The sequence below is a fragment of the Triturus cristatus genome, chromosome 6 (assembly GCF_964204655.1).
Source record: "Triturus cristatus chromosome 6, aTriCri1.1, whole genome shotgun sequence".
Taxonomy (NCBI): domain Eukaryota; kingdom Metazoa; phylum Chordata; class Amphibia; order Caudata; family Salamandridae; genus Triturus; species Triturus cristatus.
Window position 1 is genome coordinate 1,890,673,004 of NC_140589.1, and position 288,358 is coordinate 1,890,961,361.

Here is a 288,358-nt window from a genome sequence, read left to right on the forward strand (position 1 = left end):
GTGTAGTGGGCAAAAGAACGATGGATTTAACCCAGATCTCTTGACTGGGGGAGAATGTCTGCATTGTCAGCATTCCGTCCATCATTTGTTTGTTGTAACGCTTTTCGCCCTAAGTGGGATGGGTATTCCCAGACGTGGGACCCGTGCTCACTACGCCACTGGAGTCAAGCTATCCTGGCTGATGACGGCTGATAGCCAGAAACTGGTCCTAGGATGCTTGATTCCGGTCCAGGGAAGACATGGCTTGGCAGTTCGGGCTGGACTGTTCCCATGAGGCACAGGGTCAAGACTGATTTGCATATGGCCATGTCTAAACTGGGGTGGTGTAGTGGGCAAAAGAACGATGGATTTAACCCAGATCTCTTGACTGGGGGAGAATGTCTGCATTGTCAGCATTCCGTCCATCATTTGTTTGTTGTAACGCTTTTCGCCCTAAGTGGGATGGGTATTCCCAGACGTGGGACCCGTGCTCACTACGCCACTGGAGTCAAGCTATCCTGGCTGATGACGGCTGATAGCCAGAAACCGGTCCTAGGATGCTTGATTCCGGTCCAGGGAAGACATGGCTTGGCAGTTCGGGCTGGACTGTTCCCATGAGGCACAGGGTCAAGACTGATTTGCATATGGCCATGTCTAAACTGGGGTGGTGTAGTGGGCAAAAGAACGATGGATTTAACCCAGATCTCTTGACTGGGGGAGAATGTCTGCATTGTCAGCATTCCGTCCATCATTTGTTTGTTGTAACGCTTTTCGCCCTAAGTGGGATGGGTATTCCCAGACGAGGGACCCGTGCTCACTACGCCACTGGAGTCAAGCTATCCTGGCTGATGACGGCTGATAGCCAGAAACCGGTCCTAGGATGCTTGATTCCGGTCCAGGGAAGACATGGCTTGTCAGTTCGGGCTGGACTGTTCCCATGAGGCACAGGGTCAAGACTGATTTGCATATGGCCATGTCTAAACTGGGGTGGTGTAGTGGGCAAAAGAACGATGGATTTAACCCAGATCTCTTGACTGGGGGAGAATGTCTGCATTGTCAGCATTCCGTCCATCATTTGTTTGTTGTAACGCTTTTCGCCCTAAGTGGGATGGGTATTCCCAGACGTGAGACCCGTGCTCACTACGCCACTGGAGTCAAGCTATCCTGGCTGATGACGGCTGATAGCCAGAAACCGGTCCTAGGATGCTTGATTCCGGTCCAGGGAAGACATGGCTTGGCTGTTCGGGCTGGACTGTTCCCATGAGGCAAAGGGTCAAGACTGATTTGCATATGGCCATGTCTAAACTGGGGTGGTGTAGTGGGCAAAAGAACGATGGATTTAACCCAGATCTCTTGACTGGGGGAGAATGTCTGCATTGTCAGCATTCCGTCCATAATTTGTTTGTTGTAACGCTTTTCGCCCAAAGGGGGATGGGTATTCCCAGACGTGGGACCCGTGCTCACTACGCCACTGGAGTCAAGCTATCCTGGCTGATGACGGCTGATAGCCAGAAACCGGTCCTAGGATGCTTGATTCCGGTCCAGGGAAGACATGGCTTGGCAGTTCGGGCTGGACTGTTCCCATGAGGCACAGGGTCAAGACTGATTTGCATATGGCCATGTCTAAACTGGGGTGGTGTAGTGGGCAAAAGAACGATGGATTTAACCCAGATCTCTTGACTGGGGGAGAATGTCTGCATTGTCAGCATTCCGTCCATCATTTGTTTGTTGTAACGCTTTTCGCCCTAAGTGGGATGGGTATTCCCAGACGTGGGACCCGTGCTCACTACGCCACTGGAGTCAAGCTATCCTGGCTGATGACGGCTGATAGCCAGAAACCGGTCCTAGGATGCTTGATTCCGGTCCAGGGAAGACATGGCTTGGCAGTTCGGGCTGGACTGTTCCCATGAGGCACAGGGTCAAGACTGATTTGCGATCCTGCACGAGATCCTTAGCCTGCGCTATCTACCCGTGTTGGTGAACGCGAGCGGCAACCGGCCGTGTGACCCCGAAGTTTCTGGCAGCGGTACCGCCGGAGAAATGCCCGTCTGAAGTTTGCGGCCTGTGCAGCCCCGGAGCCAGGATCTCGAGTGAACGCCGTGGCCGGGCGGCAGTGCAACAACAACGGCCTTTGGTGACTGGGTGGGGTCGGACTGCCGGAGTGGTGCGAATGTCGGACTGCGCTTCGCCGTGGTCGCTCCTACCACTAAGCGTAGCTGAACGAGTGCGTGCCTGAGGTGGCAACTACAGGACTCTCCGGTGATTGCTTCAGCCTTCGCCGGTGAGCTGCCCGGCCGCCGCCCGTAACTTGTCCCGATTCTTGCGGGCTGCTCCCGGATTTTCGCGGGCGCTGGTCCGTGGTGGGGACGACTGTGGCCCGTGACCACACACCGGACACATTGCTTGCCTGCCCTCGGAACCCAGTTACCAGTGCCATGGAACCCGAGGCGCTTGTGTCTGAGCCCCGGTCCCGATCTGGGATGGACCTACCCAGCGGCCATTTTGGTATGCCAGAGTCCACCATCCTGTACACTGGGTTGCAGCAGGATTGGGAGGGTGTGACTCTGAGGAGCGTAGCGGAGCGAGCGCCGGGAGCTGTACTGGGGTACGGTGACCTTCTCGAGGCTCTCGGTGCCCTTCACACCACCCTGATTCACGGAGCCTGGGTGTTGGGGAGCAAGCTCGATGGAGTGACATCAGCGTCGGAACAGTTGCCGCCTGCCTATCCCCAGGTACACTGGGACTTCTCACGCCGCGCACGGGGGGGACAGTGTCGTGGCCGCCCCTGTGAATAGTGCACACCTGGACTCTCCGGACAGTATATTAACGTGCGATCAGCTGGCTGTGGATTTGGTCTGTTCCGGAGGTTTCGGATCTGAGCGGGGGGTGGTGGCCTTGTCCCGTGCGCGGTCTCCGACGACCCAGGCAACGTCCAAGCAACGGTCGCCCGCCCTGGCTGATTCCGCCTTCCTGGGCCTGGTGTGCAGTGTAAATCCTGGCTCGGCATCGGGAAAGACGATCCTCCCTAGAGCTGACTGTGTCGATCTTCAGAGCCCTCTACCCTACCTGTGTGTGTCGCTTCCTGAGTTTTATTGGACACTTCTCTTCCTGGTAACATTGGACATGGCACTGGGACGAGGGGTATGCATGGGTGGGTTTGCAAAGAGTGGCCAAGGATGATGCTGACCCTTCCGAGGTGGTCACCTACTAGGCGGGCGGGCTCGGGAGTTGTGTGCTCTCATGGCATAATTGTTAGTGTACCAAGTGCGTAATCCTCCTTACTCCTCTTTGACAGGGTCGATTTTGTGTTCTTTATTGTATGCTTTATGGGAAACCGTGTGGTGCGGGAGGGAGAAACCGGGGGCGTGTTTTGCAGGCCCTCCTCCAGTTTATTAATACTCTCTCTACCCCCCCGTCTGGTGGGGGCTCCTTTCCCACTTCTTTTCTCTGTTCTTCTATATTTCGGGTCTGGTTCTGGGGCGACAGGCACACTGCTGGGGGGGGGGGGGGCCGTACTCATTTGCAGAGGTGCAGGGTGGGGGGTTGGGGGGGGGGGGATCCTTTAGTCTTTCACCTCCTTTTTCTATGGCCTCCTTTTCTTCTCTTATTCTTCTTTGTCTTTTTCTGGGATCATCATGGTAGTACTCCTTTGTTGTTAATCACTGCTGTTTCCGGAGTGCCATAATTTCCGTGGAGTTTCCTGGGTCTTGGGGCAGGGGGTTGCAGGCGCAAATGGCCGTGTCATTCCTCCACATCCTGAACTTACTGTTTCAGCGCCATTGCTTAGATAGACTGCTGTGTATTGTTTACGTTCATCGTTCTGCCTGCCATTTTTCGCTGCTGGGAAACTGTTTGGCACCTGATCCTTCCATCCTTTTCTATTATAAAATGTAAACCTTTATTATCCTGGTCTCCTACCTGGGCTGTTCAGAGACTGGGAGTATGCTAGTGTCGAGATTTTGCTCCCCGAGGTACTGATTGTGATAGACCTGCTTTCTGTCATTCTGATTGTTTAGCGGCCGGCCCCGGGGGTTGTAGGCCCATATGTGTAATTGCTTGAAATGTCAATAAAGGTTTTCAAAAAAAAAAAAAAAAAAAAAAAAAAAAAAAAGACTGATTTGCATATGGCCATGTCTAAACTGGGGTGGTGTAGTGGGCAAAAGAACGATGGATTTAACCCAGATCTCTTGACTGGGGGAGAATGTCTGCATTGTCAGCATTCCGTCCATCATTTGTTAGTTGTAACGCTTTTCGCCCTAAGTGGGATGGGTATTCCCAGACGTGGGACCCGTGCTCACTATGCCACTGGAGTCAAGCTATCCTGGCTGATGACGGCTGATAGCCAGAAACCGGTCCTAGGATGCTTGATTCCGGTCCAGGGAAGACATGGCTTGGCAGTTCGGGCTGGACTGTTCCCATGAGGCACAGGGTCAAGACTGATTTGCATATGGCCATGTCTAAACTGGGGTGGTGTAGTGGGCAAAAGAACGATGGATTTAACCCAGATCTCTTGACTGGGGGAGAATGTCTGCATTGTCAGCATTCCGTCCATCATTTGTTTGTTGTAACGCTTTTCGCCCTAAGTGGGATGGGTATTCCCAGACGTGGGACCCGTGCTCACTACGCCACTGGAGTCAAGCTATCCTGGCTGATGACGGCTGATAGCCAGAAACCGGTCCTAGGATGCTTGATTCCGGTCCAGGGAAGACATGGCTTGGCAGTTCGGGCTGGACTGTTCCCATGAGGCACAGGGTCAAGACTGATTTGCATATGGCCATGTCTAAACTGGGGTGGTGTAGTGGGCAAAAGAACGATGGATTTAACCCAGATCTCTTGACTGGGGGAGAATGTCTGCATTGTCAGCATTCCGTCCATCATTTGTTTGTTGTAACGCTTTTCGCCCTAAGTGGGATGGGTATTCCCAGACGTGGGACCCGTGCTCACTACGCCACTGGAGTCAAGCTATCCTGGCTGATGACGGCTGATAGCCAGAAACCGGTCCTAGAATGCTTGATTCCGGTCCAGGGAAGACATGGCTTGGCAGTTCGGGCTGGACTGTTCCCATGAGGCACAGGGTCAAGACTGATTTGCATATGGCCATGTCTAAACTGGGGTGGTGTAGTGGGCAAAAGAACGATGGATTTAACCCAGATCTCTTGACTGGGGGAGAATGTCTGCATTGTCAGCATTCCGTCCATCATTTGTTTGTTGTAACGCTTTTCACCCTAAGTGGGATGGGTATTCCCAGACGTGGGACCCGTGCTCACTACGCCACTGGAGTCAAGCTATCCTGGCTGATGACGGCTGATAGCCAGAAACCGGTCCTAGGATGCTTGATTCCGGTCCAGGGAAGACATGGCTTGGCAGTTCGGGCTGGACTGTTCCCATGAGGCACAGGGTCAAGACTGATTTGCATATGGCCATGTCTAAACTGGGGTGGTGTAGTGGGCAAAAGAACGATGGATTTAACCCAGATCTCTTGACTGGGGGAGAATGTCTGCATTGTCAGCATTCCGCCCATCATTTGTTTGTTGTAACGCTTTTCGCCCTAAGTGGGATGGGTATTCCCAGACGTGGGACCCGTGCTCACTACGCCACTGGAGTCAAGCTATCCTGGCTGATGACGGCTGATAGCCAGAAACCGGTCCTAGGATGCTTGATTCCGGTCCAGGGAAGACATGGCTTGGCAGTTCGGGCTGGACGGTTCCCATGAGGCACAGGGTCAAGACTGATTTGCATATGGCCATGTCTAAACTGGGGTGGTGTAGTGGGCAAAAGAACGATGGATTTAACCCAGATCTCTTGACTGGGGGAGAATGTCTGCATTGTCAGCATTCCGTCCATCATTTGTTTGTTGTAACGCTTTTCGCCCTAAGTGGGATGGGTATTCCCAGACGTGGGACCCGTGCTCACTACGCCACTGGAGTCAAGCTATCCTGGCTGATGACGGCTGATAGCCAGAAACCGGTCCTAGGATGCTTGATTCCGGTCCAGGGAAGACATGGCTTGGCAGTTCGGGCTGGACTGTTCCCATGAGGCACAGGGTCAAGACTGATTTGCATATGGCCATGTCTAAACTGGGGTGGTGTAGTGGGCAAAAGAACGATGGATTTAACCCAGATCTCTTGACTGGGGGAGAATGTCTGCATTGTCAGCATTCCGTCCATCATTTGTTTGTTGTAACGCTTTTCGCCCTAAGTGGGATGGGTATTCCCAGACGTGGGACCCGTGCTCACTACGCCACTGGAGTCAAGCTATCCGGGCTGATGACGGCTGATAGCCAGAAACCGGTCCTAGGATGCTTGATTCCGGTCCAGGGAAGACATGGCTTGGCAGTTCGGGCTGGACTGTTCCCATGAGGCACAGGGTCAAGACTGATTTGCATATGGCCATGTCTAAACTGGGGTGGTGTAGTGGGCAAAAGAACGATGGATTTAACCCAGATCTCTTGACTGGGGGAGAATGTCTGCATTGTCAGCATTCCGTCCATCATTTGTTTGTTGTAACGCTTTTCACCCTAAGTGGGATGGGTATTCCCAGACGTGGGACCCGTGCTCACTACGCCACTGGAGTCAAGCTATCCTGGCTGATGACGGCTGATAGCCAGAAACCGGTCCTAGGATGCTTGATTCCGGTCCAGGGAAGACATGGCTTGGCAGTTCGGGCTGGACTGTTCCCATGAGGCACAGGGTCAAGACTGATTTGCATATGGCCATGTCTAAACTGGGGTGGTGTAGTGGGCAAAAGAACGATGGATTTAACCCAGATCTCTTGACTGGGGGAGAATGTCTGCATTGTCAGCATTCCGCCCATCATTTGTTTGTTGTAACGCTTTTCGCCCTAAGTGGGATGGGTATTCCCAGACGTGGGACCCGTGCTCACTACGCCACTGGAGTCAAGCTATCCTGGCTGATGACGGCTGATAGCCAGAAACCGGTCCTAGGATGCTTGATTCCGGTCCAGGGAAGACATGGCTTGGCAGTTCGGGCTGGACTGTTCCCATGAGGCACAGGGTCAAGACTGATTTGCATATGGCCATGTCTAAACTGGGGTGGTGTAGTGGGCAAAAGAACGATGGATTTAACCCAGATCTCTTGACTGGGGGAGAATGTCTGCATTGTCAGCATTCCGTCCATCATTTGTTTGTTGTAACGCTTTTCGCCCTAAGTGGGATGGGTATTCCCAGACGTGGGACCCGTGCTCACTACGCCACTGGAGTCAAGCTATCCTGGCTGATGACGGCTGATAGCCAGAAACCGGTCCTAGGATGCTTGATTCCGGTCCAGGGAAGACATGGCTTGGCAGTTCGGGCTGGACTGTTCCCATGAGGCACAGGGTCAAGACTGATTTGCATATGGCCATGTCTAAACTGGGGTGGTGTAGTGGGCAAAAGAACGATGGATTTAACCCAGATCTCTTGACTGGGGGAGAATGTCTGCATTGTCAGCATTCCGTCTATCATTTGTTTGTTGTAACGCTTTTCGCCCTAAGTGGGATGGGTATTCCCAGACGTGGGACCCGTGCTCACTACGCCACTGGAGTCAAGCTATCCTGGCTGATGACGGCTGATAGCCAGAAACCGGTCCTAGGATGCTTGATTCCGGTCCAGGGAAGACATGGCTTGGCAGTTCGGGCTGGACTGTTCCCATGAGGCACAGGGTCAAGACTGATTTGCATATGGCCATGTCTAAACTGGGGTGGTGTAGTGGGCAAAAGAACGATGGATTTAACCCAGATCTCTTGACTGGGGGAGAATGTCTGCATTGTCAGCATTCCGTCCATCATTTGTTTGTTGTAACGCTTTTCGCCCTAAGTGGGATGGGTATTCCCAGACGAGGGACCCGTGCTCACTACGCCACTGGAGTCAAGCTATCCTGGCTGATGACGGCTGATAGCCAGAAACCGGTCCTAGGATGCTTGATTCCGGTCCAGGGAAGACATGGCTTGGCAGTTCGGGCTGGACTGTTCCCATGAGGCACAGGGTCAAGACTGATTTGCATATGGCCATGTCTAAACTGGGGTGGTGTAGTGGGCAAAAGAACGATGGATTTAACCCAGATCTCTTGACTGGGGGAGAATGTCTGCATTGTCAGCATTCCGTCCATCATTTGTTTGTTGTAACGCTTTTCGCCCTAAGTGGGATGGGTATTCCCAGACGTGGGACCCGTGCTCACTACGCCACTGGAGTCAAGCTATCCTGGCTGATGACGGCTGATAGCCAGAAACCGGTCCTAGGATGCTTGATTCCGGTCCAGGGAAGACATGGCTTGGCAGTTCGGGCTGGACTGTTCCCATGAGGCACAGGGTCAAGACTGATTTGCATATGGCCATGTCTAAACTGGGGTGGTGTAGTGGGCAAAAGAACGATGGATTTAACCCAGATCTCTTGACTGGGGGAGAATGTCTGCATTGTCAGCATTCCGTCCATAATTTGTTTGTTGTAACGCTTTTCGCCCAAAGGGGGATGGGTATTCCCAGACGTGGGACCCGTGCTCACTACGCCACTGGAGTCAAGCTATCCTGGCTGATGACGGCTGATAGCCAGAAACCGGTCCTAGGATGCTTGATTCCGGTCCAGGGAAGACATGGCTTGGCAGTTCGGGCTGGACTGTTCCCATGAGGCACAGGGTCAAGACTGATTTGCATATGGCCATGTCTAAACTGGGGTGGTGTAGTGGGCAAAAGAACGATGGATTTAACCCAGATCTCTTGACTGGGGGAGAATGTCTGCATTGTCAGCATTCCGTCCATCATTTGTTTGTTGTAACGCTTTTCGCCCTAAGTGGGATGGGTATTCCCAGACGTAGGACCCGTGCTCACTACGCCACTGGAGTCAAGCTATCCTGGCTGATGACGGCTGATAGCCAGAAACCGGTCCTAGGATGCTTGATTCCGGTCCAGGGAAGACATGGCTTGGCAGTTCGGGCTGGACTGTTCCCATGAGGCACAGGGTCAAGACTGATTTGCATATGGCCATGTCTAAACTGGGGTGGTGTAGTGGGCAAAAGAACGATGGATTTAACCCAGATCTCTTGACTGGGGGAGAATGTCTGCATTGTCAGCATTCCGTCCATCATTTGTTTGTTGTAACGCTTTTCGCCCTAAGTGGGATGGGTATTCCCAGACGTGGGACCCGTGCTCACTACGCCACTGGAGTCAAGCTATCCTGGCTGATGACGGCTGATAGCCAGAAACCGGTCCTAGAATGCTTGATTCCGGTCCAGGGAAGACATGGCTTGGCAGTTCGGGCTGGACTGTTCCCATGAGGCACAGGGTCAAGACTGATTTGCATATGGCCATGTCTAAACTGGGGTGGTGTAGTGGGCAAAAGAACGATGGATTTAACCCAGATCTCTTGACTGGGGGAGAATGTCTGCATTGTCAGCATTCCGTCCATCATTTGTTTGTTGTAACGCTTTTCGCCCTAAGTGGGATGGGTATTCCCAGACGTGGGACCCGTGCTCACTACTCCACTGGAGTCAAGCTATCCTGGCTGATGACGGCTGATAGCCAGAAACCGGTCCTAGGATGCTTGATTCCGGTCCAGGGAAGACATGGCTTGGCAGTTCGGGCTGGACTGTTCCCATGAGGCACAGGGTCAAGACTGATTTGCATATGGCCATGTCTAAACTGGGGTGGTGTAGTGGGCAAAAGAACGATGGATTTAACCCAGATCTCTTGACTGGGGGAGAATGTCTGCATTGTCTGCATTCCGTCCATCATTTGTTTGTTGTAGCGGAGGTATTGGTGGCATGGCAGTTGAAGAAATGGGAGTAAGTGAGGGATGTGACTGGTGCGAAAATATTTAATAGTGGTATTAAAATGATGACCATCCATAAGTTGAATAATAAATAGATGAATCCTTTATTGGCAGCACATTCAATATGCATCCAAACGCTCCAGTAACCAGCTTCTTTTACCCTCTCAACTGTTATCTTCTAATGAAGCTCTACCACCTAGAATGTAGAACCCCGGTGAAAACATAATATGTCGCATGCAGTGGCATGCGACCCAGAACATAACTTAAAGGTACATACACTATAACATTTAATGCATGTAACATATCTCCCTTATTTAACAATAGAAACACAAAAGGAATACAGAAAAACATAAATGCAAAACATAATAACAATTACATGAAATTTGCATATCTTTTAGGAACCTTAATTTCTCGTTTACATTCTTTAACTCTGTGAGCAACAGAATCACTCTTATTGTGATTGTCATACTTGTTAAGTGAAATATCTTTTGTGGCATCAAGTTTAATACACTTTGCCAATTTTCCCACATTCCAAATTCTGCCATCTTGTGTCATAACACTATTCTCAAAAACCCTTTTTACGTGAACAGGATCACTAAACTTATTATCACCTTTACAAATTAACCCATGCTTTAGTATTCTTACCCAATCTCCTTCTTGAAACTCATGAGGCCTTGCCTTCCATTTATCATCATACCACCTTTTAGTTTTCAACTGTTTCGCTTCCACATGTTTAGCAACTTCTTCCAAATTCTCTCTTCCCGAATCAAAATAAGGAGACTTTTCCCTTAACCACCAAGGTAATACCTGTGAGGCCGGATCCCTTCCTTTAAAGAGTTTAAAAGGACTAACCTCGGTTGTGGTATGTGGTGTGATTCTATAAGTCCATAATCGTTCTCTTAAGGCACCTACCCAGTTTGCTCCAAACTTTACCGCTTCAGTGACAAACCCTTTCAAAACTCGATTAAATCGTTCTACCTGTCCATTCTCATGTGGTTCAGATAAAGAAATAAATCTGTGAGTAATACTGCATTTTTTTAAGAACTCACACATTTCTTCCGAGGTTAACTGAACTCCATTATCAGTGACCAAGCATGAAGGACAACCTTCTCTGGCAAAGATGTCTTTGAAAAACCCAATGACAGCACTAGTGGTAGCTTTCTGGACAAATTTCACTTCAGGCCACTTAGAATGATAATCGACTATCACTAAAGCATAACGTGAAGATTCTGGAAGCATGTGGAAAGGACCCGAAATATCGAATGCTATTTTTTCCCAAGGTTCAGACGGCCATTTAACCATTTTAAGGGGAGGAGTATGAACCTTAAGCATTCTTTCACTAGATACACACTCAGGACATTCCCTGACTATTCTATCGATAAATTTATCAATGCCTGGCCACCAGAAATACAATCTAATTAAGCGCTTCATTGATGATATGCCAGGATGAGTCTTGTGGGCAATTCCAAGTATCACCTCATACATCCCTTCTGGGGGAATACACTTCCCTGACTTAAAGATAAAATCACCATCTAGCTCTAATTCCTCTAGTACCCTAAAAAAAGGTAAAAGTTCTGGACTTATTCTATCCTTTCTAGGCCAGCCATGTTTGATGTAGTCTTTTAACATCAACCACTTAGCATCCTTCTGTTCACAATCATTCCAATGAACTTCAGATATGTCCTGAAATTTTCCTTGAAGTACATCTTCAATGGTCATTACAACATCAACCACAGAGTTTATCATACTTTGTTTGCACGGTAGGCGTGACAAGCAGTCTGCAGTGACATTCTTCTTACCAGGGACATATACTGTCATAAAGTTATATTCCTGCAATTTTGACATTAACCTGGCAATTCTGGCCGTGGAATTCCAACCTCCACCAACCGATAAAATGTTTACCAAAGGTTTGTGATCTGTTCTTAAAATGAATTTAGAGCCCCACACATATAACCTGAAATGCTCAATCACCCACACACAAGCTAGCAACTCCCTCTCAATGACGGAATATTTGCGTTCACATTCATTGAGAGTCCTTGAGGCAAAAGCTACATTCCATTCCTCATTCTTCTCCTTTTGCGACAACACCGCACCCAAACCATATAAGCTTGCATCAACAGTGATGGCACATTCTCTGTTAATGCGAAATAATTTGAGTGTGGGTGCATTAATAATGTCATGTTTGATCTCTTCAAAAGATCGTTGTTCTGACTCACCCCAAGCATACTTAACTCCCTACCTAAGCAGTTTCCTCAAGGGCTCCATCTTAGTGGCAACATTTACTACAAATTTACTGTAATACTCACACATTCCAGCAAATGAAAGTAATTGATCCTTATTCTCTGGGGACGGGGCTTTGGAAATAGCTTCAACATTAGGGGGCAGATTTATGAGCCCCTTGCGCCACTTTTGCTTCACTTTTCCCATGTTAAAAGTGACGCAAAAGTGGCGCAAGGGGCTCATAAATCTGCCCCTAGATTTTTTGGGAACAACACCCTCACCTGAAAGTGTATGCCCTAAATATTCAACAGAATCTCTGAATAACTTGCATTTGTGTGCTTTAAGAGTCAAACCATTGTGTTCCAGCCTTCTACACACTTAATGTAAATGTATTTGATGCTCATGTGTATCTTTTGAGAAGACCAAAATATCATCTTGGAAACATTTAACGTAGGAATCAATATCCTTAAAAATATGAAACATAATCCTTTGGAATACGGAAGCTGCGGATGCCAAACCAAAAGGCATGCGGGTGTATTGAAACAAACCTTGTGGAGTGATGAACGCTGTGTATTTCCTAGAATCTTTAGTTAGTTCTATCTGATGGTATGCCGATCTGAGATCAAGGGTAGAAAATATTTTTGCACCATGCAAAAATGATACAAGTTCATTTATGTTTGGCAAAGGGTGGCAATCAATGATAATATTAGAATTTAACGCTCTTAAATCCACACACACCCTCAACTTTTTGTCAGGTTTTCGTACCAAAACTATGGGAGAAACCCATTCCGATGACTCTATGGGTTCAATGATACCCTCCTTAAGCAATTCATCCAACATTTCCTTGAGTTCGTCCCTGATGTTAATGGGAACATTTCTAAGTTTCTGAACAACAGGAATGTGACTACTCTTAAGTACAATTCTATGTGAAAAATCTTTGAGCTTACCCAATTTGTCAATAAAAACCTTTCCAAAACTTCTAATGAGTTTTTCTGAATAGTCCTTATCTATTGTATTTGTTTCATCAACATGCAAATTCTTTACTGCTGATACTGTGTTCATGAGATAATCATCACATAATGACACTGGTTCAATGGATCTAGGGTTTAGTATGATACCTAATTTCCATTGATCCAACCATGCCAACACATTCACACCTTTTTGGGAAATATACAACTTGACACTAGCCAGTCTGTGTTTAAAATGTAAACAAACTGAAAAAAAAACCAATCATGTCAATCCTCGTCCCACAAAAACTCTCAGCAACTATGTCAGGTTCTTCCAATTTGTCTAAAGGAATGGAGTCTGCCAAAACTGAAATATAATATTCATGAGATATAATAGTCCAAGGGGAACCTGAATCCACCATAAGGAATAGATCAACTCCACAGACTTGGAAAACACATTTAGGAGAACTGATATGTTTTTGAATGTGATCGCCCACTACAGAAACAACAAAACCATGCTCTTTGTCTGTATTGATAATGGTATTGTCTTCCTCCGAAACCGATGATATAGATCCCTGCTTGTGGAATTGTGCACGTCTGTCTCTACACATATTACTGAAATGTCCAATCCTATTGCAGATTTTACATTCTCTCTTCACGGCTGGACATCCTGGAAATGAGGTATAGTGATTTTTGTTACCATACCTAAAACACATTCCTTGGTTGTTAGTTCCTTCAAAATGTTTTTGATAGTGTTGCTTTGGTCGATTAAAATTTTGCTTACCAAAGTTTTGTGTTACGTTTTGCTTTGTTGTAAATTTATGACCAACCGCACATATTTCCTCATCTGTTATTTTTTTTTCAGTATTCTTTTTTATAGTGTCCATCCATAGATCAGATTGTTCTTGCGCCTTAGCCTTGGCAATAGTGTCATTTAAATTTGGGTCACCCATTACCCATAACTTATCCTGAATTTTTTTACATTTAACATGAACTATAATCTGATCACATATCATTTCGTCAGACATGTTTCCGAAATTGCAGTGCATGCTCAATGACCTTAAAGATGTCAAGAAATCGTCAAATGATTCCTCCTCTTTTTGTTTCCTGGTGTAAAATTTGAAACGATTTAGAGCTATGCTAACGTTTGGTTGGAATCTTTTTTCTAATCTTGCCAAGGCTTCTGTATAAACGTTCATTGAATCACCACTTGCATTTTGCATAATAATTTGAGGAAGTGACCTGAAAATAACTTGACCTTCTGAGCCTAAGCAATGTAGTAATATACTTTTTTTCTTTCTGAACCCATCCTTTCGCCATCAATCGCCTTCATGTAATTTAAAAATTTCTCTTTCCATCTCGGCCATGGCATGGGTGGATCTCCTTTAACTTGTAAGAATTTGGCAGGTGGATTAAATTGCATTTTTTCCCAAACTGTTGCCAGTATATACTTTTTAAAAAAAAATGGTATCGTTGTTTTATTTGAGACTGTTTAATTACAGCATAAATGAATAAATAAGATTTTGACCAACTTTGTATTATATATATAAGTGCATATTTTACGTTTGCCTTCTAATTGTATGTCCTTACAAAGTTGTTTTCCAATTATATATATATTATTGATCACAAAATAACAATCACCGTTTTGTACCCTAAACGTTTTGTGAATCTGTCTTTTGCTCTTTTCCCCTTTAAAATAGCAAAGTACTTACTTCACATGCTTTAAACACGTTGAACACGTTGCACTAGCGCTGGAAAATTGTTGTAGCTGTTACCTTGGAAACTTAAAAAAAATGACTTCCGTGCGTGTGATCTCATGCGCACGTAAGCGTCACTTGTTGTAGCTGTTACCCTGGAAACCAAACAATTAATTCCGTGCGTGTGAACTCATGCGCACGTACTCGTCAACTCCTTGCGTGACGAAAAGGCAAAAGAAGATGGAAGGTTGAGGGAACCGTTGTTTGCTACGTAAGTTTAAACATTGCACAAGTTGTTGGCTTTATTCAAGCATCAGGTCTATCCTAACCAGAGATCGCTATCTTTGGTGGAACGAACATTAAAATACTCAAAGTACTAGTATACGGTGAAATTAGCGCTGTGGTTCCGCAAACTTTACCTCCTTCTTCCCAATTACGGACACAAAGATCATTCAAAAACAATAAAAAAAAATATCTTGTGCTCCGCTGTACGATTCAAATATTATCCACAAGTTCAATTGTAGAGCTCACCAACATCGGGGAATCTTGTGCGTTATCTCGGTTTCCGTTTTTTCTTTCCGAAACCAAAACGTACAAAGCTCAAACTAATTAATGCTGATCAGCCGCAGGTGCCATCATGTCACAAACTCATTTTCAGCCGCAGGTACTGTCAACGTACATAAAATGACAATGTTCCTCCCCAATGAATTGAGTTCGCCGAGTAAAACAAATTTGAAGAAAAAGGTTCTACCACTGAATTACTTTGTGCTGCCCAGTGGTTTCCCGTCGTCGCCAATATTAAAATGATGACCATCCATAAGTTGAATAATAAATAGATGAATCCTTTATTGGCAGCACATTCAATATGCATCCAAACGCTCCAGTAACCAGCTTCTTTTACCCTCTCAACTGTTATCTTCTAATGAAGCTCTACTACCTAGAATGCAGAACCCCGGTGAAAACATAATATGTCGCATGCAGTGGCATGCGACCCAGAACATAACTTAAAGGTACATACACTATAACATTTAATGCATGTAACAAGTGGGTATTGTGATGCTGTAAATATTGGTCTGTATCCACCTGAAATAAATTTGGTGATTTTGATGGTTTTGCAACTCTTTTCTCAAAAAATCTTCGGAGCTCCTCCATTGTTCTTCCAGATCCAATGGCTGAAAATAGAATCTGAAGATGGCGACCACACTGAGGAACTTACGGGGCACCATCTGGCGTCACACAAGGAATGACTTACCACCAAATAGTGGTTACCAATGTCCACAAAAATATACTAAAGTGTATGGACCCAGCCACTACATGACAGAATAACGCACAGCATCTAAATCCAAAAATGTATTCATGCTGCAAAACTGTTGAGCAGATATCACACCATAGAATCCAAAGTGCTACAACAGAAGTCTTGATTTGACAAATCTTGCATGGCACAAAATGTTAAATGATTGGCTTTTTCAATGATGCACGTTTGTGTATATTTTTGCCTACAGAGATTGAGTCACCATGAAAAAAACCATCTTGCACAATAGGAAGTGGGATAGCCAGGTATGCTGTTATTTCAGCCACATCATTAAATGGATTCTGTCACTCCCCAAAACAACTGGATGCTGTTGTACTTCATCGATGATGGGTCGAGCACTTCGCCATCTAAGAGCAAAGGCCATTCGAATTATCAACATAGGAGGCTCACATTAGGCGGCAGAGTTCACCAAAATATGCAGCAAAGATAGGAAAACAAAATTAATTATTTTTATGTTTTTAACAAATACAGTATCTGATAAAGCAAGCATTTGCCAAGTCAACAGACCTCTGCTTTGGGACCTACTGGCTTTGCCAATGCTCTTTATTCTTGCTATACAGCATTCCTCATGCTATGTAGCATGGCAAAAAAAACAATAAAACCTAACAAATAATTTGTATTGGTAACTTTTTCTAAAAAACAAAAGTACTACAAAGGTGTTTTTTTTAAGGTAGTGGCTGGAGGGCCAGGGTAGGGGAAAGCAACACTGAGGGCAGGGAAAGTGACAGAGATAATGTGGGTGGGGGAGTGAGTGGGGCAGAAGCAACATGGAGCACAGGGAGGAGGAGTAGAAGCAACAGGTGAAAGAGAAGGAGGGCCTAGGTGGGGGGAAGCAACACAATAACAGGTGTGGGGAGGATAGGAAACTCAAGAGATAGAGCAACAAGGAGTGGACAGGAAGAAGCACATGGACAAGAAAGCAAACGGGGAGGTACGTCAGGGTAGAAGCACCATGTAGAAGGGCGGGGAGAAGCACACAGGCAATAGACAGCAACACAGAGTGCAGTGGGAGAGAAGTACACATGGGAGACAGACAAAAACCACATGCACTGCCATTGTGTGCTTCACCCAGAAGAAAAAAGGATTGCTTTAAAAGCAGGCATTGGAAGCACAGAAGCGAGCCAAACAGTAGAGATGGGAAAGAGGGACAAACACAAGATTAAGAAGCTGGGGCGTCAGTAAGAAGCAGACAAAAGAGTGTAACGGAAAAGCCATCCAATGTTAAGCAGTGGGCAGGCTCCAAGTCTCTCTATGTTCTTGTAAGCGCAAATATGTCTTGCAACAGAGCGCATACACGCTGTCTAGTAGGCTGGACCAAAAAAGACACCAACACTATAGAAGATAAATTAGTTTCTTGAACGAAATTGCTAAAGGGTTGTAATGCAAACAATTTCAACCTAATTGTGTTTTTAAAAAAAAAGAAACGGTCTCTGTTTGTGTTTGCTTTTGTTTCAATGTTTTCTTGAAAAGACAGTCTGGCTCTCAACACCTTTTATCACAAAAAGCTGGTGCGTGCCTCCAGTGAAAGTCAGGAAGCATTTTAAAGTAAAACAAATCAAATCTTTCCTTCTGCAGTGCATAGTTCCTGTTCACCCTGTTACACACGATCAATGAGGCAGGCCTCCTGAGAGTGGAATCTGAGGATGGTCTCAGAGTAATCAGCAAAGGCGTTACTTCTACCCTGTTGCACCATGCGATCGCTGACAACTGTTTTTGAAAAAGGCAGACATCAAGCATGATAGCCATGTCCTTTTTTCCCTTTATCTGTGCAGTGGTCAAAGTGCACCAAAAAGTATGGGACCTGTGAGTTCAATGGCGGTGGAGTCAATGACTGTGGGGTAAGTTATGCAAATAAAAAGAACTAAAGTTTCTGTAAATATTTTGTTGGCCGTTCACCAACAGGTAACAACATATAGAATGTTCAGAAGTCTACCCCGAGCACACTAAACATATAACCAATGATAAGTGTTGTATAAACAGTTCTTGAATAAGTGTAAGAGTCCAATTCGTTCAAATTACACTGTCCATGAATTTATTGACTTTTCTTCTCATCAAATATTCTTTTCTTGGCACACTTATCATTGGTTATATGTTTAGTGTGCTCGGGGTAGACTTCTGAATTTCTTATTATTCTCTAGAAGTGGGTAAAGATAAGATTGTATAGGTAACCAATCTTTCTTCCCCTATGAGCACCAATGAAAATTTGGATAATTGAGTTACGTAAACCCTAAATAGAGTTGAGCGCCCCACAATATACCTGGTTACCTAGAGTTTGATTTTGAACATATGGAATGTAATGCACACGCATTAATGAAAAATGAATGCAAGTTGAACTATCTGTCAAAATGTATTGTTCGGACAGTAAAGCTCAGTTGGTTTATGCAAGCACTCCAGCTGGCTGTATGTGCAACCAATTATGAATGCTGGTTTTGTATCTGGAACTAGTGAGTTGTGTACCTATAGTCCTATAAGATCCCAACCTGTAACAGAAAGCACTATGAATATGTAAGGCATTAGATAAGAATGTATTGCATAAAGTATAAGATAATCTGCAAAAATGTAAACAAGCATCTGCAAAGCCAATAGATCTGGTGTTGGTTGCCAGCCTTTTGGCTTTCTCAACTCTGGTTTCATTTTTGCCCATGGTTTGTGTTTTATAGTTAGGGGAGCCTCTGGACCATTATCCAAAAAAACATTGGCTAAAAGCAAATATTGTTTTGCTCTTTTGCTCTCTAGGTAGTCACTGGCACTGAAAGGTAATTACTTTGTGTGCAGATGTACTCCTATGAAAGAACAGAATGCTGTCAATCAAAGTTAAATTAACCAATGGCAGAAGTGGGCTCTCCCACTGCCCAGTGATGCAGGCTGTAGTGGGTGGAAGAAAAATGTGAATGACACAACAACATATCTATGGATTAGGAAGCATGGTTGAAGGTCCTCTTGAGTAAGTATTGATAGTTTTAGTAAAATCTGAAGGTCTTGGCTAACGCCACACCTAAAAATGTAATACATAAGAGTGTAAGACCGGCTGCATACATTATATGGCAGGCTGTTGCAAAAAGATTATTTGCTTCAGTGGCTTAAGAGTTATATATTTAGTAATGTGCAATCAGGCTTTACCTAGTAAAAGATTTGGGGTTGAAAGGACAGATTCCACAACTCATAACAGCCTTATGGTACCTCTCAACAGGAATAACTCTGACACCATGAATCTTCAAATCTGTTGCAAGAAATGGATGCATGTTCCTCAGCTGCAAAATTAAGACTCTGGATTATTAACTACTTTGACAGTCAATAAAATGACATGCAACAAAAATTATCACACACTTCTATTTGATATCACTAGCACAGAAAAAATGATCCGGGTACTGTTCTGAATAACCGCATCACTTATTCAACGTTACATGGGTCCTTCCATGTGATTGACTAAGCTTCTCTATGGAGGTTTACAGTCTCTCAAAGTCCACAGGTGACATTTCTAATCGAACAGCCATAATATCAAGTGATAAGTCTTGTAAGGGTGCTTGTGAAACCTGAAGACTATTGCACGTTCCATAACTTTGGCCTTGTTTCTCAACTTTTCGCGTCTCTCCAGAGTGTGTTTTAATGTGCTGGATGAGATGTGAGTTCCTTCTGAAGCACTTCCCACACACACTGCATTTATAAGGCCTCTCTCCAGTGTGTGTTCTCTGGTGGAGGTTGCGGGACACTTTGTGGCTGAAGCATTTTTCACAGAAGGAGCACTGGAATGGCCGCTCGCCGGTGTGCGTTGTCTGGTGCTGGTTTAAGTTTGATTTGTGGCTGAAGCCCTTATCACACTGGGCGCACTTATAAGGCTTCTCTCCTGTGTGCGTCCTTTGGTGGATTATAAGGTTGGACTTCTTGCCAAAGCTTTTCTCACAGTCTTTGCATTTGTATGGCTTCTCCTGGTGTACAACAGGTGTAGCAAACACATCAAAGCCTGTCCCACATTCTGAGAAGGCACTCGGTCTGGCAGCACAAAGGGCGGCTTGTGTCCTTCTCAACTGATTGGGCTTATGCGAGAAAGCGACATTGCTGAAGAGCTGAACATTTTCCCGAGTCGTTTTCAACAAAGACTCTAACTCTTTTAACTGCTCGGCAGACCTTTTGGCATACTGGTCTTCAAACTTTGTGGTTAAGGACCCATCATCTGTAGAGTGAAAATGAGAGTGATTAGGGAAACCACCATGAGTTATTAATAAAGACATTTTAAAGTAAATGAGGTCACAGTATTGATTCTATTACCCGTCTTAAAAGTAGCAGTTTTAGTGCAAATAAAATATGTCGCATTCCATAATACTGGTGCACTTGCACAGCAACATCAGAGCAAGGAAGAGTAGAAGCAGCTTATGAGCGTAAATTATGTACACTATTCTCCTAACACGGTGCTCCCTATGCATCCAAAGATGTACTGATTTTTAAAGATTCACTAACTGCTCAAGAAAATGCAGATAGCCTCCCCCCACTCTTGTTTCCTCTTTTCTACCTCTGTTCCCCATCCCTTCTACCACTCGCTCCTCCTTCACTCCTTTCTTCTTTCTTCCCATGCCTCTCCCATCCTCTTCCTTCCCCTCCACCTCTCTCCCTCCCTGATCCAGCTGTAACCCAATGGTTTCTGTTTCACAACAGACCTTATGTGCCAAGGGGAGAACAGGATAAGAGTTGTGTCCTTATTCCTCTATCCCCCAGAATACTAGATGCATCCCCACCCTTTTGTGCAAAATCCAAAAGAGGAGCGGTTGAAGGTAAAAGAAGGCCTGGTTCCATTTCTTTAATGGGAAACATTTAGCATAATTATTTTCGGATTAGCCTCTGTTACTCAAGCTTGAGATCCCCCTGCAATACTTTAAAAAAATACTGGTCCATTCACCAGCCTGCCCCACTGGTACGAGCATCCAAGCATGAACGCTGCGCTGTGTGGTAAGATGCTTGTTTTAAAAAGGTGAAAGTGGACACAATTACAGAGCTGTAGTAGAGAGCTGGATGGTATAATGGCGTAAAGGTGAAGGTTAACACAGCCGTTTCCAAGACGCAGGAGACCTTCACCAGTTACAATGAAGGTCCTTGCCATACTACTGCATTGTAATAACATTTATAAAGCACTTACTGCCCATGGTGAGTTATTTAAGGGCTTTATGGAGAATAGCATGCTATTCTGGAACCTAAGGTCAGTGGTGAATCCAGTGGTTATTAGTATTAATCTTGTGATCCATGTGTTTATTTCACCTTTTTCTGGAAAGCTAAATGAACAGGTGTTAAGTGTGATCATTAGCAGAGGCTGGAGTGTGAGTATGTGATTTCTTGAAGAAGAATGATGGGTGAATAGACAGATTGGAGTCCTAAGTTGGCAGGGTATGCCCAGACGTGGGTACCTTGCTCACTTTGTCACTGGATTCGAGCTAGCCTGGCTGATGAGGGGTGTTACCCAGAAACCGGTCCCAGGTTGCATGTTTCTGGTCCAGGGAAGACGTGGCTTGGCATTTCGGGCCAAATTGTTCCCATGAGGAACAGGGTCAAAACTGATTTGCATATGGCTAGGTCTGAACTGAGGTCGCAAAGTGAGCTAAATAACGATGATGGATTCAACCCAGATCTGTGACTGGAGGTGAGTGTCTGAAAAGTTCAGCGCTCCGTCCATCATTACCTTGTGTTAGCTAAACCACAATGTAACCAGTCACTGTGCAATGGTATCAACTGTGTAGTCCAGGCCTGATTTAAGAGATAATGTCTCACGAGAGACTCTTGAGCCCAATCTAAAAAGAGCCCTAAAAAGAAATCATCCATCTTGTCTTCAGATACCAATAGGATTAATATACCCCAACCACTCCACCCTATGAATGAAGCTGCAACTACCTTCGCTCTATTGACCTGAGGTATTGAACTTGGGGATTTGCAACTGAGTGCATGCTTGCATATTAAGGGGTTTAATCAAAGATTGGGGAACAGAAGAGGTCCTATTCCTGTGCTCCTTCGTGTACACATTTAAATCAAAGAAAGGAGTTAGTTCCTCTATTTAGTTCCTCTATAAGGCAGATGTACTGTGATTCACTAACTGCCTACTATTTGAGTCGCTGGGAGATCTCTGTTTCAGATCGTAATGCCCTCACACACCTGTTAGGGTGTCATGCTTCATCATAGGGCGCTCCTCGTCAGACCGGCGCTGCAATGTCTGACGGGCCTGGTCGCATCTTTGGCGGAGTTCTTTTGATCTGAGAACGCCGTATGTGAATGGTGAGTGTGTGGGCTCAAAGAAAGTCAGTAGTGGTGTGTTTAAAGTGACATAGTGATTTAAAATAGGCACCAGACCTATGAACGTTTTAATTGACAAATAGGACCGGGACTAAGTAAAAGCTGTGGGGCTACCAGAAGGTCTTAAGCTACCAGGGTAGCTCTTATGTGTATGCAGTCGACATGTTTCGTGCCATCGGGGCTCCAAAGTCGAGCGGCACTTCTTCAGGACCAAAGATCTCTAAGAGTGGTCCCCAAGAAGAGGACCTAAAGATGACCCCCCTATATGTGGGGGAGTTCAATATATAAATGCCTGGTTCCAAATTCAGGAACCCGCAGTGTCTCTCCACCTAGGGAAAGGGGGACAAGATGAGGAAAGAAAAAGTGACATCAAAATGTACCATCAAGAGAATAGTTCGACATACAAATGGCAACCTCATGCCCAAAGTAGTGGGAGAGGTACAGAACTCAGGTGAGGTAAATACTCCTTAACCTAGGTACATATCTCAAGTATATGGAAACAAATGTACATTTTTTTAAAATTACTTAAAAAGCAAGTATAGAAAAGCGCAAGAGGTGTTGGTATTGCCTACATAGACCACAAAAACTGACCGTGCCCTGACCGCCCGGCGACTATGGAGTTTCGACTACGATCGTATACCCAGCATGAACCCCTTACAGTCCGCATTTACACACAAGCGGAACTATTCTGCACCCACTCCCCTGAGGGACACTACAACTTAGACCACGTCGTCTTTGTGACACCTCACACCCGTGGAGTAGACAAAGGATCCCGATCCTCGGGCTTAATTTCATTCACATGCGGCATTTTGCCTTCGCCGAGCACCTTCCTCCTTTTTCCCCCCTTTAGTTACCAGGTATATGTTGACATAGGCATCTCCCGCCATCATCAACAGAGGCGTTCACTACCACTAGACGCCCATTGTCAGTCATTTTGGTCATAAAGCGGGAGCATGCCTTTAGCAGCACCAACCCAAGCACCTCCTGGTTCCCAATGAGTTTCTTCCTATAGAGACACTACACTTGTGTAGACTCTTCCATCTGGTCCCACCGTTTGTTCACTGTTGAACTACTTTTTGTTCTTATCTTCCATATGTCACATTACAGTTGGCCCCTTTGAGTGGTCGGGCTCCTCCCCTTCATCTATGAAGTAATACTACCCACCGAGTGAGGTATGCTTTACAATATGGTCTCCTTACCCTTCTCCCCCGCCGGGAGGTCGGGGCACGGTCAGATTCTTTGGTCTATGTAGGCAATACCAACACCTCTTGCGCTTTTCTATACTTGCTTTTTAAATAATTTTAATTTTTTTACATGTTTTCTTCCATATACTTGAGATATGTACCTAGGTTAAGGAGTATTTACCTCACCTGAGTTCTGTACCTCTCCCACTACTCTGGGCATGAGGTTGCCATTTGTCTGTCAAACTATTCTCTTGATGGTACATTTTGATGTTGCTTTTTCTTTAGTCATCTTGTCCCCCTTTCACTAGGTGGAGAGACACTGCGGGTTCCTGAATATTGAACTCCCCAACATATAGCGGGGCCAATTCTAGGTCCTCTTCTTGGGGACCACTCTTAGAGATCTTTGGTCCTGAAGAAGTGCCGCTCGACTTTGGAGCCCCGATGGCACGAAACATGTCGACCAAATACACATAAGAGCTACCCTGGTACCTTAAGACCTTCTGGTAGCCCCACTGCTTTTACTTAGTCCCGGTCCTATTTGTGAATTAAAATGTTCATAGGTCTGGTGCCTATTTTAAATCACTGTCTCACTTTAAACACACCACTACTCACTTTCTTTGAGCCCCCACACACACCATTCACATACGGCGTTCTCAGATCAAAAGAACTCCGCCAAAGATGCCACCAGGCCCGTCAGACATTGCAGCGCCGGTCTGACGAGAAGCGCCCTATGATGAAGCATGACACCCTAACAGGTGTGTGAGGGCATTACGATCTGAAATAGAGATCTCCCAGCGACTTAAATAGTAGGCAGTTAGTGACTCACAGTACATCTGCCGTTTAGAGGAACTAACCCCTTTCTGTGATTTAAATGGTTGCATATTAAAACACCGCCAACATTCTTGCTATGCTCTATCCCAATACCCAAAACAAATCCATGTATCATGTACTTTAGGGCATGGACATTCACTGTATGGGATTCTTACCAATCCTGGTGCTTGGAATTTTCTGCCTCTCAGGCTCGTGCCCGTCATTACCACATGGATCTTCCATCTCTTTTATCCAAAGAGAGAGGCTGGGATGGAAAACTGGGTAACCTAATGTATGAAAAGAAGCCATGTTACCACCATCACTTCTCTGACTAGGTCTGCAAAACCTGCTGTTAATGCACTTGCTGAGGTGCTGCCAATCCCTACACCCCCAATAAGTTAAAGGGAGAACAATCATAGTTAAGGAACTGCACACAAAAACCAACAAAAAAAACACAGATCCACAGCATAATTTCAAAATACAAGAAAACCTTGATGCAGAAACAGGCTCGTCCTATGAAAATAGAGGTCTTTATCTTGCAACCTCACTATACTGAGTAACAAGCTACCAAGAGAACACGGCCTGTCCTCTCCCAACAGGTCATGCAATGTTCGATCAGAATGAAAACCTACACTGAGACGCGACATTCCAACGAATGACCAACGGGACAGTGAAGGGCTTTTAACTTTTAGGAAGGCCTCATGTTAAACCTATTAAGCAAGAAGCCCTGGGAAGAGGAATATGCAAGGGAAGACCTGCATTAGTAATGATTCTGTTACATTCAGTCTTTGCGCTCTGTCCTTCACTCGCTGAGACTTGCCTGCAACACAGGTAGGTCTGGAATAATTGTAAACATTTCTGTAAGTTTAAATGTTTGCGAGAAACTCCAGGAAGAGAGTCCCTTCCTTGCACGTGAGCAGATGCCTGTGTGCCGCCAATCATCCCAACATGTGTGTTCTGCCATCTCTGGTGGATTACATAATAAAGGGGGTTGGATGAGGGAAGCAAGGGTTTAGAAGACGATCAGTCAGCCTCAGGGTTGTTCTTTCTTACTCATTTATACTGCTCTTGTATTTTGGTTTGGGAGCTTAATCAACGAGTCCAAACCTGTTTGAAGGGAGACAACGCAGGCAAGACAAGAATTTAATCAAACATGTTTTAGCAGAAAATCTTGGACAAAAGCTGCACCTTTGCAAGAAGGTGCATCCAGAGCATAGTGCTGGTAAATGGTATGTTAGGTAAGGGACGTGGCTGCCTTATAAATCTCTGCAACGTGTACCTGTGTTTGCAATGCCAATAATTATACTTTAGCTCAGGTGGATGAAAATCGGATCTAGATGAACCTCTCTCATATAGGCATCCTCCAAGGATAACAGGGCATGTGGAAATGAAAGCAGTGATAAAATGTGGGATGTGCCATGAAGCGCAGGCTCGCTGCTTCTATCGGACACCCGCAGAAGCAGACTTTCAGAAAATGGCAGCGCTTCCAATGCTTCAGGCGGCTGGTGCCAGGCTCCAATCCAGGATATGCCAACCGGTGTACTGCAGAGCTGCTCTCTCCCTCGCCCACCAGCATGGAAACCTGCTGCATGCATGTCTGTGGCTGGCATTGTGACCCAGATTGTAAGGGGCAGTCTAGGTTGTACAAAGCTCAACTTTTAAGATTTTACACTTTGCCTTGCGCCATCATACCGAACACTCGCAGCGCTTCCTAGAACTGCACTGCCTGCTACTCCCATGGCTAGTGTGGGTCACATCAGCCAACTCTCATAACAGGGGGACAGCCAGTGCTTAATCAGTAAAAAAATAAGTGCCAGGGCCCTTTCCAGGAGGTCACTGCAGCTTGCACCACACATTGCCCCTGCCAGCGCTGCCAATGGAAGCATCAATACAATTACTGATCATCACACTCTTACACGTGTGACAACTCAGCCTCCTCTAGGCCCCTAAAGCTATAAGAATGCCTTGGGAAGCAATTAATTGTCATTTTCACCAGTGCCACCGTTTGGCAGAATGGTACAAGCCTCGGTGTTGACAATTAAGTGCTGGTGCTGAACACTGGAAACCACCGGCTCAAATTAAGCACTGGGGACAGCTCACTTCATCTCCCGATGCTTACAAAATGGACTTGTGCTTGTATAATGTAACTGGTACTCACGTAAAGCAATACCTTTTGGTCAAGATTGCGCCAACTGCCAAAGAAACAAAGCAACACAAGCGAGGCACAGGGGAGGAGGGTGGGAGCAGCAACAACGGGATGGGGGAAGCAACACCACAAGGGAGGAGGGAGGGTGGCGCAGCACAAGGGACAATAAAAGGAGAGCAGGTGGGGACAAGCAACATGAGAGCGGGGCGGGAGACGGACTGCAAACATGAACTCCGAGAATGCATGTCCAAAACTAAAAAATAACAAGCATTTACAATGCAATAGGTCTCGCATTTGTTGGAGTTGGAGCTATTGGCATTGTGAATGGCAATGTTATTTATTTGTTTTTTGGTTTGCAGTGAAGTGAATATTTAAAGAAATAAGTGCACACTATACCATATTATAAACTTTTATAGGAACTGTACCGTAAAGCTATGGCTATGTTAACGTAAAGGGGTGTGAATGGATGAATAAAAATACAAACAAGCATGGAAGTAATTATCCCACAAATGACCATATACCAGAGACATTTAAGTACCGGCCTATATGACTGGTCCATACTGAGCTCCTGTCAGCAATCCTGGGCAGGACTACACGCTGTCACAAATAATTGCACCCAGCAAGAAATCCTAACAGGACATTTTGTGCACCGAAAGGATGTCTGAAGTTGATATGTTAAATTATTTTAATGTTGCAAAAAACAGTCGCGGTTCGGTATGCAAATCGTAATTTTCATGCTGGAGGGAAACTATTTTTATAGATTTTCTCCAGTGTCACAGTTTTAAATCTTTTGGGAATGTAAAATCGAAAGCCTTGTAGTTCATAGCTATGGGTTTTTGTATATTGAGGAATACAATGACATGCATGCCAAGGTGAACTGAACTGTTTATGTATTTCACATCAAAACTGTTGGGCTTCAGCCTGCCACAGCAACGTTAAAAACACCTTTGGTGCACAAAACACGCCAGCGCTTCTTAACTATTGTTTACACTTGTAACGTGGGAAGGGGTCGGTCAACCAATTCTGAACAAACATCTATTTTATTTATTGCTTTGCAGTTTTATGTAGCGCTTTATTTATTGCTTTACACTTTTATGTAGCACTTTGAAATCTGCACGGTATACAGTGCTTTACAGAGGTCGGTTTATATCTACATGCAGGAAGTTTACACATGGATACGGACTTTTGGCAGCAGCTGCTGCTGCTATCCTGTACAAAGTCTTATATTGTAAAGGGGCCTTTCCAGGCGTCGGCCGCACGATCACCAGACCCACCCTCCGATCCTGGCGAGAGTATACCTCAATGCTGTTCCACCAAAGCGCACTACTACCAACACACCTTACAGTGGGCTGGAACCTACAGATTGTTATTGAGTGCCAAATTTAATAGTTGTCACTCAAACGACACTCTCTTTCTAATAGGTTGTGCAAAATTTAAAAAACTTTAATAAAAAGAGAAGACTTTAAATAAATAAAAAAAAGAACGAACACCACCACACCACCAGGCTCCAGTATCCAAAAAGTGCACAATCTCCAAACAACGTGTGGCTGAAAAGATAAGGTTGAAACAGAGGCAGAGAGAAGTGAGGTGGGAAGAGATACAAACAGAGAGGTGGGCCAAAGAGAGATGAGTTTGAGAGTGAAGTGAGGTGAGGTGAGGCAGATGGGGAGAGATATGGCGAGCTGTAATGGAAACTGCAGAGGTTGAATTACAGAAAACTGTTAAAGGGGTAGAGAGAAGCCTAGAAAGTGGTAAAGAGGCAGGCGGAAGACTGATAAAGATGCAAAAGACAAGTAGACAGAGGTGGTTCTGATAAGTGTATTGTGAGCGGTGAGGTAGACAGAGGTGAGCTAAGCAGGGCTGATTTTGTAGGTGAGGTGCATAGAGATGTAGAGAGAGGATAAACGAGAGGTAAAGAAGAGAGGTAGAAGAGATGAGGTGAAATAAGGAGAAATGGGATAGAAAGATATGTAAGTGAGACCGAGAGAGACAGGCAGGAGGTAGTAGAGAGGTGAGACAGAGATAGAGAGAAAGGGAAAGGGAGAAGCGAGGTAAAAAGATGAGCATGAAATTTGTTATTGGTGCGGTAGAGAGAAAAGATACATGAAGACAGATTGGTATGAACGGGCGTGAATAAAGATTGTGGGAATGACTGTAGGGGGTGCACTAATGGGGCTTTAGGGATGGGAGAGGAAAATCCTAGGAACAGAGGAGTTAGTGAGAGAGGGAAGGCATGACAGATTAGGAATTGTGAAAGAAGAAGAGAAGGGAACAGAACATGGATAAAATGATGGACAGACTTGAATCTGAGCGACGTCATGGTGTTGGAGAAAGCTAAAGAAGTGAGGGATGGTAAACATAAGGAGAGGGAAGGAGCGAGGATCTGGGAAAAGAGAATCCATTTTATTAAGAATAAATAATTCAGTAAAAAAGCTGACCTGTATTTGATGATTTATCTGCTGCTGTGCTTCAGTTCACAAGCGGCCCATGCAGCCGGTGTCTGTCCACGGGGGCCCCTTACAGGCAGGAGCTCTTGGTGCACAAGCAGCCATCACAGTAGTGTATTGTGAACACAACGCTTTCTATGCAGTCCGATGTTGATTTTGAAATAGCCCTCGCAGATTGTGCGTTTCTGGGAGGCCTCGGAGCCAGTGACAGTGCACGCGAGGCCTCGCGCCTGTGTCTGCTCACAGAACATCCTCTCATAGTCCCACATGTTCAATGAAGTATGTGCAATTAATTTTATTAAACCACGGACGCATGCGAAAACAAATATAATTAAATAAATATAGGACAGGAGCACTGTCTGAACGGAGGAGAGGAAGCACCGTGTGTGTGCTGTGGAGTGCGAGGGCTGCCGCAAATAACAAGCCGGAAGTCAGGCGCCCTTGCCCGGGACGTGGGCGGGGCCTGCTCCGGCAGGAAGAGAAACGGCGCGCCATGCTAACGCGGGGCTCCCATGCTGAAGGGAGTGCCCCGCGGTGGCGACCGGAGTGGAGCGAAGCCCCGGGTCTCAGGAGGGGGCCCGGGTGAAGACTGCGGCGGCCGAGGCTGCCCACGGCAGCGCGGGGCTCCCGGGAGTGCAGGGAAGCCCCGCAAGAGAAGTGCTGCAGCCGCAAGGAGGAGCCCCCCCCAGAAGAGCAGCCCGGTGAGTGAAGAAGGGCTGGGGGGCTCCGTGTGGGCTATTGTTGGTGCCTGTCCTTTTGGCATTCTGAGCGGCCCCGTCTTGCAGCGGGCCGCTCCAACAGGGCTGACGTGGTCGGAAGGGGGACAGGAGATGTGCACGCCGCTTGGCTGTAAGCGCGTACACCAATTCAAATCCGCCAAGAGCCTGCGCGTGCACATCTCCTGTCTCCCTTCCGAGGCAAGTCAGCAACAATAGATCTCGCTGGCGACAGCAGCGCTTCGCGCTGCGTTCGCCAGGCGAGACCTAAAAAGAACCGGGGGCGTGGCTTAGCGTGCGACCAAGATGACCGCAATCTTCTAAGCTCCGTTGATTCTCCGGTGTGAACGCTCGCTCCAACATGCTGTTCGGGTGATTGGTGTTCACGTAACGGCAAAAGGCGGCGGAACAACGCGGGAGTCTGAGGGACGATTTTCAAGTTTCTCAGTCCGCTCCTTCGAGGGAATTTCCTCAGGTCATCTCTCTCCTCACTCCGGTAAGGAAATGGCGGCTGACATGGAGATTATGCCGATTCACGGACTGAACTCAGGCATCCATGGGGTCTAATTCTTTGGTTTTTGTGCACATTCCCCTGCTTCAATGAGGTATTGTGAGGCTGAATTTGTATACCTCTCTATATGTACAATTATTGAGGAGTCATTAATGCGAGTGTCGTGATAAAAAATGGCGGCCGCTGACTGACTGATTTGATGCTATTGTGTCTAATTACGGTTTGGATATGCATAGCTGGCAGTGAAGTGCCTCATTTCCAGCTTCAACAGTGGGAGATTATTTTCATTAATGCTGGGTGTGCAGAATCTACCATATGTCATACCATACATCATACATATATAATTGTCTGTTTGTCGGTGGGAGTGCATTCTCTCATCTGTTGTTCCATTTGTGAGTGATTATATTGTTTATTGCCAATTGTGCGGATTCTATTCATCTTCCTGAGTCCGAGAAGTCCCCGTTCTTTCTCAGTGTACCACTGGTCTGCTCACATATTTTAACAGAACTTGGTTTCTTGCAATATTTTCCTTTGAGGGGGGCCTAAATAATACACATGATATCTGTGTTCTTACGTCATTCTGCTGGGCGCAACACGTACGTTTTTCCTGCAGTCACTTTGTGTGCCTTTTGTGTTTCATTCCGATGGCAGAGGGCATGGGTGTCACTTCAAAAGACAGAGACTCTAAGGGGAATTTGAAGAGGTCTAAACAAAATTCTCCCACCCCAGATATTCCAGCGAAGGTCAATATGGACTCTGCTTCGACCTTGGAGTCTATTCTATCTAAACTTAATGCGGTCCATGACATAGCACAGAGCACTAAAACGAACACTGACTTGCTTCAAGTTGAGGTGGCGGCAATTCGAAACAATCTCAAAAACCTCTCACTACGCGTTTCCGATGCAGAAGCGCGAATAAGCACGGTTGAAGACTTCACGAATAAACAAGCTAAATATGTTCAAGGTATGGAACGATCATTGGCTTCTTTGAGGAGAGACTTGACTGAGCAAGAGGACAGAAATCGTAAAAGTAACCTTCGAATTTTTGGTTTACCAGAGGACTGCGAGAAATCTGCTCCTTCAGCATTAGATTTTTTGCTTACCTGGATCCCTTCTGTATTGATCATTTCATTTAAAAAAGACTTTGAAATAGAACGTGCTCATAGAGTGCCCACCTTCAAACCTAAAACGCTTTCTTATCCAAGACTGCTGATCTTTAAGCCTCTACGTCATCAACACACTGAACAAATCCTGGCCCAAATGAGGAAGATTAAAACGCTACAATGGGAAGGTCACAGAATATCAATCTCACAGGACTTTGCAAGAGACACAGTCATTCATCGTAAAGGGTTCTTAAATCTGCGTAAAAGGCTCATAGATATGCATTTTCCATTTTCCTTTGCAGGTCCTTCACGATTTAGAATAACTTTCAAAGGACGTTCACAGATTTTTTATGACCCCTCGGAACTCTCAACCTTTTTGGATAATCATTCGGAATCATTGATGAATGCTGAGTCTCTCCCTGGTACCTCTCATCCATAGGAATGATTGATGAACTCTCCAGAGTCTCTTCCTGGTATCTCTCATTCGTAACATCTTTCAGTGCCTGACAAGTTGGCTTCATGTTCTCTGTGCTTTACCACTAGTATGTGGTTAATATTGCTCCTCTGGTTTCTTGGTACATGATAACTATGCAATGTCAAGGTTATTAGTTTTATGGTGAATATTCTTTTTTCACTAACTACTTCCTTTACAGGTAGGTTTTACGGTCTATCACATTCTTATGCTGGACCCTTGAGATTTTCCACTCAATATGTTGATTCTATCTTAGTGCTATCCTGTTATTTATCAGCTGTACATCTGTCTCTCTTTTCCTACTTTTCTTTTTCTTTCTTTTATTCCCTTATGTTGTCTGACTTTTTCCATCCTTGATCCTGGCCTCTCTTTTCCTATTTTCCATACTCCTTTTCTTTCTTTGCTTGATTTTTCTATTCATGCCATTTCTTCGCATATCTTATTTTTGCTTACTATTTATTATTTCACTCTGGTTTTTCTCATATATATAATTCGGTCTCAATTGTTCTCCTTTTATTATGTCTTCAAGTTATATATTACATTCTATAATTTTGGCTATATACTCTAGTACTGAGTTTTTTAATATCATCCATTCTGGTATGTTTACCTCGCTCTTGATTTCAGTTTTTATAAGGTTCCTTACTGATATTTATGTTACCTCGGTTTGCCACTTCCTGCATTACTTATTAGTATTTAATATGCCTTAGGCTTTACTTACAATACCTAATAGAACCACTTATCATTTTCTATTTGTACGTCTTTCTATCTTGGATATGGTAATTTGTTGGATGCTCATCAATATGTTACATTTTTTGCCTTTGGTATTCTTTACTATTCTTAGGTCTCAGTAAATCTATTTTCCATTCTCTATTTTTTCCTTGCTCGCTTTTCTTTTCTATATATCCTTGTTCTGACTCTTTCTTCTTTCTCCATGTACTCTATTTGTACTTATTCCATGAATTGCTTCTTATGTAGCACTTTTTATATTTTATTCTCTATATCATATAGTATTTATTCTTGTTGCTATCAAATTCGTAATGTTTTGCTTGTTACAATATACAATTAATGCTGTTATACATTGTTATTTAAATTCTTATTTAGTATATTATATATTTATTCTATCTTAGCTTGTTATTAATTTCCCTCAGGATAATATGTATTAGGTACTCTTTTAATATTTATCTGATATTTATTGTCTCACTTTACCTTTAGCATAGATGTTATGTTGCTCATTGATTAACTAGGTTCTACTTTTTAGAGCTTATATTAATTATTCTTATTGATACTAATTACAAATTGATTTGTAACAACTATCTTTTTATATTTGTTTCGTCGCTTAATGAATTTTTTATTGATCAGCGTTCTGCATTGTGCTTGTTGACCTCTGTGGTTGCTCCTCCACGTTATTTCCCCCATGCAAACTGTCTCTTACAGCCATCCCCTGGTGGGGTTTTTCCTTTTTTATGCTCTTTTTTGCTTTGGAGTACTTTTGGTCTTTCTTTCCCTTTTTCTAGCTTTCTCTCTTCCTCCATTTGCTACGATATATTTTTTCAGATTTTTTTCTTGTTTTCTTTCTGCTCCTATCCCTGAGTTTATTGTGTCTACCCCTTCTTTTATTCTAACTGCTTCCATTTGTATTGTTTTATGATTTCCAATGGCATGTCTAAATATTACTGTAAACGTTTGTCTAGTGATGTTGTTTTACTGCAGGAGACTAAGATAGCTTTTAAAGAAGCTATACTTTTACGGAAGGATTGGGTGCTTGATGTTCAGATTATTTATATGTCATGAATTTATATGCCCCCAATATCGATGACCCTCTTTTTTGGCGTTCTATCGATAAAAAACTTTCTGATATCCCACAGGATGTTAGAATAATTGTGGGTGGTGATTTTAATCTGCCCTTAGATCCTATTTTAGATAGACATTCGGCTGTTCAGTTTCGTCCCCCTAGGGCGCATAAGCAAACTGCTCAACAGGTGTTCTTCTCATCATCTGATTGATGCATGGAGATTCCATAATCCTATGGGAAGCGATTTTACCTTTTTCTCATCTCCATATTCTAGCTTTTCCCGTATTGATTATCTTTTAGTTGATACAGCTCTTTTCAAACATACCATAAATGTTATGATCCATCCAATAGTCGTCTCTCACCACGCTGAGGTTTCTTTGACTATCCTTAATCTAACGGATACGCGAGGCCCTCACACTTGGCGCCTGAATACGGAAATTTTGGATGACAAAGATGAAGTCAAGGAGCTTAACGAAGAAATACACAATTTCTTCCAAGAAAATTAACTTTCGGTTAATTCCCCAACAGTTCTGTGGGATACATTTAAATGCACCATTCGGGGTCATATTATCAAACACATGTCTAAACGGAATAGAGATATTAGGAAATCGTTGCAATCTATGGGAGATGAGATCAAAAGTAAAGAGATATTATACAGACGCTCTAATGATAAGTCTCTTTTACAGGATATCAAGAACATCAAGTATTCTTTCAATTCTATAGTTACTAAACAAGCTTATCTTAGTGTGCACGCTCAAAAATCTCGCCGTTTGTTATTACAAAATAGAGCTGGTAAATTGCTAGCTGCTACCTTAAAATTTCAGAATAATAATATTAAAACCACTCAGATGTCTTCTATTACTGATAAAAATGATTTAAAAAAATGTCATACTCATGACATTCATGAAGTCTTCTGTGACTTTTATGAAAAATTATATACTCCTAAGGATCCATGTAATATCTCCGCATGTCAACAATTACTGAAGCCGATTCCGACAAATACTGTCTCTCATTCTGATAGGCTTGATTTGGGAAAACCGATTGAGACTGATGAAATAATTCAGGCTATTAAGGCTAGTCGGTCAGGGAAGGCTCCAGGGCCTGATGGATTCCCTATAGCCATTTATAAAATGAATATGCTACTTACCAGTATGCATCTGTTCTTGGCATGTAGGGCTGCTGACATTCATATCTGTGCATAGATCGCCGCCTAGTGTTGGGTCCGGATGTTTGCACGTTGTTGTCCTGGAAGAGTCTTCGAAGTATCCTGAGATAGGTGACTCCTCCCCTGGACCACAGTGCACATGGGCATCCTCTCCATCCTCAGATTGTTTTTCGCCATTGTGGCAGTGATGGAGTAGATATAGAAAGTGATGACCATGCTATGCAGTAATTCTGAGAGCTGCAGCTGCTACAGGCGCCGGGGAGGAGGGCGGGCGATATGAATGTCAGCAGCCCTACATGCCAAGAACAGATGCATACTGGTAAGTAGCATATTCAGTTCGAGGCATGTGGGCTGCTGAATTCATATCTGTGCATAGAATATATAGCAGTACCTCCCATTAGCGGCGGCCACCAGTGCCAGCTGCAGCGGTCTGAAAAAGAGTTTTGAGAACAGCCTGTCCTACAGCTGCCTGCTATTTTGAGTGTACATCTACACAATAGTGTTTGGTAAATGTATGTATAGTGGACCATGTGGCTGCTCTACATATATCATGTAAAGGAATGTTTCCCAGGAAAGCCATGGAGGCCCCTAACTTACGTGTTGAGTGGGCCCGTGGGGGAATCGTTAATGTGCGTTTAGCCTTTTGATAGCAAATTTGAATACATTTAACGATCCATCTGGCTATACCTGCCTTGGAGATTGTGTTGCCTTTGTGTTGTGGGGAAAAGGCGACGAAAAGTTGTTTCGTTTTCCTAAAGTTTTTAGTTCTGTCTATGTAGTACATGAGGGCTCTTTTGACGTCTAGTGTATGGAGCATTCTTTCAGCGACATTTTGTGGATTCTGAAAGAAAACAGGCAGTTCAATGGTTTGATTCATGTGGAACTGCGATATTACTTTAGGCATGAATTTGGGGTTGGTACGTAGTACGACCCTGTTTGCGTGAACCTGTATGAATGGCTCTTGAATGGTTAGTGCCTGGAGTTCACTAACTCTTCTCAGCAAAGTGATTGCTACTAGGAAAGCCACCTTCCAGGTGAGGAATTGAATCTCACATGAGTGGAGTGGTTCGAAGGGTGGACCCATCAGTCGGGTGAGGACCAAGTTGAGGTTCCACACTGGTGCTGGTGGGTGTCTTAGGGGAATCACTCGTTTAAGTCCCTCCAAGAAGGCTTTGATGGCAGGCACTCTGAATAAAGAGAGGTGCTGCCTGTTTTGGAGATAGGCTGCTATTGCGGTTAAATGGATACGTATTGAGGTGTATGCCAGATTGCATCGGTATAGGTGTAAGAGGTAACAGATTATGTTTTGAGTGGATGCGTCTAGCGGGTTAATGTCATTGTTATTACAATAAATGACAAACCTCTTCCATTTGGCTGCATAGCAAGCTCTGGTAGTGGGTCTCCTAGCTTCCTTAATGATGTCCATACAGTCAGGTGGCAGGCTTAGGTAGCCAAACTCTAGGATTTCAGGAGCCAGATTGCCAGGTTCAGCTGTTGCGGATCTGGGTGCTGAATTTCTCCATGGTTCTGCGTTAAAAGCGCGGGTTTGATCCGCAGCCTTTGATGCGGCACCACGGAAAGTTCCAGAAAGGTGGTGTACCATGGCTGGCGTGCCCATGTTGGAGCAACCAGGATGAGTGTCAGTGAGTGCTGTCGCAGTTTGCGTGCCACTAGCGGTATCAACGGCGCTGGGGGAAAAGCGTACGCAAATCTGCCGGACCAGTTCATCCATATCGCATTGCCCTGCGACTGTGGATGTGGGAACCTGGCGGCAAAGCTTTGGCATTTTGCGTTTTCCCTTGTGGCGAATAGGTCTATCTCTGGATGACCCCACTGCTGGAAGTACGGTTGGAGTACTGATGGGTGTAACTCCCACTCGTGCATTTGGTGGCTGTGTCTGCTGAGCAGATCCGCCATCTGGTTGTCCTTGCCGGGGAGGTGTTCCGCCATGAGGAATATGTTCCTCTGAATGGCCCACTTCCACATGCTCTGAGCCAGGTGAGACAACTGTGGAGAGTGTGTTCCTCCCTGCTTCTGTATGTAGTACATGGCAGTCATGTTGTCCGTCCGGATCAACACGACCTTGTTGCACAGGTGTACTTTGAATGCTTTCATAGCCAGGAAGATTGCCATCAGTTCCAGAAGGTTGATGTGCATCTTCTTTTGTTGTGGAGTCCATAGTCCCTGCACTGTGTAATTGAGTACATGGGCTCCCCATCCCTGGAGAGACGCGTCCGCTGTCAGTATTATTTGTGGAACAGGCTCTTGGAACGGTCGGCCCTTGCAAAGGTTTTGTGGATTCCACCAATGCAGAGAGTTGTATGCCCGACCGCTCACCAACACTAGGTCTTTTAATTGCCCGTGAGCCTGATTCCATTGACGTGCTAAGCACTCCTGAAGCGGGCGCATATGTAGTCTCGCGTGTGGGACTATGAAAATGCAGGAGGCCATTATGCCTATCAACTGCATGAACACTCACGCAGGAAGGGAGTGTTGGGGTTTGAACTTGGAAATCAGCATTTGCATGCTGTTGATCCTCACTAAATTTGGCTGAGCTGTGGCTGCCAGAGTGTCTATGGTCGCACCTAGGTACTGTTGTACGTGTGCGGGTTGGAGATGTGATTTCGGGTAATTTAGTGAGAATCCCAGACTGTGAAGAAGGTGAATGGTGCGGGACATGTGGCTGGCACATTGCTGGGCTGACTTTGCCTGAACAAGCCAGTCGTCCAGGTAAGGGTAGACGTGAATGTGTTGCCTTCGTAGATGTGCAGCCACGGTAGCTAGGCACTTTGTGAAAACTGTGGGTGCTGTTGTCACTCCGAAGGGGAGGACTTTGAATTGATAGTGCTGCCCCTGAATGGTGAACCGGAGATATTTTCTGTGTGACGGGTGTATGGGTATGTGGAAATACGCATCTTTGAGGTCTAGCGTGGCTAGGAAGTCTCCCTGTTTGAGCAGCGGGAGGACTTGTTGTAGGGTGAGCATGTGGAAATGCTCTGAGAGAATGTAGCGGTTGAGGGGTGTCAGGTCTAGTATAGGTCTGAGTGACCCGTCCTTTTTTGGTATTAAGAAGTACAGGGAGTACACCCCCGTACCTTGCTCGTGGACGGGTACGACCTCTATTGCGCCTTTTTTCAGCATACTTAGCACTTCCTGCTGTAATAGCGCTAAGTGCTCTGAGGACATAGGACGGTGTTTTGGCGGTATTGTGGGTGGAGTGGAGGTTAATTCTAGGCAGTAACCGTGTTTGATAATATCTTTGACCCACCTGTCCGTGGTGATGGAGTTCCACGTGGACAGGAACCTTTGTAGCCTCCCCCCGACAGGTGTTATGTGGTCGGGAGGAAGGGAGAGGGCGTCACTGTTTGTTCTTGGGGGAGGACCTGGTATTGCCGTATCCGCGTCCTCTGCCCTTTGTGCTGGAGCCACGATATCCACCCCTGGTGTTTTTATCGTAGGTACTTTGTGTGTTGCCCTTGTTGTAGGTTTGCTGTGACCCCTGTCCTCTACCTGCTCCTCTATTTCCGGGGCGACGAAAGGAGCCACTCCGAAAGGTCTGCGTTTGGAGAGCCCCCATGGACTTTGCAGTGTCCGTGTCCTTTTTTATTTTTTCTAGGGTGGTGTCAACCTCTGGTCCGAATAAGTAGTTGGGGTTGACCGGTTGATTGAGAATGTTATTTTGAAACTCAGGTTTGAATCCGGAGATTCGTATCCAGGCGTGTCGTCGTAACAGGACGCTGGTGTTTATTGCTCTGGTAGCTGTATCTGCGGCATCCAGTGCACACTTAATGGATGCGTTTGTGAGGAGTTGTCCCTCCCTGATGAGGATCTCTGCTCCCTCTTTGTATTGGTCAGGGAGATGTTGGAGTAGGGTTTCTAATGTGTCATAGTGTGCGCGATCGTAGCGAGCTAGGAGCGCCTGGGTATTGGCAATACGCCATATGTTAGCTGCCTGGGCTGCAACCCGTTTGCCGGAGGTCTCTAGCACCTTGGACTCTTTGTCCGGGGGAGGAGCATCCCCAGTTGTCTGCGAGTGCGCCCGTTTGCGAGCATTAGCGACTACGATGGAGTTCAGAGGCAACTGGCCTCTAATGTACGTAGGGTCCCCAGGCGCCGATGTATATTTTTTGTCGATCCTGGGGTTTATTACTCTTGCCCTGGTGGGTTCTTTGAAAATGTCCTTTGCTGGTTTGAGGACACCTTTCAACATGGGTAGAGTTTTGATATTCCTTTCTGAGGATGCGAAAGTATCCATTAGAAAATCGTCCTCGATTGTGTCAGAGTGGAGTTGCACACCATGATTGGCCGCAGCACGTTCAATTAGGGCGTTGAATGCGGCAGTGTCCTCTGTGGGAGACGTTTTTGCGCCATATAGCTGCGTGTCCTGTGTATCCATAGGTGCACCCGTGTCCACAGGGTCATCCCAAGCCTGGTCAGGGTCCTGTTGGCCTTCAGGGTCCATCTCTCTGGGGTAGGGGACGTCGTCACCCATATAGTCCTCCAAAACGTCGGTTTCGGAGTGTGTCGGAGAGAAGGACTGTGGATCTGGGTAAGAGGTATGGAGACGTTCGTAAAGAACTGGTTCCGAATCCGCTGGCAGCTTTTTCTTTAGCGGGATCCGGTAGGAGTCCAAAGTGTGTTCGGAAGATATTCTCCGCTTGTGGAGCATAATTCTGCCGGTGTCGGCATCGATGATGTGGGACGGTGACGTCTCCTTAGGAGAGCGTTCGGCAGGTGTGATCCTAGTTTGGGTGACACGTGTTCTTATTTCAAACATTTTGGGCGCCGTGGATGGCGGCAGGCCAAAAGTGATATGGGGTGGTGCTGGAGAAGCTTTCTGAGCTTTTTTCGGCTCGGAGCCTAACGTGTCCTGGAGGGCAGCCTTTTCTTTGATGCGTTGCAAGGACGCTGCAACTTGTCGCACCTGGAACGCCGACGGTTCTTTGGCGCCGAGCGGTTCTGTAGAGGCAGGCGTGGACTTCTTCGGGGCCACGGGGTCATCGAGTCGAGGAGAGGTAGTAGCCGTCGACGGCGTAGATGATTGGGCCTTAGGTGCTGCTTTCGAAGCGGTGTGCGACGCAGCGGCCATTTTGACCTTCGTGGCTGGAGCCGATGGATTCGGTGCCGGGTGCCGAGGCGGTTTGGCGGTACCGATGGCCTTTTTCCGTGTGTCGGCGCCGACGTCGGCTGCTGCGAGTTCGGCGCCGAAGTCCCGTTTGGTGCGGTCGGTGCCGACGGGTTTGGCTGGCGTCGAAGGTGTAGTGGGCTTCGATCCGACCAGTGTCACTTTTAGTTTCGGTTTCTGTGGAACCGACATGACTTTTGGTTTCGGTTTTGAGGAAGGGAAACCAGTCGTTTTGGGTACTAATGGCTGTCGCTGAATGTCCGAGGCCGGGCCCGAGGGCGGGGCCGAAGAACTGCGGGATAGGTCTTGGGTAAGGCCCGAAGGCGATCCCTCGACCGGAGCCATAGACTGACGCACTGGGATATCCTCCGTCTGTACGGGTAGGCCTTGCTCGTCACCGGAGCTACTTTCTTCGGCCCCTAAGGCCTCATCGTAGTCTCCTACCTCGGTGTCGGCTTCATCTCTGTGAAAGAGTTGTTCTTCGATGTCTTCCGATCCGGAATCGTGTTCGGAAGCGGGGCTGGAGGGTAGGTTCTCCACGCCTTCCACATCTTCGTCCTCGGCGCTGAAGATGTTGGTTGGGGCCGGTGCCGCTTGCTGCGCTTCAAGTCTCGCTGCTCGTCGATTCCGGAGAGTCTTTTTGGATCGGAATCGGGCACAGGCCATACATGTGGATTCGTCGTGATCCGGTGAAAGGCATTTGTTGCACACCGGGTGGACGTCGACATGGGGATATTTCGCATTGCAAACAGGACACCGCTTGAATGGTGTCCTCGATTCCATCGTCGATGTGGGGTCGATGGTCAGATAAGATGCGAAAAAGTTGGTTTTGTTAAGTCAGTAAACTAACAAGTAACTGTCGATACCGATCGGGAACAGTACCGACGCGAACTAAAGGCCTTTTGGCCTGAAAAAAAGTTTTCCTTAACTTGAGTCAAGATAAGCACATCCGAACCCAATGGCGGAAAAAAACAATCTGAGGATGGAGAGGATGCCCATGCGCACTGTGGTCCAGGGGAGGAGTCACCTATCTCAGGATACTTCGAAGACTCTTCCAGGACAACAACGTGCAAACATTCGGACCCAACACTAGGCGGCGATCAATGCACAGATATGAATTCAGCAGCCCACATGCCTCGAACCATTTTCTTCCACTTTCATTGAATATCTCAAGACTGTTTTTGATAACTTTTGTTCTTTCAGGAAAAGTTTCTTGCTCCGCGGCTAATGCTACTATTGTTGTAATCCCGAAAGAGGGCAAGGATCATTCTGATCCTAAAAATTATCGTCCAATTTCTTTATTGAAGATAGAAGCTACGATTTTTGCCAAAATTCTGGCCAAACGTTTAGAAGGTCATATCCCTGGTCTTATCCATGCTTCTCAAACTGGTTTTGGTAAAGGGAGATTGGCAAGAGATAATATTCCAACTTTTTGTCATATTTTAGAGAAAGCCAAATTTCCATCATTGCCTTCGGCGGCGATCGCGCTGACGCCGAGAAGGCTTTTGACAAAGTCTCTTGGCCTTTTTTACAAGCAGTCTTACAATCCCATAATCTTGGGGACTCTTTTATTATTAATATGGTAATGTTTCTTTATGCACAGCCAAAAGACAATATTCGTGCTAATGGGGCTACATCCTCCTTTTTTAATCTTCATCAGGGCACTAGGCAACGGTGCCCTTTATCACCTCTTCTTTTTTTACTATCCATTGACCCACTTCTTTGTTTACTTAACCTGCACCAAGGTATCAAAGGATTTCAATTTGGTTCATGTACACTTAAAACGTACGCTTATGCGTATGAGGTCCTTATCTTTTCAGAAGATATTGCTACAGTGATTCCTGTTATTTCTAATACCATGAATGAATTTTAGCTTGTTTCTGGTTATTCTCTGAACAAAGAGAAAACGGAAATGTTTCCCCTTAATTCATTCTGTTTTCCCTCCCATATGGGTGACGCAGGATTTAAATGGCAATCGACTTGTATCAAATATTTAGGAATTTGGTTTTGTAAAGACATTTCAGATACTCTTTCTTACAATGAATCTCATATTGTAACTAAGATTAAAGATCTTTTGTCCTCATTTCCCCTAAATTCATCTCCTGGTGGGGAAGAATTCAAACTCTTAAAATGATGATAACACCAAATATACATTTCTTATCTTCTATGTTACCTGTGATGGTGTCTTCTTCCTTCTTTTATGAGATTGATTTAATTACATCCAAATTTCTGTAGAGTGGTAAGCGTGCTAGAATCGCTTATAACTACCTTAGGAAGTCCTCTGTTTTGGGTGGCTGTAATTTGCCGGATTGGAAGTTATATCAAACTGCATTCTTTGCCTCGCAGGGTATTCTTTGGTTACTGCCAGACTCTCAACATAGACCCCCGTGGATGTATATTGAGGGAGACTTGATAGGTGATCCAGATTGCGGCCGCCAGGCTGCTTCTGGGAATCGCTAGGAGGAGCAGTGTGCTTGTTCATCTCCGCGCCCTGCACTGGTTGCCCGTGACGGAGAGGATCAAATTTAAATCATTGGTAATTGCTCACCGGGCACTTTATGATCATGGACCCATCTACAGAAACGGTTCTCCTTTTATGTCCCGCCTAGACTATTGCGTTCTTCGGCCCTTTTGCTGGCGACAGTGCCTCGCTTCTCCCGCTCCAGATTGGGTGGTTGCTCTCTTGCTGTTAGAGCCTCTCAGGTTTGGAATGCTCTTCCATTTTTCTTGCGTAACACTCAAGACCCGCTCCAATTTAAGAAACTATTAAAAACTCACCTGTTTTCGTAGTGGTTGGCCCTATGTTGAATTTCCTCTCGGCTCCGAGCTGGGACACTCTTTGGAGTAGCTTATGCGCGTTATAAAAGGATTTAACATAACATAACTTGTGTTCACCTCTTTCTACCTCTTCTTTAATTACTGCTTCTAAATTCGTTCTTGGTCATTCCCAGCGCATTATTTTTGACACAATTAATGCATTAAAATATATAGACAAAAAGATAGCTACACCTATCCATAAATCACGATGGTCTTCTTTATGGTTCAATCCTAAAATTCCCATCGAGATTGATCCTACTACAGTTTCCTCTTGGGCTGCCCGTGGTATTAGTTTGGTCAAGGACCTTTATGACTCCAATAATGACCCGCTCCCTTTCTCTTTTCTGGCCACGAAATTTAATCTCTCTAATATGGATTTTTATCCATTCCTGAAGTTGAAGGTTGCTTTGTTTAAAGTATCCTTTCCCACTGATTCAACTACAATCTCATTTCTTTCTATGTGGTATCGTTCAGGCCATATTGCTTCGCGAATATATACATTTCTTTCTGCTCCACTTCCTTCACAGTCCACAATTACCTATGATAAATGGTCTCATCATTTTGAACCTGACGTTGTTAAACATATCTCGCAAGAGACCTGGCAAATCATTGGGAAATTATCCCTACATAATAAAATTGCCCCTTCTCTTATTCAATCTAAATTCTTTACTTTAAATCTCCTTCATTGGACCCCTGTTCTTCTACATAGATTGAAATTAAGGGATAGTGATCTTTGTTGGAATTGTAATTTGCAACCAGGTACTTATCAACATATGTTTTTTGAATGCAGTTTATTACAATCTTATTGGGATTTATTGCTGAAACATTTATAACTCATCTTTAATATATTGTTGGCGCTTTCTTTGCCTTCGATATTATTGGGCCCTTGGGCTTCAACTTCTCCTTTACCCCTTGACCAGACGGATATGCAGTTACTGGATTTACTTATTTCCATTGCTGTTAAAGTTATCTTAACAGAATGGAAATCTTTTCATCTCCTATCTTATCATTCTTGGTGGGCATGGGTATCTTATCTTCGTAGTGCTCATACTTTTGTTGAAGAGAAACATCATTTCCCTGCTATTTCTAGTAATGTATGGCATTCACTGGATACGTATATAAATTTGGCCTCTCTGGGATTAATAGCTCAATAAATTCTACTCCTTAAGTTGTTTTTACAATCGAAGCTGATGTTCCCACCTCTCTCTTTCTTCTCCTTTCTTCTTTCTCTTCTCTCCTTTACTTTTTCTGTCTTTTCTTTTTCTTTCTGTTTTTCTCTTTCATTCGCTGCTCTTTTTTTTTTATCAGCAATTCGACTGGTGTATAAATTCCACATGTTTTTATGATGGTATTTTTATTTATCCTGTATCCCTGGGTTTTATAATACTATCTGTTCAATATTATAACATATCACATTTGTCATCTCTATTTATATCGTGGATTTCCCTCGTTTTAATGGGATATGTTAATGCTTTTTCTCCCCCAGCTCATTAATTGCTGCGATGAAATCTGTTTTTGATCTTTGCTCCCTTGTATTAATTTATCAATGTGTTATCTCTTTTAAATAACGATAAAAATATTTGAACAAAAATAAAATAAAAAAAAAGAAACTGCAGGAGCACAAGGCCAGTGGAAGGACACGGGCTGCAGGGAGGAAGCTGTACTATGTCCATGCTCCATGGCAGGGACCGACACCAGAAGCTCCTGGAGGAAGCGATGAAACAAGAGTGATGTGGAAGCCAACCGATGGTAAGAAATGGGGTGGGGGGTCTCAAAGCCCGTTTTAAAGTTTTTTTTAGTTGATGTTAAATTTTGCTGACAGCACTGCCTATAAAATTAAAGAAATTCAACAGGTCCACGGTAAACCAGCATCCGATAAACATACTCACTCAGGGAGATGTTATTAGTGCCCTGGATTCCTTCTTCCTCTGGCTGCTCCCGATCCTGGCTGAGAGGGTCACACACATTCCGAGCTCTTACAGAGATGCTTGGTTTAAGAGCAGTGCCTGTCGTTGCAAAAGAAAAAAACAACAATGAACCTTTCAGGAGACACATCTGAAGTGGCCAGGTAACTTAATTGGAATGTGGGTCATTTTAACTGGAATGCTGGAGTGGACTACTCACTTATACCTAATCTGGTTATAGTCAGGGTGTTGCTAGTGAGAACCACTTGAAAGGCAGACAGTTTCATATGAATTTCTAACATGTCTGAGGCACGGCATGAGCATACATATAGAAGTCATGCATTACTTCTAACCAAAAACCACTTCAACTGAACTCCCAAGCACTCCCCCCATGCAATTCAGCTAAATCTTCCTATCTGCATGAGTCTGTACTCTCTTCCAGGTATGCCAGAAGAGACACCCAAACGTCCCATGAACTAGACTGCTGTAGAGTAGTCACACTGTATGCTACCTCCACATCACTGTACCTTACCAAGTCATGCAGCTATATTTTCACTACTGGTATATAGTTATTAAAACAAGTGAATGCAATCTGCTGTTAAGAGTGCAGCAAGGTGGCCCCAGGAATCGTTTAAGGATGCACCAGTTAATGCTGTAAGTCCTGCAACCAGTACTAGTGGATCCCTCGGCACTTTGACCCGGACATTCACGTCAGCTGCTAACAAACATCCCGCCAAACCCGGATTATCAGTGGGCACTCCCACCCCAAAGGCCTGACGGCGACCGAGTGCATCCACTGCAGCATCTGTACACACCAGATAGACTGTTTTATAGTTTCTTGGATTAGTGTAGTATACTTTGTGTTCAAGCACTTTCTGACTATGGGGGATCTGTTTCGTCTAACAACATATATATTTCCAGTCTACATCCAGTATTGCATCCCTCAGTTGTAGCTGCCACTTAGCTTTGTTAGTCACTTTAGTTCCTCCTCTAGCATTTAAAGAGCGTAGAGATCCACCTTGTTCCACCCAACACACGCATAGCTGATTCTACCATGTTGACTAGAGAAGCCTTCAAACAGGCTGCCCATTGCATGTCTAATTCCGTAGTAAGTAATTAACTCAAGGCCATTTCATTCTTCCATTTCCCTACCAGTTCAAGGCTTGTGTGGGAATTCCCGACTTATAAAGTAATCACTTACAAGGGAGGGAGCCTAGAGGGCTTGATATGAATTCTGAAAGCTTCCAGAGTGGCAACAGAAATAAGATGACAGGCGGAAAGCTTCCCTGGCACCAGCTGTGAGTGAGCTATACACCACCTGTGGAAATCATGTGAAAGCCCACTGAAGATTCAGAGATATCGGCTTAACCAGGGTCAGTGGGATTGATGAAACTCTGACCCACTCAGCTGACGAAGCACAGTAGGAGAAAGGACCTGAGGGAGTCGGCTGTTGGGACTGGAGGACGTGCAAATGGACAACTCTGGCATGGTGAGGAAGAAGAGATCCAAACAGGATTTCTTTGGCCCATGGTTCAAAAGTCAGGTGGTGGCGGAAACAAATGAAACCTTCACAATGTCAGGCCTAGCCAAAGGACAAAGAGATGATGTAGGCCCTGGAAACCAGTCAGTCCCAATTTCTTATTATTGGTGTAAAGAGCTCTATTATAGTCACCTTTCCCCATTAACCAATGGTCTGTGCGGAAGCTCGGATCATCATGCCTCTCGAACACCCAGCTGTTAATGGCCGTCAGTTGCGTGGCCTGGTAATAAAGATGCAGGTCCGGCAATCCATTGCCCCCATCATACCATCCCATTGTTAACTTTGTCATAGGTATGCGGGGCGGTTTATTGTCCCACAGTAAATCTCTCAATACCGTCTCAATCTGTGAAAAATAGGAGTTTGGGATTGGATTGGGTGTATTTTGTAACGCATAGAGGAAGCACGGCAGGGCCAGCATCTTGTATAAGGACGCCCGGCCCAGCAATGTTAGTGGAAGAGATTTCCAATATACTACATCCGTTCGAAACCGCCGTAACGCCCCCTGGAGATTCTTCTCGAAAAACAACGTGGTATTGGTGGTGATAAATATCCCCAAGTAAAGAAAACCCTGGCCAGCCACCGGAATGTCGTATCCTCGGGGGCTTTGAGGAGGGTCTCCCCATGGGGAATACATCTGGGATTTAGTCCAGTTGATTTGATACCCAGAGTGTGCCCCAAAAATATCAAATATATGGAGTACCCGTCGCAATGAACGAGCTGGAGAGGCAAGATATAGTAAAATATCATCAGCATATAACGATATTCGGTCCTCGTGGTCTTCCATCCATCTCATGCCTCTAATCCCTGGGTCCCCCCTTATCCACACCGCCAATGGCTTGAGAACTAGAGCGAACAGCAGAGGCGACAGTGGGCAGCCCTGTCTTGTGCCTCGGCTGAGGGGGCAGGAGGTCGAGCGATAGTTATTTACCACGACATGGGCCCTGGGTTGTGAATATAGCAACCGGACCCATCCCTTGAATTTAGGGCTGAAGCCCATTCGGTCTAGGACTGCAAACAGGTACTCCCATGCCACGGTGTCAAACGCCATTTGTGCGTCGAGTGCCAGTAGCACCGCCTCCTCCTCCAAGGTCTGCGCTCGTCCTATGACCCCGTTAACCCTGCGCAAGTTACGCGCTGTATTACGTCCCGGCATGAATCCAGATTGGTCCGGGTGGATCAAATCTGGTAGGTAGGGGAGCAGTCGATTCGCCAGTAACTTGGCCAATATCTTTGCCTCGATTGCGATCAGAGAGATAGGTCTATACGACTGACACTCGTCCGCTGGCTTGCCGGGCTTATGGATTACCACTATCGCCGCCTCTCGTATGTTGTCCGGCAGAAGGGCGCGCTCGCAGCTTTCGTTGTACAGGTTGAGAAGGTGAGGTGCTAGCATGGAGGCCATAGGCTTAATTAACTCAATCGGGAAGACCATTGGGGCCCGCCGCTTTTCCAGATCGAACATCTTGTATGGCCTTATGTACTTCCTCAGCGGTCAGCTCCACCTCCAGTGGCAAGCCGTCCTGCTCAGATAACCCCTTCACCTCAATAGTTGCTAGAAGGTCTGCCGCCCACGCCGCCTGGGAGGCGTCTGGGGCCTCGTATATTGTTTTATAGTGCCGAGCGAACGTTTCAGCGATCACCCGCGGGTCAGTAATCTGGGTATCATCCGCCCCCTTGAGTGCGCGTACCCATCGTGCCGCCTGCTCTCTCCGTTCTAACCATTCTAATAACTTTCCTGTACGTTCCCCCTGTTCATAAATGCGATGTCGGCTGGCCAACAGTCTCCCACCTGCGTCCTCCAGCAGTAGCTGTTTATAATCTTGCCGTTTTATATTTAGTGAGTGTTGAGTATCCGCCTTCGGATCTCGGGAGTTCACCCCTTCAAGTTGAAGAATGTCTGTTTCCAACTCCAGTACTCTTCTGCGGCGTTCGGCCCTATAGCCAGCAATCACTGACAATGCCCTGCCCTTAATGACCGCACCATATGCCCCCCAAAGTGTTATCGCTGATGTGACCGAGTCAGTGTTTTCTGCAAAATAGTGTTTCGTATCCGTCCTCAACGTGTCTTTAATGTGAGGGACCTTTAGTGCCCAGGGTGGAATCCTTATTGGGCCTGGCTGCTGTGGGTGTCGCATACCCAGGGTTGTAAACACAGGGGAATGGTCTGAGATCCCCCGTGACAGACATCGGGAGTCCGAAAACTCGTGGATATGCTGTGCATGTGTAAACATTGACTACCGTGGACCCCCGACTGAAATGTGAAATGTGTGTCCCTGATATGCGCCCAACGCCAGACATCCACCAATCCCAGGGCTTCCACGAAGTCACGCAGAGGGGAACTACGTGCTGAATCCGGTCTAGGGGGGATCTATCCGCTAGTCCGTCTATCGTCCAATTGTGACTTTCTGTTTTTAATGGTATGTTGGACTTCTTTTTGCTGGTTTAGTGCCTCTGCGCATTTTCGCACTGCTGTCCAGTGTTAAAGTGCAAGTCCTCCTCTGTAAATTGTGTTTATGGATTTTCGTTTCCATGTTTGGCTCGTTTGATTGACTACTAAAGCCCTAGTACAGTGCACAGTGTGTGCCCAGGGCCTGTAAATCAATGTAAATCAAATGCTGTTAGAGGGCCTGCAGCACTGAATGTGCCACTCACACAGGCAGCCTTTCAAAGGTGTCTCAGACCTGCCACCGCAGTCTGTACACCTACTTGCCAGGCCCTAACCTTCCCTTTTCTTACATGTAAGGCACCGCTCAGGTAGGTCCAAGGTATCCCTATGGGCAGGGTGCAGTGTATGTGAAAGGTAAGACATGTCCTGGTGTGTGTGACATGTACTGATGGTGAAATAATGCCAATTTCATTTTTCACAATTGAAAGGCTATCTGTCCCATAAGCTAACATGGGAGTTCCTTTGTAACATCTTACAAGTACAACTTTCCATTGGGACAAGATAGAGAAATGGAGTTTAGGCATCTGAACCCAGAATTTAATAACACATCTTTTTAGATAGATAGTTTTTAAATTGTGTGTTTGAAAATGTCACTTTTAGAAAGTACTCACAAGAGTGTAAGCCAGGTACAATCAAAAGTGATCAATTCAATATACAAAATAAAGCGTAGTAACAAAATTCCATTGCACAGAAGTCCATCATGAAATGGTAGACTGGAGATAAGGATAGCCAACCCTTCCAAATCTAGATATTCTCAATTATTGCATGTGAATAGCGTTGTGTCCCTTTTGAATTCCTGGTCAGATAATTAAGATTTGACCATAAAACTAATTTCATCATAACTGACCATGCTTCTCAGTTTGGTTTCTTGTCAAAGTGTGTCTGGTGTCATAGCTCTCGATTTAGCAGGTAGGTTGTTTTCACCTGATGGTGTATTTAAAAAATAAAAAGAACAAAGACTATGTCCCAAGCTATTGATTACCCTACCTTTCCTCATAATGCCAAGTTGTGTGCTATTAAATGTTTGAAGGTATACGAGGAACACACTTTGGCTTGTAGGACTGCTTCGCTTGGCCCTCTGTTGTTGGCACTTCAGAAACCTTTTAAACTGGTATCATCCACAATGTTGGCACGTTGGGTCTGTCTGATCATGGCACAGGCCGGCATTGATGTGTCTGTTTATGGGGCTCATTCCGCTCAAGGGGCTACGGCCTCCAAAGCGTTTGTGCTGGGTTCCAGATTGGCAGATATTTTCTGTGCAGCTGACTGCTCATCTGAATCTGTGTTTAAGACTTTTTATTATAAGCCTTTTGTGCATTCTTCGTCTGTTGTTGTATGTCAGCTTTGAACCAGTATGCATAATCATAGAACATTTTGTAGCATATGCAACTAGAATTTTAGATTATTTTAAGGACACAGAGGTGAGGATAATTCCACCCTTTGGGACAGCTAAGCTGGTGTGACAATGATTTTGCTACTGTCCACATTATGTATCTTGTATGTATATATACTGCTCTACCTGCCCTCATTATAGGTTGAGGGTTATGGCCATGGGTTCATATCTCCTTTTTGCTCTAAGACTAGATCCCAAACAAGGTTGAGGTGTTTTGGAACTCCACTTCTATTTCTGTGTCCATTGGCTTCTGATGTTACTATTGGTAACTGTCTGTCTCTCGCTCTCTCTCTCTCTCTCTCCCCATACTTCCCCAGAAACACCCAATGATAGTTGTTTCAAATATATTTTTCATTTACATGCTTTACATTATTTATACATTTTTTAAACATCTTTTAATCATCTTTTAAGTTATACATTGAATTGCCTTTGTTTTCAATTGGGAGATAATCTTTTTTCTAAATTTGATTTAGCAGCCATTGTTTTTATTGTTTACATTTTGTAGTCAATTTGGCTCATTTTGAGTCTATTGTCCTGGGAGTAAGTCGAGGGAAGGTGCTGCTGTTCGTCAGAACAGGTAAGACATTTTTAAGGGTTTTGAGGGTAGGAGGGTATCTAAGGAGAACTGCACATTGTAGTCCTAGTGTTATTTTGGTAGATATAGTCGTACGTTTTGTAGTTTTGTTCGCTAATGTTTTGGGCTAGGTTTAGGTAGAGTTTGTTAGTAATGTATCATAACATCATCTTATGTTAGCTATGTGCGTTGTGTTGATTAAGTGTGATATATATATAAGCTTGAGGTTACTGATTTTGTGCGTGTGTGTGTGTGGGGGGGAGGGGGGGGGTTTACAGTCTTCTACTTTACAGGTTTTCAATTACCAAGATGTCCTATGGCTGTTTGGATATTGCGTTTTTAAAAGCAGTTTTTTTTTTAAGGAATCAGTTTTGGTTTCCAGTAAACCAATATTGTTTACTTTGATTTTCTTTCTCTTTTCAGGTTTCCAGGAGCATTTATTTTTTTACAACACATTTTCATGATTCCTGAAGACTTTGGACTGCTTCTTGGACTAGTTTCATTTTTGCCTTTTATTTTGTCGTTTTGAAATGTATTCTTGCATTTTTGGTGGGTTGCACATTTTAAGTTCATTGATACAGAGGAGGAGCTACAGAACAGTAAGTTATATTTAAGTTCCTGGTTCTGGGGGGGATATATTTTATGAATGATGTAAATTTTATGTGTTTTAATTAATTTCTAAAATTTATTTTTGTGATTTGAGGTTTGTGGCAGGTGAGGTTAACATTTTTAATATAATTAATATGCATAATATTTTTATTAAGTCTTATTTGAAATGTAGGCTTTGGCAGATGGAAAAAATATGTACATTATTTATCAATTTCTTTTTTTGTTATGCTACTTTGGATTATGCTTTTGATTTACTGGCTCTTCTGTAGGTTATTATTTATTCTATAATATGGTTTAGCCCATTGATTCTAAATAGTGTACTCCTGTGTTAATAAAATGTTACTCTACATTGCAGCATATCGTACATTTTATTGGTTGGTTTGCTAACTTTAAGTTTAATTTGGGTTACTGATTGTTTCATCCAAAGTTGCTGGTAGCTCTGCTCGTTTTGTAATGCTTCTATCTATTTAAAGAGTGTAGGTTGGGTTCTGCCTCGTGTGGATCGGAATGCTTTCTGCCATCCTTCTACTGCGTTGTTAGTTTTGACTTTGTGAGCCATGATGCGGTCAGACATTCCACTGTTGTATTTGGAATTTGGGTTGGTACCTGCATCCAGAGAGGTGCAGTCTGCCACCCCAAGTGTCTTTAAAATAATCCAGTGGGGGTTTAGGCTCTGGTTTAGATCTAGGCGGGACTGGCCCAGCCTTCACTTTTTTGGCGGTCTTCCTCCCTGCCACCATGGTGGTCAGCCTGCCCGACTTAGATATTGGCTGGGCATTGGAAGAAAGGCCGCTGCTGTCCTGCCAAATCCGCCAAGAACTCTCTCCCGCATCAATCGCATCAGAGGCTAAAGCGCCTATTGGAGGGAGTCCCACTGCGATTCCCACTGTTCAGATTACAAAGTGCCTTTCCGTCGAGGCAACTGTGGCATGAAAACCTCCTAGCTCAGGTTGGTGGAATGGAAAAAAATGAGGTGAAAGCTCACCTTTTTTCAGGGTAACACCACCGATTCTGTCTTCATCGCCATTGTCCAGGTCCTCGCTGTGCTGCTGCTACTTAACCACGACTCTCAGCCACCCCGCTGTTGCTGGATTCTAAAGTAGGTTTTCGGGGTGAGGGTGCATGTAAGTCAATGGTGTGTATACGTTATTGGTGTGCAATGCTAAATGTATATACAATGGCCAGTTCACATTTCCTCCATGTACATATTGACATATACACAACATATATGTGTATTGAGATGTACATATGTAGTATTTACCTGTCTCCACGCCACCACTGTACTACCATGTCAGGGTCCCGCCGCCAGGACACCGCCTGTACAATGGAAACATCTAAATTAGCATGGCACAATCCAGCCGGCCTTATGGCGACGGAGTACTGCTAGCCAGCAGAGAAGACCGCAGATGCAGCGGTTTCCTGTCTATTGTCACAACATCTAAATACTGTGGGGGAACAGTCATGGGCTTGATGGAGTACTTAGGATTGTTGTGGCGAGACGGCGCTAAGACTGCCGAGATCTAAATCAGAACCTAAGTATGTGTTTGTTGTTAGAAAGGAGTTGCTATGAGCAAGTTGTAATGGTCTGTTATCTCTGTGACAGGAGCATAGACAATAATTTTTTGTTTCAAAGGCAATTTGCCTGTTCGTTGCCTATTCTACACTGAGTGCAGATTATTGGAGGTGTCTCCATATGCTTTGATTAAAATGTGGTAACAGCCTTGTATGGTTGTGTGTGGGTAAAGGTTTAAAATGATTCAGGTGAATCATCTACCCATACCGAGACCACAAATCCCATCATCCCTGATTGCCGCGAGGACGCCGCGAACGTCATCTGCCAGCGCCAGGAGGCGCATAAAGGTCTGCTTGGGGCTGAGTCCCCTGTGAATCATCTACCTTGCTGGGGCGGAACTGCTGGCCGGGCTCTGCTCCGCCATTCTGCTTGGCCGGGACTCTCTCCGCCAAGCCTCCCTGGTGTATCTGCAGCTGCTTCCTGCTTTCAGCCTTCAGCAGAATTCCGGGCCGGGCTTTGCTCTGCCGTTTCTATTGGCCGAGCTTGGCTCCGCCATACCGGGACCACAAATCCCATCATCCCTGATTGCCGCGAGGACGCCGCGAACGTCATCTGCCAGCGCCAGGAGGCGCATAAAGGTCTGCTTGGGGCTGAGTCCCCTGTGAATCATCTACCTTGCTGGGGCGGAACTGCTGGCCGGGCTCTGCTCCGCCATTCTGCTTGGCCGGGACTCTCTCCGCCAAGCCTCCCTGGTGTATCTGCAGCTGCTTCCTGCTTTCAGCCTTCAGCAGAATTCCGGGCCGGGCTTTGCTCTGACGTTTCTATTGGCCAAGCTTGGCTCCGCCATACCGGGACCACAAATCCCATCATCCCTGATTGCTGCAAGGACGCCACGAACGTCATCTGCCAGCGCCAGGAGGCGCATAAAGGTCTGCTTGGATCCTCGTCCCGCGGGACGCGCGCGGGACACGCCTGGAGGAGCCCGGGACAAGGGCGGGACCGTCTTAGGCCGTCAAAGGCCAGAAAAGGCTGGGCTGGGCCACCCCTCTGATGCCTGCATGAAATTGGTCATGCCATCGTAACACTGCCAAAAGGTACTGACTTGGTTAAATTGCCTAAAGTGTATAAACTCTGTTATTGACATTTTTCTTGAACTCAGAGTGAAGGACAGAGTATTGGCTTCGCTGTAAAATGGCAAGAAGACGGGCGAATAAACCCCTGATGGACAAAACATGTAATACCATAGATACATATTTAGTTAAACCTGTCAGTGCTTTATCAGAAGAGATCAATCGCACGGAGAGACGTCTGTCCACAGGGTTTAGTACAATTCTCGGTGATATGTCTAGCGACGAATTAATTTTGGCTAATGTAGAAAGATTAACTACCTCTGAATTTCCCCCAATCATAAGAGATGGGTCTGTTGATGCTGAGGACGTGAATGATACTGTAGACGAGCACTCTCGTATTTCTTATATTTCTAACACACCCATTGTATTGATTGCCTCCCCTAATGTCCCCTCACCCTCTCTGCCAAAAACGACTGCACAGAAAAAGAAAATAAATGGCCAAGGGAACTCTAAGGTAAAGAAAGATAAGAGATACCCTACACGGGGGGCGCCAGCTAACACAATTAAAGATTTAGCCCCTAAAAATGCGTCACATGTAATATCTGCAGAAGTTATTTATGATAAACTAATTGAACTACTTAGGCCACTTCATGATAGTGTGGAAATATGGATTTTTCTGGTCAGTTATGTCCCCTATCTTGGACCCCAACGGTTCTATGTGCATGTTACAAGTACATGTATGTTCCCTCCAGTTCCAGTTATGAAGACGCAAATACATGTGCGTCCACCGTTAACATGTCCTCTGTTGATCCGCCATGAATGGGCCGGATATTCCATTCCTAAGTATGAAAGGCCACCGCCTTTATATGGTTCACTTATGCCATTTTACAGTCCAGGCAAGTAGGCCCTGATTCTGTCATCAAGCTTTTCTTGCTTTCTGTCTCTGAAGCTCCAGTCCGAGCCTGCATCTGTGACCATGAACTTTGTCTCATCCTCTGCGCGGCTCACGATGCCTGACATCAGTTTGCTGCCTGCCAAGAACTGTATTTCACCTTCGGAAATTATCTGTTCCGCTCCCTGCCCAATGCATTCCTGTCTAGTAGCTTAAGTAAACATTCTGCCGGCTATTGAGCAAAGGCCCGGCTTCCCTGTCTTTATACAAGTAATTCATAGTCCTGTTACTATGGAAGATTCCTGCCCTCGCATCTAGTGTAGACACTTAGACGCTTGTACACGCACTAACAGTCAGTATAGTCAGTATAGAATAAGATTCTACTCCAAGAAGGCCTCTCTTTTGGATAACATAGTTCTTTAAACATAGGATGTTAGATATGATTTGGGATTAGGTTGACTTGACCCCCCAGACATCTGTCGCCACATGTAGAGCTAAATGTCAAGTCCCCTTCACCCCCTAGCTGCACGTCAATCACACGTCATGCTGCTGCGCGCGCATCTCTGCCAAGTATTTCTGCTGACATTACGAAATTCTTTCATGGAACCACCCCATTATGACATCATGCCTGATGACGTTCCTTTGTTACGCCCAATCACGCCCATTTTCATTACGCATGAATAATGTTATCTTCCTTATCAATTGTTACGCCTCTCGCATTTGCTCCACTGTAATGCCTATTGTATAAAAATGATTAATTATCAATAATGTATGTACTTCACTTCCTGAACCTCCGTGGTGATGGAACCTGGAGACCACGATTCCGAATCGTCCATTGGAATAAAGCCCATTCCGAACCTCTAATACCACGGATTCTGCCTCTTATTTATTGAGCTATTTTTATTATGTTCTGTATCAAATTAAGTCCCGGTAATTAAATTATTTACCACATAAATGGCGCCCGAACAGGGACACTTTCTCATCTCACGCGCCGGCGGTGCATTGCAGGCCCGGTCTCCTGCCACAGCTGGACGGACAACAACGCGTACCAGCAGGATTTCCTGTATCTCCCTCCGGTCAAGCGGGGGCGACTGAGGCTGCGATCAACACCCAGACGAGGCGGTGAGAAGTGCGAAGTATCCCGACCAGAGCCTAGCTGAGAGAGCAAGATCCGAGGTATACAGAGGCCCACCAGGTTTCCGATGTCCTGAAGTGTCCGAAGTTGTCGAGTCAAGTCTTGTCGAGTCCAGTCCGCTCCAGTTCAGTTCAGTTCCGTTCCGAGGCCTTCCGTTCCGAGCTACCCGGTGAGTACCATTACTGGGGAGGCGTTCTGGCGTGCACATAAGTTGTGCCGGTCCAGACGGGTTTGGGTACACAAATCCGGTCTGCACTGTTCCAGCAGTGTATCTGTACTGTTTAGCAGTATATCTAGTATATCAAGTATATAAATTCAGAATAATTCAGTTAAATGCCGAGTAATTATGTTTAGTGATTAAGTTTTCTTAGATCATCGTCATCATCATCGTTGCTCATTTAAATGTTAAATGTTAAATGTATTGATATGTCCTGCATATTGTGGTATGAATGATTGTTCATTATTGTGTTTTATTGTATTAAGTTTGTTCAAGATCAAGTATCAGACCAGTTCTCAATATGCCGCTCTTTTCGAAACTAAGACAGATCACAACTAGAAAAGGGGTACTCGAAGAAGCTGTTCCTATTCCTCCTAGGGACACTCCAGGGTACTTCATGTATCATAAACACGGCCTAGACGCTATATTATTTCTTGATCTATGGGTAGACTACACTAAGGAATTACAAGAAAGCCAGAGGTGGCCCGCAGCTGGGACCTGGGATGCAGAGTTCATCGTGAAAGTAGAGGAAGAATTATGGAAAAAGAAAGCTAGACAATCACAGAAAGACGCCATTGAATTATGGCGTAAAGAATTGTATAGACGTACAGAAAAAGCACGTAGACAGGAAGAGAAGAGTAAAGAGAATTCAAATGAAGTTCGAGAAAATCTATTAATTGAAGAAGGTACACGAGTAAAATCAGAACAAGTAGACAGACAAAGACATGCCCTTATGAAGGGTATGTATCCCCTTCTGGCCGAAGGATTACCTAAGGCTACTACGGGGATACCAAAGGACTTGCCACCCCCATTATTTCCAATAGAAGTACATCCTAAGGGGCATCCTAGAACCGCAGAAGATGTTTTTCTTTCCTCATATTTAGATGACGCAGCTCCCGAGTATGCTAACCCCGCCCCACACAGACCGTCGGCCGGGGAGGTTCAACGCCAAGATCCTGTATCTATATCCTTACAGCATCAAATCCTGACACAAGTTCCGGCAAGCACGTCCGTTTCCACATCTGCTCCTACAGCTACTTCTATAGCTGTGTCCACACCTATAGTTGCTGTATCGCGTTCTACGAATCCTTTCACGCCCGATACTCCAGACGGGGCTACTGGGGGTGCTACCAATATTTTTTCTACGCCACCCAGAATAAATAAACTTACCTTTCAAGAGTCAGCACATCCACGTACCCCCAAACTCATAAATTCGCGCACGCTTAAGGAACTTTTTATAGATTGTAGATATGACCCTGTGCCCGGCAAAGAGGACGAAATGATCCTGGCATCATTACGTATCAGACGAGCCGCGGTGTATTTAGGGAAGTTACCAGGAATGACTATGCATCTAGATAATATATATCATTTTGTCCAAACAGGGCGAGATTCTGAAAGTATTAACAGAGCTATGGAATACCAGAAAGTGGAGATACAGGGGGAACTGTTACGTTTCCTCATAAATTGTGTGATCAGAAATGAAGACCGACCGGGGGTAGACCTGGAAACAATGGAAACTCTTAATAGATGGAGCCAGAATATATCAGAAGGGAGACATGACAGGCAAAAATGTATAATAGCCATGTGCAGAAAGATCCGTAAAGAAATAGAACGCCTACACGAAGAGAGATTAGCGGTAGACCAGTTTGAACAAAATGAGGAGGAGGAAGGATCAGGACTGTCCACAGGACAGTCCGAAACCATAGCCTATGTAGGTAGAGGAAGATCTTGTAATAATACTAGATACTTTACTGACCCAATACGTCCGATATGTCCAGATAATAACAGGGATTTCCAAGCACCTATAATAAATATGAGGTCCCCCGAGCATTCGTTCCAAGCCGCTGACAAATTACTGCGAGAACGAAGGGGTTATCATTTTCTTGATTCTATGGATGAACAAGAATTAGCCAGGTCAGCCGTTCATTGGATTGACAGTCCCGGAAAGTATGATGATAATACAGTAGCACACACATTTTTGAACCTCACCCCAGATGAACAGCGTTTAGCTGGAATTTATATGATTCAACAACTCCTTATACTATATAAAGGCCAACATTCAGATCCTGGTCCCTTACCTGATATATTGACTGAATTACTCACGAATAGATGGAAAGGTTCAGGTACTAAGTTAATTAAGGAAATACTAGAATCTAGAAAACAGTACATTCTTTTTGTAACTCCAGAACATGTTTCATTGCCCATCAAGGAAAGACCGATGTATTACATGGACAGACAGAATCCCTTACGAGAAGTACACCCAATAAAGGGCGAGGACAATCAGTTTAAACGTGTATATGTATATACGCCCATATCTAAAATAGAATTGTTAGAAATGAAGAAAGTGGTACCCAGTCATGACAAAGACCCAGCGGGTTTCCACCGAGAAATTAAAGATATGTTACTCATGGGAGAGTATACCTATCCCGACATTATGACAATATTAAAGGTATTAATGCCTGCTGGCATTTATGAAAAACTCAAGGAAAAAGAGTGGGAGGTAGGAGACCAAAAGATAGATTGGACAGCATTAGAAAATGAAGAAAAGGCCCGAGGTCCAGGTTCGGGGCTTGGGGACAAAACTAAAGCACTGCCAGGTTTACTAGTACAGGTACTGCCACGTTTATTAACCACGAAAAAGGAAGACTGGGGTGCAATCTCAGCCTGTAAACAAAAGCAAGATGAAGACACTAGTGATTTCTATGCCCGATTCGAAAAATGTTTTGGTATAAATAGTGGTATAAAAGCAAGTAGCGAGTCATACCCACATCTGTTTGTGACAAAATTAGTTGAAAATTCCTTGCCCCAAGTGAAGAATAGAGTATTAAAATTCGAGAGTACCTGGCAAGGTAATACCCCATCACAAATGTTACAAATGTTACAGTACCATTACAATAGAATTAGAGAGGAACAAGAACATGAACAAAGACGCATGAAAGACACGAAAATGAAAATGCTAGTCTCCCAGACAGTTCCAGCTGAAGGTCATAAAAAGGGTACGACACATTCCGGTGATTCAGCAGGACCTATAAAAGGGACATGCAACTATTGTAAACAGCCAGGACATTACATACACGATTGCCCAGTCCTGAAGCGTAATATCGCCACAGGTATTACAAAAGAAAGACCACGGCCACCTAGACAGGATCAGAATGAACAAGGAGCACCGCAGCATGCACAGGCCATGCCAGCTCCACAACAGTCTATACAGTTTGTGCCAGCCGCACCAGCGTTGCCTGCTGCTGCCACACAAACCACGACACGACAGCTGTACCAGACCGCACAGTATGACTATCCTGATTATCAACGATATGCATGAACCAGCCTAGAGAGGGAAGTTGATTTACCCCTTATCGAGGTCCCTGTAGACCAAGAAGGACCTTATGTACATAGTGAATTATTAGGCCAAGATAGAAAATTTTTACTAGATACAGGGGCAAGTCGAACAACTATAAAACGTAGTGAAGTTCCAGGGGCACCCCTCTCAGGCTCACAAAATATTTCCCTTGGTTTTTCAGGAAAACCTATTGTTAATGAAGTATCACAGCCTCTTCCACTTACGATAGGACCCTTGACCAGAACTACAGATGTATTACTTACTAAATCATGTCCAGAAAACTTGTTAGGTATAAAAACACTGAAAGCTCTAGGAGCTATAATATGTTGTTCTCCGGAAGGAGTAAGATTGTTTTTACGTGATTTCAAAGGTCACTATGTGTCTCGAGACATGGATTCCCGACTGCAGACTTTACCCACACATTTATGGGCACAAGGCCCTACAGATGTTGGTTGCATGAACATTACACCATATCGAGTCACACTAAAGGCAGGAGTGGTACTACCACGAATGCGACAATACAAGTTACCCCCAGATGCTGTAATGGCTTTACTGCAAATCATTGACGAGCTTATTGGCCAAGGAGTGGTTGTGGAGACCGACTCCAATGTATGTAATTCACCGATAATTCCGATTCTTAAACGAACTGATCCAAAGGCTCCCCCAGTATATCGATTGGTTATTGATCTGCGCGAATTAAATAAATGTATTGTACCACAATACCCCGTAGTTCCAGACATCTCTTCATTACTGACAGCTATTGATTCCGAAGCAACATTTTTTACTGTAATTGATCTCAAGAACGCCTTTTTCAGCGTCCCAATAGATCCGGAAAGCCAATACTTGTTCGGATTTAGTTTAAATAGACGTAGCTTTAAATTCACACGCGCACCTCAAGGATTTACAGAAAGCCCCAGCATCTATAGCCAAGCACTGAAACGAGAACTTGACAGTATACACATGCCAGTCAACACTGCTCTGCTTCAATATGTCGATGATCTGCTGATCACCGCCCGAAGCGAACCTGAATGTGAAAAAGCATCACTGACGGTTTTACAATTTCTAGCCGAAAAGGGGCACAAGGTGTCCCCTTCTAAGCTGCAATTCTGTGTCCAGCGAGTTATTTACCTTGGTCACTCGCTGTCCAAGGAGGGAAGGCAGCTTACACCAGATCGTATCCAGCTAATTGCAAATATGCCAACACCCAAGACACAAAAGGAGGTGCGGGCTTTCATAGGCCTCACTTCATATTGTAGGCAGTGGATCCCTCAGTATGCATTTCTAGCAAAACCACTCATTCAATTAACAACACAGGAGGCAGCCACATCGACTGTCCTCCCTTGGACTCAGGAACACACACTAGCTTTTGAAAGCTTAAAGAAAGCTCTATGCCAAGCACCTGTTTTAGCAACACCATGTTACAGGAAACATTTTACACTCTTTGTTACAGAACGAGAAGGTACTGCCTTGTCAGTACTCACACAGGAACAAGCAGGATCACACAAACCGTGTGCTTATTTTTCTAGTACATTAGATCCCGTAGCTCAGGCTCTGCCTGCGTGCCTGAAATCAGTGGCAGCGACAGCTTTAGCAATCAGACAAAGCGATGCCATAGTGTTAGGACATCCATTGACAGTACAAGTACCACACGCAGTAGAGGTTCTTGTGAATCGAACGCAAACACAACACTTGACTATAGCGCGACTTACAGGTTACGAATTAACATTGTTTCAGCCACATATAGAAATCAGACGTTGTAACACATTGAATCCTGCCACACTTTTACCTGTAAATGGAACAGACCCACTAGCTCATGATTGTATTGATGTTATTACAATAACGACGAAACCCAGACAAGACTTGACAGATGTCCCATTGTCAGATCCAGACTTGACGTTGTATGTAGATGGTTCATGTATGAGAACAGGTACAGGAGAATTAGTGGCCGCTTATGCAGTCACAACAGACACTGAAATTATTGAAACCAAGTGTATAAATACCTTGTCCGCTCAAGCAGCAGAGCTCGTCGCTCTGACACAAGCCTGTATTCAAGCCACAAATAAAAGAGTCAACATATACACTGATTCCCGTTATGCATTCGGAGTTGTACATGACTTCGGCGTGTTGTGGCGAGAGAGAGGTTATTTAACTTCTCATGGTGCCCACATTCAGCACGGACCCCTCATTCATGCCTTATTAGATACAATACATTTACCCAGTGCAATATCGATTATGAAATGCAAAGCTCATATGAAAATCACTGATATCATTTCTCAAGGCAATGATCTAGCTGACAGAACAGCTAAACAGACTGCTCAAACTCAAACATCCGATATGATAAAGATAATAGTCCAGACACCAACACATTGCATGATGGTTAAGGATCCCGCTCTTGATGTAATTGACATACAGACACATGCTACTCCAGACGAAATAGGGAAATGGACTGAATTAGGAGGGATCCAAACGGATCAAGGATGGATGACGAAGGAAAAATCTGTATGGTTCCTTCCTGATTCAATGGTCCAAGTCATTATTAACACTGTCCATAGTCCAGCGCATCTAGGAGAGAAAGCTATGCTAGACAGCATTCAACATATTTGGTTCAACAAACATTTACGAGCAGCAGCGAAACAAAAAGTTCGTACCTGTATGATCTGTTGTCAGTTCAACCCAGGAAAAAGCATCCCCGTAGACCAGGGTGGATTTCAGCCTCCTGATCACCCTTTTGAAATCCTCCAGATGGATTACATCCAGATGGAACGATGTCGAGGATTCAAATATGTTCTCGTAGTTGTTTGTGCTCTTTCCCGTTGGACCGAAGCGTACCCGGTTTCAGATTACACTGCCCCGACTACTGCCAAACAGTTAGTTCGAGAATTCTTCCCACGGTACGGTTTACCACGTGCTGTCTACTCAGATAACGGCCAGCCGTTCTCATCCGAACTAATGAAACACGTTTCACTTTTGTTAGGATATCAGTGGAAGTTTCATTGTGTCCGACACCCCGAGGCAGCAGGTCTCGTGGAACGACATAATCAAACTTTGAAAATCAGATTGTCCAAAATATGCAGGGAGAAAGGTGTCGACTGGGTAGTAGCATTACCAGTTGCACTCTTTTACATGAGAATGGTAACACACTCTCGAACAGGGCTATCCCCGTATGAGGTGATCTTTGGCAGACCACCAAATATGTGGGGGACGCCTATACCACGTAAAATAACTGATATCGACTGTAATATGCTGACAGATTATTTGGCTTCCTTGATGTCTGCACTACAATCTTGTCGTTCACAGGTAGCTGCAGCTTTTCCTGACAACACTGAGGTGAAACCCCATGACGTAATTCCAGGGGATCTCGTTTTAGTGAGGAACTTTGATCGAAAGACTCAGCTGGATCCTAGGTGGAGGTCGCCTCAATTGGTCTTGCTCACCACAAGGACAGCCGTGAAGATCGAAGGCAGAAAAGGCTGGGTACATTCAAGTCATATCAAGAAATTTTATGGACTACCATCGGATATAAAAACTACACCTCGTGTGTCCTCACCCATTGACTCAAAACTTCCTTTGGTTGACTCAAGTAGTCACGAACATTATAAACTAAAACTCAGATCTAATCAGTCGGGAAATTTGATTGTTTAAGTCCTCTCCAAGGTGAAGCGGTTGAATTTGTCTCCGACATGTATCCCTTAGATCAGAATAGAGAAATAACCCGAAAAATGTTGAAACGACATGCATACTGTAAATCACTGCGTAGTCATTGCACAGTGACGTTATCAATTTTGTTTTTCTTAAGTCTTTTAATAATTATTGCAAGTATATTTTTGCACATATATTATCCTATTTCTAGACATGTTTATAATGTTACTGCTGAACATTCTTTTAGTGAATTACCTCCGCATGAATTGTCATACAGATTTGCGCTGCGCAATAACACTTTTATTAGTATGTTACATCATTCCCATCAGGTTAGCAATGCTACAAATTGTTGGATATGTGGCCGACTCCCTCCCTATCAGAACTATAAAGGAATTCTACCCCTTTTTCCATACCCGTTCACACACAACGGCTCCTGTGGAGCATGGTTTAGTTTAATTAATTCCTTAGATTCAAATTCTGCAGTTTATCAAGACAACTGGGTATGGGGAAATCTGAACTTAGTTTTACTTAAGGTCTGCCACCCCAACAAGGAGGGACTTCCCAAAAGAACAGGAACTGATCTAGAAAATGAAGTATATGGATTAGGTAACTTTACGCTTAATCTTATGATCCTAAATATCGAATCCGAAGCTACTCCAACTTTGCCCGCCATGTCAGTATTTCCAGTAAAAGGTGAATTATGTGTAAGAAAGAATGGTTCCATACATATGGGCCATAGTAGATGCACCACTGTAATAGAATTTAGTGATCAAGGCAAGTCGACATTTAGAGCTTCCCGCCATTCCTATTTTATATGTGGTCAGACGGCATATGTACGTTTGCCTCTAGATTGGGATGGTACCTGCTACATTGGATTCCTTTTGCCACCTGTTTTTCTAGCTCCTCCTGATTATCACAGAAATACTCATTTAGTACACAATAGAGAAAGGAGAGATCTCCCAATAGTCGACTACACTGAAACAACATGGGAAAAATACACAGATTTCAATAAAGGTCTCTTTCCCTATATCGGTACCGTTACTAATAGTAAGCTGATACGTAGATTGACTAGAACCCTTGAAGCAGTAGTGAACGAAACTATTTCCGCCTTAGGCAATTTAACAGAAGAGCAGTCTGCTATGCGGATTGTTGTGCTTCAAAATCGTCTTGTCCTTGACGTCATCCTGGCCGATAGGGGCGGAGCTTGTAGGGTCATCGGATCAAGCTGCTGCGTATTCATACCAGAAAATTCGCCATCTGTATATAAAGCCATAACCCGCCTTCATAAGATTGTAAGCCAGATACACCAGAATCCAGGCACCTGGACTTGGTCCGGTTGGTTTTGGAGCGTGTTATCAGCCTGGGGATGGAGAGTTCTATCCTTCCTAGGTATTGGCCTTCTCATACTATTCAGTTGCTGCTTATGCCTGCAATGTGGACCAGCGATTTGTGGTCTGTGTGCCACATCGTGCATTCCACATCAAGATTTTCATTCAAGATCCCGGAAGAAGAAAGAAGAACAAATGATGTTATATGAACAGATCAATGGATTAATGAAGATTGATATCTCTTGACGGGCAAGTAGGGGACAAGGAGGGAATGTGGAAATATGGATTTTTCTGGTCAGTTATGTCCCCTATCTTGGACCCCAACGGTTCTATGTGCATGTTACAAGTACATGTATGTTCCCTCCAGTTCCAGTTATGAAGACGCAAATACATGTGCGTCCACCGTTAACATGTCCTCTGTTGATCCGCCATGAATGGGCCGGATATTCCATTCCTAAGTACGAAAGGCCACCGCCTTTATATGGTTCACTTATGCCATTTTACAGTCCAGGCAAGTAGGCCCTGATTCTGTCATCAAGCTTTTCTTGCTTTCTGTCTCTGAAGCTCCAGTCCGAGCCTGCATCTGTGACCATGAACTTTGTCTCATCCTCTGCGCGGCTCACGATGCCTGACATCAGTTTGCTGCCTGCCAAGAACTGTATTTCACCTTCGGAAATTATCTGTTCCGCTCCCTGCCCAATGCATTCCTGTCTAGTAGCTTAAGTAAACATTCTGCCGGCTATTGAGCAAAGGCCCGGCTTCCCTGTCTTTATACAAGTAATTCATAGTCCTGTTACTATGGAAGATTCCTGCCCTCGCATCTAGTGTAGACACTTAGACGCTTGTACACGCACTAACAGTCAGTATAGTCAGTATAGAATAAGATTCTACTCCAAGAAGGCCTCTCTTTTGGATAACATAGTTCTTTAAACATAGGATGTTAGATATGATTTGGGATTAGGTTGACTTGACCCCCCAGACATCTGTCGCCACATGTAGAGCTAAATGTCAAGTCCCCTTCACCCCCTAGCTGCACGTCAATCACACGTCATGCTGCTGCGCGCGCATCTCTGCCAAGTATTTCTGCTGACATTACGAAATTCTTTCATGGAACCACCCCATTATGACATCATGCCTGATGACGTTCCTTTGTTACGCCCAATCACGCCCATTTTCATTACGCATGAATAATGTTATCTTCCTTATCAATTGTTACGCCTCTCGCATTTGCTCCACTGTAATGCCTATTGTATAAAAATGATTAATTATCAATAATGTATGTACTTCACTTCCTGAACCTCCGTGGTGATGGAACCTGGAGACCACGATTCCGAATCGTCCATTGGAATAAAGCCCATTCCGAACCTCTAATACCACGGATTCTGCCTCTTATTTATTGAGCTATTTTTATTATGTTCTGTATCAAATTAAGTCCCGGTAATTAAATTATTTACCACAATAGAATAGATAATATAGCTAAGGAAGTACATAAATTACATGGTAGTTTTGAGAAAATATATGCAGGAATGGAGAAGGGCAGTCTGAGGACAGCTATTTGCAGGGAGGACCACATTTTGGTCACCGATAACAGTAGCAATCCCCCAACAGTTAATGCAACTAATCAGACAGAGAGCCTCTCTCTAGGGAATCAAACTTATAGCCAAGTGTTGAAGGAAAATTTTATGCAAAGCAAAACAAAACATGCTACTTTTTTAAATTGTGGCAAAAATCTAAGGGAGAAATTACCTGTAGGGGTTAGCAACCCCCCGGCAATAGATACCAATAGAACAGACAACGATTTGTTACTTTCTGAAACAAATAAAATACCTTCATCTATTGATTTACCCCCTGAATGTGGGGCATATGTGGCAGTCTTAGTGAATGTACCTAAGTTAAGGAAGGACCAGCGGGAAAATCATGACACACTTAAAAATAAAACCTTGCATTGGTTGTCTAACAACTGCGATTTCCCGTTGTCAGGGGCTAACCAGATATTGTTAACGCAACGGGTAGGATGGATAGGCCCTCTGAATAAAAAATTTGAAGGAGATTGTATCATTATTAATTCTAAGTCCTCTGTTTGGGCGAAGAACACCTTAGAAAATGCTCCACCACCGTCCCCTCGAGAGTACAATACGACTCTCTTGCCATTGGGTTATTTTTATAGGCATCTAATGCTGAGTAGGAATCAGGGTAATTTAATTCACAACCTCCCTTTCCCTAACCAAGCATTATCATTAGTGCAATCATCATCCTGTATAAATGTTCCTTTATATAACAGATATCAGGCACTAAATTCTTTGGAAGATAACGACTGACTTGTGTTAGTTGATGAAATAGGGCAGGTATCTAATTTAATAGGGGCCGACGATGCCATAGCACAAGGAGCAGCATTAGAGGCGGGGCGGTCATTCTCTCTGCCCATAGTACAAGAAGTTTATAATAAGTCCTATCGTAATATGGTTGTAAATATTGGCAGTGAACTGCAAGAAATAACTTGGGAGGGGCAGTCTGAAATTGAGATGACAGCAAGTGCTGCAATATTAGAGCCTTTACTTGAGGACAGCTCAAATAATTTACACTTGAGGAGTAAGCCAGCTACGGCAGGCGTAAATGAAGGATATACAATAGTGAAATGGAACGTAGCAGGTCTTAAAAGGAAATTAGATACGCCGTTTTGGAAAGATTTTATTACTTCTAATTATGATATAATCTGTTTACAAGAGACCTGGCATAGAGATCCAAGTTTTGTAGAGGGATATACCTCAAATTGGATTAATGCTATTGATTCCAGGTCAGGAAGGGCGAAGCGTGGCCTATTGATTCTCGTTTCCAATAAACTTGTGGAATGCAAAATTAAAAGCTGTATATCATTGCCAGCTTATGAGGCTTCAATTCCATAAGGGCAAAGACTTGCTCCTAGTTAACTACTATGATAACATTTTTAATGGCGATAGGGGGAGTGCAATTTACAAACTGGAAATAGAAATTGAGAGGGCGCAATGTCTGAACCAAATACACAAGCTATTATCCTTTGGGTCGGTGATTTTAATACCCAAGTGTGTCTGCTGGCCCAAACAAAAATTTGTGGATTCTTGAAAGGTCATAACGTGGAGGATGTTGCTGACCATGTGCATTTCCCACACGGTGAATATGGTACAGCACTAAATTCTTTAATAGCTAAGTTCGACCTCGAACTTCTGAGTTGCACCGTGAACAGGGATAACATTAAATGCCCAACATTTACAGGCAGGAATGCCGCTACTAGCATTGACCATGTTTTGATTTCGTGTAATACTGATTATGCCAACTTATGGATTACAGAACAGGCTGTCAGCGACCACAACAGCATTTCGTTAACATTATTATGTTGGGGGAAAAGACAACTAAATAACACTAAGAGTATTACTAATATTACCCCCACAAGAGCAAATGGCACGAGGATCAAATGGTCAGGCGTTGACCCCAAGAAAATACAAAAGGAAGTGATTGCTAAATGTAGACAGGAAATAGATCACTGTCTTAGTGAAGAATTAAATCCAACACTTCTGATTCCTAGTTTCCTTAAAATAACCAAGATTATAGAGGACCTCTTTACCAAGAATCATAATGCAACAAAAAAATAATAATTACACGTAGGATGGTTCAATATGAATTGTACCCAGGCCTTACATAGCCTGAAGTTAGCACTAGGAATTAAGCCTCGTAATAAAATAAATATACAAGAATTACGTTCTAAATATAAACGGACTATTGATGCCCGTAAAAAAGAATTGCAAGGTGAAGCATGGGATAAACTTAGTTTAGCTGCAGCAACTAATAATAGCAAACTATTCTGGGAGACAGTAAATAGCCCTTTTTTAAAAGATGATTGCCAACCAGAATTAACCTCGTATGTAAACTGTAATGCCTGGATTGAACATTTTACTAACATTTTTAACCCAGATAGGACTGATAATAGCCTTTCCATTGATTCTATCTGGCCTGTTTTACCACTATTGATAAATATTGATGAAATATACGAAGGACTAGTGGTTAGTAAAGGAGGCAAAGCCCCAGGTCCGGATGGGGTTCCTATTGATTTATATAAGAATGAAATTAACCTATGGGCCCCAATTTTAACTAGGATTTTTAATGCCGCAGTAGAAGATCATTTCCCGCTGTCATGGGGACATTCATTAATTATCCCCCTTTTCAAAAAAGGTTCTAAATCAGAAGCCTGAAATTACCGGCCAATATCGCTACTAGATTCATCTATTAAGGTAATGAGTAGGATTCTGTTGAAAAGGCTCGAATCCTGGGCCTTAGACAACAAAATCCTTTCACAAGCCCAATATGGGTTTAGGAAGGGCCTAGGTACACTGGAACAGTGTGTCAACCTTGACTTGCTTAGTAAATACACTTTAGTGAAAGGCGGTAATTTGTTCTTATGTTTTGCCGATTTAAGTAGCGAGTTTGATCTTGTGGATCATTCTATACTGTGGCGCATACTACTGGATACTGGCGCCCCTAAAGAAATTGTTTATTTCTTGGCAAGACTTTATGAACGTCTATCCAGTAGAGTGCGCTACGGCACCGCAGGTGAATGTACCCCGTTTTTTAACATTAAAAGGGGCATCCGTCAGGGATGCGTTCTGGCCCCACTTCTGTTTTCATTGTTTACTAACCAAGTGGATGCAACCTTAAAAGAATTACCCGCAGATGCCCCCGTGATAGAAGGCCAGGCTGTCCCAATTTTATTATATGCAGATGATGCGGTTTTATAGTCACGTACCCCAATAGGCCTCCAGTGCCTTATTAATAATTTTATATTGTTTATTAAGGACAGAAAACTTTTAATCAACAAATCTAAGGCAGTTGTAATGACATGTGGGAAAAAAACATCTAAGTCAAGTAAGGCTTTTTTTCTGGAGGGCACTAAAATGTATTTGGTTAGATCTTTCTGTTACCTCGGCGTAACCTTTACAGGAGATGGGAAATGGCTACGCGAATATGATAACATACGACTCAAAATGAGTAAAAATACCAATAGTATTTTCAGATTTTCAACCAAAGTGGGAGCAAGAAGAATTAAAGATATGGTTGCTATTTATAATGCCAGGTGTGTAACTTCTGCCCTTTATGGAGCTGGCATCTGGGGGCACCACTTTGAGAAGTCATTACAGCAAGACGAAAACACCTTTCTCAAACGCTTGCTGAGCGTTCCCCCTTCAGCCTCTATAGATTTGATACATCAGGAAGTGGGACTAAATTATATCTCAGATTTAGCCGCATTACGTCCCCTTCTATTATGGCGTTCTATATGGTCGAAAGAGGAAACGCTATTTACACAACGTATTATTACAGATTGTCTGAAGTTGGACCAGTGTTCCCGTATCCCCTGGTTGAGCTTCATTAATTACTGGTATAGACTTTTGTTTAATTACAATATCTACTCAGAACTAGAGAATGTGACTTTAATTGCAAAAAGGGAGATCAAAGAAACCTTCCTAGATTACAAAAAGGTGGACCGAGAGAGTCTATTTGGGAAACAACCCACTTTGATATACTACCAACAACTAAATCTTAAAGCTGGTTGCCAGGCATATTTGACTGATGTAACGAAATCCACCCATCGCTTTGTTCTGACACGATTAAGGTTAGGGATCGTCCACCATCTTGTGGCTTTCCCGATTATAAAAAAAAGCACTGGCTCTGTGTGTCCTTGTGATAACATGTCTAAGCAAAGTTGTTGCCATTTTTTAATGTTTTGTAAATGTTATCTCTCACTAAGGAAATTTTATCTAAAACCCCTGTTTTTAAAATATAATGCCCGGACCACTAAAAATGCTATGAGGTTAGTTTCTTCCCTGGAAAGCCCGGATGTTTGTTTTCACGTAGCGCTGTACATCTTAAAAAGTATTGCTGCTAGGAAATCCATCATTTTTTAAAGTTTGTTTTTAAAATGATTTGGTACTTGGCATATAGCGGTTAAGTAATTTGCACAGAACTGAATACAGTTGATAAGCGCCATTTTACAGTAACCTAATTAGGAATACAGTTGGCAAATAATACTTTATAGCGTAATTTGCACATAATGTTCATTGTTAGCACACGTCACTTTCTGTAAAATCTGCAGATATTTTACTATGTATTTTGCTTTGTGAATGTTGCTATAATGTATAATGTGTTTCTTCTTTGTCGCTTTTATGGTTGTTATTACAAACCGAATAAAACTTTGAACTTGATTCAAATCCCAGCTTGTTCAATATCTATTATTATTTTATGAGGGCAGTAGGTGTTTGTTTTTATTTTAATGCAATTTAGTATTTCATAGTAATGGCTACTTTGTTCATTAGCACTTAGGACATATATCAAAGGTATATGTGTGTTTTGATATTCACCATCTATGGTGTATATCTGAATGAATAATTTTAATGCTGTTCAAATATTTATATATGTTTTTTAATGTTTGTTTTTATATTTTGTTTAACATACAATGTTATTTTTATGTTTTGAAATTTATTTTGTTGATATTAATGTAGTGGATATAGTGTTAGGCAATATGTTTTACTATAAATATGTTTATTTAAAGGATACAATATTTTTATTTCCAATATTTTAGTTGTCACCGTTAGTGAACAATATTTTGGTTCTCAATATTTGTATTTTTATTAGTTAAGTAGGGGAAGGCATTATTATGGTGAACTATATTTATTTACCCCTATTTTTGTAAATCAGTATTGTGTCCATTGATGTTAGGTCATTGATCCACATTTGGCTGCACTTTTAATGTGCTGCCACAACAGCTAGTCATTTAGTAAATACTCTTAGGGTTTATCATCCCAAATAGTCGAACTCTGAATGGTAATGTGTACCACAAATCTCAGATACAAACGATGAGCCTAGTGGAGGGGGAATCTGGAAGTGTGCATAGCTGAGATAGAGAGCCATCATGTAGTCCCCTGCTTGTATACGCAAAATGATGTTCTGCAAATCCGTCATCTTGGAGTAGTGGGAAATAATTTAACAACTGAGCACTCTGAGACACAAGACTGGTCACATGGTTTTGAGGATGAAAAAGTACAGCGAGTACACTCCCTTTTGGCTAGCTGATACAAATGTTACTGTGCTTTTTAGGTCTTGCCTGACCCAGCGCATGCGCTGGTCTGGCAAGACTTTTAGTAAGGGCTTAAAAAAATTCTACCATGGCCAGCCTAGAGAGTGAGTGCATGTGTGCGGGCGCGCGCTTATGAGCAGAGGCGCCATATGGCTTTCCTCGTCATGCTCATTAAGCGCAGCGCTGGCCGCGCTTGCGATCACTTTTGCGGCCGCTTTGATGTTCTTAGTGAGCCGCGTTACTTTGCTTGGCTTTGAAATTGCTTTCACTTTTGTGCTTGTTAAGAAAAAACGATTGTGCTGTTATTTATTCCTCTACAGCAGTCAAAATGTAATCCACAAGCTTCATTTTCTTTTGGATTGCTCATAAAATCAATTTATATACCTGATAAGGAACCCCATATGCTAGCCGGAAGGTGCACATATGGACCCCCTTTGTGCAGGCCAGCCAATCCAAACAATATTGTGTGGTCTCAGCAGAAGCAGACAACATCGGATGTATTTTGAACATAACCATAACTATATATCTTTCTTCTTTTGTGAACCCGGAGGGAGCCCCGATCTTACCAAGGTTATTATGCAGGGCTCGAACAAAGGAGGGAGACTGGAGGGGACGCTTTTGATTGAAAAAATACCACTGGCTGCGCGTTAATCACACGCAGATGCCAAAGCACTCTGGTGCCCTCCGAGATCTGGCACGGATAAGCTACCCATATCCCGTCTCCCTTTCCGTGCCAAGGGGCAACCAGGTCGCTCGTCTGGACACCGTGGGCTCTTTTTGCAATGCATTCTGCACGACATACCCCTTAGCCAGGGCATATCTCGGTTTCCAAGCCCACCTGATCCAGCAGCAAATTCTGCTAGAGTGACTATTTTCTCTGATTTTGAAAGAAAAAAAAATCTTAATTTAGGGGAATCAGTAGTACTTAAAAGGTCTACCCCTGCAAGTCTCCTGAATTATTCTTAATTTTTTTCCTCCAGAACGCTTAAAGGACACGGAATTCTTGTCATTTGGGGCTAGGGTTAAACAACGCACGAAGAACCGCTTGACGGTTGCTGCTAGTAACCCACTGGCGCAGAGGGCAGCCTGAAATGCTACTTCAAATGACCCCCTTCTGCCACTGTCAGCCAGTGATGCCACATGAGACTCGTGGGAGATGTATTCCTGTGTCTTTTATCCTAGAATAAACTCTGTCCAAGAAAGACTTTTTTAATACAATTTACTTCTTTGACGAAAAGATTCAGGCAGATAATATGCTCGCACAAATGACGTCAGGCAGCACTCTGGAGCAATCAATTTATATTTTATGATTCGGAACTCCGATGTAGGGCCACATAAAATAATATAACAATTACAAAGAACAATCGTAATTACAGCTGACAAACATTTCAACGAACTGTAGCACATTCCTTTCAATAAAGGTGAAAATATAGCATCGTGGAAAGTGCCATCATAGAAACAGCGCACATAATAGCAGTAGAGGAGTACCAAATACACCAGTCCCTACACATATAAAAACGTTGAAAAAAAGAATACGACTTTTGGCAGAATCATTAACACACCTCTTATACTGATTATAAATACATAAGCACCATGGCTCAAGCTGCGGCACCAGAGCCACCAACTACACCCACCACTCACCCTGCAATGTCGTGTAGCGCCCACAAACAAACAAAGAACTTACTGTTCAGGGACAAAGAAGAAGACCTTGATTCACCCAGGTCCAGGGAATCATGGAGACCCAGCTGCTGCTCTTCTGCCTTAATACGGAAAACAAGCCCGGGGTTCACAATGGCGAAGCCTGTCAGGACAAGGGAAGACAGATGCATATTATATGATCAACATGCGTCCCATCCACTGGTGCACCGTCACTGCAATAAAGGGTCAGTGGTTTAGGTGCCTGAACAAACTGCACCGATCGCAGTCGCCAGTCCAGATTCACAATTATGGCACATTAGCGAGATGAACCAGCACAACCCCTCAGCCAAAGGCTCACCCATGGAAAGCCAAAGGCTCACCCATGGAAAGCCAAAGGCTCACCCATGGAAAGCCAAAGGCTCACCCATGGAAAGCCAAAGGCTCACCCAAGGAAAGCCAAAGACTCACCCAAGGAAAGCCAAAGGCTCACCCAAGGAAAGCCAAAGACTCACCCAAGGAAAGCCAAAGGCTCACCCATGGAAAGCCAAAGGCTCACCCAAGGAAAGCCAAAGGCTCACCCAAGGAAAGCCAAAGGCTCACCCATGGAAAGCCAAAGGCTCACCCATGGAAAGCCAAAGGCTCACACAAGGAAAGCCAAAGGCTCACCCAAGGAAAGCCAAAGGCTCACCCAAGGAAAGCCAAAGACTCACCCAAGGAAAGCCAAAGGCTCACCCATGGAAAGCCAAAGGCTCACCCATGGAAAGCCAAAGACTCACCCAAGGAAAGCCAAAGGCTCACCCAAGGAAAGCCAAAGGCTCACCCAAGGAAAGCCAAAGACTCACCCAAGGAAAGCCAAAGGCTCACCCAAGGAAAGCCAAAGGCTCACCCAAGGAAAGCCAAAGGCTCACCCATGGAAAGCCAAAGGCTCACCCATGGAAAGCCAAAGGCTCACCCAAGGAAAGCCAAAGGCTCACCCAAGGAAAGCCAAAGGCTCACCCAAGGAAAGCCAAAGGCTCACCCAAGGAAAGCCAAAGGCTCACCCAAGGAAAGCCAAAGGCTCACCCAAGGAAAGCCAAAGGCTCACCCAAGGAAAGCCAAAGACTCACCCAAGGAAAGCCAAAGGCTCACCCATGGAAAGCCAAAGGCTCACCCAAGGAAAGCCAAAGGCTCACCCAAGGAAAGCCAAAGGCTCACCCATGGAAAGCCAAAGGCTCACCCAAGGAAAGCCAAAGGCTCACCCAAGGAAAGCCAAAGACTCACCCAAGGAAAGCCAAAGGCTCACCCAAGGAAAGCCAAAGGCTCACCCTAGGAAAGCCAAAGGCTCACCCAAGGAAAGCCAAAGGCTCACCCATGGAAAGCCAAAGGCTCACACAAGGAAAGCCAAAGGCTCACCCATGGAAAGCCAAAGGCTCACCCAAGGAAAGCCAAAGGCTCACCCAAGGAAAGCCAAAGGCTCACCCATGGAAAGCCAAAGGCTCACCCAAGGAAAGCCAAAGGCTCACCCAAGGAAAGCCAAAGGCTCACCCATGGAAAGCCAAAGGCTCACACAAGGAAAGCCAAAGGCTCACCCATGGAAAGCCAAAGGCTCACCCAAGGAAAGCCAAAAGCTCACCCAAGGAAAGCCAAAGGCTCACCCAAGGAAAGCCAAAGGCTCACCCAAGGAAAGCCAAAGGCTCACCCAAGAAAAGCCAAAGGCTCACCCAAGGAAAGCCAAAGGCTCACCCATGGAAAGCCAAAGGCTCACCCAAGGAAAGCCAAAGGCTCACCCAAGGAAAGCCAAAGACTCACCCAAGGAAAGCCAAAGGCTCACCCAAGGAAAGCCAAAGGCTCACCCTAGGAAAGCCAAAGGCTCACCCAAGGAAAGCCAAAGGCTCACCCATGGAAAGCCAAAGGCTCACACAAGGAAAGCCAAAGGCTCACCCATGGAAAGCCAAAGGCTCACCCAAGGAAAGCCAAAGGCTCACCCAAGGAAAGCCAAAGGCTCACCCATGGAAAGCCAAAGGCTCACCCAAGGAAAGCCAAAGGCTCACCCAAGGAAAGCCAAAGGCTCACCCATGGAAAGCCAAAGGCTCACACAAGGAAAGCCAAAGGCTCACCCATGGAAAGCCAAAGGCTCACCCAAGGAAAGCCAAAGGCTCACCCAAGGAAAGCCAAAGGCTCACCCAAGGAAAGCCAAAGGCTCACCCAAGGAAAGCCAAAGGCTCACCCAAGAAAAGCCAAACGCTCACCCATGGAAAGCCAAAGGCTCACCCAAGGAAAGCCAAAGGCTCAACCATGGAAAGCCAAAGGCTCACCCAAGGAAAGCCAAAGGCTCACCCAAGGAAAGCCAAAGGCTCACCCAAGGAAAGCCAAAGGCTCACCCAAGGAAAGCCAAAGGCTCACCCATGGAAAGCCAAAGGCTCACCCAAGGAAAGCCAAAGGCTCACCCAAGGAAAGCCAAAGGCTCACCCAAGGAAAGCCAAAGGCTCACCCAAGGAAAGCCAAAGACTCACCCAAGGAAAGCCAAAGGCTCACCCAAGGAAAGCCCCATAGTAACAGTCTTGTGTCACTGCGACTGAGCGCAGCCTGCGATCGTGGGTCACTATAATCACATGAAGCCATGACACAATTAAAGGAGCGAAGATCCACTGCAGTCCATTCAGACATCTCTATGGCGGATATACACTCGCCTCTATTTCTAATAAAGAGACACTATGATGGACTGCACCTGGCCTTTGCTTGTACTCATTTTGTCATACATTTATGTGATTATAATGACTCATGACCGCAGGGAGAGCTGAGCTGCACTGATACAAGACTGCTATCAGAGGTTTGACTACAGAAGAGTAATGAACAGAACCATTTCACAACACAATTTGAAACTGCCTGGGTGTTTACGCGCTTCTTTGCCAGAGCTTTTTTCAATCAACATTAGGTTGTTTCTATACATGTACTTCTGCAGTCTCTATGCATACTCATAAAAACTATCTCTTCTTTCTTTACATTCTGGGCTATTTATTGGGGCAAGCCTCGCATCAATCTCTCATTGCAGCCTGAAGATATAATGAACAAGCATTGGCAAAGCCTACATGTCTTGGTTTAATGCGTTAAAGGGTGCAGCGTACGTCCAATAAAGCCAACAGAAAGAGACCAAGAGGGCTATCGCTGTAAAGTAGTCCCTCATGCATTTCAATGCAAGCACTCGGGTAGAGGTGGAAGGATACTCCAAGCAGCCAGTACCTATTATAGACTTATAGCCCGCCGTAGCGGGCTATACCGGCTATTAAAGGCCCGCTGCATCGTTAAAGGCCCAAGCCGAAGGCGAGGGACTTTAACAAAGCAGCGGGACTTTAATAGCAGGTATAGCCCTGCTACAAAGGGCTATAAGGCTATTAGAACATTCTGCCACTAGAGGTCAGAGTGTTGTAACAAATAAAACAAAGGCTTCAGGGAGCGCGAGGGGATTGAAATCCCCTCAGGATCCCTGAAGCGTTTGTTCACAGCCAGAGCTGTGAACAAAGAAACATTGGAATGTTGGGGTTCCGGGCTTCTACCAGCCATTATAAGCCCGGAGCTACTCCATTGTTTTCAATGGAGCTCCCAACATTCCAATGTTCTAATATAGCCTTATAGCCCGCCGTAGCGGGCTATACCGGCTATTAAAGGCCCGCTGCAGCGTTAAAGGCCCGAGCCGAAGGCGAGGGACTTTAACAAAGCAGCGGGACTTTAATAGCCGGTATAGCCCTGCTACGAAGGGCTAAAAGGCTATTAGAACATTCTGCCACTAGAGGTCAGAATGTTCTAACAAATAAAACAAAGGCTTCAGGGAGCGCGAGGGGATTGAAATCCCCTCAGGCTCCCTGCAGCCTTTGTTCACAGCCAGAGCTGTGAACAAAGAAACATTGGAAGGTTGGCGCTCCGGGCTTACACCAGCCATTATGAGCCCGGAGCACTCCATTGTTTTCAATGGAGCTCCCGACATTCCAATGTTCTAATGATGTTTACTCCACTGACCAAAGAAGGGAATTTGTCCAAGGGTAAGAAGCATTTCTATCTCTGTTTGTTCCTGATGGTGAACGGCTGCTCTCACTTTAGGGAAGAGCATTGGAAACGGAGGAGTGTCGGGGTTGGTATTTCAAACAGCTGCCTGGTCGCTGCTACATTTTCCAATTCTTAACATCTGTGTTCATGTATATTGTGTGTCTGCTGCTCCCTGAATGTCCTCAGTCCCTGGAACCCCTGTGGTTATCTTAAGTTCAGGCATGCCGTTCTCTCTTTTTATGGATCCTTTTTCAAAGCCTCCTTAACATAAATGCTGTTGCTCTTAACTTTAGGTTTTACAATTGCAATGTTCTGCCGTGAATAGGCATAACAAAACAAATCAATCGGATCGTAAGCACACCCACACCGGATCAAGAAACCAACGAGAAAATAGTAAACTTCTTGTTACGCTATCTCTCTCTCTCTACCTTAATTCCTTTCCTTTCCCCTTTCACTCCTTCCTTTTCTCCTACTGGGACAGTGGATAGAGGGGCACCCAAGCATACGTAAGCTGAATTTGTACTACAACTAACACAGCCAGTTTGGGCTGCCATCCTGTAACGACAAAGCGTTGTCGATCACATGTTATATGTTGTAAAAAATTCGATAAAAAATAATAATAATTAAGAAATGCTTCTTACCCATTGCGATAAAGGCTCGGTGGATCTCTGTGATCACCTTCCTGTAGATCTCCTTCTCCTGCTCTTGCAGATCAAGCCACTCCCTCTGCGAGAAGCAGATGGTGACGTCACGGAATTCAACTGATGCCTGAAAAACAGATGTTGACAAGATCAGATGTATAGACTAACGTTTGACTATCAAATACATTTAAGAAAGCATGAATCTACAAACACAGAATCTTCATTTACAATCATCTTGTAATGCCACTCGCATCTCTCCGTCTCTCTCTCCGTTACACACACACACACTTCCACCCCCTTTCAGTACCTTTGCTATCATTACCACTATTCTTGGACATCCACATTTCCCTCAAATCACCATCATAATGCCAGTTAAAAGGTCTGCAGTTTTCAATCAATCAATCGTTCTTTATAGAGCGCAGCAGATCACTCGCTGTTGTGTGGTGATCTGTTCTTTCGAACAGCCAGTCCTGGAGTCTGATCCTGGATTGCTGGAGCGGTGCTGAGGTGCAGTGCTAGGCTGTTCCAGGCTTTGGCCGCCCGGTGTGAGAAGGAATGGCCTCTGCTGTGCCTCGGTGTATCCGGGGGAGTGTCAGCAAGGAAGAGCAAGGCTGATCTTAGGTGCCTGGTCGGTTTGTGGAAGGTCATGCGTGTGTTGATATGTGCTGGTCATTCGCTGTGCAGGGCTTTGTGTGCGTGGATCAGCATCTTGAACTGGCATCTCTTCTAGAGGAGAAGCCAGCCTAGCGAGGTCGGGTACGAACTGGGTCCTTCTGTGGAGGTAGAGTTTTGAACTTCATGTGCACAAATATGAACCTTGCAAGCAAAATAAGTGCCCTGCTTTTAATTAGAACTTTGGGTTGGCGTCATATAATCAAACTGTTGTGGCCCTTTCAAGGGAAGGAGTAGTGGGAGGGTGGAGGCTGTGGTAGAGGTAGGTTATGTTTTTTCGGTTGTCAGAGAGAATATTTTCTCAAGGAACAAGACATTCAGATCATTTTGCCGTTGTACATGGGATGTCACTTGGGTGGTCACACAGTACGGAACCTCCTATGGAGTTTGCTCTGAACCAGGTCCGTGAAAGCTATTGTATATGATGTGAGAGCGCTGGCTGTGTTTTGCTAAATATATTTTGTGTAATGGGCTTAGGACTTTGTTTGAAATTCTTGCCATGTGGTTGTTTGCATTGTGGACCATATTCTATTCTTTTCTACAGCCAAGGTGCTGTGTGAACTCTTTTAGCCCTATTTTTGCAAAATCAAGTTCTTTGTGCAGGAGCACCGTTTTGTCTCTCCTATAAGGAGTAATAGTCAACTGCGATAATTTTTCCTGCACATTTGAAGCTCTGAAGAAGACTGGTAGATTAACAAAGTTTTATTTGTCATAGAACAGGAAAGAAGATTAAATTAGATCCAGCTTTAGCATGGATTGTATGTTCTGGCTGCTGAAGTGTAAATTTTCCTGTGCCATTTAGCATTAAGGAATAACGGAGATTAACAGAGTAATTAAATGCAGATACACCTTGAAGACTGTCAAACTAGTTTTAAAGGACAACTGTGCCACCCTCGAGTATTGTTTGTTGTCCCTAGAACCTCAGGAATCAAGCTCACTAAGCTGCAAAGTACTTCCTTCTTAGGCTGTATCTTTCAGAGGGTGCTGAGGTTCAATAGACAGGCGCCAAACAAAGAGAGAGGGGCCCCGTGCCACAGAAAGGGGTGGAGCACCAGTTAGACAAAAGTCAGTAATAATTCCCCTTCTGTATTAAAGCAAAATATGTTCTATACCTATATTCGCAGCTCTAACTCAATCATTCACCAGGATAAGACCACAAAGAAAATCCCTCAGAAAAACTGATATAAAAAATACAGTATTTTTTATTTAAAAATTATTCAACAGCTGATATTGCACAATAAAAAATTCCTATTACACAGAATTCAAAACATTAAAAATTGCAGAAAGCAATACGACAAATGTACACAAAAGCAGTGCAATAAAATGTGACATACACAGTATTATTAAACAATGGGAGATTCAGTAAGAGAAATTCATATTTTCTTATCAGGAGAGACATTTGATCTAGATCAATTGTTTTCCTAGCTGATTATGTCAGCACACAAGTATTTCGGAGAACAAGCGTCAGTTCAATCTATATCTGCACTCCTATGTTGTGCGTCGACGCGTTTCGGTGGAAATCAGAGAATAAACGACCACCTTCTTCAGGACATATGTTATATTCTCCCAAACACTAGGTTAAAATCTAAATCAGATAACAAAATATACATGTTAAAAGCATATAAGACAGTCTTATCGTTTAGATGCAGTGTTACTAGTTAAGTAAAACTATCAAGCTAACAATTGCCAGAGACACACTTAGAAATACCCCATGAGTCCCAGCTTAAGCAAAGGGATATATTTGCTAACAGGGTGTTGTTAACCTGGTGATTCAACAATCGAACATTCATTCATGTAAACAAAAACATTTGTTTCAACCACTCATTCTGCTATGCTCATACCAAATAAATGTCCCCGTGATATTAGTATACCTTATGTGTAGGACGTGTTGAAAAATGGCTGCAAAAGGGGATATTAGCCTCCTCCTATAGCCACCTCAGGATCACTCAAATGGGTCGCATACCGTTTAATTCGCCCATCCGTCTAAGAAACAAAGATGGGTCGAAGAAAGTGGTCCACATATTTGCTTAGTGGCTCCGTTAAAGAGTTAATGCTACTGACAATTGGTCTCATCAGAACAGTGGTATATTTCCCTGTTCAATACAATGCGGAATGGCCTTAACTCGAAGGAAGAATGGGAACGGTTACTAAGATGATATGTTTTTTATCATTGTAACATCATTTGTGAACTTTACCCGTCTATAGTGCAGAAATTAAGATAGGAGGTGTCGCAAAAGGTTTTTTCTAAAGTAAAATTAACTATATATACACACAGTTGTAAATGTCTGGCTTTTTTATAAAGATCTATCAGATAAGACATACAGCCTTTGTCAACAGAATAGCCCATTTTCTAGGATACTGCCCGAACTATATTTACGTGTGTAGTCTTTATATAATTCTGGAGACCTCAGATTTAGGGTAATACTAGTGGCCGCCATTGATAATCTGAGGTCTATGATAATTAAAAAATCTTTTAAGTCCTTTGGTTGTGATATCACTGGCTCGTTGAGTTATGGTTTTTATATATCTCTGGAGGCGTAGGCTTCATGGATACATATCACAACATGGCCGCCATGGTTTCCCTTTATTTTATAAGTTTACTGGGCTTATTTTCTACCACGATATTGCCGCGGGTCTTATAGTATCGGCTGGACGAACTACACTGTAAGATGGCCGCCATAGTTTGTCGTTGTTTCTAGAGCCGATTGCGCGTATCCTCTGTGTTCTGTAGGATTACGTCCTAGGCACATACACAGCTGGCGGCATTTTCGGATCGGGGGGTGTGTTTACACCCACTATATAAGGTCTATCAGTCGGTTGTGGGTCGTCGAGGAGCTTGGACCCGGAGATGAAATAGGATGCTGATGCGCTGTTATAAGGTGAGCCCTTCGAATAACGCTGGGTAGCTGCCGTTTTTTCTTAAACTTAGACACGCCTCTTAGGCTTCTCATTACACCCGTATATTAGTAAGGACAGACAATGACCAGTGGTGGGGGGTTCTTAGCCCGCAATATAGTCCCACTCCCATTGTTTTAACAAGTGACAGTGTGGGCCATGGTACCTATCTTCGTGTATAACTTTATGGGGTAGCTGTATCCCTTGATAGAAACAGTAGGGTTTATGCCGTTATACAGCTTGGTTAGTGAATGAGAGTAGTTTAGCATTTAAATAGGAGGAAACAGGGTTGGCTAAACAATGGTAGAGACTCTAATATATAGCAGATTGAAGGAAGTATAGGATTTGATACGTTCTTTTTCTCTTTATCAATAGGAACACGATTTGTGTGGCCTTTATGTGAGGGAAGAATAAGGGTCTCCCATACATCCCGTCTTCACACACCCTGTCTCCACTCTAAGAATAAGAGGTTATCTACCCTTTAAAGGTATACCCTTGGAGTTCATCAGCTCCAGTCCTTCTGACTCAATACAAAAGAGTTTATACTCTATACATAAACGTATCAGGATGAATTCTGTTCTCTTTTAGATCAATTCTACCGCCAATATTTGTATATATTGACCTGAAGTACATACAATTACAGGTACGTTGAGGCATTCGTATAAGGTTATATGCGACACTCTTGAACCTTGAGATTAGATCCAAGATCTTTTTTTATATACATCTTTGTTTCTTAGACGGATGGGCGAATTAAACGGTATGCGACCCATTTGAGTGATCCTGAGGTGGCTATAGGAGGAGGCTAATATCCCCTTTGCAGCCATTTTTCAACACGTCCTACACATAAGGTATACTAATATCATGGGGACATTTATTTGGTATGAGCATAGCAGAATGAGTGGTTGAAACAAATGTTTTTGTTTACATGAATGAATGTTCGATTGTTGAATCACCAGGTTAACAACACCCTGTTAGCAAATATATCCCTTTGCTTAAGCTGGGACTCATGGGGGTATTTCTAAGTGTGTCTCTGGCAATTGTTAGCTTGATAGTTTTACTTAACTAGTAACACTGCATCTAAACGATAAGACTGTCTTATATGCTTTTAACATGTATATTTTGTTATCTGATTTAGATTTTAACCTAGTGTTTGGGAGAATATAACATATGTCCTGAAGAAGGTGGTCGTTTATTCTCTGATTTCCACCGAAACGCGTCGACGCACAACATAGGAGTGCAGATATAGATTGAACTGACGCTTGTTCTCCGAAATACTTGTGTGCTGACATAATCAGCTAGGAAAACAATTGATCTAGATCATATGTCTCTCCTCTTGATAAGAAAATATGAATTTCTCTTACTGAATCTCCCATTGTTTAATAATACTGTGTATGTCACATTTTATTGCACTGCTTTTGTGTACATTTGTCGTATTGCTTTCTGCAATTTTTAATGTTTTGAATTCTGTGTAATAGGAATTTTTTATTGTGCAATATCAGCTGTTGAATAATTTTTAAATAAAAAATACTGTATTTTTTATATCAGTTTTTCTGAGGGATTTTCTTTGTGGTCTTATCCTGGTGAATGATTGAGTTAGAGCTGCGAATATAGGTATAGAACATATTTTGCTTTAATACAGAAGGGGAATTATTACTGACTTTTGTCTAACTGGTGCTCCACCCCTTTCTGTGGCACGGGGCCCCTCTCTCTTTGTTTGGCGCATTGAAGTACAGCCCTCTGGCTGGAGAGTCTCTCCTTTGAGATATTTTTCCATGAGCTTACTGGCCATGGATCACTTTAAGACCTTTGGCTTTAGTGATGATCAATTTAATAAAATCATGAATACAAAAAATGGCAACAAGATCACTGTTGTATCTGGGAGAGGTGAAAATTGGGGAAGGCTGGTGAGCCTCAAAAAGAAGTTGATACGCACAGAAGCACATGCGGACTTCTTAATAGAATATGTTAAGGCAGGTACAATCCCTATTGGCCTACAGGTTCGCAATGAACCAGGTCTCTTTATAGAGAATAAAAAGTTCCTAGAAGTATGGACCCAGATTGCAAATAGGTGCAGTAGGGATTGGATGCTTCTCATTATTGAGACAGCGCATGAACTGATCATTATTGAGAAGGAAGCCATAGAGAAGCTAGAAAGAGAGCTGAAAGAAAGTACAGGGATTGAGGATGCAAAGAAAAGGTTAGATGAGATCAATAAAGACATTGAAGGATACAGTGAATATCTGTTTAATAAGAAGCAGAATAAATTGAAAAAAGATATTGAGAGATTTAGCGCTGAACTGGCCTATCCATACCTTAATGATAAATATTATCAACAAAAACAAGAACCGGGTTGGGAACGACCATACAATAGACCTATTTATAGGAGAGGAGGTAGGAAACAGGTCACCTTCTCAGATACGTCTGGCTCAAGCAGCGAAGAAGAGAGCGCACGAAAAGATGATGAGAATAGTAGAGGTAACTATGGTGATTCAGGTCCCCCGGCTTTTTTAGAGCAAAGACCAAGGAGGGGCCAAAAATTCAACTCGAATCAAGGAAGAGGACAACAATTTCGCGGCCCTCCTCCTCCACAACAGGAATACCTATGGACAAGGAACCAACGATATTGGCGCCAATCGGAACACCAGTAATCAATCTGTCGGATAGAACCCTCACCGAGACAGAAATTAGGGTCTTGAGTAAAGGGTTAAGTTTTATTCCATCGTCCTACATAAACAAATATCAATTGGAAAAGGACTTACGCGCCTTCTTTAGAAAAATCAGACTTCGGAGATTTTTCGAAGATCGTCCTGTAAGGGTCAATAATAATGTATCTGGGTTTAAACCTAAATCTAACTTCACTCCTACCTTGGCTATGGTTAATAAAAACCATGAGATTTTTGAAAAATCGGTAGAAAGTGGAATACAATGTATTCTATCTGAAAACCCCAAACCATTTGACAATAACCTCAGTAGAGCTGAAAGAGAAGCCCTGAAACTCCTCAAAGATGATGTAACACTAACCATAAAGCCGGCAGACAAAGGCGGCGGGATAGTTGTTTTCAACACCTTAGACTATGAACAGAAAATGCTGGAGATGCTAGCAAATAGGGAACACTACGAGCCTGTTTCAAGAAATCAATTAGCCACCTTGACAAAGGACTGTGGTTTGCTTCTTAATGAGGCCAAAGATAAAGAATGGATTTGTGAGGAAGAATATAACTTTTTACATAATGAGGAATCTAAGATACCCGCATTGTATGGTCTCCCCAAAATTCACAAGGACTATTATAACCCTCCGATGAGACCAATTGTCAGTAGCATTAACTCTTTAACGGAGCCACTAAGCAAATATGTGGACCACTTTCTTCGACCCATCGTTATGGGTCTGAAGTCCTATGTTCGGGACTCGGCCCACATGATATCTCTACTTGAGGGCCAGCGGTTCTGTGGGGAGACTCAATGTCTGGTGACTCTTGACATTGAGTCTCTTTATACGAACATCCCTCAGAGTGCTACAGTAGAGGTTGTGCGTAGAGCTATTGATAATATTGACCTAGAAGGAGCTGATATGAATTTCATTGTTGATTGTGCTAGGATGGTCCTTATGAATAATATTTTTTTGTTTAAGGATCAGCTTTATAAGCAAAAGAAAGGCACCAGCATGGGGGCTACCTGTGCGCCTAGTTTGGCCTGCCTCTATGTTGGTGAATTTGAGAGTAAACACATCTTTAACGAACTAGCCCCCTTCTTTGAGAATGTGGTTGGCTGGTATCGTTATATTGATGATATTTTTTTTATTTGGGAAGGTGGAGTCCAAGTTTTAGAAGAATTTCTAATCTGGCTCAACCTGGGAGACCCGAACCTCAAATTCACTTCTCAGTGGAGCAGCAGCAGGATAGATTTTCTGGACATCACTATCAAAGATGTAGAGGGCTGTTTGGAAGTGGAACTGTTTACCAAGCCTACAGCTAAAAACACCCTGCTACATTATTCCAGTTTCCACCCAAAATCGCAAAGAGACAACATCCCTTTTAGTCAGTTCCTCCGTCTCCGGAGAAACTGTTCAGAGATCAGCGATTTTTACAAACACGCTGATATTATGAAAAAGAAATTTAAGGAGAGAGGATATCCTAAAAAGTTGATTGCTCACTCATTTAAGCGGGCTAGATTCTACAATAGAGAGGCCATGCTGACTAAAACAAAGAAGGATAAAAAAGATTTTGAGAAGATCGTCTTCGTCAGCCAGTTTTCGCACATCAGCAATCGTATAAAAAATGTTATTAATAGCAATTGGCACATTATCAATAATGATGAGGACAAGAAGTTAGAAAGACCTATCTTTGCATTTAAAAGAAATAAGAATTTAAGGAATGAGCTGGTCCATACGTACAGAGAAAATCAAGGCAGAGGACAGAGTACGTTAGAGGGAACCCGGGCTCTTGGTAATGTGAGATGTGGCAACTGTAATGTTTGCCCCCTATGTCTGGAATCCGAGACTCTCGAATACAATGGACGCAAGGTCTCGTCTAGATCCCTGAACAATTGCAGGAGTAAAAACATTGTGTACTTCCTCCGTTGTCCCTGTGGGAAAGGATATGTTGGGGAAACGGGTAGGAAGTTACGCACTAGACTACAAGAACATCGCTCAGCGATACGCACTAAAAAAGTGAATGCCCCTCTGGTCACCCACTACATTGAAGTTGGCCACAATGATGCTGACATACAGTGGTTCATACTAGAGAAAATCTGGATGGGTGGCCGTGGCGGTAACATGGAACAGAAAAGGAAGGCAAGAGAACAGTGGTATATTTCCCTGTTCAATACAATGCGGAATGGCCTTAACTCGAAGGAAGAATGGGAACGGTTACTAAGATGATATGTTTTTCATCATTGTAACATCATTTGTGAACTTTACCCGTCTATAGTGCAGAAATTAAGATAGGAGGTGTCGCAAAAGGTTTTTTCTAAAGTAAAATTAACTATATATACACACGGTTGTAAATGTCTGGCTTTTTTATAAAGATCTATCAGATAAGACATACAGCCTTTGTCAACAGAATAGCCCATTTTCTAGGATACTGCCCGAACTATATTTACGTGTGTAGTCTTTATATAATTCTGGAGACCTCAGATTTAGGGTAATACTAGTGGCCGCCATTGATAATCTGAGGTCTATGATAATTAAAAAAAAAATTAAGTCCTTTGGTTGTGATATCACTGGCTCGTTGAGTTATGGTTTTTATATATCTCTGGAGGCGTAGGCTTCATGGATACATATCCAACATGGCCGCCATGGTTTCCCTTTATTTTATAAGTTTACTGGGCTTATTTTCTACCACGATATTGCCGCGGGTCTTATAGTATCGGCTGGACGAACTACACTGTAAGATGGCCGCCATAGTTTGTCGTTGTTTCTAGAGCCGATTGCGCGTATCCTCTGTGTTCTGTAGGATTACTTCCTAAGCACATACACAGCTGGCGGCATTTTCGGATCGGGGGGTGTGTTTACACCCACTATATAAGGTCTATCAGTCGGTTGTGGGTCGTCGAGGAGCTTGGACCCGGAGATGAAATAGGACGCTGATGCGCTGTTATAAGGTGAGCCCTTCGAATAACGCTGGGTAGCTGCCGTTTTTTCTTAAACTTAGACGCGCCTCTTAGGCTTCTCATTACACCCGTATATTAGTAAGGACAGACAATGACCAGTGGTGGGGGGTTCTTAGCCCGCAATATAGTCCCACTCCCATTGTTTAAACAAGTGACAGTGTGGGCCATGGTACCTATCTTCGTGTAACACTTTATGGGGTAGCTGTATCCCTTGATAGAAACAGTAGGGTTTATGCCGTTATACAGCTTGGTTAGTGAATGAGAGTAGTTTAGCATTTAAATAGGAGGAAACAGGGTTGGCTAAACAATGGTAGAGACTCTAATATATAGCAGATTGAAGGAAGTATAGGATTTGATACGTTCTTTTTCTCTTTATCAATAGGAACACGATTTGTGTGGCCTTTATGTGAGGGAAGAATAAGGGTCTCCCATACATCCCGTCTTCACACACCCTGTCTCCACTCTAAGAATAAGAGGTTATCTACCCTTTAAAGGTATACCCTTGGAGTTCATCAGCTCCAGTCCTTCTGACTCAATACAAAAGAGTTTATACTCTATACATAAACGTATCATGATGAATTCTGTTCTCTTTTAGATCAATTCTACCGCCAATATTTGTATATATTGACCTGAAGTACATACAATTACAGGTACGTTGAGGCATTCGTATAAGGTTATATGCGACACTCTTGAACCTTGAGATTAGATCCAAGATCTTTTTTTATATACATCTTTGTTTCTTAGACGGATGGGCGAATTAAACGGTATGCGACCCATTTGAGTGATCCTGAGGTGGCTATAGGAGGAGGCTAATATCCCCTTTGCAGCCATTTTTCAACACGTCCTACACATAAGGTATACTAATATCATGGGGACATTTATTTGGTATGAGCATAGCAGAATGAGTGGTTGAAACAAATGTTTTTGTTTACATGAATGAATGTTCGATTGTTGAATCACCAGGTTAACAACACCCTGTTAGCAAATATATCCCTTTGCTTAAGCTGGGACTCATGGGGGTATTTCTAAGTGTGTCTCTGGCAATTGTTAGCTTGATAGTTTTACTTAACTAGTAACACTGCATCTAAATGATAAGACTGTCTTATATGCTTTTAACATGTATATTTTGTTATCTGATTTAGATTTTAACCTAGTGTTTGGGAGAATATAACATATGTCCTGAAGAAGGTGGTCGTTTATTCTCTGATTTCCACCGAAACGCGTCGACGCACAACATAGGAGTGCAGATATAGATTGAACTGACGCTTGTTCTCCGAAATACTTGTGTGCTGACATAATCAGCTAGGAAAACAATTGATCTAGATCATATGTCTCTCCTCTTGATAAGAAAATATGAATTTCTCTTACTGAATCTCCCATTGTTTAATAATACTGTGTATGTCACATTTTATTGCACTGCTTTTGTGTACATTTGTCGTATTGCTTTCTGCAATTTTTAATGTTTTGAATTCTGTGTAATAGGAATTTTTTATTGTGCAATATCAGCTGTTGAATAATTTTTAAATAAAAAATACTGTATTTTTTATATCAGTTTTTCTGAGGGATTTTCTTTGTGGTCTTATCCTGGTGAATGATTGAGTTAGAGCTGCGAATATAGATATAGAACATATTTTGCTTTAATACAGAAGGGGAATTATTACTGACTTTTGTTCAATAGACAGGACCTGCTCTAGAAGGGTGAAATGAAGTACAAGTCTGCGCCAGTTGCAGGTAGCTCAGGGACAAAAGGCAATAACTGCATTGTACAGTTAGTGTTATTTCTTTTAAAAGAGAAAATTCTTTCATTTCTGCTAAGTTAAATTGCACAGTAATAATCTCTTCAATAAAAGAGTAGTAACATTATGCGGCTGAAAGGCCTGCAGACGGGTTCCAGACCGCGCAAATCCGATTCGGAGTCTATGTTTCCGACAGAGTCGTCGCCTGCTCAGAACGACCAAGTACGATGCGAAGATCTCGTCCACGGCAACCAAATTGTTTCCAAACCAGATGTCAGTCAGACTCGTTCAGAGGTGAATCGTGCCACGCAATGGAGCTGGATTCCGAACGAGCGAGTACGATGCGCGATTCAGACAGCTGTATCAACTTTGTCTCTGCGAGACGAAACGGCTGTCGGAATCGGACTTCCGGGGGATGTAGCAGGTCCCCCTTCATCCGGAGGCCTCCGAATCGGTCGCTAGGGGGAGCGAATGGGTCCCCCTGATCCAAGCATGCACTGAATGGCGGGCAACATGGGGTGTCTGCCACAGGGTGTAATCTTTTCCCACCTCTTTTTAGGTCGAGCCTAGGGCAGCACGCAGCTCTGCTTTAGGAGTGACCTTTAAAAATCGGTCAGCTCTTTTCAAGCACTCGTCCTTGTGCTGGCATCCATCTTGCAGGTGCGCAGGGGCCATCTGTTTTCAATTAGCATGGCCATGCGCGCTTGTTGACATTCCTCTACTCTCGCTCTCACCATCGCCCTCTCTTGTTTAAAAGGTGACCATGCGTGCAGCTGGCAGCACTTTCTGTGGACACAGGACTTGCGGCGTAATTTATTTATGGAAACTTGCTTTCATTGGGCATTTGTGTGTGGATGATTTTAAGTCTGCGGAAAGACAAGCTGATCTGCAGTTACCGCCTTTTGCCTTCTGTGCAGCTGTTTGTGTGCTTCGGTGGATCTAATCCTACAAACAAATTTGTATTGTAGTGCCCCCATCTGTGCGTGTGTGTGTGTGTATGCGTTACAGTTCTCAACATGCAAATGGACAAACTTTGCAGCTGCATTGCCCTGCTCTGGTTGTGTGTGTTCCTGTTTGTGCTTCGTGGTTTGTTGCTTTTATCAAGCTTGCTAGCCGATGCTTGTGTCAGCAGTGCATGCCTCTAGTTGTGTTGTCATCACTGTTTATGCCTGAAAGGGGACACATGTTGTGCATGAAGAACACACGTCTGGTTGAGTAGGTTTCTTTGTGCACGTGTATTTTTCCCCTCTCCCACATTAGTACGCCAAGCAGGTCTTTGCTGAATGTTCATTCTCCCACACATTAGAAGCGCTATTGTTTTAATTAGCGCCGAGCATCAACATCGGCAGCTGGAGCTACCAAGTCCGGGCAGACTCCTGAAGATGGACATAAAAAGCGGGTACATTGAGGGCAATGAAAGCAGACGCAACCACAGAAATGCTACCTTTTTGTTTTCTCGTGTTTTTCCATCAGACAATCCTTGCACGAAGGCAAAGCTTTTAAAGCCCACACTTTGACATGTTGAAAGCGATAAGCTGCATTATGGGAGGCACGATGCATGCCACGACAAAAGACTCCTCAAACTGTTTTTCAATTCACATGGAGAGCATGCAGTTTTTCGCTACCTGCTGAGTCGACAAGATTTACTGTTAGGTTCATACACTATAATGGCGTGCCGTCATGCTCCATGTTTGCAATGCGCAGAATTTGCCCCTCTGGTGGTTCAGTCGGGGTGCAGGGTGGGTCTATTGCAGCTGTATTACACATGAGTAGTAGCCGCTATCCTTGTTCGAGTTAAATAAAAAATTCCCCTCCCCATAGCTGCCATGTTGAAATTGGGGAATAAAATGGATGGAGCAGAAAAAGCTAATGTTGTGGTATGCCCATCTCATATGATTGGTGGTTGGGTTGGTTTTGTTTACCGTAGCTTGCATGTTAAAATTCGGCATCATATCGGCGTGAGCGTTCTAATGCGGCTCGTATTTTAATACAATGTGTCCACAGATGACATGTTGGTTGTGTATACATATTGACTTTCAGCCATGCTGAACAGAAGCCCTGTTGCTTGCTATTCAGCATGGCTAAAAGACATTGACATTGACAAGGCCAATAGCTCTCTGATTACCAAGACCTAGTGGCTTTGCCAATGCTTGTGCTGTCTATCACTAGGTATCTGGAACAGTATTTTGGAGCAATGGTCCTCACTTTTGTGAATTACTACTAAATATCAGAATGATTTTTTTTCCGTTTTATCCCACACATACCACTCACAGTGTTTAATAGAGAACTGTAAACGGAGTGTGTGTTGTACATGTCAGTTCCCGGACTTTTGACAGATAGCAGGCTTGACCCCTGCAGATAATTTTTGGGGTACTCCCCTTGTTAGGCACTGAGCTCAGGTACCGCAGGGTTGCCACTTTATATCCAATTCAGAGTGGCTGTCTTTAAATTCAGACCTGCCTGTAAGGTTTGCATACTCACCCCCTCTAAAACCCAAGTCATCAACACACTTAGGGCTGTTTGCAGAGGAGTGTCACCCTTTTCAACTACCTTTATGTGGTTCATCTATGGGGTTTATTTTGAAGTCACTGTTAGGGCACTTTAACAACAGCCTGCCTGTACCTACCTCCCTGTCACCAGTAACAATTGGGCACTGTTAGTAAACCAAGCAATTTTTTGAATGCCTAAAAAAGCAACTCACATGAAATGTGACCGGCCGCTGAATGTACTTTCTGATGTTTGTAACCTCGCAGCTTATGTGCTGCATGGCTAAACACTTATAAGATCCCAAAGGCGAGAGCTATTGGCTATGCCAATGCTTGTTTACTATGGGAGCCTGTGTATGTGTCAGTACACAGGCTCCCATAGAGTTCAATAGGAGTCCGAGCGAACCGAGTCAGTCAGTATACGGCTGCATTGTACTCATTCGGTTGGACTCGCACAGCGCGATTCGCTAAGAAAGCCCTCAAGATCAGAGTCGTACGGAGGGCTTTCCTAGTGAGATCGTAATTGGCCCTAATGTATTTAGCCATGTGAAGAAGCCTATGTGCAATGTTTGGCTTCCAAATGCAGGGCAGATTGTTTAGTTTCACTATTTGGCACAGACGTACTGAGCTCTGCAACACACACCAGTGTGAAAATGTCCTCCGTTGTGACTTTGGCATGTGGTGAGTTGCCAGGCTGTGGCATGCAACAGAAAGGTGTCACAACTTCAGCAAGAAGTCTCTGAGTCGCTTTGGATTGGCAGGTGAAGGTAGACACTGTGTGGGCTGTCGCAATAAAGGGAGTGTGCGCAGACACAGGGCTGGTGAAATCACCACAGGTGGGTCATCAGCGTCTGCCATTGCAGGGACAGTCAAGTCCTATACTTTGTGAAGCAGAATATAAAGGCGGTATTCACAGCAGCACAGGGAGCAGATGGCTGGCGGTTCTCAGCTTGAATAAAGCATGTTATCATCAGCGCACCTTGCTGTCTGCCTCATTTTCGTTTGAGTTGCAGAAAAAGCAGCTCTTTTCCTGAAGACAGAGAAAGAAAGCCAATCTTTGTGGCTCCTGTTCGGTCCTTTACTCTGTACTGGCACAGTGAGCTCCTCAAAGTAAAAAAGGTGAACTTTACTCATAGTGCCAGCTGCAACTAGTATTTGAATCAAGTAAAACAGCCTCTGAAATTAAATAAGTGGAGATCCAATCAAATCCAAGTGCATCCAAGTCTAGATGTTTTCAGCTTCATTGAAACCAGCTTCCCAATCCTCACAGTCACTCTGATTTCCTTGGCAATGACAGGCATTCCAAATTGTCCACTTGACGTGGTATATGAGACCAAGAAAGCATTCAGTCAATCAAGGGCTATGGCTGGGTTTGGCTGTCTCTGCACAGCTCGACACAAGAAGTGGGTGAATTGGCATGTAGCCCAACTCCAGTGCTAAGGTGTTTTGAAGCGGAAATGTCCTTTTAGGAGTCCCTTCTTCCAGGGCAAAGGCTATCCTACTGGAACTGATGGACACAAAGAAACATCTCTACTTCATTGAAGGTGATGTGATGTGAAGCAGGACACAAACTACCTGGACTGGGAGTGTTTTTGTGAAGGAAGGTGCCCCATTCTGGCCCAAAAAACAACCCTGCCTATGTTGGTGCTAGGCAGCAATTTGTGTTCCAACACAAGGGGATAGGACAGGAATCCACTGTATTTCATAAATATGGTGAATTGGTGTAGGGCCGCTGTTAGAAATGGGATTTCTGGTTGGCTAGGGCTTGCGCCAAAGCCAGGCAGAAACCACCACTCTAGTCAGGGCTGGGGAGTTACACGCCAAAGATAACCCCTGCTCACCCCCTTGGTAGCTTGGCACGAGCAGTCAGGCTTATCTCTGAGGCAATGTGTAAAGCGTTTGCGCGCGCACCCAGCAACAACACCCAAGGCCCACCACAAAGGAAACTCCACACAAGGTATTATATAAAAATAGCCTTTGTATTATACCAAAACACATTAGATAAGAACACACACTCTACAATGTGCCAACAGGCACGGGCAGAATTTACAAGGGATTATATGTACAGGGGACAGGGCCACATGGACCACTGTCAGGAATTAGCACTTTTAGAACGTAGCACTTAGAACATAGGATAGAAAATTACTGTAGCGCAAAATAACACATGTAGCACACAACCAGTAACCACTGGTATCAGGTAAGTACCACCTACGCAACCCTAACCACCTTAGGAAAATATTGCACAGGGAATCAGGACCTCACTAGCACCACCTGTACTAGGGAGAAAACATCCACCTAAGTATCACAATACCTGTAGGGGTCTAAGCACATAAACACATGATGCATAAAATACATTCAGCGGTGTAGAACAAGGCACATGACGCATAAACACACATTCAGAGGTGCAGGAAAGGAAAACACATGATGCATAAAAACACATTCAGCGGTGTAAGAACCAGGGACAAAAGCGCAAAACTCACATTCGCCACCACCTGTGGCAGTCCCTAGGCCAACTGGCCTTGTCGGGGCTAGGACGCCCTGTGTCCAGCAAAGTCAGGGCGCGCCGGCGCAGGCTGCGCAAACCAGGGCGCACAAGGCACAACCTACACTTTGCAGCTGCCCACTAAGTGCTGGGCAGCTGGAGAAATGAGCGTGGGCACCACCGTACCCTTCAACACAAATCTGCAGCACTCACGTGGAGCCTCTCCTGGGCTATAGCTGCACAAAATGCCCCCTAGAGCCTTCGGGGCTCTGCACAACTCTGTGGGGCAAGGTGGGAGTGGCCCGCTGCCATCTGGGGCCACTCAATCACTGAAGAAATGCCCCTTCTACCTGGGAGCCTCACGGGGCTCGGGGAACCACAATGTCCCCAACGTTGGAGCGCAGGAGCGCTCAAATACAAAGATGCCCCCAACGTTGGAGTCCCTACGGACTCTGAATCAAGCAATGCGCCCCTGTATGTTAGAGCGCGCAGCTCGCTCTGGACACGCACACCATGCCCCCGCTCGTCAGAGCCTTCGTTGGCTCGTAACTCGAACACTCCGCCCCCTCACTCACCGGGACTCTGGAGGACTCCTTCAGACCTCCTCCGGTCGTCTCGGTGCTCCACAGGGCTTGGATGCGGAGCCTACGGGCTCAACAGAGCGCCTCACCGGGTGAACGCGCAGGTCCCGGGCGACGGCAGCGCTTCGGTGGAGTCCCGCTCTGGGACTCGGGAATCCTTCGCCAGCACCACTCCCCGGATCCGCTGGCTTCCTCCGGGCGACGCGGGACTCTCCTTCGCCGGCGGAGGCGGGGTAGGCTCCCGTCCGCTTCCTGTTTCAGACCACGCCCACGTCCTAGTCAGCGCTGCCTGACTTCCTGGGCTTCCCCGGCCGCGGTGGTGATTCTCGGGCCGAAAAAGGGGTGGGCTCCCTCGCGATATGAAATACACGGCGGGGTGGGCACCCGCCGTGAAATTAAGACCAATAAGCGGGGTGGGCACCCGCCAACGACCACGGCAATGTCCCTGGCAGGGTGGGCACCTGCCAGGGGACTTTAAGATCAGCGAAGATGGGGCAAACGCCGGGTGGGCACCGGCTTTCAGAAATAAAGCGCTAAGGGCAGAAGTGAAAGCGCTCTCAGCGCTGAAGACAAGTCCAGCGCTTCCAGGCGCATAGAGAGGGAAAATAAAGCGCTCCCAGCGCCTAAAGGAGGATCCCAACCAAGTCCAGCAAAGTTCCCCCCTGCATGCAGCAGGGCAGGGGTGGGGGGCAAGGCTGGACCCAGAGCCAGCTCACTGGGCCTCCAGGCAGGGAGGTAGTCCAAGTGGCGGTCCTCTGGTCCAGCAGCAGCAGCCCCCCTCAGGTAAGATCCTGGCAGAGAACAGTTTCTGTGGGGACACAGCCCCATTTTTATACAGTAAAACCCTTTGTCTCAGGGTGCAGGGAAGGGGCGAACCAGTTACAACTGGTTCCTGAGCACTTTGTTTTGCTCAGCCCCTCTCCCTATTCAGAGTGCAGGCCAGGGTCATCAGTCGCACCACAGGGGGCGGAGCCAGCATTGTGTGGGGAAAACCCAGCCCTATTCAGGACCCAGGTGTACTCCTCCCACCCATCTAGGTGCTGATCTCCCTATTCACCACTGGGTGACTCCTCCTGACTCTAGGAATTCCCTAGCCCGTCACATGACCTCACTCAGCCAATCACGCGACAGGCAGTCACTGCACATTTTACACTAATATGCCAACTCCTAGAAGTGGCACTTCCGCACATGACATAATCACGCATCATACATCATTGCGAAGCATTCAATCACACGAGTCCGCACATACCAAACTCGAGCCTGTACACCCCACGCATCAGGAACTACCAGGGACACATACATTCCCCATGCATTCCTATGGGAGGGCAGGCCTATCTCACCAAATGCACTCAGAGTGCACACGCACTTTACTCTGGGACACAGGGAAAGTGCGCAGAAACCAAAAATCACTATCACCAAGTCACCAATAAAAGCAAAAACTTTCAGGGGTGAACCTGCCAGAAGGGCCAAGTCCAACACAACCCCCTTCCAGCCAAAAACGCAGGGCAGACCAATCACCGCCGTGATGGGCTTCCCTGCTTTGGGCGATAGAATACGGACGCGGGCCCGCAACTGCAGGGACACCCTCCTGTTCTACGCCACGGTGAACCCATGGGATTCCTTCTAAAACCACTGTCCGGACCAACTGGGCTACCCCACTGGTACTCCCACGCTGTCCGCGGCCAAGACCAGGCCCTAGGCCACCCAGGTGCCACCGGTCTTTGCCTAACCACAGAGTGGGGGGTAGTAACCCCTGGCACATAGCGGCCATTCTCCACTCTTCCTGTCTGCAAGACAGGACTAGACTGCCACTGGTTCTCCAGCCTAGGGTCTACAACCTCAGGCGGACCAGGAGTCTCAGGGAAGGCTCTCCTCCCCCTACCTCTTCTCCTAAGGTTCCTCCTCCTCTGGCGAGGGGTACACCTAGAACGCCATTCCAACCCAGGGTTTAACCCCTCAGGTTGCACCGGGGTCAGAGGTGGGCTCTCCCACCCTCTGCACCCCCTTCCAGAGCCCTGCTCCCTACCAACGGGGGCGGTACCTCTGGAAGAAGAACTGGTCGGGACGCTGGTTACAGACGTCCCACCCCTCAGGTCAGGCCGATCCCGAACCTGGCCTTCCAACCTCCGGCCTAGAACCTTTGGTGGAATAATCGCCTGGCACTCCAGGACTTCTGGGGATTTACACTCCATCCCACTGAGGCTGACAAACGACACATATGTCGAGTGACTGTCTGTCTGGCGCGGATCTCATGTCCCCTGTCCACCTGACAGTGCGCAGAGATCCCCCAGAACAGAAGTGGTGTCACCCTGGTCACTACACGGGATCCTAGCCCAACTGGGTAGTCCCTGACCCACTGGCTCTTCCACTGGGGAACTCATCCCCCACTCACTCCTCATGCTGGACTCCTGTATCCTCCCTACCGGAGCTGTACTGCCAGACTCTAGAACCAAAGGAGCCCTGTTTACAGGCGCTCCAGGTCCTCTACTCACTAGGAGGTCTTCCTCAAATGGACTAACAGGACAGCCTAGGTCCCCAACTTGGTGTTCCCTCATGAAACCATCCAAGTCCTGAGGCAGGGTTTCGTACGTCTGGGGACCCTCGGTCACCCACTTACTCCCGCTCCACTGAGCCAGGCCGTAAGCCCCTACACCCTCCTCACTATCCTGGGACCTAGCTGTGCTACTCTGAGCTTCTTCCACCACGCTGGGCTGGAAGATACCTGAACCACTACTTTTGGAGTCACTCCCTAATGACTCTAGAGAACCTCTAGCACTTTCCCAGCGCTCTGCTTCATCCGCAAGCTCAAATGGCTCAGACAATCCACACCCCAACAGGTGTTGGCGCAACCCCGGCACACAACAACTGAGCAGGTGTTCTTTGAGAACCAGATCAAACAGTTTATCAAAATCAGATTCTGCGGGAATTCTTATCCAATCAGCCAGTGCATCCTCACATTTATCCACAAACTCCTCCCAAAACTGGTGAGACAGTTTCCTACTGCCCCTGAATTTCAACCTTAACTCCTCCTCCTGGGAAACAGGTACCAGACTGGGGGAACTGTGACTGGGATTTCCTACACTGGAATCTATATGGCTGCTACCACTGGACTCAACCCTCCCTGGGGAGTCCAGAAAACCATAACTGCGCTCAGGGGATAACCTACCCTCCAGAGCTAGTTTCTCTCTGGCAAAGGCCCTCTCAGCCTCTAGCTGTTGCTTCTTGACCTCCAGCTGCGCCATAGCCTGGGCATGCTGTAACCTGAGCTTTTCTAATGTCAGCTGGTGCTCCCTTTCTTTCCTCCTATCTTCCCACTCCTCTGGGGACAGGGAAAGGGATGAGGCGCTGCCTCCTACGCTGGACCCAGCAAGGGACTCCCTACCTATGGGGTCTTCACTCTCTACTGGCGTCCAGGTACTGTCATCTTCTTCCTCCTCTTCTGAATCTTCAGGGCTCCCCACAGACCCACCACCCTCCAGGTGTGAGGCCCGGGCCCTTTCCATACTGTGCTCAAGATCCCATGGACCCTTTTGCCATAGGACCAGGTGGTCCTGAAGTTTGTACAGAGTGTCTGACTCTCCCACCCTTATACCTCTCTCTCTACAGGACCTTTCCAACTCCTGCCTCTGGCGCCAAGCTAGATCACAGGAATCAAAAGGCTCCATTCTGGCGGACGTTCTGGTGAAAAGATACACAGGGAACCTAGGGGTCGGAGCTTAACAGGAGTACACAATTCACCAAAAGGATTCAGCAAGCTCTCTATCCCAGAGAACTCACACTCCCTTGCCTAGTGCCACACACCACTCATCCACACACAACCCTCCCCTCGGACTGGTAAGGCAGTTTCTACCACCCCTGATTCCTCAACCTGACCACAAGTGACACAGGTACCTGACTCTGGGCGCAGGGCGGGGGACAAATGTACTGGACACAATTACGCTGCCACCACTGGATCCCACCCTACTGGTGAATCCAGAAACACATTTCCACAGAAATGACACTCAAGAACAATTTTAGCACAATAATCCCTATACCATGTGACTATCTAAATGCAGAGTTTTGTGGTGCAGCCAGTCGCTGCTGCGGTACAGCGCAAACGCAAGTCCAAATCCCACCGCTGATCACCAATGTTAGAAATGGGATTTCTGGTTGGCTAGGGCTTGCGCCAAAGCCAGGCAGAAACCACCACTCTAGTCAGGGCTGGGGAGTTACACGCCAAAGATAACCCCTGCTCACCCCCTTGGTAGCTTGGCACGAGCAGTCTGGCTTATCTCTGAGGCAATGTGTAAAGCGTTTGCGCGCGCACTCAGCAACAACACCCAAGGCCCACCACAAAGGAAACTCCACACAAGGTATTATATAAAAATAGCCTTTGTATTATACCAAAACACATTAGATAAGAACACACACTCTACAATGTGCCAACAGGCACGGGCAGAATTTACAAGGGATTATATGTACAGGGGACAGGGCCACATGGACCACTGTCAGGAATTAGCACTTTTAGAACGTAGCACTTAGAACATAGGATAGAAAATTACTGTAGCGCAAAATAACACATGTAGCACACAACCAGTAACCACTGGTATCAGGTAAGTACCACCTACGCAACCCTAACCACCTTAGGAAAATATTGCGAAGGGAATCAGGACCTCACTAGCACCACCTGTACTAGGGAGAAAACATCCACCTAAGTATCACAATACCTGTAGGGGTCTAAGCACATAAACACATGATGCATAAAATACATTCAGCGGTGTAGAACAAGGCACATGACGCATAAACACACATTCAGAGGTGCAGGAAAGGAAAACACATGATGCATAAAAACACATTCAGCGGTGTAAGAACCAGGGACAAAAGCGCAAAACTCACATTCGCCACCACCTGTGGCAGTCCCTAGGCCAACTGGCCTTGTCGGGGCTAGGACGCCCTGTGTCCAGCAAAGTCAGGGCGCGCCGGCGCAGGCTGCGCAAACCAGGGCGCACAAGGCACAACCTACACGTTGCAGCTGCCCACTAAGTGCTGGGCAGCTGGAGAAATGAGCGTGGGCACCACCGTACCCTTCAACACAAATCTGCAACACTCACGTGGAGCCTCTCCTGGGCTCTAGCTGCACAAAATGCCCCCTAGAGCCTTCGGGGCTCTGCACAACTCTGTGGGGCAAGGTGGAAGTGGCCCGCTGCCATCTGGGGCCACTCAATCACTGAAGAAATGCCCCTTCTACCTGGGAGCCTCACGGGGCTCGGGGAACCACAATGTCCCCAACGTTGGAGCGCAGGAGCGCTCAAATACAAAGATGCCCCCAACGTTGGAGTCCCTACGGACTCTGAATCAAGCAATGCGCCCCTGTATGTTAGAGCGCGCAGCGCGCTCTGGACACGCACACCATGCCCCCGCTCGTCGGAGCCTTCATCGGCTCGTAACTCGAACACTCCGCCCCCTCACTCACCGGGACTCTGGAGGACTCCTTCAGACCTCCTCCGGTCGTCTCGGTGCTCCACGGGGCTTGGATGCGGAGCCTACGGGCTCAACAGAGCGCCTCATCGGGTGAACGCGCAGGTCCCAGGCGACGGCAGCGCTTCGGTGGAGTCCCGCTCTGGGACTCGGGAATCCTTCGCCAGCACCACTCCCCGGATCCGCTGGCTTCCTCCGGGCGACGCGGGACTCTCCTTAGCCGGCGTAGGCGGGGTAGGCTCCCGCCCTCGTCTTCTTGATCTCCGTCACAGGAGCGCGGGGTAGGCTCCCGTCCGCTTCCTGTTTCAGACCACGCCCACTTCCCAGTCAGCGCTGCCTGACTTCCTGGGCTTCACCGGCCGCGGCGGTGATTCTCGGGCCGAAAAAGGGGTGGGCTCCCTCGCGATATGAAATACACGGCGGGGTGGGCACCCGCCGTGAAATTAAGACCAATAAGCGGGGTGGGCACCCGCCAACGACCACGGCAATGTCCCTAAAGAGCAAGCAACAAAGAAGGTACAAAAGGAAAAGATAAGAGAATAACTTGGGACAAGAGCACACTAATTGACTCTATATCTAGTTTATTAATCTAGACAGATTTAATCAAAATATTTGGACTTTCCTGCAACAGAAATGACCACGGACCTTAATGGAAGCAACAAAGCAAAAATACAACAACACAAATATACATAAATTGAACATGTGCAAAACGTCACCAACAAAAACACAAAAAAGTTAACCCCTAAACCAACATATAATTTTTGTTAGTGTCCTCCTAATAATTTCAGCTCACTGGGCCTCCAGGCAGGGAGGTAGTCCAAGTGGCGGTCCTCTGGTCCAGCGGCAGCAGCAGCAGCCCCCCTCAGGTAAGATCCTGGCAGAGAACAGTTTCTGTGGGGACACAGCCCCATTTTTATACAGTAAAACCCTTTGTCTCAGGGTGCAGGGAAGGGGCGAACCAGTTACAACTGGTTCCTAAGCACTTTGTTTTGCTCAGCCCCTCTCCCTATTCAGAGTGCAGGCCAGGGTCATCAGTCGCACCACAGGGGGCGGAGCCAGCATTGTGTGGGGAAAACCCAGCCCTATTCAGGACCCAGGTGTACTCCTCCCACCCATCTAGGTGCTGATCTCCCTATTCACCACTGGGTGACTCCTCCTGACTCTGGGGATTCCCTAGCCCGTCACATGACCTCACTCAGCCAATCACGCGACAGGCAGTCACTGCACATTTTACACTAATATGCCAACTCCTAGAAGTGGCACTTCCGCACATGACATAATCACGCATCATACATCATTGCGAAGCATTCAATCACACGAGTCCGCACATACCAAACTCGAGCCTGCACACCCCACGCATCAGGAACTACCAGGGACACATACATTCCCCATGCATTCCTATGGGAGGGCAGGCCTATCTCACCAAATGCACTCAGAGCGCACACGCACTTTACTCTGGGACACAGGGAAAGTGCGCAGAAACCAAAAATCACTATCACCAAGTCACCAATAAAAGCAAAAAGTTTCAGGGGTGAACCTGCCAGAAGGGCCAAGTCCAACAGCCGCGCTGCATGAAGACTTGCGGCGCTGCCCTACGCCAATTCCTCATAAATGAGGCCCTTTGGTTTTAGCTACACTTCTGACCACGTCCCCACTTCCCCACGCTCACTAGCCTTTGGTTGGCTAAACACTGTTTAATATTATTTTCCCACTGTAAAAATGATTGGCTGTGGTAATTGGGGAGTTTATGGTTGTCGATACTGAGGAGTACAAGGTTCTAGAAATTTTTGTCAGGAGGGGGTCCTTACGCATAAATATTTTTGACAAGGGGTCCCAGCATCAAAAGGTTTGAAGACCTCTGCATTACAGCAATGGAAAACGACCCTTAGGATTGGCAGCTCATCCACAAAGCAGGGCCGCCGGCCTTCTAGCTCATCACTGGATGATGGCCAGCAACCATGGCTGGTGCGAGGCACCTTGCACAGCAAGAGCACCTATAAATACGTCGTCAATTGGGCTGCAGACGTCCCCATTTCAGAAACACATTGTGCTAATGGAGAGAGACAGGAGCTCAAAGCTGCTTTGGTTCCACTCCTACCTGAAGAATCATCAATACTGTTATTCATTGGTACCCATATGGATTCCGCCTTTCAAGGCTGGTCCTCCAACATCTCCCTGCTTGTGATCACCATCAACGCCTCATGCAGTTCCTACATGTCTCATTGCTATACCTCCAGCTGACTGCGGGGGAAATGGGTCTGTGACCTTTCAAGCCATTTTAAAAATGAAACGATGACAAAGTTATGTTCTCAACCGTAACAATATTTTTGTTTTGCACAAGTGCAAAATCAAACATATTATCTCTGGCTAGTCTGCCCCTATGTGTCTGATGTCAAGATGGGCCAATGACAAGAAGGCCTCCTAATAGGAGCCTTCCACTATCACTGACCATAAGCAAATTCTCCGGTCCGCCACCTTGCTTCTTGCCATCCTACCCAACTTCCAAAGGAAACGGTAAGAAATTGGGTTATTAGCTGCGAAGGATGCGGGTCCTTCACAAGTAATAGTTCCATAATTGTCTCTTTATTAAGAACCAAGTAACCCCTTGTAGCACTTGACTCTCTCAGGGTAGCTGCTTCACTACTTCAGCCCCCACAACTCAGGAAATATGTTGGTGGTGCCCTGGCCCTCCTGGTGGCGCCACAAGGATGACAAAATATATCAATAGGCCCTTGGAGGGCATTATGGGGCGCTCCTCGCTGGGGGCAGGGAATATCTGAACACCGGGCCGGGCACTGTTTATTTCAAGTGCAGTCTAGCACTGCATTCTTTTCTATGCTGTTTTTCCCCCTTTTTTTTTTTTCATGGGTGTTCTGGTCCCACCCAGGGCACCCACATGCTTGGTTCTCTTCTGTTTTTTCTTTTCTTTTAAACAGCAGATTCCTTGCTCAAGCAACATGGTCTACAGCAGGCGAGGGAACCGGCGAGTGCAGTCTCCCACATGAGTCCTCCCGTGTGGATTGTGGCATTGCTGTGCCTCCCCACTTCACCCAAGTCACAGGGAGTAGGTGCAGGCACAGCGGGATAGTGCGGGGGCAGAGGCGCCCAGCATGCTCTCCCCCTCGCAGTTTAGTTCTGGATTCAGAGGATGAGGTCCTTGCGGGCCTGCCAGTAATGTGCCAGCCACAACAGGCTGCTTCCATCTTCATTAGGCTGGCACCAAGGAGATGTGGGCCCTCGAGGGCAATAAGCATTCCGTGAAGGGGCCCCACGCACATCTGCCACCTCCAGCAAATAAGTAAGATTGGGCCATGTCCCAATCTGCAGCCCTGCCAAATAGCACGCATTAGACATTACTCTAACACATTTTAATGTGCTGGTCCGCATCGCCACATTTTCCGCACCTTGACCAGCTGCGCACTGCGCCTGGGTGAACTAAAAACAGGTGGTATAGATGTACTGCGACGACTCAGGCGTATTCATCTGCAGCGCAGTCAGAGACTCTCCCTGGGTGATTGTGTCAATGTCGGGGCAGGCAGGGAGGGCTGCGCCGTGTCAGGCAGAGGCCAGTACCTGCGCTGCGGTAGCCCGGCGACTGTGACAGGGCAGCCAGAGCGCGATACTTTGTGTATTGTTTCGGCTCTGTGAGGTCGACAGGCCGGACTCTGCGCCACATGCATCCGGCGTGAAACTGACAACACCAAGAGGAGGGTCAGCTTCATTGGATCCTGCATTTTCATATGGTCTCGGCAGGTAGTAGTAGCATGATTATTATTATTATTCTCCGCGCCACAGCGGAGTGTGTGTGCTCCTCTGCAGGAGGCGCTCCAGGTACAGCGCAGGGTGTTTTTGCAGCAGCACTACCAGGGACAACACAGACACAACACTCCCTTCGCTCCCAGGCCCTCAGCACGCTCGGACAAGTGAGTGTGCAAGGGAGTTGGAGGCTTGTTTACGTGCAATACAGGCGTGGCGCACTAGCCTGAAAGTGCCGGCCTTTGAACCCTGGAGGTTCAAAGGGGTAGGGATGGAGAGAAATATTCCTACCATAAATTTACACGATCAAGACCGCCATAGGCCGCCATCCTTCTCTAGGGCGGCCACCACAGGGTGGAACTCTCTGCCACCTGACCTACGAAATCTTACCTCTCTCCCCACCTGCACAAAACATCTCGAGACTGAACTTTTTACGCAAGTTTTGCTTAGTCCAACAGGTTGCACTGAGAATCTTCTCTTTTGCCCATCACCCTAAATTCCTAAGCGTATCCTCCCCCCAAAAAATGTAGTTGTGTGTGCCTCATGTTTAAACAAAGTTCATTAATACCACATAGTCCAGGCGTGCTATAAAAATGTGTCAAGTAAAGTAAATAAAACATATGCCTGAAAGTTCTCAAATCTTGGTTCACAAACTTTCATGTCTGTTTTACGACCGCCAGATACCAGTGCACGACTGTATCTCACTCCACTATTTCAGTCATCTGTCAAAAGCCACGGTGAACCAGGACTAAACAGGCAGATGTTCTGGGCTAGTCAGAAAGACCAGTGCATGACTTACATGTGCAGTCTGGCCTGTTATGCTGGTGTCAGAAGATTTTAACAAACGTCTCACAAGTCAAGCAAAATGTTTCTTATTTGGCTTTTTTTAGCCTAAGAGCAGTAGACCAAACTGTACGTTTTTTTGAAACGGCATACAAAAAAATAAAACTTTCACCATGTTTTCAGACTTAGACTTAAGAGCACTATTATCCACCTCATCCTCTCCATCCAACACTTGCAGGCCAGTCTCTCTGCTAGCTTGAATAAAATGTTATATTCCACTCCTACTGCATAGGCGCGTTACAGCTCAGCTCGACAGACAACCAGCCTCCAGGCCTGGTGTCACTAAGTCAATAAAGAAACCCTTTGCACTCTGGCAGGTGCCAAATATGTGTGGTCTGTATTCTCTCCTTAACCTGCTTGGTCCCGCTTCCTTCAGTGCATCCTTGTGAGAAAGTGCCATCTTTCTTGCATGGTATGCCCCCACTTTTTGCTGAATTGCTGATGTACTTTGACTGAGTGTGCCCTGGGCTCCTGACAATCAGGTGCCCAGCGCCTGTGTTCCTTCCCTAAAACTGTGTTGAAGACTAAACCCAATTGGCATCTCTGGCCACATGTCAGCCCCTGGTAAATGGTACCTAGGTACCTAGCGCCCTGTGACCAGAGAAGACCCCTAAGGCCTGCAACACTTATTGTGCCACCCTTAGAGGTCCTGTACTCTGACACACACACACTGCCTTCGCAGCCTGAGTGTCTTGGTGCAGAACAAAACAGAGAATCGACATGGCACACAACCCTGTGTGCCATGCCCCCAAACCCACTGCCCTGGCATACCTCAGTCACCCCTCTAGCTGGGTGCACTATGCCAGTGGTGAGGGTACAGGTGCATGAGTCCTGTACCCCTACAGTACCCAGGTCCATTCCTGGGCACTGTAAGTGCAGTGCTGCCATTAAGAGTATATGGTGCTGGGAGGTCGTCATCACGAACTCCACAGCACCATGATGGCTACACTGAAGACTGAAAAGTTTGGTATCAAACTTCTCAGCACATTAAACCCACACTGATGCCAGTGTTGGATTTAATGTAAAATGCACGACAGATGACATCTTAGAGATACCCCCTGAAACTAACCAACAACCAACGTCCTGGCTGAGAGGCTGCCTAGGCTGCCACCCAGCAGACATGTTGCTATACCCCTGGGTAGAGAGCCATCCGCTCTTGTGGGTCTGCAACAATGCACATCCTGGGCGAGGTGCTAGGTCTCCTCCCCCAGGATGGGCAGGGGAAGCTTCAAAGGCATGCCACCTTTGTGAGCTTCTCCAGGCCACTTGCTGTACTCAGCAACTGGCCCCCACCGGTTCTGACCCCCACTCTGGCGGGAAAACCTAAGTGAGGAAAGGGGGTGTGCCAGCCTCTGCCAACCCCACCCCTCAGGTGGGGAAGGCGAGGGAAAGCAAAACCCCGGGCTCTCTCCATCTTGAAGATGGGCAGCCCTACCCAATCAGGATTAGGCTCCTGCCCCCCCTCCCACAGGAGAGTGGCAGGCTAGGGGGTGTACCCACCCCAGCGAAGGGACCCATTGGTCCCTGACCTCTACCTACCTGTAACGCCCCTAAATTTAGTATTTAGGGGCATCCTGAACCTTCCTTCCTCAGATCCCAAATTCGAAACAAGAAAGAAGAACAAGACGAAAGAAGACCTGCCGTGCAGCTGCTAACAAGAGGACAACACCAACTGACTTGGCCCCAGCCCTACAGGCCTGTCGACCCTCGAACCTGCTCCTGCTAAATCCCGGCGTCTCCAGCGGTCAGCAACCTCAAAAACCCCAGAGGACCTGACTGCCTTGTTCATCTACCATGACTGGGACTCCCACGAGCAGTGGTTCTGCTCAACAACAAGCAACAACCCCTGGCACCAGCCAGGAACTGCGAATCCAGCACACTCTGCACCCGCCAAGCCTAGCCTGTGCCTGAGTGAACAAAGACCACGAGGACAGCCCCCCAGTGACTGTGACCCAGAATCCAGCACCCAAGGACCCTCCTCGACGCTGTTGACGACGCCTAAAGTCTCAGAACCAGGGACTCCTCCAACCGCGACCGGCAGAGGGTAAGATTTCCCGACGCAAAAAAACACCCCTGCACCCGGCGCCCCCCTGTGCCCAGCTCCGGGGTGCCTACCTAACTTACAGCTTCCCAACTTACCTCTCGAAGTGGTGGTCGCACCTGAAGAATTTCCATCCCCGAGCTTTCAGCGTTTGTTCGTCTTGTAGCTTCTCCATTGAAATCCATTGAGCGCCCGACGGCTCAAAAGCACCCTGCACCCAGCCGCCCGCTATAGGCTAACATTGGGCCTAACTCTCTCTGCACCCGGCTGCACCTGTGCCGCTGAGGGTGTAACAACTGTACATACCTGACCCTGGGAGACCCCTGAGTCTATGCCTAGAACCTTAACTCTGCCAGTCGAGTACTTACCTGAAAGCCGATAACCTACATTTTCTCCATAGGGTAACATTGACTGGTTTCACTTGGAAATTCTTCTGTGTCGAGTTTTAAAACTTTAAAATATTCACCAAAAATCAGCCGATCAACGAAAATGAAATTACTCACCTGTTATCAGGAGAGATCCCAGTGCTGGATCTTGGTGCCCAGCACTGACCCTGAAAAGTAATTATAACTGTACTTACCGATAACTTGATTTTCCTCCATAGGATAACATTGCCTGGTTTCGATTTTTGAAACATACAAATATTCCTTAAAAATCGCCTGTGTAACAAAAACGATTTCTTTCAACTGTTTACAGGAAATGCACCAGGGCTGAATCCAGGATCCAGCCCTGAGTAAGAAAATCATACGCAAAGTAACTGAAACTGCATTTACTTAAAAACTCCCATTGAACTCAATGTTATAATTGTGTTTGAATTGTGTTGCCTATTGCAACAACTGTAACTATTGCATTCAAAAGACTATTGTTTACTGAAAGTGTATATGACCAAAGCATCTCGTTCTGAGAAAGTATATTTTGATACCTACTGTGGTTCTAAAATAAAACAACTATATATTTTTATATACAAAACAATTGGCCTAGAGTTCAGTTCTTGAGTGTGTGAGACCATTTGCTGACTGAGTGTGTACAACAAATGCTTTACACTGTCCTCTGATACTGCCTTACTGCTCGACCAAGCTACCACTTTAGAGAGTAAGGTTATATCTAACTTTAGCCTCTGCCAAACCTCTGGGGACTGTGGACTCTGTACACCCTGTACCTATTTGGGGTCAGTATATACAGAGCCACTTTCTTACAACCCTCGAGCTCACCTACCACAGACAACATGTGACGCGACCCACCTGATAAAAGAAGGGTTGGGTGCACAGTGGAGAACTAAGACAATATATACACTCCCAGCTTTCCTCCTACAAAGGGCTCTTGCTACAGAAGCCCCGCAGTGGAAGCTGCAGCAGACGCGATTCACAAACTAGATCTCTGCCATAACACAATCAATCAATCAATCAGAACATTTGTAAAGAGCACTACTTACCCATGAGGGTCTCAAGCCGCTGGGGGCGGGGGGGTGCTGCTACTGCTCGAATAGCCAGGTCTTGAGGAGTCTTCTGAAGGTTAGCAGGCCCTGGGTCTGCTGTAGGAGGATGGGGAGGGTGTTCCAGGTCTTGGTGGCGAGGTGGGAGAACGATCTGCCACCGGAGGTCACTCTTCGGATGCGGGGGACTGTGGCGAGTGCGAGGTCGGCGGAGCGGAGCTGGCGGTTGGGGGTGTAGAAGCTGAGTCGTCTGTTGAGGTATGCTGGTCCGGTGTTGTGGAGTGCCTTGTGTGCGTGGGTGAGGAGCTTGAAGGTGATCCTCTTGTTGATGGGGAGCCAGTTCAGGTCTCTCAGGAGGGGTGTGATATGGCTGCAGCGAGGGATGTCGAGGATCAGGTGTGCAGAGGCGTTTTGAATGCGTTGAAGTCGTTTCAGGAGTTTGGCCGAGGCTCCTGCGTAGAGAACATTTCCGTAGTCCAGCCTGCTGCTGACGAGGGCCTGGGTGACCGCTCTTCTTGTTTCGGTGGGGATCCACCTGTAGATCTTGCGGAGCATGCAGAGGGTGTTGAAGCAGGAGGACGAGGCGCTGACCTGCTTTGTCACCGAGAGAGTAGAGTCGAGGATGAACCCTAGGTTGCGTGCGTGGTCGGTGGGTGTTGGAGCTGTTCCCAGTGCGGTCGGCCACCAGGAGTCATCCCAGGCCGAGGGGGTGGAACTGAGGATGAGGACTTACGTCTTGTCCGAGTTAAGCTTCAGCCGGCTATTCTTCATCCACTCGGCAACGGCTTTCATTCCTTCATGGAGGTTGGTTTTGGCGGTGAGGGGGTCCTTGGTTAGGGAGAGGATCAGCTGGGTGTCGTCGGCGTAGATGATGTTGAGGTCATGCAGTCGGGCGACGTGGGCGAGCGGTGCCATGTAGCTGTTGAACAATGTTGGGCTTAGGGAAGAGCCCTGGGGTACGCCGCAGATGATCTCAGTGGCTTCGGAGTGGAAAGGGGGAGGCGGATGCTCTGGGTTCTGCCGGAGAGGAAGGAGGTGGTTTAGTCCAGAGCCTTGTCTCAGATTCCAGCGTTGTGGAGGTGTGTGCGTAGGGTGCGGTGGCAGACAGTGTCGAAGGCGGCTGACAGGTCCAGGAGGATTAGGGCCGCGGTTTCTCCGTTGTCTAGCAGGGACCTGATGTTATCGGTGGCGGCAATGACGGCAGTTTCGGTGCTATGGTTGCTACGGAACCCGGACTGGGAGGGGTCCTGGATGCTGTTCTCCTCGAGGTAGCGGGTCAGATGTCTGTTGACGGTCTTCTCGATGACCTTCGCCGGGAACAGGGAGATGGTCCGGAAGTTCTTGAAGTCCTTGGGGTCAGCCTTGGGTTTTTAGGTCTCGCCTGAGCCAGCGCATGCACTGCTCTGCGAGGCATTTAGTAGGGGCTGTAAAAAGTGATACCAAAAACTGCTTTGGCTGGCCTTGTGCTTGCGTTCACGCGCGCAAATGCCAGCTTTCAGCGCCCGATCAGGCGCCATCTGTGTTTCCTCTCACTTGATTGCTTTCACGCTCCTCCGCCCCTCCCCTCCCCCGCCGCGATGCTTTCACTTTCACACGCGGCCAATGCTTGTTTCCTTTTACTGCTTAGCGCGCACGCGCTGGCGGCAGCAGGCAATCACTTTCACTTTCGCGTGCACCACTCGCACACAACTCCCGGGCTTGTTAGAAAGGGGACGGACCCCATTAGGCCGAATCAGAGAGGTGTGACATTGTGCACCCGCAGCTAGCACTGTAAACAATGGCTGTGTAAGCTGACCTAGGAATATAAGTGCACCCCACCCCCTCTGACAGTGGCCTAGCGTTTAACCTCTTAGCTGAGGAGAAGAGAGCTGACACGATTAACCCTTCTATTGTCGAACCGTCAGTAAACACAAGGCAGGCTGTGCTCTGTAGATAAAGAACACACGCAGGACACAAACAAACCTTGACAAGTGTACCGAGCCCACACAGACCATTGTGTTTATTCACTAAGAGCAGTTTAGGCATGCAAGGCACAAACTCCACCGGTCCGTTTGTAATATGTTGTCACTTTCAGCCAGTTCCACGCTAGACCTTCCATATGTGGAAAAACACGTCATTTATACGAGTTAAAAACAAAACAAAAAAATGACCGTTACATATTTCTTTGTGATTTTGTTAATTTACGAAGTCTGTATCATATTCTCTTGCCCTTTTAAGTAAAGATTATCAGTTGGGCATGACTTCACTACTTGTGACGCCACTTCCTGTGTCGTCATTGGAGATTGGATATGATAATTTGCGCCCCCACTACGGGTGCCCTATTTTATAGACATTCACTTCTCTCCCAGCATCTGGCGCGCGCCTGTGCAACCCCTTCCTCTGCCGCCCGTCACCTCTTCAGAGCCCCTACACCCCCCCCACATCCCCTCTTCTGTGCCCCCATGCACCCTATGGGGGTTTACCTTGTCTTACTTCACCCCAACCATTCTTTTCCTTCCTTCTCCCTTCCTCGCCCCTTCTTTTCCTAAATCCTCCTCATTGTTTCACTGCCCCCCCACTCCACTTATCCCAAAACTGAGGTAACAACAAACTCCACCCTACCCCACATGGGACCCTGAGCCGCCTCCTCACCTTTGCACCATAGGCTCCAGCAGGGGGAGGAGGGCGGGTATCACCGCGTCCTCCCTTTTTTAGAGGCATCAATAAGCACTGACACTCTCTCCGAGGCAGCGCAGCCACTGTCTCCTCTCTTCTCCTGGGCAGCTGGACCCCCCGGCATCGACTCGTCTTCTACTGCTGAGGATGGACCACGTGTCTGCAGCAGCATTCTTATCAGCCTCTCCTAGCCCATGCTCCCACCCCCTGGCCCCCCTAACCACAACACCCCACACTCTCAGACCCGCCTACCTTCCTGCCTGGGGTCTGGCAACAGCCCTGAAGCGGTAGGTGGAGGGCTGCAGCGGTTGCACTCAGCTCACTCAGCACCCGGGGAATGAGGTTCGAGGCACGGACGCATCACATGAGATTTTTTATTTATTTTATTTATTTATGGATTTTATATCACCCCATACAGGGTATCTCTGCGCTGAGTTGCCTACTGATCACCAGGAAGTTAGATTAAAAAAGCTCTGTTTTCAACAGTTTCCTGAACACCAATAAGTTGGTGCATTGACGTAATTGTAATGGAAGAAGATTCCAATATCGAGGTGCTAAATGAGAGAACGCCTTCCCTCCCATACGCGCAAGTTTGATGCGGGGGTGCACAAATATGCTAAATGACTAGATCTCAACAATCTTGTGGGAGAATATCTAACTAATTTGTGAGCAAGATAGCTAGGACCCAAATTGTGAAGGGATTTAAAAACCATACAACAAACTTTGAACATAATTCTCTTTTTTATAGGGAGCCAATGTAGGTCACGGAGAAGGGGAGCAGAGGGGGTTCTAGGAAGTGCATTATTTACCAAACGGGCTGCAGTGTTCTGGACTACCTGTAATTTTTCCTTAGCTGCAATCAATAAGGCATTGCAGTAGTCTAGTCTGCTAATAATCAATGATTGGACAAGGGTTTTGCGAGTACTTATAGGAAGAAAAGGGCAGACCCTTCGCAGAATGCTAAGAGTATGAAAACAGGTTCTGGTAGTACTGTTAACATGTTCTTCTAAAGTTAGACCCTTATCCAAACGCACTCCCAAATCCTTTACTACTTCTTTGGGGGACGGGGCAGGGCCTAATTCCTCTGGCCACCAGCTAGGGGACTATCTTAGTGTTGCCTCTCCAAACAGCATTATTTCTGATTTCTCAGTATTCAGCTTCAGAAAGTTCTCCTTCATCCATTGTGCGACACCCTTCATACCCTCAGAAAAAATATCCTGAGTGAGTGGATTCGATTTGTCAAATGACAGCAGAAGTTGCGTGTCATCAGCATAAGATATAGGGGTGAATCCAAATCTTCTGAGGAGTCCTGCCAAGGGGGCCACATAGATGTTAAACAACGTAGGGCTCAACCAAGAGCCCTGTGGGACCCCCTTACTAGTACAAATAGTTTGAGAACGGTATGGACCAAGATTGATGGTTTGCGTCCTATTGGTTAGAAAGTCAATTAACCAACTCAGTGCTTTGCCTCTAATACCTACCTCCTTAAGACGAGTAATAAGTATCTGATGAGATATGGTATCGAAGGCAGCCGACAAGTCAAGCAGGACCAACAGCACTGCCTGACCCTTGTCTGCTGCCATTCAAATATTGTCTGTGACCTCCACCAAAGTTGTTTCAGTACTATGTTTCGGACGCAATCCAGACTGTAATTGATCCAAACATTTGGTGGTTTCAACAAGCTCAGAGAGATGTTTGTTGATGTGTTTTTCAAGCAGTTTACTATTGAGGGGAAGTAAAGAAATTGGTCGATAATTAGTAATGTCTCAGATCTCAGCAGCAGGTGCAATAACACACTGAGCTACCAGCTCGTGGAGGTTACAAGGAGAACCGGATTCACACCACGGATCTGCTGGCCATTACATATCTTCTGCACCCGCAGCTGACCTTCAGTGGGGAACTGGCACAGTCTGATAAGCGTGTAATGAGTTGTTTTCTCCTGTCTGGCTTGGGGTGGAATACACATCAGCGCTGGTGGCCCTCGCGGGCAGCGGCTGCTATTATATTGGCATGCACAACTGAAAGGGCATTCGAGGTAAACAAGAAGCACGGGTGACTTTTCTTGGCAACGAGCAGTCAAATGAAAGGCAGTAGGTAAGAAGGCTCACTGATTTAAACGCTCACTGCTGACATCTTTGGCGATTTCCGTGCTATGGGTTTCAAACTGAGCAATGTTAATTGCAATCCTTTAGAAGTACGTTAGCCGAAATCCCATCACATTGAGTAATAGTAACACGTTGTTAAAGTACTTAACAACAGAAGTGCACAATGAAGCTCTACATAAAAACAAGCCATTGGTATCAATAGGCCAACTGCAGTTAGTTCTCTCCGGATCATGTATTGTTAGAGCTGCCTGAAAAAATTTAAATTGAGTTGATATATGCCTTTAATGCCAACAGATTTAAATAATAATGGTTTTTTTCTCGGTGTAAATTTTAATTCAGTAAGGTAAATCTAGTGAAGATTCATCATAAAATCTTTATTCGGCATGCAAAAACAACCATTAAAGAACAAGATAACACAGCAAAAGTTACAGTGCAAATATAAAACACATGCGTAACATTTAAATAAATGACATTTCATTACCAAACATCAATAGGACAAGATAAAAAACCTCCCGTTAGCAGCAATGTATATCATTCGGTCTACAAAGACTAGACCTCAATGTGGCTTGTAAAAAAAAGAGGTGATAGCATACAGTACATGGTAATTAGGGAGCAACTTCAAATACATAAGAGCAGGAAGTACTTGGATAAAAGTCAAGGTGCTTAGCAGAAAAACAATAAACTGCCTTCTTGGCACACTCAAATACATGTAAAGTGTCCTGCGGGTACCTATTGTCCCAACAGCAAGGCAACATGGAGCAAGATTGAGCCCACCCACTCGATGATGCCAAGAGATGGTTCAGCAATTTATTGAACCTAGCCAAGACACATCTGTCCCTCATATCATGTACCTGAGCAAGGTACGGCTCCATGTCATGTAAGGTCCAGTACTGTTTTCAAGAGCTTATGTCCCCTCGCCTGTTCTCTGTTCAACGATACGCGCTAAAAAAAACACAAGCATTGGCATAGCCAATAGGTCTCGCCTTTGGGACCTTATAAGTGTTAAGCCATGCAACAGTTGATGTTGTTGCACCAAGGATATTGTGCTGCATAACTAAATACTTATAAGTCCCAAAAGCGAGACCTATTGGCTATGCCAATGCTTGTTTGAGTAAGGCGTTGATCTCGGTGTGCTTCCAGCTCTCCGGGAAGGTTGCTGTCTCGAAGGACATGTTGATGGCTTTCCGGAGATGGGTTGCGATGGTGGTGCTGGCTTTGTTGAAGATGTGGTGTGGGCATGGGTCTGACGGACATCCGGAGTGGATGGTGTTCATGATTTTGATGGTGTCGTTGTCACTTATGTTGATCCAGGAGAGCAGGGGGTCGATGCGGATGGTGGCCGTGGGGACGGAGGTCTCAGTGGTTGTCGGGCAGTCGTGACGTTGAAGCGTTCGTCGATGTCTGCGATCTTGCAATGGAAGAAGGTGGCAAGGGAGTCGCACAGGTCTTGCGTAGGTGGGATGTTGCTGGGGTTGGAGAGTTCCTTCACGATGTTGAAGAGCTCTTTGCTGTTGTGTGCGTTGTTGTCTAGGCGGTCTTTGAAGGAGACTCTTTTGGCGGATCTGATGTGGGCTGCGTAGCTGTCCGGTGTCTGTTCACGGGGCCATTTCTTCTCTAGCTTACGGCAGGTTTGTATGGAGACCTGGAGGTCTTCAGTGAACCAGCTGGCTTTTTTTCTGGTGTGTCTGTTGGAGGGTTTCTTGATCGGGTGAGGGTGTTGGCGCAGTCGTTGATCCATTGTCTGAGGTTGCGGGTGGCGGTGTCGGGGTCGGCGGGTGGGCTCCGGGCGAGGGTGGTCGTTAGCTGGTCTTCGGTGACTTTGCTCCAGCAACGGTGGAGGATCTGCTGGGTGCGGTGGGTTTCCGGAAGGTGAAGTGAATGCAGCGATGGTCGGTCCAGTGGAGTTCAGTGGTGTGGTTGAAGGAGCCGTGGGAGCTTGCGGTGAAGATGGGGTCAAGCGTGTGGCCGGCGGAGTGAGTGGGTGTTGTGACGAGTTGTCTGAGTCCGAGGTTGGCGAGGTTGTTGATCAGGGTGGTGGAGTTGCTGTCGTTGTTGTTTTCAAGGTGGAAGTTCAGGTACCCGAGAAGGATGTAGTCTGTGGAGGCGAGGGTGTGAATGCTGACGAAGTCGGCGATGGAGTCGCTGAACTGTGGTCGGGGTCCGGGGGTCTGTAGACGAGGGTTCCTCTGAGCGTGGTGTTGGGGTCGGTGTGGATCTGGAAGTGCAGGTGTTCGGCGGTGCTAAGGGTGTCGTCGGTGTTGGTTGAAACTCTGAGAGTGTTCCTGTGGATGATGGCGATTCCTCCTCCTGCTCCGTTGGTTCGGTCCCTGCGGGTGATCTTGTAGCCGTCCGGGATGGCTATGGCGATGTCGGGTGCCGAGGAGGGGTTCAGCCAGGTCTCCGTCAGGAAGGCGACGTCTGGGGAGGTTGAGTCGAGTAGGTCCCAGAGTTCAACAGCGTGTTTGCGGGCAGAGCGGGTGTTGAGAAGGATGCATCTGAGGTGGTTGCGTTCCTTCACGGTGAGTGGCTTGACGGATTGGATGCTGGAGAAGCTGCAGTTCCGGCAGGTGAAGGGTCCTTGGGTGCGCTTTGGAGCGGCCAGGAAGCAGGTGTGTGATCATCCGGTGTTGAGTGCGTGGAGGGTGCTGGCATCGTAGTGGTTTCGGGCGTCTTGGCGTTCGCGGGGGCCAGGGGTTCTGGCGCTGGGCGCGGACAGGCATGCCTTAGGCCCGCCCTCGGCGTGCCAGCAGCGCGCCCGCTGCGCGAGTCCACTGTGCGGCTGGCATAAGAAGGGGAGGTGGGAGGGAGGAGCAGCTGGGAGGTGAGAGTGGACAAATGGGCGAGCGGGGCTGCAGGGGGCACAGAGGCGGGAAAACGGGGTGAAGAACAGCAAGGGTAAGAAGGCAGAAGGGCACAGGGCACACAGGTGGCGCAAGAGGGAAAGGAGCAAAAAAAAAGCGAAACTAATAAACTAATACACAAAATGCAAGCAAATGCACTAAGGTGAAGTGTAGCGAGCCGGGGTGGGGGCGGGGCCGCACGGGACGCAGCAGCGGGAGAACCACGAGAGGAACAGCGAGCAGGCAGAAGGGCACAGGAGACAGAGATGGCACAAGGAGGAACAGGGGGAATTCAAGAGATCAATAACAGTACAATCGGGAGCAATTATAAAACAGTTACACAAGCAACCTACGGGCCTCGAACACTAGTCAGTGCAGCAGCAGCGGGCTGGGAGACACGGGCGCACAGGTGGTGCTGTTGCGGTGTGGGGGAGTGACCTGCCTGTAAATGGTCAAGGGTCACTTTGTTTGATAAAACATCAAAAAGGCTGTCATTACTCCGTTTGTAAGCACGTGAACAAGTTATTGCTCATATTCCCCACAACGACGGAACAAGTTAGTGTCTATAATGCCACTTTCGCTTTGTACTAAACTACTTAGGTGAGCACCAACTACCTTTATAATTTGCCAAACGAACAAAGATCAACATGAAACACTCGACACATTTCACACAAGACTTCAAGAACATGTAGAGATACATGCAAGAAGACAGATCTAAGCACGGAGCCCAAACAAATGCCCCATGTTTGGAAAAAGACAACTTTAAAGCGGCCAAGACCATCAAGTGAGTGCCATCTACCAAATATCTCAAGCAGGAGCTTTAGACACAAGGAAGCAGCAGTGGCAACTCTAAAAATCTGGGGTGAGCCAGAAGACCAAGACCATCAGATCAACAGAAAGAAGAACCCAGAATCCCAGATCACTGCCAAAATGATGTAAAATAGGTTCAGAACATGAAGCTCCATGTCCCACCAAAGGACAAGAGTGCCTGGCCTGCAGACCGCACTAGTGCACACTTAGTTGATTTTTCTTGGCACTAAAGTATCTTCGTACTAGCCAAAGAGCCCTTAAAGCCTGGTCATCAACCATGACAGACAGAGTCTGCATAGAGATATGCAATCAGTCCAGCCAGAGACTCAGCAGGGAATCTGCAGAAGGGGCTCCCTCTGGCACTTCCAGGAGTCCGTAAAAAACACACAGTCTTGTATCTACAAATCTTATTATGCACTACCGTAGTGCCAAAGAAATGGAAATGGTTTACAGCAATGATTACTACAGCATAATCATGGGCAAATATTGGAATGGTAAACAATAAGAAAAAAGTACCAAAGACTGTATTTAGAGCCTACCAGGAGCCGGGTCTCACCAATGCCTCAATGAGGAATGTACACACAGCCTGCCTACCTTCCTAGGCTGAAGCTATCCTTGCCGGGGGACCCAACAAACGTCCATAAAGTGGGCGCCCATATCAGGCCAACATTCTGTTGGCTATCTACACCAGGATGTTGCCCTGTGCTTGTGAGCTGGAACACAGACTTTCATAACAGCTCATGCAAGGTGAAATGCTCACTATCAGAAGCACGCTTGAAAATTGCTTACACTATGGTGATAAGAGCGTCACCGAGCACGGAGCAGGCATTCCTCAGCTATAATAACTACAGCGCGATAGTTTTGTTATGAGTCTGAATACCTCAAGAGTCCAAAACATATTAAACAAATACAAAAAACGATCTCTGCGCTCAGGTGTCTCTAAGGAAAAGCGGGGACTAAGCAGGACACAGAATCCACAGTGCAATCAGAAGAGAATACTGGTTTAAGATCAGAAAACAAAGGGAAGCAGAAATTTAACAAGCATTGGCATAGCCAATAGGTCTCGCCTTTGGGACCTTAAAAGTGTTTTGCCAGAGCTATTGGCTTTGCCATTGTGTTCAAGCATTGTGGCTGCTGTGCAGCATGTTGAAAAGTTAGAATAAAAAAGTATTATAAGCATTTTTGTTACCATATATATATAACCAAGAAGACATTTTGTACAACTGAACGACCTTAGTAAAAGAATAATTAACATAAAAAATGATTTCTAGTTTTGTGGTTATTGCCCTACTACTGTGACAGTAAAATTAAGATTTATTTTTATGGTGTGTTTACAGTGGGAGATGAGGTGTTATTATGATGTTGCACAGGTTTTCAAATAGGAAAGCGTGTTTTAATGAAAAAACAAATATATAACAATGAAAATGGGATAGTGTGTATAAAATGGGCCACAATGTTTGGGTTCGGAGGTTAAAGGGCTACATAAATGCATTTATAAATCTATGGGAAAACGGATTTAAAATGCACTATGACCCCATATTTTTGTTTAATGTACGCAGGAGAAGACACCTCTCGGGCATGTTCTAGATAAATTTCATTACAACATCCCACCACTTTCAAAGACCGTAAAAGCACCCTACAACATGTGATAACTAGAATACACGTTTGTTTAGTGTAGTTATATTAATCATCCAGCTTAGATATTAAGGCACTTCAGCAATGTCTATTACTGTGATGTTATTAGAGTTAAAGTGATTACTTCCTGGGAAGATTAGGGGTCATATTTTACCTTCTCAAAGGTCATTAGGGTCATAAGGTATGTGAAGTCACATTACCTATGGCATTTTGGTGAATTGGTGTTAAAGACTGGCTCTAGCTTGAATCGCAGCATTACTTTCCTGCCTCGCCAACTTCTAATAAAGAGTACATAACATTAAGCGTAGATAAACAAAATACTGCCAAAATGTTTAACGGTAAATATTGTATTTTGTACTTTCTTAGGTTAAATATACTGAAAGTGAACACTTGCAATTAAATTCTTGCTTTAAGTCAAACATTTAAGCCCTATTTACCAGCAAGGTTATGCCCTTGTACGTGCCAATGAGATCAGCCGCTCATTCATTCTACATCACAATAAAAAAAAAGTTCACTTCTATTGGCCAAAAATTATCTTACTTCATCCTGGTGACTGAACGGAGTAAAAAAAGTGAAAGATACAATATTCTGGGAGTCCTATGCACTACAAACACGTGCTGTTAGCCACAAAACGCGTTGTTTGCACATTTCAATATCATAGGTCAAAATTAGATTCGAAATCTGAAGTAGGAATTGCATATACCAAGAAAGTTAAAGTCATCTATCCACATCATAAACCTAGGCTGCCAGTGCCATTCACCTCATTCAATGACATTCAGGAATAAGTTAAACTGAGACAAGCATCATCTCAATGACATTCATTCTAGTCAGCCACATAGAACTGAGCCTGGACACCAAAAATACACTGAGCGGGCGTATACAAATAAACACAGTTAAGGTAGCGCAGGCATTGGATCACCTGAGCAGCTAGCGAACTGGTTTTCAGTAGCCAGTGCAGCAGTATGTCGTAGGTGCAGACCACACAACATACAAGGCCAGTAGCTGATCAGAGACGCTACCACACCTGGCCAACTCATGGTACGCCGCCATGCTGCAGATTACTCCCCGTGCACTCAGCGTGGTCTGACGCCTTCACCCCCTGGCATCTGAGAGAACACTCCGGGCAGCACAAAAGTTGCTCCACACTCAAAGACACACTGCTCGACCCTTAGCATTCGCAACACCGCCAAAATAAAAGCGTCCCTATGTTCCCCGATGTCCTTCATGATGCCTCGCCCGCTGCCAGCGAGGAAAATGAAGCGCGAGGCCAGACGACCGCTAGATGTCACCCGAACACAGGAAGCACACACCCAGCTTCTAGCACCCATAGGTTGAGAGTCAGACGATGCCTAAAGGATCCTTAGCTAGCCTATCAGTCAATTTTACGTCAGTAGGGCTACAGTTCTCTACAGAGTGAAGGATGTAATTTGCCTATTGTGGGGAAAGTGGGAAATAGAAACAGGAAACAACAAGCGTGCGTGTGTCCTAGCACGCCACTGCAAGCGGGGCCACAAAAGTGAAAGCGCGACCGCCATGTTTTACAACAATTAGGGAGTGCGCGCGCAGTCTACTCTGGGATGAATGCCCGGTGAAAGCACTGTAGGGACGTCAGAGAGGGAGTGCGCGCGCAGTCTGCTTTTTCGAAGCACATACTCGTGCTTGTGGCGCGCCGCTCCGCACTCCCGCAAGGTGTATGCCGCCACAAGCACGAGTATGTGCTTTGAAAAACAGCTGAACGACGGCTAAAGGTCCTCCTATGCAGCGCATGCGCACTGCGTAGGCGAGACATAAATACTATGTGAAGCTAGGGTGACTGTAAAAAAGCAGCCCCCACTCCATGGGTATATATACACCAATTGTGACAGGTGTATATGTGATTTGAACTGGAGCTCCTAGGTACAGCCAGACAACACCACCACCACTTCACCCCAGAACAGATGAGATCTTCAAGACTTACATGAAAAAGTGTGGCCGATTTATATCATGCCTAGCCACCGTCATAGAACATGTACACAGCCTACCCCACAAAGAGTGAACAATAGGAGCAGAACAAGGTCATACCGACATCCAGAAAGAGTAAACAATGAGAGCGAAATGAGGTCATACCGACATCTAGAAAGACATCTTTCAACAAGTCAAGAACTCCTTTTTCATTGAACAAGTCATAGTCTACTCTAACCCACTACCACCCACTCAGAAAGTTGTAATTGTAGACGACAGATGATATGTGATGGGCACTATATTTGACATCTCTATGGCTTTCCTCATCATTGCCATCATACACTTTTATGATTTACAACAGTCAGCTGTTAGTTTGAGAGCCAGTGAAATTTTCCACCGGAAATTTGTTTTTTTGAAAGACTGGACGCAATTGGTCCAACTTGGTGTTCCATCCTTAGACAGAAGTCAGCAGAGAGTGGCCTTAGTTTCATCAAGGGTTTTTCATCGGCGGGCAAGAATTCTTCCACATATGCTTTGCCTAGGAATGCAAGCTAGCGTTGGCAAACTCAAGGCACCATGCTAGCAGCAGGCTGGTGACGAGCTACTCTGCATGCATTCCAAGATGTCGAACACAGAGCTTGGAGGAAAGACTACGGAATTACAGAAAGGGCCACAGATGCTTGCCCCAAATCACATCTCATCATCTTTGAAACACTGAGGCCAAAAGTCAAACTTTAGAGGCTTGGAGTACAATGAACTCCCAGATGGCATCGTTCACATCAAGACATACCCTTCCAGTCAATAACAGCAGTGACGCTCACTTTCTCTGTGCAGAAGGAACCTATGATGCACAGAGGAGCTTTTCCTCACATGGTACCAAGGGTGGATGGTACATGTAAGTATGGGGACTTAATTTGGTCTTTTGGATGCGTGAGTAGACTGGTTTTGGACATAGTTTAGAAGAACGGTGAAGAATTTTGGGGGAAGCATGGAGCTTCCACATTTTTGTTTTGTTCAAAACTCCAAGTGAGCTTTTGAAGTAAAGGGGCATCTGAAATAGGAAAGGAGTTGCACTATGGTACAAGGAGAGCTGACAAGATGCAAGGCCGTTGCTATGATTTGCCTAGGTGTTGTTGCTAATCAAAACAGAGTCCACCTTCTAAAAACTGTGGCAAAGACTTTCTCATTGAGGAAGCTGACTTGGAGAAGTGAATATTTTCCTGCTGCCTGCTGAAAGAAATCCCATCAGTTTGAACAATGTGGAGAATTTGGTTTAAAGATGGTTCTTGAATTTTTGGGACTGGAAAAACTGCTTCAAGGGATAAGCTAAACAATCTCTTGCTGGTCCGCAAGACCAAAGGGGTTGATGTTCTTTCTGGTGAAGCTTATTCGTCTACTAGATCTTTTGTCTTGCGGTGAGAGAGTAACGTAGTCTTGAAGAAAGAGAAAGCTGTGTGAGCCAGGAAGAGAACTAGTCGACAAGATATGAACCTCAAATTACTGGGAAACCTGTCCTGAGGATCTGGGCATTGTTTTCATAAACTACTTTTTAAATAAGAACATTTGCTGCTCCAAGTTTGTAGAATAAAAATTTGAAGGCCGGAATCACTTCTACAAAAAGGTTCTCTGTGCGGCTAAGAACTGTACTTTGCAAAACAGACAACACATTGCTTGATTTAATTTTGCTTCCAAACACTGAAGTTTGCTTCTAAACCATTCCAATTTGTTTTTGCCATAAACTTTGTTCAGTACATCCGATGCCCGTCAATTTTTAGACTTTTGCCCATTATTTGTTATATGATTAAATAAATTTGGTATGACCTTTTACTTCTTAATCGTCTTATATAGATAACTACTTTGATTCGTTTTCGCACATGCCCAGCACATGCCCTGCACGCATTATACTAAAACAAGCATTGGCACAGCCAATAGGTCTCGCGTTTGGACCTTATAAGTGTTTAGCTATGCAGCACATTACAACCATCGTGCAGTTTATAAGTGGCATGAAATATTACTCCCATTCATCAAGGAATTGGCTGTTAGCAAGGTACACAATTCTACATAAATCATCAACCGACAACTAAACCGTTAGATCATCCCTATAGCAATGTTTAAGAGATAAAGTCCATATTTATTCCAGTAGCATTATGTCTTGAAGATTGCATATGTGCTAAGCCCAGGCTAAACCTAAAAATGGCACATTCTTGGTTTGTTATTGTAGCAGACTGAAAGGGTGGCAGGGTTAAAAAGTTAAGTTTACAAAGAGAGACAGGCAAACAACCTAAATAAAGAAAGTCCCGATCACATGTTTTATGATATGTCTTTTATCAGTGGAGACTCCCTTTAACTTAGTATGTGTTTAGTTTATAGCACGGATTAAATGTATTTGAAAAGAAACCAAGTGCCACATGTGATTTTATTAAAGAAGCATAGTGTAATAAATTGTTCTATTCAAGTATTCTAAACATCCTTGATCCTGCTGGCATATTACGTTTGATTCTGTCCATGTCTTCTCCCGGTCCAATATGCATCTTACTCATTACCGGCAAGAAGCAGTTTGGGTGCGAGAGCGCAATATAAAAACAGTGACATGGTATTAGAAATTTGTGTTCATATAATAAATATGTAAAAAGTGTTAAGAGGATGGAAGGAAAGAGAGAGGGTGTGTGTGTGCCTGTACTTGCGCAGGTGTGAGTGCGTTTTACAGAAATTATGTAAGCTTAATATAGAGGTGACCCTTCAGATAAGTTGCTTGTTATGGAGCCAAGCACACTGAATTTTGAGATCCCTGCTTTCCCGTTGTGCAAAATGTGTGTGATCCTGGACAAAGCATTTGCTCTGGTATTCCAGTTCTACTATCTGGTAAATATTTGTGTTAATTGTTCTATATTTAAAAAATTTGAGTGTTCTGTTTACCCTGGCAGTGTTTAGAGGCAATTCATTTTCTGGGTGTGTGCTATGAGCTTAAATATAATTTTGGAACACGAAGCACATTGTTACCTTGAACAAATGGTAAAACAACATTTTGATATCGTTTTCGGCTTTTGAAAAGTAAAATATTCTCTAGAGCTGGGAAATAATTCATGAAGCATTATATTATGACAGGGGCAAGAGAATCTGTCAACCTGGAAATACTTAACTCCCCGGCAGTGTGTTGACTGGTGATTGCATTTAAAGTGTTGCATGCTACGTGCATGGGGGGAGCAAAGGGAAGAGACAAAGAGTCGCAATACAAACAAGAATGAAAACCTTGTTTTAAAGTCAGAGGAAGCTGCCGTATGGCTTTCTTTTAGCAACACGGCACTCGCTTCATGGCCTCTGCACTTCATGAAACATGAAGCGCGGTGCCGTGAAGCGGATGCTGTGTTGATATAAGGCGGGTGGCCGCACACGCACCCACAGAAGTGGCAGTTGTAAAAAAAAAATACCTCTGCACTTCATGAAACATGAAGCGAGGTGCCGTGAAGCCATGGCAATAAATGCAACCAGTGTGTTTTCAATTTAAAAGAAGAAGCACTCGTGCTAAACACTTGTGCTTGTGCTGGCATGCCCCTTGCGAGAGTGAGCAGCCGCACGCGGACCATATGTTTTCAATTAGCACGCGCTCCGCTGCTCGCTCCCGCAAGGTGGATGCCAGCACAAGTGCAGTGCTTGAAAAAAGTGAAGACCGATGGCTAGAAGCCCTCCTAGGGCAACGCATGCGCGCTGCCTAGGCGAGACCTAAAAAAGTGTTGTTGGTTGTACCAGCTACCAAAAGGGAGACCGGTATTCGACACAGAAACCAGTTTAACTAGTAGGAATATAGTTGGTATTATCTCTGTGGGTGGTCAGTCACAGTTCACATGATGACTATGACCTCCACCACGCGCGGCACGCTATTTCTACATGTTTGGAAATTAAATACATCACAGGCCTTGGTGCACAGTAAAATGCTCACCGTTTGTACACTGTATGAGTTGAAGTGCATGACAGAAGTGTTAGGGCCTAGGGCTTAAGCTCCTATTAACAAAAGATACTTAGCTTTATTTCCCGAAGCTAACAAACGTTTTATGTGCTCAACTATCATATTTGTGCTGCTCATATTGTACAGACAAGGAAGGATTTTTCCACCCAGCAGAATCTCACGGTAGCTAGTCAAGTGAAAGCAGGCGCACATTGTGCAAGTAGAGTGCTGGAGCAATTTAAAGATAAAATCCAGCAGTTTTTGAACAGAAGCATTATTCTCTATCCGGTGTAACAAAAGCAGTGCAACAAGCCCTCCTTTGCTACATAAATGATAAGGGTATAAGAGGGCCTAGAAATGTAAGGGGGCTAGAAGACTGGATAAGTTGCTGGGTGGCTACTAGAAATCCACCCTGATTTCAGACCTACAGGGACAAAGGTACGTGAAGGGGCTTCACATAACTCTACAAATAACGCTGAATTCAACTTCTAAATCAGGCTTAAGCAGTTCAGATGTAAAATCGACAGGGCTATGGATGTGAGCGGAGTAATGACTGAAGCTTATCCAGAATTCATGCTTAATCTAATTTTATTTGTTAACTTCTTTATTATAATTCTTACTCAAGCTATTTGTGTAAGAATAGCACATAATAAGTAATGGTTTATTACATAGTAGAGTGAACTGATTTCGGGGTTCGCAGTGGGACTCCGCTATATAACCGACAGATGAAAGAATATCTGACAGATTTAGCTGACCTCTAACATCACTCCTGAAGAGCATAACTCAGTGGAAAGGTTCAGACTTTTCTCAGTTTTCCTTTTCTCCTAAAGGTTCACAGTAAAAGAGTGTGACCCCAATATTATCAGGGTAATATAACACCCTAGTTTTCAATCATATCTCCTACAGCACCTGTTGGAGGTACACTGAGGCCACAAGCTGCTGGCATGTCTCTAAAGGCCCCTGCAATGGACAAGACCCTCAGTAGCATGAATACCAGGGGAGAGCTGTGTTTCCACTCTGAAGGAAGAATCCTATCCCCTCCCTCTCTCAGCACCCTATAAAAGGCAGCACCCACTAGAGGTTAAAGGCAAAACACTTGAACACTGCAAGTCACCACAGAAACAGAACTGTTCAGGGCAGTCACTCGTGAAGAACGAGCACAGAACACAGACTGCGACCTGTGCCTACAAACCAGTCTTGTACCAAGCTCAAGGGCCAGGGAGAACCTAAAACTGGAATATCTATATCATACTGAGAAACCTCTGCTCAAAAGCGAACACAGAATTCTGCAACACGCCCAATGACTGCTACCTCTCGGGTCTAATGAAATATCAACCCCGAAAACCGATATTGAATTTGTAACTACGACCTCGCCTGCGGCAACGCTCCCTAGAAATAAAAAGTGATAGCGCGCAACCTTTCACGGGTGAGAAATTCAGCAATGATTTGAAGAGCGAGAGATTACCCACTGAAGTAGAGCATGATGCTGGCCGCCATGCAATAGAGTCAGAAGGGCTTATCAGAGCTCTAAAAAGCACTACAATGCTGATGAGAACTGCAAGCAGCTGAACCGTCAGTATCTCATAGCCTGAGAGAACGACAATCCAGCCCTCACTGCGCCCGATATAGGCCTAAGCCCCTGTGCGGGGTCCCTTCCTAACCGAGCATTATGATGCTGAGCAGACATCGACTCCCAGACAACTCAAGATAACAGTGTGCCTAATATTCACCAAATGAGTTAGAACCAGTAAGTGGCGAACCAGCCTGCGATGCGCACATGCTTTAAAAAACATATGTGATCTGACATCATAGCCCTTCACACCTGATGCGGGCAATAGAGTAACATTGGTGAGGGGAGACCAGTGAGAAAGTGCCTCTTTTGACATGGTTAACCCCCCACTTTTTGCCTGGAAAACTTTTTGCCAGTGCTCCTTCCCTAAAACTGTACTATGATTGGCACTTCAGACCCCCTGTAAGACCCTAGAAAACGGTACCCTGGGCATTGGGACTGAAGAGGGTCCCCTAGGGACCCCTCACCTAGGTTATGCAAACTGCCCCTGCAGCATGAATACCTTGGTGGAGATAAAAACGGCACTGCCCAAGGTATTGGTAAATCACCCCTCTAGCATGCCTTACAAGCCCGAAGGCAGGGTGCAGTATATCTCAGGTGTGGAAATATATGCATGAGCAGATATGCCCCTACAATATCTAAGTCTATTCTTAAATATTATAAGTGCCAGTGAAGCTATAGAGTACATGGGCTGGAAACTCGACAACTCTAGTTCCCCAGCACCATGATGGCTTCACTGAACAAAGGAGTTTGGTACTGAACAACTCCTCTCAATAAACCCACACTGTCATCAGTTTTATTGAAACATACCCAGAAGGCACCTCAGAGGTACCCGCTGGAAACCTACCAATCCTGGTGTGGTCTCTGATTGGCTTTAGGCAGACTGCCACCACCCGACATGTTCCCATAACCCTGAGACCAGAAGCAAAGCACATCCTGGGCAGAGGTGTCACTCCTCTTCCACAGGATGAGCACAGTGCTTGAGGAGAGGTCCAAAGGCCTTGCTGCCTTTGTAATGCAACCCCAACCTCTTCTGCTAGCAGCAGATGGTAGTTGATAGTTCAAACCCCCACTTTTGGTGGGGAAACCAGTGGGAAAACCAAAGCAGAATAGGAAGTGTGCCGACCCTTCACCAACTCCACCCCTCAGGTGCTGCAGGCTAAGTTGAGCACATTTTTCAGTGCCCAACATCTTGAAGATGGTGGGACGTATCCAATTAGGCTAAGGTTATGTCTTCACACCCACAGGAGGATGGTATAATAGTGGATGTAGACACCCCAGGTAAGGAACCCATCGGTCCCTACCTGTTAGGTGCCTGTAATGTCCCTAAATCTAGTATTTAGGTGGCTCCCCCAACCCCAAAATCAGAATCCTAAGGACCTAAGAAGACCCGGACACTACAGCGTCGCACCAGCAGATTAGACTGCAGACACCAACTGACTTGGCCGCAGCCCTACTGGCCTGTCTGCAGCCCTCGATGATCCTGCACGTAAAGATGACCTGTCTCACAGCCCAGTGACCTCCAAAGCCTTGAGAGGACTGCCTGCCTTCGACAAAGATCAAGATCTCCTGTGGACAGAGGACCTTTCCAGAAGAAATCAACTTTCAAGAAAAGATACCTAGCCCTGACGAGCCGCAAAACTGCTTCCGGACCCACCTCTTCATCCGACGGCCACGGCCCGAGTCCAAGTGGCCCACCAGTCCTGCAAAGGTTACCCAGTGCTTCTGAACCAGAGTACACCTTGGGGTGACCCCTGCCGGACTCTTCCTTGATGCCTGCAGCCTGAATTCGAAGACTCTCCTAGACCGCAACTTGCCTGGCAAGCTGTTCCCAACGTCAAAGGACACCCCTGCACCTGAGGCCCCTGGGGAGCTTGACCAATGGTGTCCCTAAGTCCCTTAGCATCAGAAATTATCTGGGTAGCTGTGGGGTTTCTCCGTCCAGCCTCCTGGCAAGTGTCAGCAGCCTCTTTCCAAAACCAATCTCCCCCCATTGAACTTCATTGGGCACCCGATGCTGTGTTGGCACTCTGCACCTAGCTGCCGCTAAGGGTGCAAGTTTGGTGCTGCCTTGTGCCCCCACGTACTTACCTTAAATCCAAGATATCGACCCCTGACTCCGCTTTACTCATCTGTGAGCAGCACATCTTCAATCACACCCAGTCTCCATTGGTTAACATTGGGTGCCTGACCTCGAATCTGACCTCTGCACCTAGCTGCCCCTGTGCCGCTGGTGGTGCACTCTTGGTACCAACTTGAACCTTGCCGGTATTGATCTGAAACCTCGAAGACTGGATCTGTAAGTCATATACTTGCCTGAAAAATGCACTCTTGTTTTCCACCATAGGTTAAAATTGCACAGCCTAAGAACTGCACTGTGTCCACTTTTTAAAGCGTAAAGTATTTTTTCTGAAAAACATACTCACCTTTTTGCATCCATGGAGACAGGGAGGCATTTCTAAAACTAAGTGGGGGCCCGTGGAGTGAGTGAATCTAAAAATCAGTATAATCGCCAGAATGAGTTTATTCAGAATAGGGGATGATATTAAAAATACAAGGACGGTGAGAAAGGGGGGTTTATTGCCCCATCACCGTAATGGTTAATTTTGCCGACATGTTTCTGCCTATGTGGCCCAAATGGGTCCGCGGCATTCATAAGGACAAGAAGAGAAAAAAGGGCTCCTATCTTACCACAAAAGATGGTAGAATGACACGGCTGTCTAGGTTGGCCTATGTCATACTCTACCTAAGCTGATTTCCTGAAACCTGTATGGGTGATATAAAAAGAAAAAGAAAGAGAAGAGCTTGCCATCAAGATTATTCGGTCACGGAAAAGAAAGACCTACATGTATCATTGATACATATAGTGGCTATTTGTGTAACACGTGACACTGCAAACGTGTAACACACGCATATATCACTTAGCACTGGATGTGAGACTAGCTCACTATCTTACCCTGGTTGGGCTTCCTACACGTCCCATGGGAGGAGACTGAGGGAGAGACCCCTGTAGTCGCACTCGGGAAGGAAAAAATAACAAACAAAAGCCTAAACCAGGTCAGCTCTATCATCCACTCTTTCCTTGTGGGCAAAAGGAAGGGTATTGCACATGTAATCGCTCATACTGTCATTCATGCCCTTACTACATCAAGGTGCATCTCTCGCCGTGGTGCTAGATGTGCCTGCTCTTCATCCCTGAGGTAGAATGAGCAGTGTGTAATTCAGGCTTTAAATAGTATGCTGAGTCAGAGGCCGTTGTCAATTGGATGCACGTGTGCTGTTAATTCGTCCTGGAATTGTATCTGGTGTCTGAACCGGGCCCTTGAAACTCATCTGTTAGGTGCCTGGTCTTCGCGTCAGCCGGCAAATGGAAACAGCCTGCACTGCGGCCAAACACCTGGGAATTCCTGGTGTTGCGGTGAAAGCAGCCTGACTGCGCCAGGATCGCGCATCAGACTGCAGCGTGGGCAGTGCCGCGTAGGTGTGCGCATGCACGAGCACCAAGTACAAACATCTGGGAATTACCGGTGTCCCAGTGCAAGTAGCCTGACTGCGGCTGGATCGCGCGGCAGATTTAAAGAGGAGGTGGTGCCCCTTAGGGGTGCACATGCGCTAGCACCACCGCCCCGTTTGATTCTTCCGCTTCATAAATAAACGGGCTGGAATAAGTACAAACCGACCATGCGTCTATATTTATAAGCTCTGATTTGAGTGGAGGAGAACAAAGGTGGAAGTTTTGGATTATTTGAATATATAATAGGTGGCATATACTGAGAATCAGCACGACTCAAGTGAAGCGGTTCTAATTAAAGCTTCCTTGTAAACAAATCAACAAACTTATTTCCTTATGTGTAGTCCATTTGGGGTGACAGGATCTACATATTTTTAGTACGATGAATCTGTAGGGGTACCAACATAGGTGGTGGGGAAGTACTGATTATTGACGGGCATGAGTAGGTTCTAGATGTCATTTGCCAATTTGCAACCATGGTATTTCGCCGTTCAGTCCCATGTCCCATGTATGTAGGCGAAAAACCCATTGTTGTTCTCTGATGTGTAGAATTTTCTGGATGTCTGGGCTTGTTCGCCTAATCACCTCAAGTACTACCCATCTCAGATCTGTGTCTTTGTGATTGTTTTCCAGGTAGTGTCTGGTCAATTTTGTATTGTTTTATTTGCACCTAGTAATGCTCCTGTGCTCATTAATGCGGACCTTAATCTTTCTCGTGGTCCTACCCACGTACATAAGATCGCAGGGGCATTTGAGCAAATAGATCACATTCTCAGTATTGCAATTGCTGAAGTTTTTAAGAACCCATATACAGAGCCAGCTTGGTAAAAGATCCTTATACAATTTTCTGCCAAACATTCAAATCTTGGCTTGCCCTGTGTTGGACACATGACAGCAGGAGTAGCAAAATGAGTAATGAAACTCAAACAAATCCATTAACAAGGTAAACAGAGAAAGAGTTGGTAGCAGCAGTGACGCTAAATATACGCATTAAGAAGGTAAAGAGAGAAAGCTCTTTCCAGGTCTGTACCTGCGCCTTAGATAGCCGGACTTCAGACATTTCCCGCTTTACAGCTCCTGGGTCTGGTGTCGCCATTTGAGGTCTGAAGCTGCAGCTTGTTTCCCGTATCCTGGTGTCACATGGGATGAATCACACATATGTAAGTTAACAATGAATCTTGGTGTCTGCTACAATTAGAACTGAAGTCACAGCACACCAAGATTGTACTCCTCTTAGCATTTGACTCTCCCAGGGTAGCAGAGTTGAGTCAAGGAGGTGCATTAGTACACTGACATAACAATTCATAACTTGAATCTCCAGACAGTTCTTTCATTGACATATTTAAAGAACTTGGTTTACTGGTAAGTTGTTGCTATACATAAAATATATGCAAGTATCGAAAAAAAAAGAATTGCCTCACACATCCTGGTCCAGAGAACCAGCAGCTCGGGTCTCAGAGTACTTAAGTCTTTTACAAAGTTACTTCAAAGAGAAAATTGAACAGTTCTTGGGTTTTGGTGCAGTGATTTGAAATTAGTTTCAGAAACTGGAGGGTGCTCAGAAAGACACACTCTGTATTGTTTCCAAGCCGAAGGAGCCCAAAGGATTCCATATCTAAAGAAATGAAAAGGCCATGTTTCTTTCGAAGTAAGATATACTTTTAGGGGGTCCATCAACTGGTGCTTTGGAATGACCCAGCGCCCTCTCTTCAGTGTCCAGTCAATGGCACCAGGTTGTGTCTTATATCTCACTGAATAAATATTGCATTTATATTTACATTTTATTTATGAGTAATAATCTAAATACACGTTTTAGGTGCCACTCCATCATACCTTGCACTTGAAGAGTGTTTAAATGATCCATCGACCAGGCCCGTTGTATCAGTAACTTGTTCTAGTAATCTGCGTCCGTCTTGCCCCTCCGAGAGCTTCTGTAATATTTCATGTATTTCCATCACTATTTGATTAACACTATGTAGTCTTCCAACTGTCTTCTAATCAGTTTCTCTTTTTTCATCTCGATATATGTTTTGCTTTGTTTATCAAAGTTTTACTTTTTCTATCGTCTTTTAATGATGTTTGCATGACTACTTTATCAACTATCTACAAATGTTTGTCACATCGCAGAATTTCTTTATTTAATCTTCTCACCACTATGTGAGTTATATGCTGTGTTCATTTTAATTATATGTTCGAAGTGAGAACAGTTGAGATATGGAAATGTTGTTCTTCATTCAAAAGATAATGGATATTTTATTGTCTCATCTTTTTGTTCTGCTAAAAAAGCACTGGTTATAAATTGCTAAAACGTTGGCGTGCAAATTATGTTATGTATTTGAGTAGAGATCTTTTTTCAGTTAATCATCAGATTCTAGCATCTGCTAATATCTGAGTACTAGGCTTCAAATAACGTGATGCTGAACTAAACATTTGAAAACAAAAAACATCAGTTTAGTTTTATCAAACTACATCTGTTTAAACAAATTTAAGATCTTCCAGTTATTTGTTCCAACTTTTGTTTGGAATCTCACCTCTTTATAAATGCTCTCCTTGGTTTCTTGTTTTTCTTGCTACTTTTCAAATCTCTTTGAAATTATCTTCCTAAATCCTCATTAACTAGAAGTACGGTTGATGGTATATCAGAGCATTTACAGGGAAACTAGTAGAATGCAGTAGGTTATTCCAATCTGTTTCTTTTATGTGTAACTTTTAATCTATTTTTTAAGGTGAGCCCTCGCTTTACAAAACATGGATCGTCCTATCTCATGATAAGTGAAGCTTATCCTACCATGTGTGCCAGATAAGTGAAGCTTGTCTTACCATGTGTGCCAATTAGTTCTTTTATATTTGATATTAAACCTTGCTATGTACCTGTCCATTTTAATGACACATCTCGCAATCCGAACCAAACATTTAAATATGTTCCCATAATTATTAGTAAGGATCTATTTTACATTTTTGCATTAGATGGTGCTACTTTCGAACCCATGAGTGTTCCAGAAAAGTGAAAGAAGTATAGTTTGTCCCATCTGGTATGGTTCTAGTATAGAATCATGTATAGATGCTGTACAGAAAAGATTTCCTCTATTCCTTTAATATTGTCCTTTAAAATCATCCAATACGGTCTGCTTCATCAGCACACGATATGGCTGTAGATCGTGCAGAAATAGGTTTAAAATGGACCCTGGTGTGAGCAAACGTAGTACATGAATTTGCACTTTTATTAACCCGCTTCCCCTTCCGCGTTTATTAATATTTCTATTTCCACTGTATTTCGATTATGAGTGTCAACTGATGTAACAGGAAACGCAGCAGGACTACCTTTGTCTCTTAAGGCGCAGAGTCAGACTAATCTACTTTGTTTTTTCAGATACTGCAAAGTTCTCTAGGTAAAGGGTCAGCTGCGCTTGAACACAACACAAGCCTGTAGCAGCACTCCCCGTCCCTTAACCCAGAGGAAGATAAATGGGGTTAGGTTTGTCAGGGCATTCATTCTTCCAGTGCCCATCCATCCCACATTAGAATCAGTCAGTTGTACCCCATATATGTTGTCCCCCTCTTCTCATCTCTCTTTCTCGTCCCCAGCCCCTCCCTTGCCTTTCAGTAGCCCTTCCTCTTCCACTAAGCCGAACATGTTGCCTCTGCAGAGCCATCAGCCTCTCCTCAGTCATTTCCCTCTTTTATCCTGATAACTCACAAAGTGCTTTGCAACTGAAACTAACTCATCCAAATCTTTAGTCTGTTAACCCACACAAACCCTATGCAGTTGTTCTTCTGACTTATATGGCAAGCTTCAGACAAAGGCAGCCGGTGCTGCTTGCTTGGCATTCTTAGATGGGTCTCTTATTCCTGAATGCCGCTCAAAAACCTCCCTGATGCGATATACATAGTCTGCTGGGGATTCAATTATTTATCCTTTCCCAAACTGCCGTGCAAGGATTCACCTTAGTTACTGCATCCACTAATTAGGTGTGTGAGCTTGCAGCCCTTCGGTGATGTCTGATGCCTCATCTGGCCAAGTGGCTGCAGTCAGGACTCTTTGACGTACCACTGGGTGAAAGACAGCTCCTAGCATTCAATTTACATCTGCCCAAGTAGGGTCATAATAGTGAAAGATGGTCACTAATTCCTCTCTGAACCTTTTATGTTCTTTCCTAATATTGGTAAACTCTAACTAAATTCCTGAGGACACCTGTGGCCCAGGGAGCATGTCCCTAAGGCATCATTGGCGCCGGGAAATTGCCTTAGTGGAGACTGGAGAATACCCCCTTCTTGTATCATGGGAGTGTGAGCATCAACTGGAGACAAGATATGGGTCATTGTGACGCTCTTCATTAGGAAACGCTGGGGACTTTGGAGTGGCACACTTTGTGTTTGTACTAGTCCAGGGGTCCTCGGGTTTGAAAGATAGAAGGGATATAGGTAGAATCCTTTGGAGCACTGAGATTACCTGAGTGGGTAGGGGGTGGGGAGCAGGGGTGAACAGAATGGATCGAGGAGGAGGTAATCCTGCGAGGAAATCTTCAATGTCTTCAGGAGTCTCATCATCATGAGTAAGGGTTTCTTTGAGCAGCAGATACATCAGGGCCCTCGGCCTAACCATCAAGTCTTTTGTCATTTTTCTCTTTTACCTTGTCATCAGTCAAGTCTATGTTACATTTTTCTTTTTAGTCCTTCACTTGTTCTTTCATTTTCCCTGGGAGTCTGTAAGACTTGTGGAGTCTCTTAGATGTCTCTTCATATCAAGATATGCATTCCATTGATATACTGGAGTCTCACTTTTTCTTGCTTCCAAAACTTCCCTTAGGTGCACTATTTTATCCAAATCAAACAGGCCCTCTCCCGGAAATTATAGGAAGGTTCTGTTTTGGTGTACCAGTGCCATTTAACCAAAAGCTTGCATGTTTTGTGCCAATAACGCACATACATTTGTGCTGGGGGTCCTTTTTGTGGTTCGACTTCCCTTGATCCTGGACCTGCCCATCTCTCAATTCATACCAGACGCTTTCAAAATAAAGACGCAAAAAGAGATGGGGTTTGTGTTGTACTTTATGTTATTTTCTGTGATTTTTCTCACTAAAAAGCAGTACACAAGTTATCACTCTAGACTCCAGGCACAAACACAGTTCATTGTGGAAAGAGAAAGAAGAAAAAATAACAATATTGGTACACAAGTGATGGATACAAATATTCTCTGTTGAGTCATTTTACTAAGTTCCCTTGAGTTCAAAGATCCTATCTTTGTGAGAACCATGGTGCCGTTAAACTTTGTGTTCAGACCTGGCCAAAGGGCATACCTCAATTTATACCAGCTTCATACAATGGCAGAACTCAGAATCCATTCTCAACACCCTCCATCCCATGCTCACATCTTGTATTATCTATACTCATACCTGATGCGCTGTATCTTAGGACCTTTATAACGTACAGCCTAGTACTTTGAACTTAGTGTATACACCTAGAGCTTAGAATGTTATGTTCTGAATCTACCACTTTAAACCTAGAACCCTCTTTGCATTTCCAATAAATCTTCCCCTGACATGTCATTATCCTCTTACCCGTGTATTTTGGTAGCCAGAGTCCCCTGTAGTCATAGGACGTGAGCGCAGAGAGCAGGCCTAAAGACACAGCTAAGCCCCCCTGGAAATAACCGACAAAGGATTTTTAATAAGGGTCCCTACCTTTTCAAAATGTGCGCACTTGGTTGTTCAGGTGAGAATTATCTGCTGTGCAGCCCTTAAAATGGAAGTGCTTGGTTCTTCGAGTACACGCCACCAAAATCTGTAGAATAAAAAAAACACTTAACATCATTCAATACCAGAAAACACATTTATTTAGACATGTCTAAAAAGTGTGTTGACCCATGGAGAACTTTAGCCACCAGACACCTGAGAATACTGAAAACACCGGCAGTATATATACAAATCTCCACAGCCAGAGGTGATCTGAATCCCCGTAAGAGGAGGACACCTCAAACAAAATGTTTTACTGATTAACAGGTGTGGGACATCAATTTAACAAGGCTTCACGCAATTAGAAACTGGTACGGCTTCCCAAAACATGATAGTAGGTAAAATTCTTCACAGTTTAGCCTTGTACAGCGATACATATATTAAGTAATGTGTAGGGACAGGAAATGTCCCAAAGCAGAAACTGATCTTTTGCATTCTTCCAGGGTCGACAGGGATGAAATGTGACCTGCACAGACATTCTTTGTGTTGAGGAGAGGAGCACTGGTCAGGAGGTGATGATCTTCACACACACATTTTATTTTTGTTTACTCATCATGGGCATTGCTGTGTTTTTCATGTATCTTCCACAGTAGTAAATCAAACAAGAAAACTGTTGAAACATCTACTCCCTTGGCAGACACAGACAGCGACACAGGAATGCCCTTGGACTCTGAAGGAGAAAATTGATACAACTTCGAACCTCTCACAATAGATTCCATAATATGGGTGGAGGTTTCTGCTCTTGGAAATAGGGAAGCATTATTAAGGATGAACCAGGACCGGCAGGGGGTGTTATAATGCTGTTCTTTACTTGAACATAAAAGCTTGTGTTTGTGCACAGCAGGGGAGAGCTTTCATAGTCTGCTCCACGGTAAATGATGCTCACTTAACACCTAATCTGTGCAGTTTGTACCTCAGAGTGCTTGTTGTTACTGAAACCTGTACTTGCGGTGCTGCACAGAGAGCCCTGGTGAAGACATACAGGGGCACCTCTGAAGCAGGCACACGCACCCATCATCAGCCCACTGGACTCGCTAAGTTAACACGAAGGTTTTGAGCCCATCCGATGTGAAAAATGATGGTGTAGTCTCGTGTGAACACAGGATATACAATTATTTAACATAATATTAATACTTATCCTACCATTGTGAACAATTGTATTTTTTGAGAAAACACACACATGCATCCGGCACTAGTTTTCTTCACAAAGGATTGCAAAAAGTCGTCAACCTACAGTCATAAAAGTTGTGGTTTGTGCAATTTTGGCAGCATATGTGTAACTACAGTCTGTATACATCACTGAATAGGAAATGTCATACTTTCTTCTATAACACAATCCTGTTCCAATGTTCCACATATTTTGGATAATTTCTATGTACTTCTCTATCAAACTAAAATGAGTCCTGCAGTCTCTTTTATGCTCTTTTATAACCTTGAAATAAAGTTCAGCACCTAATGTCACCCCTCATTTTTATTTTAATCTGTGTATTACTTTCATAATCTTAATAATTGATTACTCTTTTACTGAAAGATTTGATCTCAGGCTTTAATGCTCAAACATGTGTTTTGTTAAACGTTTAATGGGCAAACCGACAGGGTGGTTGGGGTTTAACCTCTATTGGATCTGTACGTCTAGAATACTCTCAAAACGATCTTCAATTGTGTATTCTTCAGAAAATCCGACTAGGTCAGCCTTGATATTAAATAACAATATCAGCAACGTAGACACCAACAATGCACCTATATTTAATATGTCTACTTCAATCTTTGATAAGTTATGTTTTTAAATGCAGATCAAAACATTTTCCTTAGACTCTTTAACTCTATAACTGGACCTGTTCACCTATTTCACCCATGGGGTTTCCTTCGTCGTTTTCACCTTGACCTGGCACAAAAGGGGCGGGAGTGACTCCATGTCACTGGGATTGAGTCTATCTGAACATTCAGGGCCCGATTCCCAGTTTGCTTGAGTTTTCCAACTGAGAAACTGCGGTGCACAGGGTTCTCAATTCCAGTGTCGGGTGGTAGTTAGTTAAACACCTCACTGTTCATTAAATTAAGGCAGTTCAAGCCTGTGAGAATGTAAGATAAGAAACAATACAATATGTACAGAGACATGCAGAGTGTGGTGTGGTAAGCAGTAAAATAAGCATGTTATACCCCACAAAACTCAAAATAGGTGCCATATATCGCACCAAATACTGAACTCCAGGGTGACACACACAGTACGGTCAACCGACACAGTGCACGCGTGGTTCATGTGCGGAACTCGTCCCGGTGTAATTTCCAAACACCTGGACACTTTCAGCAGAACCTGCACGTTGTCTGCTTTCCATCTGCAACAAGCAACAACGTGCAGGCGGGGACGGGTCTTTCTGATTTAAGACTCCTGCTGGGCCCATGACAAAGGCCGAATTTGAGGGGTCATCAGGCCTCCTTTTGTTCAGTCTCTTGGCTGGGAGCAGTCGGGAGCATCACACCTGATGCAAATGAAGCGGAGGGGAAACAAAGGCTCACACCTTGTTAGCACTTCACACATACTTAAGAGAGGCAGCTTTTCACTTTGTTTAGTCCCTGTTTAGGAGAATTGCATGTATTGCTTTTATATAGAGCTTATTTCCCCTGACGAGGCGTTGAAATAATTTAAGCACCACTATTTTTTCTTGTATAGTCCTACTCATCCCAATGCTGGGTGTCAGAGCGCTTTACATCAACACGTGCATATTACATGTACAATAAATTATATAAGTTTGTAAATTAATGTACAGGATGTGTTACATAAAACTGGGGGATTTCTAGGTGTGAAAGTCACATATCATCTTCCATAGCTCCCTGTGCTATTGTCCTCGCAATGCGCTCAAACATACACATGATAGACCGGCTAAACATATATGTGAGGGCTTTAGATCTGATGTCACTTCTTGTGATGCCACTTCCTGTAAAGCCGTGGCTTGTGATGCCACTTTCTATAAATTCAATTCCTGTGATGCCATGTGTGATGTTGTGTGCCGTGATGTCACGCGCAGTGGCGCCGTCATGTCGCCCGCCGTGATGACCCTTGCATACTACCAAATTAGGTCAGTCCTACCACTTCTTTTTTTAGGTCGAACATCAGCGCGCATGCGCTGCTGCAAGACCTGCTGTATTTAACAAAACCACTTTATTCCCGCCTGCTACTTACCATTGGCTCCCTCCTCCGTCGCTCTTCTTTGCTGCCTCCAAAGTTGTTCCGCAGATCCAATACTTACGGTCAAGACTAAGGAGCACCGGCCATACACAGTCTTCTTAGGCTTCCTTTCTTCATCTGTTGTTTTACAGAACTTGTTTTTTAACGTTCCTTATGGCCTGTTGCTGCTTCCGCCCTCTGACAGAAACGCAGTTTCCGTCCTGCTTCTTTTCATTTGAACATTTATTTACATTGTTCTATACCGCTAGTCGCAGTGTGTTTTTATTGCGCCACCCCTCCCTGCAGTCCCTGTAACTATTTTTGGAACGGCAGTAATGGTGTTGCTGAGCCCCAACTTTCACGTTAACATCAAGCCTCCAAATGTGCAGGACGAAACAGCGTAAGAAGAGATCATGTTGCCTGGAGCCCATTTCGGAAAGAACATTAAATAAAAGCCCTAACCTGCTGTATGGTACTGACTCACTTTCGCTTGTTTTCTCTGTTGCCAGTCCCATTTTAGAGCTTTGTGCAAACTGCACTGACGGTTTTCACTCACGTACTATCATATCAGTATGTTGCTGGTGATAACTGTGAAGGAATTGTGTGCTTTTGTTTTTTGAATAGCAGGCACATAAACAGTATAATTTATTCAGTGATGCAGTACCCACAGGTGAGTGTATCCCAGCACTGTCGTCTACTGCACAGGGGCCCTATGCTGAGGACGCGCTGCAAAGATCTTCAGATAATGTGAAGTGCCTTGGATGCTCCTTACAGCTCTCGCTTCCAGCTCCGGTGGTTTTATTCACAGACGCACCATCCAGGTCGCTCAAGATGTCTGATTACAAGAAAAAAGTGTTTGAATCTGTGCCTGTCTATTAAGTGTTTGTGAAAACAATACATTTTACATCAGTGTTACACAAATAAATTGCCTAAAAAACACATACAAATGTAATTTTAGTTCAAATAATATGTGTGTATGGATGGTAGTTTATATAGCACGATGTTACACTAATAGCATGTCTTTAGCTCCAAAGACATACGTCTTCTGAGCACTGCATATTCTCAAATTTCACCATACATGCCCTTGCGGCTTCATTAGCTGCCATTAAATATGACTTAGACTCTAGTTGTAAGGGACAGTATAAAAAAACTAAAGTTACACAAACCTCACAATTGCAGGCCACAGACGGCTGACCTACAGGAGAGGCAGGTTTTTACATGCCAAGACAGCAGAGCTGTTCCTTACGTTAAAGATTCCATAGGGGTTCGAACATCAGTCGTGTCTCCAAATATCCATAAATCTTGCAGGCTCAGTCCTGAGACATCATATATATGTAGTGGTGATAATGTCATGAAAAGCTGTCAAAGTAGATGATGAAACACTTCCATTTCAGTCATGAAATAACTGACTAAGCAAAAAGGAAGTGCCCTGTGGGAGCAAGGAAATAATGACAACATCAGCAGTTAGAGTCCCCAACTCAGCAGCTCAAATATCCAAATCATTTTTTTTTTTTAATGGACACATTTTTGTCCCCATCAAATACCAGCTTTTTATTTTTTTCAAACACGCACATTTTGTCCCAAAAATGTAAAACCTTCACTTTCTGTAAGCACTACCAGTTTCACGCCATCAAATAACTACTTCATGAAGGTAAAAAGATTAATGTAGTCCTTAATAATCAACCTCTCATCATATACTTAAACTTACTGCCCACGGACATGAACAGATATTTGCTCACATTCTCATTTAGATCCCCATATGCTCAAGACCAGCCTCACACAGCCAATATAAACCATCCTACCAGCAATGCCCACCATCAAACCAGAAATGCATGCCATTGTATAACCAATGACAAGGTGGCCAGTGATTTACCTTGGAGGACTACTATTGTGCCACAGGTGGCCACAGTGTGAAAGCGATGACAATCATTATGCGTGGTGGGATGCCCACCATCAAACCAGGGATGAGGTCATGATGTGAAAATGGACAGTGGGGCATCAGTGTGCCATTTATGGCCTGTAGATGACAATGCCTTTTATTTATCCGTTTAAAAAAACTGCATTAATAGAAGGCATTGTCATTTACAATACCAATAGGTCAACGTTGCGAAAATGAGAGACCTATTGAATTGCAAATGCTTGTTAGGAATTGTGTCCTACAAAAAGGGGTCAGGGACAGAGCGGAGGGGTTACTGTGTTGGCTGATATTAGGGGGACAACTGCTCCTAGCCTTATGCCCACCTGAGGCCAGACACCAAGGCTTGCATTCCTTGTTGTGCACCTTCATCTCTTAGGGACCATTAATAAATACAGCAGTTAATGCCCTCGGGGGAGGGCGTTTGCCGCTGATAACGCCCTAAGAGATGAAGTGTGCAAGTAGGTTACCCAGTCCATGGTGGTCATTGTAGTCCCAATGTTATTATAGGGTGCGAAGTAAAACACTGGCCTCCTGTGCGGACCTGAGAGCCCTGGAGCTGGGGACCCGAGCAGAGCGCGGTGAAGTGTGCCATGACAGGCTCCCGAGAGGACGTCGCACTGTCCCCGTCAGGAGTACAACCATGGCAGCAGCGCTCCCTCACCTCTGCACCGGCTCGGAGCGCCCCTGCCCTCTCGGGACCCACGCTCACTCCCCAGGCGCTGGGTCGGGGACTCCCTCCTGCCAGTGGAAACAGGATGCGGCGTCACGTGCCAGGCAGCCAATGAACCTAAGGGCAACCACTGGGAACACGATGCGGCGTCACGTGACAGGCAGCCAATGAACCTAAGGGCAACCACTGGGAACAGGATGCGGCGTCACGTGACAGGCAGCCAATGAACCTAAGGACAACCACTAGGGACAGGATACGGCGTCACGTGCCAGGCAGCAAATGAACCTAAGGACAACCACTGGGGACAGGATGCGGCGTCACGTGAAATACAGCCAATGGCAGAGGCTCCCCTCAGTCGCAGATTAGAGGCCGGAATTAGCTTGCTGTGTTTTTATTGGTTCAAAACTTGACGATGGGCGGGGCTGGCGGGCAACAGTTGCATGAGTTGAGGCTAGGGCTGAAGGGAAGTTACAGCTTTAGGTTGTGTGGGACTCGAGGGATGGAGCAGTGTAGCGGGGTACCGGGGCCAGCAGAGGCCAGGCAGCGAGGAGGACCGAGGCGGGTCCCGGAGCCAGCTGAGAGCGGGGAAAACCGAGGGGGATCCTGGAGCCAGCTGGGGCTGCACCGGGGGCGGGCGGAGGAGCGAGAGATACCGTGTGCGTCAGATATCCTAATACAGATTGTCACAAACCAACTCTTCAAGGCATGGGACTGGAGGGGGCCCTTTCCAGCGCTCCTGCCTCGTGGTCTGCGGGCCCCTGGGCACCCCTCCCACCAGAAACAGGACCCAAGGTCGCACTCCTGCTCTGCAGGGGGCGCTGCGTCCCGCACTCCTGCTCTGCAGGGGGCGCCGCGTCCCGCTTATGCACAAGCCCGGCTCCAACCTGAGAGGCCTATGGAGAAGCCTGGGTGGGCCATGAAGATACATGGGAGAAGCGGTGAAAATGCAGATTTTCCACAGTTTTAATGTAAAGAAAAACATGATTTTATTAAAGGCACGGAGGCTAATATTATGCATAGTTCCTTTATTACTACTCAAACAGCAGCAACATCACAAGGAATTAGAATACAAATAAACACTCTAGAACCCTGAACATGCATATAGCCCCTGAACAGGCAGCCATCTTCCTCTTTGTGGCTGCTATGAACCAAGTCCCCAAAACAAACTCATTCTCCTTCTAAATTCTTCCGTCTTTATCACAAAATCTCTTCTTCTTTGTTAACCTACAAAACAAACAAACTTATTATCAATCAAGGGAGGGCCCTGAGCCCTCCAAAAAGGTGTTATCAATACTAATTGAAGGTGCCAACATATCTGGCTATGTCCTTCACGAAATCATCTCCGAATAATAATCCTTCGCTTTCCTCACCCAACTCCTTGCCAGCCAATTCTGCAAGCTTCGGGTCTATTTTAAAGAGTATACTCTTTCTCCTTTCCAGGCATAAAGCTGCATTCTTATTGCCAAGCAAACAGATCGCCCTTTGCAGCCACTGGCGCATTTCAATAACATCCACACCAGTGTTACTGCTATGTGCCTCCTCACACATATCAAAAACCTTCGTCAACGGGCCCAAAACGTCCAAAAGCCTGTCCAGGCAACCTTTTAAACCTTTGTCGAGACCTCTCCTTGGGTCTCTTCCACCTTTATATATGAAGGTCAGCATTTTCTGATCTAGCTCAGGTGTATATGCCACCTTACTATTTAAACTAGGCCTTGGGCACTCAGAACGCAGCTTTGTTCTCACCTCCTTAGGTATCTCCCGTCTAATCCAAAATCTTATATACTTGGCTACGTGATCAGCCGGAGTCCACTGAGGTGATAATGGATGCTGAATCAACAGTGGATCATACATATCCTCCCCTTGAGGATCCACAAATTCCCCCATTTCCATTTTTATTTCTTTTTCCTCATATTTCATTTTCTTTACTGGAACCTCCTCTACATCAGAATCCTCCAGGCTAGAACTACATGTTAGTTCCACATCACCTGAAGATGAACTTGAATCACAGGACACCGCACTGTGTTTCCTCTTTTGCGCCTTTACTGCGCTTACTTTGGCCTTTATAGCCTTTTCCTTTCGAACCTTACGTTCGTCACCAATTATTTTCTTACTTTTTTCTACATTTTTCCTTTCTTTTCCCACTTACACCAGGCCTTCCTGCCTCAACCTCGACATCCTCAGTCGTCCAATAATTCTCTTCTTCACCAATTTTTTGTCTACTATCTCTTTTCCTCAAACTTTTCTCAAAAGTATCTTCTATTTTTTTTATCAATTGATGCTGATAACCCATCAAACATCTTTTCCATATAGGACTTCATTTTCTCCTCCATATTTCCATCTGCACCTTCCATCCTAATTTTTTTTTTTTTTTAATAATTCCACCAATCAAAAATAAATACTCTTCTTTATTTCCTCCTTCGACCTAGATTCAAATTGTTCCTCCCTCACAAAAATATCTCCAATTTCCTCCTCACAATAAACTCCTAGCCTCTCTCACCTAAACTCGACCTTCGTTGTGAAAAAAACGATCTCCCTGACAGAAACTGTCATCACATCTTATTTGCGTTTTCCCTAAACATGGCTGAAATATCTCCATTCACTTACACTGTACTTCCCCAAACTCTCAAAATGGCCGCCGTACGTCACGTTTGTACGGCGGCTCCAAACACCCAATACCTTTAACCTTTCAAAACAAACGCGCTCCTGCGCAACCTGCCATGCGCTCGAGCTTCGTTACTCTGCACGCGCCGATGCGCGCACAACCACACTCACCTTGTTTCCTCTCGCGCTCGTAACGGACCCTCCTTCACCATAACGGTAACCTTTCCAAACCATGCCTAATTTTTATTTCGCCGCATAAAACATCCTCAATATCCTGATCCCATTCAGATCTTCTCCCTACTTGCCTCATACTCGCATATTAACCCAACATATTCTTCATTTTAACTCTCCGTTTTTTTTTTTAAATAACCCTCAAGGCTCACCCCACAACATAAAAAACTCTATATTGATTATTATTACCTCCCAATATTACCAATTAAACCTTCAATTCTTTCAATTATACAGCTCACACAATAGTACTTATCTTGTTATTTGAGCAGCAACAAAAGAGGAAGATGGCTGCCTGTTCAGGGGTTATATGCATGTTCAGGGTTCTAGAGTGTTTATTTGTATTCTAATTCCTTGTGATGTTGCTGCTGTTTGAGTAGTAATAAAGGAACTATGCATAATATTGGCCTCCGGGCCTTGCTATAAAATCAGGATTTGTGGAGCTATGCTTAGACTCTGACACCATCTGTTCATTAGATGTCTATAAAGGGACAGTAACATATGTGTTTGTAATGTTGATTCTAGTGGATACAACCCATGGCTGTGCCCAACACACATTTTTTCTGCCTTTAACTAAGCTGTCTTCTAATGGGAGCTTGCGTTCTGTCATTAGCTGTCGGAAGTGTCTTGGCATACCTGTTGATGTCAATTGATGATGTGACATCATCTTTCCTCTCCTCTGAACTCTCATCTATCTACTCAAAAGGCTATTGTAAGGTACAGATCCAAGGAAATGAAGGCAGAATATAAATAAAATGTCCGTATCAATAATCCTTGGTTAAAAGCTGATTTATTCTTCAGGATGAAAGGAAGTCACTGGAGCACGTCTGTTGCGGCAGAAATCCAACTGCAGACTCACATTCTTCAGTTTGAAATTCTCTGCCGCAACAGAGGCAAGACACGAGCACTCCTTGAAAGTAAACACACTCTCAAGAAGCGCACGCTACAGAACACAGAGGTGCCAATTACGATCCTGTAAAAACCGGGTACGAACCGTCGGACGGAGCATATTCTCCGTCCGACGCGTACCCGGTCGTCAAAATATACAAACATGGAATTACGATTCGCACGGGAACACCATTTCCGTACGAATCGTAAAAAACCCCGACCGAACAAAAGAAACATACAAATGCGATCCGGGAAAGCGCCGACCTGACGTCGGGACGCTCGCAGCCTGCCATTCACGAACCAGGAATTACGATTCGCACCGACGTCATCCCGCACGGTGAATATTTTCCGGCTGCCAAAAACTGCCGGGAAATCAGGACGACGCGAACAAGGACCACCAGTACGCGACGGACAGACAGGACGACGCGAACAAGGAGGACCAGTACGCGACGGACACACAGGACGACGCGAACAAGGAGGACCAGTACGCGACGGACACACAGGACGACACACAGGACGACGCGAACAAGGAGGACCAGTACGCGACGGACACACAGGACGACGCGAACAAGGAGGACCCGTACGCGACGGACAGACATGGACCCGAACCTACGTGTCATCCCGGCCCTCATAGCAGTCGACCTCCTCTACAGGTTCCGACGCAGACGCCGCAGAAGGTCAGAACAACTAAGGGAGGGGGGAAAGTGGGGTGGGGGGGGTGGCAGGACCAGGGCAGGCCACAAACCCCCCACCAAAGTCACACAGCACACATGCCCTGGACATACCTGACTCCCAGGCCCTGGTCACTACGAGGGGGTGGGGGCGTGTCCAGCTAAGCCAGCGACCGCCACAACGGAAGTCCATCACGACGCGAACCAGCAACACAACCAGACATGTACGTCCCGTACCCACGCCTGAAGAGCGTGGGTACGAGTCGTACCACGCCCACACCCACGTCACCCCAACAATGGCGGGACGGCTCGTACCCACGTGGCAAAGGCCTGGGTACGGGCCGCACAAGCATCACATAGCGTGGGGACGGACATGTACGGACCGTACCCCCACCCCGTATGCATGGAGCGTACCCCCACCCCAACAGTGTAAGTACGACCCGTACCCACACCCGCGTACGTATGGAGCGTACCCCCACCCCAACAGTGTAAGTACAACACGTACCCTCACACGCGTACGTATGGAGCGTACCCCCACCCCAACAGTGTAAGTATGACCCGTACCCTCACCCGCGGATGTATACGTCCCACCCCAACAGTGTAAGTACGACCCGTACCCTCACCCGCGTACGTATGGAGCGTACCCCCCACCCCAACAGTGTAAGTACGACCCCTACCCTCTCCCGCGTACGTATGGAGGGTACCCCCACCCCAACAGTGTAAGTACGACACGTACCCTCACCTCGAATGCATGGAGCGTACCCCCACCCCAACAGTGTAAGTACGACCCGTACCCTCACCTCGAATGCATGGAGCGTACCCCCACCCCAACAGTGTAAGTACGACACGTACCCCCACCTCGAATGCATGGAGCGTACCCCCACCCCAACAGTGTAAGTACGACCCCTACCCTCAGCCGTGTACGTATGGAGCGTACCCCCACCCCAACAGTGTAAGTACGACACGTACCCTCACCTCGAATGCATGGAGCGTACCCCCACCCCAACAGTGTAAGTACGACACGTACCCCCACCTCGAATGCATGGAGCGTACCCCCACCCCAACAGTGCAAGTACGACCCCTACCCTCATCCGCGTACGTATGGAGCGTACCCCCACCCCAACAGTGTAAGTACGACCCCTACCCTCAGCCGCGTACGTATGGAGCGTACCCCCACCCCAACAGTGTAAGTACGACCCCTACCCTCACCTCGAATGCATGGAGCGTACCCCCACCCCAACAGTGTAAGTACGACACGTACCCCCACCTCGAATGCATGGAGCGTACCCACATCCGTGCATGTCATGAGCGTACATATTGTGAAATTGGAGAGGTGGGTGCAGAGTCCTCCCAGCAGTGCCCTGAGACAGGAGGGGTGGGGGCCTATCACTCCCAGCAGTGCCCTGAGACAGGAGGGGTGTGTGCAGAGACCTCCCAGCAGTGCCCAGAGACAGGAGGTGTGGGTGCAGAGATCTCCCAGCAGTGCCCTGAGACAGGAGGGGTGGGTGCAGAGTCCTCCCAGCAGTGCCCTGAGACAGGAGGGGTGGGGGCCTATCACTCCCAGCAGTGCCCTGAGACAGGAGGGGTGGGGGCCTATCACTCCCAGCAGTGCCCTGAGACAGGAGGTGTGGGTGCAGAGACCTCCCAGCAGTGCCCTGAGACAGGAGGGGTGGGTGCAGAGTCCTCCCAGCAGTGCCCAGAGACAGGAGGGGTGGGGGTCTATCACTCCCAGCAGTGCCCTGAGACAGGAGGGGTGGGTGCAGAGTCCTCCCAGCAGTGCCCAGACACAGGAGGGGTGGGGGCCTATCACTCCCAGCAGTGCCCTGAGACAGGAGGTGTGGGTGCAGAGACCTCCCAGCAGTGCCCTGAGACAGGAGGGGTGGGTGCAGAGTCCTCCCAGCAGTGCCCAGAGACAGGAGGGGTGGGGGCCTATCACTCCCAGCAGTGCCCTGAGACAAGAGGGGTGGGGGCCTATCACTCCCAGCAGTGCCCTGAGACAGGAGGGGTGGGGGCCTATCACTCCCAGCAGTGCCCTGAGACAGGAGGTGTGGGTGCAGAGACCTCCCAGCAGTGCCCTGAGACAGGAGGGGTGGGTGCAGAGTCCTCCCAGCAGTGCCCAGAGACAGGAGGGGTGGGTGCAGAGACCTCCCAGCAGTGCCCAGAGACAGGAGGTGTGGGTGCAGAGACCTCCCAGCAGTGCCCTGAGACAGGAGGGGTGGGTGCAGAGTCCTCCCAGCAGTGCCCAGAGACAGGAGGGGTGGGGGCCTATCACTCCCAGCAGTGCCCTGAGACAGGAGGGGTGTGTGCAGAGACCTCCCAGCAGTGCCCAGAGACAGGAGGTGTGGGTGCAGAGACCTCCCAGCAGTGCCCTGAGACAGGAGGGGTGGGTGCAGAGTCCTCTGAGACAGGAGTGGTGGGGGCCTATCACTCCCAGCAGTGCCCTGAGACAGGAGGGGTGGGGGCCTATCACTCCCAGCAGTGCCCTGAGACAGGAGGTGTGGGTGCAGAGACCTCCCAGCAGTGCCCTGAGACAGGAGGGGTGGGTGCAGAGTCCTCCCAGCAGTGCCCAGAGACAGGAGGTGTGGGTGCAGAGACCTCCCAGCAGTGCCCTGAGACAGGAGGGGTGGGTGCAGAGACCTCCCAGCAGTGCCCTGAGACAGGAGGGGTGGGTGCAGAGTCCTCCCAGCAGTGTCCAGAGACAGGAGGGGTGGGGGCCTATCACTCCCAGCAGTGCCCTGAGACAGGAGGGGTGGGGGCCTATCACTCCCAGCAGTGCCCTGAGACAGGAGGGGTGTGTGCAGAGACCTCCCAGCAGTGCCCAGAGACAGGAGGTGTGGGTGCAGAGACCTCCCAGCAGTGCCCTGAGACAGGAGGGGTGGGGGCCTATCACTCCCAGCAGTGCCCATGGAACGCAAAGGGTGGAGTAGTCACATATACCATGCCCACAAATGTCAGTCAGGTGCACAAATACCCTGCAGTATATGTACCACATGTGTGCGAGGCTGGGAGTATACGCATGCATAGCGCAGAAAAGAAAACATGTACACATGAAGTCATGTCAATATGCCACATACACAAGTACAATGACTACCAAGGATGCCACCAATGATGCAGGTGGAGACATCGCTCAGCATGCATGTGCAAAGGTGAAGGACTAGCTCACACACTCAGCTAATGGACACACAGCTCTGTGCTAAAGTCAGGGGACACCCTGCAGGGAAGAAGTCAGGGTACACAGAGGAAGGAATACACCTTGGGACAATTGCAACATGCAGCAACTGCATACATGAATGGAGAAAGGTAGCTAACACCGTGTGAGGCACACAGATCCCAGGGTCCACCCTATGAGCAGCACACTACTACATTTCCCACACACCCAACACATGACCAACACCCACAACCATGTAGCAGCCCCACCAACAGCAATGCCAGCAATGCAGGAGTGTTCCAAGGGAAAAAAATAAATAGCTTTATTCAGCATGAGCAAAAAACTAGTATGACGTAAGTCCAATATTAACAAAGCCCATAGGGCAGTCCAGGAGTCCCAGCTGGATGGGGGACACAGTGGGATGCGTGTCCCCTAGCTTGCCTGCACAGTTACAATCCGTTGTCTTCCACAGGGGTGAGGGCATCATGTGGGGGTGAGGAAACAGGCACCGCAGGGACAGGAGGGTGAAGGGTAGGCGTCGTGGGTGCAGGGATGGAGGACTCCACCACAGGGGGTGGGGCAGGCCCAAAGGCGGAGGTCAGGATGTCACTGCACACCTTCGCAAGGTCCTCCAGGGACTCCCCTGCACCCGAAGGAACCACAGGCCCCAAGGAGGGGGGGGTGGTCAGAGGGATGGGTCGCAGCGCCACTGGGGGAGGATGTGGACAGGGGGGGGGACTCAAGCACCATGACCGGGGACCTCCTTGACCGCTTGCGGGGTGGTGTCAATGTGGGGCTCAGGGACAGAGCGGCCATGAAGGAGTCCTTGGGGGAGATGTGGCCAGGAGAGCTGAGGGGAGGGGATTTGGAGGGAGTGGATTGGGTGGAATGCGGACTCCCACTCTGGCTGCGTGTCACACGTTTGCCCACCGACCCAGTGGGTGTGCCTACTGCACCCTGTGTGTGCGTGTCAGGAGGTGTGCGGTGGACCTTCCCTGCTGGTGTGGTGCCTGTGTCTGTTGTGGTGGGTGCATGTTTACGTCTGGGTGTATGTGGGACAGGCATGGGAGTGGGAATTGTGGAAGGAGCAGGGGTAGGGGGTGGGACGTAGCGCTGCAGGAGACCCACTGCTGCAGTCAGTGTGGAGTCTATGGACCTCAGCAAGTTGCGTTGGTCAGCCTGCGAAGAATGAATGCCCTCCAAGTATGCCTCCATGTTGTTGAGGACCTGGCTGTGGCCATGGAGGACATTAAGGATCGCAGTCTGACCAATCTGCAACTGCCGCTGGATGTCCACAGACTCAGCATTGGCGGCAGCAGTGGAGACAGGGGCAGGGGGTGCGGTGCCTGGCAGGAAGGAGACATGTGGGGACCGGGCGCGCTGGGAAGGGACACGAGCACGTGGGAGGCGGCTGATGCCAATGGAGGGGGCGGTGCCAGATGTAGGGCTGCTGTCAGATGGTGGTGCAGCCACCGCCCACTCGGAGTGATCCTCCTCGGACCCGTCAGCTTCATACTCTGTTGTGCCAGTCGACAGGTCCCCGGGTTCACTCTCCACCGCCTCAGTCCCACTCGAAGTGCCAGCCCCGATGTCACCGCTGGCACTGGTGCTCGGTCCCTCCGCGCCGTCTGTGTCCATGTCTCCCTCCGTGTCCCCCGACGATGCTGTGGGCAGGGTGAAGAGACAGAAATTAATCATACACCTGTATACATATGTCACATGAGTCAAATCTACTTAGGTCACAGTGCATACCCTGAAACAAAGGAAGAGTTACAACTACAAAACAAGGTACATATGTAGGCCCTGCAAGACACAGCTGTGTGACCCACCATGCCATGGAAAAACTATGGAGAGCATGACACAATAGCAAATGAGATGACATGGAATTTTGATTGAGGAGCAAGGCCCTGGGGACAATCCAGCACTGCATCTGCACCACACAGCGTGGCAGTCAATAGGGATGAGCAGGGACCATAGCTAGGAACTAGAGGCACATGCAGCATAGGTAATACTGAGAACATGCCCACCCTGACTGGCACAATGCACCTTGAGTGTATGTCCAGACAAACATCACACACTGGCCAGTCCTAGCAAGGAGATGACAGGTCTTGACATGTAGGCCATGCCCGCACCACCCACCCCCTACATGAGACAAATCTGTGGAGACACAGGAAGCACTTACATCTCTTAGTCAGGGTGAAATACACATGGAATGCAAAACTTCAATATTGCACACAAACTACCCAAGGTGCGGCTGTCCAAATTATCATGTACAAATGGGCATCATCAGATGATTGCAACAAGACACAAAGGCAATGGCCACCGTGAGTATGTAATAGGAAAATCAGGTCAGGCTGTACAGTGGACACTTGCAATACATCTCACGTAAATATACATGGTACCAGGGGACAATGGCACAGAGCACAACCTATGCTGTAGACACAGAGATTGTCGACATTCTCGGCTTACACACATGATACCTAGGAAAAGATGCCCCTGGGGACAGTAGTGGCCACACAACTCCATGCACCTGAATGGAAATGACTGCAACACACGCTAACATCCCTGCACTATGCGTAACGCACAATCATGCACATCATGTCACAGGCCACCACATGGGACATGCCTGCTGGAAGGCCTTGCACTCGAGAGATTAACTCCCATGTCTGGAACCAGCATTAGTGCCAACTGACATGGAACCCACAAGTCCAGAACTGGACAGGGCACAGGCAAGGTCACTAAACCTGTTACACACCACCCCCACACATGATGCTGCAGGCATTGGACACTTGGAGAATGTGTCAGGCTACATAACTTTGTGATGGAGTGACTACACAGAGACCAGGGAACACATTGCAAGGAGGGGAAGGCAGGCAGGAGAGCACTGCAATACTGTGGGGAACGGGATCTGCACAGCACCATAAACCCTGGAAGTGTATCCATGGAACATTGCACTTACAAATGCTGGTGAAACACAACAAACACACACATGTACCTACCCCCTTCCGGCTGCTGCATCTCCTGTAGACGCCTGTCCAAGTCAGGAAAGACCACCGCCAGCACACGTTTCTGGATGTGGGAGAGACGGCGGCGCCCGCGGTTCTTGTGGCTCTCAGGTGAGTCCCCCAGCAGGACCCGTGCGATCCTCCGCGTCCAGCACCGGATATCCTGCCAGCGTTTCCTCACCTGGGTCAGGCGCCGCTTCCGACCTTCCGCCCTCCTCACGGCGCTGACGGCGTCCAGCCATATCTGCTCCTTGGCAGAGGCGTCTACCTGTGAGGATGGACAAGTGACACTACATCAATACACCTGGCACATGTCACAGGGACACAGATTAGAACACATTCGCTGTTTACAACAAGGCCTAGTATGCATCCAACGCATTGCACCTTTGTCATAGGGACATGATCCTCTGGGGAAGGGCAAAAGCAGTACGTGCCATTGAAAGGACACAGGTGGAATGAGGGCAACGACACAATCAAAGATCCAGCCTCACACTGTGCATCACACCCACCCCTCCTGTCTCAGGGCACTGCTGGGAGTGATAGGCCCCCACCCCTCCTGTCACAGTGGACTGCTGGGAGTGATAGGCCCCCACCCCTCCTGTCTCAGGGCACTGCTGGGAGTGATAGGCCCCCATCCCTCCTGTCTCAGGGCACTGCTGGGAGGACTCTGCACCCACCCCTCCTGTCTCAGGGCACTGCTGGGAGTGATAGGCCCCCACCCCTCCTGTCTCAGGGCACTGCTGGGAGGACTCTGCACCCACCCCTCCTGTTTCAGGGCACTGCTGGGAGGACTCTGCACCCACCCTCCTGTCTCAGGGCACTGCTGGGAGTGATAGGCCCCCACCCCTCCTGTCTCAGGGCACTGCTGGGAGGACTCTGCACCCACCCCTCCTGTCTCAGGGCACTGCTGGGAATGATAGGCCCCCACCCCTCCTGTCTCAGGGCACTGCTGGGAGGACTCTGCACCCACCCCTCCTGTCTCAGGGCACTGCTGGGAGTGATAGGCCCCCACCCCTCCTGTCTCAGGGCACTGCTGGGAGGACTCTGCACCCACCCCTCCTGTCTCAGGGCACTGCTGTGAGGACTCTGCACCCACCCCTCCTGTCTCAGGGCACTGCTGGGAGGACTCTGCACCCACCCTCCTGTCTCAGGGCACTGCTGGGAGTGATAGGCCCCCACCCCTCCTGTCTCAGGGCACTGCTGGGAGGACTCTGCACCCACACCTCCTGTCTCAGGGCACTGCTGGGAGGACTCTGCACCCACCCCTCCTGTCTCAGGGCACTGCTGGGAGACATCAGGCATTCCCCCCCTGGGACCCCCCCTACAGTACATAGCATGTGTGTCACACCTGGACACAATGGCAGAAGTCACAGTCACAAAAAAGGGACACAGTCTGTGGCAGTGGACACTGCACTCACCTGATAACCTGGTCGCCCATACAGCATGGGGTACCGTGGGAGGATCACATCCACCAAAGCCATGTTCTCCTCCAGGGTGAATGGCTGTGACCTCTCCACAGCCCTTGACATGGTTCCAGGGAATCAGTAGCAGCAGCTGGGTCGTGGAATACAGAGATGTGCAGGCAAGTGCTCCCTTATGGGACCTGGCTGCCTTATATCTGCCTTGCTGGCCCATCTCATGCACAGGAGTACAGAGTGATTGGTCACTCACATTTGCATCCTATGTTTCCTCCAATCCCTTCAAACCTAGCAGTCTGTGGGTTCTCTATCGGTTTCATTCTCCTGCATTATGTCAGCCCCACAAACACATTGCAACAAAGTAGAAGAATTCCAACTGACTTCTGCTGTGCACCTTCCAGAACTATTTCGAAATTTGAACTTGGTCTCCATGACAACCAGCATGCATGTAGGCCTTAATACTTGTCCCCTATGTAATTTGGAGCGTCACACACAGGTACGGTGCGTTTCGGGGCCCTAGGGCACCCCAAATGCATTGCAACGGCCCGTACACGCGTGCCTACGTTCACTATCACTATGGGTGTCCTCGCGTATGCGTACTCGTAGTGATAGTGAGCGTACATGCGAGTGTACGGCCCGTACCACTACGAGTACGCATACGCGAGGAGACCCATACTGATAGTGAGCGTACATGCGTGTGTACGGCCCATACCACTACGAGTACGCATACGCGAGGAGACCCATAGTGATAGTGAGCGTACATGCGTGTGTACGGCCCGTACCACTACGAGTACGCATACGCGAGGAGACCCATAGTGATAGTGAGCGTACATGCGTGTGTACGGCCCGTACCACTACGAGTACGCATACGCGAGGAGACCCATACTGATAGTGAGCGTACATGCGTGTGTACGGCCCTTACCACTACGAGTACGCATACGCGAGGACACCCATAGTGATAGTGAGCGTACATGCGTGCGTACGGCCCTATCACTATGGGTGTCCTCGCGTATGCGTACTCGTAGTGGTACGGGCCGTACACACGCATCTACGCTCACTATCAGTATGGGTCTGCTCGCGTATGCGTACTCGTAGTGGTACGGACCGTACAAATGCCTGTACGCTCGCCATCACGATGGGTACACATACGGCAGCACTCCCATAGTGATTTGGGAACGTACACAGGCCCTCTTAGCAGCAGTACGGCGGTTTTTACACATCACAGTGGTGATAGGCGGCACACAGGTAGGAATAGGGCGGACATACTTGTCCATGGATGGACATACTTGTCCATGGATGGACATACTTGTCCAGGAATGGACATCAAGCCATCGTCTGTGCATTACTACATGTGTGGGGCACAGGTGTGACAGGCTGTGATGTGGAACATTACTCCTGAGTGGAGAAGGCACCACATGTATGATGAGATGTGTACAGGTGTACTGTGTGACGGTGCAATGTGTGCCAGGCATGACCTTGACTCCTTTGACATGTGTGCATGTCGTACTGCACACTTGGGGTGAGCGTCACTGGCATGGCACGGACAACAACACACGCAAGTGTCCCCTGATGCCCGGTACAGGGGTTACCACACCTGCCTTGTCACTACCCACGGTGCACGATGTGACTATGTCATGTATGTGTGGGGGCTTCCCATCAAGTTGATGTTGGAGCACACTCAAAAGCTGCAGCTGTTGCAGCAACCAACATGTGTCTGTGTGTAGATTGACATTGCACACTGTTCCGCACACCATGCCACATGTGGTATTGGATGTGAGGTGCACATGTATGCATGGGACACGGAGTAGCGTGACAAGGACATGTCTGCATCCTCACAATGATTGTGTGGTGAGTCATGACATGTGCACCTTCATGGCAAGGTGTGTGGGCTGTCCTAGTGTAATGTCATGTGACCTGTGGCTCTAGTGTTCCGCTACCAGTCTCTGCAATCGGCATCCTACTTCTGCTGATGTGTGGGCGTATGTCACTCCTGTCTTGCGTCTGGCTGTTCACTTGCACTGGGACACAGCTATTCCCATGGCATGGCATGGGGAGGTTCTCAATCTCCGTGTGTAGCTGGGTCTTGGTAGGAGTGTCACCTGGCAGCCATACCTGTCCTGGGCATGTAGCACATACCTGACTCCCTATGTAGCATATGTGTATTGACAGATTAACATGTGCTCAGTACAAATGATTTGTTGTTGTGGTGCACTCACTCTTCCTTGTCACTTCCAAATTACTGCAGAGCGCCGCCTCTTCCCCGAGCAATGCCGGACTTGGCTGACATGCGGGAGAATGATCGGATCCGGTGCTATCGCTTCCCACGACGGTTGATTCAGGAGTTGACGGCGAGACTGGCACCACACCTGGAACCGCAGCACAGGTATCCTACGGCACTGACACCCCAGCTGAAGGTAATGGCAGCCCTACATTTTCTTGCCACGGGTACCTTTCAATATACCATAGCTCATGTTGGTGGCATGTCCCAGAGCATGTTCTGCCGTGTGCTGCATGATTTCTTAGAGGCCATGTTGATTCACCTGGATGACTTCATCAAGTTCCCAACCCCTGAACAGTTGACTGCGGTCAAGCGTGGATTCTATACCCTGGGAGGGATGCCCCATGTCATTGGGTCCATAGATGGGACACATGTAGCTTTGGTACCACCACACGCACGGGAGGTAGCGTACCGCAATCGGAAGCACTACCACTCCATCAATGCCCTTGTGGTGTGTCAGTCCAACATGGTGATTTCACATGTCTGTGCTCGTTTTCCAGGATCAGCACACGATGCCTACATCATGAGGTGTAGCAGGATGCCTGAAATGATGATGCAGCTGCGCAACGAAAGAGCATGTGTTGTTGGTGGGTACAGTCTGTCTGTCCTGTATTTTGCATAGCCTACCAGCACGACCGCTTCACCAGTTCTAACGATGTCCATGTGCTTCCCATGTAGGGGACGCTGGCTATCCCAACATGCCTTGGCTGCTCACACCTCTCCGCAACCCCATCACGCCGGCCCAGCTCCGCTACAACACCGCCCATGGCCGGACAAGGCGAGTGATAGAGAGGACGTTTGGCCTGCTGAAGAGCCGCTTTCGGTGCCTCCACAAGACCGGCGGCGCCCTCCCATATGCCCCTGCGAAGGTCTGCAAAATCTTCATGGTCTGCTGTATGCTGCACAACACGGCAGTTGAGAAAGCTGTGCCACTCATCCTGGATCAACATGACGAGGACCATCCACCCGTGGAGGACGAAGGGCTTGGCAATGGGGCTAGTGATGTGGAGGATGTGGAGCCGCAGGAGGACATCCGGACTCGGCTCATACGCGACTTCTTTGCTTAGTGGTGAGTACCAGTGTCTGAGTGTGCACGCATTTGTCCCCGTGTGGCATGTGTTGTGATGTGTGTCTCCACCTGCATGTATGGCACGTGAGTCAGAGGTGTGTGTGGGTGTGTCACTGGAGTGATGGTGCCAGTGATGGTTGTATTTCCCCAGTCATAATTGTGACCTAGCATGTTGTCATCCATACATGTGTCGAGTAAATGCACATGCAAGTGGCTGTGCTTTTTGTAGCTGACTTCTTGTGTGTCTCTCTTCCCCAGGTACTTGCGCATGACGTCTGCTGCTTGCATTGTTGTGGCACTGCTATTCCTCATGGACACGTCATCGTGGGCTGACTCAGCGTTACAGGCACGGACACGTTTTGAAGTCTCCATAGGGTAAGGGATGCATCAGGGGTGTATTGGGTGTGGGAGTTGTGAGAAGTTGGCCTGATGTATGATGTCACTAGTTATAGTGTACACCTTATATCAGTCCAAATACCCTTATGGTGATTGGTTGTAAAGTCAACCTTATAGACCAGCTATCCTAGTGGTAGCATGGACAAGAGCAGTCTTAGGCTAAACTCTGAATGGCATGTGAAGCCAGCTGTGATACCATATATAATCCCTTGAATACCAAATGAAAGGACACCACAACAGATATATATATAAAATAAAGTGTATTTATTCTAAGCAAACCCTCAGCACTCTTTATGAGATTAGAGGTAAGTACAACACAGTCTTATTTATGCATACAGTAAGTCACACAGGTAAGTAATACAGTTAGGCCCTAGGGGCCACGCAAACCATATACTAAGTAAGTGGTATAAGGACCACTGTCACGGAAATAGAATAGGCCTAGGCCTAGGGAATCGCTGGGGCTACACTACACTAGCGTTAGTTAGGAAGTGGGAGGCCCACGGGATTCGTGTGCAGAGTGGAAACACTCACGCGTAATGCGTAAAAGTCAATAGCAATAGTACAGTTTAGAAAACGGTAGATTTAGGACACTTCCGGAGTAGCTAGGAAGTTGAGACTTGAAAACTAGACACTAGGATAGTCACTATCCTGATGAGCACCGGAGTACCCAAGTTACCTAGCCCACAGGCTGCGGGTGCATAGGGGTGAAGATGCGTCGTTTTCGTCGTCGACTCCTATGGATGCCTGAAGAAAGATGCTGACAGGCAGTCAGTGAAGAGTGTCCGGTGGATCCCAAGGCTGGGATCAAGAAGAGAAGAAACCTGCAAGCAGAAGGGACAGAGTCAAGGTCACTAGCCAGTGACCACGTGGAACCAGGAAGGAACCAGGCGATGTCGTGAAGATTGCAGGTGAAGGTGAAGCTTGTCGCTGCAGCCAGGAGGACCAGGAAGCGTCGAGGACGACCAGGACCAGGAGGCGAGCTGTCCCACGAAGGCTCTTGCTGTCGGCGGCGTCGAAGTTGGACTAGGACTCACCAAGCCTTGGCAAGCGGAACCCACGAAGAACGGAGGACTTGCTTCTGGTGCAGACCAGGAAGGTCTGGGGTGCTTCTTCTTTGCAGAGAAGCGGGAGCCAGTCTGGAGGAGCCAAACCAGCGCAGAAGATTTCAGGGAGCGTCGTCACAAAGGCCACTAGCCAGCGGGCAAGCAACCGGACAGACGCGGCAAGCAGGAAAATGCTGAAGGGCCCCACGCAGGACTCGTGGAGTGTGGGGGGCTGATCTTCGGTGCAGATGGTGCTTGGGGTTGGGGCTTCTCAATCCCCAGTGCACAACTTCGAGGGTACCTCAGAAGCTGCGCTGTAAGTTACTAGCCACTTTTTCCAGGTAGCCGGTCCCACGTCGCTCGTCGCCTCCACGGATCTCAGCGTTGCTGTGGATGTGGATCAGGGTCGGAGAAGTCTGGAAGTCAAGGCTCTGGTCGGGCTCTGCAGTCGGTTCCTCGTAGAACGTGGGCAAAGCAAAGGGTAGTCTCTTGATGGTGCCTGTTTGCACAGGGTAGCCACTCCTTGGCTACAAGGGAGATTCTTCAGTCTTCTTCTTTCGTCGAATGTCGAAGGTCCAGAGTTTCTGTTCAGTTTTGCAGGTTCAGGATAATCTAAAGTCTTGAGGCCCAACTCCCACTCTTATACTAATCTGGGGGGCTGGGATACCTGCTAGGTCACGCCTTATGGGTGGGACCTGGGAGGGGGTGGTTACACCCACTTCCCTTTGTCCAGTTTCGCGCCAGAGCTGGGGCTGGAGTGCCCCAGCGCCGGTTTGACTGGACTATGCAAGGAACACCTTGTGTGCCCCAGGCATGTCTCATTCCTTTCAGCCCACCCTGCCCCAATACACTAAAGGCTGTCTGGGGAGGTGCTAGCACCTCCCCAAGCAGGAAACCTATTGTCCAGGCCTCCCTGGCTGGGATCACTCCCAGCTGCAGGAGGTCAGACTTGTGTCGTGGCAGCAGCATCCATTTTGTGATGCTGAGGCTTTGGTCAGAGGCTAACAGTGAAGTATGATTTTAACATGTCTTTCCCTCTAGAAGGGGGGAATAATATCCTCATGTCCAGAAATGGCATGGGGGTATTATTCCACAGTGTTAGACACCTTACACGACATGTTTCGATAAAGCCAAACCATAGTTACCATAACCGTCTAAGATTATAAGGCACTTTAAGAGTATATGGTAGGCTATATCATAGAACAGCTATAAGGACATGGTTCCGAAAGCTGCAGACAGGCTCAGCTCCTGCTAGAGCACCATCTCACATGTTACCAAGCACTCTGCCTCCAGGATTGTTAAGGCCTGCCATAGGAGTGACTGATAGGTACACATGTGTCTATATGTAAGTTAGGTATAGGAATACTACACCTAAGCAAGGGGTGATTACACGACCTTGCCCCAGCTGAGTGATCAGCCAGTTGTGTCAAAATGGAAGGCCAGGCCAGGGGTGGCATAATACATGCTGCAGCCCCTGGTAGGCCTAGGGTACACCTATGCCCTGGGTACCTAGGGTACACTGTACAGGGGCCAATAAGGTGATCCTATCCAAATGGGTTATGCACCTAAAGTACATAGTATTAATTTAGAGAGAGAACAGCAGGGCTGTGGGTCTGATTAGCAGGCCCACAGCCACATCTAAGTCGAAAACCAGTAAAGCAAAAGCAAAAAGTGGGGGTGAACATAGAAAGCAGACCCTACTCTCCTACACAACCCCCCCCCCCAAACTTAGGGACATTAGACTAACCTTGACCAGTTGAGTCTTCATGTTCTAAGTGGAAATATCTGGAGAGTCCATCTGCATTGGCATGGTCAGTCCCAGGTCTATGTTCCACTGTGAAGTCCATCCCCTGTAGGGAAATGGACCACCTAAGAAGTTTGGGATTTTCACCCTTCATCTGATTTAGCCACAAGAGGGGCTTATGGTCTGTCTGAATCTTGAAGTGAGTGCCAAACAGGTATGGCCTCAGCTTCTTCAGGGCCCAAACCACAGCAAAGGCCTCCCTCTCAATAGCTGACCAACGTTTCTCTCTAGGGGTCAGCCTTCTACTTATAAAAGCAATGGGCTGGTCTTGACCATCTTCATTCAGTTGTGAAAGAACAGCTCCCACACCTAACTCAGAAGCATCTGTCTGGACAATGAACTCTTTGGAGTAGTCTGGACTTTTCAGAATAGGTGCACTGCACATGGCCTGCTTCAGGTCATCAAATGCTTTTTGACAGCTTACTGTCCACTGAACTTTCTTTGGCATCTTCTTGGAGGTCAAGTCATTAAGTGGTGTCACTATGGACCCATAGTTCTTAACAAACTTTCTGTAGTACCCAGTCAGGCCCAAGAAAGCTCTGACCTGAGTCTGGGTAGTTGGAGGAGCCCAGTCCTTTATGGTCTGGATCTTGCTCTCCAGTGGTTGAACCTGACCCCCACCAACTAGGTGGCCCAGGTATACAACCTTGCTCTGCCCTATCTGGCACTTAGTGGCCTTGATAGTGAGTCCTGCCTTTTGCAGGGCCTCTAAAACATTCCTCAGGTGGACCAGGTGATCCTCCCAGGTGGAGCTAAAGACAGCAATATCATCAAGATAAGCTGCACAATAATCATCCAACCCAGTAAGGACTTGATTCACCAACCTTTGGAAAGTGGCAGGTGCATTCTTCAAACCAAAGGGCATTACCACAAATTGATAATGTCCTCCTGGGGTCGAGAAAGCAGTTTTGGCCTTTGCACTCTCAGCTAGTCTGATTTGCCAGTAGCCTGCTGTTAGGTCAAATGTGCTCAAAAACTTAGCAGCTGCCAGTCTGTCAATGAGCTCATCTGCCCTAGGTATTGGGTGGGCATCTGTCCTAGTGACAGCATTGAGACCTCTGTAATCCACGCAAAACCTCATCTCTCTCTTACCATCTTGGGTGTGAGGTTTTGGCACAAGAACTACAGGACTAGCCCAAGGGCTCTCTGAAGGTTCAATGACTCCCAGCTCCAACATCTTTTGTACCTCAACTTTTATGCAGTCCCTGACATGGTCAGGTTGCCTGTAGATTTTACTCTTCACAGGCAGACTGTCACCAGTGTCCACCTCATGGGTGCACCAGTTTGTCTGACTTGGGGTCAGAGAGAACATATGTCTGTAGGATTGCAGAACTTGTCTGCAGTCCTGTTGCTGATGGACAGTGAGGCTGTCAGAAAAGACCACACCATCAACTGAGCCATCATCAGGGTTCTGAGTCAACAGGTCTGGGAGAGGGTCACTCTCTTCCTCCTGCCCCTCATCTGTAGCCATGAGTAGCCCCATGTCTGCCCTGTCAACATATGCCTTCAATCTGTTGACATGAAGCACCCTGTGGGGGCTTCTGGGAGTCCCAAGGTCCACCAAGTAGGTGACTTCTCCCTTTTTCTCAACAATAGTGTGGGGTCCAGACCATTTGTCTTGGAGTGCTGCTGGGGCCACTGGCTCCAACACCCACACTTTCTGTCCTGGCTGGTAAACAGTCAGTACAGCCTTTTGGTCATGCCAAGCTTTTTGGAGTTCTTGGCTTGCCTCAAGGTTTTTAGAAGCCTTCTTCATATACTCTGCCATCCTGGAGCGGAGACCAAGTACATAATCCACTATGTCTAGTTTGGGTTGTCTGAGAGGTCTCTCCCATCCTTCCTTCACCAAACACAGGGGTCCTCTTACAGGATGCCCAAACAAAAGCTCAAAAGGGCTGTAGCCAACCCCCTTTTGTGGGACCTCTCTGTAAGCAAACAGAAGGCAGGGTAAAAGGATGTCCCATCTTCGCCTAAGCTTGTCTGGTAAACCTTTTATCATTCCCTTTAGGGTCTTGTTGAATCTCTCAACAAGCCCATTGCACTGTGGGTGATAGGGTGTGGTGAACTTGTAGTTAACACCACACTCCTTCCACATTGCAGTTAAGTATCCTGACATGAAGTTGGCACCTCTGTCAGAAATGACCTCCTTTGGAAAGCCCACTCTGGAGAATACTCCAAGCAGGGCCCTTGCCACAACAGGAGCTGTTGTGGTCCTCAGGGGAATTGCTTCTGGGTACCTGGTGGCATGGTCCACTATCACCAGTATGAATCTGTGCCCAGATGCTGTTTGTGGGTCCATTGGTCCTACAATATCTATGCCCACTCTTTCAAAGGGAACCCCCACCACAAGTAGTGGTATGAGGGGGGCCTTTGTGGTGCCACCTGATTTGCCACTGGCTTGGCAGGTGACACAGGAGCGACAAAACTCCTTAGTATCTTCTGACATATGGGGCCAGTGAAAGTGAGGGACAAGCCTGTCCCAAGTCTTGTTCTGGCCTAAATGTCCTGCAAGGGGAATATCATGGGCCAAGGTAAGAAGGAAGCCTCTGAACTTCAGTGGTATGACCAACCTCCTGGATGCACCAGGCTTGGGGTCTCTAGCCTCTGAGTACAGTAGCCCTTCATCCCAATACACTCTATGGGTACCTTGAGCATTCCCTGCAGCCTCAGCAGCAGCCAGCTGTCTGAGGGGTTCAAGAGAGGGGCAGTCTAATTGAGCCTGCCTCAGATCTGCCCTTGAAGGTCCCCCTGTCCCAAGAAACTCAACCTGATCAGGTTCAAGTTCTTCTAGGACAGTTCCTTCAGGGCTCTCAGAATCATCCTCCTGGGAGGGCTGATCCACCACCTGAGGCAGGGGGGAAGGCACAGCCTTAACCCTACTGCTCTTTCTCTTGGGTTGTGACTGGTCCATAGTTTCAGGATCCAGCACTTGTTCAGTGTTGCACTTTTTGGCCTGTGACCTGGTCACAGCAAGGACATGTGCATCTATCCCCAGCATTTCTGCATGGGTCCTATACTCCACTTCAGACCAAACTGAAGTTTCAAGATCATTGCCCAGTAAACACTCTACAGGAAGGTCTGAACTAACAACAACTTTCTTGAGGCCAGTTACCCCTCCCCAGGAGAAGTTAACAATAGCCACACTATGGGAGGTAGTGGCATTGCTAGCGTTGGTCACTAGGTAATTCTCACCTAGTATGATCTGTCCAGGGTCCACAAAAGCAGGTGTCACCATTGTGACACTAGCCCCAGTGTCCCTGTAGGCCTGAGCCATTCTTTGGTTGATAAAAGGAGTCTGTCTGTACTTGCCCAGGTTACTGGGGCCTACAGTAGAGGACAAAGCTAAGTCCCCATCACAGATCAGAACAGCCTGAGTAGGTACTCTGACTAGGCCAGAATCCTCCTCAGTTCCCAGGGTTAACCCTACTACACCCTTTTGCTGGGAACCACCACTTACAGCTGGACTAGGGGGTACAGTTGCCTTAGGGGCAATGGTGGCTGGGGGCTTATCCTTTTTGGTGCACTCACTAAACCAATGTGAGTTGGACTTACAATAGTTGCACCATGGTTTCTTTTGGCCATCTTTCTTTTTATCCTTTTTGGGACCACCCTCCCCCTGAGCCTTTTGGGGGCCTGGTGAAGACTTCTGGTCTTTTTGTTTCTGCTCATTACCCTTCTGGTCTGCCTTTTTCTGATCACCTCCCTGGTTCTGGTTTTTCTGCTTAACTCTAGTCCTGACCCATCTATCTGCCTTCTTTCCCAATTCTTGGGGAGAAGTCAGATCAGAATCAATCAGGTGTTGATGCAATAGCTGGTTTTGACAGTTGTTAAGTATTTGTTCTCTCATGATCAAATTATACAATCCTGTATAGTCCTTAACCTTACTTCCCATTAGCCAGCCTTCCAGAGCCTTAGTGGCACAATCTACAAAGTCAGTCCAGTCCTGAGTCTGTGTCTTCTGGGTATCCCTGAACAACAACCTGTATTGTTCAGTGGTTAGGCCAAACCCATCAATCAGAGCACTCTTCAGGACAGTGTAATTATCTGCATCCTCATCACTAACTGTGAGGAGCTTGTCTCTTCCTTTTTCAGAGAAGGAGAGCCACAAGATAGCTGCCCACTGACTTTGGGGTACCTGCTGTACTTTGCAAGCTCTCTCCAAAGCAGTTATCCATTTGTGGATGTCATCCCCACACTTGTAGGGAGGGACAATCTTGCTCAGGTTTCTATTATCATAGTGCCTGTCTCTATCTCTAGGAATGTTGCTGCCACCAGTGGGTTCTGACCCACTTAACTTTTGCTCTCTAGCCAGAGCAAGCTTCTCCTTGGCAAGGGCAAGTTCTTCCCTCTGAATCCTCAGATTAGCTTCCCTCATTCTGGCTTCATGCTCCTTTCTCTCAGGTGAAGTCATTCCCCTGTGAGAGGAAGCATTAGAGATGCTAGAGACATGGGAGTGGATGGATTCCCTTGAAGGGGATCTGTCTCTCCTGCTTCTCTGGTTAAGCCTACTTGGGGGTCTATATGGGGGGACCCCATGCAAACTCCCATGCAAACTTAGGTTAGCCTGGCTAAGTCTTCCTACTTGGCCCTGGCTGTCTACCTCCCCATCTGAAGCCCCATCTGACTCCTCTGTGGTGGGTAGACCCTCCTCTGTACCTAGGGTATCTGCCTGAGAGGCCCTAAGAGTATCATACTCCTCTAGGAGCTGTCTTAACTGAAGGAGGGTAGGGTTTGCACCCTGTTTTATTCCTCTGGAGGTACACAATTGTCTCATCTCCTGGAATGTTAAGGTATCATACCTAGAGGGGGTCTTCTGCAGACCTGCCCCTCCTGAGAGAGCATCTACTTGATCTCCTCCCAGAGGCATGATCTAGTGAGGGTGTGGTGTGTGCACCTACCTACACTAGTTGTTTCTACTAAACCTCTCTAGTAGTTGTAGTCAGGGTGTGTTACTCCCTTCAACCTACAACTACTAAGTCCAGTAGGACTTAAGTATTATAAACTATGTTATATGTACCTAGACAATATCTGTGTGATCTTTCAATTTAGTATCTCAAGATTACAATGGTATTACAACAGCAAGCTCAGATCCCAACCGCTGCTCACCAATGTGAGAAGTTGGCCTGATGTATGATGTCACTAGTTATAGTGTACACCTTATATCAGTCCAAATACCCTTATGGTGATTGGTTGTAAAGTCAACCTTATAGACCAGCTATCCTAGTGGTAGCATGGACAAGAGCAGTCTTAGGCTAAACTCTGAATGGCATGTGAAGCCAGCTGTGATACCATATATAATCCCTTGAATACCAAATGAAAGGACACCACAACAGATATATATATAAAATAAAGTGTATTTATTCTAAGCAAACCCTCAGCACTCTTTATGAGATTAGAGGTAAGTACAACACAGTCTTATTTATGCATACAGTAAGTCACACAGGTAAGTAATACAGTTAGGCCCTAGGGGCCACGCAAACCATATACTAAGTAAGTGGTATAAGGACCACTGTCACGGAAATAGAATAGGCCTAGGCCTAGGGAATCGCTGGGGCTACACTACACTAGCGTTAGTTAGGAAGTGGGAGGCCCACGGGATTCGTGTGCAGAGTGGAAACACTCACGCGTAATGCGTAAAAGTCAATAGCAATAGTACAGTTTAGAAAACGGTAGATTTAGGACACTTCCGGAGTAGCTAGGAAGTTGAGACTTGAAAACTAGACACTAGGATAGTCACTATCCTGATGAGCACCGGAGTACCCAAGTTACCTAGCCCACAGGCTGCGGGTGCATAGGGGTGAAGATGCGTCGTTTTCGTCGTCGACTCCTATGGATGCCTGAAGAAAGATGCTGACAGGCAGTCAGTGAAGAGTGTCCGGTGGATCCCAAGGCTGGGATCAAGAAGAGAAGAAACCTGCAAGCAGAAGGGACAGAGTCAAGGTCACTAGCCAGTGACCACGTGGAACCAGGAAGGAACCAGGCGATGTCGTGAAGATTGCAGGTGAAGGTGAAGCTTGTCGCTGCAGCCAGGAGGACCAGGAAGCGTCGAGGACGACCAGGACCAGGAGGCGAGCTGTCCCACGAAGGCTCTTGCTGTCGGCGGCGTCGAAGTTGGACTAGGACTCACCAAGCCTTGGCAAGCGGAACCCACGAAGAACGGAGGACTTGCTTCTGGTGCAGACCAGGAAGGTCTGGGGTGCTTCTTCTTTGCAGAGAAGCGGGAGCCAGTCTGGAGGAGCCAAACCAGCGCAGAAGATTTCAGGGAGCGTCGGCACAAAGGCCACTAGCCAGCGGGCAAGCAACCGGACAGACGCGGCAAGCAGGAAAATGCTGAAGGGCCCCACGCAGGACTCGTGGAGTGTGGGGGGCTGATCTTCGGTGCAGATGGTGCTTGGGGTTGGGGCTTCTCAATCCCCGGTGCACAACTTCGAGGGTACCTCAGAAGCTGCGCTGTAAGTTACTAGCCACTTTTTCCAGGTAGCCGGTCCCACGTCGCTCGTCGCCTCCACGGATCTCAGCGTTGCTGTGGATGTGGATCAGGGTCGGAGAAGTCTGGAAGTCAAGGCTCTGGTCGGGCTCTGCAGTCGGTTCCTCGTAGAACGTGGGCAAAGCAAAGGGTAGTCTCTTGATGGTGCCTGTTTGCACAGGGTAGCCACTCCTTGGCTACAAGGGAGATTCTTCAGTCTTCTTCTTTCGTCGAATGTCGAAGGTCCAGAGTTTCTGTTCAGTTTTGCAGGTTCAGGATAATCTAAAGTCTTGAGGCCCAACTCCCACTCTTATACTAATCTGGGGGGCTGGGATACCTGCTAGGTCACGCCTTATGGGTGGGACCTGGGAGGGGGTGGTTACACCCACTTCCCTTTGTCCAGTTTCGCGCCAGAGCTGGGGCTGGAGTGCCCCAGCGCCGGTTTGACTGGACTATGCAAGGAACACCTTGTGTGCCCCAGGCATGTCTCATTCCTTTCAGCCCACCCTGCCCCAATACACTAAAGGCTGTCTGGGGAGGTGCTAGCACCTCCCCAAGCAGGAAACCTATTGTCCAGGCCTCCCTGGCTGGGATCACTCCCAGCTGCAAGAGGTCAGACTTGTGTCGTGGCAGCAGCATCCATTTTGTGATGCTGAGGCTTTGGTCAGAGGCTAACAGTGAAGTATGATTTTAACATGTCTTTCCCTCTAGAAGGGGGGAATAATATCCTCATGTCCAGAAATGGCATGGGGGTATTATTCCACAGTGTTAGACACCTTACACGACATGTTTCGATAAAGCCAAACCATAGTTACCATAACCGTCTAAGATTATAAGGCACTTTAAGAGTATATGGTAGGCTATATCATAGAACAGCTATAAGGACATGGTTCCGAAAGCTGCAGACAGGCTCAGCTCCTGCTAGAGCACCATCTCACATGTTACCAAGCACTCTGCCTCCAGGATTGTTAAGGCCTGCCATAGGAGTGACTGATAGGTACACATGTGTCTATATGTAAGTTAGGTATAGGAATACTACACCTAAGCAAGGGGTGATTACACGACCTTGCCCCAGCTGAGTGATCAGCCAGTTGTGTCAAAATGGAAGGCCAGGCCAGGGGTGGCATAATACATGCTGCAGCTCCTGGTAGGCCTAGGGTACACCTATGCCCTGGGTACCTAGGGTACACTGTACAGGGGCCAATAAGGTGATCCTATCCAAATGGGTTATGCACCTAAAGTACATAGTATTAATTTAGAGAGAGAACAGCAGGGCTGTGGGTCTGATTAGCAGGCCCACAGCCACATCTAAGTCGAAAACCAGTAAAGCAAAAGCAAAAAGTGGGGGTGAACATAGAAAGCAGACCCTACTCTCCTACAGGAGTTGGTCACGATGTATGCACACTGCCCCTGTCGATGTTTGGTTCCTCTGCAGCCATGTAGCATCACCATGGGACACGACATGCAGCTGTTTACACCTGAATAGATGGTCGGACTGGTTGACAGTCATCAGTGATGGGATAGTGGATTGTGATGATGGCATCAATGTGTGTGACACTGCCTTCGGACACATACGGTTAGCATTGGCTTGACATGGTGTGGGACTTCCACATCAGCGGATCTATGGTGTATGGCAGGCTCTCCGTGTGCAGCTGTGGGTGTTTAGCTGTTAGCCGACGCTTGTGTGCCAGTTCCATGGCTATCACGCATTTGTGCTGCAGAAGGGGGGTGCCAGTGTAGGACCCACATGTTACTCCACAAGATGTGTTCATGTGTACTTCAAGTTGCCTCTGCAATCCCGAAAACATGACTAATAAAGGTGTCCCTATGCCTCCAAGGTGCCTCTTCTCAGTCAATGCTGGTGTGTTGCCACGGTGCATCCAGCATGTCTGGCATGGTATTCCCTGATTGTGGCTATGTGTCAATGTGTCGAATAGCAAGATGCAAGCTGTGTGCGTGGGCTGAGACTGTGTAGTGGGCATGATGTCCATGACTGTGTGGGTATTGTGACATGTGCCATCCCCATTCATCCAACGTTGGCCAGGCCCCCATTCTCTGCATCCACCGGACTCAAGCTTGCAGGACATGGTTCTGCCACCTGTCTACACATACCTGGGTGCCCCCAGGACACTCCACATGATCCCTGACCTCTGCGCATGACTGTTGCTGTACTCAATATGTCTGTCGGCACGGTTGTGCGGCCACCCCCTCAGCTGGTTGGGCCCATCACGGGTGTGTATGGTGCTCCATGTCTGTCTTGCCTAATACACTGTGACCCGTGTGTCCTGTGCCAGACTCAGGCCCCAGGGTGTGGATGGTTGAAGTCAAAAGATAACTCAGGCATGTTTAGACTTTACAAGACACATGTAAGGTAATAATGCAACCAGCAGACATCTTCTCTTCATGGTGTAATTTTTTATTTTTGTGGGGGGGTGGGGGTGGGGTATAACGTGAGGGGCTTTCCGGGAGTTTGGAATCCAAAGTTCAGTAGGGGAGTTGGTGTCCTTGCCATTGGGAATCCTCATAGTCCATGCCACAGTCTTTGTCAACATTGGTCAGACAGTGACCAGCAGGGCCATGTGGCAGAGAATGTCTCGTGATGCTGTGATGCTGTTGCTCCAGTGGGCCAGGTGCCAGGCCAGGTGTCCTGGGAGATGGTGATGTTGCGCCGACCCTCACGGTCTTTTCCGTGGACGACCCGCCCTCCTGCGGGGACCCTCAGAAGCAGGCCGTGACGACGTCTGGGATTCTCCATCGGATGTTTCCTCCTCCTCCTCCTGATCCCTCCCTGTGGGTGGTGATGTTCTCCGCCTTCTGGCACAGGGAGGGTCGGCCATGTTGTCGGCCATCCAACGGAGTGTATCGTGAATCCCCTGGAACACCGTCACTTGCTCAGCCTGTCTGTCCTCCATCCGTCCTTGGTGTCGCTGTAGACAGGCATGTTGCTGGGCCTGCTGGGTCTTTATCTCATCGAGGGTCCCCTTGATCTCATTGAGGGTGGACACAACCTGGGCCATGCCCGAGGTGTCCTGCCGGTATGTGTCCATGATGTTACGGACATGGGCAAATACCGGTTCCCCAGCCAACTGGTCAGGCTCGCGCCTCCGCCGTCCTCCACTCCCACCACCCCTGCCCACTTGCACCTGGCCTGCCCTTGTGGGTACATCGGGTCTCCGGGACCCCTGAGGGGTGGCATTGGCGTTGTCGGCTGCCTCCTCCTGGGTGCCCGGGACACCGTGTCCCTCCTGGCCAGCCTGGCTGCATTGTGGTGGTTGGGCAGGGATCCTGGGTGTCTCCTGGGATGTGGCAGGAGTGGGGGTGGTGGTTGGCACAGTTGTACCTGACGCAGGTGCTTCAGGTGGTTGGACACCAGAGGGGCCAGGTTGGTTGGGCTCGTCCACAGAGTGGTGAGAGTGGTCGCTGCCGGTGGGATCGGGCTCCTGCAGATCCGGGTCCTGTGAGTCTTCCCCCCCAGTGTTGGGGGGTGAACCACGACGTTGACCTGTGTGTGAGAGAGACAATGTTAATTTTGGTCCATGCAACATCCATGTTTCATCAGTTTCAAAGTTGGCACTTTTCCTCTTGGAATTAGGATCTGTCTTGCATTCCACTCACAGTGCACTTGTGCATGGGTGTGTCCCTTGGGCACCACTTTGGCCCCTTTAGCTATGTGTGGCACAGTCTCACTTGCTGCGTCAAGTGTGACTGCAGTCAGCAGTGGAGTGGGCAGGTGTGGCGGCCATGCATAGGCGCCTTCCGTGTAGCACTGTACATGTGCACATGGAGTGGATCCACACACTTATATGATGCAGGTAGCTGTTGTTGTGCTCGTGAACAGGTTGTGACATGGCCCTGTGTTTTGCCATGGAGAAGAGGGGGGGTTCTGGCACTGGCCACCCTTGGCTACATGCACGCAGTCTACCTGCTGACGAGCAGACATTCCCACACGCCACACGGCTGATTTGCTCTCCCTGTGTCTCGCTCCCTCTCTGTCCCCCTCTCCCTCCCTCCGTGTGTCAGCCTCCTCCCTCTGTCCGTGTCCCTGTGTCTCCCACCCTCTCTGTCCCCCTCTCCCTCCCTCTCTGTCCCCCTCTCCTTCCCTCCGTGTGTCAGCCTCCTCCCTCTGTCCCCCTCTCCCTCCCTCTCTGTCCCCCTCTCCCTCCCTCTGTGTCCCCCTCTCCCTCCCTCTGTGTGTCACCCTCTGTCACCTCAGGCCAGCTTCCTGGGCACACACTGTTAGCAGATCATTGAATGGCCCTTGGCTTGTTGATGTGAGTTTGTTTCTGATCTCCAGGCACCCATTGGGTGTAGTGTGTGTCTGTGCGCTGCTGCTGTGGTGGTGTGTGCTGCCACTCTTTCACAATGTTGGCTGTTCATTAGCTGCTGTCATGTGCAAGAACGTGCCGTCACCCCCATGTGTTGATGCAAGGCGTCCGCCATTTGCTGGCGAGTCTTTCCTGTATGGGGACACAGCGTTTGTCTGGCTGTGACCTAGGCCATATGGGCAGAGGGCATTGTTGTCTGCTTCTGAGTTGCACTATGTGGATTTTGTGGCCCACCCTCCCGCCATCCTGGTTACCGTGTCCGGTGTTGGTGTCTTCTGTGGCCTGTGACTTGACATTGCCCAGCTGGGTGCATGGGGCGTGGTGGCGGCAGTGGCATGTGCGTGTTCATGGAGTGTGGTTGAGTCATGCGATGGCTTGGGGTGGTTGCGTGCCTGTTAGTGATTTTGGTTGTGGATGACGTTCCCCCCATGTGAGGTGCGTTGTTTGTGTACTCACCCGGGTCTCGGAGTCCTTCTAATCCATCCACTGCCTCCACCGGCAGTATGGCCATCACCCTCTCCTCCCAGGGCTGGTAGTGTACGGGTCTGCGGGAGGGCCCTCCTCCAGTGGCGTTGGCCTGGTTGTGTTCCTCCTGCATCTTGGCTCGGACCCTCCTCCGCAGATCGTACCACCTGGATTGGCATTCATGCCTGGTCCTTCTGGTGTCCCCAACAGCATTCACAGCATCGATGATGGTCTGCCACATGGCTGTTTTTGCTGCCATGCTGGTGTTTCTGACCAATGTTCCAAAGAGCTGTGGCTCGACTCTGAGGATTTCATCGACAAGAACCTCCAACTCTCGGTTACTGAACTTTGGATTCTTGGTAGTGGGCATGGTGAGGGGTGTGGGTGTGGATGGTGGGGGGGTGTGTGGATGGTGGGGGGGGTGTGGATTTTTGTGGGTGTGTGGGTGTGGTTGTGCAGGTGTGTGTGTGTGTGAATGTGATGAGGGGGTGTTTGTGAAGGTGGTTGTGTGAAGGTGTGCAAGTGTAAGGTGTGGTGAAGCTTGTAGTAAGGTGCTGTAAGTTGTCTGTGGTGTCTGGCAGCAGTGAGTCTGTTGCAAAGGCTCATGGTTTGTGTGTGTGGGCCCTTTTTATTGGTCCATTGGTGGGTGTGGCTGTGTTTGAACTTTGGGTGGGTGTGTTATAAGGAGTGGTGGTGTTTAGGGCCTCTGTTTGTTTTTGGCAGTTGCAGGTCAGTGTATGTGTTTTTTTAGTGTTTGATGGCCATGTTTAGTGGCTTTGTGCCATTCGAATAGTGTATTCTTGTGTTGTTTTGTTTTGTCCTGGTTGTGTACGTGCGTTTTGAGCGTGTGTACGGTGTGTACATGGGCCATTTGGTTGTACGGTGCTGTCCTTGTGTGTGGCTTGGTACGACTCGTACATGCGGTAGTGATGTTGGGGCCTGGGGTGCGCTCCGTACTTAGGAGGTTGTGTTGGGTGTGCGACAGGAACGTACTGGGGTGTACATAGACGGTGGTACGACACGTACAGGGGTGGGGGTACGACTGGAACGTACTGGGGTGTAGGTACACGGGGGTACGACACGTACAGGGGTTGGGGTACGACTCGAACGTACTGGGGTGTAGGTACATGGGGGTACGACACGTACAGGGGTGGGGGTACGACTCGAACGTACTGGGGTGTAGGTACACAGGGGTACGACACGTACAGGGGTGGGGGTACGACTCGAACGTACTGGGGTGTAGGTACACGGGGGTACGACACGTACAGGGGTGGGGGTAGGACTCGAACGTACTGGGGTGTAGGTACACGGTGGTACGACACGTACAGGGGTGGGGGTACGACTGGAACGTACTGGGGTGTAGGTACACGGGGGTACGACACGTACAGGGGTGGGGGTACGACTGGAACGTACTGGGGTGTAGGTACACGGGGGTATGACACGTACAGGGGTGGGGGTACGACTGGAACGTACTGGGGTGTAGGTACACGGGGGTACGACACGTACAGGGGTGGGGGTACGACTGGAACGTACTGGGGTGTAGGTACACGGGGGTACAACACGTACAGGGGTGGGGGTACGACTCGAACGTACTGGGGTGTAGGTACACGGTGGTACGACACGTACAGGGGTGGGGGTACGACTGGAACGTACTGGGGTGTAGGTACACGGGGGTACGACACGTACAGGGGTGGGGGTAGGACTCGAACGTACTGGGGTGTAGGTACACGGTGGTACGACACGTACAGGGGTGGGGGTACGACTGGAACGTACTGGGGTGTAGGTACACGGGGGTACGACACGTACAGGGGTGGGGGTACGACTCGAACGTACTGGGGTGTAGGTACACGGGGGTACGACACATACAGGGGTGGGGGTACGACTGGAACGTACTGGGGTATAGGTACACGGGGGTACGACACGTACAGGGGTGGGGGTAGGACTGGAACGTACTGGGGTGTAGGTACACGGTGGTACGACACGTACAGGGGTGGGGGTATGACTGGAACGTACTGGGGTGTAGGTACACGGGGGTACGACACGTACAGGGGTGGGGGTACGACTCGAACGTACTGGGGTGTAGGTACATGGGGGTATGACACGTACAGGGGTGGGGGTACAACTGGAACGTACTGGGGTGTAGGTACACGGGGGTACGACACGTACAGGGGTGGGGGTACGACTGGAACCTACTGGGGTGTAGGTACACGGGGGTACGACACGTACAGGGGTGGGGGTACGACTCGAACGTACTGGGGTGTAGGTACACGGTGGTACGACACGTACAGGGGTGGGGGTACGACTGGAACGTACTGGGGTGTAGGTACACGGGGGTACGACACGTACAGGGGTGGGGGTACGACTCAAACGTACTGGGGTGTAGGTACACTGTGGTACGACACGTACAGGGGTGGGGGTACGACTGGAACGTACTGGGGTGTACATACATGGGTGGGGGTTCGACACGTACACGGGTGTACATACAGGGGGGGGTGTACATTAACGGGGAGTACGACTCGAACGTATGGGTGCTGGGGGGAGTGTTGGGCGCGTATGCGGGCACATGTCTCCATGGTTGCAATGGGAGTTCGGTGTGGACGGTGTTTTTACCATACGGTTGTGAGATCGGACGCACGGGTGGGATCGTGATTCCTCGGTCGGACTTCACTTTTCACGTTTGTACGGTAAATCGTCCGAGGACGTGTCGGACACATTTTCCGACCCGAGGACGTGTGGGGAATGATTCCCAATGCGGTTCGTATGGACTTTTTACCATGCGAATCGTGATTGCCAGTTCGTACGGCACATGTACGATTCGTACGGTAAAAAGACCGGATACGAGTCGTACGGGAATTTTTTTTACCTGATCGTAATTGGCACCAGAATGTACAACAAGAACATGACATCAAGGTAAACCAATGTAACACAGATACCTACGTACTCTACATCATCTTCCTTTTTTAATAAAGGAAAAGCAGGCTGTTAGAATAAGAAAAATTAAGACAAATAAAAATCCTTACATTTTGCAGGAAATGAACAGTTCCTTGTAGGTCTGATTGATAGAGATGTTGTGGGTGTGGGAGAAGCATAATTGATCTGTGAATCTGAGTCTTGGGAAGTGGATTGAGTAGGGCTGTAAGGAGCAGTTTGAGAGGATTGTGTGTGAGAATTGTCAGAAGGTGAGCCAATGGGGAAATGAGAACAAGAAGATAAATCAAAAGAGTGTTTAGTCATCCTAAATCTATTAGCTTGTTCAGGGGAAAGTTTAACTATAGCTCTTTTATTCCACCACCCCTTTTTATCCAAAAAAACTGACCCCTTTGCAACTTTTAAAATTTGAGTGGGTAAAGAAAATTTCGAAACACCTTTAGTGACTCTACATGGATTTTTGATCATCACCCAATCACCAACCTGGAATATATGTACAACAGGTTTAACAACAGAATCAAAGTTTCTCCTTTGTACTTCCTGTTGCATCAAGACATTTCTTCTAAGAATATGCTTATCTTTACAAGCTAAGCAATTACTGTCTTTACTTGAAAGACCTTTTATCCAAGATGGGCAAATGTTCCCATTTGGATTCCTTCTTTTCAGTAATCTAAAGGGAGAAATGCCAGTAGTGGAATGAGGGGTAACAATGTATGACCAAATCTTTTTTCTTAGAAAGTCTTCAACATCAACATTGGTGGAAATAGCAGACTGAATACCCTCCTTAAAAAATCTATTCATTCTTTCAATAAGACCGTTCGAGGAAGGAGAGTACAATGCAACTCTTAGATGCTTAATGTCATGTGCATTAAAATACTCCTGCATTAAAGAAGAACAAAAATGTGACCCATTATCCGTTACAACTTCTCTTGGTGAACCATCAGCTAGAAAAACTCTATTGAGAAATTTAATGACAGCATGAGAATTTGGAGTTTCACAAAAATCAAAATCAACCCATTTTGAATGATAATCAATGAGTGTAATAATAAACTGTCTATGCTGAGGTAAAACAACAAAAGGACCAGCAAAATCAATTGCAATTTTTGACCAAGGCTCCTAAGGTAAAGGAACACAGTGTAAAGGAAGATGAGATGCTTCCAATGTTTATCTGAAACCAAACATGTATTACAATTGTTAATCCAATTAGATATATCTCCATCTAGACCTGGCCACCAAAAGTGTTCTTTGAGTTTTCTAGAAGTGGCACCTATTCCTAAATGTCCTTCATGAGCTGCATGAAAAAGTTTGTTTCTAAAAATGGATGGAGGAACACATTGATCTCCACGAAAAATCACATCATTGACAATAGATGAGTCATTTGACACTTGAGCAAATGATCTTAAGGGAGCAGGAAGGGAACGTTCTTTGGGCCATCCTGATATAATCATGTTCTTAACGGCAGAAAGTGTGGCGTCATCACAATAAGCTTTTACCCAATCCGATCGAGAAATACTGAAAGGAGAAAGAACCAAGTCCTCAATTGAAGCAACAACACATTCTACATCATCAAAACTTGAATCAGATGAGTTTTCTTTTAAAGATAATCTAGAAAGACAATCTGCTCTCAAATTATGTCCTCCCGAAATGTGTTGTATGGTGAAGTTGAATTCATGTAATCTTGACAAAATTCTGACTAACCTGGCTGAGGCCTTACCAGTGCCATTACCATTGAGGAGGTGCAACAAGGGTTTATGATCACTAAGAAGAATGAAGTGTGAACCCCAGATATACGATTTAAATTTTTCTACTGCCCATGAGCAGGCTAAAGCTTCTCTCTCAATAGTGCTATAATTTCTTTCAGCACTACTCAGAGATCTGGAAGCAAACCCTATGGTATGCTCTTTTGAACCTATCCATTGACAAAGAACTGCGCCCAATCCATGTTGACTGGCGTCAACAGAGATTGCACATTTTAATCCTGGAGTAAATGAAGACAAAACAGGAGCCTCAATTATGACTTTCTTAACTAGGTTAAATGCATATTCAACCTCACTTGACCAATTAAATTTCTCTTTTTTCTTGAGAAGAGCACGCAAAGGCTGAACAATCTGGGAGTAACCCTGGATAAACCGAGAATAATACTCTGTCAATCCTAAAAAAGATTTCAGCTAATCTTTATCAGAGGGAGTTGGTACATTTGATATCGCCTGAGTAAGTGAAAATTTTGGTTTTATTCCATTTTCTGAAAGTGAGTGTCCCAAATAATCTACTTCCTTTGCAAAAAATCTACATTTGTCTTTTCCTAAAGTTACACCAACCTCCTTAAAGCGGGATAAAACTGCCCTCAAAGTATGAATATGATCAATCTTGTTTTTTGAAAAACTAAGAACGTCATCCTGATACGCTTGTACAAATGGTATATCTCTAAGTAGGTCATCCATAAATTTCTGGAAAACACTGGCTGCAGAAGCCAAACCAAAAGGAAGTCTTAAATATGTATATGCTCCGAAAGGAGTGATAAATGTAGTAAGCTCAGATGATGATGATGACAAAGGAATTTGATGATATGCACTCCGTAAATCAAGCAAAGTAAAGAATTTTGAACCAGATATACCAGTGATTAAATCTTGAATTTTTGGGAGAGGATGACAGTCAATGATTATATTCTGATTTAATGAGCGAAGGTCAGCACACAAACGAATGCTAGAATCCTTCTTTTTAACGATAACTATTGGACTGACCCATTGTGAAGAGTTGGTTGTCTCAATTATGCCTTCAGAGACCATTTTATCTAATAATTTTTTAAGATCATCTTTAACATTTAAGGGTATTGTCCTTAATTTGTGCATAACAGGGATTGCACCCGGTTTAAGCTTGATTAAGTGCTCATAGTATTTAATTTTCCCAACTGATTCTTTGAACACCTCTGGAAACTCTGAAATAATACTACTAACTAGATCATTTAAATTTTCTGACACTAATGAAATGGAGACATCATTAACTTGTACTGGAGAATCAGAACCTGGAACTAGCTTAAGGCCCATTTTTGCAAGATCTTGCCAACCTACAATACATCTTCCCTCGATTGCAACATATATTTTCGTACAAATGCAGCTTCCCAAACATGTCACATCACCCATAAAATAACCCAACATGTCAATGTCTTTGCCACCATAACCCTTTGGAACAATATCCAAAGGATGTAACTTCATGGAATGAGATGGCCAATGAAAATTAAATAAAACATCAGAAATGATGGTTACAGGTGCACCAGAGTCTGCCATCATGCTAAAAGAAATGTTATTAATCATAACTTCGCACGTAGGTTCTTTTGCACGACTATTCATTGATGACTCTCCATCAGTATCAATTGCGAGAATTATCTTTTTCTCTAAAGACTGCGACGAAATATTAACAGTGTTAATATCCAGGTTTTGCAGAGACGAGTCAACAGAAGCAATATTTATGTCTGGGTATTCCATTGAAGAGACAGCACTGACTTGGACAAATCTCTTGCTCCTACAAACTGTGTAAAAAGGTCCAATCTTTTGACAATTTGAACATTTCTTTAAAAGTGCCTGGCAAATAGGACTGTTCCCAAGATGTGTTCTTGACCCACATCTATAGCATGAAGAAGTCATTCTCCTTTGAAAAGGTTTTTACAAAGGGTTTAACAAATTAGTTTTTTGCAGAAATGGCATTGACTTGTGATTCATTCTGTGAATTTGCTGAGAAAGCCGTTTCTTGTGAAATGCATTGTGATTAAATTATAGATCGCTCAATGCTTTTAGCCATATCTATTACCTCTGATAATGTTGGATCACGGCAGCTTAAAATTCTTTCTTGTATTTTTTTATGATAACACTTGTATACAAATTGATCCCTGATGACTATATCAAGATAAGCACCAAAATTGCATTCTGCTGCTAAATTTTAGAGCCGAAATAAACTCTTCCACTGTTTCATTTGGTTCTTGTTTTCTCCTCATGAAATTATATCGTTTAAGCATAACATTTGGTTGTTCCAGAAATTTTTTATTCAGTCTTTGGACTGCGTCAGAAAAAACATTCCATCCATCTCCATTTCCAGGCGGGGGAATACCAGGAGGAAGATTATCAAATATTTCCCGTCCCGCTTTTCCCAAGTGACTATACAAGATTGCCAACTTTCTTTTTGCAGAATAATCATCTGCATCAATTGCAACCAAATAACTCTGGAAACTGCGAAACCAGGTTTTCCATATTTCTTTGGGTTTGCCAGATCCAGGAAGAAATTGTTCCAGAAGCACAATTTGTTGATTTGCTGCCATTATATTGTATATTATATATTTAAAGTACTATTTTTGCTGCTTTAAATAAAGTTGCTTTTCAAACCAGTATTAATGACAAAATGTAACTCATGTACCATTGAATATATATATATATATATTTTTTAATTGTTATTTTCTTCTCTCTTTTATACTCCTCCGTGAAGGTAATGGATCGCCGGAAAGCACACCAAATATTTCGTAATGCTGCCAACATCAATTCACGCTTAGTTTGAAGAGGTATGGCATGCAAGTTTAGTGAAATCTTCCTTCTAATGAAATCGTCGCCAAAATGTAAGGTACAGATCCAAGGAAATGAAGGCAGAATATAAATAAAATGTCCGTATCAATAATCCTTGGTTAAAAGCAGGTTTATTCTTCAGGATGAAAGGAAGTCACTGGAGCACGTCTGTTGCGGCAGAAATCCAACTGCAGACTCACATTCTTCAGTTTGGAATTCTCCGCCGCAACAGAGGCAAGACACGAGCACTCCTTGAAAGTAAACACACTCTCAAGAAGCGCACGCTACAGAACACAGAATGTACAACAAGAACATGACATCAAGGTAAACCAATGTAACACATATACCTACGTACTCTACAGCTATTCACAAGATTTTGTAGGGAACTATTGACAGACTACATGGGGGTGGTATTCGTTGTACTTTACCAAAATGTTTTCGAGCATCCTTAGCAAATGGTTCATTTAAATAGAAATTGTAGTGTTACTTCTCAAATGTTGAGAGTATTTAAATAGAGGTCCACCTCAAAGCTGGGTAACCGGGTTCAATTCTCGGCAGGGCCACTCAACAGCCTTTGATTCTGGTCAAATCACTTAATCTTCCCAACCCTAACAAAATGAATGTTTCAGTCTGTAACGCAACTAGTGCTCATGTGAAGCACTCGGATACCTATAGGTGGAGTTCGCGCTGTATAAAACTGCAAAAAAAGTAAGGAGTTGTCTTTGGGTAGTTTTGGAACTAACAACCAAATTCCATACATATGCACAGGAGGTGCTAAAGGCTAGATTGGACTGGCAGCGGGACCTGGGCAGGCCCATCAGTGACTAACAGTAGCAATATTACTGCTCGGATGTATGACGTTACAACGCATACTTTTACAACGCATGCACTTACAACGCAATTTTTACAACGCAACATCCACTACAACGCATTCCATTACATCGCATGACACTACAACGCATTTTTAAAAACTACCTTTACAACGCATTCCATTACATCGCATACTACCTTTACAACGCATACCATTACAACGCATAATATTACATTGCATTTAAGGTAAGTATTGGATAGTATAGGGGTAAAAATTACTATTCTTACTCCAGGGGGTGCAACAGTAGGGTAAGTGTTGGATAGTATAGGGGTAAAAATTACTATTCTTACTCCAGGGGGTGCAACAGTAGGGTAAGTGTTGGATAGTATAGGGGTAAAAATTACTATTCTAACTCCAGGGGGTGCAACAGTAAGGTAAGTGTTGGATAGTATAGGGGTAAAAATTACTATTCTTACTCCAGGGGGTGCAACAGTAGAGTAAGTGTTGGATAGTATAGGGGTAAAAATTACTATTCTTACTCCAGGGGGTGCAACAGTAGGGTAAGTGTTGGATAGTATAGGGGTACAAATTACTATTCTTACTCCAGGGGGTGCAGCAGTAGGGTAAGTGTTGGATAGTATAGGGGTAAAAATTACTATTCTAACTCCAGGGGGTGCAACAGTAGGGTAAGTGTTGGATAGTATAGGGGTAAAAATTACTATTCTTACTCCAGGGGGTGCAACAGTAGGGTAAGTGTTGGATAGTATAGGGGTAAAAATTACTATTCTAACTCCAGGGGGTGCAACAGTAGGGTAAGTGTTGGATAGTGTAGTGTAATATTATGCGTTGTAATGGTATGCGTTATAAAGGTAGTATGCGATGTAATGGAATGCGTTGTAAAGGTAGTTTTTAAAAATGCGTTGTAGTGTCATGCGATGTAATGGAATGCGTTGTAGTGGATGTTGCGTTGTAAAAATTGCGTTGTAAGTGTAGTGCATTGTAAAAGTTGCGTTGTAAAGGTTGTTCCCCTTACTGCTCTAAGACCCAAATTATTTCCCTGAATGGAAGACATAGACTGATCCTTTTTAAGTACCTTCACTGAGTCCACTACACCCCTTAGCGCCTATGGGTTATGAGATTCCTCAAGCTGTCAGAGGTGCAGGGAGGTAGAAGCCGGGTTTCATCATGTGACCTGGCTCTGCCCGGGAATTCATGAGTTTAGGGGCAAAATATTTAAGGAACTGAAAGCGATTACTGGCACTGGGTTGGAGCTGGATCTGATGCTGGTGCTCTTGGGTCAATAGGGAGAGAGGTACTGTTATGGGTCTTCTTACATTTCTTTGTGGTCTGCTGGTAATGAGTAACGAGTAACAAATGATTCATATCTTGTGCTACATGTATATGTGTAATGTACCCGGTCAAGAATTTTGTTTCATTATTCTGGCAATAAATACAATAAAATAAATGAACTATTATATGCCAGAGATTTCCGCAAAAACTGATAACACATCTGTAGGGCTGTAGCACCAAATATAGGTACTGGATGGACATTGTATTTCAAGTAAATTATCTGTAAATATCACTTAAAAACAAAGCTCCTGCTCACGTATGATGGGGATTCTGCAAATGTAAAGGATGCATTTTCAAGTTGCATGGTAGCGCTGCTTTATTGGCTGAAGAACAATAAATTGCAGTGCAACCCTGAAAATACTGCAATCTTATTGTTTGGGCTGAAACCCCTTCCATGATGGGCAGAAGCATGGCTTAACCGCGTTCCCCGCCGCCTACAACGATGGTGGCCAGAAACTTTTGTTCGGTGCACAGGTGTCAGCAGTTGTAAGTCATTCTTCTGGATTTTCCGCATACTGAAGAAGTTTCTTAACTTCCTCTTTATGTACAAGTCATGGTGGTCAGGACACAGATTCTCTCTAGGCTGGACTATGCCAATTTTCTCTAATTGGGTCTTCCGGAATATCTGATCCAGCGGTTATAAGTTATGCAGAACATGGCAGTCTGCCTACCTTACAAAATACCCAAATATACATCAGTATCCTTATTTCGAGGAGAACCTGCACTAGCTGCTAGCTTGACAATGCAAAATGTACAATGCGCTGACTTTGACACATCACGCTCTCCATAACAAAGGGCCTATGTATCTCATGGAAAGGATCAAGGGATACAAACCAGGGAGGTCCCTGCACTCCATTAATTCTCGCTTAATCATGGTTCCCACTTTCAAAAAGCAACACAGAGGAGGTTCCTCTGTCATTGTCAAAGCGGCTGGCATGTGGATTCAGTAGACTGGACATCTGAGGTCCATTACGGAGGAAGTTAAATTTAAGAAGGAGCTGAAAACATATTTATTCAAGCTTTAATGATTGTAAGACTCATGCTGTTTTCCGCTGCTCTCTGTATTTAGCTGCCTAAAGCGATGGTACACTTTTTCAAATAGCTGTGCACTATACAAGAACTCTCAGTCATTCATTCAAATGCATGTTATTCCTTGTGGGGCAAAAGATATGGATCTTTTATGGGACTTGAAGAATAACACTTAAGATACAGTTAAGAGTTTAAATGCTCATGTAACCAAAAAAGCAGTGACCACTACATATAACTCGTTAGGCCTGTCACTCTTAGGGTGGTCTTTCCCCAAACGTTTTCCCTTCATCCTCCCAATTTTGCTGATCTTGTTCTTTGCCATAGCACTCTGTGGTCTTTACCACTGCAACCAGTGCTAAAGTGCATGCGCTCTCTCCTTAAAACATGGTAAAATTGGCTTAACCTCCATTGGCACATTTAATTTACTTGTGGGTCCCTAGTAAAGTGGTACCGAAAGTACCCAGGGCCTGTAAATTTAATGCTACTAGTGGGCCTATAGCACTCCTTGTGCCACCCAAGTAAGTAGCTCTTTAAAAATGTCTGATGCCTTCCATTGCGGCCTGTATGTGCAGTTTTAAACTGCCATTTCGATGTGACAAAATAAACCTTTTGTCAGGCCTAAACCTTCTTTTGTAATACATATGTCATCCGTAAGGGTAGGCCCTACACAGCCCAGAGGGCAGGGTGCAACATATTTTAAAAGGTGGACACATACTTTTAAGTTTTACAAGTTTTGGTAGTGAAAAATATATTGTTTTTCAATGTTGCTAGGCCTACGTCTCATAGGATAACGTTGGGTTACCTTATTACATTTAATAAGTGATAATTTCCAACTGGGAACAGGTAGAAATACAGAGTTTGGTGTCTAAAGAATTGTAATTTAAAACCCTCATTGATGGTAGAGTCCGATTTTAAGTTCCAATTCTGAAAATGCCACTTTTAGAGTGTTAGCATTTTGTTGTCCCAACCTTTTGGGGCCTGCACTCTGTTTCTTAGTTACATGACTGGGTGTAGTAGGCAGATGGCCTTTGTGTATATCTCCTAGACAGCACCACAATAGACAGGATGGGCTATATTGGACATAAGGAGGGGAGTGGAGCTGTCGCCTATCACACTTGCACTTCAAAGGCACTGGCTCAGCTCACACTCAAAGGACTTCACGCTAGCCTGTTGGGCCCCCAGACAGACTGGGACCAGGGCAGAGAGGCAGGAAATTCCAGGAGCTTCTGGGAGGGAAAGATTCCAGAAGAATCTTCCACTTCAAACTGGCCCCAGCTGTAAGTTGTGGACCCGGAGACCCAACTGTTAAGCTAAATTCTGGACCTGTAGAAGACTCATAAGAAGGACTGCTCTGCTCCAGGAATGACTGCTCTGCTACTCTGTTGCCTTGCGGTTTGAGTGAGAAGGTCTGGCCCTGCACCTTGAACTCCGAACCACAGGAGTGACTCCGAGGGCTATTTGGCTGGCTTCCTGATCAGAGCCTTAGGGACAGAAAAAGCTCCAGCTATCCTGAACTCGGCTCCTGGACTCTGTCTGCTGTGAGTCGTACAACCCCAAGTGGTTCCCCTCCATTCCTGGACCCTTTGAAGTAGGTCTAAAAGTGCTCTGCCAGCCCAACTGTGGACTTCAGCAGAACCAACGCACAACAATGCAAAAACAATGCAGCCTCGTAGCTCCTCATCGAACTGACGCTGTGCGACGCAGCCTCAACGCAAGACCTCATCGCACCCCTTGCAGCTCCTCATAGGAACCTACACAACTGTTCACAGCCTCAACGCAAGCCCGCAACGCAGCCCATGTTGTTCCTCATTGTAACCAAGCAGGCGTAGATACAAGCGCGCACTCCAGCTCATCAGAACCTCTGCTATACGGTGCACCCTCACCACAGACCGCACATAGCTCTCCGGAACAACCTCAGCACAAAGCAACACTCCACATCCCAGACGTAGGGTACAATCATCAGCATGCCTAACTTTGTCCTTGCATTCAACCAGCACTCCATTGTGGTCTGCCTGAATTTTAACTTTATCCTGATCTAGCACTACCAGATAACCACAGTTGGCGCTTTGTGCTTTTAAGCTCAAATTTTACCTAAACCTTTAGAAGTCCATATCTCCTGTTCTACTCATTGGATTTTTGTCATTTTGGTGTCAAACAATTTATTAAAATGTACTCAATGTTTCCAGATGGGTGTGGGATTTTTCTTGTATTGTGTTTTTTCATTATTATTTATGTGTTATTTTACATATTGCCTCTTAGTTAAACCTGCCTGCTTTTGTGCCAAGCTACCAGAGGGTCAAGCATAGGCTACTTTAGTGACTTTTGTGGTTCACCCTGATTCTATCTGATATCTGAGAAGGGCTCACACCCTCCTCAACCAACAACCCAATTTCTCAGGACATATTTCTTTAACTGTTTTTACTGTGGATTAACTTTAAAGCCTGCCGTAAGTGTTTATTTACAAAATCCCTACAGTTTAATTTGGAAACCCTGAACTTATTTTAAAACCAAAAACGTTCTTCAAAGCTATTGAAGGGAAAATACTTAAGAAGGTACTTTATGCGCCGATTTTGGTCCCTGTTTAAGAGTTGTAAATGGAATTGATGCTTCGTTTTCTTAATATTATTGCTTAAATTCTAGAAATAATTTTTTTATGGCAATTATAAATGCTGAAAATTCCACAGTAGTCTGATTTTGTTTTTGGTATTTGGGAAAATCTGAGAAGCCCTGGAATCCACAAACGAAAGTGTATTTGCATAATATGTTAAATTAAATAAATGTGTTTTTGTTCAATAAATTAAGGATGGCATGCTTGACATTGGATTGCAGTGTTTAAGGAAGAGGCTTTTAAAGAAAATTACAGCTCAGCGGTCGTTTGATAGTGATATATTGCATATCTCTAGGAAGAAAGTTTTGAAATGTCTCAAGAGTTGACATGGACACTTAGTGCTCACCTTTAGTGCAAAGATTGACATGTGATTGCAGGTATTAAGCACCACGTTTTTAGGTCTTGCCTACACAGCGCGCATGCGCTGCATAGGAAAAAGACCTTTAGCCATGGATTCACATTTGCAGGAAAAAACGTGCACGCGAGTTTGGCGAGTCCCTTGCGGGATCAATTAATGGTTTCTGCTCGCTCCCGCAAGGGAAACCGGCGCAGGCCCCCTCCTCTATCTCCTCCCCCCTGCTGCCTCTCGTGAAACTTTTTTTTTTTTACTTGCGCGCGCTTGTTCTTTTTCATATCGGGAACACCTCGCGGAGATGGCGGCAGCAGGGTCCCAGGAAGTATGCCAACGTATCCTGAGGAGGTTGGCCAGCCGGCAACGCGAGGGGAGGCAAGAGCGCACTGAAGAAGGTCATGGCGCCGTCCTGTCCAGCCGGCAAAGTAAGGGAAGGCAAGAGCGCGCTGAAGACCGTCATGGCGCTGGGAGTCATGGTGTAAGGCACCAAGGTCACGTATGGGTATCAGTGGGTTTGGTATGTGCAGAATCTTTGTACAAAACCATTATTTAGACAAATGAAAAAAAACGCTTCAATGGTGCAGGTTCGGGCGGGGGTCTTCTGTGATGTGCAGCAGTTAGTATGATTTGCCGATTATCAAAAGGTTTCGGCGCTTTCTCAGCGTTTGGTATCGCACCTCCCCCGAAGGCAAGTCGTAGGATGGGGGGGACAAGGTTTACAATGGCGGCACTCGGGCCGGGTATTTACCCACTTATGGCCGACTCCGTTGAGGCCATTGAATTAAAAGTGGCATTTTTATATTGCCATTAACAAGAATTGGCCGATAGCACAGGGTACTAATCCGGCACCGTTTAGACATGCGTACAGAATTTGATGGTAGGGGACGCGGGTTTGGCGGGATGGTAGATTGACTTCACTGAATTAAGATTTGGGAGTCGTCATGCAGGGCTTAGGTGACAGCACTGGTGTGTGGAGAATAACTAATCTCCCCTTTAAGTGACACCACAGGTTTTCACGATTCGATCAGCAGGCCCTGGGGTCGGCTTTCACAAGTGATGCTGTGCTGCAATAGAGGTTGAGTCCCCAGGGCACGTTGTACGCACGGGATAGCTTCATATAGCAGGAAACATGGGTCCTAGGTTCCCTAACTAGCGAAGCGGGAGTTCGAGCCCAGCTAAGGACGTGTGTTTTGACCGCAGCTAATAATCATAAGTGTGTATAGCCCAGTTTTGATTATTCGTGTGCAAGGGCAAGGTTTGGTTCACCATAGGGGAGCAGCCAACAGTCGCAGCGGTATTATGACTCACCACGGAGCTAGACTTGCTAGTGTGCTGGCCTTCAGGCATGCCTACATGGGTTTCAGATATTATGAGGGTCTAAGATTTGCAGTTACGAACTGTTGTTTACACTGCCATCTAGGGGCCACACCAGAAACTTAATTCAGGGCTACCAGGTTCAAGAGTGGAAGGCCTCCATACCTACACACATTCATATAGGAGCCATCACCACTCCCATTCTTGATGGTAGTAGCCAAGTTTCAGTTTAAGGCCGTAGTGGAGAGGCTGGTAGGCGAGTTAAAAATGGGCATTATTCTGTTGTTGGAGTAATGAGAGGCTCCACCTCTTAAGGTATAGGAAAAAATGAAGCTGATTCTTGGGCTGCGGAGGTACGATTTAAAAGGAAGATCCAGTCTGGAGCTCATCAAGGGGTCTGACCCGGCTACAGAAACCCAAGCATCAGCAGGGTGAAATTTTGGTCACGTAGGTCAAGCGACAGGCATCAGATGAAAATGAAGCAGTAAATCAAATCTTTGTAAAGGGTACTTCTGGAACATGAAGAAACGCTGCAGCATCGGATTACAGCATGCATTAGCCAGCGACACCGTATGAGTAATACAGTACTTCCCTAGATGGAAACGCAAGGCGTCCATCCATGACCATTTTCAAGATTGGGTTAAAGTCTCAAGACCACAGGCTCTTGACGAACCTGGCACATTTTTTACACCCCCAGCTGCTGTTCTTTCCAGACTGGAAGGAGATTTTACTCAAGTGCATAGTGCTGCTAGTATTAATTTTCAACCACGTTAATGCTAGCCACGGGCGATATTACAAATGGGTATTTGGCCTATGGGAGTATGAGTGGTACACATGGCGAATATTCGGCGCCCCCTAATTCTAAATTGTTGCCAGCACCAAGGTGGGCAAGTGGCATGGGTTTGGGTGCACTTTCGAGTAAACAGGAATTAGAGTTCTTGGCCCGACTCTCTAAGGGCTATGAGCATTTTCTGTGTTCGGTTTTGAACTGTGGTGATGGCTCGAGCTGGAAAGCATAATAAACTGAGGGAAATCATGTTTAACACCAATTATGCATCCATAGGCACGAAGGTTGTTTATAATCCGACGCTCTAAAAAATTTCTCCTATGGACAAGTGACTCAAAGCGGCCTCAAAACACTCACGGGTAACTAAAGCAAACTAAAAACATTCTAATAAAATCTACTTCTACATTACATGAGGAGGCCCAAACAAATAGATTACACAAAGCAGGAGCTATGCAGCCCAACTGAATCGTGATGAGTGTATCATGGAAAAATATCAGGAATGCATGTAATATAAGGCACATCACACCTGGGTTCACAAGGTAACAATTTATTCACATAATTCTGAGGAGCTCGATAGTGTATACACGTTACCTCTCTACTCGTTGGTCAGCAGCTGCCATGTGAACCCTCTGCTATGGAAGACTATGGCACATCTAAGCTTTCACCTCCCTCGCAGAGTCTAAGTAAACCGTGCCCATTGGAGTGAACCATTGTGAAAAGGGATGGGTGGTGTGAAACTCTCAACTCAGACATAGAAGCAACCACCGGGGAAATGTCATGGAACTACGCTGTGGATATTGAGGCATTTTTGCAAGTATTAAAAACGTTTGGGGATTGTAAACCGGTGCTCAGGTGCTGTGAACCCCCTGCTACGGAATACAGTAGCCCACTCAAAACCGTTTTGCCAAGGCAACTTCTTTTTACAAACAACTTTACTGAGGAAAGTAGACGGGACAGAGAGGTTAAAGCAAAACGCAACGCCATGGACAAGGGAGACGGGCTGAAATACAATGCCTTTAGGCTGCCACAAGGAACCCTGAAAAATGGATGTTTCGACGAATAGGAGCAGGAAATAAAACAAGCATTGCCATAGCCAATAGGTCTCGCCTTTGGGACCTTATAAGTGTTTAGCCACGCAACAGTTGATGTTGTTGCAGGAAGAATATTCTGCTGCATAACTAAATACTTATAAGGTCCCAAAAGCGAGACCTATTGGCTATGCCAACGCTTGTTTAGTGCTTTGACTGCCCCTTCCTAATGAACAAAGGAAAGATCTTTGAAGCCTCCTGTGGTTGTGAACCCTCGGCCGTCCGTTACTCCCTCCCCTCCTTATCAAAGTATTCCCAGGCAGTCTATGGTTTGCTGTTGTTCTTCGTTTGTTTATTGGTTCAACAAGTTAGACAATAGGTATTCAACAGTGGGTGGCAATAACACAGGTGTGGGGTCCTCCACGTCCGACTCCTCTTCTCTCTCTTGCTCTCCTCCCGTTTGGTGATAGGTGAGCGTGGACCCAAAAAATAAAAAGAGAACAAACTGGGTTTAGGCTTCTATAAGTATGAAGCAACATGAAAAGGGGGGGCAAGTGTACCGTCACCAGTCCCTAGTGTTTGTGCCTAACGTGGGGGAAGAAACAAGTGGTGACCTTTAGTGACGTCCCCTTAAACGAGCCCACAGCCCCTGAACAAGTCCCGACTGGTTTGTAGGTACTTGCCTCGGGCCACGACCCTCCAGGGCCGTGGTGTTGGGAGACCAAGCCTCCTTCTCGTCGGGGAGTGCAGTGGTCCCGGGCGCAGTGCTCCTGGAGCTGTTTTCCCTCGCTGTGTCTCCGGTGCTGGGCTCTTGGTCGGTTCCTCCGGCTTCCGGCTCCCCTGTTCCTCCCGTCGTCCTCCTCGTGGTCGAGTTTCCCCGGTCGTCCTGTTCGGCTTCGGTCGCGTCCTCCTCCGGTTCCGATTCTCCTGGACAACCTTTCACCTGTTGTACGAGTCTTTTAACTGGCTCGTTCGCATAGCTCCGACCAGATGCTAGAGCGTCGACTTCGCTTCCGGGTTGCTCTTCGGCGGTGGCCATCTTGGAATGGTCGGTGCCGTTTTCGAAGGGAACTTCATCACACCTCCTAACTTAGAGTTAAATAAGGGCCTCATTTAGATCTTGGCAGACAAGTTGCTCTGTCACAACGGTGATGGATATCCCGTCCGCCGAAATATAAATCCCGTAGGATATAATGGGATTTATTATTCCGCGGGCTGGATATTCATCACCGATGTGACGGAATGATGCGTCCGCCAAGATCTAAATCAGGCCCTTAGCTCTGTGGCCGAAGGGTTCTTGCTTTTACTATTGTGCGACAATTTATGAGTCACTGTCTATGTAGGGATTTATATTGAGCCTTCGCAAAATTTATTTTTCTATGAGGATTCTGCTATATAGTTATAATTATGTGATATATTATGTGTGATGTTTCGATGGACATTGCATGCAGGGACAAAGTCAGCAGTAATGCTCAGTCTGCATATTTTATCTGCAAATAAAATATGTTCTGTTGAACTGAATACATTGTAAGTTTGTTACAGTTGATGTTGTTGCAGGAAGAATATTCTGCTGCATAACTAAATACTTATAAGGTCCCAAAAGCGAGACCTATTGGCTATGCCAACGCTTGTTTAGTGCTTTGACTGCCCCTTCCTAATGAACAAAGGAAAGATCTTTGAAGCCTCCTGTGGTTGTGAACCCTCGGCCGTCCGTTACTCCCTCCCCTCCTTATCAAAGTATTCCCAGGCAGTCTATGGTTTGCTGTTGTTCTTCGTTTGTTTATTGGTTCAACAAGTTAGACAATAGGTATTCAACAGTGGGTGGCAATAACACAGGTGTGGGGTCCTCCACGTCCGACTCCTCTTCTCTCTCTTGCTCTCCTCCCGTTTGGTGATAGGTGAGCGTGGACCCAAAAAATAAAAAGAGAACAAACTGGGTTTAGGCTTCTATAAGTATGAAGCAACATGAAAAGGGGGGGCAAGTGTACCGTCACCAGTCCCTAGTGTTTGTGCCTAACGTGGGGGAAGAAACAAGTGGTGACCTTTAGTGACGTCCCCTTAAACGAGCCCACAGCCCCTGAACAAGTCCCGACTGGTTTGTAGGTACTTGCCTCGGGCCACGACCCTCCAGGGCCGTGGTGTTGGGAGACCAAGCCTCCTTCTCGTCGGGGAGTGCAGTGGTCCCGGGCGCAGTGCTCCTGGAGCTGTTTTCCCTCGCTGTGTCTCCGGTGCTGGGCTCTTGGTCGGTTCCTCCGGCTTCCGGCTCCCCTGTTCCTCCCGTCGTCCTCCTCGTGGTCGAGTTTCCCCGGTCGTCCTGTTCGGCTTCGGTCGCGTCCTCCTCCGGTTCCGATTCTCCTGGACAACCTTTCACCTGTTGTACGAGTCTTTTAACTGGCTCGTTCGCATAGCTCCGACCAGATGCTAGAGCGTCGACTTCGCTTCCGGGTTGCTCTTCGGCGGTGGCCATCTTGGAATGGTCGGTGCCGTTTTCGAAGGGAACTTCATCACACCTCCTAACTTAGAGTTAAATAAGGGCCTCATTTAGATCTTGGCAGACAAGTTGCTCTGTCACAACGGTGATGGATATCCCGTCCGCCGAAATATAAATCCCGTAGGATATAATGGGATTTATTATTCCGCGGGCTGGATATTCATCACCGATGTGACGGAATGATGCGTCCGCCAAGATCTAAATCAGGCCCTTAGCTCTGTGGCCGAAGGGTTCTTGCTTTTACTATTGTGCGACAATTTATGAGTCACTGTCTATGTAGGGATTTATATTGAGCCTTCGCAAAATTTATTTTTCTATGAGGATTCTGCTATATAGTTATAATTATGTGATATATTATGTGTGATGTTTCGATGGACATTGCATGCAGGGACAAAGTCAGCAGTAATGCTCAGTCTGCATATTTTATCTGCAAATAAAATATGTTCTGTTGAACTGAATACATTGTAAGTTTGTTACAGATTTATGAGTCTGTACTTAGGAGTCCTAGTGATATTATTTTTACTTTAAGCTGAATGTTTTTAAATTACTATACCGAAAATGTTCAAATGCACTTGATTTCCTTCTTTTTTTTTTTTTTATTGAAACCTTTATTACAAAATGCAAGAGATATACAAGTATGGGCCTACAACCTTCCGGCCGGCCGCTAGCAAACAGTGAGATCATAGAGCACAGTTACAAAGTACAAGCGGCAAGCGGTAAGAGTCCCATAAATCAAAAGAAGCATTTGCGGCTACACTGCCCAAACCTCCCAAATAGCGGTTCCATTTTAAATGAAAAACAAAATACGAAAAACAAACCCACAAGGCGGCAAAAGTCGAAGCAACAGTATGTGCTCCCCTCGGGAGGACCCAACCAACCTACAGGAATAGGAGGGGGGACGAGCAGGGACAGAGACAAAGTGGACACGATGACACAGGATCAAGGGAACGAGCAGACTAGGGAGACTGGGCCGCCGCCAGGTCTGGAGTCAGTGGCGGGGTACAAATCCCTCCACGATAGGAGTTCCAGGGGCCCCACACTTTCGCCCACTTCCCAGGCTTACCTCTCGCCACATACACTACCTTTTCCCGAAACATACACCAATCCATATTGTCCTTCCATACCGAAATCGTTGGTGACCTCTGGGAGCCCCACAATTGTGCTATGTCACGCTTGGCCACCATATATCCCAGTGTCACCCACCACGTTTGTGTCACCGTGTAATCAGTCGGCTCCCACACATTCAACAAACATCTCCTAGCCTCGGGGAATAGCGTCACATGCGTGACCGCTTGCAACACCGCATGCACACCACGCCAGAATCGAGCCACCTCCGGACATTCCCACAAAATGTGAAAGAAGGTCCCTAACAAACCACACCCGCGCTTACACATCCCATCCATGGCATATCCCATACGCATCAGACCCGGTCCCGTAACGTAGACCCTGTGAAGTATTTTGAGCTGGACGAAACGAAGGCGGGCCGGTATGGCCACCTCTTTCGGGGAGGCCACCGCAGATACCCAATCCTCGTCGTCCAGCTCCAATCCGTCGGCAACCCATGCCTCACGAAGGCCAGCCAGCAGTCCCGATCGATCGTTGATGAGCTTTTTATAAATCAGGGAGATAGTGCCATCCGGTACATGCCCGTCTAGCACTCTATCTTCCAAAGGGGAGCACTCCGGGATGGACGCAACATCCGGGAATACGGAACACAACGCGTGACGAACCTGTACATACCGGAAGTACTCCCTGTCCTGCAACTGGAATTCCGTTTGCAGCATATCAAACGTTTTAAATCCCCCCCTCGTCCAAAGATCGCCCACCCTGCTGATGCCAATCGTGTCCCACCGCTCGAAGCCTTTCGTAGTCCACAAGCAACCCAGTCGCTCAGAAGCATACAATGGCGTCGCCCGGGTCAACCGATCCTTCCACCCCATCGCCAAGTTGGCCGCGTGCCACACCTGTACCGCGACCCGTGTAGGACCCGTCAAACGTGCGTCGAGCGATCTAGAGTAGAGCGCACGATTGTAGTCGCCACCCGGCAACAACAATTTGTCCATTTCAAAAGCCGGGTTAAGGGCGGGCCCATAAAGCCAGTGGTTTATCGCAGCCAGCTGGGAGGCCCAGTAATAACGTTTGATGTCTGGGAGGGCAACCCCCCCGTCGTACCACGGGAGCGTCAGCTTCGCTAGGGCGATACGCGGCCTCCCATCCCAAAACAGTTGGCGCTGCAGACCCTCCACCTCCCGAAAGTAACGAGCCGGGACGACGTCCATCGTGTTTTGTAAAGCGTATAAGAACCGTGGCAACGACATCATCTTAAACAGCGCCGCCCGGCCGAGCGGCGAGAGCGGCAAGCGCTTCCAACGCGCCACATCCGCCTTCAAACGTTGGAGGGGGGGAGTAGGTTCTGTTTATATCGGGCCGCAGAGTCCAGGGTAATAAAAATACCCAGATACTTAAATCCCTGTTGAGCAACCTGGATAGGACAACCCCGCGGGAGGATAGGGGCCTCCCCTGAGAGGACATATACACAGGATTTAGCCCAGTTGATAACTAGGCCGGAGTTGCGGCCAAATGAACACAGTACATCCACTAACACAATTAACGATTCACGCGGGGAAGCAAGATACAAAAGAATATCGTCCACGTAAAGGGAGACTCGATCCTCATACTCAGGAGTCCATCGGAGACCACGAATCGAAGGGTGCCACCGCAGCCACTCCGCCAGGGGCTCCAAGGCGAGCGCAAAGAGGAGCGGCGACAGCGGGCAACCCTGCCGCGTGCCCCTGCCTAATTCAAAAGGAGCCGATACTCTACCATTCACCCCCACCTGTGCCAGTGGTCCGGAATACAACAATTTCACCCAGCCAATGAATCCCGGGCCAAACCCAAACTTCGCCAGCGTCGCCCAGATATATGGCCACTCGAGCGTGTCGAACGCCATAGTGGCGTCCAAGGACGCCAAAATGGCTGGCTCACGTATGAACGGGACCCTCGAGAGCACCCCATGCAGACGCCGCAGGTTAAGCGCGGTGTTGCGATGAGGGATAAAACCGGACTGGTCCTGATGGATCAGATCGCACACCACGCTGACCAGCCGATTAGCCAGCACCTTGGCCAGAATTTTCGGCTCCGCATTCAACAGCGAGATGGGCCTGTAAGACGTGACCCGATCCCGCGGCCTCCCCTCCTTGTGAATAACCACAATAGTGGCGAGACGCTGGTCCAGCGGGAGGGAACCCGCCGAACGGGCCGCGAGGAACATATCACGGAGATGCGGAGCCAATGTATCCGGCCGCAATTTGTACAATTCGATGGGAAGACCATTAGGACCCATGGCCTTGCCAGAGGCGACTGAACGTATGGCGAGGGCAATCTCCTCAGATGTCGGAGCCGCGTCCATCAACAATTTGTCCTCCTCCGAAAGGGAAGGCAACGCAATATCTTTAAGCAAGTCGTGGGAATCCTCTTCCGAGCGAGAAGATACCGGGGAATACACCCCGCGGAAATACTCTGCGAAGCAATCAACAATTTCCTCCGGCTCAGTGACACACACACCATCCAGTCCCTCAACCGACGGGACAACTCGACTCGCTGTCTCCTTTTTATCCAGCCACGCAATCAGTTTTCCAGCCTTATCACCCACATCATACAGTCGCCCATGTTGCTCCCTACTCAGGCCCCTGGCCGCCTCGGTGACTAGGGCCTTGTAGTCCGCTTGTTTGAGTCGGAGAGCATGCAGTTTGTCGTCCGTAACACCACAATCCAGATCACCCTCCAACTCAATTATCTCAGATTCGATACGGGTCACCCCCTCCCGCTCGCACCTCTTGGAATGGGAAATGAGGGATAGGGCCTCCCCCCGGATTACCGTCTTGAACGCCTCCCACAGAGAAACAGCAGACGACACAGATCCCACATTATCTCCAAAATATTGCTCAAGGGATTTAATCAAATCTGCGCGAATTGCGGGGTTGCGCAGGTACCAGGGGTTGATCGGGACCACCCTCCCCTCCCCCCTCGGGACAATATCGAAATGCAACAAGAGCGGGGAGTGGTCTGAAATACTCCGAGCAAGATGTCGCACCTCCCCGACCCTCCCCGCCTGTGCCGCTGGCATCAGAACATAATCAAGCCTCGAAAGACTACCATGAGCCCCGGAATGAAAGGTGTATTGTACCTGCGCAGGGTGTTTCAGTCGCCAACAATTCACCAGTCCCAGGGTATCCAAGAGGCCAGACAGCCAAGTTTGGGCGCGGGGGAGATCCCTGGGTGGGTGACGATCCTCAGTGCCGGAGACTACAGCGTTAAAATCCCCCCCAACCACTAGAGTCCCCTCCGGCAGCCCAAGAAGAAGGTGCCCCAAATCAGCATAAGTAGTCGTCTGCAACCCCGGCGGGACATAAACAGAAACCAAAACAATCACTTTACCCTCCCATCTACCCACCAGAGCCGTATACCGCCCCCTATCGTCATGGAGCACCTCATCAACCTCCAACGGGAGCGAGGTTTTAACCATAATGCCCACACCCCTCGAACCAGAGGTGAAGCCCGAATGAGCTACAAGGCGATAGCCCCGCCTGTTCATAGCACAGAAGGAATTACCAATAAGGTGTGTTTCCTGCAAGAATACAATATCAGGTGAAATCCGTTTTAAAAACTGCAGGACCACCCCCCGTTTTATCCTGTCCCCCAGTCCGTTAACATTCCAGGAAAGAAGTCTCAATCCCCTACCCCCCATCACAGCCAAAACCAATCAGTCTACCCCCAGAGAGCACCTTAGATATAGCACAACAATACTTCTGCCTTGTGGTACAAACAAACAATACCCAACCCCAACCCAACATTCCAAACAAAACTCCCCCCTCCCTGCACCCCTGCATGAGCCCAAACAGCCCCCCCCAACTTGCAGTGTGCCTGTCGCCCCTGCATGAACTAAACTACAAAGACCCCCTAGAGGAGGAAAGAGAACCCCCTCGAGACACACCACAACCTCCAATGGAGGGGGAACAAGACACGACAGTCAGGAAACCCTGAGCACGGCCGAAAAGTGGCATCCTCAGGAAGTAGCCCCAGTGTCCATGTCTCAGACCCGGTCCGGTGGGCACTCTCCTCCCGCTGCCCCCATCCCCTCTCGATCATCTCCCCTAGGCAAAGTGTCCAACCAGTCCCCGGCCGCCTCTGGACGGTCAAAGAAATGAGTGCGACCTTCAGACTCCACACGCAGCCTGGCCGGGAAAAGCATGGCGTATTTCAAGTTCATATCTCGAAGCCGCCGCTTGACGCCCATGAAACCCAGTCTCTGCTTCTGGACCGCCTGCGTGAAATCAGGATAAAAGTTCACCTCCCTCTTCTCCAACTTAAGCGGCCCCTGCAGTCCAGAAGCTTGCAAAATCGCATCCCTGTCCCGAAAGTTGAAGATACGGGCAATAAGAGGCCGCGGGGGAGCTCCGACCTTCGGCTTGCCGCCAGGAACTCTATGGGCCCTCTCCACCGCAAAGAATTTACTCAGTCCTCGAGGCTGTAGATGATTAGAGATCAGATCCTCCACAAAGAGATCCGCTGCCGACTCCTCCAGTCCCTCAGGCACCCCGATAATGCGGACGTTATTCCTCCGGGCCCTACTCTCGGAGTCCTCCAGTCGCCGATCCGTGAGCGCACTGGCCTGCCGGAGCCGACGTACCTCCGTCTGGAGAGCCGCCACCTCAGTCGTGAGGCCCGACGCGGTATTGGCCAAAGAGTCAACCCGATCATTTGTCTTGGAGAGATCCGCTCTGACAAGGTTGACGTCGATGAGAACCGCGTCGAGTTTGTGCGCCAGGGTGTCAAATTGTTGACCCACCGAGGTCTTCACCTCCGCTATGGCGCCCATGACGTCTTGCAAAGTCAGATCCGTTGGCAAATCCGGGGCATCCGCGGGGCACTCAGGAGACTTATGCGACCCGCCGGGAGAACCTTTCGGTAGGGTGTAGCGATCCATAATGTTGACTTGAAGTGCGGCGCCACGCCGGGTCGATTTGGCCTTCAGCCGATCTCCATCCTGCTTCGTGGCCATCGTCCTGTATCTCGTACCCCCACGAGTCATGCAGCGGAGAACGAGCAATCGAGGCCGAGGACCCCAGAGGTCACCTCAGGAAGGCGGAGCAGATCCCCGCAGGCAGGCAGGATCCCACAGCGAGGCCACCATCACTCAAAAGCGAAAGTGAAAGTGTGGGGTACGCAACTCGCCAGGCTCGTCCCGCCGTTGTTATTCACTTCTCCACTGGATCACCCCCCAACTCAAGTCCGGGGTCAGGAGAGGAGCAGGCGCAAACTTCAGTCGATGCCCATCACGGCACACGGGGTCCGATTCAAAAACGGAAAACGGGTACCACCTCTGCTCAGGTTCACCGACACAGTCCCCTCAACCGATTCAGGATGAAGACAGGATAAACGTAGGAGGTCGCGGAGGTCCTCGGGAGCCTCGCACCTACGCGGCCATCTTGGTTGCGCGCTAGGCTCCTCCCCCCGATTTCCTTCTTTTTAATGGTAATTTTTTTTTTTAGGTCTGGTGATATTCTTTATTTCAATTAACAATTTTTACTATAGAAAGGAGGAATCTGGGTTTATTTATACTTTTAAATATAGATATATTTTCTCACACAATATTTTCTGCTATCCATCACTTTATCTCTGTTTGTCTTTTCACAATGACCAAATGGTCTGCCATCACATTTCATTTGAGCACATCAAGTGAAACCCACATAGCGTGCACCATTATGTATCTGTTTTTTTCCTAAATCAGATGTGCAAGATGTTGAATTACCAACTCAAAGGGCAGTGAGAGTGAGAGCAGCCCTGTCTGGTACCTTTACCAAGGGCAGGTGGGGAAGAGATGAGTTACTCTTGCTATCAGGTCTGTGATATAAAACCTTAACCAATGTCCATCCTGGGCAATTCTCCAGATAGATTAGACAATTTGAATGAATCAAAGGCCTTTTTGGCATATGGCATCACACCCTAGACATGTAGGATCAAAACTATGCAGCATAGATAAAAGGTGTGCTTGATCCAGCAGAACCAACCAGGACATGTATAGCATTAATGAGTGACATACGTCCTAGGTCAAAATCATATTGTATTCACTTCTAAGGGATAACGCCATGTAGAAAGAGCATTGATGGTACTTTATTAGGATTTAAGAGGTCTGTAGTTGGTTACATAAGAGTCCTCTAGTCTAGGTATTCTTTAGTTATCTGTACTAAATTTGTGCTATAGAACTATGCATTATAAATATGAATAGTGGATACATCTGAGGCTGTTTCTCTAGTATTATTGTTATTCCTCAGTCGTGATTGGGACTGAGTTCCTCGATTTATGTAGTGTGTTTTATGCAGTTTTGTGGTGGTACTTTTGGCCACTTCAGTGCACTCAAATTCAAAACGGTGTTCTCCATGTACTTTGTATTAGGCTATTCAGGTGGCCGTGCTTATGGAGTTTTGTGGGATGACATTGGGGAAAGATGAGAGTCAGGTAGGGAAGGTAAAAAGGGAGAGTAAGAGACTCTCTGTTTGAGGCTTCTGTCGGGTATACTTCAGTACAAAGGTAGAGTGGGTATTCCTTCTGCCACTCCAAAGGGCTGTTGACAAGATTTGTTCTTTGGTGAACAGGGATGGGCAGGGATGTAACTTACTGATGTCAGTCAGATGCCCTATTATTGGACCAGTCCCCCAGAGAAGTCGGTCATTGTTCAAGTTGCATGGTAAAGGTTGGGCATTGTTGGACCTGGTCCTTTTTGCAGGATTATCCTCAAACGTTTGGTCTTGTTCCTCCTATTATTTTTCTGACCTGCATTTGTTGGCTTTAGAACTCGTGCTAAAGCGCATATGCTCTCTGTCTAAATTGTATTGGTGATTGGTTTATCCATGATTGGCATATTTGACTTACTAATAAGTCCCTAGTAAAGTGCACCAAATGTGCACAGGGTCTGTAAATCAAATGCCACTAGTGGGCCTGCTGCATTGATTGTACCAACCAAATGAGTAGCCCTGAAAACATGTCTTAGACCTTTCACTGCAGTGTCTCTGCAGTTTTTTTTTTTTTTTTTTTTTAAAACCTTTATTACAATTTCAGAGAAATACAAGTATGGGCCTACAACCAATAGGCCAGCCGCTAAAACGCAGTGTGACCCTAGGTACAGCTGGAACATTCACGTCGATGAAGCCATAAAAGGGGGTCACTGGAGAGTAAATCCTTGCCGTCGGCCGCAGTTGCAGTCCATGAACAAACAAAGGTTTCATATTTTTAAGAAACGAAAAACAACAAACACACAAGGCAAGGAATTTTAGAGCAGTAGCATGTGCCCATCGTATCGAGGGAGTAAACCAACCCAGGTAAACAGAGGGGGAGGGGGGCAAGGCCGAAGAAACCAAACTCGCATGTCGCAGGAGCGTACAGGAATGCGCGGGCTAGGGCGACAGCGCGGCATCTATCTCACGCGTCTGAGGCGGGGCACATATATCCCCGCGATAGGAGTTCCAAGGACCCCACACCTTACTCCACTTGCCAGGCTTGCCTCTCGCCACGTACACCGTTTTCTCTCTGAACATACACCAGTCCATGTGTTCTTTCCACTCGCTGACCGTGGGCGGCCTCTGGGAGCCCCACAATTGTGCAATGTCACGCTTCGCTACCATATAGCCCAGAGTCACCCACTGCGTCTGCGTCGCATTGTAATCAGTAGGCTCCCAGACATTCAACAGACATCGCCGTGCCTCCGGCAACAAGGCCACATGCGTGACTTCTTCTAACACCGCATGCACTCTGCACCAAAACCGAGTCACCTCCGGACATTCCCACAGGATATGGAGGAAACTCCCCAGTAGCCCACAGCCTCGCTTACACAACCCATCCACCGAATATCCCATACGCATCAAACCAGGCCCCGTGACGTACACTCTGTGGAGTATTTTAAGCTGGACGAACCGCAATCGGGCCGGGATAGCCACCTCTTTCGGGGAGGCCACCGCTGACACCCAATCCTCGTCGTCCAGCTCCAAACCGTCGGCAATCCAAGTCTCCCGCAATGAGGCCAGCAAACCCACCCGATCATTAATAAGCTTCTTGTAAATCAGCGAAATGGTGCTATCCGGCACATGGCCGTCCAAGACCCTGTCCTCCAACGGGGAATTCTCCGGAATAGCCGCCGCGTCCGGAAACACGGAGCACAGGGCATGATGAACCTGAGCATACCGATAGTATTCCCTATCATTCAACTGATATTCAGTTTTCAGCATGTCGAACGTCTTGAATTTCCCTTTCGTCCAGAGATCCCCTACCGTGCTGATACCAATCGTATCCCACTTCTCAAAGCCTTTCGTAGTATACAGATAGCCCAAGCGCTGAGATGTATACAATGGTGTATCCCGAGTCAAGCGATCCCTCCACCCCATCGCCGCATTTGCTGCATGCCACACCTGTACCGCGACTCGCGTCGGGCCCGTCAACCGCGCATCGAGGGACCCCGAGTATAATGCTCGATTATAGTCACCGCCCGGCAATAGCAATTTGTCCATCTCAAAAGCCGGGTTCAAAGCGGGGCCATACATCCCGTGATTGACGGCAGCCAACTGGGAGGCCCAGTAGTATCGCCTAATGTCCGGGAGGGCGACCCCCCCATCGTACCATGGCAGGGTTAGTTTGGCAAGAGCAATCCGCGGCCGCCCATCCCAAAACAATCGACGCTGGAGACACTCCACCTCCCGAAAATAACGGGCCGGCACCAGGTCCATGGTGTTCTGTAGGGCGTACAAAAAGCGTGGCAGCGACATCATTTTGAACAGCGCTGCCCGGCCAAGTGGCGAGAGCGGCAGCCGCCGCCAACCCGCCACATCCGCCCTTAGGCGCTGGAGGGGGGGGAGAAGATTCCGTTCGTAGCGGGCCACTGGGTCCAGTGTTATAAAAATACCCAAATAAGTGAATCCCGACGTCGCAATCTGGATAGGGCACCCCCGCGGAAGGGGGGGGGCCTCCCCGGAAAGAACGTATACACAGGACTTAGCCCAGTTGATGACCAATCCGGAGTTGCGACCAAAGGAGCTCAAAACGTCCACCAACACAATGAGCGATTTGCACGGCGATGCAAGATACAAAAGTATATCGTCCGCGTATAGGGAGACCCGGTCCTCGTATTCCGGCGTCCATCTAAGACCACGCATCGAGGGTTCCCATCGCAACCACTCCGCAAGGGGCTCCAAACAAAGCGCAAATAGGAGAGGCGACAGCGGACAACCCTGTCGGGTGCCCCTGCCCAAGACAAAGGGAGCCGATACTCGTCCGTTGACCACTACCTGTGCCAGCGGATTGTCATAGAGCAATTTCACCCAACCGATGAACCCCGGGCCAAAACCAAACTTCGCCAATGCTGCCCAGATGTATGGCCATTCCAGGGTATGAAACGCCATGGTAGCGTCCAAGGACACCAAGATGGCCGGTTCACGAAGGAATGGCGCGCGAGCAAGGACGCCATGCAACCGCCGCAGGTTCAAAGCGGTATTGCGATGGGGTATAAAGCCGGATTGATCCTGATGAACCAGGTCGCCCACAACCCGGATCAGACGATTGGCCAGTACCTTGGCGAGGATTTTAGGTTCCGCGTTTAACAAGGAGATGGGCCTGTAAGAAGCACATCGATCCCGGGGCTTCCCCTCATTATGGATAACAACAATGGTAGCGAGACGTTGGTCAGAGGGGAGGGAGCCTGCCGCCCTAGCCTCAAGGAACATGTCCCTGAGATAAGGCGCAATAACATCTGGGCGCAACTTGTATAATTCAATGGGGAGTCCGTTAGGACCCATGGCCTTGCCCGATGCAATCGAGCGGATGGCCAAAGCAATCTCATCTGGCGACAGGGCCGCATCCATCACTACTTTATCCTCATCGGACAAGGAGGGCAGAGCTACGTCTCGAAGCAGCAGTCGAGAGTCTTCCTCCGAGCGTTCCGAGACCGGAGAGTAGACCCCGTGAAAATACTCCGCAAAGCAATCAACTATATCACCGGGGTCCGTCACACGCACACCGTCCACCTTCTCAACCTCCGGTACCACTCGACTCGCTCTCTCCTTCTTATCCAACCAAGCAATCAATTTCCCGGCCTTATCACCCATATCATACAAACGTCCCTGTTGCTCCCTGCTCACACTCCTAGCAGATTCAGTAACCAGCGCCTTGTAGTCGGCCTGCTTGAGCTCCAAGATATGCAATCTGTCATCCGTTACACCTTGCTCCAACTCACTCTCCAACTCAGTGATCTCATTTTCTAGCCGAACAACCTCCTGCGCAGCGCATTTTTTGGTGGAGGAAATGAGAGATAGGGCCTGTCCCCTGAGCACCGTTTTAAAGGCCTCCCAAAGGGAGATGGCGGAAGACACCGACCCCACGTTGTCCTTAAAGTAATGTTCAAGAGACTTGACCAAGTCTGCACGAATCATGGGGTTTCGTAGGTACCAGGGGTTGATCGGCGCCACCCTCCCCTCCGCCCCCAGGGCGACATCCAGGTGCAACAAAAGGGGGGAGTGATCTGATATACCGCGTGCCAAGTGTCTCACCTCCCCGATCATCCCAGCTTGGGCCGCAGGAACTAGCATATAGTCAAGCCTCGAAAGACTACCATGGGCCCCAGAATGGAAGGTATACTGCGCCTGCCCAGGGTGTTTCAACCGCCAGCAATCTATCAGTCCCAGGGCATCCAGAAAACCCCCCAACCAACTCTGGGCCCGAGGGAGGTCCCTAGGGGGGTATCGATCCTCAACTCCGGAAACAACAGCGTTAAAATCCCCCCCCAGGACCACCACCCCCCCCGGGAGCCCAAGCAGCAGACGTCCCAAATCAGCATAGGTGGCCGTCTGCAGGCCCGGCGGGACGTAGACCGTGACCAGCGTAATCAACCTACCCTCCCACCTCCCCACCAGCGCAGCGTAGCGCCCTCTGTCGTTGTGGATCACCTCATCCACCACTAACGGGAGAGAGGTCCTGACCAAAATGCCCACTCCCCTCGAGCCAGAGGTGAAACCAGAATGGGCCAGAAGGCGATACCCTCGTCTGTTCATGGCATGGAAAGAGTTCCCTATGAGGTGTGTTTCCTGCAGGAACACAATGTCTGGCGAGATACGTTTCAGAAACTGCAGGACTACCCCCCGCTTTATCCTGTCCCCCAGCCCATTCACATTCCAGGAAAGAAGTTTCAGCCCCCTACCCCCCATCCCTCCCAGCACAGAACATCCCCCTCCCGGGTGGCACAATCATAGTAGAACAGCATGAAATATTATCCCGCCTTGTGAAACAAACAAACAATCCCCAACCCCGTCCCATCAACCCCAACAAAACTCCCCCCTCCCTGCACCCCTGCGTGAGCCCAAACAGCCCCCCCAACCTGCAGTGTGCCTGTCGCCCCATTATAAAATTCACTACAAGAAGGACAAAAAAAGGAACCCCAGAAGGAGGAAAGGGCCCCAGCAAGCCCCCCGCAACCTCCAAACACCACGGGGCAAAGTGTCAACAACTGGAGTCCGGTGCAGCCACAGGCGCAAAACGTTACCAAAGCAGTCCAGCGCCAGAATCACAGTTCCATTCCTACTCCGGCGAACCTTCTCCGCTCTCCGTCATCCGCCCCTCGGGCTCCCGACTCTTGGGCAGGGCATCCAGCCACTCTCCCACCGCCTCCGGCCGGTCGAAGAAGTGTGAGCGACCATCTAGCTCGACTCGCAGCCTAGCCGGGAAGAGCATCGCATACTTGAAGTCCATGTCTCTCAAGCGCCGTTTGATGGCCGAGAAACCCATCCGTTGCTTTTGAACCGCTTGCGTAAAGTCTGGGTAAAAGTTAACATTAGAGTTCTCAAATCGTAATGGCCCCGCCACCCTCGACGCCTGCAGGATAGCGTCTCTATCCCGAAAATTAAAAAGTCGGGCAATGATCGGCCGCGGGGGGGCACCCACCTTAGGCGCACCCCCTGGAACCCTGTGGGCCCGTTCCACGGCGAAGAATTTGCTCAGCCCTTTGGGTGCCAGATGAGTCACCACTAGATCCTCCACAAAGAGGTCCACTGCAGACTCCTCCGATCGTTCGGGCACGCCGATAATGCGGACGTTGTTCCGTCTGGCCCTGCCTTCAGAGTCCTCGAGGCGACGCTCGGTCAGGTCGCTCGCGAGCTGCAACCTCCGCACCGTCGTCTGCAAAGCGGCCACATCCACCGTTAGGCTCGACGCCGCTTGGGCCAACGAGTCGACCCGGTCGTTGGTTTTCGACAGGTCCGCTCTGACCAAGGTGACATCGATCAGCACCGAGTCCAACTTGTTGGCCAGAGTATCCAGTTGCTGGTTCACGGTCACCTTCATCTCCTCGATGGCCCCCATGACATCCAGCAGAGTCAATTCGGGTGATGCGCCCGAGGCCTCCTTGGGCGGCTCAGGCGATTTACGTGATCCACTAGGGGATCCCTTTGGCTGAGCATAGCGGTCCATATTGTTGGCCTGAGAATAGGCTCCCCTCCGGGTAGATTTGGGTTTTAGCTTGTCACCATCCACTCTTGTCGTCATCGCTGGCGATCAGCAAGGTCAGCACCCTCCAGCACCCGGAGGAAGGCCCGGGGATCCGGGCCGCTAGCTGATGTCCAGGCTTGGCACTCCGCACTCGGTGCAGCTCTCCCGATGTCTCCTCAACAGTTTCGGTCGGTCAACTCGAAACCGAAAGTGAAAGTACGAGTTCCAGGGCAGGCCCAGCCTGGCATGCCGCTGTTGTTCACTTTGCAGCCGGGCACCTCGCCAACCCGAGTCCGGGACCAAAGCCGGAGAAGGCCGCAAACTTCAGGTCGCCAAAAAACCCGGTTCCCGGAGTCCAATTTCGATTTGGAAAACGAGTGGCACATTAGCGTAAGATCATAGACAAAAGCCCGTCGAAAAAATCAGGATTATGACAGGATAGACGTGGGAGGTTGCGGAGGCCCTCGGGAGCCACAAGCCTACGCGGCCATCTTGGTTGCGCGCTAGGCTCCTCGTCTCTGCAGTTTTAAACTGCAATGTAGAACTAGCAAGTGCACCCAATTGCCAGGCCCAAACCTTCCCTTTTACTACATGTAAGTCATTCCTAAGTTAGGCCCAAGGCAGCGCCATGGTCAGGGTGCAGTGTATTTAAAAGGTAGGACATGTGCTGGTATGTTTTACATGTCCTCATAGTGAAATACTGCTAATTTCGTTTAGCACTATTGCAAGGACCATCTCTCCCGTAGGGTGACATGGGGATTGCCTTGAAATATCTTTGAAGTGTAATTTCCCACTTGGAGCAGATAGAGATTTGGAGCATTGGGGTCTCTGTAAAAATACATCTTTTGGTGCAGTTGTTTTTTAAATTGCGTGTTTAAAAATGCCACTACTCGAATGTGCAAAAACCTATAGGGGTTAAACCCAACGGACCGGGGCCAGGAAGGGCTATTCAAAATTCAGAACACAAAACAATGAACCCGGCTCCGTACTACTGTACACTCCTATTACTCATGGAGTACCGAACAGTCAACTCTTTTATCTGTCTGAATGGAATTTTTATTAGACCATTCCTGTTTCTTATTAATTTCAAAAATTTATCAAAACAATTTTTGGGACTGAAAAAGAAACACAGAAATATCAAATTCACACATGAACTTACACGTATATACAATTCACATTAACATACACTTAAAGACAAAAATGGACTTGGACACTGTGAAAAAAATATTGGCAACAGCTTGCAACATGACAAAATCAGCAAATGAATTCATACATTAATCTGATGCAAAACACATTTTTAGGAACATTTACATCATATACAAAATTTGGTAATAAACATGAAAATATCCAATGTTATGAACCACATGTGTTATTCCAACTCCAACGTCAAAAGAGTGTCTGAATAGTATATCAATCCTTTATCCAATAATTTCTTTCAAAGCTCGCCGCATTCAGAATTAACTAAATGCCTCCCAAAATGCCAAAATTGCAAGGACCATCTCTCCCATAGGGTGACATGGGGATTGCCTTGAAATATCTTTGAAGTGTAATTTCCCATTTGGAGCAGATAGAGATTTGGAGCATTGGAGTCTCTGTAAAAATACATCTTTTGGTGCAGTTGTTTTTTAAATTGCGTGTTTAAAAATGCCACTTCTCGAATGTAGGCGTTTTCTTGCTTAACCATTCTGTGCCTATGCCTGTCTGTAGAATACACATCTGGGTTGACTGATAGTTGGGCCCTTGTGCATTAACACTTCACAGTCACACAAAGGAAGCTGATGTGTGCCCTGCTTATCCTGCTGGGCCATCACCAGGCTGATGGGCCTTCCTGAGCTAGAGTGGTGGGAGGAGTTGTCACTGAGAACTGAATAGGGTTGTAGCTGTCCTCACACAAAGCTGAATCCGCCCCCCTGTAGTGTGTCTGAAGCCAGGTCAGATAAAGGCTGGATTTTGTGCACTACAAAGACTTTCCTTTGAAGTTTGTCTACTTGAAAGGCAGAAAGGGGTACACATATTGGACCTCTGATACACTGTTCTGACTGAGCGCATTCAATCAATCAATCAATCATTCGCATTTATAAAGCGCGCTACTCACCCATAAAGGGTCTTAAGGCGCTGGGGAGGGGGGGGGGGGGGTCAGTGCTCGAAGAGCCAGGACTTGAGCTGCCTTCTGAAGGAGAGGTGTTCAGGTATGGCGCGAAGGTGGCTGGGCAGAGAGTTCCAGGTCTTCGCTGCCAGGAAAGAGAAGGATCTTCCTCCGGCGGTGGCTTTGCGGATGCGGGGTACGGCTGCCAGGGCCTGTCCGGCGGATCGTAGAGTGCGCGGAGGAGTGTAGAAGGAGACGCGGTTGTTGATGAGTTTGGGTCCGAGGTTGTGAAGGGCTTTGTGTGCGTGGGTGAGGAGTCGGAAGGTGATCCTCTTGTTGACGGGGAGCCAATGGAGTTTTTTCAGGTGTCCTGAGATGTGGTGGTGGCGAGGGATGTCCAGGATGAGTCTTGCGGCAGCGTTCTGGATCCGTTGGAGTTTCCTCAGCAGCTTGGTGGTGATGCCCGCGTACAAGGTGTTCCCGTAGTCCAAGCGACTGGTGACGAGGGCGTGGGTGACGGTCTTTCTGGTGTCGGTGGGGATCCAGCGGAAGATCTTGCGGAGCATGCGGAGGGTGTTGAAGCATGCTGAGGTCACCGAGTTCACCTGCTGGTCATGGTGAGGGATGAGTCCAGGATGAAGCCGAGGTTGCGTGCGTGGTCGGTGGGTTGGGGAGTGCTGCCTAGGGCGGGGGGCCACCAGGGTGGGGCCGAGGATGAGGACCTCCGTCTTGTCGGCGTTCAGTTTCAGGCGGCTGGCTGTCATCCAGTTCGCCACTTCCTTCATCCCTTCATGAAGTCTGGTCCTAGCTGAGGTGGGGTTGTTTGTGAGTGATAAGATGAGCTGGGTGTCGTCGGCGTATGATATAAGGTCCAGTCCGTGTTTGCGTGCGATGTTCGCCAGGGGGGTCATGTAGATGTTGAAGAGAGTGGGGCTGAGGGAGGATCCTTGAGGTACGCCGCAGATGATCTCCGTGGCTGTGGATGTGAAGGGGGGCAGGCGGACTCTCTGAGTCCTTCCGGAGAGGAAGGAGATGATCCATTCGAGGGCCTTGCCTCTGATGCCGGCGTTGCTGAGGCGTCGTATCAGGGTGCGGTGGCAGACCGTGTCGAAGGCTGCGGAAAGAAGAGCTGGATGCTGTAGGAGGGACTGCCACTCTATTGCTTTGTTGGACTAGCTTGCTGCTTGCTGCTTCTGTCCTGGAAGTGAAAGGACTGGACTTTAATTTCTATATCCAGTTCATGGGCTCTTGGAAGTGTAGTCTGGTGATCTTGAAGAAAAAATCCATGCATCGACTCCCAACACTTGTCTTCTTGACGCATCGTTACAAAAGAGCGGCACATCGCCGCTGACTGCCCAAAAGCGTGGTTCCTGATTGGCGCTTTGAACATAGCTTACACCGCAGGCCCCAGCTTGCCACTGCAGCGCATCCTAAAAATCACTGAAGCGCGAGTTTCGAGCACCGTTTTACCGACGTCCGTAACACCTGCTCCGGACACCGGCACAACACCTGCTTTGCGGCTGCAAAATCGCAGCAGCACCTGTTTTGCCGCTGTCGAATTGATGCAGCGTGTATGGATTTTCATCGCATCGTCCCTGGGTGTAGATTCTTAATCGACACCACACCACAGTAAGGAACTGAGGCTGTGTGTCTGGAAACGGATGTATCACCTCCCTTGCCAGTAAGGAACTGATGCATCTCCTCCCCTGCCAGTAAGGAACCAACGCATCACCTCCCCTGCCACTAAGGAACCAATGCATAACCTCCCTTACCTAGCTGTAAGGAACCGACACATCACCTCCCCTGTCAGTGAGGAACTGACGCATCACCTCCCCAGTGTAGTAAGCAACCGACATTCAAATTTTCTTTTCTGGCGCCTCACCTCCCTTGCGTCTGCTTCATCTTTGATTTTTGATGCATCTGAGGTACTTTATGCCAAAAGAAATGTATTCATTGATTTCTGTGGACTAAATTTACGTAATATTTTAAACAGATAAATATTGGCTATTTTTCTAAAACTGGTATGGACTCCTTTTGTAGTGTTTTTACTGTTTTACTGTGTCTGTGTACAGATACTTTATTCATTGCCTCCGAGATAAGCCTGACTGCTCATGCCACGTTACCAAGGGGGTGAGAAGGTGTTATTTTAGCTTTGTGACTCCCTTACCCTGACTAGAGTGAGGGTCTCACTTCGATAGGATGCAAACCACTGAGACCCCACTTCTAACAGGCATGAATAGCGTGCCCTATGGATGTGATATAAGTCGGTCAGTAAAGGCTATTGTATGATGTTTTTTATAGACTCCAATGAATTGAGTATGTATGAATGTTGTTTTAAATAGTTTGCTGTATTCAAGAAGGATGGATTTTCGCCTTCTGGAAGGAACTAATGATTTTCAGTCCTTGAACTCCTTGCGATCTGCCCTTCTGTTTCTGAAGCGCGATTCTTGGTTGGGTCATTTTAATGATGTCTGGTTAATGTGCAGTGAGTAACTATATTCAACTTCAGCAACCTCTATAAGTGCCTAGTAAATGGTACCCTGGTACCTAAGGCATTGAAGGGAGTCCACTAGGGCTGCAGCACAATTTGTTCCACCTCAGAGACCCCTGACCAAGACCATGCAAACTGCCATTGTAGTCTGGGTGTCTTGGGACAGAGAAACTTAAACTGAAGAGACGACATGGCACACAGCCCTGTGTGCCATGCCCCCATACACTGCATCAGGTAAAGGTCAGTCATCCCTATTGCCCTACTGCAAGTCTTATAGACCTAAGGCAGGGTGCACTATATCCCATGTGCGGACATATATGCATGAGCATATATAACCCTGCAATACCTGAGTCATTTTTGGATACTGTAAGTGCATAGGGAAGCCATAGATAGTGCAGGGGCTGGATACTTGTCATTACGGGCTTCCTAGCTCGATGATGGCTTCACTTTACCCTACGATGTTTGGTACCATACATCTCATCTTAATACATCCTCACTGATGCCAGTGTTGAATTTATTAATACATGCACACAGGAGACTCTTTAGATGGTCCCCTGAAAACATACCAAGCACTGGTGTGGTTCCGGACTAGTCTTAGCCTACCTGCCATCACCAGACATATTTCCGACCTCATGGGGTGAAAGCCAGTGCTCTCAGTGGCCAGGAACAAAGCCTGCTCTGCACGAAGGTGCTTCACACCTCCTCCAGACAAGGGTGGGCTTCCAGAGTGGGAAACGTCAATGGCAATGCCACCTTTTACATATAACCCAGGCTTCTCTAGATAGTGGAGGATCCCAACCCTCCTTTCTTGCTCCACATTAGGTGGGAATACAGGCAGGAAAATTAGAATAGGAGGTATGCCCACATTCCGCTACTCTAAGGTGGGGCAGGTGATGTGGACAAGACTTTTCCAATTCCTCCATCTTGGGATGGCAGGAGTTAACCTATCAGGGCTAGGGTAGTCCCACATACCATAGGAAGTATTCACTTATTTTTTTTATTTATTTTTATTTTTAAGGTTTTATATAGTGCTGGCTAGACCCAGAGGTATCAGAGTGCTTTACAAGAGTATCAGACAATAATTGGTTAGCAATAAGAGGTTGTAAATAACCTAAAGGTAGGTAGCCCATTGGTTACTACCTCTCACCCTCTTTAACACCCCTAAATGTAGTATTTTGGTGGCAACCCTGGACCTTGAACCTTAGATTCGGTGGCCACAGAGATGATACGGGCAAAGGAGAGCTGCTGACCCGAAGACAGAAGCCCTGCTGCAGAAAATTGGTGCCAACCCCTGCCTGCTGCCTTAAGGACCTGACAATTGTAGTGTGCTGTCTCTTCTTGCAACTGTGAGGCCTCTGAGAGCCCCGGAGCACCTCCAGCCTCTGACAAATCGCTTCCTTGGAGTAGAGGTACTACTTCCCTGCCATCAGCAGGCACCGAACCCGCAGAATCTGGTTTCTCAACTTGCTGCTCCCCAGCAACTCCAACGCAGTACCTGAACCAAAAGTGGTACATCAGCTCCGGAGTATCAGATCTGTCTCCCCACCGAGTGAGAAGACACTAGGCTCTACCGGAGCTGTCCTGCACCAATACAGAGGGTACTCGAACCTCTGCAGAATACACCGGGACGAAGAGTCCAATTCGGACTCCAACTACCCTGGAGGCAGGCACCCATCAAGGGACATTGACACCCGTTAGACCCACTTTGTAAGTGGCCCAGATGTCCCAGAATAGTCTCTACAAGCTGCCTCTTCTTGACCACGAGGACATCTTGATGTGTGCCGCCTCGCTGATCTACCTGCTCTGCACCCAGCCGACCCGGCCTGGGTACTGACGAACCAGCTGTGCTCCCATGGTCCTGAAGCCCTTGCAACCTGCTCCCTCTAGTGGAACCCCCGGACTTATATTTAAGTCCCCTTGTGCACTGTGTTTTCAAGTGGGCCCCTCTTCATAGCGCAGCAGCTACCAAAAAACTCAACACCCAGCTCTTGACCGAATCCGGGACGCTCCTGAGAATCCGCAGGTGGAACATTGAGCCTGGCCTTGCTGCTTACCTAAACTTTGAGATCCAACTGTGTGATTTTTATATCCATTTTTCTGTTTTCTCCTATTGACATCAATGCTGCGTAATTGCGCACATAAGTAATTCATTTTGTGAACTTAGAAAATTCATATCTTAAAAAGTACTTACTGTAGATCGAAGTTCTTGTTCTGAAAAATTAGATAAAAATCAAAGGTATTTTTGCAGATTGGTCTCAGCATTAATTCTTGAGTGTGTGCGTCATTTATTTCTTCTGTGAGTGCAACAATTGCTTAGCACTAGCCTCTGATAAGCCTGACTGCTCGCCCACACTCCCACAAATAGACCATTAGTATTATCTACTACTGACTCTGTATGTCAATCTAAGTCTCACTGGACGCTCTGCACAGTTTACTCTCTTTTAGTGCACCATATAGAGAGCCAGCATCCTACATTCACAACTTCATTTATTTGGTGTTCTTCATAAAGACAGGAGTCTAAAAAGACGCCAAGTGTTTTCCCTTTCTCAGTGGGTGTCGGGCTAGGCCTACTGTCTTTGGCCAGTTGTAAGTTATGACGCTATCATGGGAGCAGCACGCTAATAAGTTCTCTGGTTGGGAGATGTTAAGAAGTGTACATGGTGCAGACACTTTGCTGTTGTCAATAGATAGGACTGTCACCTTAACGCTGCCTCTAGAAACGTGATATTGTCTGTGGCTTTCCTCATTTTAACTTTTTACTGTTTATTAACTGTTGATTTTCGTGCTTTTTAAAAAACTGTGGTAAATTGTGTTGTTATTGCCATCTGCCTCCCCAACACGATCGCATTGCTTGCACTTAAAAGCTTTTGCACTAGACTCACCATTTGGGTGTTTTTCGCTGCCCTACCCCCGACCGCCATCTTAGGTGTGGGTCGGAAGCGCTCCCACGTCGCTTCCGGGATTAGCGCTCTAGTTCGGATCGCTGCCCCTTGGCAAACACTATTTAGGGGGCGCAGTGGGTGTCCGGCTGGTCAATAGATAGGACTGTCACCTTAACGCTGCCTCTAGAAACGTGATATTGTCTGTGGCTTTCCTCATTTTAACTTTTTACTGTTTATTAACTTTTGATTTTCGTGCTTTTTAAAAAACTGTGGTAAATTGTGTTTTTATTGCCATCTGCCTCCCCAACACGATCGCATTGCTTGCACTTAAAAGCTTTTGCACTAGACTCACCATTTGGGTGTTTTTCGCTGCCCTACCCCCGACCGCCATCTTAGGTGTGGGTCGGAAGCGCTCCCACGTCGCTTCCGGGATTAGCGCTCTAGTTCGGATCGCCGCCCCTTGGCAAACACTATTTAGGGGGCGCAGTGGGTGTCCGGCTGGTCAATAGATAGGACTGTCACCTTAACGCTGCCTCTAGAAACGTGATATTGTCTGTGGCTTTCCTCATTTTAACTTTTTACTGTTTATTAACTGTTGATTTTCGTGCTTTTTAAAAAACTGTGGTAAATTGTGTTTTTATTGCCATCTGCCTCCCCAACACGATCGCATTGCTTGCACTTAAAAGCTTTTGCACTAGACTCACCATTTGGGTGTTTTTCGCTGCCCTACCCCCGACCGCCATCTTAGGTGTGGGTCGGAAGCGCTCCCACGTCGCTTACGGGATTAGCGCTCTAGTTCGGATCGCCGCCCCTCGCCATACGCTATTTAGGGGAGGAAATGGTCGCGCGCAGCACACGCGCGCAGCGTCGCGCCGGAGGAGCGCCAGAGGAAAGCCCGTCTGTGCCCGTCCGGGCCCGACCGGGCCTAGGGCCTGCCACTATGCCCGTCGCGACATCTTTGCAGGACAACCGCCTTCGGTACGCTGCAAGTGAGCTCCTGTCATTACGTTCTCCTAAAGTGGATACATGTGGGTACCTTGTTAAGGATGGGCAACCTTTTGTCAGTTGCAAGAGGTGTCGTCCAGGGCTTGGGGCCCATAAGGCTAGAAAATATTTAGCATTCGGTCTGCTGAACTGCAGGTCACTTCCCAGTCATGCCACAGAAATTAATTCTTTAATTCTGGACCAGGACCTGGATGTCCTATTTTTAACAGAGACATGGACCACATCCACATCCGGCCCAGATATGGTTCGTGCCCTCCCGCCGGGATTTGTTATTTTGCATCTCGACAGGCCCATAGGACGGGGAGGGGGTATAGCCATTCTGTACCGTGACACGATCACCTGTAAAACGCAGGAAGCCGGGGTTAAGGACTGCGAAAGCTGTCAATTTTCCCTTCGGCTTTCCCCCACGGTCGCTATTTCAGGTCTCCTTGTTTACCGCCCCCCGGGGGCAGTGGCCGGTTTCATCGACTCATTAATGGAATCCGTTACCTGTATAGCCTCCTCTACGACGAACTTTATCCTATTAGGAGACCTGAATCTCCATTTCGAGGACTCAATGGATGTGTGGGCCACTAATCTGCAATGCGACCTGAATGCCATGCAGATGAGACGAATCAACTCAGGTGCAACCCATGAAAAGGGTCACCTGCTAGACCCTATCTTTTCCAATATGGAGTACCTGACTGCCCCACCCCCCCTTGCCCTTCCATGGACAGACCATTCCTTGGTCTTATTCAGCTGGGCCCCTGTGATCTGGGATCCTCCCCCACTTAGGACGTTTAGGACGGATAGAGCCTGGTCGAGGCTCCCTATGGATAAATGGGTGACCCTTTTGGAATCAACATGCCCCCATGGGGACTCTGACCCGGTGGTGGTGGACGCCAGCCTAGAGACTTGGCTGAGTAGCTCCTTAGATGCCATCCTCCCAAAGAAAAAGATGCTCATCAGGGATAAGAGAGTGGGCTCGGCCCCATGGTACTCTCCTGAGCTGAGGACTATGAGAAAGAGCTGTAAAAGGCTGGAACGGGAGTGGAGGAAGGACTGGGGGATAATAAGTAGGAACAACTACCGCTCAGCAATGAGATCATACAAGAACGCGATAAGGGAGGCTAAGATCAAACACTTCAATGAAAGAATCTGCAAAGCCACCTGTTCCTCAAGAGAATCTTTTAAAGTAATGAAAGAGCTACTAAAAACCCCCGACCCACCGGTTATACACGACAATCCCCAAGGAAAATGTCGGGAGTTGGCTACTTACTTTAACTCTAAAATCAAGACCATCCTACGCTCACTCCCTCAGCCAACTGCAGTAGCAGAGCCAATTGCACAGCAAAGGGTAGGAGCAGCTGAGCTGGACCTTTTTGGCCCCGTGACTGCGGAGGAAGTGCTGAGTGTGCTTGGGAAATTGAAGAGTGGCTCTCCCAAGGACCCTGTCCCGATGCGATATCTAAAACAGGTCGCGTCGACAATTGTGGCCCCAGTGACTGAGCTGATTAACCTGTCGCTTTCACAGGGGGTGGTGCCACCTGGATGGAAAGGAGCAGTTGTGAAAGCCCTCCTGAAGAAGCCGAGCCTTGACCCCACTGATTTGGCTAATTTTCGGCCGATTTCCCTGCTCCCTGGGGTGAGTAAGGTGGCTGAAAGGCTGGTCAATCACCAACTTTCGAATTTCTTGGAGGCTAATGGCCGGCTACGGGACTCCCAGACAGGATTCAGGCCTGGACAGGGCACAGACACCGCCCTTCTGGCCGTGGTGGAGGAGGCCAGATGCATTCTGGATTCAGGAGGGTCAGTGGCAGTGATCCTCCTGGACCTGAGTGCGGCCTTTGATACCGTGAATCACCAGGTATTACTCCAGCGACTGGAAGGGCTGGGTGTCACAGGGAAGGCTCTGGGATGGCTTGCCTCCTTTTTAGGAGGACGGTCATTTGAAGTTTGGGAAGGAAACGAGAAGTCTCCCCCTTTCGCCCTCCAGTGGGGGGTTCCCCAGGGCTCGTCGCTGAGCCCTACATTATTTAATGTATATATGGCCCCCCTGGAGGACGTGGTGTCTCCGTTCGGCTTTAATATCATCAGCTATGCGGACGACACGCAGTTGGTGGTGGGGCTTTCTCAGTTAGAGAAGCAACCAGCGGCGCTCCATTCCTGCCTGGAGGCAGTATTCGGGTGGATGTGTAACTCATCCCTGAAATTGAACGGCTCTAAGACCGAGCTTATGATCTTAGGTCAGTCTTCCGTCTCCCTGTCTCCCAGTAGTTGGCCTGACTGCATGGGAGCTCTTCCCAGCCCAAAGAAGGAGATTAAGAGCCTGGGGGTGTGGCTGGAGCAAGACCTGACATTTAGAACACACGCCAAAAAGACCGCGGGTGTCTGTTTTGGTATGCTCCGGTCAGCCCGCAAGATTCTGTCACTCCTCCCTGAGACCTCTCGTAAGTTGCTTATACAGGGGCTCGTCATCTCTAGGCTGGATTACAGCAATGCTCTCTTCTTGGGTGCTCCGGAATCCACATTCAAGAAGTTGCAGCAGGTACAAAATGCAGCAGCCAGACTGCTAACTAATGTCCCCAGATAGGAAATCTGCTAAACCAGCAATTAATGGCGCTGCATTGGCTCCCGATGCGGGAAAGAGTAACCTTTAAGGCACTCTGCATGGCACAGAAGAGTCTGCAGGGGAAGAGCCCAGCGATCCTGAGGAACATGATCCAACCTTATAAAGCAGCAAGGGCCCTTCGCTCTGATCATAAATTTCTTCTCCAGTCTTATAGAGTAAGACGAGCCCGTACCGGAGGGAGAAGGTTCTCAGTGAATACGGCCTCCGCCTGGAACTCCCTGCCACTCAGATTGCGGGCAGAAACCAACACTCTGCGTTTCCGCAAACTATTAAAAACTCACCTGTTCCCGGTTTGAGATGACATGCGCTGGGTGCTGCTCCGATCTATTGACAGCGCTGGGATGCCCAAGGGTAACCGTGCGCGGTATAAAACTCCAAATAATAATAATAATAATAATAATTGTGATCCACCGATCTATCATTCAGGTGAATCTTCCTCGGAGTGTTATTAGCATAAGGTTGGCATTAGAGGTTGTGTGGTTCCATCTCTATAGCTAATGGAAACATAAGCATTGAAGAGGAAATTAAATAGATCCGAGACCTTTTGGCCATCATAAGACACACTTTTGATGACATAAGTTGCTGTTACAATCCTAGCTCGTTGGCTGGATTCCCATCCCCTTTTGGCCTATTCAGCACAATGTCCTGATCGACTGTATCCTATGCTGCAGATAAGTCTCTGAGTATTATTGCTGCTCAGTCCACCACGTCCTCTCTGATGTTAGCCAGTGCTGTTTGGAATCGTTTGGTGGGCCAAAGCCAGACTAGTGGTCGATGAACAAGTTCCTTTGTTCTGTCATGTCCTTCAGGCTTGTCCTGTCATGTATACCCCTTTTTACATACATTGTCCCATCATCACCACAGTAATGGTTCTGAACAGATGACCTTTTACCTAGTAGCCTGCTCCTGTCTCTTCGACACCAGGCTCTTAGTATTCTATCATAATTCCTGTACCTGACGTACATAAACATGTCCTCAGGCACGGCATAATGATCCTTTATAAGGGTCACCACTTTTTTCATCCTTGGCCAACATCCCGCTGTACATGATCTCATTTGTTTGGAAAAACATTTATAATTGTTTTCAAAACATTTATGATTGTTTTCAAAACATATCGATTCTAGAAGGAACCTTGGAGTGACCATTCTTGTATATAAGACCCTTATTCCCCCCTACAAATCAGAAGAGAATTCTTTCCAAGCTGACACTGGATCCTGAATGCTGAATCTTCGACACACAGCGGTCTGACATCCCTTGCGGGGTGTCTTCCTCGAAGCAGATAATGGGTCCTTCATTCTCAACCGTCAGGTGAGTGGGATGGTTCTTCCCTAGGGGTTTCTTGGCTACCATGCACACATATATATGCTACAGATCTAGGCTAGGTACATTTAGGCAAAGTACTTATGGCGCACATTTTAGGAATATGCAAGTGCTACTCTTATCCGAACTGCGTATGTTGATCTTACTAGCACTATGGTAGAAATGTATCTACTATTTACTATATTGGTACTTGCAATCCCTTTCGTATGCTTCTGTCTCCTGGTTATCACAGCAAATATGTTTTACACAAGACTGACCTGGACCAATAAATACTTATTGAAACGTCCTAATCGCCATCCTGTGTATTTTCTGAGAATAAGTGAGCACGAGTGACTGAGCGAAAAGTACTGTACTGTTTTCCACGATCCCTGAGGAATCAGGGTTGTTATGTTCAGTGGATACCAGAGACCACCTACATCACTGGCAGATACGGATGGTGGTTGTGGCACTGTACAGCTAGCTGGTCTAATGGCTGAGATATCCTGTGGGGTGTCTTGAAGCAGTTGGGACACCAAGCCCTCAGTTAGGTCACCCAAAACGTGCAGGTCCTGTGGATTCCTAGGAACTATGTGACAGTTCAATGCATTCCTGGGGACCTCTCCTTTTTGGATTGTGTTTAGGAATGAGAGGTTGCAGATTAGCCCATAATGAGCTGTGTGTTCTGGGTGCTGAAGGGTTATGGCATCAGCACATGGGGCATTTTACTCAACGTAGAAGGTATTGACTAGGTTGGTAATGTGTTGAGTGAAGGATATTAGGACCACTGTAATAAAAGAATCCGAGCATGGTCTGGCTAATAGGTTTGAGTGTTTGATGATGTTTGTGATCCTGCTTCTGTCTGTCTGCTTCTGTCTGTCTTTTCCGTGGGCTATAGATTGGTTAAACATTGTAATCTAAGTGAATATGGTATGGCCAGAGGATGTAGAGGTATTTAGTAGAGCCTCTTTAATCTTTTTGGTTTTTGAAGTGCAAGATGCTGTCTGGACTCCATAAGTCCCAGGACCCATTGCACATCCTCTTGTGCAGGAAGGGAAGAGGAGTTAGGCCCTCAGCCAACTCGCGCTATATAGCACCATTGCCTGTACCCCTTAGCATATCCAAAGGCCTCCGATCCATTCCTTAATTGACACCATCAATGCCATTAATGCCCAAAACCTGGTAAGGCCCCTGCGCTCGACTAAATTAAATGCGATTGAGAATGATGTCATCATTCTGGAATCATTTCAAAATAATGCATTATTTCAGTCTACAAAAAGGGCTCACTGGCCTTCCGGAAAATGATCGCTCAATCTTCAGTAAGCAGACAAACTATTGTTATGGTTTAAAAAAATACATATTCTCTCCCACTTCCAGGCAGGGTTCCAATAAAGGGTCAGCACCATGGACCAGGTCTTGCTTAAAAAAATAAAATAAGTGAAAGACCACTACTATCAGTGACTACCACTAGGATGTGGCATTTGTTGACTTTTCAGGAGGCCTTTAATCTTGCCCAGAGATTAAACCTGTGGGAGGTGCTTGCAAAACATGGAGGCCCCCTAAATGTATTTTATATAACAATCCAATTGCATTCAGAGAATTCTGCTCTAGTTAGACGGGGTGTACACGGAGAGCTTACAAAGAAAATATAAATAAACAAGGGAGTTCACCAGGGCTGCTTCCTGGCTCCAACTCTTTTTCTACTCTTTATGAATTGTTGCCTTGATATTTTCTCGAATTGTTCTAATGACTCCACTAGTATCTGGGTCAGAAAGTCCCAGGTTTTCTCTTTGCAGACAATCATTTATTATTATCAAGGACTCCAATGGGCGTTAACATTCTCTTAGCGAGCTTTTCTGAGTTTTGCGTAAATAATGGACTAGAAATGGATGCCACAAAGTTAAATTTCATGGTACTCAGTCTCCAAAAATCATTTCATAGGTTGATTGCTACAGAGGGTTTTTCCTTGGATAAAGTCCATAGGTTCAAGCACATGGTTGCTCTAGTTAACAGTGATTTAGTTCTCCAATCATCGCTTCGTGCCCTCGTGCTCCATGGGAGGCGGATGTTGAGGTTCTTGGGAACGAGGACTGGACTCCATGACTGCAGTAGCGGCTCGGCTCAGGCTGATCTAGCTTAAGTATCTCCACATTACATTCCAATCGACTCTAGTGCATGGGTGTGAAGGACTCCCCAAACGGTCTTTAGCGTGGCACTGAGGAAGGCACATTTATTCATACAGTGGGGAGTTGCCCTGATTTGAAGAAATTCTGCCATGGAGTGACGGCCTGTTTGAGCGGGGTTTTCTCTTGGTTCCGAATGGATGCAAAACATGCCTATGTAGATTTCACTGACGATTTGGGTGGCAATAGGTACCGATTATGTCTCTTGTGTTTGAGACTGACTTTAGCAAAGCCGGACATGGCGTGGTAGTGGAAGACTGCGACTCCCCTGTCCCTGGCTGTTTGGAAGATAGGAATGGACCATTCTATGGGTCTGGAAGTGGTAGTATATAAAGCAGAGGGTTGCCCCCAGAAGCACCCCAAGATATGGCAGGTGTGGGCGGACTACCGGGACATGGAGTTGGAACCCGTTCCTCTCAGTTATCAATCGATTGATGATGACATCCGGGCATTTATGAGTTGAGGATTGACGGCGTGGGTGGGGATACTGATTCTCACATGTGGCTTTTTTTGGTGTTTTGTCAATGGATGCAGGGTGGGGGGGCATGTGTGTGCAGGCATTTGAATTTTCCTTTCTTTTTTTAAATTTTTTTTTATTGAGTTTTTATTCAGCAGTGTCAGATTTCATAAGGGTTACATAATAGCCACACTTTATACAAATCAAAGCACAGAAAAAATCCCCAGCTATTTTAACAATTGTCACTATTCACAACCATTCTGTTATCGGTGCCCATAGTTGCTCACCGGATTGCTTTCTTCTATGACCCTTCAATTTATAAAGAGCCATTTCCATATGATATAGAGCAAGAATCCTGGCCCTCCATTCAGAAAAAAGGGGTGGATCCGGGCTTAGCCACTTTGAGGTTATACAAAGGCGCATCACAGCCATACATAGAAATAAAAAGCCCCTTTGTGGTACTGACCTTCTACTAGTTGATAAATCAAACTCCTTACCAAACAGGACTAAGCCTGGATTAAGAACTACCGATAGTTCTAAAGAGGAATTTAGAAAGGATTGTAAATCAAAAAGGAAAGGGGCCAATGACTGACACAAAAAGAACATATGTGCAGCATCCGCTGCTATCTCACCACACCGCGCGCATTTATCCCCCCTTCCCGACTTCCATTTTGCGATCTTAGCTGGAGTATAATAAAGATCAAAAATTGACATAAAGTACTGGCTCTTTAAACTCCCGGACAGCAAGATAGAGCTTGCCAAGTCTAAAGACTCCTGCAGATCTATATTCTGAATCCCAAGCCTTCTTTCCCATTTTAATTCCTGCATTGGGAGGTCATCTTGCTGTCCACGGATAACTTCTTTATATATTTGCGACAGTTTCCCCCTGCGTATTATAACCTCAAGTATGGGAATTCCCTCAAGTGAACATATACACTTCGTAATAGCTTTGTCTAGATAACTACGCAGCTGTAAATATTGTAAAAAGTCCCCCTTATCTAATTCGAATTTCTCTCTCACTGAGGCATATGACATTATTTGACCATGTTCACATAAATCCCCAACAGTCCAGATACCAGCCGTACGCCACTTCCGGGCAACAGAATCCATGAGGACTGTTGATACAGCCCCAGACAAACCAATCGGGGTATAGCAATTAAATTCCTTAATCTTGTACACCAGACATATCTTCTTCCAAACAAAAAATGCTGCGGAAATTTTTTTAAATCTAGTTTTTTTGTAATAGCTTGGCTCTATAACCCTAACTAATAGATGCCGTGCTTCTAAACCCAAAACTAATTCAAAAATAGAGGGAGATATAGCCAGATCCTGACTTGCCCTTTCTCCATAAATCAAAATTCCAAAATGTTGGAGCATCGATGCATAATAGTATAAACGAAAATTAGGGATAGCCCACCCCCCACGAGTACCAGGTAGGTAAAGCCACTTCTTGGCTCTTCTCGCCCTTTTATAACTCCATAAAAACCGTGAACACAGCCTTTCTATCCTCAAAAATAGAGAGTTGGGAAACAGTAACGGAATAGCCCGAAATAGATACAGAAACTTCGGAAAAATTAGCATTTTAATGACATTGCTTCTTCCATAAAGGGATAAGTGCAAATGATCCAATCTCTCCAAGGTCTTATTAGAGTCTGAAACAATAGGATCAGCATTCAGGGCTGGAATATCCTGTACTTTCGCCAAAATTCTTATACCCAAATATACGGCCTCTTCAACTATTTTAGGGTCTACTGGGCATCCCTTTTCCGAGTGCAGAATCTGGGTCTTAACTAGATTCAAATTATAGCCTGAGTACCCAGCAAATTCATTCGTCAAAATCTCAATTCTATCTAACGCACTAACCACGTCACTTGTCAAGACTGCTATGTCGTCAGCATAGGCTAGAACTTTCAAATCATATAACTGAGGTTTGACGGGAATAATTAATGAGTCATGTTCCAATTTATAAATCAACGGCTCTATATAAAGAGCAAAGAGCAGAGGCGAACAAGGGCATCCCTGTCGGGTGCCCCTTAGCACTTTAAACTCCTCTGATTCCACCCCTGAAACCCTAACAGTAGCAACCGGTTTCCTATATAGAGTCTGTATAGCCTTCAGAAAGTCAGGAGGGAATCACTTCCAAATAAGAACCGACCATAAATAAGCCCAGGAGACCCTGTCGAATGCCTTTTCGGCATCCAACAGGGCCACCCCAACCTGAGAATCCATTGCCTGTGCCCAGTCCAGGAGAGATATAACCCGGCTAATATGATCAGTGGTGCCCCGTCCGGCAATAAAGCCATGCTGACGCAATGAAACAATTGAGATAATGACTTTTGAAATTCTTCTAGCAAGGAGTTTTGAATAAACTTTACTATCTGAATTTATTAAAGAGATGGGTCGATATGAGCCTAGCTGTAGCCCATCCTTCCCCTTTTTCTTAAAGACCATAGTTATCGTTTTAGACCAAGAGTCCAGCGGAGATCCTTTAAAAGCATTTTGCATCAAGACCATTAACTCTGACCCCAGCTCCGCCCTGAACTTCCTGTAAAACTCCAAAGGTATTTTATCAGGGCCCATCGCCTTACCACACGGAAGTGATAAAATGGTAGCCTCCACTTCTTCTAACGTAATTGGCTCAGACAGAATACCTTTCTGTTCTTCTGTCAGGGAGGAGGAGACAATCCCTGCTAAATAGCCCTCCGCCTTCTCCGTTTCCTCATTGCAATATAAATTCTCATAAAAAGTTTGAAAAGCTTTCCTCACCCCTTGGGGCATTACCTGAAGTACTCCCTGAGTATCTTTAATTTTAAAGATTTTATTCTGTACCTCTCTTTGTCGGAGTCGATTGGCTAAAACTCTTCCGGTCTGCTCCCCATACTCATAACATTCCCTTTTATACAACTGAAACTTAGCAGCCACCTCCTCAGCAAACTGTTGAAATAAGACAGATCTATTAATAGCTAGCTTTCTCAATATCTCAGTCAGATCCACTCCTTCTTTAATTTTTTTATCCACCTCACGTTTGATATTACTTAAATCCCTAATACGATTTTCCAAAACTGCCTTCATATTTTTACGTTTATGGGCAACAAAACTAAGAGTCTCACCCCTGCGTCCTGCCTTAAAAGCGGCCCATACCATCCCTTCAGAGGCAGAGTTCCTACTAATCTCAAAAAAGCATGGAATCCAATCCTTAATATGATTACAGTTCTCAGAATGCAGCAACAGTTTCCTATCAAATGTCCACTCAGAATTTCGTGGGGAGGCTGTGTCAAGCTCAATTTTTAAGACTAAAGGGTTATGGTCGGAGATAAACCTTGGCAAAGTAAATATGTTTGCCTTGCCAAGCAAAGAGTTAGAGACAAAAAAATGGTCCAATCGAACCAATTTTTTATGAGGAGCTGAAAAAAACGTATAGCCGGGCTGCCCGACATTAAGTTCACTCCAAACATCAGATAGTCCTTGATCCATAAACAATCTACGCATACTTTTATATACTCTAGGCTTCCTGCCGTAATAGACTTGATTACCCTTGACATTAAACCCCTCGTCCAAATGTATGTTTAGGTCCCCACAAATTATAAGCATTTGTGTCCAAGTAGACATTTCTAGATTAATTTTATCAAAAAATTCAGATTCATCTAAATTTGGACCATAAACAGTTCAGATTGTGAACTTTTTGGTAATAACAATAACTTCAGCAATTGCCCAGCGCCCCCAATTATCCTCCTTAAATTTCCTAACCATTAATACCCCCCTCCTAGATAAAATAGCAACCCCCCTTGAGTTTATTGACTGACGTGAACAGACAACCAGGTCCATACCCAACGCCTTGAGCTAGCCTCGATTCGACCATGATATATGCATCTCTTGTAGACACAAAATATCCCAAGACAGGACCTGAATTATCCTAGCCAAAACCCACCTCTTTTTAGAGTCATTCAGACCACATATATTGAGAGAACAGACTGTAGGTTTACCCATTTATATTACTATAAATTTTCCAGATATATCACTTCTTCTTCTCCAGTGCTCTCCCCCCTTGCATTTAACATTTCTTCTCTGGCTTAAACACGCTATTTCTAATATCAGATTAGTACTAGGAAACAAATTTGAGGAATTCCCTCGATACCAGTACAAAAAAAAGTCATCCACTGCTGTAATTTTCACCCAGAACCCCCCCTTGTAGCCCTTAACCCCCCCACCCAGTGCAAACCACCCCTGCAGCCCCTTCCCCAAACCCCCCCCCCCACCTCCCTACAATCACCCTGCCACCCCCATAAGGCATTGGAACCAAAGTCCCTTGAGATGCAGAGTCGGGCACCCACCTCTCCCACTCCCCTCTTCTCCTCACCCAAATCAAAAATAAATCTGCTTACCTGCTTTTCAGATTATCAATCAAACAAATTACTATAACCAGGAAATCAGAGCTCCTAATTGACTGAAAGCCTTACTATTCAAAAAGTTTAACACAGTCATCAATTAAATGTTATAAGGATTTAAGAAACTCCATAGCTGACGGCTCATCAAAGAACACCAATGTCCGCCCTTTAGCAACAATCTTCAGCTTTGACGGGTTCTGGAGGAAGACTTGAGAGCCTTTAGCCTGAAACTGTGGGATCAGCTGCCGCATCCTCCAACGAAGATCAACTGTGGACTGGCAGAAATCAGGCCTCACAAAAAAATCAAAGTCCTTTGCATGGCCTTTCTTGCTAGGTCGTGCGATATCATACAGGGCTTCACGGGCCAGAAAGTTATTTAACGATATAAGAATTGCACGAGGAAAAGCAGCACTCTGGCCTGGCTTCTTTCTCTGGCTAGCTGGAAAACGGTGCGCTCGTTGTATCTCTACTCGCCAGTACCATTGTACAAGCTCCGGAAAAGCCTCTCCCAACAGTTCGGCTACAAACTTGCATGTATCAGCTCCTTCTTTGCCTTCAGGAACCCCTAAAATTCTAAGATTGTTACGTCGTACACGATTCTCTAAATCGATCATCTTCCACTGTAAATCATCACGGTGAGCTTTCATAGATCCCGTAATTTCTCTCTGCTTGGTGAGGTCATCCTCCAGCGCAGAGATCCGTGTTTCAGCCTCGCTGATTCTATTAGACATATCCGCACATGTCTTCACCACCCTCCGAATTGAGTTCTGTAATTTCTTGGATGAATTTTGCATACGAATACTCTCGGCCTGAGTTTCTGCCCTATGTGCCACAATCAGGTCGTAGATAGTTGCCAGCGTTATTTCCCCTTTCTCACTCACTGCAGCAGCATCCCCAGCTGATAAGAGTAAATAGGATTCTGAAGGGGGAACGATTGTATTTGGCGAGCCCTCATAATCCTAGGAAAGTGATGCATCTGAGCCAGGTGGACTCAGTCTTTCGGCTCCTTCTGCTGCAATCGTACCGCATATTACATGCTCTGTATTCAATCCAATTAGAGGCCTTGCCACTTTATCAACACCTTTGCCAGATCCCGCTTCCTCCATCCCATCTTCTAAAAAGCTCTCATCTGAGGAATGGTCCGACAAAGAAAACAAATCGTCTGCATTGGATATTTTATCAGGTGGCTCACAGAGCTCCACATGAAGCTGATTGTCCGCCACATTAAAGACCACAACAGGATCCGTAGCGACACCGGTCCTTTCATCAATCCTGGCATTCTCATTTATAGTACTTCTAGCTCCTCCACTGTCATCCACAAATGCTAAAGAGGCATTATCAACAGGCTGTTTAATTAAATCTGCTAACTGGACTTCATCTCCCAGAATGCCATCTGTAAATGCATTACCACCCGGCTCAGCACCCTGCAGGGTAGCTAAATGAATCGAGACTGGAGGCAAAACAATATCTTCCGCTACCCCCGATTTTGTAATCTCCCCACTCGCCACTGTCACAGTACCTTCATTGCACACCGGGCCATCCGAATCCTAACCCTGATTCACCCGGGTAGCGGTCTCGTTCTTTCGTTTCTTTCTGCTCACCTTTTGTGTGAACATCGCCGGCATTGCTGGACTCTTCACTTTCTCCGCGCCTTGAAAACCGTCCATCGAGCCTTTTGTACCCTGTCCCGAGGCTTCCGAGGCTTCCATCGCTGCTACTGACGGTGGTTGAATATACCTCCGAGCCCCTTCAGAGTCGGGTAAGGTTAAATTTTTTTTGTTTAAAGCAGCATTAGCGGCATTAGCGGCCAACCGTGTTTTAGCCGGCGTGCCGGTCTGCGGTGGAGCAGTTTGTGGTCTCGCTGTGCGGAATGACAATTTAGTGGCCATAGCTTGTGCTCCGTAGTCAGGCAGCCTCAGCATGAACCTGCAGCAATCCAGATAAGAGGGCCGGTGAAGGGACTTACGGAACAGCAACAGCCGCCAGCACATCAGGAGTTTTCCACAGTTCGTTCTTTTTCCTTCAATCTCATCTAGTCATCATCAAAGCAGAATCGGCCAAAGCAGAATCACAGCGTCTGTAACAAAGATGAGGGGAGTGAGGAGCAGCCCGCTCAACCGGCCAGCAGCGCGGCCGCCATCTTGCCTCCCGTGTTACACTGTTGCGGCATTTGAATTTTCCTTTTGTAATATTATTTGTCATTTATCTTTTGTGTTGGCCAGTGTGTGTTCTGTTTAAATTGCGAAATCAATAAAATGTGTTTAAAATTAAAAGAGCAATTTAGAGTTGAATCAGAGGGCGTCCGCATTACTTACATTTGCCAACTATATGTTCACTTTTTCTATATCTGTGCTCTATGGTTTGGACCTCTGGGGCCATCACAAGTTTGAAGGGTTGAATAAAAGAAAGAATAAACGTATTCGAATTTTATTGAAGGTCTTGAGGAGGTCCGACTCTTCCGCTGAGAATTGATTATGACTCAAAACCTATTTCTCTTACTGCCAAAGAGAAAACCTCTCTTGTACTGGCTATGCTTGTGGAATGTAGATGAAATAAAGATAGCGACGCAGTACTAGATACCCTAACCAGACCAGGTGCCCTAGAGATTATTTGGGCTGCCTATGTAAAATCCTCATAAAATACCTTGGACCAGGACTGTTCTGGTTGGATCCCTGGCAGATTCCGAGACACGGTTCACTAATATTACAACTAGATATTGAGAATTAATGACATGAAAGTGCTTGGCATCGCCTGTGAGTGGTAGTCGTACAGATTGTTTTTTTTACATTCAACTGAGATCTTCAAATGGAGGATTTGCTAAATTAGATCACTTGTCCTCAGAAGAGGGCACTGTCCATCAGATCTAGACTTGGTACACTTCCATTGGCCACTTTTACCTTTAAATGGACATGTGATTGGTCCAGCTCTCATCTTTGGCGTGTAATAGCTCGCCTGAAAGTGAGGAACATCTCTTATTCTTTTGTCGATTTTACCATAACATAAGATCTAAATGGATTGCTCCCTTGTGCAGACTTATGGGAATGTCAAGGCGAGGGAGGCATTGAAGATATGAAACTCAGGAGGAGCATTATCTATCTTTTTCTGATTGTTCAAAATGCCCGCAGTTCGACCCATTTCTAGATGGTATTTCACCAACCATGGCCAAGAGTTTATGTGTCAAATGGTTTGGAATTCTACCCCGACAGGGTTCTCCAGCAGTTGGGGTGCTGGCAGCTCTTCTCAGCCCTTTGATTGCCCCTCTCTCTACCCACCATATGTGACCCAGTGAAAGAAATGGACTACACCCCCATGCTGGTTGTTACACATCACATGGCACACAGACGCCTTGCGGCTTTTAAATTCACACACAAAATGTATTTTAGTTTTTGCTGCGGCTCGTTTTCTCCTGTCAGATTCGTATGTGAGAACCAAAATGTTATTTAATGTTAATTTTGCCCGGTTCTTTGTCAAACTGTTCTAGGGCCAGGATTGAGCGGTCGTGCATCGCCATTGTGTGTTCCTGATGGGAATCGCAGTTTTCCACTTAATTCCCATAGTTGGACTATTTCGGGTGTACATTCCAACCTACATATTGATGAGTGGGTTACCTTTATGAAGGGATACAATATTGTTTTTCCTCAGGAGACCTGGTCATGAGAGGATGCTGCTCTCGATGGGAATATCGCATGCACCCGCTGCCGCTCCATCTGATGGGGCCGAGTCCAGGGCGGCTTGGATGCAGGGGTTCAAAATTAGGATTGGGCGAGGTGTTTATGCAAGCCCTCAAGTCAAGGTGGGGTTCCAGACAGGTTATCTTTATAATTCATTTTTACAATAATGATTTCTCTGTCATGGATAATAGAATATTTCTCGTATTGATGAATTGGCAGTTAAACAGCTGACTGGCACGGTCCATTTAACCTAATTGTGGAGGTGATTTCAAATCAGAGCTAGGCATCTTGCAGCCCTTGACATCAGCACCCTTTGCCCCAGATTTGGCTGAAGTAGACCACGCTTATGATATTGGCATGGACCCCAGAGGGTTCTCATTACATACCCTTTTGCTGTCTCGTGCCCTCGACTGGGCTGTCCCAGCTCATGTCTCTGCCATTAATTACCCCTACCTACATTGGGAGAGGGGAAGGGCCAGTAATAGATTATATCTCCACCACTCGAAGTCTGCACCCCCTGTTAGCTGATGGGATGGTAAATCCCACCCTTTACAGTGACCAGAACCCCCCAGCCCTCTCTATTGTCATTGGAAACAAGAAAACTAGTGCAAGAGGAGCTCATCAGTAACTGGTCACTAAAGATGCAGGTCGAAGATTAGTGTGGCGCTCTGCTGGCATGAAAAGTGACGGCCTAACTGGTTAGTGAGGGTACCGGTCTAATGTCGGGCTGTATATCTGAGGTCCTGGAGCCCTCGACTGTCCTTACCCACTTCAGTGCCCTGGCTACTCATGTATGAAGTACCTGGTCCAAGCCACCTCCTAACACCCTGGGAAGGAGAAGTCATGGTTTGATAGGGCTAGTAGGGTTGCAAGGAATAAGTTGCACCTTGCACTGAAGTCCAACGCGAGGGACCAGGGGTTTATTAGTGCTCGCTGGAAGGACTACAAATTTGCCCCAAAATCAAGGAAAGCTGATTTGCCGGTTGAAAAGTGGGAAACCTTAGAGGTTGCTTTTCAAGATAGGGGCACTCGTCTATTGGAAGACAGTTAGGGCAGTCTTTACCCGGGGGGTCCCCCTGACTTAGTAACTACCCATATCAGCCCGATATATGGAACGAACATTTTAGTCGCCTCTATTTATCCAATACCAGCCGTGAGCATGAGGTAGATGAGCTGATTGATGTACCCTTGCCACTGGGCATTATCTTTACTGATAAAGAGGTTCTTAAATCTATTCAAAATCGCACTGACAAAAAGACACCAGGACCAGATGGGGTCCCTATGGACCTATTGAAGACAAATCCGGAATTTTGGTCACCATCAAATGCCAATGTCTTTAACTCTGTGTCTAAGGCAGGCATTCCTGCATCCTGGCGCACATGAGTTGTTGTCCCAGTTTTCAAGAAGGGCAGCTTGGTGGACCCTGCATGCTATCAACCCATCTCCCTCCTTGATTCAGTCACAAAAATAATTGGGCGCTTAGTACTGGATCGCTTGTTAGAGTGGACATCATCAAAGGACATCATTTTCCCAGTGCAGTGTGGGTTCAGGAAAAGCCTTGGACCTACTGAGCACTGCCTTAATCTTCAGCTGCTGGTAGCTAAATATAAGGATGCCAAGGGTTCGTCCCTTCGGCTGGCGTTCTTGGATTTATCCAGCGCCTTTGACTGTGTTAAGCGGTCAAGACTGGGGGTTATTCTAGCACCTTCAGGCCTGGAGGCAGATCTTGTTGCTATTTTAGGGCATCTCCATTGGGACTTGAAATCGTCAGTGAGATAGGGCAACAATGGTGAGCGCGCTCCGACTTTCTCAGTTAATCGTGGGGTCAGGCAGGGGTATTTTCTTGCCCTGATCCTATCCCTGCTTTACATTAATTAGTTTGAATCTGTCTTAGTAAATGTGGGGGCTGATGTGCCCCTAGTGAGAAGTAAACCCATGCCGGCTCTCCTTTACGCAGATGATGCTGTGCTACTGACCAGGACTGCAAAGGGCTTGAAGCAGTTGAAAACATTCCTCATTGGTTTTTTGGAGAAACTAGATCTGCAGACTAATCTGGGGAAGACACACACAATGATATGTGGACCAAAAAACACCAAAACGTGCCCCATTTGTATTAGTGGGCAATCCATCTCTAGAGTGAGCCAGTTCCCTTATTTAGGGGTGATGTTCCTTAAGGTTGTTCATGGTCCCCGTGTGTTTTGAGTAGAGTAAGCCGGTATGCTTGTGTAGTTGGCTCTATCTTTTCTCTCGGTACCACCTTGGGGGGCAAGCCTATTAGCCCTATTTTAGACATTTTTAGGAGAAAATGTCAATCAATCAATCAATCAATCAATCAGGGTACTTGTAAAGCGTGCTACTTACCCGTGAGGGTCCCAAGGCGCTGTGGGGTGGGGGGGGGGGTGCCTTCCCTGGTATATGGTTCAGGGATATGAGGACACAGGGACATCACAAGGGCACAAGCGGAAGAGAACAGAGTCTGTTGACGGCACTTGGGGGTTCCGCCATCTACCTCCCATTTTATAGTCCATCAGGAGCTTGGACTAAAATATGTCAAGGATCATATACACTTTGCTCCCTTATTACTTTGGTGCTCTATTTGGCTAAATGGAGAGGCTGCCGTTAGCCGTCTTATTATCTCCAACTGCCTCTCCTGTCACCATGGTCCTAGTATCCCGTGGCTCAGATATATTAGAGAGACCACCCTTGCCCTAGGCTGCCCCATTTCTTTGACAACCCTAGAAGCATCGCCAAGAGGGATAAAGGGTGGATAGAGGATTGCTTCCTCTCCCATAGCAAGACCGGTCAAGAGAGGAAGGAAGTAGTCAGAGATTTATGTCTTGTCCAAACAGTGGACACTGTAGCTTCCTTCCTGGTTCTTGTACACAATTCCTGGGAGGGGGTGCTATTAACACGCTTTCGATCCTGCTCTATACACAATTCCTGGGAGGGGGTGCTATTAACACGCTTTCGATCCTACTCTATACACAATTCCTGGGAGGGGCTGCTATTAACACGCTTTCGATCCTGCTCTATACACAATTCCTGGGAGGGGCTGCTATTAACACGCTTTTTATCCTGCTCTATACACAATTCCTGGGAGGGGGTGCTATTAACACGCTTTTGATCCTGCTCTATACACAATTCCTGGGAGGGGCTGCTATTAACACGCTTTCGATCCTGCTCTATACACAATTCCTGGGAACGGGTGCTATTAACACGCTTTCGATCCTGCTCTATACACAATTCCTAGGAGGGGCTGCTATTAACACGCTTTCGATCCTGCTCTATACACAATTCCTGGGAACGGGTGCTATTAACACGCTTTCGATCCTGCTCTATACACAATTCCTAGGAGGGGCTGCTATTAACACGCTTTCGATCCTGCTCTATACACAATTCCTGGGAGGGGCTGCTATTAACACGCTTTCGATCCTGCTCTATACACAATTCCTGGGAGGGGCTGCTATTAACACTCTTTCGATCCTGCTCTATACACAATTCCTGGGAGGGGCTGCTATTAACACGCTTTTGATCCTGCTCTATACACAATTCCTGGGAACGGGTGCTATTAACACGCTTTCGATCCTGCTCTATACACAATTCCTGGGAGGGGCTGCTATTAACACGCTTTCGATTCTGCTCTATACACAATTCCTGGGAGGGGCTGCTATTAACACGCTTTTTATCCTGCTCTATACACAATTCCTGGGAGGGGCTGCTATTAATACGCTTTCGATCCTGCTCTATACACAATTCCTGGGAGGCGGTGCTATTAACACGCTTTCGAGCCTGCTCTATACACAATTCCTGGGAGGGGGTGCTATTAACACGCTTTCGAGCCTGCTCTATACACAATTCCTGGGAGGGGCTGCTATTAATACGCTTTCGATCCTGCTCTATACACAATTCCTGGGAGGCGGTGCTATTAACACGCTTTCGAGCCTGCTCTATACACAATTCCTGAGAGGGGGCTATTAACACGCTTTCGATCCTGCTCTATCAGATGATTTCTGTGGTACCCCAAGGACGATTTGCATCTGCTGATATTTTACCATGTCCTCGTGATCAGACCTCACCGTAGTCGCTGTTGCACCTTGTATTCTTTTTTATGTTTTATGGACCCGTGGTCAAAAGGTATTTGATTCCACTCTTAAGAAATCAACAGATCAGGAGAAGTAGAGCCGCGGCTAGTTTTTCGTCAGCAACTCGAATGACAATTGGTGCGCAAAGCAGTTGGTTCTTTTTAAAGACTGCCAAATGGTTGTGAAAGTCAATGCTGTTTTAATGATGGTGTTTATTGGGCATGATGTGTTTGAGTTTGTTAGTCTTATTCATTTTAATACGTTGATGGTACTTATACACTTGGTACTTGATGGTTTTACTGTTTTTAAGGTCCTGGCATTTTTGCATTGATATCGGATGCACTTTATCTAATGCCTTCTTATTTTACTCTTTTTTAGCTATTTTAATCGCCACAATTGTATATTGTGCCCTATGATGTCTTCTTTTATGATCAATTGCTATGTGTTCGAATAAAGAGAAATGAAATTGTGCACCCTAGTTAGTTTTGGATGGACTATGGACCATACTTTACATGGTTTTAGCTTTAGTGTTTTAATGATGATCAGTTAATTACTAATGTGTTATTTGGGTATTGCCATGGAACCACTCTATTATATGTATGCATTAACTCCTGAACATACCGGCCTCGGAAAGAAGAAACACATTGTTATCCATCGCCCTATGTATATCTCTTGGCTCCTCGGAGGCTTATTTAACCCGCACGCGGAATACGCAGCGGATCCAAGAATGAGGTTTCAGTAGACTGTGGTGTATTTAACCAACCAGAACAGTCAACTTGTTTCTTTTGCATGTTGTATGAATACTTAGGGTCTGATTTAGATCTCAGCGGACAGGTTACTCCATCACAACGGTGACAGATATCCCGTCTGCCGAAATATCAATCCCATAGGGTAGTATGGGATTTATATTTCAGCGGACGGGATGTTTGTCACCGATGAATCCCATCTGCCGAGTTCCTAATCAGGTCTTTTGATTTTTTTCACTTTTTCCCACCTCTATTTTTGTCATTTCTTATTAACCAACTAAGGTTTTACAACGTTTTGTCTGATATTGCATTTTTATTGAGATATTTTTTAAATGTAGTTAATGTACTTTTATGGTGTGAACTCACCGAAATAAGGTTGATGTTGATGACATGCAAAACAGAAACTAGGGGAGAGAGAACTCGATACCGGGACCCGGGGGACTCTAATTCCCAGTACTCCTCGGGGGCCTGTGAGCCACCAAGGCGTCAATCTCATGCCCAGAGGAGCAGAAAAACCCGCAGAGCCTGCTGCAGCACAGGAGAGAGAACTGTAATAATCAAAGATGTCTCGTAGACAGGTTACGTAGAACAAGTTATAGGTTTATTGGTTAGTCATAAAGTCCATGTAGATCTCATGTAAGGCCTCAGCTAGGCCCCTGTAAAGCCCCACCAGGAGCAGCCTCCCTGCTGCTCAGCCCATCTCCTCCAACTGCCAACTCCTCCAGTCCCCCACACTCAACATTCCAAGTGACATCACTCATGGCTGAGCAGCAAGGAACAGGACAGCAATGAGGAAGATGTACAAACAACAACAATAGATTATAGCAAGAACTCATTACCAGGACACAGGGTACTCTAATTCCCGGCACTCCTCGCAGCCCGTGAGCCTCCAACGCGTCTGTCTGTCCACGCCCAGAGGCGCACTAAAAGCGGCTCAGCCTCCTGCAGCGCGTGAGAGAGCACTCATCATCGGGACGCGGGGGACTCTAATTCCCGGCACGCCTCGTGGCCCGTGAGCCGCCAACACTCAGTCTGCCTGCGTCCGGAGGCGCACAAAAAGCCGCAGAGATTCCCACAGCGCGGGACGCGCCCGGGCCAAGGGCAGGCCCAACAGAGCCAGGAGGAAACTGGGCTGGGCCACCCCTCTGAGGTCTGCCTGTGGAGTCCTTTTGATCTGACCCTTAGTCGTTGCTGGACCTAAGCTTATTGCCTCTGCTTGCTGGAAACGCTCATATCACTGGTGTGCCTACTTCGTCCATATCTGTTGTCCTTTTACTTTTTAAGCGGCTTGCCCATGCCTGTTTTAAATTTGGCCCCTGTTGATTCTTTCTTGTACAGACTATTTTTTGGCTGCCACTTACACCTGCAGTCTGTGGAAGGGTAGATTTAGAACAGCAAACGCTAAGCAAACTTGATCTACCCCCCGTAGCATACTAATGCAATTATGGGGAAGCAAACTTGTGTTGGGAAGAAACAGATGCCACCACCACAAACCACAGCAACATTCCAACCAACCACGATTGACAGGATGCTTCAGAGGGCTATAGGTGTGGTGGCCACTGAAATCGAACTAACCGAAAGGCGTTTATCGCTAATCCCGGACATAGACTTCCCCTTGATTAATCTTGATGCCTCGCATACCTTACCAGCCTTGGCCACTAACTCTTCTAAGTCCCAGCCAAGGGCCCAAACAACTATGTGAAACATCTGGTACTGACCCGCATCTGGAGGTTGTTCCTCCTGGCCCCGTCTAGAAAGGGAAACCCAAAGTTGTTGTAAAGTCGGAGGCAAAAAGCAAGAAGGGGCAGAAGAGTCGACAGCCATCGGAGACATACGGTTGTTCAACTATCACTATAGAGCACCCAGCAGGGGTGACTAACCTGGTGATGGACTTACAGGTTCAAGTTAGGGCCATTGTGATGGACGAGCTCAGTATTCTGTTAGCACGGGTGGATAAGCTTGCATCCTTGATTGAGGCCCGGGCAAGCAAGGCAGTAGCTACTACAAGGGGGTCTGAGTCAGCCAATCACCAGGTTATGCAAGCTGCTCCCCCCAGCTCCAGGTTGGATCCTCCACCTGGAAACATAACGTCTTCCTTTACTCCCGCAGATCAGATCAATCAGGGGGTTGTTATAACCAGGGCCAACCCTACAATGCCGATAGTATATGATAACACACATTGTCTGGGGCATAATCAGGGGGTGAAGGATGTTAGCAAAGGTAGGGCCAATCCAACGTTTCCGAAAGTACATGACAATATGCTATGCCAGGGACCTAGTCATAGGGCGGGGATGGGATTGTTACACATGCAGAAATCAATGAAGGGAAGACAGTCTTGCCCTGTATCAATCTCCCACCAGCCTCAACTCCTTATGTCATTGTTTTAACTGGAGTACCAGAGCTCAAAAGGGGTCAAAAGGAATCTTATTTCAAACTGAAAAATAAATGTTTGTTTTGGCTGGCCAAACAGAAGCAATTTTCCTATTAAAAAAAGGCAAAATTATTTTGACATGAAGAGTTGGCCGAGTGGGTTGTAGGCAGAAAGATGTTCAAGGGGACTGCATTGTGATTAACTTCAGAAATCCACTGGTCGCACAAGTTCTCCTTGACTGGAACCACCACAGGCAGGTTGGGGGTGTTAGGTCTTTGCCACTGGGCTATTTTCATCCCCTAGGGCGAACCCCACAAATTAGTAAGCAGAATGGTCATGAGGTGGGGATGTGGAATCAGAATTATCAACCTGCTAACCCAGTTCGTTAATATTTAACCTACCCTTATCAAATAGATGTGAGACTTTAGAACTGGTGGACAGATTCACTTCTGCATGGTACTCGATTGCGATTTTTCATAGTCCGAAGGAGCCCCTGGGAAGAACTAACCATCTGGGGGTGTCCCTTCAACAGAGTGTCCCACCTAGGCAGGACATGGATCAGGGGAAGAGGGGTATCATCGAAGAGGGAGGTGTTGAAAGGGACAACTGGCTTAGGAAGACAACAAGCCGACCCTCGCCTGACCCACCCTACGAGCCTAAGCAGGCTCTTAATCCTGTAATATGGGTGGCCTCTAAATCCTCATCCCCCATAGTTGGTAAATTTGTTGCCAGCACTGGTTCAAGGGCAATGGGGGTGGGGAGGACCAGCCCCCTCCAACAGGTATATGGCCCATTAATGTCTTCCGGCAAGTCTTTTAAGTCAGATAACTGTGTGTGCTCACCCAGGCTGCGGGTTTTATCATGGAACGTTGCTGGAATCACCAAAGTGGATAACTGGAGTGGGGGGCGCTTATAGATCAACCTAAGATCTGCATGTTCCAGGAATCCTGGGCTCGGGTGGACACGCACAGATTAGGCTAAGCATCGTTTAGTGCGACCGCCACTTTTGGAGACAAGGGAAGGCCCTCAGGGGGGGCAATGTACTTGGGTTGGGGTACACTTGGGTATCCAAACAGATTGAGACAGCCTCAAGTGATATCCTTTTATTTTCCTGATCTTTCCCTCAAAGGCTAGAATCTCCATTGTCAATGTTTATTCCCGACCGGTTGGCTAAAGTCAAGAGTCATCAACTCTTGATCCTTTGACCGCCTTTCTATCCACCATCCCTGCTAACTTCTCTGTTATTTTGGGTGGAGATTTTAATTGTCAGTACGAGCCCTTAGATGGTCTGAACGGAGGTAATCCTAGTGATGATGATCTACACTGGGTAATTCCAGAACCTAACATTAATACCCTCTTATTGAACCATTCATTAAGGGCATGCAATGGTCTCACAAAATCCGATACACCGGAGAACTACGGGCCCGATTCACAGAACAAACTTAAGACTAAATCCTAAACTTAGTACCATTCTGGTATTCACAGAATGCACTTAGTACTTCTGGTATTCACAGAATGAACTTACTACTTTTGCTATTCACAGAATGAACTTAGTACTTTTGCTTTTCACAGAATGGATTTACGACTCCTAAACTTACGTCCGCACTCGGGCCGGAAATTCTGGCCCGGAGGCGGAGCTTCCGGGCCGGAGGCGGGGCTTCCGGGCCGGAGGCGGAGCTTCCGGCCCGGAGGTGGGGATTCCGGCCGATTTAGCTATGGCTGAAATCTCCACCTCCGGGCCGGAAGCTCCGCCTCCGGCCCGGAAGCCCCGCCTCCGGCCCGGAAGCTCCGCCTCCGGGCCGGAATTTCCGGCCCGAGTGCGGACGTAAGTTTAGGAGTCGTAAATCCATTCTGTGAATAGCAAAAGTACTAAGTTCATTCTGTGAATAGCAAAAGTAGTAAGTTCATTCTGTGAATACCAGAAGTACTAGGTGCATTCTGTGAATACCAGAATGGTACTAAGTTTAGGATTTAGTCTTAAGTTTGTTCTGTGAATCGGGCCCTACACCTTTAATAGAACAGGTCATACATCTATTCTAGATTTCATCTTGATAGACACAAAATCTTGGCATAGGGTGATAGATTTTAAGATTGTTTCCCGCCATGACAGTGAGCATAATGCTCTTATCCTAGAGGTAGTATTGCCATGCGCTGAGAGCGTATCTGAACTGAAACCACCTCCTGACTCCAGACTAACACTCACCAATTGCAGGAAGAGAGTTTGATGGAGGGATATTTCCCAATCTGGGGAAAAATTGTCCTCTTTATTCCAAACCATTATTTATTTTCTTACCGTTGCGAATCAATCCATTCTGTCCAATGGCACCTCTTTCTCTCTCTTCAAGCTTTAACATCCACTATGGCTAATATTTTTTATCTCAATTAAAAAATAAGCGAAACATTACACCACGACACCCCTGGTATAGTGATAGCTGCTCTATGGCCAAGTCAGCTCCTATCATTGCTTTCAAGGCCAAGGATAGGCTGCAAATTAAGGGAAAAATGGGGCATACAAAAGTACTATCTACAAGGAAAAACAAAGTTTGGAATGTGACAAGTGGGACACTCTGGGAGGCGCCGTATGCACCTGTAATGAGGACCTGAACGGGGTGGACCGGAAGTGGGAAGAGGATGGGCCACAACCGTCCCCACCGGAAGTGAACAGTGGTCTAGTGGCGGATCGAGCCAGGAGGGAGGGGCTAGTGACGAATACGGAACAGAAGCGCCCAAATACGACAAGAGGAGGGGAGACGAGACGCGGCAGCATCGGAGGAGAGGAAGAGCGGGAGTCGAGTGCAGAGCGGAGCGAGGTGGCGGAAGGCAGCATCGGAGGAGAAGAAGAGCGGAGCGGAGAGAGGCGGCGGAGGGCAACAGCGGAGGAGGAGAGCAGGAGTCATATACGGAGTGGAGCGAGGAGAGGAACGGAGGAGGCACGAAGGAACCAGCACAGCGGGACACCAGAAGAATACTGTGCACAGCGAGTATACCCAGCGGGTTAGAGAAGGGAGAAGACGCCCCGGGTCCTGACGCCACGGCCCTGGAAAGGGGTCGTGGCCTGAGGCACTCGCCTCAGGATCATTCTGGTGGGGGTGGTGGGGAGGTCTGGGGAGGTAGGGCACACAGGTGTGTTACGTGTAAAATTCCGACACCCACCTTACCCTTTAACACACATCTTTCCTTTGGTGACGGTAGCAAGAGCCCCTTGACAAAAATAAGACCAGGCATTGACCCCAACCTATTTTGTTTTATTTTCCCTTCCCTACCCGACAGCAACAAGAGTGAAAGAGAGAGAGAAACCCAGAAGACCATGACAGCCCCGGCTCAGACCTCAAGGAGAGGACTTTTCTTTTCCTTTTTTTTTTCTTTTTCGTGTTCAAAATAGCCTGAATGAACCTCAGCCTTTAACTTCTTTATGAGAACTCTGGACCACATCACCATAATAAAGGCCAAAAACTCCACTTCCTACGTTTTTGTGTTCCCTCACACCCTCACGACCGCTCACGCGGCCACAGCACCCGTGTTATGAGGACCTTTTGGAATGTGGTTAACACAGGTTGCTCGGAAGGCAAACAGGCAATAGAACCCAATATAGGGGCGGAAGTGTGGAAGGCTCATTTTGAGTCTCTCTAATTAAGGGTAGAGGACGAGGCCAGTGAAACTGGTCGTAAGTCCGCAACCAGCAAGATAATTTGCTCTGAGGCCCCCGCTATCACACTTGGGGAGATAGCTGATGCCCTAAGCAAAGTAACACCATCTAAAGTAGCAGGGCAGATAAGATTCCTGGGGAACCTACCAACTGGGCCCCCTACTTGTGGACACTATTTAATGCCACCTTACAAGGAAAGCTGATCGCTGCTACCTGGGCAGGGGCGGAAATATTGCCAATTTATAAAGAAGGGTCACCACTTCTTCCCATAAATTTTAGACCGATAAGCCCTATTGACGTCAGCCCAAAAATATTTGCCTGCATGCTGTTCTCCTGCTCTCAAAAGAACCTATGGGTGTCCAGAAGGTCCTAGTCAATTTCTATGTCTTTTGTAAGAAAAGGGGGTTGGAGATCAATTTGCAGAAAACCAAATACATGGGGCCATATGTAGGTAGCCAAATACCGGTCGGTAACGGACGAAATTCGGCAAAACACACGTTACCGACCGGTATTTAGATAGTTGAGATGTAGGAGGCCAAAAACACATATTCGGTAAATATGAATCGGTAAATACCGATTCAAATTTACCGACTTCAAAAATACCGCTTCAAATTTACCGAATACACATTTTCCGAATCGGTAAATATGAAGTGGTAAATATGAAGTGGTAATACGGAAAAATGTTATGTATGTAAATTCGGTAATTAAGAAATCCTTCAAATTCGGTAAATAAGAGTCGGTAATTAACACTGATAGAAAGCAGGTGGTAATTTTCAACAGTGCATTTAAGCAATCCCAAAATGCAACAGCATGGACAACATGGCTGCTCTGTATGTCATTGCAAGGCGGCTACGTCTACAGGCTGCAGGACTGAGGATATGGAGACGGGAGGAACGCATCTACAGACAGCGCATCACACTCTTCCAACTGACTGACGCAGAGATACATGAAAGGTACAGGCTACACCCCCAAACCATCTTGGACCTGATAAGGGACCTGCACCCACTCCTGGACCAGCCAACAAGAAGGGCCCATGCCATACCACCACATGTGCAGGTGCTCTGCAGCCTACACCTACTTGCATCTGGCAGTTACCAGGGGGTGATAGCTGCGGTGGGCGGTGTTTCCCAGAGTTGCATGTCCCGTTTCTTCAGGAAGTTCCTGGATGCCATGATGCAGAGAATGCACCACTACATCAGCTTTCCAAACACACAGGCCGAACTGCAGAAAACTAAAACTGACTTTTATCATATGGCACAGTTCCCCCATGTCATTGGCTGTATAGATGGCACACACATCCCAATCTGCCCACCAGCTGCCACTGAGCACATCTACAGAAACAGAAAGTCCACCCACTCCATCAATGTGCAGGTAATCTGCGATGCAGGGAACATCATCACTGATATCGTTGCCAAATTCCCTGGGAGCACCCATGACTCCTACATCTTCCAGAACAGTGGGATCTACACACGACTGCTTGCGGGAGAATTCGGAGAAGGATACCTGCTAGGTAAGTAACAGTGACGCTACATAGTACTCAGTGCCAATCATAGTGTATTGAGGCATGTGACTGATGTCTCCCTTTTACTCACCTAGGGGACAGTGCATATGCCGTGCGGTCATTCATCCTCACTCCCTACCTACACCCATCAACCCAGAGCGAGAGACGATATAATGTGGCACACAAATCTACACGCAACGTGGTGGAGCGCACGTTTGGACTACTGAAGAGCAGGTTTCGCTGCCTCCATAAGAGTGGAGGTGCACGCCAGTACACACCCATCCTCTGCTGCAAGATTATTGCCACTTGTGCGATGCTGCACAACCTTGCCACAAAGAGAGGCACAGAGGTCGAAATGACATATATTGAGGATAATGATGATGAGACTGCGCATGCAGAGGCCAACGCAGCAGGAGTACAAGCAGCAACAGATGGAAGAGTGAGACGGGCAGAGATCACATCCAACTATTTTTGAATGAGTAAGGAGACACAGCCTGTAGTTGGATGCCATGACGTAGTTTAATCAGGCAGCACTACGCCACAACACAAAGGAAACTGTATTGCAACAACAATGAAAAATTAAATTTTGTGAGTTAAGGGTTACTTCACCCAAATGTGTCATAGTTTCGCATGGGGCATTAATGTTTGCGACCACGCGCGGCAGTGCGGGATGGAATTGAGAGGGCGTCCTCACTGGCTGGGGTACCAGTGGCACCACGTTGACGCCTGTTGCTCCGACGAGTGTCTGGGACGGGGGGGTTATGCTGCTCCTGCTGGTCGTGTCTTCTGTGTCGCCAGCATCCAAAGCGCCAGCTGCTGCAGACTGGCTGGTGAGCAGCACTTCCAGTGCACTTGTGACCCTAACCATCCCCCTGGACAAATCTGTGCTGCACTGTGCAAGGCCCTCCTGCATCGCAACAGAGCGCCTGCAGATCAGCGATGTGGCAGTCGCCAGCCGGTTCACTGCCCTCGAGGTCTGATCCTTCCTCTGATGTCCCCTGCGCCGTGTGGCCCTGTCCTCATCGAACTTTGAGCACAGCTCCATGATGGATTGGGACATGTCCCGCATGCCCGCTGCCATATCTGCAATGCCCCCTGCCATGGTGGTGATGCCCTTTTCAATGTTTCCAAAGGTGTTGTGTAGGCCACGCATCTGTCGCTGTACGGACACCATTGCCCTTGCCTGTACGCGTTGTATTTTCACCATGGTGCCCTCAAGACCTGAGAACACTCCATGGCCCTGCCCAAGGGGAGGTGGACTCTGCGGCCGAGCCCTGCGGCGCCGTCTGCCAACAGTGTGTTCTCCCTCAGACTCGGACGGCACACTGGCATGGGTTACATCCTGGGGTACAGTGGACGTTTCCGGGCCCCTCGACTCATCGGATGATGAGTCGGTCACATCCAACCTAGCTGCAGGACGCCTACTCAACCTGTGCTGTGCAGGTGGTGAAGATGGTGGTGAAACCTGCTGCACTGGGGATGCTGGCTGGAGCGGCGATGCTGGCTGGGGTGGTGTAAGTGCCTGTGGTGCCGTTCCCTGGCCGGAACTGGTGGTGGCCTTCTCTGTGCTGGGTGTGTGGTGTGCTCTCTCTCCCTTCTCATGGCCAGTTCTGTGCGCAGTAGTGCCTGTGGACAGAAAAGCAACAGCAGCTAAGTGTACCTGAAGCTTTGTCTTGCTGACATGACAATACAATTTCTAGACAGTATCTCAATGTCCTCGTATCATGTTTGGCCTTTCAGGGACTACATCTCCCATGATGCATTGCCGGCATGCACTAATACCTGTACTGGAGTTGGATTCTCATGGCACATTTTGGGAGTTGGGATAGGGGTAGGGGGGGGCACATTGCTGTGCAAGCGTCTTACCTTGTTTGGAGGTGCCTCTGGCGGAGCTGTCAGCGTCCCCAATCCCCACGATGCTTTCTGGCTCGATCGTTGTCTCCACTAGCTCCTCCAGTTCTGTCAGGGCTGGTGCTCTGTTGCGTCCACCTCCTGTCTGGCTGGCCTCTTTTTTTAAATCTGCCACCTTCCTCTTGGTGATAATGCGGATGTCATACCACCGCTTCTTCAGGACATCGATGTCCCGGGGGGTCACTCCTATGGCATTCACCTGTGCCTGGATTCCAAGCCAGATCTTTCTTTTTTCTGACTCAGGCACTTGCTGTGACAGTTTCCCAAATAGTTTCTGGTGCTGCTTCACGACCTCCTCCACCAGAACTTGCAGCTCCTTTGGGCTGAATTTGAGCTTTCGCTTCCTCTCCCCTCCTTCCCTCTCTGTGTCCTGGCTGGCCATTCTTGCAGTATCCAGGTCTGAATCTGGCAGTTGCTCTCTTCCTCTCCTCAGCACTCCCAGCCTCTCCAGAGTCTGCTAATTGTGTGCACCTGCCTGGGTGTGGCCACTCCCTGGTTGGGTGGGGTTGAGGTTGCACAGGATTGGCTGCTTGAAGTCATGTGTTGTTGAACTGCCGATTCGGTATTTACCGATTCGGTATTTACCGATTCGGAAAATACCGCTTCGGTATTTACCGATTCGGTAAATTCCGATTCATGTTTACCGAATTTTACCGATTCGGTAAAGTTTACCGAATGTTGACCTACATATAACTTACCGATTCTTAAATACCGATTCGGTAAAATTCGGTATTTATGAATCGGTAAAAATAATTTACCTACATATGGCCCATGGTGTTTAATGCTGGCAATAGCACTCAGACAAATCCCTGTTTAGAAGGCAGACCTCTTGAGAGGGTGTCCGTTTTCGACTACCTTGCTATTACGCTCACAGAAAAAATGGATTGGGGTGCCCATATTAAAAAAGCTAGCTTAAAGCTTGCCTAGACGACGGGGGCCCTGATAAAGGTATTTAAGAACTCCATCCACAAATATGTGGGCCCGGTAGTGAAAACTTTACAAAGCACAAGCAAGTGGTGCTGCCCTGTACGGGGCCGAAATCTGGGGTCACCGTCCATCTGGCATTATAGCAAAAACTGAGAACTCCTTTACCAGGCAGTTATTTGGCCTTCCCCTTAGCTCCCCTCTTACACCACTTCATCTGGACATTGTGATTAGATCATTTGCAGATGAAGCTGCCGTTAGACCTCTCCTATTCTGGCGACGTCTGTGGGGCACCCCTGAACTGGCTGTATATTGGTAAGAGCTGAGCGAGGTATTGAGTATACAGGGTGCGAGCAAACTACCATGGTTGGCCTTTGTCAAAGACACATTTGTGTCAATGGGAAGGGGCAACCAGTGGCACAATGAAACCTGTCCTACAATATCTAGGAAGGACTTGATAGGGAGCTATCGGGAGTATAAACTTGCCCGACTTCAAGGGAGCTCCTTGTCCGGCTCATTGACTGCAGCGTTTTTAGGAATAAAAGAGCCTGTTCTGGATGATATTTAGCCAGCCCTTGCAAAGAAATTATACTTGCAGTTCAGACATGGGGTGCTCCCGTTGCGGGCTTTTACAAATAAAGGAGCGGACTCACCAAATTTGGGTTGTCCGGCCTGAAGCAATGCAGCAGAGACAAAATATCATGTAATATTTCTGTGTCAAGGCTATAAGAAGGCGAGACACTGATGGCTAATCCAGCTATGCAGAAACCTGGGATCTAAGCACTGCACAGGGCTTTTTAGGATATTGAAATACGACACCCACCTGCCTATTGTGTTCTCAATAGCACGCTTTTTATTTTCTATGTGGTGCGTATGGAGAGCTCTCCTTAAGATTAGCCCATAGGTTTTGCTTGACCATCTTATCGCTTTTCTTTTAATTGAAAGAGATATATTTTTATCTTGTATAAAATCATGTTATGATCTTTAGATAACCTTTTTTTAACTATAATATCTTGTATACTTGTTTTTTTGTACTTTTTTCAAGCATTTTTTTTTTTTAAATGTAATCAGACAATGACGGCCTTGTATTTAGTAATGTGAACCCTGGCTCCTGGAAAAGGGCTCTTGTCCATGTAGCTTGCACATATGCAAAGATGTTGTAAGGCACTTGCACTATTTTCCTGTAGATAATTATAATGGAGGGATTTGGGGTTCGTGTCTGTGCATATTTGAACTGCTTAGTGCTCTTTCCATCTTGTTATGGTCTTTGTATTGCACATGTAATGCACCTGCACTTTAATGAAACCTGTACTCATAGGCCAAATTCCAGGTCTCCGGAGGTGGGAATGTGTGATTTTTTTTGCAGTGTTTTATGGATTATTAATGTGTAATACATGAATTTTTGTGAGCAATTCTGCCCTCCATTTAGATCATCAAACTGTATTCAATTCAATGTAATGCATTGTAATTTTATCTGTGCTTTTATGGACAAATGTACAAAATAAAGTTATATGATGATGATACTAATACTTGCATAGTGTTTGCCGTATCCAGGTTTTCGCAGAAGGCATGGTGTATATGTTTAAAATTAATCAAGTCCTGATGTTAGATTGAATGCAAAGACTAGATTTTTGTAGATTTTTAAAAATTGTTGTGAATGATATGATTTCGGAGAGTCTATTGTATTTTTTATATTTCTTGGGCATTTATGAAGCAAAATAATTTGTTAAGGTGAAGTATATTATGAAGATTTTATACTTTGAAGTTGTTGCATTTATTTTGTATTTCCTTAAGTGGAGGGGTCAATGAACCTGAGCAAACAATGAAGTAAAGGGTTTTGGCTTCCACAGGATTTGTTTTTTGTTCATTACAACCTCACTGTTTACTTTAGTATGATTTGCAATAATAAAAACTCTGTATTGTACAAATAAGAACAGAACCCTACTAAGTTACGGCATTCGGATTTTATTGCTGATTTGAAGTTTCAACATTTGTTCAATCAGTTACAGAACTACAAGCAAAGCCTTCTCCCTTTCATCTGAAACAGTAACACAGTGTACAAGGCAAGGATAGAGATAGAAGAGAGACAGAAGGGAAAGGAACACCAACAGCTGGATCTAAATCTACCCACAGCCCCTGCCCTCATCCAAGAGACAGTGTCAAGGGGGGCTCTGCCCTCATACAAGAGACAGTGTCAAGGGGGGCTCTGCCCTCATCCAAGGGGCAGTGTCAAGGGGATCCCCCTTCCCTCATCCAAGGGACAGTGCAAGGGGGTCCTCTGCCTTCATCCAAGGGGCAGTGTCAAGGGGGGCTCTGAGCTCATCCAAGGGACAGTGTCAAGGGGGTCCTCTGCCTTCATCCAAGGGACAGTGTCAAGGGGGGCTCTGCCCTCATCCAAGGGGCAGTGTCAAGGGGAGCTCTGCCCTCATCCAAGGGGCAGTGTCAAGGGGGGCTCTGCCCTCATCCATGGGGCAGTGTCAAGGGGGGCTCTGCCCTCATCCAAGGGACAGTGTCAAGGGGAACCCCCTTCCCTCATCCAAGGGACAGTGTCAAGGGGATCCTCTGCCCTCATCCAAGGGACAGTGTCAAGGGGGTCCTCTGCCCTCATCATAGGGACAGTGTCAAGGGGATCCCCCTTCCCTCATCCAAGGGACAGTGTCAAGGGGATCCTCTGCCCTCCTCCAAGGGGCAGTGTCAAGGGGAACCTCTGCCCTCATCCAAGGGACAGTGTCAGGGAATCCTCTGCCCTCATCCAAGGAGCAGTGTCAAGGGGATCCCCCTTCCCTCATCCAAGGGACAGTGTCAAGGGGGTCCTCTGCCTTCATCCAAGGGACAGTGTCATGGGGGTCTTCTGCCCTCATCCTAGGGACAGTGTCAAGGGGGGCTCTACCCTCATCCAAGGGACAGTGTCAAGGGGAGCTCTGCCCTCATCCAAGGGACAGTGTCAAGGGGATCAGCTGGTATTGTCAAAATTAAAACAGACCTTGTGTCGGGCTCAACAAATACTCTTATCAGACACTCATGATGTCCTGCAGCCTCCGTATCATCCCTAAACAGCGCCCCACCACTAAGCAAGCAAGATGGTATTGTCAGAGATGGGCCGTGCAAATCTGTCTTCAGAAGACCAGGGTAGATCTTATCCAGGCACACGTGCCTCTCTGCCACAAGTAATCCTCAATGTACTGGGAGTTGCCGAATAATTTGTGCTCACACAAGGCTGGCTAATGTTCTGTGTCAAGGGGGTATGATCAGCAAGATGCAGAGGTGTCAGCGAAGTACATCCTTCCCTCATCGAAGGGTCCTTCTTGCAGTGGACACTGGAAAGGCTTCTTGATGCGAGATCTGTCCGGTGCCTCCAGTGACAAGCGCAGGCGGAGCAGGAGCTAGTCATGGATAGGGGGTGGTGGAGGTGTGGATCCAACTAAGGAGCAAATGAAGAATAAAATCAATACAATTATGAAGCTGTAAAGATATAGACAATCAAGCTAACAACCCTCCATTGTAACAACTATCCTTATCTACTTACTGTTCGCCCCCTCAATGTGTATGCACTAGAGGTTATAAAAACCATTGCTTGAGGGAGTAAAGCATAACATCAGAGAAAAGTGTAGTGAGGGACTGATTAAGCATCATCATACACTGGATGCAGGGTTGGTGTAAATCCTTCCCATGTAGAGTGTGCAGTAAGAGAGGGCCTTTGGAGGCACACACCTGCCTCATAAACATGTCCCACATCCAAGTGAGTGTTGGGCTTGAGTAAAGAAGAGTCTGCAGGGCCTCAGTACCCACCCAGGAATCCTGTTCATGCCCAAGAAGAGGGAGTGCTCCTGGAGAGGGATGGATCAGGGAGGCCACAAACCTGCTGACATCCTTTCTATTCCCACTGCCTGAAAGCTGGAACACACCAAGGAAGAATATTGTGGCAGCGAGTTAAATAACTTTTTTACTTTTCCTTATACTTTATCATTGGTAGTCTCCTCAGTCAGAGGGGAGATCTCCTATTAGTAAAGCATAGGGAACATTAAAAGTGTTTATTAAACTTTATAATAAATTAGTAAAAATATGTTTATTTTAAATAGTAATGTAAATTAAGTTTCTATATTGATTGATGGCACAGCACTATTAACTTAGTTAAATGTTTAAATATATATTAAATAAAATATGGATTATTTTTCTGATGTTTACGTTAAAAAATAAATTCCCACCTAAAGAAACCATGCTTTATGATGTATTAGCAGTTACAAAAATGCTATACATAGATTTATATAGAATTAAAAGTAGTATATTTATATTTTAATAACAAGTAATGTTACATAAACTAATTTATAATTACGTTTTTTACCATTACATTATATTTAGTTATATGTTGGATTATTTTAAATAATGTAATTTAACATTATTTCCTATGTGGTTTTATTTTAAGTTTCTACTTTCATTAGTTTCAATGAGGAGGATGGTGCAGTACCTGCAGTTGGCCATGTGTGGTGTTTGACTTGCTGCAGTTTCTTTTTGCAGTGGTATCATACACTCATAAATTTAGCCCCACTCCCTCTCTCAGGAGGTTGAAATGTGTAAGTCTTTAAAATACTCATGTGTGCAAGTTCAACTTTGTGAATAGCGCCCATTGCGAGGTTATAAGCTTTGCATTCTGTGTATGGATTGTGCAGAGGGGGTTCGCCGACCTGTGCCCGACCACTGCGGGCTGCAACGCTCACTGAACACAGCTTTTGGCTACAGAGCTCTGGCCAAACTGTTTTAGGTTTGTTAGGTCGAGCCTAGAGCAGCGCATGCGCTGCTTGCTCGACTTTTAGTAAAGGAGTTTCCATAGTGCTACCAGAGGCTTTTGCTGGCCTCAAGCTTGCGTGCATGTGCGTGTGAACGTGCACAGGCCATCTGGCTTTTTGTAGTGGCTCATTAAGCCTTACAGCCTGTGAATCCCCTCCCCTCCCCTACCCCCTCCCTTCTCCCACTCCCACCTCGTCAGCTTTATTTTCACTCCTCTCGCGCATCTGTCTCTTTCTTCTGTCTGTTCCTCTCTCTCTCTCTCTCTCTCTCTCTCGTCTCTTATCTTTTTCTCTCTTTCCTTTCTCTTTCTATCCCCTTCCCTCCCCTACCCCCTCCCTTCTCCCACTCCCTCCTCGTCAGCTTTATTTTCACTCCTCTTGCGCCTCTGTCTCTTTCTTCTGCCTGTTCCTCTCTCTCGTCTCTTATCTTTTTCTCTCTTTCCTTTCACTTTCATCCCCTCCTTACCATCCCCTATCCCCTCTCTTCTCCCACTCCCTCCTCGTCAACTTTATTTTCACTCCACTCGCGCATCTGTCTCTTTCTTCTGCCTGTTCCTCTCTCTCGTCTCTTATTTTTTTCTCTCTTTCCTTTCACTTTCTCTTTGAGCTGGTTAGCTTCTGTAGTAAGGACTTCCCATTGCGAATTTGGTAACAATACTGTTTTGATGTGCTTTAAACATGTTATTTTTGCGTGTACTGTCAAATTGATAGAAAAAGAATATAATATGCATCTTCATCCAATAAATGCAAGGCTTCAAAATAAATTGAATTTCTGAGGACAGATGAGCGAGTGACGTTCTGAAAAACGAGACACTATTCCCAGGCAGTCTTGCTATAAAAGGTGCAGGAGTTGAACCCGAGCACTGCCATTACGGCAACAAAGTCCTCTTATCAGCCTAACTCTGCTTTGTGATTTGGAGCCTTCCCTGCTCTCTCTGGGCTGACTTATTTGCTTTCCCAGCAGGACGCGACTTTCATACAGCAGCCTTTCCCAGCAGGGCGGGCTCATTCCACAGAACACGTCCCCGCCTGTGAAGTCATCTCCCACCGGCCGCATTTTTCCCATGTGACAGCAAGCGGCTGAAACTGTCCCCATTAACAAGTTTAACTTTCCGAGTCTAGTCTAATGAATATTAGGCAATTTACTTGTTGAAGCAGGGAGGGTAGGGTGACCGAGCAGTGGGGGTGGGGTTACTTTGTGCAGGCCCTGCTGTTCTCTACTGTGGCAGCATTCCCAACAGAAGGATTTGGGGCTGGTAATTGGAGCCCCAGATAACAAGCATGTTTTCTCTTGTTTCTTTCTGGTAATGGAGTCCCTGTCTGGTGTGTAATGATCCTTGTGGGCAGATCGAATGAGGCATCTGTAGGAAAACATTTGGCAAAGAATGATGGCACCAACCAGCAAGCATTACCACGGTTATCTACTGTCTCGAGAAAATTTTGCTGAGGGCACCGCTCATATCAAAGGGGAAACAAGCATTGGCATAGCCAATACCTCTCGCCTTTGGGACCTTATAAGTATTTAGTTATGCAGCACAATATCCTTACTGCAACAACATCAACTGTTGCATGGCTAAACACTTATAAGGTCCCAAAGGCGAGACCTATTGGCTATGCCAATGCTTGTTTTCATTAGAGTTTGTGAATCTCCTTGTAGGGTTTGCAAGCCAATGGCCAGCTTCAAAGCCAGGAACCACGACCCCAGGGCAAGTGTCAGGAGCCTGTGCTGGACCCGCCATTGGGGTCATGGACCTGATTCCGGGTCCACAAACCCTGCAGAGATGCTCTACAGATGTTCTTGCTGCTGCCTGCAGATGTTCTTGCTGCTGCCTGCTAGTGAATTTCTATCCATGAAGAAACACAGTTAAAGGTCAGTTATGGTTCAGTGAACACAAAACTGAAAAAGCCCTGAAATTGCCAGTTATGTTGTGCAGCACACTATCCATGCCAAAACTCATATTAGTCAATAGAGCCTTTATTGCCCCCCTCCCCCCCCCACCCACTACCCCGATGTATCATTGCTCTCTTTGGCAGATCTGCTCAGATTTTGATTAAACAGGAAACTCAACATTTTGGGTGGATTCCTCAAGCTTTGACAAATGTATAATTTGAATACTTTTCTGACCTCTTAAACATGGAAGTCACTGCCACATTATGTGTAGATCTATGAAACAGTACCAACAGGATTAGTAAATAAAAACATATTTGGACCCCCCCCCCACCACCTCCCCTTCCTTTAGCTCTCCATCCATTGGATATGCACATAACTTGAAATAACCTGAAATACTGGCCCTGGTGCACCTCCCTAACTGCATGCTGCTTTCCATGCAGATTCATCAAACAGCACCAAAGTTATGAGCAAATCAAGATTCTCTTTAGCTCCGCCCCTGTCTCTGAGGAGGGGACTCAGTACTTGACATACCATAGAACCCGCAGCCCTCCAAGCCTTTGCCAAGTGTTGTGAAGAGTTGCCACACAGCACTGATTTAATGAGCACTTTTGTGCCCCCTTTTTACCTGCCCAAAGTGAAGCTGCACAAAGTTGAATATACAGAGTCCTCTCCACATCCCATGTGTCTGCCAGATTTCATGCATCACCAAAGAAACCAAGAGCAGGACAGACAGGCTGACCCTCTGGTACATTCTGTGGACATTCATCACACAATGACAAAATGGCTTTTGACTTGCTGTCCTTCCACTGCCCACCGCCTCCCGCCCTGGATCATCACACAACCTGAGGCCCCTGCAGCTTCATCAAACAGCACCAAAGCTAGAAGGAAATGTAACCTGTGTCCCTTCCTCCAGCCTTCCCTCCCCTCTCCTTGATGGATTGACACAGACCCTGACAAACCGGCAGCACACCGATCCCCTCAGGCATCTGCAAACATCTGTGCTCCTGTGTCACACAGGGTCAGCGTTATTATAAAACCAGCCCTTGCCTGTCTCCTTTTCTACCTGCCTTTCCCCTCTGGTGCATGTGCATGAAGTTGAAAATACAAAGGGTGGTCTCCACGTATGAAGTGTCTGCCATATTCCATGCATGTCAAACAGAGCCAAAGATACAAGCAAATCAACAAATGGCTTCCAACTGACAAGATAGAAAGAAGATAGACAAAGTGTGAACCCCTTCAAGCCTTTTCCGCACCTTTTCCAAGCGCTAATGTCTCAAGCATGGCTGAGGATGTTTAGATCAAACCAAGGAGAGCACGCCTTCTGAGTCAAGTTTAGAATGACTGTAAACAGTGGTGTATATCTGTAGGTGCGAGAGAAGGTTCCCTAGGAGCTAAAATGGGAAGCACATCTCTGTTTTACCCCTTTTTGGCTATGTGTGCTCTGCAGGTAACTGCGTGAAGGGGCCGTGGCCTGAACTATCAGAGGGCAATGCAGGTGAACCATAAATAATCAGTGGTGATTACCACAATGCAATAGAAGGTTTCAGATTTTTTATGCACTTTTATCTGGTGTGTGATGTGTGTGCTGTGTGTGTATGCGTTGCACTGTGGATGCAGTGCTATATTCATTCTCTCTCCGCAGCAAGCCTGCAATGCTGCTTCCAGTGCTGCACCTCTTGCATATGTGGAGGAAACTTGCAATGCTGCTGCACGTTCTGTGCCTGTTCTGTGTGTAAAGGAAGCTTGCACTGCTACTACCAGTGATGGGCCTGTTGTGAGTGTGAATGATGCTTGCACTGCTGCTGCCAGTGCTGCACCTGTACCATGTGTGAAGGAAGCTTGCTGCTGCCAGTGCTCTGCCTGATGTGGGTGTGATTGATGCTTGCAATGCTGCCGCCAGTGCTGCACCTGTACCATGTGTGAAGGAAGCTTGCAATGCTGCTGCACGTTCTGTGTGTAAAGAAAGCTTGCACTGCTACTACCAGTGATGGGCCTGTTCTGAGTGTGAATGATGCTTGCACCGCTGCTGCCAGTGCTCTGCCTGTTGTGAGTGTGAATGATGCTTGCACCGCTGAAGCCAGTGCTGCACCTCTTCCATATGCGGAAGATGCTTCCACTACTGCTTCCAGTGCTCTGCCTGATGTGGGTGTGAACAATGCTTGCACTGCTGCTTCCAGTGCTCTGCCTGTTGTGGGTGTGATTGATGCTTGCAATGCTGCAGCCAGTGCTACACCAGTACCATGTGTGAAGGAAGCTTGCACTGCTGCTGCCAGTGCTCTGCCTGTTGTGGGTGCGAACAATGCTTGCACTGCTGCTGCCAGTGCTCTGCCATTTGTGGGTGTGAATGATGCTTGCACCGCTGCAGCCAGTGCTGCACCTCTTCCATATGTGGAGGATGCTTGCACTGCTGCTTCCAGTGCTCTGCCTGATGTGGGTGCGAACAATGCTTGCACTGCTGCTTCCAGTGATCTGCCTGTTGTGGGTGTGATTGATGCTTGCACTGCTGCTTCCAGTGCTGCAACAGTACCATGTGTGAAGGAAGCTTGCAATGCTGCTGCATGTTCTGTGTGTAAAGGAAGCTTGCACTGCTACTACCAGTGATGGGCCTGTTGTGGGTGTCAATGATGCTTACACTGCTGCTTCCAGTGCTGCACCAGTACCATGTGTGAAGGAAGCTTGCACTGCTGCTGCCAGTGCTCTGCCTGATGTGGGTGCGAACAATGCTTGCACTGCTGCTTCCAGTGCTCTGCCTGGTGTGGGTGTGATTGATGCTTGCACTGCTGCTGCTAGTGCTGCACCAGTACCATGTGTGAAGGAATCTTGCACTGCTGCTTCCAGTGCTCTGCCTGGTGTGGGTGTGATTGATGCTTGCACTGCTGCTGCTAGTGCTGCACCAGTACCATGTGTGAAGGAAGCTTGCAATGCTGCTGCACGTTCTGTGTGTAAAGAAAGCTTGCACTGCTACTACCAGTGATGGGCCTGTAGTGAGTGTGAATGATGCTTGCACCGCTGAAGCCAGTGCTGCACCTCTTCCATATGTGGAGGATGCTTGCACTGCTGCTTCCAGTGATGTGCCTGTTGTGGGTGTGATTGGTGCTTGCAATGCTGCAGCCAGTGCTGCACCTGTACCATGTGTGAAGGAAGCTTGCACTGCTGCTGCCAGTGATCTGCCTGTTGTGGGTGTGAATGATGCTTTCTCTGCTAATGCCAGTGCTGCACCTGTACCATGTGTGAAGGAAGCTTGCACTGCTGCAGCCAGTGCTCTGCCTGTTGTGGGTGCAAATGATGCTTGCTCTGCTTATGCCAGTGCTGCACCTCTTCCATGTGTGGAGGATGCTTGCACTGCTGGTTCCAGTGCTCTGCCTGTTGTGGGTGTAAATGATGTTTGCACTGCTGCTGCACGTTCTGTGCCTGTTCTGTGTGTAAAGGAAGCTTGCATTGCTACTGCTAGTGGTGTGCTTGTTGTGAGTGTGAACGATGCTTGCTCTGCTGCTGCAAGATCTGTGCCTGTTCTGTGTGTAAAGGAAGCTTGCACTGCTTCTGCAATGATGTGCCTGTTGTGCGTACGAACAATGCTTGCACTGCTGCTGCAAGTTCTGGGCCTGTTCTGTGAGTAAAGGAATCTTCCACTGCTACTGCCATGATGTGCCTGTTGTGAGTGTGAAAGATGATTGCACTTCTGCTGCAAGGTATGTGCATGTTCTGTGCATAAAGGAAGCTTGCACTGCTGCTGCAAGTGCTCTGTCTGCTGTGGGTGTGAACACTGCTTGCACTGCTGCTGCAAGTTCTGTGCCTGTTCTGTGTGTAAAGGAAGCTTGACTGCTACTGCCACCGATGTGCCTATTGTGAGTGCAAATGAGGCTTGCACTGCTTCTACAAGATCTGTGTCTGGTCTGTGTCTGTTCCGTGTTTCTGTAGGAAGCTTGCACTGCTGATGCCAGTGATGTGCCTGCTGTGAACGTAAGCAATGCTTGCAATGCTGCTACAAGTTCTGTGCCTGTTCTGTGTGCAAAGGAAGCTTGCACTGCTGATGCCCTAGTGATATCTCCTCTTAGTATCTCAATAATGTTTGACAGAATATTTTTTCTGAATAAGAACCAAAATCATGGCTTCTGCTTCTCATGAATGAAGTTTAATGTCCACAAAGATATTCAACCAGAACCGAAGCGCCAGGGGTTAACTCTATAATTCAGATTAGCACGTGCCTCCTCCGTGCTCATCTGTTCGCCTCCATGAAGTATGAGCTTGACCTGTAGCCCTCTAGCCATACATGTGTGAATGTATTTTTAGTATTACACTTATTGCATGTAGCACGCCTGTGTTGTGTGTGCCATTCTGAGTCTGTTTTGCTGATGTCAGCCCCAAGCTGGCCAGAAGCTGGCTGAGCTTTGACCCCACGTGACATGACGTATGAGGCACACGTTGGGCGTTGCCATGGTGACCCGTGCATTGACACCGTACCTGGGTTAGTGCACCTGACGCTGCAGTAGAGCCTGCAGCATTTCTGTGGCCAGTCGCACTCCGCGTCACTCTTGCATTTCTCCGGGACGTTCGGCTTGCCGCATATAATATTGACTGGAGGACACTGCCCGGGTTTCTCTGTAAATAATAATTTTAAAATGTCAGTTTTTGGGTCTGGTTATTAACATCCAAACATCAGAAATGTTTTCTTGATTATCGTGGCCAGTTTTTACGATGCAGACGATCGAAGTTGCAGAGTTTAGCCTTTGTAGTGGGCTAGACAATACTATGCCTAGGCGCAGTTCGCGGAGTTGCACTATGCGGAACTCCGCAAAGTGACTCAAAAACTCTGCCGCGCTATGCTGAGTTCTGCAAGTGGCAGAGTGCATCAGGTCCCACTATTTTTGCTGATTTTTACTGCTGGTGTTTGTCTCGTGCTGGAAAATCTGCCCAAACAGCACCACGCGGAGCGCAAAAGGGCGCTGCTTTTTTCTGCGTCTCGAGTAGATGTTCTACTCAAGCTGCAGCTTCCTCAATGCGAACGGAAGGTTTCTCAACATGAGCAGTAGCCGCCACCGCGCACATGGAGAAATCTCACCGGGAGAGTAAGATTTTCTTCGTTCACACTCGCCAAGTGAGGAAAATACTGCGCTTGGCTAAGCAGATCAGAGTTTTCCAAAACTAAGTTCACTACATTGAGTGCAGAGTGAGAAAAACTCTGCAAACCCAGAAGAGCGGAGCGGAATTTCACACCCAGGCCTAGACATTACACAGCTCACCAAAACCATCCGTGTGCACAACGCACATAACCATGAAGCTGCATCTTTGTGCAACACACTCTTACCTGTGAGGAAGCCTCAGTGTGGAAAACATTTGTAACTGTGAGGAAGTGTCAGTGTGTAGCACACACCTGTGAGGAAGCGTCAGAGTGTAGCACACACCAGTGAGGAAGCGTCAGTGTGTAGCACACACCCGTGAGGAAGCGTCAGTGTGTAGCACACACCCGCGAGGAAGCGTCAGTGTGTAACACACACCCGTGAGGAAGCGTCAGAGTGTAGCACACACCCGCGAGGAAGCGTCAGTGTGTAACACACACCCGTGAGGAAGCGTCAGTGTGCAACACACACCCGTGAGGAAGCGTCAGTGTGTAGCACACACCCGTGAGGAAGCGTCAGTGTGTTGCACACACCCGTGAGGAAGCGTCAGAGTGTAGCACACACCCGTGAGGAAGCGTCAGTGTGTAGCACACACCCGTGAGGAAGCGTCAGTGTGCAACACACACCCGTGAGGAAGCGTCAGTGTGTAGCACACACCCGTGAGGAAGCGTCAGTGTGTTGCACACACCCGTGAGGAAGCGTCAGTGTGTTGCACACACCCGTGAGGAAGCGTCAGTGTGTGACTGTATGAAAGTGCCCATTTTGCATGGTTATCCCCCACTTTTTGCCTGATATCTGATGCATTTTGCCTGAGTGTGCACTGGGTCCATGCCAATCAGGTTATCAGTGCCTGTGTTATTTCCATAAACAGTCCCTTTTTTTCCACAATTGGCACACCTCTGGCACACATGTAAGTCCCTTGTAAAACGTACCAGTGGTACCAAGGGCATTGTGAACAGAGAGGGTCTGCAAGGGCTGCAGTCAAGGCCGGACTGGCCGTAGCAGGCCACTGGCATTTTCCTGGTGGGCCGCCAGGGTGGGGGCCTATTTTGGACTTCTGGGGGGCCGTTTTTGTTAAGGGGGCCAGTTTTGCAATATCAGCCCCCTGTAACAAGAGCAGCTGCAATGTTTTCCACACACCCCTCCCCCCACCCGGTGTGCATTCCCAGTCTGGCCCTGTCCCTGACAATAAAGATTCTTCACCCATAGAGCCACCACGTTCCCCTCTTACAGAACACAATCTGTCCCACTCCAAGGGCGGAGATGTGAGGAGGGCAGAGATGCCAGGAGTTGTGAACACTCAGTGTCACAGCAGTTAGTGGTTTGTAAGGGGGTGAAAACAATACCCTCTGCACAGGGGTAAAAGATCAGCTGCGAGGCTGGGTGGGGAACACACGGGAGTGAGGAGCACACCTGAGAGGGAGAGGGAAGCACACCTGAGAGGAAGAGTGGAGCAGACCAGAGAGGGAGAGGGGAGAACACGTCAGAGGGGAGCACATGTGAGAGGGACAGAGGAGCACACATGAGAGGGAGAGGGAAACACACGTGAGAGGGAGGGGGGCTCACATGAGAGGGGAGCACACATGAGAGGGGAGCACACATGAGAGGGAGGGGGAAGCACACATGAGAGGAAGAGGGGAGCAGACCTGAGGGGGAGCACACGTAAGAGGGGAGCACATGTGAAAGGGACAGAGGAGCACACATGAGAGGGAGAGGGAAGCACACGTGTAAGGGAGAGCACACGTGAGAGGGGAGCACACATGAGAGGGGAGTACACATGAGAGGGAGAGGGGAGCACACGTGAGAGGGAGAGAGGAGCACACATGAGAGGGAGAGGGGTGCACAAGTGAGAGGGAGAGGGGGCTCACGTGAGAGAGTAGCACACATGAGAGGAAGAGGGGAGCAGACCAGAGAGGGAGAGGGGAGCACACATGAGAGGGACATAGGAGAACACATGAGAGGGAGAGGGAGAGGGAAGCACACGTGAGAGGGAGGGGGGCTCACGTGAGAGGGGAGCACACATGAGAGGGGAGCACACATGAGAGGAAGGGTGGAGCAGACCTGAGGGGGAGAGGGGGCACACGTGAGAGGGAAGCACACATGAGAGGAAGAGGGGATCAGACCAGAGAGGGAGAGGGGAGCACACATGAGAGGGACATAGGAGAACACATGAGAGGGAGAGGGAAGCACACGTGAGAGGGAGGGGGGCTCACGTGAGAGGGGAGCACACATGAGAGGGGAGCACACATGAGAGGGGAGCACACATGACAGGGAGAGGGAAGCACACATGAGAGGAAGAGGGGAGCAGACCTGAGGGGGAGCACACGTTAGAGGGGAGCACATGTGAAAGGGACAGAGGAGCACACATGAGAGGGAGAGGGAAGCACACGTGAAAGGGAGAGGGGGCACACGTGAGAGGGGAGCACACATGAGAGGGGAGTACACATGAGAGGGAAAGGGGTGTACACATGAGAGGGAGAGAGGAGCACACATGAGAGGGAGAGGGGAGCACAAGTGAGAGGGAGAGGGGGCACACGTGAGAGGGGAGCACACATGCGAGGCAGAGGGGAGCATAGGTGAGAGGGAGACAGGAGAACAACTGAGAGGGAGAGGGGAGCACACAGAGGGAGAGGGGAGCAGACGTGAGAGGGGGCACACATGTGAGGGAGAGTGGAGCATACGTAAGAGGAAGAGGGGAGCACAGGTGAGAGGGAGAGGGAAGCACACATGAGAGGGAGAGAGGATCACACATGAGAGGGGAGCACATGTGAACTGGAGAGAGGAGCACATGTGAGAGGGGAGCACATGTGAACTGGAGAGAGGAGCACATGTGAGAGGGAGAGAGGAGCACACCTGAGAGGGAGAGGGGAGCACACGTGAGGGAGAGAGCAGCACATGTAAGAGGGACAGGGGAGCACACCTTAAAGGGAGAGAGGAGCACACGTGAGAGGTAGATGGGAGCACACTTGAAATGGAGAGGGGAACACACGTGAGGGAGAGGGGAGCACATCTGAGTGGGAGAAAGGAGCACACATGAGAAGGAGAGAGGAGCACAAGTGAGAGGAAGAGAGAAGCACACCTGAGAGGGAGAGGGGAGCACCTGTGAGAGGGACAGGGGAAAATGAGGGAGAGGGGAGCACACATGAGAGGGAGAGAGGTGAACGTGTGAGAGGGAGAGGGGAGCACACCTGAGAGGGAGAGAGGAGCACATGTAAGAGGGACAGGGGAGCACACCTTAAAGGGAGAGAGGAGCACACGTGAGAGGTAGATGGGAGCACACTTGAAATGGAGAGGGGAACACACGTGAGGGAGAGGGGAGCACATCTGAGAGGGAGAAAGGAGCACACATGAGAAGGAGAGAGGAGCACACGTGAGAGGAAGAGAGAAGCACACCTGAGAGGGAGAGGGGAGCACCTGTGAGAGGGACAGAGGAAAACGAGGGAGAGGGGAGCACACATGAGAGGGAGAGAGGTGAACGTGGGAGAGGGGAGCATACGTGAGAGAGGAGCACAACTGAGAGGGAGAGAGGAGCACACCTGAGAGGGAGAGAGGAGCACACGTGAGAGGGAGAGGAGAGCACACCTGAGAGGCAGAGAGGAGCACACAGAAGAGGGGAGCACACATGAGGGAGAGAGAAGCACATGTGAGAGGGAAGCACACATGAGAGGGAGGGGGCTCACGTGAGAGGGGAGCACACATGAGAGGGAGCACACATGAGAGGGAGAGGGAAGCACACATGAGAGGAAGAGGGGAGCAGACCTGAGGGGGAGCACACGTTAGAGGGGAGCACATGTAAAAGGGACAGAGGAGCACACCTGAGAGGGAGAGGGAAGCACACCTGAGAGGGAGAGGGGGGCACACGTGAGAGGGGAGCACACATGAGAGGGGAGTACACATGAGAGGGAAAGAGGAGCACACGTGAGGGGGAGAGGAGAACACACATGAGGGAGAGGGGAGCACATGTGAGAGGGAGAGGGGGCACATGTGAGGGAGAGGGGAGCACACCTGAGAGGGAGAAGGGAGCAAATGTGAGGGAATGGGGAGCACACATCAGGAAGAGGGGAGCACACCTGAGAGGGAGAGGGGAGCACACGTGAGAGGGGGCACATGTGAGAGGGAGAAAGGAGCACATGTGAGGGAGCGGGAAGCACACATGAGAGGGAGATTGGAGCACATGTGAGAGGAAGAGGGGAGCAAACCTGAGAGGGAGAGGAGAGCACACCTGAGAGGGAGAGGAGAGCACACCTGAGAGGGAAAGGGGAGCAAACGCGAGAGGGAGAGAAGAGCACACCTGAGAGGGAAAGGGGATCACACGTGAGAGGGGAGCACACATGAGAGGGAGAGGAGAGCATATGTGAGGGAGCGGGGAGCACACATGAGAGGGGAGCACACGTGAGGGAGATGGGAACACATGTGACAGGGAGAGAGGAGCACTCATGAGAGGGAGAGGGGAGCACACGTGAGAGAGGAGTACACATGAGAGAGATTGGAGCACACATAAGATGGGAGCACACTTGAGAGGGACAGAGGAGCACACGTGAGAGACGAGGACACGTGAGAGGGAGAGAGGAGCACATCTGAGAGGGAGAGAGGAGCACATGTGAGAGGGACAGGGGAGCACACCTTAAAGGGAGAGAGGAGCACAAGTGAGAGGTAGAGTGGAGCACACTTGAGAGGGAGAGGGGAGCACACGTGAGGGAGAGGGGAGCACACCTGAGAGGGAGATAGGAGCACACGTGAGAGGGACAGGGGAGCACACCTTAAAGGGAGAGAGGAGCACAAGTGAGAGGAAGAGAGAAGAACACCTGAGAGGGAGAGGGGAGCACATGTCAAAGGGACAGGGGAAAACACGTGAGAGGGAGAGGGGAGCACACCTGAGAGGGAGAGGAGAGCATACGTGAGAGAATAGCACACCCGAGAGGAAGAGAGGAGCGCACATGAGAGGACAGGAGAGCACACGTGAGGGAGAGAGAAGCACACATGAGGGAGAGAGGAGCACACATGAGGGAGAAAGTAGCACACATGAGGGAGAGGGGAGCACACTTGAGGGAGAGGGTAGCACACCTGAGAGGTAGAGGGGAGCACGCATGAGGGAGAGGGGAGCACACTTGAGGGAGAGGGGAGCACATGTGAGAGTTGAGCACACATAAGAGGGGAGCACATCTGAGAGGGAGATGGGAGCACACGTGAGGGAAAGGGGAGCACACATGAGAGGGAGAGGGGAGCACACGTGAGAGGGAGAAAGGAGCACATGCAAGTGAGAGGGGAGAACACTTGAGGGAGAGAGGAGCACACGTGAGGGAAAGAGGAGCACACGTGAGAGGGAGAGGGGAGCACACGTGAAGGGAGAGGGGAGCACATTTGAGAGGGAGAGAGGAGCACACGTGAGGGAGAGGGGAGCATACCTGAGAGGGAGAGAGGAGCACACATGAGGGAGAGGGGAGCATACCTGAGAGGGAGAGGAGAACACAAATGAGGGAATGGGGAGCACGCATCAGGGAGAGGGGAGCACACCTGAGAGGGACAGAGGAGCACACGTGAGAGACGAGGACACGTGAGAGGAGCACATCTGAGAGGGAGAGAGGAGCACATGTGAGAGGGACAGGGGAGCACACCTTAAAGGGAGAGAGGAGCACAAGTGAGAGGTAGAGTGGAGCACACTTGAGAGGGAGAGGGGAGCACACGTGAGGGAGAGGGGAGCACACCTGAGAGGGAGATAGGAGCACACGTGAGAGGGACAGGGGAGCACACCTTAAAGGGAGAGAGGAGCACAAGTGAGAGAGAGAGGAGCACACATGAGGGAGAGGGGAGCACACTTGAGGGAGAGGGTAGCACACCTGAGAGGTAGAGGGGAGCACGCATGAGGGAGAGGGGAGCACACTTGAGGGAGAGGGGAGCACACTTGAGGGAGAGGGTAGCACACCTGAGAGGTAGAGGGGAGCATGCATGAGGGAGAGGGGAGCACACTTGAGGGAGAGGGGAGCACATGTGAGAGTTGAGCACACATAAGAGGGGAGCACATCTGAGAGGGAGATGGGAGCACACGTGAGGGAAAGGGGAGCACACATGAGAGGGAGAGGGGGCTCACGTGAGAGAGTAGCACACATGAGAGGAAGAGGGGAGTAGACCAGAGAGGGAGAGGGGAGCACACATGAGAGGGACATAGGAGAACACATGAGAGGGAGAGGGAAGCACACGTGAGAGGGAGGGGGGCTCACGTGAGAGGGGAGCACACATGAGAGGGGAGCACACATGAGAGGGGAGCACACATGAGAGGAAGGGTGGAGCAGACCTGAGGGGGAGAGGGGGCACACGTGAGAGGGAAGCACACATGAGAGGAAGAGGGGATCAGACCAGAGAGGGAGAGGGGAGCACACATGAGAGGGACATAGGAGAACACATGAGAGGGAGAGGGAAGCACACGTGAGAGGGAGGGGGGCTCACGTGAGAGGGGAGCACACATGAGAGGGGAGCACACATGAGAGGGGAGCACACATGACAGGGAGAGGGAAGCACACATGAGAGGAAGAGGGGAGCAGACCTGAGGGGAGCACACGTTAGAGGGGAGCACATGTGAAAGGGACAGAGGAGCACACATGAGAGGGAGAGGGAAGCACACGTGAAAGGGAGAGGGGGCACACGTGAGAGGGGAGCACACATGAGAGGGGAGTACACATGAGAGGGAGAGGGGTGTACACATGAGAGGGAGAGAGGAGCACACATGAGAGGGAGAGGGGAGCACAAGTGAGAGGGAGAGGGGGCACACGTGAGAGGGGAGCACACATGCGAGGCAGAGGGGAGCATATGTGAGAGGGAGACAGGAGAACAACTGAGAGGGAGAGGGGAGCACACAGAGGGAGAGGGGAGCAGACGTGAGAGGGGGCACACATGTGAGGGAGAGTGGAGCATACGTAAGAGGAAGAGGGGAGCACAGGTGAGAGGGAGAGGGAAGCACACATGAGAGGGAGAGAGGATCACACATGAGAGGGGAGCACATGTGAACTGGAGAGAGGAGCACATGTGAGAGGAGAGCACATGTGAACTGGAGAGAGGAGCACATGTGAGAGGGAGAGAGGAGCACACCTGAGAGGGAGAGGGGAGCACACGTGAGGGAGAGAGCAGCACATGTAAGAGGGACAGGGGAGCACACCTTACAGGGAGAGAGGAGCACACGTGAGAGGTAGAGGGGAGCACACTTGAAATGGAGAGGGGAACACACGTGAGGGAGAGGGGAGCACATCTGAGTGGGAGAAAGGAGCACACATGAGAAGGAGAGAGGAGCACAAGTGAGAGGAAGAGAGAAGCACACCTGAGAGGGAGAGGGGAGCACCTGTGAGAGGGACAGGGGAAAACGAGGGAGAGGGGAGCACACATGAGAGGGAGAGAGGTGAACGTGTGAGAGGGAGAGGGGAGCACACCTGAGAGGGAGAGAGGAGCACATGTAAGAGGGACAGGGGAGCACACCTTAAAGGGAGAGAGGAGCACACGTGAGAGGTAGATGGGAGCACACTTGAAATGGAGAGGGGAACACACGTGAGGGAGAGGGGAGCACATCTGAGAGGGAGAAAGGAGCACACATGAGAAGGAGAGAGGAGCACAAGTGAGAGGAAGAGAGAAGCACACCTGAGAGGGAGAGGGGAGCACCTGTGAGAGGGACAGAGGAAAACGAGGGAGAGGGGAGCACACATGAGAGGGAGAGAGGTGAACGTGTGAGAGGGAGAGGGGAGCATACGTGAGAGAGGAGCACAACTGAGAGGGAGAGAGGATCACACCTGAGAGGGAGAGAGGAGCACACGTGAGAGGGAGAGGAGAGCACACCTGAGAGGCAGAGAGGAGCACACAGAAGAGGGGAGCACACATGAGGGAGAGAGAAGCACATGTGAGAGGGAAGAACACATGAGAGGGAGGGGGCTCACGTGAGAGGGGAGCACACATGAGAGGGAGCACACATGAGAGGGAGAGGGAAGCACACATGAGAGGAAGAGGGGAGCAGACCTGAGGGGGAGCACACGTTAGAGGGGAGCACATGTAAAAGGGACAGAGGAGCACACCTGAGAGGGAGAGGGAAGCACACCTGAGAGGGAGAGGGGGGCACACGTGAGAGGGGAGCACACATGAGAGGGGAGTACACATGAGAGGGAAAGAGGAGCACACGTGAGGGGGAGAGGAGAACACACATGAGGGAGAGGGGAGCTCATGTGAGAGGGAGAGGGGGCACATGTGAGGGAGAGGGGAGCACACCTGAGAGGGAGAAGGGAGCATATGTGAGGGAATGGGGAGCACACATCAGGAAGAGGGGAGCACACCTGAGAGGGAGAGGGGAGCACACGTGAGAGGGGGCACATGTGAGAGGGAGAAAGGAGCACATGTGAGGGAGCGGGAAGCACACATGAGAGGGAGATTGGAGCACATGTGAGAGGAAGAGGGGAGCAAACCTGAGAGGGAGAGGAGAGCACACCTGAGAGGGAGAGGAGAGCACACCTGAGAGGGAAAGGGGAGCAAACGCGAGAGGGAGAGAAGAGCACACCTGAGAGGGAAAGGGGATCACACGTGAGAGGGGAGCACACGAGAGGGAGAGGAGAGCATATGTGAGGGAGCGGGGAGCACACATGAGAGGGGAGCACATGTGAGGGAGATGGGAACACATGTGAGAGGGAGAGAGGAGCACTCATGAGAGGGAGAGGGGAGCACACGTGAGAGGGGAGTACACATGAGAGAGATTGGAGCACACATAAGAGGGGAGCACACTTGAGAGGGACAGAGGAGCACACGTGAGAGACGAGGACACGTGAGAGGGAGAGAGGAGCACATCTGAGAGGGAGAGAGGAGCACATGTGAGAGGGACAGGGGAGCACACCTTAAAGGGAGAGAGGAGCACAAGTGAGAGGTAGAGTGGAGCACACTTGAGAGGGAGAGGGGAGCACACGTGAGGGAGAGGGGAGCACACCTGAGAGGGAGATAGGAGCACACGTGAGAGGGACAGGGGAGCACACCTTAAAGGGAGAGAGGAGCACAAGTGAGAGGAAGAGAGAAGAACACCTGAGAGGGAGAGGGGAGCACATGTCAAAGGGACAGGGGAAAACACGTGAGAGGGAGAGGGGAGCACACCTGAGAGGGAGAGGAGAGCATACGTGAGAGAATAGCACACCCGAGAGGAAGAGAGGAGCGCACATGAGAGGACAGGAGAGCACACGTGAGGGAGAGAGAAGCACACATGAGGGAGAGAGGAGCACACATGAGGGAGAGAGGAGCACACATGAGGGAGAGGGGAGCACACTTGAGGGAGAGGGTAGCACACCTGAGAGGTAGAGGGGAGCACGCATGAGGGAGAGGGGAGCACACTTGAGGGAGAGGGGAGCACATGTGAGAGTTGAGCACACATAAGAGGGGAGCACATCTGAGAGGGAGATGGGAGCACACGTGAGGGAAAGGGGAGCACACATGAGAGGGAGAGGGGAGCACACGTGAGAGGGAGAAAGGAGCACATGCAAGTGAGAGGGGAGAACACTTGAGGGAGAGAGGAGCACACGTGAGGGAAAGAGGAGCACACGTGAGAGGGAGAGGGGAGCACACGTGAAGGGAGAGGGGAGCACATTTGAGAGGGAGAGAGGAGCACACGTGAGGGAGAGGGGAGCATACCTGAGAGGGAGAGAGGAGCACACATGAGGGAGAGGGGAGCATATCTGAGAGGGAGAGGAGAACACACATGAGGGAATGGGGAGCACGCATCAGGGAGAGGGGAGCACACCTGAGAGGGACAGAGGAGCACACGTGAGAGACGAGGACACGTGAGAGGGAGAGAGGAGCACATCTGAGAGGGAGAGAGGAGCACATGTGAGAGGGACAGGGGAGCACACCTTAAAGGGAGAGAGGAGCACAAGTGAGTGGTAGAGTGGAGCACACTTGAGAGGGAGAGGGGAGCACACGTGAGGGAGAGGGGAGCACACCTGAGAGGGAGATAGGAGCACACGTGAGAGGGACAGGGGAGCACACCTTAAAGGGAGAGAGGAGCACAAGTGAGAGGAAGAGAGAAGAACACCTGAGAGGGAGAGGGGAGCACATGTCAAAGGGACAGGGGAAAACACGTGAGAGGGAGAGGGGAGCACACCTGAGAGGGAGAGGAGAGCATACGTGAGAGAATAGCACACCCGAGAGGAAGAGAGGAGCGCACATGAGAGGACAGGAGAGCACACATGAGGGAGAGAGAAGCACACATGAGGGAGAGAGGAGCACACATGAGGGAGAGAGGAGCACACATGAGGGAGAGGGGAGCACACTTGAGGGAGAGGGTAGCACACCTGAGAGGTAGAGGGGAGCACGCATGAGGGAGAGGGGAGCACACTTGAGGGAGAGGGGAGCACATGTGAGAGTTGAGCACACATAAGAGGGGAGCACATCTGAGAGGGAGATGGGAGCACACGTGAGGGAAAGGGGAGCACACATGAGAGGGAGAGGGGAGCACACGTGAGAGGGAGAAAGGAGCACATGCAAGTGAGAGGGGAGAACACTTGAGGGAGAGAGGAGCACACGTGAGGGAAAGAGGAGCACACGTGAGAGGGAGAGGGGAGCACACGTGAAGGGAGAGGGGAGCACATTTGAGAGGGAGAGAGGAGCACACGTGAGGGAGAGGGGAGCATACCTGAGAGGGAGAGAGGAGCACACATGAGGGAGAGGGGAGCATACCTGAGAGGGAGAGGAGAACACACATGAGGGAATGGGGAGCACGCATCAGGGAGAGGGGAGCACACCTGAGAGGGAGAGGGGAGCACACGTGAGATGGGGCACATGTGAGAGGGAGAAGGGAGCACATGTGAGTGGGATAGGAGAGCACATGTGAGAGGGAAAGAAGAGCACACCTGAGAGGGAAAGGGGAGCACACGTGAGAGGGGAGCACACATGAGAGGGAGAGGAGAGCGCACGTGATGAAGAGAGGAGCACAAGTGAGAGGGAGAGAGGAGCACAAGTGAGGGAGAGGGGAGCACACATAAGGGAGAGAGAAGCACATGTGAGAGGGAAGCACACATGAGAGGGAGGGGGCTCACGTGAGAGGGGAGCACACATGAGAGGGAGCACACATGAGAGGGAGAGGGAAGCACACATGAGAGGAAGAGGGGAGCAGACCTGAGGGGGAGCACACGTTAGAGGGGAGCACATGTAAAAGGGACAGAGGAGCACACCTGAGAGGGAGAGGGAAGCACACCTGAAAGGGAGAGGGGGGCACACGTGAGAGGGGAGCACACATGAGAGGGGAGTACACATGAGAGGGAAAGAGGAGCACACGTGAGGGGGAGAGGAGAACACACATGAGGGAGAGGGGAGCACATGTGAGAGGGAGAGGGGGCACATGTGAGGGAGAGGGGAGCACACCTGAGAGGGAGAAGGGAGCATATGTGAGGGAATGGGGAGCACACATCAGGAAGAGGGGAGCACACCTGAGAGGGAGAGGGGAGCACACTTGAGAGGGGGCACATATGAGAGGGAGAAAGGAGCACATGTGAGGGAGCGGGAAGCACACATGAGAGGGAGATAGGAGCACATGTGAGAGGAAGAGGGGAGCAAACCTGAGAGGGAGAGGAGAGCACACCTGAGAGGGAGAGGAGAGCACACCTGAGAGGGAAAGGGGAGCAAACGCGAGAGGGAGAGAAGAGCACACCTGAGAGGGAAAGGGGATCACACGTGAGAGGGGAGCACACATGAGAGGGAGAGGAGAGCATATGTGAGGGAGCGGGGAGCACACATGAGAGGGGAGCACACGTGAGGGAGATGGGAACACATGTGAGAGGGAGAGAGGAGCACTCATGAGAGGGAGAGGGGAGCACACGTGAGAGGGGAGTACACATGAGAGAGATTGGAGCACACATAAGAGGGGAGCACACTTGAGAGGGACAGAGGAGCACACGTGAGAGACGAGGACACGTGAGAGGGAGAGAGGAGCACATCTGAGAGGGAGAGAGGAGCACATGTGAGAGGGACAGGGGAGCACACCTTAAAGGGAGAGAGGAGCACAAGTGAGAGGTAGAGTGGAGCACACTTGAGAGGGAGAGGGGAGCACACGTGAGGGAGAGGGGAGCACACCTGAGAGGGAGATAGGAGCACACGTGAGAGGGACAGGGGAGCACACCTTAAAGGGAGAGAGGAGCACAAGTGAGAGGAAGAGAGAAGAACACCTGAGAGGGAGAGGGGAGCACATGTCAAAGGGACAGCGGAAAACACGTGAGAGGGAGAGGGGAGCACACCTGAGAGGGAGAGGAGAGCATACGTGAGAGAATAGCACACCCGAGAGGAAGAGAGGAGCGCACATGAGAGGACAGGAGAGCACATGTGAGGGAGAGAGAAGCACACATGAGGGAGAGAGGAGCACACATGAGGGAGAGAGGAGCACACATGAGGGAGAGGGGAGCACACTTGAGGGAGAGGGTAGCACACCTGAGAGGTAGAGGGGAGCACGCATGAGGGAGAGGGGAGCACACTTGAGGGAGAGGGGAGCACATGTGAGAGTTGAGCACACATAAGAGGGGAGCACATCTGAGAGGGAGATGGGAGCACACGTGAGGGAAAGGGGAGCACACATGAGAGGGAGAGGGGAGCACACGTGAGAGGGAGAAAGGAGCACATGCAAGTGAGAGGGGAGAACACTTGAGGGAGAGAGGAGCACACGTGAGGGAAAGAGGAGCACACGTGAGAGGGAGAGGGGAGCACACGTGAAGGGAGAGGGGAGCACATTTGAGAGGGAGAGAGGAGCACACGTGAGGGAGAGGGGAGCATACCTGAGAGGGAGAGAGGAGCACACATGAGGGAGAGGGGAGCATACCTGAGAGGGAGAGGAGAACACACATGAGGGAATGGGGAGCACGCATCAGGGAGAGGGGAGCACACCTGAGAGGGAGAGGGGAGCACACGTGAGATGGGGCACATGTGAGAGGGAGAAGGGAGCACATGTGAGTGGGATAGGAGAGCACATGTGAGAGGGAAAGAAGAGCACACCTGAGAGGGAAAGGGGAGCACACGTGAGAGGGGAGCACACATGAGAGGGAGAGGAGAGCGCACGTGATGAAGAGAGGAGCACAAGTGAGAGGGAGAGAGGAGCACAAGTGAGGGAGAGGGGAGCACTCATGAGGGAGAGGGTAGCACACCTGAGAGGTAGAGGGGAGCACGCATGAGGGAGAGGGGAGCACACTTGAGGGAGAGGGGAGCACATGTGAGAGGTGAGCACACATAAGAGGGGAGCACATCTGAGAGGGAGATGGGAGCACATGTGAGGGAAAGGGGAGCACACATGAGAGGGAGAGGGGAGCACACGTGAGAGGGAGAAAGGAGCACATGCGAGTGAGAGGGGAAAACACTTGAGGGTGAGAGGGGCACACGTGAGGGAAAGAGGAGCACACGTGAGAGGGAGAGGGGAGCACACGTGAGATGGGGCACATGTGAGAGGGAGAAGGGAGCACATGTGAGTGGGATAGGAGAGCACATGTGAGAGGGAAAGAAGAGCACACCTGAGAGGGAAAGGGGAGCACACGTGAGAGGGGAGCACACATGAGAGGGAGAGGAGAGCGCACGTGATGAAGAGAGGAGCACAAGTGAGAGGGAGAGAGGAGCACAAGTGAGGGAGAGGGGAGCACACATAAGGGAGAGAGAAGCACATGTGAGAGGGAAGCACACATGAGAGGGAGGGGGCTCACGTGAGAGGGGAGCACACATGAGAGGGAGCACACATGAGAGGGAGAGGGAAGCACACATGAGAGGAAGAGGGGAGCAGACCTGAGGGGGAGCACACGTTAGAGGGGAGCACATGTAAAAGGGACAGAGGAGCACACCTGAGAGGGAGAGGGAAGCACACCTGAAAGGGAGAGGGGGGCACACGTGAGAGGGGAGCACACATGAGAGGGGAGTACACATGAGAGGGAAAGAGGAGCACACGTGAGGGGGAGAGGAGAACACACATGAGGGAGAGGGGAGCACATGTGAGAGGGAGAGGGGGCACATGTGAGGGAGAGGGGAGCACACCTGAGAGGGAGAAGGGAGCATATGTGAGGGAATGGGGAGCACACATCAGGAAGAGGGGAGCACACCTGAGAGGGAGAGGGGAGCACACTTGAGAGGGGGCACATATGAGAGGGAGAAAGGAGCACATGTGAGGGAGCGGGAAGCACACATGAGAGGGAGATAGGAGCACATGTGAGAGGAAGAGGGGAGCAAACCTGAGAGGGAGAGGAGAGCACACCTTAGAGGGAGAGGAGAGCACACCTGAGAGGGAAAGGGGAGCAAATGCGAGAGGGAGAGAAGAGCACACCTGAGAGGGAAAGGGGATCACACGTGAGAGGGGAGCACACATGAGAGGGAGAGGAGAGCATATGTGAGGGAGCGGGGAGCACACATGAGAGGGGAGCACACGTGAGGGAGATGGGAACACATGTGAGAGGGAGAGAGGAGCACTCATGAGAGGGAGAGGGGAGCACACGTGAGAGGGGAGTACACATGAGAGAGATTGGAGCACACATAAGAGGGGAGCACACTTGAGAGGGACAGAGGAGCACACGTGAGAGACGAGGACACGTGAGAGGGAGAGAGGAGCACATCTGAGAGGGAGAGAGGAGCACATGTGAGAGGGACAGGGGAGCACACCTTAAAGAGAGAGAGGAGCACAAGTGAGAGGTAGAGTGGAGCACACTTGAGAGGGAGAGGGGAGCACACGTGAGGGAGAGGGGAGCACACCTGAGAGGGAGATAGGAGCACACGTGAGAGGGACAGGGGAGCACACCTTAAAGGGAGAGAGGAGCACAAGTGAGAGGAAGAGAGAAGAACACCTGAGAGGGAGAGGGGAGCACATGTCAAAGGGACAGCGGAAAACACGTGAGAGGGAGAGGGGAGCACACCTGAGAGGGAGAGGAGAGCATACGTGAGAGAATAGCACACCCGAGAGGAAGAGAGGAGCGCACATGAGAGGACAGGAGAGCACATGTGAGGGAGAGAGAAGCACACATGAGGGAGAGAGGAGCACACATGAGGGAGAGAGGAGCACACATGAGGGAGAGGGGAGCACACTTGAGGGAGAGGGTAGCACACCTGAGAGGTAGAGGGGAGCACGCATGAGGGAGAGGGGAGCACACTTGAGGGAGAGGGGAGCACATGTGAGAGTTGAGCACACATAAGAGGGGAGCACATCTGAGAGGGAGATGGGAGCACACGTGAGGGAAAGGGGAGCACACATGAGAGGGAGAGGGGAGCACACGTGAGAGGGAGAAAGGAGCACATGCAAGTGAGAGGGGAGAACACTTGAGGGAGAGAGGAGCACACGTGAGGGAAAGAGGAGCACACGTGAGAGGGAGAGGGGAGCACACGTGAAGGGAGAGGGGAGCACATTTGAGAGGGAGAGAGGAGCACACGTGAGGGAGAGGGGAGCATACCTGAGAGGGAGAGAGGAGCACACATGAGGGAGAGGGGAGCATACCTGAGAGGGAGAGGAGAACACACATGAGGGAATGGGGAGCACGCATCAGGGAGAGGGGAGCACACCTGAGAGGGAGAGGGGAGCACACGTGAGATGGGGCACATGTGAGAGGGAGAAGGGAGCACATGTGAGTGGGATAGGAGAGCACATGTGAGAGGGAAAGAAGAGCACACCTGAGAGGGAAAGGGGAGCACACGTGAGAGGGGAGCACACATGAGAGGGAGAGGAGAGCGCACGTGATGAAGAGAGGAGCACAAGTGAGAGGGAGAGAGGAGCACAAGTGAGGGAGAGGGGAGCACTCATGAGGGAGAGGGTAGCACACCTGAGAGGTAGAGGGGAGCACGCATGAGGGAGAGGGGAGCACACTTGAGGGAGAGGGGAGCACATGTGAGAGGTGAGCACACATAAGAGGGGAGCACATCTGAGAGGGAGATGGGAGCACATGTGAGGGAAAGGGGAGCACACATGAGAGGGAGAGGGGAGCACACGTGAGAGGGAGAAAGGAGCACATGCGAGTGAGAGGGGAAAACACTTGAGGGTGAGAGGGGCACACGTGAGGGAAAGAGGAGCACACGTGAGAGGGAGAGGGGAGCACACATGAGGGAGAGGGGAGCACATGTGAGAGGGAGAGAGGAGCACACGTGAAGGAGAGGGGAGCATACCTGAGAGGGAGGGAGGAACAAACATGAGGGAGAGGGGAGCATACCTGAGAGGGAGAGGGGAGCATATGTGAGGGAATGGGGAGCACACCTCAGGGAGAGGGGAGCACACCTGAGAGGGAGAGGGGAGCACATGTGAGAGGGGGCACATGTGAGAGGGAGAAGGGAGCACATGTGAGTGGGATAGGAGAGCACATGTGAGTGGGAAAGAGGAGCACATGTGAGGGAGCGGGGAGCACACATGAGAGGGAGATAGGAGCACACGTGAGAGGAAGAGGGGAGCAAACCTGAGAGGGAGAGGAGAGCAAACACGAGAGGGAGAGAGGAGCAAAAGTGAGAGGAAGAGAGAAGCACACCTCAGAGGGAGAGGGGAGCACATGTGAAAGAGACAGGGGAAAACACGTGAGAGGGACAGGGGAGCACACCTTAAAGGGAGAGAGGAGCACAAGTGAGAGGTAGAGTGGATACCACTTGAGAGGGAGAGGGGAGCACATGTGAGGGAGAGGGGAGCACACCTGAGAGGGAGATAGGAGCACACGTGAGAGGGACAGGGGAGCACACCTTAAAGGGAGAGAGGAGCACAAGTGAGAGGAAGAGAGAAGAACACCTGAGAGGGAGAGGGGAGCACATGTCAAAGGGACAGGGGAAAACACGTGAGAGGGAGAGGGGAGCACACCTGAGAGGGAGAGGAGAGCACACGTGAGAGAATAGCACACCCGAGAGGAAGAGAGGAGCACACATGAGAGGACAGGAGAGCACACGTGAGGGAGAGAGAAGCACACATGAGGGAGAGAGGAGCACACATGAGGGAGAGGGGAGCACACTTGAGGGAGAGGGTAGCACACCTGAGAGGTAGAGGGGAGCACGCATGAGGGAGAGGGGAGCACACTTGAGGGAGAGGGGAGCACATGTGAGAGTTGAGCACACATAAGAGGGGAGCACATCTGAGAGGGAGATGGGAGCACACGTGAGGGAAAGGGGAGCACACATGAGAGGGAGAGGGGAGCACACGTGAGAGGGAGAAAGGAGCACATGCAAGTGAGAGGGGAGAACACTTGAGGGAAAGAGGAGCACACGTGAGGGAAAGAGGAGCACACGTGAGAGGGAGAGGGGAGCACACGTGAAGGGAGAGGGGAGCACATTTGAGAGGGAGAGAGGAGCACATGTGAGGGAGAGGGGAGCATACCTGAGAGGGAGAGAGGAGCACACATGAGGGAGAGGGGAGCATACCTGAGAGGGAGAGGAGAACACACATGAGGGAATGGGGAGCACGCATCAGGGAGAGGGGAGCACACCTGAGAGGGAGAGGGGAGCACACGTGAGAGGGGGCACATGTGAGAGGGAGAAGGGAGCACATGTGAGTGGGATAGGAGAGCACATGTGAGAGGGAAAGAAGAGCACATGTGAGGGAGCGGGGAGCACACATGAGAGGGAGATAGGAGCACACATGAGAGGAAGAGGGGAGCACACGTGAGAGGAAGAGGGGAGCACACCTGAGAGGGAAAGAGGAGCACACCTGAGAGGGAAAGGGGAGCACACGTGAGAGGGGAGCACACATGAGAGGGAGAGGAGAGCGCACATGATGAAGAGAGGAGCACAAGTGAGAGGGAGAGAGGAGCACAAGTGAGGGAGAGGGGAGCACTCATGAGGGAGAGGGTAGCACACCTGAGAGGTAGAGGGGAGCACGCATGAGGGAGAGGGGAGCACACTTGAGGGAGAGGGGAGCACATGTGAGAGGTGAGCACACATAAGAGGGGAGCACATCTGAGAGGGAGATGGGAGCACACGTGAGGGAAAGGGGAGCACACATGAGAGGGAGAGGGGAGCACACGTGAGAGGGAGAAAGGAGCACATGCGAGTGAGAGGGGAGAACACTTGAGGGAGAGAGGGGCACACGTGAGGGAAAGAGGAGCACACGTGAGAGGGAGAGGGGAGCACACATGAGGGAGAGGGGAGCACATGTGAGAGGGAGAGAGGAGCACACATGAGGGAGAGGGGAGCATACCTGAGAGGGAGGGAGGAACAAACATGAGTGAGAGGGGAGCATACCTGAGAGGGAGAGGGGAGCATATGTGAGGGAATGGGGAGCACACCTTAGGGAGAGGGGAGCACACCTGAGAGGGAGAGGGGAGCACATGTGAGAGGGGGCACATGTGAGAGGGAGAAGGGAGCACATGTGAGTGGGATAGGAGAGCACATGTGAGTGGGAAAGAGGAGCACATGTGAGGGAGCGGGGAGCACACATGAGAGGGAGATAGGAGCACACGTGAGAGGAAGAGGGGAGCAAACCTGAGAGGGAGAGGAGAGCAAACACGAGAGGGAGAGAGGAGCACACCTGAGAGGGAGAGGAGAGCGCACGTGATGAAGAGAGGAGCACAAGTGAGAGGGAGAGAGGAGCACAAGTGAGAGGGAGAGAGGAGCACAAGTGAGGGAGAGGGGAGCACACCCGAGAGGGAGAGGGAAGCATATGTGAGGGAGTGGGGAGCACACATGAGAGGGGAGCACACGTGAGGGAGATGGGAACACATGTGAGAGGGAGAGAGGAGCACTCATGAGAGGGAGAGGGGAGCACACGTGAGAGGGGAGTACACATGAGAGAGATTGGAGCACACATGAGAGGGGAACACACGTGAGAGGGACAGAGGAGCACACGTGAGAGACGAGGACACGTGAGAGGGAGAGAGGAGCACATCTGAGAGGGAGAGAGGAGCACATGTGAGAGGGACAGGGGAGCACACCTTAAAGGGAGAGAGGAGCACAAGTGAGAGGTAGAGTGCAGCACACTTGAGAGGGAGAGGGGAGCACACATGAGGGAGAGGGGAGCACACTTTAGAGGGAGATAGGAGCATACGTGAGAGGGACAGGGGAGCACACCTTAAAGGGAGAGAGGAGCACAAGTGAGAGGAAGAGAGAAGCACACCTCAGAGGGAGAGGGGAGCACATGTGAAAGGGACAGGGGAAAACACGTGAGAGGGAGAGGGGAGCACACCTGAGAGGGAGAGAAGAGCATACGTGAGAAGACAGGAGAGCACACGTGAGGGAGAGAGAAGCACACATGAGGGAGAGGGGAGCACATGTGAAAGGGACAGGGGAAAACACGTGAGAGGGAGAGGGGAGCACACCCGAGAGGAAGAGAGGAGCGCACATGAGAGGACAGGAGAGCACACGTGTGGGAGAGAGAAGCACACATGAGGGAGAGAGGAGCACACATGAGGGAGAGAGTAGCACACATGAGGGAGAGGGGAGCAGACTTGAGGGAGAGGGTAGCACACCTGAGAGGTAGAGGGAAGCATATGTGAGGGAGTGGGGAGCACACATGAGAGGGGAGAACACGTGAGGGAGATGGGAACACATGTGAGTGGGAGAGAGGAGCACTCATGAGAGGGAGAGGGGAGCACACGTGAGAGGGGAGTACACATGAGAGAGATTGGAGCACACATGAGAGGGGAGCACACGTGAGAGACGAGGACACGTGAGAGGGAGAGAGGAGCACATCTGAGAGGGAGAGAGGAGCACATGTGAGAGGGACAGGGGAGCACACCTTAAAGGGAGAGAGAAGCACAAGTGAGAGGTAGAGTGCAGCACACTTGAGAGGGAGAGGGGAGCGCACATGAGGGAGAGGGGAGCACACCTGAGAAGGAGATAGGAGCACACGTGAGAGGGACAGGGGAGCACACCATAAAGGGAGAGAGGAGCACAAGTGAGAGGAAGAGAGAAGCACACCTGAGAGGGAGAGGGGAGCACATGTGAAAGGGACAGGGTAAAAAACACGTGAGAGGGAGAGGGGAGCACACCTGAGAGGGAGAGGAGAGCACACGTGAGAGAATAGCACACCCGAGAGGAAGAGAGGAGCGCACATGAGAGGACAGGAGAGGACACGTGAGGGTGAGAGAAGCACACATGAGGGAGAGAGGAACACACATGAGGGAGAGAGGAGCACACATGAGGGAGAGGGGAGAACACTTGAGGGAGAGGGTAGCACACCTGAGAGGTAGAGGGGAGCACGCATGAGGGAGAGGGGAGCACACTTGAGGGAGAGGGGAGCACATGTGAGAGGTGAGCCTACATAAGAGGGGAGCACATCTGAGAGGGAGATGGGAGCACACGTGAGGGAAAGGGGAGCACACATGAGAGGAGAGGAGCACACGTGAGAGGGAGAAAGGAGCACATGTGAGGGAGAGGGGAGAACACTTGAGGGAGAGAGGAGCACACGTGAGGGAAAGATGAGCACACGTGAGAGGGAGAGGGGAGCACACGTGAGGGAGAGGGGAGCACATGTGAGAGGGAGAGAGGAGCACACGTGAGGGGAGCATACCTGAGAGGGAGAGAGGAGCACATGTGAGTGAGAGGGGAGCATACCTGAGAGGGAGAGGGGAGCATATGTGAGGGAGTGGGGAGCACATGTGAGAGTGTAGCACAAGTGAGGGAGAGGGGAGTACACCTGAGAGAGAGGAGCAAACATGAGAGGGAGAGAGGAGCATACATTAGAGGAAGAGGGGTGCACACCTGAGAGGGAGAGGGGAGCATACAAGGAGGGAGAGGGGAGCACACAAGGAGGGAGAGAGAAACACACATGAGAGGGAGAGGGGAGCAAAGCACACATGAGGGAGAGGGGAGCACACATGAGAGGGAGAGGGGAGAACATGTGAGGGATTGGGGAGAACACGTGAGTGGGAGAGGAGCAAACGTGAGGGAGAGAGGTGAACACATGAGGGAGAGAGGCTACACAATTCTAGGGCGATGAAAGGAGTAGACCAGCTGGGGCGGGGGTATTTGGTGGGTGGTGCAAGAGCTGAGAGGAGAGAGAAGAGGGCAGTGAGCAGTGAGCAGGGGTGAGTGTACATGGAGAGTGCAGTGAGCAGGGGGTGAGAGCGCATGGAGAGTGCAATGAGCAGGGGTGAGAGTGGATGGAGAGGGCAATGAGCAGGGGTGAGAGGGCATGGAGAGGGCAGTGAGCAGGGGTGAGAGTGCATGGAGAGGGCAGTGAGCAGGGGTGAGAGGGCATGGAGAGGGCAGTGAGCAGGGGTGAGAGGGCATGGAGAGGGCAGTGAGCAGGGGTGAGAGCGCATGGAGAGGGCAGTGAGCAGGGGGTGAGAGTGCATGGAGAGGGCAGTGAGCAGGGGTGAGAGTGCATGGAGAGGGAGGGCAGTGAGGAGGGGGTGAGAGTGCATGGAGAGGGCAGTGAGCAGGGGTGAGAGTGCATGGAGAGGGAGGGCAGTGAGGAGGGGGTGAGAGTGCATGGAGAGGGCAGTGAGCAGGGGTGAGAGTGCATGGAGAGGGCAGTGAGCAGGGGTGAGAGTGCATGGAGAGGGCAGTGAGCAGGGGTGAGAGGGCATGGAGAGGGCAGTGAGCAGGGGGTGAGAGTGCATGGAGAGGGCAGTGAGCAGGGGTGAGAGGGCATGGAGAGGGCAGTGAGCAGGGGTGAGAGTGCATGGAGAGGGCAGTGAGCAGGGGTGAGAGCGCATGGAGGGGGCAGTGAGCAGGGGGTGAGAGTGCATGGAGAGGGCAGTGAGCAGGGGGTGAGAGCGCATGGAGAGGGAGGTCAGTGAGGAGGGGTGAGAGTGCATGGAGAGGGCAGTGAGCAGGGGGTGAGAGTGCATGGAGAGGGAGGTCAGTGAGGAGGGGTGAGAGTGCATGGAGAGGGCAGTGAGCAGGGATGAGAGCGCATGGAGAGGGAGGTCAGTGAGGAGGGGTGAGAGTGCATGGAGAGGGCAGTGAGCAGGGGGTGAGAGTGCATGGAGAGGGAGGTCAGTGAGGAGGGGTGAGAGTGCATGGAGAGGGCAGTGAGCAGGGGTGAGAGTGGATGGAGAGTGCAGTGAGCAGGGGGTGAGAGCGCATGGAGAGTGCAGTGAGCAGGGGGTGAGAGTGCATGGAGAGGGAGGTCAGTGAGGAGGGGTGAGAGTGCATGGAGAGGGCAGTGAGCAGGGGTGAGAGCGCATGGAGAGGGAGGTCAGTGAGGAGGGGTGAGAGGGCATGGAGAGGTCAGTGAGGAGGGGTGAGAGTGCATGGAGAGGGCAGTGAGCAGGGGTGAGAGTGGATGGAGAGTGCAGTGAGCAGGGGGTGAGAGCGCATGGAGAGTGCAGTGAGCAGGGGGTGAGAGTGCATGGAGAGGGAGGTCAGTGAGGAGGGGTGAGAGTGCATGGAGAGGGCAGTGAGCAGGGGTGAGAGCGCATGGAGAGGGCAGTGAGCAGGGGGTGAGAGCGCATGGAGAGTGCAGTGAGCAGGGGTGAGAGTGGATGGAGAGTGCAGTGAGCAGGGGGTGAGAGCGCATGGAGAGTGCAGTGAGCAGGGGTGAGAGAGGATGGAGAGGGCAATGAGCAGGGGTGAGAGTGGATGGAGAGTGCAGTGAGCAGGGGGTGAGAGCGCATGGAGAGTGCAGTGAGCAGGGGTGAGAGTGGATGGAGAGGGCAGTGAGCAGGGGTGAGAGGGCATGGAGAGGGCAGTGAGCAGGGGTGAGAGCGCATGGAGAGGGCAGTGAGCAGGGGTGAGAGCGCATGGAGAGGGCAGTGAGCAGGAGGTGAGAGCGCATGGAGAGGGCAGTGAGCAGGGGGTGAGAGCGCATGGAGGGGGCAGTGAGCAGGGGGTGAGAGCGCATGGAGGGGGCAGTGAGCAGGGGTGAGAGCGCATGGAGGGGGCAGGGGGCAAGGAGCCGAGGAAGCAGGGAGGGGGCAGCGGCTGTGAAGAGTCTGTACCCACCAGCTGCGCATGTCTGGAGCCCGGGGCCCAGCAGAAGGGCCAGGGCCAGCAGGTAGCATCCGACCCCCTTCATGCTTCTCTTCATCCGGAGCTGGCTCTGAGCGCCAGTTGATGGAGGGGCACATTTATAGATCTGGGTCTGGGAGGGTGGGAAGGATGGAGGGCGCAGGCTGCCCTGCTGCAGGTGTGCTTCCGCCACATTCATAGGCCTCTTTCTTTCGCAACACTGGAGTATTCATCCCGGAAGGGGGTGTCTGTTCCCTGGGGCAGCCACCGTTGCTTCATCCATTACTCCGTGTCCCTTGAAGGGCCACCGCCCCCGCCCTTGTCTGATGATGACGAATGTACCCGCGTTTGACCCATAGAAGCCTGTGCCAGCCCGCGCAGCGCTGCACATGACGCAACGCAGCGCTCACACGATGGGTGAACTTGAGACATAGGCCCCCCCACAGCACCCCCACCACGTCATGGCTTTGACCCTCATTTGTTAGGGGACATGGGAGGGTGGCGCCCGCAGCAAAAGGGCACGGCCTCGGATGGCATCACACAAACAGACCTGGGTGAGGCCAGGTACAGGCAGGTGTGAAACACGTCAGGGATGGGGCGTGTCTGGGTGAATGCACTCCGAGGACTGGGGCAAGACGCGGGGGCAGCAGGGTAACGACGGCCACTACACGTGGCACCGGGTGCTGTGTGAGCTACGGTGGCCCACCTGGTGCTTTTCAGAGGCCAACTAATACTGTAGCCAAAAGCCCTGCGGTAAGACATCACAGGGGCGCTGCGAGGCCTGGGCTAAGAGGGCAACTCGACAGGCACTAACCTTTCTCTCTGTGGCTCCCTGTCTGTCTCTCTGTCTGTCTGTCTGTCTGTCTCTCTCTCCTCTCTATCCTTTTGTACATCCTCTCTCTCCTTCTCTGTCTGTCTGTCTCTTTCTGTATTTCGCTGTCTCTCTCTCTCCTCTCCTCTCTCTCCTTTTGTACTTCCTCTCTCTCCTTCTCTGTCTCTCTTTGTCTGTCTGTCTCCCTGTCTGTCTCTCTCCCTGCCTTAAAGTCTCTCACTCTCTTTTTTTCTCTCTTTATCTATCTTTCTCTCTCCCTATCTCTCTCTCTCTTCTATCTCTCGCTCTCCCTCTCTCGTTCTATCTCGATGTCTCTCTCTCTCTCTCGGTCTGTCTTTCTCGGTCTCACTATCTCTCTCCCTTATGTCTCTTTCTCTCTGTCTCTGTCTCACTTTCCCTCTCCCTGTCTCTCTCTGTCTCGATGTCTCTCTTTCTCTTTGTTTGTGTCTGTCTGTCTGTCTCTTTCTCTCTCCTACTGTCTGTCTCTCTCCCTGTGCCTGTCTCTCTCTTCCTCTCTCTCTCTTTCACCCTCTCTCACTCTCTTCTCCTTCTATCTTAGTCTGTCCCTCCTCTGTTTCTGGGTCTCACTACCTGTCCCTAACTCTCTACTCTCTCCTTTTTTACTCAGCTCGCTTTATGTACCTCACTACACTCTTATCTATCATATCTCTCCCCTACACTGCTCACCCTTTTTAGCTCGCCCTACCTCTCTGTCTGCCTCCCTGTTACTTATTTTTACCTACTGCTGTTTCTGTCTCTCACGCTAACCCTCTCTTCTCTTTCAACATCACCGTTCTCTGTTTCATCTCTCTCTTCCTTTATATTGTTTTATCTTATTTACCTCACCTTTTTCCACTTCACTTGTTTCTACCACTTTATTCTTGAATCTCATCTACCTCGCCTTTCCCTATTTCATCTGTCTCTACCTCACCTTTCTCTGCTTCTTCTCGCTCTAACTCGCCTTTCCCTATTTCATCTGTCTCTACCTCACCTGTCTCTGCTTCATCTCTCTCCACCTTTGTATTTTTGTATCTCATCGACCTCACCTTCCTCTATTTCATCTCTCTCTACCTCTGTATTGTTGTACCTCATCTACCTCACCTTTCTCTACTTCATCTCCGTCTACTTCACCTTTCTCTGCTTCTTCTCTCTCTACCTCGCCTTTCCCTATTTCATCTGTCTCTACCTCACCTTTCTCTGCTTCTTCTCTCTCTACCTCGCCTTTCCCTATTTCATCTGTCTCTACCTCACCTTTCTCTGCTTCTTCTCTCTCTACCTCGCCTTTCCCTATTTCATCTGTCTCTACCTCACCTTTCTCTGCTTCTTCTCTCTCTACCTCGCCTTTCCCTATTTCATCGGTCTCTACCTCACCTTTCTCTGCTTCTTCTCTCTCTACCTCGCCTTTCCCAATTTCATCTGTCTCTACCTCACCTTTCTCTGCTTCTTCTCTCTCTACCTCGCCTTTCCCTATTTCATCTGTCTCTACCTCACCTTTCTCTGCTTTATCTCTCTCCACCTTTGTATTTTTGTATCTCATCGACCTCACCTTCCTCTATTTCATCTCTCTCTACCTCACCTTCCTCTATTTTATCTCTCTCTACCTCTGTATTGTTGTACCTCATCTACCTCACCTTTCTCTACTTCATCTCCGTCTATGTTGGACAGGCCACACGAAGGGCTCGCTCCCTCCCCGCATGACAGGGCCCCAGCCCCCACCGGCTCCCCCGGCCGGGTCAAGCCGCCATCTTGGGCCCTGCACCACGAGGCCGCGTGGCCTCCACCCGACCCTAACCCTGGGCCTGGCCGGCCCCGACATCCCGGCACCACCATCCACCCAGGAGGTGAGCGGACCACTTGGCAGGTCAATGGGAGAACGAAGCGTCAAGGGCTCTTCCCCCCGCCAGGTGCCGATCGCCTCCAGCTCCCCCAGGCGCTGGCTCCACCCCCTGCTGGGTGTCTGGACACCTTCATCCCGGGCCCCCCGACCTCCAAGCGCGAGGGTCCGGACATCAAAGGGCGCCTGCCCTATAACTGGGGCAGCTCCGGAGCAGGAAGGCAGTTGTATCCTGGAGTCGAGAGACACCGAGAGAACTCAGCCTTGACGGACTACTGGCGCTGCCGTAGCCCTATCTTGCGAACTATCGTCCTGCCTGCTGGCGCTGCCGCGGCCTTCTGCAACATCCATCCTCGTCGGGACCTGCTGGCGCTGCCGCGGCCCGTTGTACCGACCATCCTCACCGGGACCTGCTGGCGCTGCCGCGGCCCGTTGTAACGACCATCCTCACCGGGACCTGCTGGCGCTGCCGCGGACCGTGTACCGACCATCTCTACCGGGACCTGCTGGCGCTGCCGCGGCCCGTACCAGCTAAACCACCAAGCTCGAGGATTGTGAGCTAATCATCATTTCATCCGAACTAACAGACTGGTAAACAGACTGTCCCGCTACCCTTTCCCTATCCTGAGAGACCTAAGTCGAGGGGACCCCTGAGTCCAGACCTCCTTGTACTATTTCATCGTACCTTAAGAAGTGTATATAAAGAACGCTAAATCTTCTCCTTGTGTGGTGTCTGTCTGTGGGGGGGAAGTTATTTATCTGTACGATCGCTGGAGACGGCTCTCCCCGGAGACCTCTCCCCTTGTCCTCGGCCGACCCTCCCGGTCCGTCTAACACACTTCTTAAGGTACGATGAAATAGTACAGGGGCGGTGCACAGGGCGGCCTTCAGCTTCTCGAAGGCCGCTTGACAATCAGGGGTCCAGTTAATCCGCTTTGGTTGGTTTTTGGACGTGAGACCCATGAGGGGCCCCACGATGCTGCCGTAGTCCTTCACGAACCGCCGGTAGTAGCCGGTGAGCCCTAAGAAGGCTCGGACCTCGGTCTGGGTGACGGGGGGCTGCCAGGACTGGATGGCAGCAATCTTAAGTTGCAGCGGGGCCACCAGCCCGCTTCCCACTTGGTGCCCAAGGTAGGTCACGGACCCTTGGCCAATTTGGCATTTGCCGGCCTTAATTGTGAGTCCGGCCCGCTGGAGGGCCTGTAGGACTTCTTGGAGGTGGAGGAGGTGGTCGGACCAGTGGCGGCTGTATACAGCGATATCGTCCAGGTAGGCAGCGCTGAACTCTTCGAGCCCCGCCAGGACCTGGTTCACAAGGCGTTGAAACGTGGCGGGGGCGTTCTTCATGCCGAAGGGCATGACCCTGAATTGGTAGTGGCCATCGGGGGTAGAGAAGGCTGACCGTTCCTGAGCCCGGGGTGTGAGACCGATCTGCCAGTAGCCCGCTGTTAGGTCGAAGATACTGAGGTAGCGGGCGGCCCCCAGCCGGTCGATCAATTCGTCCGCTCGGGGGATAGGATGAGCGTCGGTCCGGGTGACAGCGTTCAAGCCCCGGTAGTCGACGCAGAATCTCAGTTCAGGTGTGGTGCCGGGGGCAGCGGCCTTGGGGACTAATACAACCGGACTGGCCCAGGGACTGTCCGAGGGCTCGATGACCCCGATCGTGAGCATTTTGGCCACTTCCTCTTGTATGCAGGCCCGTACCCGATCTGGTACGCGGTAGGCCCGGTGTCGGATAGGGGGACTGTCCCCGGTGTCCACGTCGTGCAAACACCAAGGGGTGACCCCGGGGGTGAGGGAGAACAGGGTAGCGAACCGCAGCAGGAGGTTCCGGCAGCCCTGGCGTTGCTCCGGGGTGAGGGCATCGGAGAGCCGGACCCCGTCCACGGAACCGTCATTCTCCTGAGTCTTCAGGAGATCCGGGAGGGGTTCGGAGTCTTCCTCTGCCCCACTGTCCGTAGCCATCAGGAGGCTGAGTTCTGAGCGCACAAAGTGTGGTTTGAGTCTGTTGGCGTGGAGGACCCGAAGGGGGTTCCGGGAGGTCCCCATGTCGATGAGGTAAGTGACGGGGCTTTTGCGCTCGACCACCTTGAAGGGCCCCGTCCACTTATCTTGCAAGGCACATGGTTCGGTGGGGGACATCACCCACACTTGTTGACCAGGCTCGAACTCGACGGAGGAGGCATTGTGATCATACCATCTCTTCATGTCTTCCTGGCTGGCCTCGAGGTTCGCCTTGGCCATCTCCCTGAAGCGCCGGGTCTGATTGCGTAGGGCCAGGAGGTATTTGAAGACGTCTGGAGGGGTCTTTAGGGGGGCCAACTCCCAACCTTCCCTGACTAGGCTGAGGGGCCCTCGCACAGGGTGCCCGTACAGGAGTTCGAAAGGGCTAAAGCCGAGGGACTTCTGGGGAACTTCTCGGTAGGCGAAGAGGAGGCACGGGAGTAGTACATCCCACTGGCGACGGAGGGGCTCTTCCAATCCCCCAATCATCCCCTTGAGAGTGCGGTTGAAACGCTCCACTAGTCCGTTCCCTTGGGGGTGATAGGGGGTCGTGAATCTGTAGGTGACCCCGCATTGTTGCCAGAGGGACTTCATGTATTTGGAGATGAAGTTCGTGCCTCGGTCGCTGACGACTTCCCGGGGGAAGCCCACCCGGGAGAAGATCCCCATTAGGGCCCGGCCAACCACCGGAGCCGTCACGGTTCGTAGGGGCACCGCCTCGGGGTAGCGGGTGGCGTGGTCCACCAGTACCAGGATGAACCTGTGTCCTTGTGCCGTGCGGGGGTCCAGGGGCCCCACAATGTCTATTCCTACCCTCTCGAACGGGGTGGTGACCACAGGGAAGGGTTGCAGAGGGGCTTTCAGCTTACGGCCACTCTTCCCGCTGGCTTGGCACGTGGGGCAGGACCGGCAGTGGTTCAGGACGTCGTTCCTCATTTTCGGCCAGAAAAAGTGGGTCACTAGGCGACTGTAAGTCTTGTCCTGGCCCAGGTGTCCAGCCAGGGGGACATCGTGGGCCAGGTTGAGTAGGAAGTCTCTGAAGCGGAGAGGTACCACCAGCACCCGACCGGCCCCTAGCTCCGCGATTCTCTGTTCGCTGTATAGCAGGTCGTTATCCCAATAGACCCAATGAGTTCCGGTGGCGTCCCCTGCGCTCTGGGCGCTGGCTTGCTGTCGGAGTCCCTCGAGGGCGGGGCAGGTCTTTTGCTCCTGGCGGAACTGTTCTTGGGTGGGCCCCCCTTCTTGACGCCACTGAGCCAGGCCGGGAAGGTCCTGGGGTTGCGCGACTCCTTCGGCCGTTGGTTCTGGGGGGTTGGCTTCGTCGTTGTCCTCTACTGGGGCGACCGGGGGTGGAGGTGCTGGCCATTCCGGTTCTTCTGATCGGGGGACAGCACGGGCGGCCATGGACCGGGTGGTTATGCAGGCCCAGTCCGGGAGGCCCAGCATCCCCTGGTGCTCTCTTCTCTCGACGGTGGCCCACGGGGAACTCTCGAGGTCATTCCCCAGGAGGCAGTCCACGGGGGCATCATCCCGGACCGCCACCTTCAACAGGCCGGAGACCCCTCCCCATTCGAATGGGACGCAGGCCATTTGACACAGACTTTCGGAATTGTCGGCTGAGCGGACGGGGCAGAGAATGTTCGGCAGGATCTGCTCGGGCTTCACCAGGTGACAGCGGACGGCCGTCACACTGGCGCCCGTGTCACGTAAGGCCTCGGCCCGACGCCCATTAATGGTCACCCACTGACCGTATTTCCGGGTGTTGGCGGGTAGGGGAGCCCGCGGGACCATGTCTTTTCCCCCGAGGCACGCTAGAACCATGGCGGCCGGTTCCCATTCTGGCCGGGCCGGCTCATATTCTTCCTGTTCCTCTGATATTCGTTCTTCCCCCAGGGCGGCGGCAGCTACCTGGCGGGGCCTTGGTGTTTGGTTCTGCGGGCAGCTCGGGTCATTGGCGTAGTGGCCGACTCGCTGGCATCGGTGGCACGTGACGTTGGCTCGGAACCCAGGACGCATCGGGGGGTTGCCCCGGCCGGCCGGGGGCGGGGTGCTGGCCACGGGCGTTGCCGGGATGGTGTCTCTCCCTCGGCCCTGGCCTCCTCCTCCTCGAGGACGGTTCTGGCCCTGGTTGCTTCGGTTCTGCTCGTGTGGCCCTCTCCGGCCCACTCGGGTGCTTTCCCATCGGTCAGCTTCGGCGGCGAGCTGCCGGGGGTCAGTCAATTTACTGTCGAGGAGGTGCTGCCTGAGCTCGACGAAACAGTTGTTCGACAGGTGCTCCCATACCATAAGGTTAAAGAGTTGTTCGTAGGTCGTGACCTGGCTCCCCTTGATCCAACCCTCGAAGGCTCGGCTGAAATAGTTAACGTACTCCACCCAAGTTGTACCCGGGATCCGGGTGCAATCTCTGAACCTCTGGCGGTACATCTCGGGTGTGAGGCCGTAGCGGGTGAGGAGGGCAGCCTTCATGTGGTCGTAGGACGACATTTGGTGATCTGGGAGCTGCAGCAGGGCATCGCGACCTTCGTTGACGAACCTCCCCCATAGTCCGGCTCCCCAATCACTCCGGTCGATCCGGTGGGAGGTCATGGCGATCTCGTAGGCTTTGAACCACTGTTGTATGTCGTCTTCTCGGACATACTCTCGGACAACATCCTTGGGGATGTGGACTTTTTTCTCGGTTGGCCCCGGGGTGTGCGGTCGCTCAGGCACCCCCGGTTCTTTATTCTGTTTCCGAAGTTCTATTTCCGCCAGTTTGCGCTCGTGTTCGAGAGTTATTCTCTTTTCCTCAAGCTCTCTCTGTCTCTGCTTTTCTTCTCGTTCTTCTCGGAGCCGCATATGCTCTAGATTTAGTTTCTGCTCGGCTAACTTGAGTTCACCGTCCATCTTGAGTCGTGCCATTTCCAACTCGTGTAATCTGGTTCTTTCTCTTTCCTGGATCTCCTCCTGCGAGAGGCCCGTTCCCCGCTCCTCGGGAGCCGTGGCGTTCCCCTCCGGTGTGACACTGTTTCGGTCGGAGGGCCCGGCGATCCCAGTTTCTGTCCACGACTCAAGGGCGCGCTTCAAATCATCTTTTGTAGTCAGGCCGGTGGTAGCAATGCCTAGTGCCATGCAGAATTCTTTTAGTTCGCGGTGGCTGTATTCTTCCAACTTATCCATTTGGAATCTTTCAGTGGAACCGCTATCTTTGGCTGACATCGTGGTTTTGTCGTGGGGTGAGCTACTCTCTGTACGATTACGCGTTGATTCGGATCGCGCCGCTGGCCACCAATGTTAGACGGACCGGGAGGGTCGGCCGAGGACAAGGGGAGAGGTCTCCGGGGAGAGCCGTCTCCAGCGATCGTACAGATAAATAACTTCCCCCCCACAGACAGACACCACACAAGGAGAAGATTTAGCGTTCTTTATATACACTTCTTAAGGTACGATGAAATAGTACAAGGAGGTCTGGACTCAGGGGTCCCCTCGACTTAGGTCTCTCAGGATAGGGAAAGGGTAGCGGGACAGTCTGTTTACCAGTCTGGTAGTTCGGATGAAATGATGATTAGCTCACAATCCTCGAGCTTGGTGGTTTAGCTGGTACGGGCCGCGGCAGCGCCAGCAGGTCCCGGTAGAGATGGTCGGTACACGGTCCGCGGCAGCGCCAGCAGGTCCCGGTGAGGATGGTCGTTACAACGGGCCGCGGCAGCGCCAGCAGGTCCCGGTGAGGATGGTCGGTACAACGGGCCGCGGCAGCGCCAGCAGGTCCCGACGAGGATGGATGTTGCAGAAGGCCGCGGCAGCGCCAGCAGGCAGGACGATAGTTCGCAAGATAGGGCTACGGCAGCGCCAGTAGTCCGTCAAGGCTGAGTTCTCTCGGTGTCTCTCGACTCCAGGATACAACTGCCTTCCTGCTCCGGAGCTGCCCCAGTTATAGGGCAGGCGCCCTTTGATGTCCGGACCCTCGCGCTTGGAGGTCGGGGGGCCCGGGATGAAGGTGTCCAGACACCCAGCAGGGGGTGGAGCCAGCGCCTGGGGGAGCTGGAGGCGATCGGCACCTGGCGGGGGGAAGAGCCCTTGACGCTTCGTTCTCCCATTGACCTGCCAAGTGGTCCGCTCACCTCCTGGGTGGATGGTGGTGCCGGGATGTCGGTGCCGGCCAGGCCCAGGGTTAGGGTCGGGTGGAGGCCACGCGGCCTCGTGGTGCAGGGCCCAAGATGGCGGCTTGACCCGGCCGGGGGAGCCGGTGGGGGCTGGGGCCCTGTCATGCGGGGAGGGAGCGATCCCTTCGTGTGGCCTGTCCAACAAAGTGTATATAAAGAACGCTAAATCTTCTCCTTGTGTGGTGTCTGTCTGTGGGGGGGAAGTTATTTATCTGTACGATCGCTGGAGACGGCTCTCCCCGGAGACCTCTCCCCTTGTCCTCGGCCGACCCTCCCGGTCCGTCTAACAGTCTACTTCACCTTTCTCTGCTTCTTCTCTCTCTACCTCGCCTTTCCCTATTTCATCTGTCTCTACCTCACCTTTCTCTGCTTTATCTCTCTCCACCTTTGTATTTTTGTATCTCATCGACCTCACCTTCCTCTATTTCATCTCTCTCTACCTCACCTTCCTCTATTTTATCTCTCTCTACCTCTGTATTGTTGTACCTCACCTACCTCACCTTTCTCTACTTCATCTCCGTCTACTTCACCTTTCTCTGCTTCTTCTCTCTCTACCTCGCCTTTCCCTATTTAATCTGTCTCTACCTCACCTTTCTCTGCTTCTTCTCTCTCTACCTCGCCTTTCCCTATTTCATCTGTCTCTACCTCACCTTTCTCTGCTTTATCTCTCTCCACCTTTGTATTTTGTATCTCATCGACCTCACCTTCCTCTATTTCATCTCTCTCTACCTCTGTATTGTTGTACCTCATCTACCTCACCTTTCTCTACTTCATCTCCGTCTACTTCACCTTTCTCTGCTTCTTCTCTCTCTACCTCGCCTTTCCCTATTTCATCTGTCTCTACCTCACCTTTCTCTGCTTCTTCTCTCTCTACCTCGCCTTTCCCTATTTCATCTGTCTCTACCTCACCTTTCTCTGCTTCTTCTCTCTCTACCTCGCCTTTCCCTATTTCATCTGTCTCTACCTCACCTTTCTCTGCTTCTTCTCTCTCTACCTCGCCTTTCCCTATTTCATCTGTCTCTACCTCACCTTTCTCTGCTTCTTCTCTCTCTACCTCGCCTTTCCCTATTTCATCTGTCTCTACCTCACCTTTCTCTGCTTTATCTCTCTCCACCTTTGTATTTTTGTATCTCATCGACCTCACCTTCCTCTATTTCATCTCTCTCTACCTCACCTTCCTCTATTTTATCTCTCTCTACCTCTGTATTATTGTACCTCATCTACCTCACCTTTCTCTACTTCATCTCCGTCTACTTCACCTTTCTCTGCTTCTTCTCTCTCTACCTCGCCTTTCCCTATTTCATCTGTCTCTACCTCACCTTTCTCTGCTTTATCTCTCTCCACCTTTGTTTTTTGTATCTCATCTACCTCACCTTCCTCTATTTCATCTCTCTCTACCTCACCTTCCTCTATTTTATCTCTCTCTACCTCTGTATTGTTGTACCTCATCTACCTCACCTTTCTCTACTTCATCTCCGTCTACTTCGCCTTTCTCTGCTTCTTCTCTCTCTACCTCGCCTTTCCCTATTTAATCTGTCTCTACCTCACCTTTCTCTGCTTCTTCTCTCTCTACCTCGCCTTTCCCTATTTCATCTGTCTCTACCTCACCTTTCTCTGCTTTATCTCTCTCCACCTTTGTATTTTGTATCTCATCGACCTCACCTTCCTCTATTTCATCTCTCTCTACCTCACCTTCCTCTATTTTATCTCTCTCTACCTCTGTATTGTTGTACCTCATCTACCTCACCTTTCTCTACTTCATCTCCGTCTACTTCACCTTTCTCTGCTTCTTCTCTCTCTACCTCGCCTTTCCCTATTTCATCTGTCTCTACCTCACCTTTCTCTGCTTTATCTCTCTCCACCTTTGTATTTTTGTATCTCATCGACCTCACCTTCCTCTATTTCATCTCTCTCTACCTCACCTTCCTCTATTTTATCTCTCTCTACCTCTGTATTGTTGTACCTCATCTACCTCACCTTTCTCTACTTCATCTCCGTCTACTTCACCTTTCTCTGCTTCTTCTCTCTCTACCTCGCCTTTCCCTATTTAATCTGTCTCTACCTCACCTTTCTCTGCTTCTTCTCTCTCTACCTCGCCTTTCCCTATTTCATCTGTCTCTACCTCACCTTTCTCTGCTTTATCTCTCTCCACCTTTGTATTTTGTATCTCATCGACCTCACCTTCCTCTATTTCATCTCTCTCTACCTCTGTATTGTTGTACCTCATCTACCTCACCTTTCTCTACTTCATCTCCGTCTACTTCACCTTTCTCTGCTTCTTCTCTCTCTACCTCGCCTTTCCCTATTTCATCTGTCTCTACCTCACCTTTCTCTGCTTCTTCTCTCTCTACCTCGCCTTTCCCTATTTCATCTGTCTCTACCTCACCTTTCTCTGCTTCTTCTCTCTCTACCTCGCCTTTCCCTATTTCATCTGTCTCTACCTCACCTTTCTCTGCTTCTTCTCTCTCTACCTCGCCTTTCCCTATTTCATCTGTCTCTACCTCACCTTTCTCTGCTTTATCTCTCTCCACCTTTGTATTTTTGTATCTCATCGACCTCACCTTCCTCTATTTCATCTCTCTCTACCTCACCTTCCTCTATTTTATCTCTCTCTACCTCTGTATTGTCTTACCTCATCTACCTCACCTTTCTCTACTTCATCTCCGTCTACTTCACCTTTCTCTGCTTCTTCTCTCTCTACCTCGCCTTTCCCTATTTCATCTGTCTCTACCTCACCTTTCTCTGCTTTATCTCTCTCCACCTTTGTATTTTTGTATCTCATCGACCTCACCTTCCTCTATTTCATCTCTCTCTACCTCACCTTCCTCTATTTTATCTCTCTCTACCTCTGTATTGTTGTACCTCATCTACCTCACCTTTCTCTACTTCATCTCCGTCTACTTCGCCTTTCTCTGCTTCTTCTCTCTCTACCTCGCCTTTCCCTATTTAATCTGTCTCTACCTCACCTTTCTCTGCTTCTTCTCTCTCTACCTCGCCTTTCCCTATTTCATCTGTCTCTACCTCACCTTTCTCTGCTTTATCTCTCTCCACCTTTGTATTTTGTATCTCATCGACCTCACCTTCCTCTATTTCATCTCTCTCTACCTCACCTTCCTCTATTTCATCTCTCTCTACCTCTGTATTGTTGTACCTCATCTACCTCACCTTTCTCTACTTCATCTCCGTCTACTTCACCTTTCTCTGCCTCGTCTCTCTCTACTTCACCTTCCTCTATTTCATCTCTCTCTACCTCTGTATTGTTGTACCTCATCTACCTCACCTTTCTCTATTTCATCTCCGTCTACTTCACCTTTCTCTGCCTCGTCTCTCTCTACTTCACCTTCCTCTATTTCATCTCTCTATACCTCTGTTTTGTTGTACCTCATCTACCTCACCTTTCTCTACTTCATCTCCGTCTACTTCACCTTTCTCTGCTTCTTCTCTCTCTACCTCGCCTTCCTCTATTTCATCTCTCTATACCTCTGTTTTGTTGTATCTCATCAACCTCAGTTTTCTCTACTTCTCTCTCTACCTCCGTATTGTTGTATCTCTTCTCTTTTTGCCTCATACATCAGTTTATCCCCACCCTTTTCTTTACTCTCACCACCTCCTCCTCCTTGCCTCACCTCTCAACCTCGCCATTCACGAAGGTTTGAATTAGCTGAAAATAATAACAGGATCAAAGACTGTGTATATTCAGCCTGGGGAGAGCCGGCCTATAGGGTCGATTGCGCGGCGATGCCCACCCATCATCATGCAACCCTCCTATATCCCCGCCTTAAGAGAAGGGCTGCACACGGCGACGGTCGTGAAGTGTTGAACCGGGTCGGACCGTTATCTGGGATGGCTCTCCAAGCTGACGGCCATGAACCCCCTAAGGCACAGTGTCACCTGAGTGAGGTGTCCAACCTGCGGGGCTTCTCGCGGTGGGCAAGGTAGGAATCGAGCACCTGCGTGATGCGTGGAGGAACGGGGCTTTGCGTGCCTTTGAACGCTTGGTCAGGACCACCCTAACGCTCCGCTACCTTCAGCTCAGGCACACTCGACAGGTTCACGTTCAGGAGGGTGAAAGCTGCCCGACTCCTCCCCTTTGGGGTCTGTTTGCTTACGGACCCCATCCTGAACAAGGGAATATCGGTGATTTACCGGAAATTGGTGAACAATTCCCCTGGTGC

At 48.1% G+C, this 288,358-nt stretch overlaps 1 protein-coding gene and 2 long non-coding RNA genes across 7 annotated transcripts; 1 reads left to right on the plus strand and 2 right to left on the minus strand.

Annotated features, from left to right (window-relative positions):
• Positions 1-12,183: 12,183 nt before the first annotated feature.
• LOC146822320 (zinc finger protein 135-like) lies at positions 12,184-140,079 on the minus strand. Of its 5 annotated transcripts, XM_085613402.1 has the most exons (10): positions 139,943-140,044; positions 138,530-138,792; positions 138,032-138,198; positions 134,147-134,246; positions 129,496-129,595; positions 77,468-77,594; positions 72,853-72,969; positions 44,362-44,478; positions 24,356-24,466; positions 12,184-20,086 (listed from the first exon to the last, which is right to left on the minus strand). In XM_085613402.1, exons 5-10 carry the CDS (start codon positions 129,559-129,561, stop codon positions 19,362-19,364), a joined length of 1,263 nt encoding a protein of 420 aa, XP_085469528.1. In that variant the 5' UTR covers positions 129,562-129,595; positions 134,147-134,246; positions 138,032-138,198; positions 138,530-138,792; positions 139,943-140,044; the 3' UTR covers positions 12,184-19,361. The 5 variants fall into 5 exon arrangements, with proteins under 5 accessions (XP_085469528.1, XP_085469532.1, XP_085469529.1 ...); XM_085613406.1 differs by lacking the exon at positions 138,032-138,198 and having other exon boundaries at positions 138,610-138,792; positions 139,943-140,046; XM_085613403.1 differs by lacking the exon at positions 138,032-138,198 and having other exon boundaries at positions 139,943-140,043.
• Positions 140,080-235,563: 95,484 nt separating this feature from the next.
• Positions 235,564-242,620, plus strand: LOC146822321 (uncharacterized). Its single transcript, XR_014963257.1, has 2 exons — positions 235,564-235,785; positions 236,062-242,620. It is a non-coding gene; the product is annotated as an uncharacterized LOC146822321 (long non-coding RNA).
• Positions 242,621-242,722: 102 nt separating this feature from the next.
• On the minus strand, positions 242,723-275,550 carry LOC146822322 (uncharacterized). The gene is made up of 3 exons (XR_014963256.1): positions 275,369-275,550; positions 251,910-252,047; positions 242,723-244,194 (listed from the first exon to the last, which is right to left on the minus strand). It is a non-coding gene; the product is annotated as an uncharacterized LOC146822322 (long non-coding RNA).
• Positions 275,551-288,358: the final 12,808 nt, after the last annotated feature.

Coding starts and splice junctions, on each gene's coding strand:
- LOC146822320 (XM_085613405.1), bottom strand. CDS start 129,561: ATGGCGACACCAGACCCAGGAGCTGTAAAGCGGGAAATGTCTGAAGTC. Junction 77,595..129,495: donor TCCGGCTATCTAAGGCGCAG/GTACAGACCTGG, acceptor TCTGTTTTTCAG/GCATCAGTTGAATTCCGTGA. Junction 44,479..72,852: donor TTCTTCTTTGTCCCTGAACA/GTAAGTTCTTTG, acceptor TTGCAACGACAG/GCACTGCTCTTAAACCAAGC.